The sequence below is a fragment of the Capra hircus genome, chromosome 6 (genome assembly GCF_001704415.2).
Source record: "Capra hircus breed San Clemente chromosome 6, ASM170441v1, whole genome shotgun sequence".
Lineage (NCBI taxonomy): Eukaryota > Metazoa > Chordata > Mammalia > Artiodactyla > Bovidae > Capra > Capra hircus.
The window spans coordinates 68,367,166-68,655,523 of NC_030813.1; the positions used below are offsets into that span (position 1 = coordinate 68,367,166).

Below are 288,358 nucleotides of genomic sequence, written 5' to 3' on the forward strand. Positions count from 1 at the left end.
CAGCCCATCCTAAAGGAGTCCTGGGTGTTCATTGTAAGGCTGAGGCTGAAACTCCAATACTTTGGCCACCTCATGCGAAGAGTTGACTCATTGGAAAAGACTCTGATGCTGGGAGAGATTGGGGGCAGGAGGAGAAGGGGACAACAGAGGATGAGATGGCTGGATGGCATCACCAACTCGATGCACATGAGTTTGGGTCAACTCTGGGAGTTGATGATGAAGAAGGAGGCCTGGCGTGCTGCAATTCATAGGGTTGCAAAGAATTGGACACGACTGAGTGACTGAACTGAACTGAGAAATAGTCAATGAAAGTCAATACAACTCTAGGTTTTCCACTGGGGTGTTCAGGTAACTACTATTTAACCAGTCAAAACATTTCATTTGAATGGAAAAACAAGCTTTCAAATCAGTGACGTGTAAGAAATGATTGCAATATTTATGTTAGTTATTAAGGGCATTGTTGTTTAGCTGCTAAGTTGTGTCGAACTCTTTTGCAACCCCATGGACTATAGCCTGCCAGGCTCCTCTGTCCATGGGATTTCCCAAGCAAGAATACTAACATGGGTTGCCATTTCTTTCTCTAGGGGATCCTCCCAACTCAAGGATCGAACCCATGTCTCCTGCTTGGCAGGTGGTTTCTTTATCACTGGGTCACCTGGAAGACTGTATTAAGGGTATTAAATATACAGAAAGAAAGCTTTATATGAATGCAAAGAATTTATGGAAAATATCTACTCTTATTTTTATTTCTGTTAATTTTGTAACTTTACATTTGATATAAAAAGCATTTCTAATTTCTATATCACATCCTAGCAAAAATTGCAGGAATCCATGGGTTCACTCCTTTGGGCTACATCTGCTACTAACTGAATGGGTTACACTGCTCCACCCAGAACTGATCAAGGCCTTGCTAATGCTCCTTGTTTATGAGCTACTCCAGACTACTTTTCACTAAAACTGAAGCGTCAACTCTGTGTTTAATTATTTTGATGAAATAATTCACCAAGTAAGGATTATTTGAAATCCATTTTTCCCTTAAGTTCAGTTCAATATTTGATTGTTGGAATGTAGGGGTGGGGGTTATGTATAAAGCATGCCCTTAGTCTCAGTAGGCTTGGGGTTCCAGATGCTATAGGACACAGGTTGCATGAAGACTGCGATTCTAGTTCTGGTGATGGAATTGAAAGCAAGGTATTTTTTTCTAAAGGAATGGATCTTCATGCAGCCACAAAAGATATGGGTGAAACCACAGTAAGCTTAAAAGCCATCTCCAGCCCTTCTGAGTAGAGCAAAGCTTGCTGTCAGAGAAGGAAGAAGGACCTGTAAGCCTGGAGTCACCGAGTGTTACCCAGTATACCACCCAGGGCACATCCTAGTGCTTTTGGGCTACCCTGCAGAGAAAGTCAGCGGGCGCACTGTTTATTGAGGTCAGTGACGTAGTCCTGACCATATCGAGAGAGATCAGCTTTCAGGGCCTGGGCTGCACTACCACAATAGCCCACTGTCTTGTAAAAATATATGGCAGAGAGTCCCACACTTATATTTCAAACATAATATTGGGGCCTAAATTTAAGCTGCTATTGAGCAATCAAGTTTCATCAGCCAGCTGTTTGTCTCAATACATTTGGAGGATTTTCCAGGCAAGAATACTGGAGTGGGTTGCCATTTCGTCTCCAGGAGATCTTCCTGACCCAGGGATTGAGCCCTGGTCTCCCGCATTGTAGGCAGATGCTTTACCATCTGAGCCACCAGGGAAGTCCACTTGGAGGACAGTGGTTAATCTTTTGAGAAAGATAGGGAACAAAAAATGTTTAAGCCGCTTTAAGAAAGGAAAGTATTTTAATTAAAAAGAACTGTAGGTGGTCCTGTGGTTAAGAATCCGCCTGCCAATGCAGGGGACACCGGTTCAATCCCTGGTCTGGAAAGATTCTACATGCCACGGGGCAACTAAGCCCACACACCAGCAACAACTGAAGCTCTCACACCCTAGAGCTCCTGATCCAAAACAAGAGAAATCACTGCAATGAGAAGCCCATGTGCCACAACGAAAAGTAGCCGCCACTTGCCACAACTAGAGAAAGTCCATGCACGGCAAGGAAGACCCAGCACAGTCAAGAAGATAATAATAATAATAAAACAGTAGTCTTTCTGAAAAAAAAAAAAAAAAAAAAAAAAGGAACTGTAAACAAACTCTTGCACCTAAAGGTACATTTGTTTAATTGGGCATTATATGCAAATAATACCTCTTTGTTGAAAAGAGAAGGTGCTGCTGCTACCAGTGCATATTTGCTAAATAATAGGGTTAAGATGGAGAAGGCAATGGCATCCCATTCCAGTACTCTTGCCTGGCAAATCCCATGGACAGAGGAGCCTAGTAGGCTGCAGTCCATGGGGTCGCTGAGGGTCAGACACGACTGAGCGACTTCACTTTCACTTTTCACTTCCATGCATTGGAGAAGGAAATGGCAACCCACTCCAGTGTTCTTGCCTGGAGAATCCCAGGGATGGGGGAGCCTGGTGGGCTGCCATCTATGGGGTCGCACAGAGTCAGACACGACTGAAGTGACTTGGCAGCAGCAGCAGGGTTAAGACAAAGTCTCAGGTAAGAGAGACTGTCTGTATCTTGGTGATAATTCTTTTTGGCTGTGTTTCTCAGCTATCCAGTGTAAAGCCATCAGAACTCTCTTGTTATCAAATTACTTTATGATGCAAGTTTTTTTACCACGTGAAATGTAAACCTCTTTTATTTGTTTGGATGTCAGTAATCATGAAACAGATGAAAAGTCACAAAATGCCAGGTAAGAAACAGTAGTAGATGAAAATGGTACTTGTTAATGACTGCAAATATAAATAAACTTAAAACAAGTTGTGTTTTCTCCTTTCCTATGAAAAGCTGTTTCTGGTTCTACTAATGCTTTAGAAAGTACATTATAATTTCTGGTATTTGAAACAGTAGCATGGTAAAAATAGGACTTTCAAAAATCTTAAAACCAAAACATAACAGGAAGCTTTGTTTATGTTTCAACCGCAATAAATCAAAGCAAAAGAATTTGAGTAGCAATCAGTAATGGGATATTTACAAATATAGCTGCCAAACACTGCAATGTTAAACCTTATTAATCATCCAGTAGTCTTATTATCTGTGTTAATATTAACATTTTTCCTTCAGACTTAATTTGTGTGGAAGGATAAAAAATAAGTAGTTGTATCATTTAAGTTATAAATAAATCTGGCTTCCCTGGTGGCTTATACAGTAAAGAATCAGCCTGCAATGCAGGAGACCCATGTTTGATACCTGGATCGGGAAGATGCCCTGGAAAAGGAAGTGGCAACCCACTCCAGTATTCTTGCCTGGGGAATCTCATGGACAGAGGAGCCTAGCGGGCTACAGAGTCCATAGGGTTGCAAAGAGTCAGACACGATGAGCGACTCACCCTTTCACTTTCATAAATAAATCTGTGACTTGGGAAGTTATGGAAGATAAGAACTTAAAATCAAAGTTTGGAAGATTCTGCGACTCCATGGATTGTAGCCCACCAGGCTCCTCTGTCCATGGAATTCTCCAGGCCAGAATACTGGAGTGGGTTGCCATACCCTCCTCCAGGGGATCTTCCCAACCCAGGGATCGAACCCAGGTCTCCCACATTGCAGGTGGATTCTTTACCATCTGAGCCACCAAGGAAACTCAAGAATCCTGGAGTGGGTAGCATGTCCCTTCTCCAGGGCATCTTCCCAACCCAGGAATCAAACCAGGGTCTCCTGCATTCTGCATTGCAGGTGGATTCTTTATCAGCTGAGCTACCAGGGAAGGCCCAAGAGAAGCTAAAATTGTTAGCAGGTACAGCACAGAGGAAATGTAAAACTAAACCTTGAAAGTGTCCCTGTGAGCTCATGTATACAAAGGAGATCTTTTCTAACTCTGCCTCTAAATAGCCCAGCTACAGTTGTCCCAACACCACACTCAAGACAGATAATCTATCCTCCATACCTATGCTTAATTTTCATACACTTCTACTGCTAAGTCGCTTCAGTCATGTCCGACTCTGTGCGACCCCATAGATGGCAGCCCACCAGGCTCCCCCGTCCCTGGGATTCTCCAGGCAAGAACACTGGAGTGGGTTGCCACTTCCTTCTCCAATGCATGAAAGTGAAAAGTGAAAGTGAAGTCGCTCAGTTGTGTCCGACTCTTAGCGACCCCATGGACTGCAGCCTTCCAGGTTCCTCCATCCAGGGATTTTCCAGGCAAGAGTGCTGGAGTGGGTTGCCATTGCCTTCTCCGTACACTAGTATAGTATATTTCTCTATGTTCTGGTCAACTACATAATATATCACCCTAAAACTTTGTTGTTGTTCAGTCACTAAGTCATGTCCGACTCTTTGAGACCCCATGAACTTCAGCACACAGGCTTCTCTGTCCATCACTATCTCCCTGAGTTTCCTCAGACTCATATTCATTGAGTCAGTGATGCCATCCAACCATCTCATCCTCTGTCATTCCCTTCTCCTCTTGTCCTCAATTTTTCCTAGCATCAGGGTCTTTTCCAATGAGTCAGCTCTTTGCATCAGGTGACTGAAGTATTGGATCTTCAGCAGCAGTCCTTCCAATGAATATTCAGAGTTGATTTTCTTTAGGATTTACTGGTTTGATCTCCTTGCAGTCTAAGGGACTCTAAGAATCTTCTCCAGCACCACAGTTTGAAAGCGACAATTCTTCGGTGCTCAGCCTTCTTTATAGTCCAACTCTCACATCCATACATGACTACTGGAAAAGCCATAGCTTTGACTATTATGGACCTTGTCAGATGTCTCTGTTTTTTAAAACACTGTCTAGGTTTGACGTAACTATTCTTCCAAGGAACAAGTGTCTTTTAATTTCATGGCTGCAGTCACCATCCGCATTGATTTTGGAGCCCAAGAAAATGAAATCTGACACTGTTTCCACATTTCCCCCATCTCTTTGCTATGAAGTGATAGGACCAGATGCCATGATCTTAGTTTTTGAATGCTGAGTTTTAAGCCAGCTTTTTCACTCTTCTCTTTCACCTTCATCAAGAGGCTCTTTAGTTCCTCTTCACTTTCTGTCATTAAAGTGGTAAAATAACCCTAAAACTTAATGGCTTAAAACAACAATCACCATTATCTCTCATTGTTCTGGAGGTTAACAGGTTTGCTTGAGTTGTTCTTGCTTTGGGTCTTTTTAGGGTTACAGTCAGATGTGGCTATGGTTGAAGTCATCATCTTTATTGTATATCTTTTTTTTGGGCGGGTGGGGGCTCTGCCTTGCACCTTGTAGGATCTCTGTTCCTTAACCAGGGATTGAACCCAGCCACGGCAATGAAGTGCTGAGTCCTAACCACTAGACCACCAGGGAACTCCCTGAAGTCATCATCTTTAAATGTCTGACATCTGGGATGGGATGTCTGGAACAATGGGGAGCTAGTTGGGTATCTCTCTCTCCACGTGGCTAGCTTGGGCTTCCTTACGGTATGGTGGGCTTAGGGTAACTGAATTTCTTAGGTGGGGGCTGGCATCATCCAGAGTGAGCATTCCAAGGCACCTAGATAGAAGCTGTAAAAGTTTTTATGACAATCTTGGAAGCCCTTCAGTCACTTCTGCTGTACTCTGGTAGTTAAAGCAGGTTCAGGTCAGCTCAGATTCAAGGAGGTGGGAGGATATCTGCATGTACAGAGAGAGAAGAAATTGATGGCTTCGCAAAGCATGTTTCCACCATAGGAATTAGTTCGAGTGTGATTAGAGAATGATGTCAGTCTAACCCAGAAGTCAAGCCTGGTCATATCAGATTTTTCTAGGTGAGGAGCGCTAGAAGAGCAGGAGTAGAACTGAAACCTTCAGCAGAAAAGAAAGCATGCTCACCGCTCAGTGCTGTCCTGGGAGTAGGATTCTTCACATTGTGTTTTGTGGACATTGAAAATGAGCACCTGCACCAGGCTCTGTGGAAGCCCAGAGAGGTGGACCCCAGCTTTGTGTCACTTTTGGCTCCTGTGCCTGGGAAGTTCCTGGCTCAGAGCTGGTTCCGGCTGGATTGTCCCAGCAACATCCTGGCTCTGCTCTAACTGAACAGTGGCCAGTATTGCCATTCAATGTTTATGTGAATTTTTAATGTCTACTCTGGTAGCCTCTAGCCATGTCTAGCTGCCTGCATGTGTGGTCCAAGGTGATTGCCAAGGTACCAATGATTGTTTTTCTTAGCACTTTAGTCACAAGGTGGCCTATCTTTTGAGCAGTCTCCCTAACTTTATTTATCCCATAAGCCCCATGACTTTTAATGTGTATTTTTGTAAAACATGCGGTTTTTCATTAAGGCACATTTCACATTATAGCAGACAAACCAGAACTATTTATTTAAGCAGGTCTCTTTAAGCAGGTCTCTTTGGAGAGAAGCTGATTCCATTCTTGGGGTAACATTCTAGACGGACTTGGAACATTTATTGCCAGAAAGTAATGATGCTTTAGAAAATCTGGAGAAAGATGAAGAAACTAGCCTAAAGGAGGATTGATTGACCAAATTGCAACAATCTAAGTATCAAAAACTAAAAACCAAAAATTATGGTTAATTAAAATATATTGAGTCCTGAAAGCCACAGTCAATAATGACATTCAAAGAAAAATAAGAATTTTCATTTCCAATAACAAGTGTGGGTTGCATCTATTCAAACGAGCCAAGATGCTACCATGTGGAAGTGCACACAGTGCTTCAGGATTGCAGATACATATACACACAAAGGCAGACAAAATGCCTATCAACAAAAGACTGAAAAGATTTCATGCCCGGGTATGGGATGTCCTTGTTCATTATGGTGACTGAAGTATGCTTGTTATATTGAGTATGTTAAATTGTATATAGAGTCTGCAGAGCCTTAAAATTCAGTAACACTTTCACTGCCCATGACACCTAGACTTTTCAGATAGTAGTAGAACATTAACGTGGTTATTTGAAAAATATAAACTGGCTAGTTTGTGCAGAAACAATGTTTAGACAATCAGTTTTTGCCCTCAATTTCTCATGAATATAAGACTTTCAGGCAACAGAAAGACAGCACTCTTTCCTCCTACTTGCTAGTAAGACCTCCTGTTGTAAGTCTGGGGCCGGCCACTTTTTATTTGATGACATAGTAATCTAGTTCTAGTGAAATTCATAGGCAAAAGGAACTCCTTCTCCCCCTCTCACTTCCATCTCCCTCGGGTCTGAAAAACATGTAGCCTTGAGTCAAATGGCTTTTGTCTTTCAAATGAACTGGAAATATGGCAGTGTCTCTTAGCTTATATCTATTTGCGGTTTGGTGGTTCCAGCTGTTATTTCTTTGTTTTTCTCCTTCACCCTGCATGGCCACGGAAAGAGCGAGATGAATCTTTCCCGAGGAGAGAAGGGGAGAGAGGCCTGGCGACTTACATCTTGAACCATTCTAGAGGAATAGGGGAAATTTTTGTCAACATGAACCAAAATGACTTTACTGAACCTGAAATAACATCAAAAAGACAAGTAAATGTGGCACCAGTTGCTTTTTTAAGAAAAGTATTTTAATGTTTCATATGTTGTTTGTACAGCCATGTGTCCACAATGTGTTTAATAAGTCTTAGAAACATGTAAAGGTTAATTATGCCAGGGGTTTTCCCAATGTTTTCTTAGATGAAAATACTCTATTATGGAATTGTTAGGCTGATAAAAATTTGAGTTACTCTGCTAAAGAAATTAAAAAGTGTTATCTTAATGAAAAGTGAGATGTCTGAAAGGTCATTTGTGTCATAATAGAACTAGAGGCTTAATTGGAATAAGTGAAACTGGGATAAAGGCTATCTAAGGAACTTAGGAATTTTAAAGTTTGAGTCAGTTTGGGAGCAGACCCCAAAGGTGAGACATTTTGGAAATCTGGAAGTAGCGGGCCTCAAATCTCACTCGCATCAAGCAGTGTTAGCCAAGCTTGTGTGTGTGTGTCTGTAGCTCATTCGTGTTTGACTCTGTGACCCCATGGGACTGTAGCCTTCCAGGCTCCTCTGTCCAAGCAGGCATACTGAGAAGGGTTTAAAAAAATGTTTTTTATGAGCACTTGCTGAGATACAGACCTACTTAACTGCAATACCTGTGATGTTTATGCCACATTACCAGAAGCCATTTTTTTTGGAGGTGTGAACAAAAACAAACAAAAATAGTCAAAGCCATATATACTTTTTTTCTTCAGTGCTGCTGAAATAGAAAGTAATTTTTCACTTTATAAAGTAACTGCAAACTCTGAGATGATTTTCAGCTTTATAGACCCTATGCTGGTAATGAACTTCATCCAGCCCACAGAAGAGTCTCCAGCAGATCTCAGTCAAACCATGTGAAGCCTTGTTTTCACCACAGCACACAGCAATATAGCAGGGACTGGAGGGAGGAAGGAAGTGGTCCATTCTACTTGGGTGGAATGAGCCGAGAAAGGCTCTTGGGGGAGGTGACCTTAAACAGGGTCTCAAAAACAGCAGAGACATCTTCCAGGCAGGGGCTGGACTTAGTGGAAAGGCCAGATGTGCCCCTAAATGTGGGGAGCAGAGTGGGCAAGGGTGACATAGTCTGGTGTGTCTGTAACTGTGGATTTTGGAGTGAGGTACCGCACAGTGAGATAAATACCACATGAAAAGTTGGATGGAAAGTGGGGCCAGATCAGTACTAAAGAGTTTGTTTTCATTCATTTAATAAATCCATATATCAAGAACCTATTAAATGCTAGACCTTTAGGAGACAAGAAGACACATTGTTGTTGTTCTTGTGGAGATAAGAGTATAGAAGAGGCAGACAGACAGAACCAACCATCACACAAATAACTATTCAACTTTACTTGCGATAAACTCTCCTTGTGAAGGACAATGCTTGTGTAATGAGAGAGTTTGCAACAGGAAAATCCAACGGAGTCTAGGGGTCCAGGAAGGCTTCCATGAGGAAGTGTTAAGGCTGAGACTCAGGTAGGGTCTATTGAGCTTAAAGGGGGGCTTTGGTGGTGAGGTTGTTGGGTGGGGTTGGAAAGAACATTGAGGGCAGATGCAATGTGGACAAAGGTCTGGAGACAGGGAGTTATGTGGTGCTATTAAAAAAGAGAAAAAAAAAAAGAAAACAGAAAAGACTGCATCCCCAAAAAATGGGAGCCATGTGATCATACTTGGGTTTTAGGAACCGCTCCCTGGCTGTAGTGTGGGAATGATACAGGCATATAGGGCCAGTGCTGAGGAACCCAGCTAGTGTGCTGTCGTCACAGATCTAGCAGGAGTGTCCAAGTGAGAACTGAAGCTGGAGCTGTGTGGACAGAGAGGATAGAACAGACTTGACAGATTCTGAGGGGCTAGAAGTGATTGTACTCAATGAAAATAATTAGATGTGGGCAGCAAGGAGAGGAAGACCCCCAGGTTTCCGGATGGAGCAACAGGGCAGATAGTGAAGTGGAGGATCAGGTTGCGGGTGGTGGTGGAGAGAATTAGGCGCTGCTACTGCGTTTCACTTTGGACATACCTAGACTGAACTGCCTATGGGGATATCCAACAGGCAGCTGGATGTGAGTTTAAAACTCCAGAAAGATTTCAGAGCTGAGGTTACAGAAGCAGAAAATAACAATTAAAAGCCATGACAAGTAACAGCTCACTCAGGGAAAGGAAACTGAGTCAGAAGACAAGAGGGTCTGGGACCAAGCCAGACATAGCTAAAAACGACAACAACATAGACATTTAGAACAACATAGAACAGTGGAGTAACTTTTTCTTTTACAAGAAACATAAATGCTCTTCCTGAAAAATAATTTTTAATTTACACTTTGTTCTACAAAATGGAGTCTCCATTAACATTTTTAAATAAATATTTAGAATTGCTCTGAATCCCTCCAGTTTTGTAGTTTTCTAATCACACTCCAAAAAGCTGTGCTGTTCTTTATGCAAAATTCATTAAAATCTCCTCAGCAGCTCCATCTAAGTGCTTCAATATGCACTAAAAATGTTACTTGAATCCCCTTTGATTTTCAGGTTGAACATCCTTGTGTTTGTCATAGCAGATCTGGTCCTCACATGGACAGCTAACTCCCATCAGGTTTCTCTGGGTCTGCATTTGAGTATAAAAATTGGAATCACCTTTTTTCTAATTGCAATATCATCAGTGTTAAATTTTAGTGTAAAATTTATTAATTGGAACCTTCGATGTTTAGGTATCTCAGTGCTTCCCTACCTAAATGACCCATGTCTTGTGAATGGCAGTTTTATATTAGAATTAACTAATTATATTCTAATTATATTAGAATTTAGAGACTCCAGTTCACTGACTCAGCTTTGAGTGCTGACCCCAGTCTTTATCACTGAAGTGCTCCTTTGTGCTCAGTGAGCTGGCTTTATCTGAAAGCACTTGTAATAGTGGTACCTGGCTCTTGAAACCATCTTCCAAATACCCTTCTTGCCCCCCTACCCCTTCACAAATGGTGTTTCACTTATAAGCTTTCTGGAATCATTGTCCCCAAGAGGACAGACACACCTCTCATTTGCATCAGTGTCCATTCTTGTTGTCCTGTTCAGAATCTTGTTGTGAGGTTCTCAAGTTCTGCCCTGCAGTGACCTTGGAAGGAATACTGTTTTGAGCTGTGTCTATTCCTTGAACATAAAGTTCTTCACAAACATCTGTGTCTCCTTCACGACAGACACTTGTCAGGATCTGAGGGAACTTTGGCAGAACATGGTGGTGTTTGTGGTAAAGCATCCACATTTGCAAATTCCAAGTCTCCAAGTGAGTACTGCCACTCCACTGTGCTGGGTTGAAGAGCAGAGATGTAGTTGTAAATGGACATGCTTGGGACCTCCTCACTGCTAGAACTGCTGCCTGATAACCCGGGCAAGGGATCCTCATAATTATTGGTGTTAGAGGCACTTTCCAGATGAGTCTGACACAAATGAGAATCTGGGTCAGAAATGACAGTTTTTCCAAAATGATCTTCCTGATTTTCACATTTCCTCAGAGTCTTCTGGAAGGTGATGTTTTCCTCAGGACTCTCTAATAGCCTGACACTATCCCTCCTCTCATAGGAGACCTGGTCCGCAGGGGGCTCCTCGGCTCTCCAGCTCTGCTCCCCACCTGCCTCTTCTTCGGCCACATTTCTCCAGTCTTCTGAACTTGTTGAACTCAGAGTAAATAAAGACCCTTCCTCAGACTCGGAGTCAGAGTCCACCTCATGCTGAGCGTCAGGAGTGTGCTTCTGCGCGGGCTCCTGGTAAGCTGGAGTCACTGGCAGGTCCCCGCGGAGAGGGGACGGGTCTCCCGGGTCACTGAGCGTGGCCGCTTCGTAGTGGGCGGGAGGCTGTCCCTCAGCGCCGGCGCCCTGGAGCCTCTGCTGCTGTGCGCTCTGCCCATTCTCCTTAGAAAACTCTGAACGGCAGTGTGGAGGGAGCCCTCCTCTCTCCTCCCCGGTGCTGGGCGCGTGTGCGCGCGCTGGTCTTTGGGAGAGAGGCGCTGTCGTTTCTCTGGGGCAGGGTGGGCCTAGTTCATCGGAATCCTTACGGACTGAGCCAGGGCTGGTCTGTATTCTGGCAGCCACTGCAGGGATGCCCACTGAACGCTCACTGAGGGAAACTTGCCTGGCCACAGTGTCATAGTTGCCTTCTCCCGGAACATCATTCCTGTAGACGTGGTCCCATCCCGCCGATGTGAGTTGGGTGTCATGGGCATTTGGCGGTCCGTAGAGAACGCTCCGGGCTGCACTGTGATTTGGGGGCACCGTATCCTTCCCACTTCCCGCCCCAGTGGGGACCCCGCGTTGTTCCCGGTCCTGCCGGCAACCAGCCTCCCTTCTGCTCGGTGCCACCGTTCTTGGTGGAAGCACAGTGGCACGTGGGGCTTGGTTCTCATAGAGGTTTAGATGGTGGAAAGTTTGGGGCAGATCCATCCTCGGCTGCTGTAGGTTTACCGCACCTTCGATTTCATCGTAGAAGGCCTGGTTTGAATACTCGTTCCCCAACGCTGAACCTGGACTTTTTTTCCGGCATCTCTGTTGCCACAGTCTGTCCATATAAGGCCTCGTGAAAGCCCCCAGGCAGAAAGCCACGAAGAACGTGATGAACACCGACAGACAGACGGCCAGGACCAGGTCCTGGGAAGAGTCTGCCTGTCTGCCAGCAGCGTGCACATCCTCGGCCCTCCTAACCCGTTTTGGCAGCTGTCTCGGCCTGTCACCGACATCAGAGCCTGCAGTGTCCTTCTCCAGCATAGAAAAGCGCACTTCCTGGGCCCTCTCAGCTTTGCTCCGTATGAGGGTTTTCATATGTTTCAAATCTGCTTGAGGAAGGTGAGTCTCTCTGGACATTCTGCTTGTGGGGGTCCACCAGTGTGCATCCTCCTTCCCTAAGAATGGGAATGAGATTCCAGTGATTTAAAAGCATCTGTGAGTCCTCAGTCGCTTCAGTCGTGTCTTACTCTTTGCAACCCCATGGACTGGAGCCTGCTAGGCTCCTCTGTCCATGGAATTCACCAGGCAAGAATACTGGAGTGGGTTGCCATGCCCTCCTCCAGAGGATCTTCCTGACCCAGGGATCAAACCCACATCTCCTAACTTGCAGGCAGACTCTTTACCACTGAGCCACCAGGGAAGCCTCAGTCCTTATCTAGCTAGATGTAAAGTCTGTTTTACATGATCAGCAATTTTACTGGCTGATTGATTGGTTGGTTGTCTGATGCCAACAGTGTGTGTAAGGCTCTGTGCACATTTACACAAGGCTCCCAGGCTTGGGTCTGAGGCTCCAAGGCCCAGAGGCTGTGTTTCTTAGGCTGACTGACTGACTGACTCCTGCCCACAGGAGGAAGGAAGTCAGGCTGTAGGTATAGTCACATTGCCCCTCCTCTCTCCACATCCTTACCTACTTACTGCACATCTGTGAGGACATTCTATCAGCCCCCTGCAAAATCTGCCTTGGCCCCACCTGTGTTTGTTATATCATCTCCTCACCATTCCTCAGTGCTGGTAAACAGCAAAAATATTCAGGTTTTTCTACTGGTTCCTGACATTCTGCCCCCCACACTCAGAAGGCTGGTGTGGCTTTTACAGAGTGATGAAACAAGTGTGGCTGACACTAAAGACTTCTCTCATCATTATGGATTTCTCCTAAACCTGTTAAACATGGCTGTCTCTACTCAATAGCAGTCCTGAGTAGAGCAGAGGCCAGAACTCATTAAAAAAAAGGGAAAGTCCATTTCTCTCTTTTTTCCCAGTTAGGAGTTTGATTTTAGATTTAGCCAAGATAGTTACTAACAACAGTGCTCACTGCTCAGTTGTGTCTGACTCTTTGCAACCTCATGGACTGTAGTTGCCAGGCTCCTCTGTCCATGGGATTTCTCAGGCAAGAATACTGAAGCGGGCCGCCGTTTCCTTCTCCAAGGGATCTTCCCAACCCAGGGATCAAACCCACATCTCCAGCATTGGCAGGTGGATTCTTTACCACTGAGCCACTAGAGAAGCCTGATAGTTAATAGTGAAAAAAAAAACTTTCTAGAATATTCAATTCTAGTCACATATTTTAGCAGTTTGGGAGAGTGACAGATAAAAAAAATCAAAGAAAAATATACTTTTTAAATTTGTGTGTTTTGTGTATGTTACATTTTCAGAGGGGTAGCAAGTATCTTAAATAATTATGGTTCAAGTTTTAGAAGTTCTTTGATTATTTTGTTACTCTTCTGGGTAAAAATATGATATTTGAGGGTTGTAGAGAAACATTCTTTGTGAAATTTCTGGTTTTGACCAAATCCAGTGGTTCCTGACCACTTGAAGAAAATTGTTCATGAATTGAGGAAAACAGATACCAACAATTGTTCTGTGATACAGCCCAAGAATTACTAATGCACTCTTGCTCCTGAGGCAGCTGTCATTGTTTCAAATGACACTACATGTTTTGGGTACATTTTTTTCTGTTTAAATGGAACCACTTCTGAGAGGAGAGGTACTACTGACTTACCTGTGGACTCATTGCAAATAGCATTCCACCTTTTCCTCCAGGACTCAGAAATAACATTTTGGAAGACTGCCAGGCTGTAGTCACACTGCCATGGGTTATCAGCCAGGTCAGCCTCCAGGTGGGGAAGCTCTAGGGCCATGATTACCACTGGCAGGATGGCTGTCAGCGCATTGTTGCTGAGGTCTACCATCTGCTCAAGAAAAAAAAAAAAAAATCAGGACAGTCTGTGAATAAAGGCATTTGGAGACAAATGAGGTACAGATACGGCCTATATCTCTATGGAAGCAATATGAATTTCTCACTGATTTCAGAGTCAGAGACTACTGGGTTTAAATCTCTGCTCTGCCCCTAAGAACTCTGTGAGACTCAGCAAATTATTGACTCTCAATGAGCCTATCTCCCAGGGTTGTTCTGAAGATTAAATGTATGGAAAATCTTTAAGTCCGGAGACTTTATTAAAAGCCCAGCCACTTTCCCTTCCTTTTTTCCTAAGAGTTGTGCTTTGTACTGCTAGATATAACCTAGACTCCCAATTCTTATCAAGATTTGGAATTAGGTACCAGGTTTAGAATGTCTAGAAGCCCTGTAATCTTGAAAGTGGCAGAAAACGTTGGATGATGAGGATAGAGTCCAGAAGAACAACTGTGATTGAACAGGAGCCAAGAGGATTCTTTTGCAAATATTATTTTAAATGTTGTTGTTCAGTTGCTTAGTTGTGTCTGATTCTTTGTGACCCCATGAACTGCAGCACTCCAGGTTCCTCTGTCTTCCACTATCTCCTAGAGTTTGCTCAAATTCATGCCCTGAGTTGATGATGCTATCTAACCATCTTATCCTCTGCTGCCCACTTCTCCTTTTGCCTTCTATCTTTCCCAGCATCAGGGTCTTTTCCAATGAGTCTGCTCTTGACATCAGGTGTGAAGATAAGATACTACCTTACCTTATCATGGATCTTTCTGCATCCATGGCTACTCAGTATACACAAAATGACTACTTTTCCTAGTCTCATATGAGAAAAAGGGAATGTGGGGAACAAAAAGGACTCAGTGACTCTAGAAACACAGAGCAGGATCTGCTGAAGTTGGATCTGGCAGGGGTGTTATGGGGTAGGGGAAGCAGAGTTAGGTGTAGCTCTCGCTGCTGTCTACAGAGCATTGCTGCTGTGTACCAGGCATTCTACTGGGTGCTTTTCATGCCTTATCTCTGATCCTCCCAACAGCTTTGTCATTTCCCCCTTTTTACAAAGGAGGAAACTGGATGGGGTCACAGTGTATGCCACATAGGGCCTCGTCCTAGAACTTGGTACCCACGTGCTCAAAAAATAATGGAGGCATGAACAAATGAATGAGTGAATGGCAGAGTGAAAGTCTGATCTGCCTCTGCAGCTGGGTGCCTTCTATTCCAGAAGGCAGCCTCTTGGAGCCTGAGCGCTCACTGCCCTGGTGAAGGGCTGGGCAGAGGAGGCCTGGAGTGTGAGGCACCAGAGTGGGATCATGGGGTTTGAAAGAAAATCATAAATGCAAACTTTGCTGGAAAGTAAAAAGAGAGCCATGGATAAAAACCAGAAAGTCTGAATGTAATTCAGGTCAATTGTTTAATAAACTCAGGGGAAAAAGCAGCATTGGCATCTTAGGTCATATAAATTCTTAAGAAAAGCTGATTCAGATACTCAAACAACACCATAACCAATACTCAGTAGTGAAGGGGACCTTTGCATTGTTGAGTAACCAAGCACTCTTAACTCTTAAAGGAAGGTGGTCAAAAATAGGAAATGAGATTTGGAAGACATACACAAAACAACTTTGCTTTGGCCTGGCCTTGTCTAGGATCAATAGCTTTCTGTATACACCTGTTGCGGTCTTTTACAGACCGGGACCTGGGGACTGGAGTTGACGAAAAGAAAGAGAGAAAAAGAGAGAGAGCAGTATCTCTCGGGTTACATGGAAAACCAAGAAAGCCCATGCACGGGACTTGTACTGCTCATGAAGGCACAGGGCGTCCTCTCAAGGAGGTCTTGAAAGCCTGGATGAGAAAGTGAGCTTGGCAGGCTTCCACACTCTGACAAGAATGAAGACAGAAAGAAGGGTGCGGGGGACCCACGTCTCTAGTGGAGCAAGGGTATTTTATTAGCAGAACTGCATGCTTATATATCTTCAGTAAAATGATTACTCAGCCATTACAAAGAATGAAATTCCACCAGTTGCAACTAAATGGATAGTCTAATACATACAAGGTCGCTGCAGTGAGTCACTGAAGGGAGTCACTGAAAGGAATCCAAGCAGGTGCCCTTTCCCATTATCTCAGTCCTGAGAACTGTGTGCAGCTCTACTTGTTCCTGTATTCCAGGAACTGATAAGGAACAGAGAGTCCTTGAGAAACGGTACACAAAGGAAAATGCAACATATTGGATCCCTTGCAGATAACACCACCCTTACGGCAGAAAGTGAAGAGGAACTAAAAAGCCTCTTGATGAAAGTGAAAGAGGAGAATGAAAAAGTTGGCTTAAAGCTCAACATTCAGAAAACTAAGATCATGGCATCCAGTCCCATCACTTCATGGGAAATAGATGGGGAAACAGTGGAAACGGTGTCAGACTTTATTTTTTCGGGCTCCAAAATCACTGCAGATGGTGACTGCAGCTATGAAATTAAAAGACGCTTACTCCTTGGAAGAAAAGTTATGACCCACCTAGATAGCATATTCAAAAGCAGAGACATTACTTTGCCAACAAAGGTCCATCTAGTCAAGGCTATGGCTTTTCCTGTGGTCATGTATGGATGTGAGAGTTGGACTGTGAAGAAGGCTGAGCACCGAAGAATTGATGCTTTTGAAGTGTGGTGTTAGAGAAGACTCTTGAGAGTCCCTTGGATTGCAAGGAGATCCAACCAGTCCATTCTAAAGGAGATCAGTCCTGGGATTCCTTTGGAAGGACTGATGCTAAAGCTGAAACTCCAGTACTTTGGCCACCTCATGCGAAGAGTTGACTCATTGGAAAAGACTCTGATGCTGGGAGGGATTGGGGGCAGGAGGAGAAGGGGATGACAGAGGATGAGATGGCTGGATGGCATCACTGACTCAATGGACGTGAGTCTGAGTGAACTCTGGGAGTTGGTGATGGACAGGGAGGCCTGGCATGCTGCGATTCATGGGGTCGCAAAGAGTCGGACATGACTGAGCGACTGAACTGAACTGAAAGTTGAACGTCCCTTGACATACACCCTTCTCATCAACAGGTGAAATATTCCTTAGTTGGCATTTTCTTCTTCGTGTACATCTGCTTTTTCATCCTAGTAGCTGTTATGTTACAAATCATGAAACTGAAATCAAAGCAGAATAGAGGACAGAAAGCTAATGAAATGATTCAGGAGGGGTAATTTCTGAGAAAAGATGAAAACAGACCAATTTTGCTAAAGAAGTGACCATTCACCATCATTTGAAAGGAATGTACATTATATTGTAGAGAGATTGGGAGAAACATGTAATGCTGGTAACAAATCACTATGCTAGGAAGAATGGCATGCAAAAAGGAAGGCTAATTTGAAATGCCAATGAAACATTTTCATTCTATCCAAACATGAGGATGGATTTATGCTTTAAAAAATCTATCTGGCTTCTGAAAAGATTCCCACATGAGAAGATACATAATATAGCACAAGTATTAAATATATCATCTGGGGAAAAAAACAGCATCCATTTTAATATTCAGCTTTCTGGTACCAAAGATTCTTATCATGTCCCCAAACCAGTTTTTAGAGTTATTGCTGAACATGCAGAAGGGATAAGAGAGAAGGAGAAATTGTATGATTCTGGGCAACTTGGGTAATTTAGAATTACAGACGATTTAAACATTCTTGGGCTTATTTTTTAGTCCGACTGTAGCATCTATTACCTGTGAGCTGCAGAAGACTTTTATTTATAAGTACAATAAAAATGCATAGGAAATAAAACAGGCATAGGGAAATTATGTATATAAATATAATCAGTATGGACTTCCTTGGTGGGTCAGCAGTAAAAGAATCTGCCTCCAATGCAGGAGATGCAAGAGATGTGAGTTTAGTCCCTGGGTTGGGAAAATCCCCTGGAGGAGGGCATGGCAACTGACTCCAGTATTCGTGCCTGGAGAATCTCCATGGACAGGGGAGCCTGGTGGGCTATAGTTCATGGGATCACAAAGAGTCGCACATGACTGAAACGACTGAGCACTCACACACACACACATAATCAGTATACAACATACTAAATGGGGTTCCAGGCAATCTGACAACATTTCTGTGGCGAATTGTGGAGTGCTGCCAAGTGAAGTAGACTTTCTTATCCACTCTGATAACTACTATGGCAGACAGGTCCCCAGAAAACCTTCCCCACATTCACATCCTTTGAGTCATCGCCTCCCCTTGGAGGGGGAGAGGTGAGACCTCTGCTTTGCTTCTAACAAATAGACTATGCTGAAAGCAATGAGACACGTCTCCCATGATTACATTCCATGAGCCTGTAATGTTCTTGTTGGCAGGCTTTCTCCTTTGGGCTCTGAAGCCAGCTGCCATGCTGTGTACTGCTGTGTGGAAGCCCACATGGCACAGAAACAAGTGTAGGCTTATGCTGACAGCCAGCAAGGAACTGAGCCTTCAGCCCGAAAGCCCATGTGGAACTGAATCCTGCCGATAACCACGTGGCCTTGGAAATGAATCCTTTCTCAGTTGGGCCTTCACGTGAGACTCCAGCCCTAGCCAACATCTTGACTGCAGTCTCTTGAGACACTTTCAGCATAGGCCCCAGCCAAGCCTTGCCTGGATTGCTGATCCACAGAAGGCATCAGATAAATACATGTGTGTAGTTTTAGACTGCTAAGTTTGCAGTAATTTGTTACACAGCAATAGATAATTTATACACCTATGCATGAACATCATCTATTCATTCATTCCTTTGTTTATTCACCAAGAGTTTGTAAATACATGGTATGTACTGGACAGACGTTAAGCACTAGAAAACAAAATAGACATAATGTATGTCCTCAAAGGGGCTTCCCTGGTGGCTCAGTGGTAAAGAATCTGTCTGCAATGCAGGAGACACAGGTTTGAACCCTTGGGTCAGGAAGATCCCCTGGAGAAGGAAATGGCAACCTATTCCAGTATTCTTGCCTGGGAAATCCCAGAGACAGAGGAGCCTGGCATGGGGTCACAAAAGAGTCGGACGTGACTTAGCGACTGAACACACACACCCATATATTCTCAAAGAGCTCTGCACCTAGTAGGAGGATTATAGGGATACAAGCATTAACAGTTAACCATACCTAAAATGAAATAATTTCAGATTCCATATGTACAATAAGGAAAAATCATAGCCTATTAAATACGTATAAAGGGGATGAATTCAATCTAGAGGCCCAGGGAAGGCTTCCTTGAGGAAGAGATGTTGGAAGGATTAGTAAGAGTTCACTCTTTCAGGCAAAAGGATTAGCAAGATGGGAGGGCTTGGGATGAAAACTAGGCAGGAAAGCAGTTAGCAAGAGGAGTGTGGCTTGAAATGAACCTGGAGGCGCAGGCAGGGGCCAATCAGATTTGTATGTTAAAGGAGAAGGGCACCCTGGCCACTTGAGAATGTCTTTGTGTAGTCTCTGTTTATAAAGGGCTGACTGTATTCCAAATACATTAATGATTTTTATATTGACTCCATGCTAAGAGATAGTATTTGAGTATACTAGGTTATAAAACATATTAGTAAAATTAAATTTACCTGCTTATTTTTACTTCTTAAAAATAAGTTACCAAGAACATCTAAAATTGCCTCTGTGGCTCACGTTGTTTTTATTGGATGATAGTAGCCTATGTAAAGAATGTGGGTGTGTGGTGCAGGTTACAGGGATGGGGGCTTAGGCTGCTCCTAAGCCATCTCTGCGCTTCCCTGGTGGCTCAGACAGTAAAGAATCTGCCTGCAATGTGGGAGACCTGGGTTTGATCCCTGGGTGGGGAAGATCCCCTGGAGGAGGGGATGACAACCCACTCCAGTATTCTTGCCTGGAGAACCCCGATGGACAAAGGAGCCTGGCGAGCTACAGCGCATGGGGTCACAAAGAGTCGGACATGACTGAGCAACTAAGCACAGCACAAGGCATCTCTAGGTGCCACACTGCTGGCCACTTTGGTATTTCTAAAGGAGCACTGAGGAGAGATTTTACAATAGCTCCTCAAAGAGGGGGAGGTGGGAGAAAGGGGCTTGGAGGAGAAGGGGCTAGAGCTGTCAGAACTAGAGCAGGGCTCTGGGAGTTCCTCACACTCACAGCTGTCAGGATGTCAGGACCTTGGTGAGATTCACTGCAGGGTGCCCGAGAGCCAGGCAGCAGGGCTCTAAAATGTGACATGGGTCCCCCCCTATATTGGTCTAATGTTTGAAACCGTATGTGGCATGTGGTATGTGTGATGCAAGTATATGTTGATACCATTATTATTTGTATTATTCTGTGTGCAATTTTGGTGTGAGGCACCAGGGTCACTAGCCTTCTGAGATTCATGTGGTCCTGGGCCCTATGGGTGTACAGCCCATATAGGCCCATAGCGTCCCAAACTGCATCAAATACCAGGGATATTTGACTGACCTTGTAGTTTAGAGAAGGAGCCTTCCTAATCACTGAGATTCATTTTCTTGCCAGTTGGTAAGTGAAAGCTCAGAGCTGAGTTTAATTTGACTTAGGAAAAATAATGTGCCTATTCTTGCTGCTGAATATTAATGTTCAAATAAAATTCATGTCCACTACTGAGGCCTTGGAGTTTTGAGGCAAGAGAGAGACTTCAACTTTTTCAGGGGAATCTTAAAATAGACTTGTATTTTTTGATTAGTAGCCAGTACTACTGGGCATGTACAAACTGTTCAATGAAGAGTTCTAATGTAATTGCCTGTAGGTCCACATATTTGAGATGTTATAAACTTTATTTTCTAACCTGTAAATTTTTTAGGTCCTTGAAGGCTTCTGGATGAATTCTGAATATCCTGTTGCTCTTTAAATGGAGGTTTTCCAGTTGCAGGCAGTTATGAAAATCAGACAAACCAATTTGTGATATCCTGTTGAATGACAGATCCAAACTCTGTAATGACTTCAGTTTCCATAGTCCTGTTAAAATTAAAAAGCAGATTGAAATATAAATCTGATATTTACTGCAGCATTGTTTATAATGGTAGAAAACTGGATACAACTTAAATGGTTCACAACAGAGAATAGGCAAACAAAGGATAGTCTATCAATACTATAAATACCGTGTAGCCTTAAAAGAAAATGGGGTAGACCAATATGAACTGACTGAACAGGAAGGTAAGTGTTAGTTTCAGAAAAGTATAGAGTATAATTCTATTGTTTTTGCAAAAGAAGAACCAGATACATATTTTTTGAGAGAGCGGAGAAGAAGGCCTGGAAGGAGATGAACTAGGTAAGGTACCAGTGGTATTTACACTTTGGAGCAGGATGGTGAAGAAAGGTGAAACTATGCTATTATTTTATACACTTTGAATTCTTTCTTTATATGAATCTGTGCTAATTTGGGGTCTTCCCAGGTGGCATTACTGGTAAAGAACCTGCTTGCCAATGCAGGAGACATAAGAGATGTGGGTTCAATCCCTGGGTGGGGAAGATCCCCTGGAAGAGGGGATGGCAACCCACTCCAATATTCTTGCTTGGAGAATCCCACGGACAGAGGAGCCTGGCAGGCTATTGACTCAGGGTCACAAAGAGTCGAACACCACTGAAGCTACTTAGCACGCATGCACATGCTAATTTTATAAGAGCACTAGTAAAAAAATCTAACCTGGATTGAATGAGATGATTATAATACTTGCTTATTTGATTGACCTGTGGGTAAAACTGGATGATCTTGCTATGGTTATAGAGAAAAAAATTGTTTTTTGCTTCACTTACATGGATGAATTCTTCCCCTTTTCAGAGATGATTAGTCTATTTTGTAGTTATATCTTTTAACTACTTACTGTTGGTAAGTGTTTTCTAGAAATTCTTGAATGAGGTAATGTGTTACAGCTAGATATTTTACTTTCTGGCAAAATCATCTAATTGAGTGTTGGCCTCTGCCTTCGTATTTCACTTGATTCCAGAAGTAACCATTTGGCACTGAAGATAAACGCTGAGAATGAGGTGCTAGCCATAGCAGTCTTCCAAATCTGATTTCCCATATGAGTCTCACAAGGAAGCCCTGCGTTTTTATATTTCCTTCTGCTCTGTTCGCACATGTAGTCTGTGCCTTTAACAATCTACTACATACAGATCATGTTGGTTCAATTCCAGAAGGGTTTATTTCTTGTCTACTATCTGCAGAGCACTTACTATAACTGTTTGTGCTGAGAGATGATGACTTAATTGAAACGGCTTCACATCTATGCCTTCATATGTTCATTTCAGCTGTATAGACTAAGCAAGAGATCACAAGGATGACAACTCAGTCAAAATATTATGAGCAAGGCACTTGGTGCTGGGGATAAAGACAATAGAGAAACCTTGTGTCGGGTTACGTGATAAAGCACATGCACAAGAAAAAGCTGTTAGTTACACAAAGCAGTTAGACCCCCACCAATAAAACAGTCTTTGGTTGTCAGTCTTTCCATCAGATGATTGGTCCCTTCAGGGCAGAATTCACATCTTTGTGAACACTTGTAAGGCCTGTTGTATGATATACATTCTGGAGGCTAGAGGTCACAGTGGTTGACCTGCACAGAAATTTACAAGTCGTGGAGCCAACATTAAAGATTCAATACAAATATGTACATTTCTAACTTTTCCTGAAAAATTGAAAGTCTCAAATGGCACAAAACATTTGGTTGGAGCTAAATGAAGGCTGCCTGCTTTGGATGGGACATGTACTTATAGATGAATATGATGTCTCTATCAAAAATAGGAAGACAAAGAATAGGCCAAGAAGCCCTCACGTTTAGAACAAGGAGAGACCGCCAAGGTTAATATTCAGCTGGCATATGCTGAATACTTATGAATACAATATGAGAAATACTTCCATATTGGCTCGTGAGCAGCCATCGCTGAGCCCTCGTGTGCTGCTCCACTGCCCTGGGCACTTGACTGCGTCCTCCCTTCCCCCTCCCTCCCCCAGAAAGATTCCACTCCATCAATACAGCCAGGAGCCTTCCCGCTTGGGAACCCAGGCTAAAGGTCGCTTGTTAAATGTTTTGAACATAACCTCTGGAGAAAATCTCTTTCTTTGTGGAATGAAGAATATCCCTATGTGTTTTAATATGCACACATATGGGTCTTGAGACAAAAATGCCACACAGAAACTGAGATGAAGGAGTTTCTTAACATTTTCATGAGATTTCCTGTCCTGTATAGGGATGTAAGCTCATGGTTGCTACTATATCTAATGCTTAATTGAATTGAATAAGTACCCCAGGAGTTCAGGGATGAGGGAGACCACATCCATCAATTGACAGGGAGTGTTGAAACCTCCACCTCTAACCGTGTATTTGAAATGAAGCTGGACCTTGCGGGGCCTTTTCAGAGACAGGACCCTGTGTTCCCTCCCTCTTGTCTGTAGAAAAGCTTTAGCCTCCTAGGCCTTCCCCAAGTTCCGAAGAGCAAATTTAATCAGAGAAGTGAGAAAATGTAGAAACCAAGGAAAACAGTCAAGTAAGACAAAATAATAATAGTTTATAAAAACAGAATGATCATACGATCCAGCAATCCTGCTTCTGGGAATATACTCAGACAGAACTATAGTTCAAAAAATACACGCACAGTTCTGCTCCTAGCAGCACTGTCAAAGAGAGAGCAAAAGCACAGAAACAAACTAAATGATCCATCAACAGATGAAGATAGAGAAGACGTGGCACGTGTACACAGCGGAGTACTACACAACCATAAAAAAGAACGAAATAATGACATTTGCAGCAACATGGATGGATCTGAAGAGCATCATAAGTGAGGTAAGTCAGACAGAAGAAGACAAATACCATATGATATCACCTCCATGTGGAATCTAAAATATGGCACAAATGAACCTATCTACAAAACAGAAACAGACTCATGGACAGAGAGAACAGACTTGTGGTTGCTAAGTTGAGAGTGGGGAGAGGAGAGGGATAGACTGGGAGTTTGGGGTTGGTAGGTGCAAACTATTAGCTTTAGGATGGATAGACAACAAGGTCATACTGTATATAGCACAGGGAACTATATTCAATATCCTACAACAAACCATACTGGAAAAGAATATAAAAATATACATATATATATGTATATACATATATACATAATATACATATATATGTGTGTGTGTGTATAATTGAATCACTTTGCAGAAATTAGTACATTGTAAGTCACAAGCTGGAATCAAGATTGCCGGGAGAAATATCAATAACCTCAGATATGCAGATGACACCACCCTTATGGCAGAAAGTGAAGAGGAACTCAAAAGCCTCTTGATGAAAGTGAAACAGGAGAGTGATAAAGCTGGCTTAAAACTCAACATTCAGAAAACGAAGATCATGGCATCTGGTCCCATCACTTCAGCTCAAATAGATGGGGAAACAGTGGAAACAGTGTCAGACTTTATTTTGGGGGGGCTCCAAAATCACTGCAGATGGTGACTGCAGCCATGAAATTAAAAGACGCTTACTCCTTGGAAGAAAAGTTATGAGCAACCTAGATAGCATATTCAAAAGCAGAGACATTACTTTGCCAACAAAGGTCCGTCTAGTCAAGGCTAATGTTTTTCCAGTGGTCATGTATGGATGTGAGAGTTGGACTGTGAAGAAAGCTGAGTGCCGAAGAATTGATGCTTTTGAACTGTGGTGTTGGAGAATACTCTTGATAGTCCCTTGGACTGCAAGGAGATCCAACCAGTCCATCCTAAAGAAGATCAGCCCTGGGATTTCTTTGGAAGGACTGGTGCTGAAGCTGAAACTCCAGTACTTTGGCCACCTCATGTGAAGAGTTGACTCATTGGAAAAGACTCTGATGCTGGGAGGGATTGGGGGCAGGAGGAGAGGGGACGACAGAGGATGAGATGGCTGGATGGCATCACTGACTCGATGGACGTGAGTCTGAGTGAACTCTGGGAGTTGGTGATCGACAGGGAGGCCTGGGGTGCTGTGATTCATGGGGTCGCAAAGAGTCGGACACGACTGAGCGACTGAACTGAACAGAACTGAAGTCAACTACACTTCATTAAAAAAAAGTCTAAAAAAAAAATATCACAGTCTCAGCTCAGCCAGCTCTGCAGGCTGATGTGCCCCCTCTGTAAACCAGAGATGCTTTGGTCTTGGTATCAAGGTGTCCTATGGCATGCCCAGTGTGTCCCACTGCAGAGCAAGGCCATATGGGTGCAGCTGCCACATGAGGCTGGCAGAAGGCAGGGAGGCTGCTCTCAGCAAACATCCTCTGCCAGCTCGGTGGAAGCTGTCTGTAGCAGGAATAACTCCAGACCAAACAAACACTTCAGCTGTTTGAATTTTGAAATAAAATTGGGGGGTGGGGCAGTTAGCAACTGAGGGTCATTTTAGCTGCTACCACTAACGTACCTTGTAAGGTACTGTAGCAAGAACTGGGGTGGGAAAGAAAATTAGATACTCAGGATGATCAAATGGCCCTAAGAGAGAACTAACATTTTTGCACACCTGTTTTGTATGAGGTTGAAGGAGAGATGTTTTACATATCACTCTGTTACGGTTTTTACAAATGTTCTCTCTAAGCCTCACATCAACCTTTATATATATCGCTATCTCTAGGTAAAGATAAGAACCAGGAGTCTTTTCTAGGTTAAGTGACTTGCTTAAGGTCAATAAACAAGTAGAGTAATACAACTGGCCTACAACTGGTAGGCCAGTTGGTAAAGAATCTGCCTGCAATGCAGGACTCTGGGTTTTGACCCCTGGGTCAGGAAAATTCCCTGGAGAAGGAAATGGCAACCCACTCCAGTATTCTTGCCTGGAAAATCTCATGGACAGAGGAACCTAGCAGGCTACAGTCTATGGGGTCGCAAGAGCTGGACACTATAGTGACAAAAACCACCAGCAAGGAATACAAAAGATAAAGCAGAGAGTAAATGCACATATGATAGGCACATATGAACTTACCTACAAAACCGAAACAGGCTCATAGATAAAGAGAGCAGACTTGTAGTTGGCAAGGGAGAGGGGCAAAGGAGAGGGATGGACTGGGAGTTTGGGGTTGATAAATACAAACGGGAAGAGTAGAACCAGAACATGCCCAAGCATGTTTGGGGATGGGGGGTGGGGTGGCTTTTGAACATGGACAGTTATAAAAACACCTTTTTTATTTGAATTCCTTCATAATATCCGGCTAAGATCCATAAGAAGAAGAAAACTTTTGCACATGTTCAGTTATTCCTTCCACATGATGATTTTCTCTTTACTTCCACTTTTAGAGAATCAAGCTTTAATGCTACTAAGAGAACTGGTGAAATTCTACAAATGATCTTTTCGTCTGGGGGTCTCTCAAGATGGAGGTGGGGAATTTGGGTAAACTCTTCCAAGACCCTTGACTGTGTTTCTCGATAAGGGCAAGTATGTTCTTTCACAAACTGCATGGTGAATCAATGTTGAGGGACATTCAGGTGAGTGAAAGAGGTTGTGAGGTGCATTACTGGGTGGGGCTTGGTTATCAGAGAGCACATTTCATGTTTAAAGAGAGTTAAATGTTGGGAGAAAAATATGGAGGCAATTTTGTGGAGAAGGGATTATTTATTAAACTGTCTTCTGATGATCACTTAGGCCACAAGGGGCAGGAATTTGATTAGCCTTTGCATTTAAATGGCCAGACAGTTTTATTATTTCCAAGAAATTATCTCAGTGTCTATTAGAAAAAAAATGCTGCAGAGGGTATGCCCAGACATTACACTATCTTAGAAACATTTCCTTGGGACTCTGAACTTCCTAAATGCTCTTCCAAATGTGATAATCTGATAACATAAAGTTTATGGCTTCAAGTTCAAAAGTATTAAGAATTAGAATAGAGTCTGGAATGGTCCTGGATAACATATTTGATTCATAAAACCAGCCCTTAATACGGTCAAATTTACATAGGTGAGCCATAGACCTTGCCCTCTTAGCTTAATGACATACATTCATTTTGTTACTTTAGAACCTGTATTGGTTTTGAGAACATTGGTTATTGGTATTTCCATAATCCAAGGAACAATCAGGATGAAAGGCTTAATATCCTACAAAGGAAAAGAATACAACATGCTTCTTTTTTTCAACAACACACTGGTTACATTTTTTTCCTTCTCCACCAGTTTCAAAAATCAGTTACTATTTCGCCTCATTGATAACATACTTATTTCTTGGATTCTGGAATTTAATGTGTTAATGTGAGGTTGTCACATCTGGTCTTTCAGCCTAACTGGAAACCCAGTAAGATGTTTGTGCTGATATACTTTCAGGCACTTTTGGGCACTCCCAAAATACTGCTGGATATAAGTGGGATAGTGTAACTGGAGACCAGTCCCTAGGATTTCTATTTTTTTTAAACTGATTTTTCCATCATTAACACTATACTCCCAAAATATGGGAAGAAGGTGAAGTGATCATTGAGGTTAAATTCACGGTTGGTTTCTGTTTTGTATCTCCTCTGGGTGTTTTTCCAACATGAAGCTTTTTGGTAACATCACAGCTGGTCAGTATCAAGACAGGAAGTCAGCTGACATTGGGTTAGTCAATATGATCTTTTACCCTTCCAAAAGCGGGCTTTCTGGTGTCAAAACAACATTTCACTGGCTCTATGAACTGTCACTATTTTAAGACATGTCAAACATGATTTATAAAGGTGCACATGTGCCACAGGCCAATTGTTTGATTGGTGTTGAGATTAATTAATTGTTAATTGAGATGAGAGCGAACACCTATGTAAATCAGTTCAGTTCAGTCGTTCAGTCGAGTCCAACTCTTTGTGACCCCGTGGACTGCTGCATGCCAGGCTTCCCTGTCCATCACCAACTCCTGAAGCTTGCTCAAACTCATGTCCATTTTGATGGTGATGCTATCCAACCATCTCATCCTGTGTCATCCCCTTCTTCTCCTGCCTTCAATCTTTCCCAGCATCAGGGTCCTTTCAAATGAGTCATTTCTTTGCATCAGGTGGCCAAAGTATTGAAGTTTCAGCTTCAACATCAGTCCTTCTAATGAATATTCAGGACTGATTGCCTTTAGGATGGACTGGTTGGATCTCTTTGAAGTCCAAGGGACTCTCAAGGGCCTTCTCCAACACCACGGTTCAAAAGCATCAGTTCTTCGGTGCTCAGCTTTCTTTATGGTCCAACTCTCACATCTGTACATGACTACTGGAAAAACCATAGCTTTCATTAGATGGAGCTTTGTTAGCAAAGTAATGTCTCTGCTTTTTAATATGCTGTCTGGGTTGGTCATAGCTTTTCTTCCAAAGAGCAAGCATCTTTTAATTTCATGGCTGCAGGCACCATCTGCAGTGATTTTGGAGCCCCAAAACATAAAGTTTCTCACTGTTTCCACTGTTTCCCCATCTATTCGCCATGAAGTGGTAGGATCAGATACCATGATCTTAGTTTTCTGAATGTTGAGTTTTATGCTGACTTTTTTACTCTCTTCTTTCACTTTCATCAAGAGGCTCTTTAGTTCTTCTTCGCTTTCTGCCATAAGGGTTATGTCATCTGTGTATCTGAGGTTATTGATACTTCTCCCAACAATCTTGATTTCAGCTTGTGCTTCATCCAGCCTCGCATTTCTCATGATGTACTCTGCATAGAAGTTAAATAAGCAGGGTGACAGTATACAGCCTTGATGTTCTTCTTTCCTGATTTGAAACCAGTCTATTAGTCCATGTCCAGTTGTAACTGTTGCTTCTTGACTTGCATACAGATTTCTCAGGAGGCAAGTCAGGTGGTCTGGTATTTCCATCTCTTTCAGAATCTTCCACAGTTTGTTGTGATCCACACAGTCAAAGGCTTTGGTATAGTCAATAAAGCAGAAGTTGATGTTTTTCTGGAACTCTTTTTTTTTTTTATGATACAACAGATGTTAGCAATTTGATCTCTGGTTCCCCTGCCTTTTCTAAAACCAGCTTGAACATCTGGAAGTTCATGGTTCACATACTGTTGAAGCCTGGCTTGGAGAATTTTGAGTATTACTTTGCTAGAGTGTGAGATGAGTGCAATTGTGCTATAGTTCGAATATTCTTTGGCATTGCCTTTCTTTGGGATTGGAATGAAAACTGACCTTTTCCAGTCCTGTGGCCACTACTGAGTTTTCCAAATTTGCTGGCATATTGAGTGCAGCACTTTAGAATTTGAAGTAGCTCAGCTGGAATTCCATCACCTCCACTAGCTTTATTCATAGTGATGCCTCCTAAGGCCCACTTGACTTCGCATTCCAGGATGTCTGGCTCTAGGTGAGCAATCACACCATTGTGGGTATCTTGGTCATGAAGATCTTTTTTGTATAGTTCTGTGTATTCTTGTCACTTCTTAATATTTTCTGCTTTTGTTAGTCCATAACATTTTTGTCCTTTATTGTGCCCATCTTTGCATGAAATGTTCCCTTGGTATCACTAATTTTCTTGAAGAGATCTCTAGTATTTCCCATTTTATTGTTTTCCTCTATTTCTTTGCATTGATCATTGTAAATCTATTTACCTATATAAATAGTTAGATACAAATGATCCTCTGCTTATGGATTATAATTATGAATTAGAGTGGGCTAGGATCAAGTCTACTGCAATAACTATTTAACATTTTAAAAGATAACTTCAGATTTAGCCAAAAACAAATTTATTGTTACCTAGCCATAGTCACAGAATAATGAATGGGAAGGTATGCTACTCAACCTAGTAAAAACTGGAAGTATATGATGATTACAGAAAAATACTTCAAGTCACAAAATGCTATGGATAAAAGAACTCAAGAATATCCAATTAGATTTAGGGCTTACATTGGACTTTCATCATTGATTTGTTTTATTCATCTCTCCATAGTTCTATATGCTAGAATTCTATTATTGAACAGAATTTTAGATACAGGATTTGCTCATTTCATATATTCCTCCCCCCTCCTTTGGAAATTTAACATATTTCCTGATATTTTGGGAAGCAAAAGTTTAACTTGAGAAAAGAAGGTGGGACTGTATCTGCATTTTATAGGGATATTTGGTCCTTAAATGAAATGTATTCATCCTAACCTCCAGTGAGCTCTGGGGAATTCATCTGCCTTAAGGAGACAGAGTCAGCATTTCTCTATGTACTGTTGTGGTGGGCTAATATTTTGACATATTAATTGCCTATCTCTTTTCCTTATTTCCTTTCTCTCTGTTCCAGCAGAAAGTGAAAGATCTGTGTTAATTGTTCCAGGGGAGGCCCTCCCTGGTGGCACAGTGGAAAGAACCCACCTGCTAATGCAGGGGACACAGGTTGGATCCCTGGTTGGAGAAGATTCCACATGCCGTGGAGCAACTAAGCCCATGAGCCACAATTACCGAGCCCGAGCGCTAAGGCCTGCAAGTCTCAACTATTGAGCCTGTGTGCTGCAACTGCTGAAGCCCACATGCCTAGGGCCTGTGCTCCGCAGCAAGAGAAGTCACTGCGATGAGACGCCCGCATGCAGCAACGAGACAGTAGCCCCCGACGGCACGCCATGAGGCAGAAAGCAGAGGTGAATACATGTCTTTTTGGCTTTTGTTTACTAAAGGCCTAAATCTTTAGAGGGAAGGAATTTCTAGATCTAGATAGAGGATTTTGAAGAAACAAAAGCAGGTAAGAATTTCCTCCAAAGTGAAGGACTGAAAAGAAATGTTCTCTGGCTAGAAGGGGCAAGGGATACATATATGAGCATGTGTGCATGTGCACACACACACACACTTTGATGCCTTGTTGGAGTATAAGATTCTAGAGCTGTCGTACAAATCTAGGAAAAGACAAATGAAAGTCCACGAAAGACTGATGTTAACTGTCACTATCTCTCCATCCCACCCTAACTGATGCTAGCAGAATGGGGGCTCAGAATTAGAAATTCTGCTGAATTATAAACGATAATTACATATCCAGCTCACCTGAATTTGTGGGTTGAGATTCACATTTAACACACTAGTTAGGAAACACTGCTATATCATGTGAGTATGTGTAGCTTTAATGATGTTCATCAAAGAGTTATAGCAAACAAAATGGAAATAATCTAAATGCTATTTAACTGAACTGATTATAATATATGTTTATGTGAAAATTGGGGCTTCCCTGGTGGCTCAGATGTAAAGAATCTGCCTTCCAATGCAGGAGACACAGGTTCTATCCCTGAGTTGGGAAGATCTCCTGGAGAGGGAAATGGCTACCAATTCCAATATTCTTGCCTGGAGAATCTCATGGACAGAGGAGCCTGGTGGGCTACAGTCCATGGGGTCGCAAAGAATTGGACACAACTGAGCAACTAACATATATGAAAATTATTTATTTAAAATATTTGAGATTGTTTAATTATGTAATGATGTTCCAAATACTCTGTGATATAAAATTATGTTATGACATACGGGCAGTAGGATACAATTTTGAAAGAAAAATATATAGGTAGACATAAAGAATAAACTTGGAGAATATATATTACATGAGGGGCTTTAATGTTTCCCTTTAAATTTTTCTTTAATTCCTAATATTCTACAAATAACAGGTATTTCTTTTATAATAATATAATAAAAATCATAAAATGCAATTAGTTTACACTTTGCACTGAAAATACTACACCCTGCTTTTATGGAAAAGGTCAGAGAGAGAAGGCTCCTGTCCTCACACAATTCTGCTAATATGGTGACTGGAACAGTTGTCCCTTCACCTGCCAGGCTATTATTGTCACAATTATGCTTACAGAAACTGGTGAAAGAGCAAGAAATAAATGAATAAATAAAAAAATAAAAACATGAAATTAAAGAACTGAAAATGAGAAAAACTAACTATAATTTGAGATGGAGAAAAATGAAAATACTCTTGCATTTTCTTTTTTAGCATGTGCATGCATGTGGGCTAAGTTGCCTCAGGCATGTCTGACTCTGTGCAACCCTATGAACTGTAGTCCGCCAGGCTCCTCTGTTTATGGGACTCTCCAGGCAAGAATACTGGAGTGGCTTGCCCTGCCCTCCTCCAGGGATCTTCCTGACCCAGGGATTGAACCCATGTCTCCTACATCGGCAGGCAGGTTCTTTGCCACTAGCTCCACCATAGGGTCTAATATAAAGTAAGTACTTAGCAATAGTGGTTGAGACTGAAAACAAATAGGGAAAGGAAACTCTGTAGCTTTCCTGAATATAAAAAGGAAGCTGTGGCTTACAAATCTGATTTATTTTCTAAATAAAACATCATTATTATTATAAAATATAAAAATATAAAACATTATCATTAGTATTATTATACATATTTTCTAAATAAAAACATTGGAGTTAAGGAACTCCAACATGTAGATTACTAAGTATCAGAATGGATGAGTATTTATTATTAAATAAGATGATATATGTTCTGATGAGTTCTAATTTTGATTTAATAATAAGAGTTTATATATAATATTAGCATATATATAGTCTACATTTGGAGGAGAACTAGATAAGTAAATGTAAAATGTATTCTGTAGAAACAAAAATTATAAATATGGCAACATTTAATTTGAATTGTTACATATTAAAAGTATCTGAACTAGTTATTTCTCAATGCTTTTCTATAATTAGTAACAAATATACATAAATCAAATTAGGTAATTTAAAATAATGCATTATTATTTAGCACTTAAATACTTCCTATTATTAGAAAGTATTTAAGTATCAATATGACAAATTCATATAATATCAATATACGTTATGGCAACAGGAGATTAAATTACACTGATTTTAAATTTCACATTATAAAACTTAAAATTCTCATAAGAAACTCCTGTTATTATATTTGAAAAGTGAAAGAGTTAGTCACTCAGTCGTGTCTGACTCTTTGTGACTCCATGGACTGTAGCCCTCCAGACTTCTCCCTCCATGGGATTTTCCAGGCAAAAATACTGTAGTGGGTTGCCATTTCCTTCTCCAGGGCATCTTCCTGACTCAGGGATCGAAGCAGGGTCTCCTGCATTGCAGGCAGAGCCCATCATATGAGCCACTAGGGAAGTCCTTTTATTATATTTACTCTGATCAGATTGCTATACTTTCAGCTGTTTTCCTCAAACTGAAAACAAACCTGGAATTCTTATTGACACAAAACAGTATGACTCAGTGGGTAAAGAATCTGCCTGTAATGCAGGAGACATAGGAGACACGGGTTTGATCCTTGGGTCAGGAAGATTCTCTGGAGAAGTAAATGGTAATCCACTCCAGTATTCTTGCCTGAAAAATCCCATGGACAGAGGAGCCTGGTCGGGTATAGTCAAAAGGGTCGCTAGGGTTCGATGTGACTGAGCAACTAAGCATGCCTATTAGCTCTCCAAATACTCGTGGTTTCTTGGTCTGTCTTAAAATTGTACTTACCCTTGGGAATGTTGCTGAGTTTATTTCGTTGAAGAGTAAGCAACTTTAGAAATGGAAGCCGATTTCTCAAGCTGCCTCTGTGGCGTTTCACCCATGAGGACTTAAAACTGGGTAGATCCAATAATACGGAGTGAATGGCATTGTTGCTGAGGTTTAATATTTCCAAAGCATGAAAATGTTCAAGAGAGCTTAAGGTTATTTTTGATATGAGATTGTTACTAAGGTCCAGGTGTTTTATGTTCCATTCTTCTTTCTTCATGTGAGTTTGTAAGAGAACCCTAAAGAAATTGGAACTTTCATCCACTGTGGGTGCTATCTGTGATATGTCCATGGGTATTTCATGCTTTCGAGCAAAAGAGCAATTTGTTGTAAGATATCCATTCCATTGGCACTTGGAATTGAATAAAATACTGCTTTTTCTTGATGGGTTTGTCATTGTGTCAGTAAAATAAAGACCTATAACCATGGTAATCACTCTGAAACACAGGTTTTTCATAATGCCTGGAGAAAGAAAAATTGAATGACTTATGTACAAACAGCAAATAAGCAGAAAATTTAATTTTCAATATAAGACTTAGCAAAGTTATCTTGCCTTGATTGTCAATTTAAGTGGATGTTTGATTTCTTACAAATCGAGGTAAAATGTAACTGCCAAAATGGTATACAGCTATAGTGTAAAATTACATTTGTGTCACATTTTAAAAGAAAGACCCTCTCCCCCTACTGCCCTCCACCCCGATTTGTCAAAAAATACATATTCGCTTGGGTCTCACCTCTGTCTGCTTTTCCAGGACCATTCACCCTACAGTCTGCTTTAGGCTGAGGGAAACCTACCAAGATTAAACACTTCCGTGTTCCTTGCCAGTCATTAGCAGTGAGTAAAGTCTATTATGCTTATCTTACAGCACTATAATCAGCCGTGCGCTTTACCATGTGAGTGACAAGTCATCTAGTTACACTAAACCACAGAACTATATTGGTGAAAAGTTCAGCTCGTGAAAGAGACTCATGATTATTTTAAATGACTGGAGGAACTGCAAGCTTTGTCTTTGTGGCTTTGGTGACCTTTCAAATCCTCCTGAAATGAGACATATACAACACTAAAAAAAGGGGGGGGTGGTTATGAAAAGGATGCTTTGCCTAGGACCCATGAAGATGTAAGATACAGAAACTCAAGTATCTTCTTCATCAGAGATTCTTGCAAGCAATCAAAAGCTTTAAAACTAGTATCTACAAATCACAATGCCTGAAGGTATACACAAAAATAATTTTAAAAGAAAAGTAAGTGAATACTTTTGTGATTTAATTACTAAATTCCATTTAAAAAATCAGTGTGTGTACAGATAACCACACGATTCAGCAGGTAGGTTTACGACAAATCACCCTTTCTGCTCTAATGGCACCACTCTCATTCTCATCACTCATTTGGGTACTAGAATGGGGTAACTAGTTTTCCTGCCATTTTTACTGCCTCTTGATTTTCCTTCTTGGTTTATCCAATGAACTTCCGAAGGGTTACTGCCCCACAGTACTGTTTTCCTCATTTCATTCCCTCATTCAAAATCCTTAAAGGGATCCTCAGTGCCTATAGTCCAAATCCCTCGGGTCAGCATCCTAGGCTTTGTATTATTTACATAACTTTATGAACTAGTTTTGAAAGCACATGTGGAGTACCTATGAGATGAGGCTTGTGTACCTCAATATATATGCAGAGCTCATGCAAAAATCAGCTTTTGGTTCACTCTAATTCCAAGCCCAAAGCCCTTTCCTCTTCTCAGTTCAAAACCTATGTATGTCCTTCTAGATCTATCACAGATCCTATGGCCTGAAGACCCTTTTTCCTGCTTTGGCCTCTATTTTATCCAGAAACCTTTCAATAAATATCTATTGAATGAATGAATATATGTTAGTAACATTCAATTTGACAGAATATCAATACTATCCTGCATTGCTTTGCATCTGTTTTAAACACCCCAAAAGACAACAGCTCCCAGATGGTAAGGGCCATGTTTTTATATATATACACATACACATAAAGATAAAAGTTCCCCTACTTTTTAATATTTTTAATACTCTTCAGTCATAGGGTTATGCTGTATATAAATAGGGCTGTATCTATATCATCAACCTATTTATCATCTAAAATTTATATACACATACAGAAAAAGTTCCCCTACTTTAAAAATATTTTTAATAGTCTTCAGTCTGTCATAGGACTATGCTATCTATAAATAGGGATATATCTGTATCATCAACCTATTTATCATCTAAATTTCTATATTTCCCCCCATGTTCTATATTTTTATGTCTGTAGTCTGTCATAGGGTTATACTCTGCTTGGATAAATGAATAGATGGAGCGAATGAAACTTACCATTTAACTTTTTAAACTTTGGTGTCATATAAGGTCAAATCTCCCATATTTTGAAGGGCATCTAAATTCAGGTACACATGGCCATGAACTGCAAAGGTGCCCTACAGCATGGAGGAGTGATTTATTTTTAAAGTGTACCTCTTATGTAATACCAGCAATTGAATTAATTTGTATAGTCAGAAAGGTATTTGTTACTACAAAGCTTAAATCATCAGTATACAATTATATAGCAAGCTAATGTCACAATATCAGCAATAACAGAAAAAAGTCATCATTCATAGGCATACTATAATTAATATTAAAGAGAAACATGTGGTTGAAAAAATTTTTAAGGGGACTTAAAAAAAAATCACTTTTCCCGACTTACCTGATTCTTTCTAAGTTGAAGAGATATATCTGTAGCTAGTAGATTTGACTTCAGAACAGCTGATAAGGATAACTTTATATCTTAAAATGAAAGGTATTAATTCATAAATTAAAAAATATTATACAACAATGCAAACCAGCCATAATATACATATGTTCCCTCTGCATTGTTGTATGGCAGAAACCAGCACATTGTAAAGCAATTATCCTCCAATTAAAAATAAATTCATAAGATTTTATATATATAAACTTCTATGTTAGGTAAGGAACATCTGAGAACTCCAGAAATATTTTCCGAGACTATTGGAGACAATTAGGTAAAATATAAATCTATAAATGGACACATTCAAGCTGAAGTTATGAGGAAGCAGTTAGAAATACTGGGTGTGTCAGTGAGAGGCAGGGAGAAAGCAGTAGAAAAATCAGAAAGTAGAATGGAAATGAGTCCATTCCTATATGAAAGTTACCACAATTAGAAGAAAAAAGCGCAAGAGGCTAGTTTGGCCAAGATGTAGAAAGCACACAACAGGAACACTGTTTCTTGGGCATACCTCTGGTCCTCAGGGATTCTTTCCAGTGGGCTCTCTCCAAATCATGCCAGGTGAGGATTTTAGACCTGAACCTCTGAGGCTCCACCCATCGGCCCTGGAGCCCGCCCTCTGGCAAACCTTTAACCCTTTCTTATCTAAGCTCTGGCCTCTTGCAGAGAGGACAGACCCTGTAGTGCATATTTCCCTGGGATGCTGGGGAAAAGCCACCAGAGAGAGAGGCCTTCTGCAGTGCAGAGGGCAGGACCTTCCAGACTGGGACTGTACAACTTCTCACTCTGAGCTCTAGGATTCCAGAGAGATGACATAAATACTGGGGGTGCCCAATTCTCAAGCTGTTTAACATGTTTATAGGAGTGAGTAGAAACCTACCAATATTCTAACAATTAAAAACTCAACAACAATTTTATAGAATCTTTATTGTAAACAGAGGTCATCAATAGTTATTACAAACTGAATCAACTGAAAGTCAAATTAGTAACTCAAAACAGATTTATATGTTTATTTTTGTATGGCATAATTTGTAATCTTTGCCCCCTCAATGCTTTGAAAAGAGGTTACTAAAATTATTAGCATTCCAGTGGTCTCTCTTTTTTGTCAAGTTTAGCACCGTAACATCCTCATTCTTTTAAAGAACTCACTCAAAAGCAGGTAGAACTTTCATTGTTCATTCAAAATTATCATACACCATTTGTTTTTTTCATAATGCAAAAAGAACACAAGTATATTTTTAAATGTTACAGACAACACATAGACAGTCCCTACTGTGTTGTTTTGCATTCTTCCTACCTGCCCATTAGACAGCCTCTAAAATGCCTTGCTTTCATTTCATTTGTCCCCCCTGTCATTGTCATCTACCTCTAAAGGAGCGCAGTTATTTAAACAAGCGTGGGATGCCCCATTTTCCTGGGATCTTGTCTGACTTGTCCTCTGCTCACCCTACGTCTGTTGCCTGTCGTATCAGTGCTTGATGCAGGGGAGGAATCAGCAGAAGAGGTGAAGTTAAGAATTCAGTTTATAGAAAAATACCGTCTGATGGGAAGAAAGAGTAGCTGAGGCTTTCCTGTTACACAAAATGGATGGTTTGTTCTTGTTCTGCTTCCCAGGGAATTTTTATGTTTCGATGAAGAAGCAAAAGCTACCTGTAAAGTGTCCTAAAATACTATACCTGTTACCTTAACAATCAGTTCTATAAAAACATCAAAATATTCTCTCATGTCCAAAGCACTTTATGGAAATGTATCAAAAACAAGTTATTTCTCAGAGAAGTAAAAATAGATTGTTTCATGAATTACATTCAATAAATAATACTTTGTAACATAGTGTTTTGTGGTTTTTGTAAAAATACTTATCTAAACAAAACTGCAAAGCAAATCTAAATAAAGCAGACATGTAATGAATGTAAAATTTACAAACATACTGAGCTGCTGAATGAAAATTCCAATGGATTTTTTCTGAATATCATTCAGATATTAAATGAAACTGAATATATTCATATGGGTTTTGAATATCACTACAACTAGCAATACCCGAAGGGCATAAATTTCACTTCCTCTCTTTTTTTCTTCACTTAAAAACTGTACTCAGTAATAGGCAAGTCAGTCTCTACTGTTTTCTGGTTTGGTTTTTCTATCGTAGAGACTGTGACAATACTGATTTTCTCATCTATATACTTCAAAGTGTCAAGGACAGAATACTGTTATAATTAAAAGCAAAATGGGGATTATGGTTTATCTCTGCTGCCTACTTTATGGTACACTACTTTGAAGTCTCTCTTCCTGATGTTGCATGTGTGTTAATAATACCAGAATTCCTTTTAAGTCAAATATGAAACACATTAAAAATCAACAGGCTTGAGGGTTGTAAATCATTACAATGGGTGCTGACATTAGAAGCAAAGATCAATTCTCATCTTACATAAAAATTACTTGTATTACTTCCTGCATTAGTGCCCTTTAATCCAGTGCTTCCTGACTCTTCTCAAGGTTTGGCACATATTAAAAAGGTTAATATCTGTCTGGCTCGCTGGGGTAAACTCACCAGCCATCTCTGGCCAGCGGGGCTCACCTGGGACATGACCTCCCGGTCTCCCACTGTGCCACCCCAAAGGCTAAGGTATACATATCTTGGCAACCCCTTTACTCATTCAGGCACCCCAGTTGGGGAATGGGGGTAACCCACAACTATGACCTCTCTATAGTATAATATTTGGGAATTGGCTTAAGAAGCTTTAAAATCTGACATTGACTGGTTAGTTATTTGACATGAGATTGATTTTCTTTTATCTAGAGTAGCACAACTGTTTTGATTCTTATCTGCATAGGTAAGTCTGAATTAGCCTCTGTTCATCTTTCTAGAGTTTTAAATACCTAAAAATCCAGTACAATAGTGATAAAAAGAATGTGGTATTTAGAAACAGGTCCATCTAGGTTTGAATCACATCTGAATTCCAATCTCAACTCTGTTCTTTCCTCAGGCAAGTTTCTTAACTTCTCTAATCCTCAGTTTCCTAAATGGGTCAACTGGGATACCATCTGCTTTTGAGTCTGTAGTGAGAACTAGACATTACATGTGCAATGCTTAGGACAATGCCTAGCAGTGTAAGATGCTCAATAAGTGACAGCTATCATCATTTACTAGTTAAAGCTGAGATGGTGCTTTCATTTCTACCACATTGCGAACACAGTATTTAACAAGTAAATCAATATTTAATGAGTCATTCTCTTAAGAGTATTTTCTTCCTAGTGCAAAACTAAGGAACCATCAGTTCAGTTCAGTCACTCAGTCGTGTCCAACTCTTTGTGACCCCATGGACTGCAGCACTCCAGGCCTCCCTGTCCATCACCAACTCCCAGAGTTTACTCAAACTCATGTCCACTGAGTCGGTGATGCCATCCAACCATCTCATCCTCTGTCGTCCCCTTCTCCTCCTGCCTTCAATCTTTCTCAGCATCAGGGTCTTTTCAAATGAGTCAGCTCTTCGCATTAGGTGGCCAAAGTATTGGAGTTTCAGCTTCAACATCAGTCCTTCCAATGAATATTCAGACTGATTTCCTTTAGGATGGACTGGTTGGATCTCCTTGCAGTCCAAGGGACTCTCAAGAGTCTTCTCCAACACCACAGTTCAAAAGCATCAATTCTTCAGCATTCAACTTTATAGCCCAACTCTCACATCCATACATGACTACTGGAAAAACCATAGCTGTGACGAGACGGACGTTTAGTTCCTTACTATCTCCCATATGTGAAGCTCTTTAGTGACCTCACTTGTATGTGAGAATATAGTTGAAAGTAATATACTAAAAATCTCTCTTTCCTCTTAGAAGCCAAGAGATAGAACATGTAACATTTATTGATGGTGTACCTTTAAATATCTTAAGTGGGTCTATCCCCATTAGTTACCAAAAGTTACTTACAGTGAGTCTAAACAGTTGCTTCATCCCTTTATCCTTTAGACAGGAACAGTGGCATTAAAAAAATACTTCTTTAAAGATTACTTTTGATTATATTCACTTCTCTCAATAATTTTAGAGAACCGTAAATTGAAGATCAGCGCAACTCAATGAAATGTATTAGAATTTAGGCTCTCTGAGACTATCTTAAACATGGAGACTACATAATAGATGCCGCAGCGCACTGCAGATAAAATAATTATGAGTTATCACAAACTCCATAAAAACATGATATGCGTGCCTCCTCTTAAAAAGATAAAAAGTCAAGTCACAATATGAATCTACTGATGTCCTCTTGGGTTCTTCTAGTACGGGTCTCCACAGGGGTTGTCTGAGGTCTGGCAGCCCATGTTCTGACCCGTCACCTGCACTCTGAAGAGCATTCCGTCAGCGCACATACAGAGTTTGTAACGCACCCAGTCATCACTACCAAACTGGTCTCCGCTGGAGGAACTTGGCAGGCGAGCCGTGCTGACCATCACAGTTCCGTTCAGGATGATGCTGTTTTCCTATCAGGAGAAAAATCATTACAGTTTATTTACACCCACAAGAAGGGACAGAACAAAAATAATAAACAAAACTCACTGAAATATGAGCAAGAATAGAAGGTGGTAAGATAGAGTAAACTCATGACCAAAATAACAACAAAAAAATCCCCAAACCAATCAAAATTCGACAAGTGACCACTTAGTAACTGTTCATAAGGTGTATTTATACACTTAACATAATTTATTTCAGTTAGCTAAAAATTATATCAAAATTCCTAAGTGCACATAAGACTGACACTGATCGAGTCTCAGATCTTTTTCATTTGCTACTGCTTAAGAGAGTTTTAACCAAGTGTCTGATTGAGATGTTTCTGACAATGAACAGAAAAAGAAAAACTAGAAAACGTTTCTCTCTTAGAGAAAAGTAATTTTAATTTCCAATGATTTTTGGTAACACCATAAATGAAGATTCAAGCCATATAATCTTGAAGACCAGATACTCAAAGAAGACTGCCTGGAAGTTCTCCTCTTTAAGCCCACTGTCCCAGGAGCACTATTGTGTTGCAGACTCTTTTTCTCTTTTGGAACTCCTCTCTTTCCCTTCTTCCCTCTTCTTCTTTTCCTTCATTCAGTGATTAATTTTTAAATGTCTCCTGTGTGTCAGACACTATTCTTGGTGTTGAGTACATAGCAGTAAACAGACAGGCAAAGTTCAAGTCCTCATACACTGATGTTTTACTGGGGAGGGGCAGACAATATACATCTTAAGAGGTAAAACAATCATCATCTGAGAAGAGCAAGTCAGGATAAGTAGAGAGAGAGTGACCAGGTGCGGTTCTACTTTACCGAGGAAGGTTAGGGAAGGCCTCTCTGATAAGGTCACAGTCTGATGGAAACTGGGTCACATGAGGGAGAAGGGCATGTGGGTGACGGGGCAAAGGAAAGAACAATATGCATGCGGGACTTGTGTTCCAGGAATAGACAGGAGGCCAGTGTGGCTGAAGGAGGTGAGTCACCAAAAGAACCAGGGGCCAGACACATGGGGCCAGGGAATGGACTTTGGATTTTATTCCCAATCAGATGGGAAGACATTTGGAGGGTTCTGAATAGAGAAGTGACATGATCTTTTAGAAAGGATTTCTCTGCTGTTTTTATAGAGAATTGCGTACAGGGGTGAAAGAGGAGGCTGTTTCGGCAGTGCAGGCAGGAAATGACGGTGGTCTGCACCATGGTGGAGGAGGTGGCGATCATCAGCCAGGCTCTGTACATCTTCTGAAGGTAGAGCCCGTGGGTTCTGCTGATGAACCAATGGGCACCATTTACCAAGATGGGAACAATGAGAGAAATACGTTTGGGGAGGGAGGGAGGATATGCAGACTTTTAGACGTGCTGCGTTTGAGATGCCTATTAGACACTGAAATGGAAAGGTGGGAAGGCAGTTGGATATATGAATCTTAGTTCAGGGGAGAAAGAAGTTCCAAAGTTGAGAGTCATCAGCTTATAGAGGGTGTTTAAAGCAATGAGAGAAAGTTGATTATGAAGTGATGGAAACAGTTAATTGATTATGTTAGTGATGTTGTTGTTGTTGTTGTTCAGTTGCTCAATCGTGTCCGACTCTTTGCGACCCCATGGACTGCAGCATGCCAGGCCTCCCTGTCCATCACCAACTCCCGGAGCTTACTCAAATTCATGTCCATCGAGTTGGTGATGTCCTCCAACCATCTCATCCTGTCGTCCCCTCTTCCCCCTGCACTCAGTCTTTCTCAGCATCAGGGTCTTTTCAAATGAGTCAGCTCTTCGCATCAGGTGGGCAAGTATTAGTTTCAGCTGCAACATCAGTCCTTCCAATGAATATTCAGGACTGATTTCCTTTAGGATGGACTGGTTGGATCTCTTTGCTGTCCAAGGGACTATCAAGAGTCTTCTCCAACACCACAGTTCAAAAGCATCAATTCTTTGGCACTCAGCTTTTTTACAGTCCAACTCTCACATCCATTCCTGATTACTGGAAAAACCATAGCCTTGAATAGATGGACGATTGTTGACAAAGTAGTGTCTCTGCTTTTTAATATGCTGTCTAGGCTGGTCATAACTTTCCTTCCAAGGAGCAAGCATCTTTTAATTTCATGGCTGCAATCACCATCTGCAGTGATTTTGAAGCCCCCCAAAATAAAGAATGCTTTATTTTTTAAATTTTATTTCCCCATCTATTTGCCATGAAGTGATAGGACCAGATGCCATGATCTTAGTTTTCTGAATGTTGAGTTTTAAGCCAACTTTTCCACTCTCTTCTTTCACTTTCAAGAGGCTCTTTAGTTCTTCTTCACTTTGTTCCATAAGGGTAGTGTTATCTGCAAATCTGAGGTTATTGATATTTCTCCCGGCAATCTTGATTCCAGCTTGTGCTTCTTCCAGCCCAGCATTTCTCATGATGTACTCTGCATATAAGTTAAATAAGCAGGGTGACAATATACAGCCTTGACGTACTCCTTTTCCTATTTGGAACCAGTCTGTTGTTCCATGTCCAGTTCTAACTGTTGCTTCCTGACCTGTATACAGATTTCTCAGAAGGCAGGTCAGGTGGTCTGGTATTCCAATCTCTTTCAGAGATAGTACATGGAATTGAAATAGTATATGGAATTTTCAAATTTTGTTCCAATGCTGCCATCTTGTGGTCATGTAATTTTACTTTCTTTAAATTTGTAAAGCAGGTTTTTTTTTTAATGGAAGTATAGCACAAGCTGGAATCAAGATTGCTGGGAGAAGTATCAATAACCTCAGATATGCAGATGACACCACCCTTATGGCAGAAAGTAAAGAGGAACTCAAAAGCCTCTTGATGAAAGTGAAAGAGGAGAGTGAAAAAGTTGGCTTAAAGCTCAAACATTCAGAAAATGAAGATCATGGCATCTGGTCCCATCACTTCCTGGGAAATAGATGGGGAAACAGTGGAAACAGTGTCAGACTTTACTTTTTGGGGCTCCAAAATCACTGCAGATGGTGACTGCAGCCATGAAATTAAAAGACGCTTACTCTTTTCAAAAGCAGAGACATTACTTTGCCGACTAAGGTCCGTCTAGTCAAGGCTATGGTTTTTCCAGTGGTCATGTATGGGTGTGAGAGTTGGACTGTGAAGAAAGCTGAATGCTGAAGAATTGATGCCTTTGTACTGTGGTATTGGAGAAGACTCTTGAGAGTCCCTTGGACTGCAAGGAGATCCAACCAGTCCATCCTAAAGGAGATCAGCCCTGGGATTTCTTTGGAAGGACTGATGCTAAAGCTGAAACTCCAATACTTTGGCCACCTCATGTGAAGAGTTGACTCATTGGAAAAGACTCTGATGCTGGGAGGGATTGGGGGCAGGAGGAGAAGGGGACGACGGAGGATGAGATGGCTGGATGGCATCACCGACTCGATGGACATGAGTTTGGGTAAACTCCGGGAGTTGGTGATGGACAGGGAGGCCTGGTGTGCTGCGATTCATGGGGTCGCAAAGAGTCGGACACGAGTGAGCGACTGAACTGAACAGTTAATTTACAATATTGTATTAGTTTTAGGTGTACAGCAAGGTGATTCAGTCATACATCTGTTTTTTGGGGTTATCTTCCATTATAAGTTATGACAAGATTTTGAATACAGTTCTCTGTGACATACAGTAAATCCTTATTGTCTAGTTTATGTATAGTAATTTGTATCTATTAATCCCACACTCCTAATTTCTCTCTCCCTGCCTGCCTTTCTTTACCCTTTAGTAGCCATGTTTGTTTTCAATATCCATGAATCAGTTTCTATTTTGTATATAGATTCATTTGTATTATTTCTTAGATTACATATATAAGTGATAGCATATCTGTCTTAGCACATTTTTTTTAAAAAAGCAGTTTAACTGATAAGATTCTTCCTAATGATTAGCCACACACTTAAAAACCAACCTCTGACACTAGCTGAAAGACAAAGCTAATTATCTTTTCAACACTGGCTTCTTTTTCTTTAACTGTGGAGATATTGGGTGTGTGTGTGTGCGTGTGTGTGTGTGTATTTCAAAGTATGCCACATTAACAACAGGTAGAATTTTCGAGTAGAAAAAATTAAAAGATTTAGGTAATTTGCTAATGGGTATAAAGAAATCAGTCACAGCTCTTGCTTCTGAGTTTCTGATGTGGAGAACAGCAGCCCCTCTGTGACACTATTACTCTCTCAGAAGGATGGCTTCTTTCTACAGGGTACATAAAGAGTACTCAGCACTGATACTGAGCTTCTGATAAGAATCACATTTTATGTTCATATTTACTATTTATAGACTGGTACATGTTCTTCAGAGGAAAAAGATATTTATGAAAGTGAAAAAACCATTTTTTTAAAGGAAAGAATTACTTTGTAAGTCCTTAGGTTTAAGTTCATCTTTGTTATTTAATGCTTGATAAATTTAATTAGCTTTAGTTAGATAGCATAGAGCAGGTGCCTGAAAGACATTCTGAATAAATATACTTTGACCGGAATTATGAAACAGGTAAAATGCTTTTGGACTTACGGCTCCCTTACATGAAATATGTTACCTATTAAAGTTCAGATATAGTCTGTGAAGCACAAAGAAAACTGTGCTTTTCAACAGGCATAATAAAGACAAAATCTTTTTCCTTTATAATAGATGTATAAATAAAAACACTTTATATATTGACTAATTGATTTTTACATCACTAGATACAAAACCCAGGAAGAGATATGAAATATCTTTAACCGAAAAAACCCAAAAAAACTTCAGGGCATGGATAGTTATTTTGATATTCTTTAAGAAGGTTTTTTTTTGTTTGCTTGCTTTTTAAAATAATACAGGCATCATTATGCAAAAAAAATTTTTTTAGAAAGTAACAGGCAAGCAGAAATAAAATAAAAAGTATCTGTTACCCTGCTGGCCATAACTAACCATTGTTGACATTTTGGCATAACCTTCTAGGTTATAAACATACATATAATCTGAAAAATAAAAATGAAGTATTTCACACATTGTTTTACAACTTACTTCCACTTCATAATCTATTGTGAACATCTTTCCATGTCAAAAAAATACAAATACACTATCATTTTTCATAACTATACTTTCCAAATATGAGTTTATGTACCCAAGAATCTAGCAATTCACTTAAATTCAAAAAATACGCACAGCCTTTAACTCCATATTACCACCCATGTGGAATTCAATGGTTTTGCCCATAATGAATACGCCTTCATTTCCACGGACAATAGCACGCCCATCAACTTTTATATTTAAGTCACTGGTAGCATTGCTAGTAATCTGAAAATTAAAAAAAAAAAACAAACTAGTGATGAAGAATTTCTAAATTAAAGTGAGAATTATTATTAGAGATAGAAGAGTAGAAGTTTCAATGAAAAAATATGAAAGGCAAGTGTTTTCATTCATATTTTATAGATGTAAAGAGATGATTTGATAATGATCACACAAACCAGTTGATGACAAATGCAGAACTAATCTTTTCCACTATTTTGGAGTTAATGCTTTCCCAGCACTGTATCAGTAAAACTGCCTCCCCCCATACACACTTTGTAACTCTAGACAGTAATTCTCTTCCATTAATAAAGCAAAGAAAATAAACCATACCCTTTCAGTAGATGCTTTTTGAACATTCAGACTTTTCACTCCACTTGGCAAATGAAACTCATGAGTTTCATAGTCTGTGCTGAATAAGATATTTTGAGTCCTTGGGTCGAAAAACTGCATGCCAATGTCACTTGTAATAGAAGTTTTGTTCTTTTCTACACTGAGCTTTGTTGTCCCTTGCTGAAAAACAATCTTCAGAAAAACACTTCATCATGAATATGTTTCTGAAAAAGGCTGCATCCAAAATTCATCAAGAGCATTATCAAAAACTCTACAATAACAGACTTTTAACTTCTAGTAATCTTCACTGCCTCTCTCTGACTCCCTCCACCCACTTGGGAGAAGAGTTCTTTCAAATGAGGGCTCACATGCTTATGTGCTGTAATGCTTGGCAGAAAACAGATGGTTGCCGAGCACAAGGACCCAGAGCTAAGATGGGCAGGGCCAGTAAGGATGCTTCCTTCAGCCACTCGGCAGGGGTTGCCACTGACTAGATGGATGTATTTCCCCACCAGACACCCAGAGAATAGAGGTTATTCTAACCTGGGAAGATGATGATTTTTAAAATTTATTTTTAACTGGAGGATAACTGCTTTACAATGTCATATTGGACACAGTGGGGGAAGGCGAGGGTGGGATGCAGGTGCTTTATAAAATGGTTTCTTCATATGGAGGAGAAAACGAGTAACTAAGCATTCTTACAGTAATTATATCTATCCCAGAAAATATTACCATAAACAAAACCTAGAATATTAAGAAAGTACTGAATAGATTACAAGGCCAATATTATCAAATATAATTATGAATTTTCTCTAAAGGAAAATATCCATTTCAAACAATCAGCTTGAGGTTTTTACAAAGAATTTTTCTCTAATGTTTCTCAAATAATATGGTTACTTACAGGCTGGTTGTTGCCAGTGATGACTAAATTTTCATTTCGCCTTCCTCCTACTGTGCTCTTATAAAGAGGATGTATAACTCCCATGTCAGATACTTGTTTAAATCGAAGCAGACCACTTTCATGAAACTCCATGCTGTCACAGCCATTTGGTCCAATGCGAATCACAGCCCAGATAACAAGTGTTATCTAAAATAGCAATCAAACCCACTGTTGATAGGTAGCATACATTAACACAACTTGAAAGCAAACAGAAAAGGCAGCTGCCAAAGGATTAAACTTCCTGAATGGTTTCATCAGCGACATAAACACATAAACTGGGTTTCCACTTACAAACAAAACCAATTTTATTTTAATCAAGGTATTATATACAAATAACTAAAAGTTAAAAAAAGGAAGGAGTTTATTTCTTTCACCCCCCTCTGTATCTTGTCCACTTTAAGCAATTTTAGCTATTTTTGTCTAGAACTTCTCTCCATATTTCTACATAATGTGCGTGTTATGTCTTTACTGATCAATTTTAGGTTATTATCTATTAATCTGTTTTAGCAGATGAGAATTTTAGCTCACTTCTATTTCTTCTCCCCTAACTCCAGCCCACATTACATCCATGTTCAGTATTCTCAGCCATTATGACAATATAAATATTATTCACACCAAGCCAAACACTGTACTATGATGGCAGTTCTTTTCTCCGGCTTTGTGTCTTTCAGAGTTTAACACTTGTCTTTCCCTCATTTGCTTAATTTCTCTGAATACCAGACTAAGTCTTTTCAAACTCTCCAACATTTCTGTAAAATGTCTCTCAATAAAATGTTCTCAAAGTCCAAACCTCTCAGAAAATGTATTCTCTTTTCCTCTCCCAGGAACTCTTTCTGGAACCCTCATCTTCTGCCTCTAGTCTGTTCTGGGTCTGCCTCACAGCTGTTATCCTGAGCTTTCCCTTCCCTTTCACGCTACAGCTTCCTTTTTCTTTCTCCAGTGTAGGGTACCCAGTTTGCTGTATCCTTGTCTTCACCCTTCTTGGTTTAGTACCCTTCAGTAAAGCAGTTACCCATGGCTTCCTTAGGAAGAATGTATGGAAAGTAAATGTTTTTTGAGCACGGCTAAGAAAATGTCTCTATAATCTTTCACATGTGATTGACAGTTTAGCTTGACACACATTCCTAGATTTGAAATTATTTTCTGTCTGAATTTTGAAAGCCCTTGCTTTCCTGCCTGCTAGTTTCCAGCACTGCTTTTGAAAGATCTGATGCCACTCTGATTCTGTGTTCTTTATATATAATCTTTTAAAAAAAATTATCTGGAAGATTTCAAGATCTTCGCTTTATTCCTGGTCTTCTTAAATTTTACAGTGATAGCTTTGGTGTGAGTCTTTTTTAGGCATTTGCTGGACCCAGAATGGGCTTCCCAGGTGGTGCTAGTGATAAAGTACCTGCCTACTAATGCAGGAGACTTAAGAGATGCCAGTTCAATCTCTGGGTGGGGAAAATCCGTGGAGTAGGAAATAGCAACCCATTTAGTACTGTTGTCTGGAGAATCCCATGGACAGAGGAGCCTGGCAGGCTACGGTCCTTAGGGTTGAAGAGTCAGATACGACTGAAGCGACTTAACACACACACATGGACCCAGAATAGTAGTTTTCAAATTTTCTTGATTTATTTGATAACATTCTTCCTTTCTCCAGGGGATCTTCCCAACCCTGGGATCAGACCCAGGTCTCCCACATTGCAGGTAGATTACCAGCTGAGCCACAGGGGAAGCCCAAGAATACTGGAGTGGGCAGCCTATCCCTTCTCCAGTGGATCTTCCCAACCCAGGAATCAAACTGGATCTCCTGCATTACAGGTAGATTCTTTGCCAATTGAGCTATCAAGGAAGCCCTGATATTGTGTATATGTACACGGCTTCCTTATCCAGACATCTAACTTTACTGTCATTTGCTACATTTTCTCTATTTCCCTGAATTCCTATTTTCTCTGTGGTTTGGGTGCTTTTGTTCTCAATCATTTCTCAATTCTGGGAGTGTTCCATAAAAATTTACTGATCCCTGTGGCTCTGTGTTCATAGTTAACACAGTGGTTATAAAAAGTTCATGGAAAGGTCTCTGTGTGGGGTGGGGCTAGTAACTGACAGGCTTCACAGTAGGGGATTTAGGTAGCTTTTTCACGGGAACCTGCCAAGTGTCCGCATCTTCAGATCTTGCCCAGAGAATGTAAGCCTGGTGCAGGGAGCTGGAGGTGGGGGATAAGGATAAGGGAGCCTCAAGGCTCAGGGTAGGACTCCCCTGCTTTCCTAGGGAAACCCATGCCTACCCTCAGACAGAAAGAATCCTGTCTGGTTCAGCACAGGGTGAGGAGGGGCAGCTCCGTGACTGCTGGCTGGAAGGGGAGCGGGGCTGGGGATCACATGGCTCCTTCTACGGATTTTTCAAAGATGCTCTCTGTTTTTGGTTTCCCTCTTACTCCTGCTTTTCAAGGAACTTGTACTTCCACTTCCTGAGGTTTTTTAGGATTCTGCAAGGCACTTCCACCAATGCCCTCTGCAACACCCTCCCCAACATGCAGTTTCTCTTCTCTGGTAAGTTGCCATTCCTCATCCTCCTTTTTGTCTTCGAATATTATGATTTAGAATTCTGATTGCCTCCCGCTTTCTTCCAAGATATTTCTGCTTCTTGACATTGTAACCTTAGGTTGAACTTTTTAGAGCAGAAGGGGATGAAAAATGTCTTTTTTTTTTGCCATCTTAACCATAACTTTTCAATAAAATAAATTCAGAACATGTGCTCCTAGTAAAGCTACTTGCAGTTTCAGCTCTTTTAATTTAAGTGAAGAATTAGACACAAATGTTTTGGATGTACATAAAATACATAAGGACTGACTTAAGAGTATTAGAAGTAAAGAATACAGTAAACGGAATCCCTTTAGAACTGCGGCATCCATGTTCATGATTGGTGTTAGGGATACCAATAATCATTCTCTGAAAATGTCTGTCCACACACATGCCAGAGGGTTTCACATTTAACTTTCAGATAGTTTCAACCTTGAGTTAAGAGTCTTCTTTAACGGACTTTCCTGGTGGTCCAGTGGTTAAGAATGTGCCTTGCAATGCAGGGGACATGAGTTCGATCCCTGGTCAAGGAACTAAGATCCCGCGTGTTGCGGGGCAACTAAACCCATGTGCTACAACTGAGACCTGACACAGCCAAATAAATGAATAAAAAAATATTTATTAAAAAGTCTCCTTCTTTAAGAAAGCAATTTTCTTTCGAAAAGGTAATACACCAACTCCTCATACCTTGGTGTAAACTAGTCTACTGCATCCAAGGTTCACTATTTTTAAGCTGAGGAGGCAAAAGTAAATTTGGGAAAAGTTGAAAGAAAACATGAAGGAGTGTATTTTTACGAGAGATGAAGGCAATAAAATCATCTCGGGAAAGGTCTCTTCTGTTGAGTTGATGCTAATCTTTTAAAAGTTAAGTTGTTTAAAGGAAAGAGTCTATAAACATTTTTTTCTAAGTAAAATTAGTACATGGTGAGAAATGAAGTATTTCCTGACATATCAGTATACAAGGATGTCAGAGTCATCAGCAATTACAGCCCTTCAATGTGAGTTGATGAGCCCTAAGGACACTTAGGAGAAGGCAATGGCACCCCACTCCAGTACTCTTGCCTGGAAAATCCCATGGATGGAGGAGCCTGATAGGCTGCAGTCCATGGGGTCATGAAGAGTCAAACACGACTGAGCAACTTCACTTTCACTTTTCACTCTCATGCATTGGAGAAGGAAACGGCAACCCACCCCAGTGTTCTTGCCTGGAGAATCCCAGGGATGGGGGAGCCTGGTGGGCTGCCATCTATGGGGTCGCACAGAGTCAGACACGACTGAAGCAACAGCAAGGACACTTAGGATGGAGAATACCAGCCATCAGACTGCAACCAATCCTTTTGTGAGCCCCAGGGATGCTCAGGACGTGAAAAACACAGGACACTGGCCCCAGATAGCTGAGATGTATACGAAAGCAATGATTCCAGCAAACTCAGATTCTTGCATCTTCCCATGCACAGAAAATTGATAAATTCTTTAACCTGGGATATCTGGCTTCCTTTAATTAACTATACTCTTTTGATGTTCAGACTACCTGCCCTTTGTTGCAAAACTTCTATATAACCTGGCTCGTCCCCTAACCTCCTCAGAGCAGTTCTCTCAGGGTCAGCTGATATGCTGTCTACCGGGTCCGAAGTCCTAAAGGTTTGAAATTCTAAAAATACCCGCAGAATAAAACATAATTCACAACTTTTAGGTTGTGGCTATTTTTTAAGTTGATGATGGCAATATTAGCACACTAGGTTTTCATAGAGAAAATATTCATTAAAATTCAGTATGAGATAAAACATATATAGGCGTACTTCATAGATATTGTGGGTTTGATTCCAGATAATAGCAATAAAGTGAATATTGTAATAAAGCAAGTCACACAAACTTTTTTGGCTTCCAAGTACATATAAAACTTAAGGTTACACTATACTGTAGTCTATTAAGCATGCAACAAAAAACAACTTTCAGGGAATCCTGTTGATACACCTGGTGGTCCAGTGGTTAGGACCCAGCACTCTCACTGCTGAGGATCTGAGTTTGAGCTGTAGTTGGGGAACTAAGATCCTGCAAGCCATGCTGCTGCTGCTGCCAAGTCACTTCAGTTGTGTCCGACTCTGTGTGACCCCAGAGACGGCAGCCCACCAGGCTCCCCTGTCCCTGGGATTCTCCAGGCAAGAACACTGGAGTGGGTTGCCATTTCCTTCTCCAGTGCATGAAAGTGAAAAGTGAAAGTGAAGTCGCTCAGTCGTGTCCGACCCTTAGCGACCCCATGGACTGCAGCCCACCAGGCTCCTCCGTCCATGGGATTTTCCATGCAACAGTAGTGGAGTGGGGTGCCATTGCCTTCTCCATGCAAGCCATGAGGTGAGGCAAAAAAAAAATGTACATACCTTAATTAAAAAATACCTTTTTGCTAAAAAATGCTATCACCTGGGCCCTTAGTGAGTATAAACTCTTCGCTGGTGGAGGATCTTGCCTTGACTTCATGGCTGCTGACACATCAGGGTGGTGGCTGCTGAAGGGCTGGGGTGGCTGTGTCAATTTTTAAAAATAAAGTGATAATGCAGTTGCTGCACTGACTCTTCCTTTCATGACTTTTCTGTAGTACACATAGCTGATAGCATTTTACCTACAGTAGGACTTCTTCCAAAATTGGAGCCAACCCTCTCAAATCCTGCTGTGTGTGTGTGTGTGTGTCTGTGTGTGTGGCGGGGGAGAGGTCCTCACAGGCACATTTATTCATGCCCGAGAGCAGCAGCACTGCTACAAGCATACACAACATCCTGTGTTCCCACAACACAGTCAGACCTACGTCCCACTCAAGTAAAGCTGGTTAATGATGACCACGAGCAGGTGCAGGACTGGAAGCTTTCAAGGCTTTACCTCTTTTATCAGCACTCCTGATTTTATAAATGATGATGCCATGCCTACCCAAATCTCCAGGTAAACGTGGGTACAGTAGGACTTCATGGAGATCCAAACATTCTTAACAAGGCTTTGAAGCATCTCTGTGCGGGACCTGCCACTGCTTTATTAACTAAATTTATGTAACAGTCTAAATCCTTTGACTTCCCTGGTGGCTCAGACGGTAAAGCGTCTGTCTACAATGCGGGAGACCTGGGTTCGATCCCTGTGTTTGGAAGATCCCCTGGAGAAGGAAATGGCAATCCACTCCAGGACTATTGCCTGGAAAATCCCATGGATAGAGGAGCCTGGTAGGCTACAGTCCATGGGGTCACAAAGAGTTGGACACGACTGAGCGACTTCACTTCACTTCACTTCTAAATCTTTTATTGTCATGTCCATAATCTTCATAGCATCTTCCCTCAGGAGGAGATTTCATCTCATGAAACCACTTTCTTTGCTCATCCGTAAGAAGCAACTCTTTATCCTTTATCGGGGGATGGTAGCAATTTATCACATCTTCAGACTCTACTTCTAATTATCTTGATATTTCTACCACATCTATAGTTACCTGATCCACTGAAGTCTTGGACCCCTCAAAGTCAAGCATAAGGACTGCAATCAACTTCTTTCAAACTCCTGTGTACATTGATATTTTGACCTCTTCCCATAAACCCCCATTGTTCTTGATGGCATCTGGAATAATGAATTCTTTCCAAAGGCTTTTCAACTTACTTTGCCCAGATCCATCAGAGGAGTCACTATCTATGGTAGCTATTATCCTTGAAAAATGTATTTCTTTTTTCTTAATAAATAAATGTATTTCTTAATAAGACCTGGAAGTCAAAATTATTGCTAGATCGATGGGCTGCAGACTGGATGTTGTGTTACCAGGCATGAAAACAACACTACATCTACAGTACAAACAACACTGTACATCTCTATCAGAGCTCTTAGGTGACTGATGCATCATCAATGAGCAGTAACATTTTGAAAGAAACTTTTTGTTTCCTGAGCAGCAAATCTCAACAGTGGGCTTAAAATATTCAGTAAACTATGTTGTAAACAAGTGTGCAGTTATCCAGACTTGGTTGTTCCACTTACAGAGCCCAGACACAGAAGATTTAGCATAATTCTTAGGGCCCTAAGATTTTCCAAATGGCAAATAAGCGCTGGATGCAACTTAAAGTCACTGGCTGTCTCAGCCTGTAACAAGAGAATCAGCCTGTCCTCTGAAGCCAGGCACTGGCTTCTCCTCTCTAGCTGAGAAAGTCTTAGATGGCATCTTCTTCCAATATAAGGCTGTTTTGTCTGCATTGATAATCTGTCATTTAGTGAAGTCACCTTCAGTAATGATCTTAGGTAGGTCTTCTAGATAACTTGTTGCAGCTTCTATATCAGCACAAGTTGTTTCACCTTGTACTTTTATGTTATAGAGAGCCTTTTTTCTTAAACGCCATCAACCAACCTCCATTAGCTTCAAACTTCTGCAGCTTCCTTACCTCTCTCTGCCTTCATAGAATTGAAAGGTGTTGGTTACTCTGGATTTGGCTTTGACTTAAGAGAATTTTGTGGCTGGTTTGATCTTCCATCCAGACAAGTAAAACTTTTTTCTGTATCAGCAATTAAACTATTTTGTTTTCTTACCATTCATGTGTTCTCTAGAATAGGAATTACGTTTTTGTTGTTGTTGTGCTGCAAAGCTTGTGAGATCTTAATTTCTCGACCAGGGATTGAATTTGGCACTTTGACAGTCAAAGTGTCAAATCCTAACCACTGAACCACCAAGGAATTCCCTAGAGTAGGACCTTCAATTTCCTTTAAGAAGCTTTTCTTTGCATTCACAACTTGTCTAAGTGTTTGGCATAAGAGACCTAGCTTTCAGCTGATCTCAGCTTGTCATGTACCTCTTCACTAAGTTTAATCATATCTAACTTTTGATTTAAACTGAGAGATACTTGCAACTCCTCCTTTCACTTGAACACTTAAGAGGCCATTGGCCTCTTAGAGAATGGCTCAGCCAGTAAGGAGTCTGCCTGCAATGGAGGAGACCCAGGTTATATCCCTGGGTTGGGAAGATCCCCTGGAGAAGGAAATGGCAACCCACTCCAGTATTCTTGCCTGGAAAATCCCATGCACAGAGGAGAGTGACAGGAGTCGGACATGACCAAGTGACTTCACTTCACTTTACTTCAAGTAGAGGGAGAGAAAGAGTGAAAGGGGGGAAGGGCTAGTGGATGGAGCAATCAGAACAACATTTATCAATTAAATTCACCATCTTTTACGGATGGGGATAGTGGGAACCCCACACAATTACAATGGTAATATTTAATATCACTGGTCAGAGATCACCATAAGAAATATAATAATGAGAAAAACTCTGAGATGTAGTGAAAATTCCTAAACTGTGACAAGGAGACTGAGGTGAGCAGATGCTGCTGGAAAAAGTGAGCATGCTGCCATGCCTAGCACTAACAGGCATGCCTGGGACAAGGCTGCCAGAAACCTTCAACCTGTAAAAAATGCAGTAAAGGCAAAGTACAGTAAAGCTAAATGCCAAAAAAATGAGGTAAGAGAGTGTTGGTCGCTCAGTTGTGTCTGACTCTTGGCAACCCCATGGACTGTAGACTGGCTCCTCTGTCCATGGAACTCTCCAGGCAAGAATACTGGAGTGGGTTGCCATTTCCTTCTCCAGGGGATTGTCCCAACTGAGGGACTGACTGAATCTGGGTCTTCCACATTTCAGGCAGATTGTTTACCATAATTTCACTAAAAACAGTTAAGAAAAGAATACTCTGTGCTAAATACTCACAATTAAATTGATGACAGCCAGGATAAACAGGAGGATAATCACACAGATGGCTAAATTGCCCTTTCTCCCTCTCAGTCCCGTTTTATGGAGGCGATCTTCATCAATTGGAATATAGCCAGCTTTAAAGTTGCTGTTGTGCTCTTTATTGACATTCCTTCTCTCAACAGCCTTCTCACGCATGGACTTCTTCACAGGACCATTGGAACTTTGCTAAAAACAAAATACAACACAATGGAGCAGCTATACTCTCTATTTTGGATGCATTATTTGTTAGGTGCAAATTCATAAGGAAAGAAAGCTAAATTGGTTAGTGATACATTTTCTACTAATAAACCTCAAGTCATGTTGCACTGGGGCTTCCTAGGTGCCGCTAGTGGTGAAGAACCCATCTGCCAATGCAGGAGACATGATCTGATCCCTGGGTTGGAAAGATCCTGTGGAGGAGGGCATGGCAACCCACTCTATCTAGTATTCTTGTCTGGAGAATCCCCATGGACAGAGCCTGGTGGGCTACAGTTCAAAGGGTTGCAAAGAGTTGGACACAACTGAAGTGACTTAGCATGCATGCACACACATGTTGAGTTGCAGGCTCCAAGCAGGGACACGACTGTACTGAGAAGGGTTATAGATAACAGTCTGATAACAGACTTCCACTATCTGCTTTGAATAGTCCTACCATCATTAGAGTGAACAGCCAGCTCATTTTGGGGGAGAGCTGATAGACACACTCTACAGTGGAACTGTTTTTATTAACAATTTATAAAGATCTGCTTAATCATATATACATGTGTTTCATTTACATGAAAAGAATTTTAAAAAGGCTAATACACTTTACTTATCACTCCAGTTGGCTAAAGTTAGCATTATCCTAGACCAGCAGTTTTCAAAGTATGGGCTAGGAAACCATGGAGATGTCCCTTGAAATCCTTCAAGTGTCTGGAGGGTGAAAATCATTTTCAGAAGAAACCCACTATGATGATGTTTTCTTTTTTTTACTCTTCTCTCATGAATGTGCAGATGACCCTAGAACAAAATGGGTTTGAATGGCATGGATCCACTTATATGTGGATTTTTTTCAACCAACGTATTGGAAAAAATTTTGGAGATTTTCAACAATTTAAAGAAAGAGATTTTCAACAATTTAAAAATTAAGAAAAAGATTTGCTATGAATATATAAAACATGTAGATACATGAGGTAAGAGTTAATATAAAATTAATTACAATTTCCTTACTGTTTTTAAAGAATTATATTATATACAGTCTCTCTGTCTCTTAACTGGAGAAACTGGTTATCAGCCGATCATCCCATATCACTGGCTTTTTAAAAAGGATATGATATGACTGTGATACTTTATGCCATGAAAAGTTTTTATTTTTACAATTCATTCACTAGTGTATAGGTTAAGCTACCATGAAGGAACTGTACTGATTAACATCTGCTGTTTAGTCGCTGAGTCATGTCCAGCTCTTCTGAGGTCCTGTGAACTATAGCCCACAAGGCTGCTCTGTTCATGAGACTGCCCAGGCAAGAATACTAGAGTGGATTGCCATTTCCAGAAAACTGCCATTTCTCCAGGGGATCTTCCTGACCCAGGGGTCAAACCTGAGTCTCTTGCACTGACAGGCAGAGCCACCAGGGAAGCCCACTGGCTACATTGAGTTTCCATACAGCAACCACTGTGCTGCGGACATTGCCGGGGAAATATCAACCACCTCAGAGATGCAGATGCCGCCATTCTAATGGCAGAAAGCAAAGAGGAAATAAAGAGTCTCTTGATGAGGGTTAAAGAGAAGAGTGAAAAAGCTGGCTTAAAATTCAGCATTCAAAAAACTAAGATCAAGGGATCTGCTCCCATCACTTCATGGCAAATAGATGTGGAAACAGTGACAGATTTTATTTTCTTGGGCTCCAAAGTCACTGTGGTGACAGTAGCCAGGAAATTAAAAGACGCTTGCTCCTTGGAAGAAAAGCTATGACAAACCTAGACAGCATATTAAAAAGCAGAGACATCACTTCATTGACAAAGGTCCACATAGTCAAAGGTATGATTTTTCTGTCTTCCCATCTGGCTCAGCTGGTAAAGAATCCGCCTGCAATGCGGGAGACCTGGGTTCGATTCCTGGGTTGGGAAGATCCCCTGGAGAAGGGACAGGCTACCCACTCCAGCATTCTGGCCTAGTTAGAACTGGACATGGGACAACAGGCTGGTTCCAAATAGGGAAAGGAGTATGTCAAGGCTGTATATTGTCACTCTGCTTATTTAACTTATATGCAGAGTACATCATGAGAAATGCTGGGCTGGATGAAGCACAAGCTGGAATCAAGATTGCTGGCAGAAATATCAATAACCTCAGATATACAGATGACACAATCCTTATGGCAGAAAACGAAGAGCTAAAGAGCCTTTGATGAAAGTGAAAGAAGAGAGTGAAAAAGTTGGCTTAAAGCTCAACATTCAGAAAACTAAGATCATGGCATCTGATCCCATCACTTCAGCTCAAATAGATGGGGAAACAGGGGAAACAGTGACAGACTTTATTTTGGGGGGCTCCAAAATCACTGCAGATGGTGACTGCAGCCATGAAATGAAAAGACGCTTGCTCCTTGGAAGGAAAGTTATGTCCAACCTAGACAGCATGTTAAAAAGCAGAGATGTTACTTTGTCAACAAAGGTCCGTCTAGTCAAGGCTATGGTTTTTCCAGTGGTCATGTATGGATGTGACAGTTGGACTGAAGAAAGCTGAGCGCCGAAGAATTGATGCTTTTGAACTGTGGTGTTGGAGAAGACTTGAGAATCCCTTGGACTGCAAGGAGATCCAACCAGTCCGTCCTAAAGGAGATTAGTCCTGGGTGTTCACTGGAAGGACTGATGTTGAAGCTGAAACTCCAGTACTTTGGCCACCTGATGTGAAGAGCTGACTCACTGGAAAAGACCCTGATGCTTGGAAAAATTGAAGGCAGGAGAAGGGTGCAACAGAGGATGAGATGGTTGGATGGCATCACCGACTCGATGGACATGAGTTTGAGTAAGCTCCGGGAGTTCGTGAAGGACAGGGAGGCCGGGCATGCTGTGGTCCATGGGGTCCCAAAGAGTCAGACACAACTTGGCGACTGAACAACAACAACAAGGCACTCAATGATATTTTACTGAAATGAGTACATCTAATAATTTTAGATACCAGAGATTCCTTCAGACTTAATTTCTCTTGATTTCCCCTACAAACCCACAGCTTGTTCTCGTAGGGATTTTCATTTTGAAGAGTATAAAGAGAACTGGAGACCAAAAAATGTGAGAACCTCTGACTACGGCTGAATGACATTGTAGGTGATTATTTGGTATATCATGAACATAAAAGGAAGGAGTAGAAATGCTTACTGCCCAACTTTCATATTTTTGAGAGCTTTGGGAAAATTAATTTATTGAATAAGCATTTTTTAAGCCCTTTATGCTTTAACATTAATCCCATACATAGGAATACAAAAGAAACACAGGACAAGATCCTTATCCTCCAGATATTACAAATGTGATTTGGGTACACAAATTAGTTAGCAATGCAATAACGTATTCTGTATGCTCCGATGCCAAAATCAATAGTACAGACAATACATGCTGTGGAGTTCATAGGAGAAGAGACAGCATGGCTTGGAGTTGTCAGGGAAACCAGAAGGAGCAGGTGGGTCAGATCTGGCAATGCAGGAAGGATCAAGGTGGAAAAGGAGGACAGGTTGTGGAAGTTTTGGGACACCTGTGAACAAATTCTATCTAGTCTTTACATCTGTTTATTGGCGAGTCACTAGAGGTCTCTGAATATGAACGATATATGTTTGATGCTAAATGTGTGAGTATTTGCAGGAGACACAGGAAAGAGGAGAATATTAGCAAGTAGGCTGCTGGGATCGGAGAAGGCAATGGCACCCCACTCCAGTACTCTTGCCTGGAAAACCCCTGGACGGAGGAACCTGGAAGGCTGCAGTCCATGGGGTCGCTGAGGGTCAGACACGACTGAGCGACTTTACTTTCACTTTTCACTTTCATGCATTGGAGAAGGAAATGGCAACCCACTCCAGTGTTCTTGCCTGGAGAATCCCAGGGACAGGGGAGCCTGGTGGGCTGCCGTCTGTGGGGTCGCACAGAGTTGGACACGACTGAAGTAAGTTAGCAGCAGCAGCTGCTGGGATGTTGTCGTAAGGGAAACCCGAGGTACTGAGGGCCTAAAACAGGTGGGATGAAAAAGGAGAAATTAAAAACAGACGTCAAGAGAAGAACTGAGTGAATTTGTAGCCAGGTTTAAAAAAAAAGGCCCTCACGTTTACTGAATGGTGACTAGTTAAACATGCGGAATGAAGCAGGGAGATTTTACATATGCTGCATTTGAACTGAATGAGAAACGACCGCATGCCTCAAAGGCAATGAGAAAGACGGCATGAGATATTAGGTCAGTCAGGACTCGACAAATTTGAGAATCTTCAGCTTCAAAGTAAATTAAATATGTGAGACTAATATCGGTCTACTGTAAAAAAACAACGTGAAGCAGGGGTCCCCAACCCTTTTTGTGGCACCAGGGATCGGTATCATGGGAGACAATTTTTTCCAGACTGGGGTGTAGGGGGATGGTTTGGGGGTGATTCAAGGGCATTACATTTATTGTGCACTGCATTTCCATTATTAGCCCATCAGCTACACCTCGGAGTGTCAGGCATTGGGTCCTGGAAGTCAGGGACCCCTTGTATAGAGCAAAAGAACAAAGAGCCAAGGAAGTACTCTTGCAAAACTTTGTGCAGGAACAATGGAAAATGAGAGATACAAGAAAACTAAGGATGTGCAGCACTGCTGAACTTAATATGGTAACAATCGCCTCTGTGACTTTCAAACTCTGAGTAGCAAACTGTTAGCAGAAATAGTCCTGAAAAGATGCCAGCAAGTGTACATTTATTGTAAGAGAGAAGACTATAACTAAAGAATTATGTACTGTCAGAGGAAAACTGTGCTTGTTCTTGTTGTTAGGATCTTTCTGTCTCTTCCCTCCAACAATTTGTAGGAAGACTCACATGTTTGATGGCAGAGGGAAACATGCCAAGAAGGACAAAGACCAGATACCTCAGAGTAGGGCAGAGTAATGAGGGAAATAAGATCCTCCAGGAGACAGGAAAGAAAGTGAATGTATAGAAGAGTCTTAAAAGGTGGGCTCCCACTTCATTCAAATAGTTCACACCAGGAAGAGAAACCATTTCTATTTTTCCTCGGGATATAAAAGGCAAGGTCATCTCTCAATAAAGAGTGGAGAGGGCAGCTGGAATCTTACTGTGGTTGCAGGGATAGCAGGCTGGTTGAGGGCTTATGGAAAACAGAAAAAGACAAGAATAATCATTGTGGGTAATGTGGCAGACAAAATTTTTTAAACTTCACCAAGCAGTAAGAGTAAGCATCTTTTAATTTCATGGCTGTAATCACCATCTGCAGTGATTTTGGAGCCCAGAAAAATAAAGTCAGCCACTGTTTCCCCATCTATTTGCCATGAAGTGATGGGACCGGATGCCATGATCTTAGTTTTCTGAATGTTGAGCTTTAAGCCAACTTTTTCATTCTCCTCTTTCATTTTCATCAAGAGGCTCTTTAGGTCTTCTTCACTTTCTGCCATAAAGGTGGTGTCATCTGCATATCTGAGGTTATTGATATTTCTCCTGGCTATCTTGATTCCAGCTTGTGCTTCCTCCAGCCCAGTGTTTCTCATGATGTACTCTGCACATAAGTTAAATAAGCAGGATGACAATATACAGCCTTAACGTACTCCTTTTCCTATTTGGAATCAGTCTGTTGTTCCATGTCCAGTTCTAACCGTTGCTTCGTGACCTGCATACGGGTTTCTCAAGAGGCAGGTCAGGTGGTCTGGTATTCCCATCTCTTTCTGAATTTTCCACAGCTTATTGTGAGCCACACAGTCAAAGGCTTTGGCAGAGTCAATAAACCAGAAATAGATGCTCCAAAATCATTGCAGATGGTGACTGCAGCCATGAAATTAAAAGACACTTACTCCTTGGAAGGAAAGTTATGACCAACCTAGACAGCATATTAAAAAGCAGAGACATTATTCTGTCAACAAAGGTCTGTCTAGTAGAGGCTATGGTTTTCCAGTGGTCATGTATGGATATGAGAGTTGGACTGTGAAGAAAGCTGGGTGCTGAAGAATTGATGCTTTTGAACTGTGGTGTTGGAGAAAACTCTTGAGAGTCCCTTGGACAGCAAGGAGATCCAACAGTCCATCCTAAAGGAGATCAGTCCTGGGTGTTCATTGGTAGGACTGATGCTGAAGCTGAAACTCCAATACTTTGGCCACCTGATGTGAAGAACTGACTCATTTGAACAGACCCTGATGCTGGGAAAAATTGAGGGCAGAAGGAGGAGGGGACAACAGAAGATGAGATGGTTGGATGGCATCACTGACTCAATGGAAATGGGTTTGGGTGGACTCTGGGAGTTGGTGATGGATAGGGAGGCCTGGTGTTCTGTGGTTCACGGAGTCGCAAAGAGTCGGGACACAACTGAGCGACTGAACTGAACTGAACTGAAGTGGTAAGAAAGGCTTTGTAGAAGATCATTCAATCTACTCAACAGGTTTAACACAAAACAAGTTGCTGAATACAGTCATGTAGGTTGTGTATCCACGCGAGGTGCAGAAACTATGAGGGCTTGTCGACACTGCAAACATTTTAGAGTTGAATTTGTATTTTGGTAGATTTTTGGCCAGAGGAAGTAGAATATCTTAGGGAAAGTGAATTTGCTTCTAATTTTCACAGATCCAGTATAGGATTATGACAGTGATGTCAGATGGGCAATTTAGCACTCTTAGCCAGAATCTGAATACGGGACTACATAAGAGAAAGACAGGGCAAATCTTACCTTCCTGGGATGAATTCGTTACTTTTCTCTGTCAATTCATGTACATCAGTATATTTCATTCTTTGCACTTACCATTTACTGATGAGTTGCTGTATGCCAGATATTCCAGACTACCAAGACGTGCAAGGCATAGCACCTACTCTCAATAAACTTACTTATGGGCCAGCAGAGTAGATAGATGGAGTCACTAGCAATTACAGTTCAACATGGCAAGTGCAGTCGTAAAGCAATGAAACTGAAAAGAGTGCATAAGAGGAATACCCTTTGACTTATCAAGTAAGGTCATCAGTTGAAGATTCTTCAAAAAAGCTGGGGCTTCAGTTGAACATTGAAGGACAAACAGAAGTTAGCCAAGTAAAGTACAGAGGAAGGCATTCCAGGCAGAGGAAACATCACGAAACTGAGTAGAGGTCATCTTCTGCAAACTAATGTTGGTAATTTTATATGGATGGTGAAGAAGATGAGGATACGAATAGGACAAAATAAGAAGCGCAATGTGGTTGTGCTTGCATGCTAAGTCTCTTTAGTCATGTCCGACTCTTTGCAACCCTATGGACTGAACCCCGCCAGGCTCTTCTGTTCATGGGATTCTCCAGGCAAGAATACTGGAGTGGGTTGCCATGCCCTCCTCCAGGGGATCTTCCCCACCCAGGGATTAAACTTGGGTCTCCTGCTTTGCAGGCAGATTCCTGACCACTGAACCATTGGGAAGCCCCAAGATGTGGTTAGGGATCAATAAATGAGTAGATATAAGTACCACATCAAGAATGACAGACTCTATTCTGAAGGCAATGGGGATTTAAAATAGGTTAGTGATACAGATTTGCATTATAGCAAAACTAAACCAAGAAGAGTTGAACTGGAATAGATGAATTTAGAGATGGAGATATCAACAGCAGGTTTCCCTAACAGTTCAAATGAGGGCTTGACTGAATTTTGACACTGCACATCAAGATTTGGGAGAGTCCTTAAGAGGCAGAACTGAAAGGACCTGGTGATTGACTGGATGTGAGTGTTACTTAGGGGGATCTAAGATGACCCCCAAATAGGGCCTGATACATAATTTGTGGGGTTTAGAGCAAAAAGAAAATGTGAGGTTCTCTGCTCAAGTACCAAGCCTGGGAGAGCAGAGCATTAACCCAAAGGTGGGTCCATTCTGAGCTCCCTTGAGCCAGTCCTGCTTGTGGCAAGGCAAACCAAGTGAATGGAGCCCTTTTAATGGTGAGTATAATGCACCATTCACCATTAAAAATTTCTGAGTTTGGGGTGCCCATGGAAAATTCAGTTAAATTCAGACTGGAGACATAAATACCTAACTCTGAAGTGGAGAATAAGGGATGGATCAGATTACCCAGTCTTTGTGTAAAGCAAGACAGAAACTAGTTGGAACTTCCAAGAGTATCAACAGGTGATGCACATGAAAAAAGAACCATCTAAAAACAGGTGCTGATAATTCAGGAGGGAAATCACAGAAGCAAAGGACAATTTCAGTCTCAACAACTGCAAGAAGCTTTGTCTCCTTTCAATTTCACTCATTCCTTTACATTTTGTTAGGTCCTGTAGCTTGCCTACCATCTTTAGCTGATTTTTCTGCATTTATCTGGCAGTTTGACTTTAACTTTGAAGGCAGATGTCATGTCTTTTATTTTTCATGGTGCTCAGCATGACTGTTCCAGTGATATCTACCTACTAGGTCTCTAAAAGCAGTTAATTACTTTCAGACAAGATTTTTCTGGAAACAGAATGTTGGCTACTTGGCTCATTTATTTTTTTCAACAATGCTGAAGAATGAGACTTTTCCAAAGCAACTATCCTACCACAGTTTATTTTTAAAGGGAAATAATAGTTAAGCGGGGGGAGAGACTATCAAAATTATTTTTATTATAACAAATCACCCTAGTAACTACAGGAGTGTGTGTATGTGTGTGTGTTTGTGTGTGTGTAAATGTGTGCATAATGTATAGCCTGCTTTGGGGGAAGAAAATAGCCTTTTAAGCTATTCTAAGTTACAAGTTCACAATGCAGATTAGGAAATACTTGATAAAGGATTTTTAAAAAATGATTTAAAACCAACTGGATAGGAGACAGTCTTATACTGATTGTGACTTAGTCTCCAGAACCAAAGCGGGAGGAGAAACGTGGCTGTCAGCCCAGGGGGATGGCACACAAGAAGTGGCCGCAAGCTGATACCCAACAACAGCTGACTGTTTCTTGGCTGGTATCAGGGGAGGCTGGCGGCTCGTCGGCTGGGGTTATTTTTACCCGCATCTTCGCTGGCCACGGAGCAGGCATGTCCCCAGTACGTCCTGGCGGAGGAGGCTCCCGGCTGCCTCGACCCCATCCCGGGCCTCCAGGACAGCGCCCCTCCTGACCCCGCCGAGGGACAGCCAGGCCAGGCCGGGAGCCCGCGGAGGGCTCCCCCTTAGCCGCCCCGGAGCCCCTTGCCCGGGGTCCCGCCCGGCCTTCGCCAGCATCCCGGGCTGCGGACAGCTCCCGCCCCGCCCCGCCCCGCGGAGCCCGCCCTCGCACCCCAGCCCCCGCCGGCCGGTCCTAAGGAGGACCTCACCGGCAGGACCCCGGCCTCCCCCGGCCCTCCAGCCCCGAGCTGCGGCGGGGCTCACAGACCTGCTCCGCGGCGGCCGCCGCCGCCGCCGCCGCCATCTTCCCGCGCCCGCCGGCTCCGCCGCCCTCCCGGCCGCCTCCGCACCTCGCGCGCCTGCGCTTGCGCGCTGGAGGGGCGGGAGGGGGGCCCCGCTGCTCCTCGCCCCCGCCCCCCATCTCCAACCCCGCCCCGCCCGGGCCGCGGGTGCCAGCTCCGCTGCCCCCGGCGCCCAGGCAGTGGCCTCCGGGAGCGTTTTCTCGCAGACTGGGATTCCGTTCGACCTCGGGCCGCCTCTGGATTCTTCGAAAAGGCCGCCCTCAAAATACAGAGGAACCCTCTCCCTTCCCCTCCATTCCCCAGCAAGGGGTGGGGGGCGGTGCTGGTGCCATCAGGAGGGCTCCTTGCTTCACGAGTCGGGGTTTCCTTGGCTGGGTGGGAAGGGCGCATTTGCAGAGTACATGTGGACGAGGGAGGAGGCGGTGACAACGCGGACAGAAGTTAAGTTGCTGACAGGCAGCTAACATCTTGAAAACCGAATGTCCTTAAAAAGTACAGGCACTTCAGGGATGCTTCTTAGTTTTGGCGGGCCTGTGAAGGCTGATGCTTTTTTCTGTGGTTTTGCAGGTGGGCTGAAGATAGTGTGGATGTATCTACTGGGGAATCCAATTTAACAGATGTTTACTGCACACCAGGAAGGCACTCAGATATACAAGTAACTCGAGTACACATTCCTTGTTCCCTGTCGAGTCAATATAATCCAATAATCCTTTTAGTTAAAAAAAAAAAAAGAGAGGGAGAGGGCAGTGGTAACCAAGGTGCGATAACTATTCCTCAGGTAGCTGAAACTTCTCCTAAGCATCTTGGGGACCCAGGCCTGCCTAACTCAACAGGAACACCAAAGAGACCTGCTGGCCAAATTTTTCTTTCTCTGGAAACTAAATCAGTTTTGCTTTTTGATGACTGGAGCTGATGTTTCTCTCTGCGTACGTTACATCAGAGGATTGCCAAGAAATTGTAGTTAGAAGATTCAGCTCTCTCACCTGGTAAATCCTTCATAATCTTGCCTGTCTCTCCTCGGGTTTTGGCTAAGATCAGTTCCTAGCTGGCCATCAAGTTCTGAAAATCCTTTCCAAATGCTGGAACCGACTGACTTGCATCTCTAGGCTGACTCCTGTCTGGATCTCTAGGACAAGCTTCATCTGAAGCAGAAAGGCTTACAGCTCAATGCTTTGGGGAGTCAGCAGTAAGCCTTTGATAATAGTCTGTCTGTGGTCCCAATAATCCACTCAGACAACTGGGCTTTTGACTGATCCTTAATTCCTATCTCTAATTCTAGTCCTCTAGTCCTTACTTCCTATGCTTTGCTTCTTTTCCTTCTGCTTGAAGAGTCTTTCTCTTTTCTCTGTCAAGCACACTCTTATTCATCCTTCAAAAATCCATTCAAATGTCATGTTCTCTTTGAGCCTTCCTACATGCCTGGGCAGTTTTAGCTGGTCTGTCCCTTAATTCTGCTCCTAGTCTTCTACATGTATTTCAGAGTGCATTGTATTCTATTTTGTTTACCTGTCTTAAGTTCATCTAAAAAATGGGGAGCTCTATCTGGAAGATCCGTATCTTACTCATCCTTTTATCTCCAATGCTTAAGACAGTAATGAAACTTAATAAGTAGCTTCAGTTCAGTTCAGTTCAGTCGCTCAATTGTGTCCGACTCTTTGCGACCCCATGAATTGCAGCACACCAGGCCTCCCTGTCCATCACCAACTCCCGGAGTTCACTCAAATTCATGTCCATTGAGTCGGTGATGCCATCCAGCCATCTCATCCTCTGTCGTCCCCTTCTCCTCTTGCCCCCAATCCCTCCCAGCATCAGAGTCTTTTCCAATGAGTCAACTCTTTGCATGAGGTTGGCCAAAGTATTGGAGTTTCAGCTTTAGCATCAGTCCTTCCAATGAACACCCAGGACTGATCTCCTTCAGAATGGACTGGTTGGATCTCCTTGCAGTCCAAGGGACTCTCAAGAGTCTTCTCCAGCACCACAGTTCAAAAGCATCAATTCTTCGGTGCTCATCTTTCTTCACAGTCCAACTCTCACATCCATACATGACCACTGGAAAAACCATAGCCTTGACTAGATGGACCTTTGTTGGCAAAGTAATGTCTCTGCTTTTGAATATGCTATCTAGGTTGGTCATAACTTTCCTTCCAAGGAGCAAGTGTCTTTTAATTTCATGGCTGCAATCACCATCTGCAGCGATTTTGGAGCTCCCCAAATAAAGTCTGACACTGTTTCCACTGTTTCCCCATCTATTTGAGCTGAAGTGATGGGACCAGATGCCATTTTTCTGAATGTTGAGCTTTAAGTCAATCTTTTCACTCTCCTCTTTCACTTTCATCAAGAGGCTTTTTAGTTCTTCATTTTCTGCCATAAGGGTGGTGTCATCTGCATATCTGAGGTTACTGATATTTCTCCTGGCAATCTCCATTCCAGCTTGTGCTTCTTCCAGCCCAGCGTTTCTCATGATGTACTCTGCATATAAGTTAAATAAGCAGGGTGACAATATACAGCCTTGATGTACTCCTTTCCCTGTTTGGCACCAGTCTATTGTTCCATGTCCAGTTCTAACTATTGCTTCCTGACCTGCATATAGGTTTCTCAAGAGGCAGGTGAGGTGGTCTGGTATTCCCATCTCTTTCTGAAATTTTCCACAGTTTATTGTGAGCCACACAGTCAAAGGCTTTGGCATAGTCAATAAAGCAGAACTAGATGTTTTTCTGGAATTCTCTTGCTTTTTCCATGGTCCAGCGGATATTGGTAATTTGATCTCTGGTTCCTCTGCCTTTTCTAAATCCAGCTTGAACATTTGGAAGTTCACAGTTCATGTATTGCTGAAGCCTGGCTTGGAGAATTTTGAGCATTACTTTACTAGCGTGTGAGATGAGTGCAACTGTGAGGTAGTTTGAGCATGCTTTGGCATTGCCTTTCTCTGGGATTGGAATGAAAACTGACCTTTTCCAGTCCTGTGGCCACTGCTGAGTTTTCCAAATTTGCTGGCATATTGAGTGCAGCACTTTCACAGCATCATCTTCCAGGATTTGAAATAGCTCAACTGGAATTCCATCACCTCCACTAGCTTTGTTCGTAGTGATGCTTTCTAAGGCCCACTTGACTTCACATTCCAGGATGTCTGGCTCTAAGTGAGTGATCACACCATCATGATTATCTGGGTCGTGAAGATCTTTTTTGTACAGTTCTTCTGTGTATTCTTGCCACCTTTTCTTAATATCTTCTGCTTCTATTAGGTTCATACCATTTTTGTCCTTTATCAAGCCCATCTTTGCATGAAATGTTCCCTTGGTATCTCTAATTTTCTTGAGATCTCTAGTCTTTTCTATTCTGTGGTTTTCCTCTATTTCTTTGCATTGATCGCTGAAGAAGGCTTTCTTATTTCTCCTTGCTATTCTCTGGAACTCTGCATTCAGATGCTTATATCTTTCCTTTTCTCCTTTGCTTTTCACTTCTTTTCTTTTCGCAGCTATTTGTAAGGCCTCCCCAGATAAGTATCTTAAAAATCTGTAATACCCCAGTTTCTAAGACTAGCAGCCCTGCCTTGGTTTTGCCAACCTGTCTCATACATAGAGACAAAGTGCCTTGGCAATACCACCAGTAAAAATTTAATACCACCACTAAATTTAAAGGAAATCACATACAATTGGGTCAGCAAAAGCTAAAAGATTTTCTTCAAATCGTAATATAGGCCCTGACCCAAAGGACTAACATGGACAGCTGCAGGAGAGGAATAGCATGGCAAACCCAGAAGAGGACTGGGGTGCCTAAAGAGAAGCCTGACTAGAGCAGAACAGATTATGCCTTTAGCCACATTCACTGAGGGTTTGCAACTGTCCCCAGTGGAAATTATGATAAGGATCCCACTGTATATCCTTGGAGCTCCTTGCATACCAGCTTCTTACATATAAGCATCAGAAAACACACACAACTCTTGCTATACTGAGGGCTTTGATTGCTCTTTTGTTGGCTTCATAAAATCCCTAATTAAAAATCTCTCCAGCTAACTCATACAGGTAAAATTCAAAGTGGACAAAAGTAAGAACTTTCAGAAAGACTATTCCATCCAGATGTTTGACTCATTACACTTCTCTAGAAAAAAAGGCTCGTGGCTGTGTGGTAGAATTATGATGCTTTAAGAACAACCAACTGGCTATTAATTTTGCTCTTCTACCTCTGTGGGGTTATGACCTTAGATATAAAGCAGCCAGTCATCTCCTTCCTGCCTTCTTTCCTTCTTTGCTTTCCTTTCTTCTTTCTTTTACTTCTTTCTCTTTTTGTTAATAGTTTAACAAATATTTATAGAGGGCTTAGAGTGTGCCACTTGCTGTGCTGAGGATATTAAACTAAATAGACCTTTGCCCTTTCCTTTAAGAAACTCACAAGGTTATATAGGATGCAGACAAATAAGTTTAATATAGTAGGATAACAATATCAACATTTCTAAAGTTAGAGAGACAAAGCATAAAGAAGAGAGTAATGAGCTTTGTGAGGGTGGGGGAGTTAGGAAGATTTTGTCAGTTTGAGCTGAGTTTAAATTTATTAAAAGTGCAACTTTGGAGAAACCCCATGTTTATTTCCTGGAGATTAGCTTTAGTAGTTATTTCAGAAAGCCTGCAGAATAAATTGTATGCCAAAAAGAGGTTCAACTTTTAATGATTGGCTAACGCTCTCAGAATCAAGGCCTGACCTCAGCTGAACTGTGAACCAGAAATTGGGACAGCAAGCAAGATTTGCTCAATCTCAACCATAACCAATATGTTAAAAAAAAAAAAAAAAGGGAAAACAATGTTAAAGAATGTCAGAACTGCAAGAGATCTTAGAGCTCATCAAGTCCATGTTTTTAATTATGTAGATGGAAGAAAAGTGAGGCTCAGAATGATTAAAGACATGTAAAGTCATGAGAAACCACTAACTGGAAGAGTGTCAGATAAAACAAGAGTATCCATGTTTCAAATTTATTGTTCTTTCAACTTCTCTAAGATAATCTGATAGTGTACCAGAAAGAAAGATTTGATTTTTCTTTTATTCCCAAATAAATGCCTACTTGATAATATCCTGAAATAAATAGGAACAAAATTAGAGCATCAAAAGATTCTGCAAATAGAACCTTTACTTATATATTTCCTTTCATGAAAGGAAGTATATATATTTATGGCTTACCTGGTAGCTCAGGCTTCCCTTGTGGCTCAGCTGGTAAAGAAACTGCCTGCAATGCGGGAGACCTGGGTTTGATCCCTGGGTTGGGAAGATCCCCTGGAGAAGGGAACAGCTACCCACTCCAATATTCTGGCCTGGAGAACTCCATGGACTGTATAGTTCATGGGGTCGCAGAGACGGACACAACTGAGCGACTTTCACTTTCACTTTCCCCTGGTGGCTCAGACGGTAAAGAATCTGCCTGCAGTGTGGAAGACTCAGGTTTGATCCCTGGGTTGGGAAGTTTCCCTGGAGAAGGAAATGGCTACCCACTCCAGTATTCTTGCCTGGAGAATCCCATGGACAGAGGAGCCTGGCAAGCTACAGTCCATGGGGTCTCAAAGAGTCGGACACGACTGAGGGACTCTAACACTTTCTTTATCTTATATATATATAAGATATATATATATATAGGTATATGTATGTATATGTATACATATATATATGTATGTGTATATATGTATATATATATGTATATATATATACAGAGAGAGAGAGAGACTTTAAAAACAGAATCTCAACCTTGTTGAGTGCATGCTTATGGTTTGAAGCATGTGGATTCTTCTTTAATCAGCAACGTCTACTGTTTGCATTCCAGGCTCTAACTCTCTCTTAAATTGATTGCCATCCTGCGCCTATCAAAAGTGCTAAGGAAGGGATCATCATTAAGGGCGCTTATGAGGATATCTACTTATCCCTACAGATACGGAAGTTCTAAGCTTGTACCAAGTAACATCACCAGAGAGCTAAGAAGTGGGGTGTCAATTGCTTGGCTCTCTCTTTGATGACATGTGTTCTAGTCTTACCCCCATTGGCATTGATCAAAGGTGACTGCAAGAAAGTCGCATGAAGATTGTTTCTGTATTTTATTTACAAAGGGGAGGTTATTAAGGACACATTCATCTGTTATTCTGTACTCCTTGGAAAGGAATAAACATATTTAAGAACTGGTACCAAAAAAATGTGCTTTCATTCAAAGAATTGGTATGTGTACTTTAAAAATCAAATGGTAATCATACCACCCAGCTTCCTTTTTTCTTGACTGCCACAAAGCCCCAAAATAAATGTGAAATAAGGCTCAATATTAGCACACAGGCTTAAACTGGGGCATATTTGTTTTTTTCATTAATTTTTTTCTAAATCTAACAAAGATGTTTTCTACAAACCTTCTACTGTAAGTGATATGAGATCCTCTTTTGAAAGTTTTAGGGGAATAAATAATAAGTATGTAAAATATTTCCTTTGTTTTGAGTACTTGAGAGTTATGCTTGTTATTAGTAAGCATCAATTCTTGCTATGGACAACCATGCTCCAGAGCGCTATGGAAACTAAGAGGTGTATGAAATGACTGGGAAACCTGAAGGGTCTTGAATCTAGTTGTGGTGGTCAAGTATTGTAGAGATAAGGTCAGGTAGCATATTCTAAAGTGATTTCAGACTCATTCTATCCTAAGACTCTATACGTCTATTAAATGAGTAATATGAACATTTGGTCAAAGCATATTCTATTTTGAGTTGGCTTAAATATTGATATTTTGAGTAACATTTTTCTGAAGGTGGTCAAGTTTTTGGATAGCTGTTTCTGAGTAAGTTTTCATAAAAGCAGCTTGTGTTCATGGTGGAAATTTGAAAAATTGGAAAAGTATAAAGGAACTAATTAAAATCATCCACAATCATGCCTTGGGTTCATGTTGTATAATGTAACACAATATATATAATTTAGACACCTGCTTTTTTCACTTAACATTATATAGTAATAATTCCTAGATACTAGCTGTTCAATAATGAGATTTCTATTGTGAAACATTCCATTGAATAATTTAATCTATCAGCAGCGCTATTGTTGCTTTATATGTTTCCAACCTACTCTTCTCTGTTTAATATTAGTACTGTGACCTATTGTACATTTGTAGTAATAGTGATCATAGCATTTAGGAAGCAAATTGATAACATTTGTTATAACATGTTAAGCACTGTCTTGCACTTCACATGAATGGCCTTATTTAGTCTCTAATAACACTGTGAAGTAGGAACTATAGTAAGATGATATAAGGCTTCCTCGATGGCTCAGAATCCATCTCAGGAGATGCTGTTTGATCCCTAGGTTGAGAAGATCCCCTGGAGGAGGAAATGGTAACCTATTCAGTATTCTTGCCAGGACAATCCCATGGACTGAGAAGCCTGGCAGGCTATAGTCATAAAAGAGTCCCAAACGCCTGAAGCAACTGAGCACACAGACATGCAAGATGATATAAACGAGACTCTGATGCTGGGAGGGATTGGGGGCAGGAGGAGAAGGGGACGACAGAGGATGAGATGGCTGGACGGCATCACCGACTCGAAGGACATGAGTTTGAGTGAACTCCGGGAGTTGGTGATGGACAGGGAGGCCTGGCGTGCTGTGATTCATGGGGTCGCAAAGAGTCGGACCTGAGCGACTGAACTGAACTGAACTGAGAGGTTAATTAAAGTGTAACAGCAAGGAGGAGGATTTAACCCTTAGTCTGACCTAAGCAAATATCACAACTTGGTTTTTATTAGTAAGTAAATCAGACTGTTTAAAGATTCCAATTACCTATAAAAATGTGCATTAAGTTAAGAAATCTATAAGATTCTTCTTCGTTGCCTTCCTCATTCTTTACATTTTTTAAAGAAAAAAGTCAGTAATGAATATTTATTTTTTGTACTTTAGCAATTGTTATTGCACTATGATAAAATACGTGTTCTCTTTATATTTTCTTTTTTCTTTTTGTTGACATATAATTAAAATAATACATTATGTACAACATAGTGATTCAATATTTGTATATAATGTGAAATAATCACCACAATCAGTCTAATTAATATCTATCACCATTCATAGTTACAAGTTTTTCTTGTGGTGAGAACTTTTATAGATCTTATTTTGTGGTCTACAGAAGATAGTAAGAACACAGACTCCAGAATGAGCCTTTCATTTTTATCAGAGGACAGTAAAACCACTAATTAAGAGGAAAAAAGCGGGGTGGGGGCAAAAATTCTTAAGTTTACCGTCAGTGGACATGTTCAATGTTCATAATTCTTAAATACCTGAAAAAAAAAGAAGAAACTGAATTAAACTAGCTAACCTGACTAGCTAGCTGAGGTCCTGCTTCCACCTGCTCTGTTTTAAAAACGACAGATTAGGATGATTTGCAATCTGCACATCATTTGACGACATTGAAAATAAGGGTACTAAAGTGCTTAATGATGGTTGCAATGGTTTCATCTCTTAAGTAGTCCAAACTACCACTGTGGCTTAATACACCTTTTGAAATAGTGCCAAACCGGCTCTAAACTTGCACAAAGTCTCAATTAGAGAATTCATAATTAAACAACTTAAGAGTGCTGAATGATTCTAAAAACAAACCAAATCTTATTTAAACCTGATTGACTAATTTGTGAACATCCTGGAGCTAAAATCTATTTAGCTGGGCACCCACCAAATCCTAGACGTTACAAACGAAGAAATAAAGTCTTGAGAAGTGAAAGAATATAGGAAGGAGCCAAACAACTGCTTTCTTCACCGCCTAACCTAAAAACGTCTAGAAAGAAAGAACCTTTGCTTTCCTAGACAAGAGGCCTCCGGCTGCCCAGCATCGCCACACTGCGGGCGCCTCTCTCTCCATCAGGGTCGGGCGGCTGCCATCTGAAGTCTTAGCGTCTTCCAGCCCCCGGCCCAACCCAGAGTCTCACAGACTTTGGGGGCTGTCGCTTTCGGCCACCAGCAGCACCAGTAGCAGCAGCATGAGGCTGAGCATCACTAGCATGAGGAAGAGCGGCATGGCGCGTCCCGGCGGTGCCCCGGACCCGCGGGCGAGTTGGGGTTGGGAGCAGCAGGGATGAGGGGCGGCGGGGCTGCAGGCGGGTAGTGCGCTCTGCTGGGGCTGGGCGGCGGCGCAGGCGTTGCCTGGAAACGGGCCGCGCGCGTCCCCAGCTGCCGCGCGCTCACGTCAAGGTTTGTTTAATAATCGCCGGGGTATTTATTGTCCTGGCTCCCGGCGGCCGCGCGGGAGCCGGGAGACCGCGCGCGGGGCAGCGAATGAGGCGCGGCGGCTGTGGCCCAGGGCACCTCCCCCCGGCTTCTCGAACCCTGCCCCGTCCGACCCGAGGGGGGAGGATGGAAACACCAGCCGCGCTCTGAGCTCCTCAGGAAGAGAACACCTTTCCCGCCACACCACCCCTCGGTCCACGAGTCCATCTCCCAGAGCGGGCCGAGCGGAAGAGCGAGCGATGGCAGATAACCTGAGGAGACTGGTCTCCAACGAAGCTTTACGATCGTTGCAGGACAAGCTAGAGTCCTGGCTGAGGGAGTACAACGTGAGTCAGAGGGGAAGACCCCCGGGGTTCGCCCTCTCTCTAGTTCCTTGTACAACCCTCAGCGGGAGGTTCTTAGGACTGGCCTCCGGGTGACTGCTTTGCCAAGTCCCGCAGTTTTGATTCCTCACTGGGACCCGCACCGAGGGAAGCAGGGAAATGCGATTCCTTTTTCTCCTTCTGGCGCGAGGTGGCGCGGTCCGCGAAGCGCTGGTCTGGTGGTAGCAGAGGAGAGCTGCTAGTTTAGCGAGCGGTAGCTAAGGACGCTGGCGGTCCTAGCAACGGGAAGCCCTGCGAGCAACGCAGGTCCGGTCTAGCTTGTCACTCTTCCTCCAGTTCCCTCTGCCTGCAGCCCACCCCCATACTCCAACTCGAATTATTATTATTTATTACATCCCACCTCCTGCCTTTCCGCAAGTCTCCCACTCTGGGATAAGATTTTTATAGAAATATACCCAGGAGTTAGTACCCAGAAGTCAATGAAACGAACACTAGTCAACCTTGCGAGTTTCACTTGTGTGCTGATGAGCATGGCAAGTAAGGTAGTTTCAACACTAGGGCACATTTCAGAAAGCCTGTTGTCAAGGCATTTGTAAGCCAATATTCTGTCATCAAACCCAGTTCAGTTCAATTCAGTTCAGTCTCAGTCGGGTCCGACTCTTTGCGACCCCATGAATCGCAGCACACCAGGCCTCCCTGTCCATCACCAACTCCCAGAGTTCACTCAGACTCATGTCCATCGAGTCAGTGATGCCATCCAGCCATCTCATCCTCTGTCGTCCCCTTCTCCTCCTGCCCCCAATCCCTCCCAGCATCAGAGTCTTTTCCAATGAGTCAACTCTTCACATGAGGTGGCCAAAGTACTGGAGTTTCAACTTTAGCATCATTCCTTCCAAAGAACACCCAGGACTGATCTCCTTTAGAATGAACTGGTTGGATCTCCTAGCAGTCCAAGTGACTCTCAAGAGTCTTCTCCAACACCACAGTTCAAAAGCATCAATTCTTCGGTGCTCAGCCTTCTTCACAGTTCAACTCTCACATCCATACATGACCACAGGAAACACCATAGCCTTGACTATCTAGGTTGGTCATAACTTTTCTTCCAAGGAGTAAGCGTCTTTTAATTTCATGGCTGCAATCACCATCTGCAGTCAAACCGGAGTCTCTTGCATTGCAGATGGATTTTTTTTACCAGCTGAGCTACAGTATAGAACTCTCCTTTTCAAGATGAATGGGAGCTGGAGTGGGGTGGGGTGGGGGTCACCACCCCACTCCACCTCCCATTCATCTCTCCATCCAGATAGTAGAACTCCAATGCAGAATTTGCTTCAGTTGGTCTGTCTTAAAAAGGGGAGTTCTATACTGTAGCTCAGCTGGTAAAAAACATCCGTCTGCAATGCAAGAGACTCCAGTCTGATTCCTGGATCAGGAAGATCCCCTGGAGAAGGGCATGGCAACCCACTCTAGTATTCTTGCCTGGAGAATCCCCATGGACAGAGGAGCCTGGTGGGCTACACTGAGTCAGACAAAGAGTCAGACATGACTTAGTGACTGAACAATAACAACAAAAAAAGGAAAGTCCTATTCTCACACAGCCAGTAGAAAAATGCAGGAAGAAGAGCTGGGGACCCAGAATCAGCTCCACCCCGCCAGCTTTTAGGTCTGACTTTGCAGAGAACTGGCTGGCTGAATCATTGGGGCTTCCCTGGTGGCTCAGCGGTAAAGAATCCACCTGCCAGTGTAGGAGATGCTGGTTCATTCCCTGGGTCTGCAAGATCCCCTGGAGAAGGAAATGGCAACCCACACCAGTATTCTTTCTTGCCCGGAAAATCCCATGGACAGAGAAGCCTGGTGGCTTAGTGACTAAACAACAACAAGCAACAACAAAAGCTGAATCATTTGGGGCAAATTATTTAACCTCTGGGTCTCAGTACCTCCTCAGCTAACTGGGAGACTGGAATTGATGATGGATGAAGTTCCTTTTTGGATCTCAATTTTTTAAGTCTAAATTAGCTTGCGTCTGAAATCCTACCAGGAAAATGCAACTGCCTGCCATCATGAGTCCCTGGGCTTTCCTATCCACCTTGTAACCAGGCTCCTGGGAGGAGGGGAGCTCAAAGCAATATGGCTTTCTCCTTAGCCTGCTTTTCTAGTGTTTACCCCATTTGCCCACATTTAAAGTACCAATATTGATAATTCCTTCTCCATCAGAATTGCAGGAAAATTGAAATTCACCGTTAGCACAAAGACTTGGGTTCCCCCCACCACCTACCTTTAAAAGTGGCTACTTGTTACCTAATCTCAGAAGGATGAGAATAACAAATCTTAATGCATGTATTTTCTCTTCTTAAAACTACTTCTTATAAAAATTTTTTTCTTGCCCTGTGGCCTAAATTAACTTGAACCATTAAAAAGTGTATTCAGTTTGTCACTAGACAATGCTGAACACAAATGACACTGATAGTGGCTGGACCAAATTAAATGATTGTTTTAGAAATGACCTGTAAGTTCTGAGAAAGGCCAAAGTTTATTGTACTTTCTCTTCTCACTAACAGTGGTGCACCTCATTCTTCTGTTCTCACTGAAACCATTTCTACTTAGATTCCTCACTTGTGGCCCTCCCCATCTCCAGTACACACATGTAATTCGTAGAGACTGCACTCTTAGAGATCAGTGCCTCCCCAAATATTGTGGCCATTCCTTGGGCATCATCATTTCTCTTCAACTTTCTGGCATCTCTATTGAATTTGACTGTCGACACTCTATTTGTCTCCTTGTCCTACCCATACTCCTCTCATAGTTGTTCTTCAAGGGCAGACTTTAGAAACCTTCTCTTCCACCTCCATTCCTATTTCATCTCTTACCCCTATGCTGATGAATATCATATCTAAACTCAGGTCCTTTTCTCATCTGAGCTCTCACTTCTCCAAATGTCCATTGGACATTTTCAGTTGTGCCGTTGTCATTGCAAAGTCAAATCAGTGTTAAGACTGACCCTAGCTTCTCCCATGCCACAAACACTGACTTCTTTCCTTTAGTTACAGACTTTATCATGACATACTCCACTACTTTCTCACCAGCAGAATCTGTTGGTACTAGCTTCTGAGCTTGTGCAGAACCTGAGCATGTTCCACACCGTCCCTGCCTCCACTGCCACACTTGTACACCGTTGGTCTTCTTTTATTTGTGTTACTTAAAAAAAAAAATAACCCAAAGTAATTCTTCTAAATACCAAGTCAGATTACTCCTATGGCAAAACTCTCCAAACTTCATATCTCAGAAAAAAATTTTCTGCAATGGCCATCAAGCTCCTGTACAGCTGTGCTCCTTTAAACTCTGTGATGTTATCTCTTACCCTTTCCCTTGCTCAACCACTCCAGCAATACTAGACTCCTTGCTCTTGGTAGAGCAGAACTGTCCAACAGAACTTTCCATGATGATGGACACATTCTATATATATCTTCATATCAGCACTGTCCAACATGGTGGCCAGTAAGCATTTGAAATTCAATGAGTGCAAACTGAGGAACTGAAGTTTTAACTTCATTGAAGTCCAGTTTGAATTCCACTAGTCACATATGACCAGTGGCAACTGTGTTGGACTGAGCAGCCACCCTCACCCCTGGAACAACTGTGCCCCTTCTCTGCTTTATTTCTTCCATAATATCCTTCTCCATCCATAATATCTACCCCTTCTAATTTTTACTGATTTACTCTTTTATTTCGTTGATTAGTTTTCTTCCCCTCCCCCAACACACCCTAAAACGTAAGCTCCAGATAGCAGAGATTTCCGTTTCATTCCACTTTTGGCCCCTAGTGGTTGCTCAATAAGTCATGACTGGCTGAATGCCACCACCTTTCTCCCAGACACCCAGTTCCTTGGACTCATTTCTGATGAACCTCATATTCAGTGTAAAATTAGAAACGATCCCTGTGCGTGCCTTGTGTGTTCAGTCGCGTTCAACTCTCTGTGACTCTATGGACCATAGCCCCCTAGGCTCCTCTGTCCATGGGGTTCTCCAGGCAAGAATATTGAAGTGGGTTGCCATGCCCTCCTCCAGGGGATCTTCCTGACCCAGGGGTTGAACTGGAGTCTCCTGCATCTCCTGCATTGCTGGCAGATTCTTTACCCCTGAGCCAGCAGGGAAGCCCAGAAATAATCCCCAAATATTTTTAATTCAACTTTTCTTAAAATTGAAACCAGAAGCCAGAATTAACAATCAGGAGCACAGGTGAAAGGGTGCAAGCATTATGAACAGTGTGTGTGTGTGTGTGTGTGTGTGTGTGTGTGTGTGTGTGTGTGTGTATGTGTGTGTGTGGCGGGTGGCACGGGCGTGGCGCTTAAGAAAGACAATGAGAAAATCTCTTTACAGCACCTACCAACATTTAGGTTACATTGAGACTTATTCAACATCTTGTCATCTACTGTTTGAGTTTCAGTCAATTGCTAAGAGTTTTCCTGTAATACTGCAATGTTATTTTATTAGTTCCAAAGACTTTGGCCTTGAATCCTTAAGATGAAGGGTATTCATTGTAGCAAATTATATTTATTAAAATATTGGTTGTAGAGAATTATGTTTTTTCTTTAAAAGCTTCAAATTATGTTTGCTATGGAAGGTTGGTTTTTCTGACTGTGGCCACATTAATTGAGTTCTGATGAACTCAAGCAAAAGAAAAGACCATATATATTCCTCTAGAATTAGGAACATGGTTAAAGTTATTCCTTTGGGAAAAGTTATTTTCAAGTGAAATAGATAAATAACTTGAACAGATTAATTCTAAAACACAATGCAGAATTTTGATTGTTTTCCAAATCAGCCATCATTTGGATTAACAATTAGATCCTATTTAGTTTTTCTTCTTAATTTCTTAATATAATTTCCTTCTTTCATTCCTATCCCCTCTGCCTTTATCTGGCCATCACCACCATCTCATACACAGCCTGTTTCCTTGATTCCTACGTTGTCAGAAACAGTAAGTTCTTTTAAGATATAATTTTCTGCCCTGAAGCCTTTGTTTTTTTATCTTTTGGCTTGTTTTTAATCTTACAACATCTATCAATCTTCTGGGCCTTTGGCAAAACTGCTTCTTGCTTGATTTTATTTTGTTTTTAAGTTATATTTATCTTAACTTCAGGAAGAAATATTTTCCAACCCACTCCCCTCCCAGAGATGCAAATCCTAAAAACAACAGCAAACAGCACCACCTCATTTTCTTTTAGTTATCAAAGAGATGCTGAATTATTGCATTACTTGGTCTTTAAAACTTGGACTCCATTGGAGACTCAGGGACGGGTTGTGGTAAACACATGAATTGCAGAGTTAGTTTTCCTCCTTTGTGGTTATTGAGAATGTTAGTGGAACAGCCAAAGAGAATTCCTTCTTATTCAACCAATAACTGAGCCAAGTATTAAGAGTTCAAGAATTAATTGAACAAATGGTTACTTAGCTCCTGGTGTGTATAAAGGCTTGGGTGAGATACTCTATATTCACACTTTTTCTGCAGTGTACACTTATTCCTCAGACAAATTTTTTTTTACACTATGTCTGTCTATGCTAGGTGCTGGGAATAAAAATGTCAGCTGAATCTTACTGATGAAATTCTAGCTGGAGAAGAGGACAAGGGAGAGAGGAAAGGATGTGGTCAAGAAGCTGGGAAGCATGAAAAAGCTAGTTTCGGGGGACTGGGAATAATTCCAGGCAGGGAGTGGGCATGAGATAAGGCCAAGGAGATGGGGTGGTGGGGGCCAGGGACAGGTGCCTTGGGTGGTGTGTTATGGAGTTTGGACTTTATCCTGAGGGCAATGGGGAGAAACAAAGTATTATATAGGGAGGTAGTGCCTCTCTTGCATTACCCTCCCCTTGTGCTATAGAATTCTGTACTAACAAGTGTAAACAACATATTAAATATCAGCACATAAAAACGAACTCTTAGAGAGGTGTCCTCTGTTTGTTTTAGAATAATCTCTGTGATTGAAATAGAACCTGCTTTTAGGCCAAAACATGCCTGATTCTAAGTATAAAAGTGAAAGGTTGCTGCTGCAAGCTGTGTGTTATGCCAGGATTTGTGACCTCTGGAAGAAAGGATTTTGATCCAGGGTCAGAAACGATACTTGATTACTTGGAGCCTTTTGTGTAGCAAAGTTTTCATGAAGTATAGCAGATAAAGGGAAAGCTTCTAACATAGACATCAGAAGGGAACATAAAGGGTGCCAAGGCATTTTATGTCTGTTAGCTAGCTTCTAATCAGATAAAGAAACACCTCAAGGCTGAGGGAGTTTCACCAGGCCCCTCTCCCACAATATGCATTTTTGAGAGGATGGCCAAGGTGTGTCATCCCCAGCCATAAAACAATTAATATGAGTACTGGTTTGCTGAGCCATTATCAGTCCAAGGTTTGAGAAAAGAAAAAAGAGGCTGGTCTTAGGCAGAACCGGTTTCCTCAACACAGAAGGAAAAAAAAAATAGTCTGCCTCTTGCAGTTTATTTCCTCCTGCCGCCTGGGGACCTCTACCCTCCCTACCTGTTACCCTCTCGAAAGGTTGTTGTCATTGCTATGGTGTCTTCAGACAGATTCCCTGACCCCCCTGCACTCCTCCCCTTCTACATTCTTGAAGGTTCAACTAGTTATTAAATTTACAGAGAACGCTTTTCTTCCCTTCAGGACCTTTATCTCCTTCAGTTCAGTTCAGTCGCTCAGTTGTGTCCGACTCTTTGTGACCCCATGGACTGCAGCACGTCAGGCTTCCCTGTCCATCACCAACTCCCAGAGCTTGCTCAAACTCATGTCTGTCGAGTCAGTGATGCCATCCAACCATCTCATCCTTTATTGTCCCCTTCTCCTCCCGCCTTCAGTCTTTCTCAGCATCAGGGTCTTTTCCAATGAGTCAGATCTTCGCATCAGGTGGCCAAAGTATTGGAGTTTCAGCTTCAGCATCAGTCCTTTCAGTGAATATTCAGGGCTGATTTCCTTTAGAATGGACTGGTTGGATCTCCTTGCAGGCCAAGGGACTCTCAAGAGTTTTCTTCAACACCACAGTTCAAAAGCATTAATTCTTTGGTGCTCAGCTTTATAGTCCAACTCTCACATCCATGCATGACTATTGGAAAAACCATAGCCCTGACTAGACAGACCTTTGTTGGCAAAGTAATGTCTCTGCTTTTTAGTATGCTGTCTAGGTTGGTCATAGCTTTTCTTCCAAGGAGCAACTGTCTTTTAATTTCATGGCTGCAGCCACCATCTGCAGTGATTTACTGGCCAGTAATGAATAAATGCCAAACCTTAGCGTCTTGACAGAATAGAGATTTCTTTCCCATTCATGCAAAGTCTGATGGTAGCTCTTGTCTGTCACTGGCTCAGTTTCAGGTGCCCTCCATCAGATGGAGCAGCCATCTCATTACTGGACCTTGAAGGTTCTGCAAGGGGAATAGAGAGAGTGGAGAACTTGCCCTGCTCCTACATCATACACAGCCCTTACACTCATTGTCCCTTGGGCAGACTTAGTTGTTGGCTGCTGTCCAACTGTAAGGGAGCCCGAGAAATGTGGAAAAGCAAGCAGAATATTTAATGGGTACCACCCCTTCTGCCACAGTTACTAATGATAAATTCATGGCTACAAAATAATTGACAAATAGTTAAGGAAGACTATTTTCTTTTTAACAGAGTCAACCAACTTTTAAATTTGATTCTCCATATTTTCATCTTGGACAAACTGGTTAATGTAAACATCACCATTGTTTAATGTTAAAGGAGAAGAAGTAACAAAATAAGTCCAGTAGGAATATTAATTATGGATCAAGACACTAAAATCCAGTGTGTGCATGCTCAGTTGCTTCAGTCATGTCTGACTCTTTGCGACCCCATGGATTGTCCGTAGTATTCTCCTGGCAAGAATACTGGAATGGGTTGCCATGCCTGCCTCCAAAATCCAGTGGGAAAGCCTAAATAGAAGCTCTTCCTAAATTGTTGAAATATAATCCTCCTCTTTCTTCTATCTAAAACTCAGAAAAAAATAGGTATGCAACAAGCAGCAGAGGTTAACTGTATAGCACCGGAAACTATAGTCAATATTTTGTAATAACCTATAATGGAGAATAATCTGAAAAATAATATAAACAATGTATGTGTATAACTGAATTACCTTGCTGTGCACCTGAAACACTGTAAGTCAACTATACTTCAATAAAATATATACATTAAGAAAAAATAAAATAAAACTTAGGATTTCAGTTTAAAAACTTTGTTGTGGAGGCAGTGAGTGTGTGGCAAGGTCAGCCTCAATGATGTAGAACAGAGGGTTGATTTTGAAACAGAGCCGCTTGAAAGGCTGCCCACAGATGGACACATTTCTAGAAGCAATTATAGCCTGTTATAACCAGCATTTTTACTTTTACTTTGCAGAGGACTTCATTTAAAAGAATTTTTTAAGGTATAGTTGATGTGTAGTGTTATATAAGTTTCAGGTGTACAACATAGTGATTCCCAATTTTTGAAGGCTATTCTCTATTTATAATTGTTGAATATTGGCTATATTCCCCATGCTGTACATGATATCCTTGTAGCTTATTTATTTATTTTTGATTTTTTTAATTGAAGGATAATTGCTTTACAATATTGTGTTGGTTTCTGCCATACATCAACATGAGTCAGTCACAGGTATACATGTGTCCCCTCTCCCATCTCTGTCCCCATCTGGCACTGTTGGTGGGAATGTAAATTGATACAGCCGCCATGGAGAACAATATGGAGATTCCTTAAAATATTAGGAATAGAACTGCCATATGACCCAACAATCCCGCTACTGGGCATATACCCTGAGAAAACCATAATTGAAACAGATGCATGTACCCCAATGTTTGTCACAGTACAATGTCTATTTTATTAGTAGTTTATTCATAGTAAAGTAAAGTAAATTTTGCTCAGTCGTGTCCGACTCTTCGGGACCCCATGGACTGTAGCCTACCAGGTTCCTCCGTCCATGGGATTTTCCAGGCAAGAATACTGCAGTGGGTTGCCATTTCCTTCTCCAGGAGATCTTCCCAACCCAGGGATCGAACCCAGGTCTCCCGTGTTGTAGGCAGACACTTTACCGTCTGAGCCACCGGGGAACTCTTAATCCCTTAAAACGAGTGTTTAAAGAGTTCTTGAAAGCCCTTAAAGCACTCTTCATGCGTTACTGCCTTTAAGCTTTAGAAGAACCTATGAAATAGCAGGCTTTATTTTCTGTATTTGACACATGAGAAAACCAAATCCCAGGAGGGCAGCTTGCTTGCCCAAGGCCACTCCACTTTATAACTTGGTTTTGAACCTAGCTCTTTTGCTTGTCAAGTCCATTCTGTTATCTCCTACAGATGAGGGAAGGACATTCCACTGACTTGCAGTGTCTGTTTCCTGCCAGCCTTCCCCCAACCACCCTCTAAAAATACACACCCCGGTCAGCGGTGGCAGTGGGGAGATTGGAACGGGGAAGGAAGATAGAAATTAGGGCTTTGCTTTCCATATGTGAATTTCCAGGGTCAGCTGCAAAGACCTGAGAAATGCCACCCCTCAGACTAGACTCCACATCCTTCCTACTGATCATCTCTTTTCCTTGTTCCTGTACATATTTGCTAATTGGCGTGTTTGGAAATGGCATTCTTGTTCTATGTAAAATGACTTTTTTTTAAAAGAAGAGTATTAAAAAATAAAAATATCAGGCAAATCATTATTAAATGATTGTAACTTTCATATTTTAAATGATACTGTGATAAATCCTTTTGCAGTTTCTTATCTAATATAGATGAAGCAAATTTTCTGTATATGAAAGTATATTTTGTACTAAAATTGATAGATTTGAATAGCTTTTCAAATTGAAATTTGCAAAGCTTTTCAAATTGAAAATTTCAAGTTGATTAAAAATATTAATGTATTAATGTATTAGTGATACATTTTATTATTAATATTTGCAGAGAATGAGATGGTTGGATGGCATCGCCGATTCAATGGACATGGGTTTGGGTGGACTCTGGGAGTTGGTGATGGACAGAGAGGCCTGGCGTGCTGTGGTTTATGGGGTAGCAAAGAGTTGGACACGACTGAGCGAGTGAACTGAACTGAACTAGGGTGAAAATTTTCTCTCTTTCTAATATTGTGCAGGTGATTCAAGTTTAGAATAGTATGATGAGACAGCCATTTCAACACAGGCTGTGATGACTGGGGTCTCATGAGGACAAATGTTAATAAGGTCAAGGCTGCTCAGAAGTATAGGAATTGAAAGGGATCAAAGGATTGTTGATCTGGTGCCCATGGCACATGCACACTAGTGAAACAGGCTTGCGTGGGAGTAGAGAGAGCTGCTGGGGGAAGTGGGGCAGCAGAAGTCGTGGAGAGGCACGTTGTGAAAAACCTTGGAAATAAGGCAACATTTAAGCTCAGTTGGTCAGGAGGTTTGGTCTGGGCTAGAGAGTGATAACACTAAAGGGGTGGGAACAAAGCCTCTGTTCTGTTCTCTTGCTCTCCTTCCCCACACTGCAAAACTTCTTGAAAGACTAATCTGTCTTCACTGTCTTTGCTTCCTTAACTCCCATTTGTTCCTCAACCTGGAATGATCTGGAACAACATCAAGTATCCTTTCCCCATAACATTCTGCTGTAACTCCTCCACTTGATGGTCAGGTCAAGTCTAATCTCTCTCTCTTTTTTTTTTTTTTTCCCATAGTCCTTATCTCCTTGATTTCTCTGCAACAATTGACACATCTTATCCAATTTTACTGGACTTCTCCTGTGGCGCAGATAGTAAAGAATCTACCTGCAATGCTGGAGACCTGGATTTGATCCCTGGGTCAGGAAGATTCCCTGGAGAAGGGAATGGCAACCCACTCCAGCAGTATTTTTGCCTGGAGCATTTCATGGACGAGGAGACTGGTGTGTTATAGTCCATGGGGTCGCAAAGAGTCGGACATGACTGACACTTTCATCCAATTTTATGGCTTTAGCTACTTCCCAGATGTTGGTGACTCCAAAATTTATCTCCAGCCTGGGCCTTTCTCCAGAGCTCCCGACCTGAATGGCTGGCCACCTGCCTTCCAGACAGCTCCATGTGGATGGCCAGATCCTCTGAGTCAACATGAACCAAACAGGATGAGTTGCCCTCCCTCCTGTCTTGTTGCCTCTCTACTTGTGGCCTCTGGTTAGGCAACAGCATCACAATCTCCCCTGTGGCCCAAGTCAGAAACCCGGTCTCATCTCTCTCCATCACACCTTGTAAATGGGTTCATCAAGCCCTGAGGAGTCTACCTTTAAAAGGTCTCAAATATCTCCCATCTTTCCCCTTTAGCTGCAGTTGCTCAGGCTGCCTTCTATGAGGTCGCACAGAGTCGGACACGACTGAAGCGGCTTAGCAGCAACAGCAGCAGCTCTTATTCAGACTCCAATCATTTCTTACATATGTGGGGAAACCAACTTCTGGTCTATGGCTAAGGCAGACCTCACATGAACTTTGTAGCAATAATGCCTGCAGCTGCAGGAGAGTAAGGGAGGAGACATACTGACAAAGCAGCTGCTTGCTGGGCAGAGAATTCTTTCCCTCACAACTCACAGTATTTTTGCAGCCATCATGCTTACAAAAGGAGGCTAGTAGCCCATCTCCATCACAAAGGGTGTTTTTTTTTTCCTTCAAAAGAACATTTTTCCAAAAAAAATGTTAATAATGCTGGTGGTTATATTCTGGAATATGACACTCCTTTCTGTTACTTCTAGCTTTCCTATATTCATGAAGCCACTAGAATAAATTTGAAGTTTCCTTGTTTAAGTTCCACACTAGCAACATGGCATATTCCTATTGATTTCCTACCTTTCTCCATGCCTCCGTGCAATCCAGTTTTTATACAACTCTTCATGGGATTGTTTTGGGGCTCCTCATTGCCCAAATCAGTGATTTTCAACACAGCCAAAACCCTATTCCCTGGGATAGTATTGTTAAAACTTACCCACAAAGTTAATGCATTTTACTTCACAACACAGCACACATACCCCCTTTGTTGCTGTTGTTCAGTCGCTCAGTCATGTCTGACTCTTTGCATCCCCATGGGCTGCAGCACACCAGGCTTCCCTGTCTTTCACCATCTCCCAAACTTGCTTAAACTCTCATCCATTAAGTCAGTGATGCCACCCAACCATCTCATTCTTTGTTGTCCCCTTCTCCTCCTGCCTTCAGTCTTTCCCAGCATCAGCGTCTTTTCTAATGAGTTAGCTCTTTGAGTCAGGTGGCTAAAGTACTGGAGCTTCAGCTTCAGCATCAGTCCTTCCAATGAATATTCAGGGTTGATTTCCTTTAGGATGGACTGGTTTGATATCCTTGCAGTCCAAGGGCTCTCAAGTCTTCTCCAACATCACACCCCCAACACCATATAACCCCTTATATAAATGAAGTAAAGTTTTCATAAATAATTCTTATTCGTAATTGTGATGTAACTGTTTTCTCTTTCATTAAATTTTTTTAGAAGGAGCTATTTTTGTTGTTGACCAGTCACTAAGTCATGTCCAACTCTTTGCATGGACTGCAGCACGCCAGACTCCTCGGTCCATGGAATTCTCCAGGCAAGAATACTGGAGTGGGTGGCCATTCTCTTCCCCAGTAGATCTTCCTGACCCAGGGATTGAACCCAGGTCTCCTGCATTGCAGGCAGTTTCTTGACCATCTGAGCCACCAGGAAAGCCCAAACTCCTTAAACCGTCTGTAAAGAGCATTCTCCCTCACATGCCTCTTACCCCTTCCCAAACTACCTGACTTCCTCCTCAGGTAATGCTAGGATCAGTGAGACCTTGGCCAACACAGATGTGATTCCAGAGCTGGGAAGGAGTTTTGTTGCCTCCACAGCTCTCAGAATCTCTCAGCTAGATGGTTACAACTGCCTGCCTCTTTTCCAGATGCACTCTCTAATCCAATTATCTGGTCTGCTCCTGCCAGAGTTATTTTTGTGAAATCAAAACAAACCCTCCACTTGCCCTATTAAACTTATCAGTGATTGGATAGAGCCCAGAGCTCTTCATGTGACAAATAAAGTCCTTATTACTTAGTCTCTGGACCCTGTGTTCTCCTCTCCCGTACAGTAGGCCTTGCCGCTTCTTGCCTTGATAATAATACTTGCTCTTCCTCTGCTCAAAGTGTCTTAACCTCCCACCCATCACCCCGTACCAGAGTATATTTTACTTTTTCTATAGCTCACTGTCTTCTTAGAGCACTTAGTAAATTCTAAGGGAATTATTTATCCCCTGTGTGTTTCCTACTCTCTATCCTGCTTCCCCAGCTGGTGAGCTCGTTGACAGCAGGCAACTTTTTATTTTTTAATGTAGTTTTGTTCCCTGAGCTGACCAGCCCAAGGCTTAGGAAGTAAAGGAATTCAAGGATTTATGAGTGAATGAAATTTGGAATTAGGAGACAGTATATTTAGTTCATGGACTTCTCAGATGGCCCTAGTGGTAAAGAATCTACCTGCTAATGCAGGAGATGAAAGAGACTAGAGTTTGATCCCTGGGTTGGGAAGCTCCCCTGGAGGAGGGCTTGGCAACCCACTCCAGTGTTCTTGCCTTAAGAATCCCATGGACAGAGGCGCCTGGTGGGCTATAGTCCATAGGGTCGCAAAGAGTCAGACACGACTGAAGCGAATGAGCACGCACTCAAGCACATAGTTCGTTCCTATCTTCGCTCTGTTTATCTTGTGGGGAGTAATCTGTGTGACAATGGCAAGTTGAGTGTCTTGTGCAATGCTCTGTGTTAGAAACGGGCAACGTGTTGTGACACGTCTTGGGATCAGAAACAGTCTGACATGGTATATTCTCTTATGTTACTGGTGTGTGCAAACTCATTTGATAAACATTGGACCCTTACTTTGTGCCAGGCACTGGTCAAGGCACAGAAACCTATAGCAATAATACTACAATAATCCTAATTATTATATACCTTCTCTACTCTGCACCTATGCTAGCCGGTGAGATCGTCCACCTTCTAAATTTCAATGAATGGAAGAGCATTTTTAAAATGTCTTCTCTAAGGAAATAAGCTAGTAAGCGGAGAACCAGATCTGAACTAGGGTCTGCCCTATGACTCGGTCCATTGCTCCCTTCAGTTCTGTGCAGCATCTTACAGGTGCTATATCTTTTGTCTTGAAGGTGCAGAATGTGCATTATTTTGATTTAATGCTCTTAACACTCTGCACGCCATAATCTTCATTTTCCTGGTTGGGAAATGGGCTCATAGAGGCTAAGAAACCTGTGTAGAATTACACAGAAGAGTGGTAGGTAGCAGAGCTGAGATACTCAGGTCTGCTTGACTCCCAAGCCTATTCTCTGCCCATTTAGCACGTGGCACGATCCAGCCAGAGGGCAAAAGGCTGTAGCTGGGGAATGGAAGTTCACTGTGGTAAGTGCAGGAATGAAATAGCAAGGGCAAGGAGTTGCTGGTTCAACAAGGAAGGAATGGAGAGAGCTGATCAGGCTGTGGGTCCCGTATGTCCTGATCATGCCCATATTATGATAGTCACTCACTCACTCATTCGTCAAATCTTTGGGGTCTTTGATTTGCCGTGGATACTAGCAGTGACTGATGAGAAAGACAAAGTCTTTCAAAAAGAAAACTCATAGTCAGCTCATAGACTTTTTAGGAGAAGGGGATAGAAGAATGAGATATTTCGATTGTGTCCATTTCTTCTTATAAGTGTTACAATAGAGCTAATCCCAGGTACCATTAACCAGGCATGGAAAGTAAAGCAGCATCTCCCTCTCAGTTACAACGAGTCCCTTCCATCCTGACTGTTTTTACCTGGCCTGCAGGGCGCCCACAGAATCTGTCCTGCCAACCTCTCTGACCACCTATCCTCTGTTACATGCACCTACTTCTGGTTCAAGGTGGCCAGATTCCTTCCTGCCATTGGGCCTTTGGCCTTGGTGTTCCCACAGCCTGGCCTGCTCTTTCTCTGGTGCTCTGAATCTGAGACTTAGCTCCAGTGACTCCTCCTCAGAGAGGCTTCCCTGACTGCCCTCCTAACTCACTTTTTGTCACATAATCCAATCCTCCCCTTCCTCTTCCTGGCACTAATCATGATCCAAAAGTCAGTATAGTTTAGTAGTCAAGAGCATGGACTCTGGAAGCAGGTCTCAGTTCTGACATCATACTAGCTAAGTACCCTTGGGCATATTACTTAACCTCTCTGGGTCTCAATTTTCTCATCTCAATATGGCAATGATGACAACAGTCCTCCTAATCTCCTACAGTACCTATGGTGTGGATTTTCTGAGTTTACCTACATAAAGCACGCACAGTGCCTGGCACTTAGCAGGTATGTAATAAAGCCAAAGTGAGTGAATCGTCTCATTTTCATTCATCCACACAATACATGTTGAGTTCAAATACATAGAGACAGTAGGATGAAGGGCTGGAAATGCCACAGTGACCCGGCCAGGCACAGCCTCTGTCCTCAGGAGCTTACTGCCTGTCTGAACCATTTCCCTGTTGACACAGGTCTGCATTTCACTTGTAAACTTTTGCCTGGAGGTCATCTAAACCTTTCCTCTTCATTCTAGTTTCTATCTCCCACTTCCTATCTTGGGATTCGTTGTACCCAGAAGGCACCCCTGCCTTATGATGGCTTGAGGTGACACGTAGGTCTATGCATTTTTACACCCACATGGTTTGTTCCTTGCAATTGCATTCTTTCCTTCTGGAGTCAGAATCAATTAGCGGTTTGGCTAGCGACGCTTTGGTGAAAGCTCACCAAGGAGACAACAAAAGCAGCAGAAGAGTTGGAAGTTCTACCTCCTAGCTTCTGTTCTGGGGGCAGACTTTCCCTGAGCCCAACTTCTTCACCCCTAGAATTTGCTTGTTGGAAGCCTTCCTTGACTTTCTCAGACAATGGCTCTTAAATAGACCTTGTGCTCATCCCTAGAGTAAGACTTTGTTCCAGTGCAGGGTAATTGTCTACTCTCCCATCTCCCCAGCTAGTCTGCATCACCATGAAGCCTAGGCCATCTTTTTGGTCTTCTTCCCCATTGTATCCTTCACCCAGCAATACCTTCTTATTGTTGAGAAATAGTGCCCTTTATGCACATGTTGAACTTAGGTAGAGGATAAGAACCAATAATGTGGGTAAATTAGGAGGCAATGATTTATCTTTTGTTACAAAACGTCTATTTATGAAAGAAGTGTTTGTAGGGTTCCATTGAGTAGGACTTCCCAGGTGTTGCTGGTAGTAAAGAATCTGCAATGAAAGAGTCTTGATTTGATGCCTGGGTCTGGAAGATCCCCTGAAGGAAGAAGTGGCAACCCATTCCAGTATTCTTGCTGAGAGGATCCCATGGACAGAGGACTGGTGGGCCACAGTCCAAGGAGTTGCAAACAGTTGGACACAGCTGAGTGTCTGGGCACAGCACACTGAGTAGGGAGTCGGGGTTATTGCTATAGAAAACAACTCCCACATTTCAGCAGCTTGATGCCCACAGACACACACACAACTGTCTCAATGATGTAACAGGTCAAGTGTTCAGTTAACAGCCTTCTAAATCTGTGGCTTCACTATCCCTTATGCTTCTGGGGTCCTCTGTTAGGTCTTCTGCATTTGGTTGGTAGATGGAGAGAGAGAGAGAGAGAGAGAAAGAAGACAATCATTCAGGACAGTCACTCATCACTTCCCATCCCAGACCAGAACTGGGTTGCATGGCCACATCGGTTGCTAGGGAGACTGGGGAAGGCTGTCTAGCTGGGTGTCCAGGAGGAGAGGCAAGTGTGTTTTGTGAGCACACAGCAGTCTCTGCCCTGGGAGCATACCAGTGTCAGCTGGCCCTTGTGTAAAGTGATACGTGTGTCCATAAAGTGACACGTGTGTCCACCGTGCAGTGGGTCCCAGAAGGATGAAATTGCACTGATATCTGCCATTCTGGCTTTGCAGGCCAACTCATGTGATCAAAATCTAAATCACTGCCTCGAACTCATTGAACAAGTTGCCAAAGTGCAGGGACAACTCTTTGGGATCCTCACTGTAGCAGCCCAAGAAGGTGAGAACGGCCCGTGCGTCTCCCTCCAGTTCTCCCCTCTTTGCCTTCTTTTCCTTTTCCCTTCCCTTTGCTCTCTGCCTGGGTGGATGTGTTTGGCTTTCTCTCGCTCACCCGGTCTGTGGATTCTTCCAGGAGGACATTATGATGGTGTGGAAACAATCAAATCACGCCTTTTGCCTTGGCTGGAGGCCTCCTTTACAGCTGCTTCCCTGGGGAAACCTGTGGACAGCAAGGTCCCTTCTCTACAGGTAGGGATACTAAAGGATCATCCTCGGTATTCAGCACCTGATCAGGCTCTGGGAACTCAAACATACATGAGATAAGGCTTTTTACCTAGTGAGGGGCTCGGTTCTAGTTAGGGAACTGAGACACGGGTTGGAAAGGTGAGTTTCTATTTATCATAGTAAGTGGCATAATGGATTGAGTTTTCTCTTAAGACAGATCAGCATTAAAATCTCAGCCTTGCCTACTTCCTGGTGGTATGGCTTCAATCAACTCAAGGAGCCTCCGCTTCCTCAGGATGAAAAGGGCCTGGTGGTGGTTTGTATTTGGGACATTGATGTACCCACTCTAGGCGTTAAATAGTAGCTTTTAAATGACAAGTTATCTCAAAAATAGACAAGCAACTTCTGCAGCTCAATTCCAGAAAAATAAACGACCCAATCAAAAAATGGGCCAAAGAACTAAACAGACATTTCTCCAAAGAAGACATACAGATGGCTAACAAACACATGAAAAGATGCTCAACATCACTCATTATCAGAGAAATGCAACTCAAAACCACAATGAAGTACCATTTCATGCTGGTCAGAATGGCTGCTATCCAAAAGTCTACAAGCAATAAATGCTGGAGAGAGTGTGGAGAAAAGGGAACTCTCTTACACTGTTGGTGGGAATGCAAACTAGGATAGCCACTATGGAGAACAGTGTTGGAAGTTCCTTAAAAAACTGGAAACAGAACTGCCATATGAACCAGCAATCCCGCTGCTGGGCATACACACTGAGGAAACCAGAATTGAAAGAGACACATGTACCCCAATGTTCATCGCAGCACTGTTTACAATAGCCAGGACATGGAAGCAACCTAGATGTCCATCAGCAGATGAATGGATAAGAAAGCTGTGGTACATATACACAATGGAATATTACTGAGCCATTAAAAAAGAATACATTTGAATCAGTTCTAATGAGGTGGATGAAACTGGAGCCTATTATACAGAGTGAAGTAAGCCAGAAAGAAAAACACCAATACAGTATACTAACGCATATATGTGGAATTTAGAAAGATGGTAACGATAACCCTATATGCAAGACAGCAAAAGAGACACAGATGTATAGAACAGTCCTTTGGACTCTGTGGGAGAGGGTGGGATGATTTGAGAGAATAGCATTGAAACCTGGATATTATCATATGTGAAACAGACCACCAGTCCAGGTTCGATGCATGATTCAGGGTGCTCAGGGCTGGTGCACTGGGATGACCCAGAGGGATGGGATGGGAAGGGAGGTGGGAGGGGGGGCTCAGGATGAGGAGCACATGTACACCCATGGCTGATTCATGTCAATGTATGGCAAAACCACTACAATATTGTAAAGTAAGTAGCCTCCAATTAAAATAAATAAATTAAAAGAAAAAGACAAGTTAGTCACCCTGATAGGGTATCATGCGGAAGAGGAGGTGAGTCATAAGAGAAAGGGATCATTAAAAGGGGGGCAGCTCAGTATTCTGAAAAAGCAAAATAAAATGAATTACCTAATTGGAAACTTCCCAGATAAGAAAACTCAATCCTGGTAGACCAATCAAGAGAGTGTCATCATTTGTGGCTGATATATCGGTGGTTTCCACGCAGCAGTGGTAGTGTTTTAATAGTTGAGGACCAGGCTGAAAAGAGAACACATAACTTTGCTCAAAGCAGGGGCCCCCAACCTCCAGGATCTAATGCCTGATGATCCGAGGTGGAATTGATATAATAATAATAGAAATAAAGTGCACGATAAATGTAATGCACTTGAATCATCCTGAAACCATCCCCCACCCCAGGGTCCGTGGGAAAATTGTCTTCCATGAAACTGGTCGCTGGAGCCAAAAAGGGTGGGGACCGCTGGTAAGGCACGGTTATCACTATGTCTGGATAAGCAAAACATTGGTAACCTTGATTTTCAATGTTTTTTGGATTCATATAAATTTCTTTCAAAAGATGAACCACTTAGATCAGGCTGTGTTCTAAGACCATAGCTGTGTTCTAAGACCTGTTCTAAGACCAAGCTGTATTCTAAGACCACCATAGCTGTGTTCTAAGCAAGAGGGCCTTATGAGGTAGTGGCTGAAGGATTCCTGCTTAGAGATCACTTGACAGAATCCTTGTCCACCTTCTAAGCCCCTAGATAGATTATCCAACCTATTAGGTCTCAGTTTCCTCAGTTGCTAAATGGGAACAATGCTTTTGCTTACGTAACAGGGTCATTGTTAGAGTTAAACGTGATAAGCATGGGAAACAACTTACATGTAGGAAGTGCTCTGTAAGATGTCAGTTTTCATTAAAGAAAGTTTGTACACGGGGAAAAAAAATGTCTCTTAGATTTTTACCCCCCGTAGATGTTATTCTGGGTGTAAAGATGTAGAATGGTATTTCGGTGTCTTTTTTAAAAATCTGAGGTATCACTTACCTGCAGTGAAAACCGTAGGTTGATGAATTTTGACAAATGGATATATCCTTGTAACTCACATCCCTATTGAGATGCAAAACATTTCCATTCCTCCAGCTCATTCCCTTGTGCCACTTCCCAGTCCCCTCCCTCTGCGCTTAGGGCAATCACCCTTTGGATTTTTATCACTCTAGGTTAATTACGCCGGCATGGAAACTTCACAAAAATGAAACAATACATTACATGCCCTCTGGGCTTGACTTCTTTTGTCCAGAGTAATGTTTTTGCTGTCCATGTGGCTTCATGTTTTCAGACTCTGTTTTGATTTTTTTTTTTTTATCATTCCAGGACACCTTCGATAAGGACAGACATAAGGAGTCTGGTACTCGGGACATACAACAATTAGATGCTGATTTGAGTGCAACTCGTAATCAACTCAACCAGGTTCAAGACGAGTAAGAGGAATGCAAGTTATCTTCTTTCAAAAAGAATTGCTTATTCTTAATATTTAAGTTTAAAAGGAAAATATTAGCTCATGTAAAATGTAGATATTTGCAAATACGTAACATGATGTGTGTATGTGTTTGAGTGGGGAGTCAGTGTCTTTGAATATGGAGATAGGATTTCTATGTTATGATCCCTAAGACTCTGGTTCCCTTGGCTCCATTCCCGAGGTTCCTCCTTCTTCATAGGCCCACTATCAGTCCATATTTATAAAAAAGAAAGATTGTAACATGCAAATCTACCTTTGGGAAGGAAAATAAGAAAAGATGCAGACAGGAAAAGCGTGAAAGATCAGGTAAAGAGAAAAGATAAGAGAAAGAGAAAAAGTAAAATGAAGCAGTCTGCATCTATCTGTCATGTAAGGTCTATGTATTCCTGACTAAGAAGCATTCAAAATTTTGGAATAATTTTGAGATACAAAAGTTGTAATTTGAAAAACTTGAGTAATGTCAGGCAATAATGGACGTCAGATGTATGCTTTGTGCAAAGCCAGGGTAGTAAGCTCAAGGAATCACTGCAATGAAAATTGCAAACTTTGGGTTTGTACTTGAGGGAGATAGACAAATGTGATGCAACTGCTTTCAACTTATCTAAAAAAATCCATCAATAAGGTGTTTCTCCCACCGCAGCATTGCTCCATGGCTGACCTGCAGAGGGCAGAAAAGGATTCTTTTGTCACTAGTTAGGGCTTATGGAAGAATAAAGAATCTGCCTACAATGCAGAAGACCCGGGTTCGATCCCTGGTCTGGAAGATACTCTGGAGAAGGGAATGGCAATCCACTCCAGTATTCTTGCCTAGAGAATCCCATGGACAAGAGGAGGCTGGTGGGCTACAGTTCATGGGGTTGCAAAGAGTTGGACACTACTGAGCGACTAACACACTACACAGGGCTTATGATGAAATACCATGTGGCATTCTGCCTTGTTCTCTGCTGAGATTTCCTTCTAAGGAAAACATCTCTATTGATCGATTGATTTAGTTTTGCCCAATTATAAAAGTTATACACATTTCCTTCTCAAGATGCATATAATAAAAGTACAAAGGTGATATTCACCTATTAGTTTATGCCTATTAACATTTTTCGGAGAAGGCAATGGCAACCCACTCCAGTACTCCTGCCTGGAAAATCCCATGGACAGAAGAGCCTGGTAGGCTGCAGTCCATGGGCTTGCTAAGAGTCGGGCTCGACTGAGCGACTTCACTTTCACTTTTCACTTTCATGCATTGGAGAAGGAAATGGCAACCCATTCCAGTATTCTTGTCTGGAGAATCCCAGGGACAGAGGAGCCTAATGGGCTGCCGTCTATGGGGTCGCACAGAGTTGGACACGACTGAAGCGACTTAGCAGCATTAACATTTTTGCATATTTTACTCTAGATATTTTTCCTTTCACACACACACACACACACACACACACACACACAGTTACCTCCCCACACACTCACTTATTTTTCCAACTGGAGCCATTGTCAGCAGTTTTATAGCTGCAGCAGTCAAAATTTACAAATGTAATGTGCACAATGGGTAAATTCCTCTGAATTTCTATGACTTAATTCAACTAATGTCAACTGATTTGGAGAGGGGTAAGGAGGAGCCTTAACCCTGCCACTTCTTTTCTGGTTTATTGTAGTTCTTTTTGTGTAAATCTTCAGTTAATTCCAAGTTCGGACTTCTGTTAGGGGCTGTGTTTGCCCTTTCAGGGAGTCTCACTGTCCTCCTCCTTCCTTAGATGGCTGTCCAGGGGTGGAGGGATGCTTGCACTCTCCTGGTGCTGGAGGAGAGGGGCTTTGGGTCTTGTACTTCCCTCTGGCTTCTTGCTGCCTTGGTTCTGCCTGGACACTAGTGTCTTGTGCTGATGGATGCTGAGTTGTGGCTTGTTGGTCAGGTTTCCTGGGGCATTCGATGGCTTCTGCTGCTGCCTCTGGTTACGAGGCAAATCTTTGTGACCTTTCTGGTTCTTGACTTCAGGCAGCACCCATAGGAGCCAGGAATTCCTACCTCCCTCTCTTGTCACCATAGCTGTGTAGTTACCCATAACAGGTATCATGGACCAAAAGCTATGAGTGCGTGGATTTTTTTTTTAAAGCGTTTATCTGGAAATAATGTCAAATACAGAAAATTTACAAGAATAGTACTAAAAACACCCATGTACCATTTCATAGGCCTTTTGCCCTGTTTACTATATCATTTGTACTTATACTCTATCTGTGTGTACACTCCCCTCCCCTATTTGAAAGTTGCACACAGTAAAGTGCTTGTTTTTTTCCCTAAATTTCCTACTTTTGTTCTGGTTTAACCCATTTGTGGTTCATATTCTATTTCTTAAGGCATCAGAAATGATGGAGGCTGTTCACCCAGGTTTAATGTTAGCCAGCTCTCTCTTCCACTACTCTGCTTCCTTGTCTCTAAATCCAGGATGCTATCTACTGTGGAATGAAGGGCCCATCCAAGCAGGTTCCCAGGTCTAACCTTGCGGAGTCCAGTTTGGGTGTGACTCAGTTCCAAATGAGCCAATTCCAATAGAATGGGGACAGGTCTGTCTAGGTTTGATGAGCCTTAGACAAGGGAAGACCACTAGATTTTATGCTAGGACTCTGGTTAGAAACCTCACCTGTTCTCATTTCCTGTGTCCAATCTATTAGAGGATCCAGTGGAATCTACCTCCTAAACATCTCTTGCACACGGTCCTTTCTATACTACTACTGCTGCTCTCAGTCAAACCTCTGTAAGCTCTCACTCAGTTGCCTTCCAGTCGGCTTCCCTGGGTCTGTTCTTGCTCTACTACCATCCATTTTCCACATAGGAAATAGAAATATATTTTTATTATAGCAAGTAACTCCCCCACTTCCAGCTCAAAGCCTCTTCAGTTCAGTTCAGTTCAGTCGCTCAGTCGTGTCTGACTCTTTGCGACCCCATGAATCACAGCACGCCAGGCCTCCCTGTCCATCACCAACTCCCGGAGTTCACTCAGACTCATGTCCATAGAGTCGGTGATGCCATCCAGCCATCTCATCCTCTGTCATCCCCTTCTCCTCCTGCCCCCAATCCCTTCCAGCATCAGAGTCTTTTCCAATGAGTCAACTCTTCACATGAGGTGGCCAAAGTACTGGAGTTTCAGCTTTAGCATCATTCCCTCCAAAGAATACCCAGGACTGATCTCCTTTAGAATGGACTGGTTGGATCTCCTTGCAGTCCAAGGGACTCTCAAGAATCTTCTCCAACACCACAGTTCAAAAGCATCAATTCTTCGGCCGTTAGCTTTCTTCACAGTCCAACTCTCACATCCATACATGACTGCTAGAAAAACTATAGCCTTGACTAGACCGGCTTTTGTTGGCAAAGTAATGTCTCTGCTTTTGAATATGCTATCTAGGTTGGTCATAACTTTCCTTCCAAGGAGTAAGTGTCTTTTAATTTCATGGCTGCAATCACCATCTGCAGTGATTTTGGAGCCCCCCAAAATAAAGTCTGACACTGTTTCCACTGATTCCCCATCTATTTCCCATGAAGTGATGGGACCAGATGCCATGATCTTAGTTTTCTGAATGTTGAGCTTTAAAGCCTCTTAGTCACCCCTTTGTGTACTTAGAAAAAAAATTCTAAATTCCTTCTCAGAGCTCTCCCAGCCCTGTGTGATCTGACCCTACCTCTTGCTCCACCCTCATCTCATGCCAGGCTCCCCTCATCCAGTCTTCCCTCTGCCTCCTCTCCTCGAGGCCTTGCCTGTGTTCTTTCAGGAAAGCAGAAGTCTTCTGCTGGTTCTTTGCAAGACTAGCTTTTTCTTGTCTTCCAGGTCTCAGCTTAAATGTGACTTTCTCAGTGTCTGTGATCACTCTACACTGAACAGTCTTTCCTTTCTCTCTCACTTTTCACTTTCAACGATTAACTTTACCACAAGTTGAAACTTTGAAAAATTTGCTTGCATATTTATGATTCAGTACATTGGAAGCTCCAGAGGGTTACCATCCTGTATCACTGTCTCACACTTGTATATCCAACACCCACCATTGTGCTGGCACATAATAAATTCTCAATAATTTGCTCAATGAGTGAATAAATCTATAATGAAAAATAAATATGTTAGCCTGTTTAAAACAATGCTTGTCACATGAATGCACCCCCTTTATTCTTTCTGTATATCATCCAAGGGGGCCAAGTTAGCCCTCTTGCCCCTTTTGTTCATAGGTATATTAGCTCATACACATGTGCCAGGTCTTTTTTTAAAAATTGAAGTATAGCTGATCTACAGCGTTGTGTTAGTTTCTGCTGTATAGCAACGTGAGTCAGCTATACATTCAAATATATATAGACACATTCGATAACATACTCTTTTCCATTATGGTTAATCACAGAATATTGACCATTAATCCCTGTGCTACACAGTAGGACCTTGTTGTTTATCAGTTCTATATACAATAGTTTGCATCTGCTAACCCGAAGCTTCTAATCCTTCCTCCCTCACCCTCTCTCCCTATGCCTTGTCTTGAGACAAAAAGCAAAACAAAACAAACGAAAAATGATTACTGTTCATACTCTTCCCCCTTTCTTGGTCTATTTTCTTCTTTTAATATTCCACAATTTTCTCTTGGTAACAGTGTTCATTTTCCCATATATACTTAAAAAAATCTATAACATGTTCACATTTAAATTAAATCATAGTAATTTCCTTTCAACTGCCAACATCTCTATCATGAAGTTATTGCCACTTTGGTTTTAGTTTAGACTTTAGGCATTTCGTTTCACTCAGTTTTTTTTTTTTTTTTTTAATCTACTATATGACAGGCACTGTTTTACATGCTAGGGATAAAGAGATCAATACAATAGACTCTTTCCCTTTCAATAGTTCACAGTTTGTTTGTAATGAGACTATAGATGTGAACAACTGTGGGAGGAGCTTAGAAGGGGAGACAAACTTTGCCCGAGTTAGACGTGGCCTTTGGAGAAGTATTCATGGATGAGTGGGCGTTTGTTGGAGGAGACGGATATAAGATGGGATTTGGGGAAACTCACACCACTCTTCTATTTCCTCATTGCCTGGGACCAGTGGGGACTTGATAGGAATCTAGCTAGCCCATTATTTCTCAGCCTGCCTCACTGTAGAGGGGAGGCCAGAGTTTAACCTTCCATTCTTCCGTCCGAGTGTAAGGGGGAAGACTGATGTAAGTTTGGATAGCAGTTGCAATCTCTTATTCTCAGAACTACCGTGATGAAAGAGACAAGGGTGTTCCAGGGATGTAGGGTCAGAGATGTCCGGAAACCTCTGATATGATCTCTCGCTGTACCAGGACAGCTTCACTGAGAACCACTGGTCCTTGTCCAGTGGCATCCATCGCATCCTCATGTCATTTAATTTAGACCTAACGAAATAGTATGATTTATTGTGATTTGCCTACAATGAGAGGAGTCTTTGAAACTAATAATGACCAAACTAGGTTGAAAATGCAGGAAAATTGTCCTCAACTAGTGGTGGAAGTCAGAGGCGGGAACACGTGAGATACTTGGTAGTTGAGTGTAATTGTGGAAAGCTTTCTTTATAGGTCGGCAAATAATTTTTTTATATTTAGTAAGCCCAGGAAAATTAAGTCAAATACAATGCTACAGTGCAAAGTAATAAGAATAGGTATTAATATATTACAGAAAAATGGAGATTTTATAGAGAGAAGCAAACTGGGGATTTGGTATAATTAGAGAAGATAAATTAGGAGGGTGAGATGAAGAGATTGAACAAGTTTCTTTGTACTTTCCATTCTAATATCAGTAATTATTATGTAGTCTTGTAGGGGTAGTAGCACTGAAATTTCTTTGAGTTTGACATTGAGGAAAGATGCTAGCATGTTTTTGCATACCAGTGTGCCATAATATTTTTAAGATCATCTGATTGAATGCAGATGTCTTATAATTTGTTCTTGTTTATGTTGAATTTATAGCATATGGCAAAAGTTCCCAAGAGAAACTATGCCTCGATTTAAAAAGTCTGCCAGATTTGGAAAGTCTGTCTTTAGTTACTGATTTCTCTTACAGTATGGCTGAGACTGAAAAGACTCTTGAAGAACCCAAGAACAGATCTGCCATATCCCTTTTGGCTGCAGAGGAGGAAATAAATCAGCTAAAAAAGCAGTAAGAAAAAAAAAAAATGACAGGATTATTGCAGGCTGCTAATTAATCTTTGAATTTAGCTTTCTTGGTGTTTCATGACAATACAAAAGAATCTGTCTACAAAGAGGAGAGGCAGCAATATTTTTATTAATATTTTATATACTTTTCTTATTACAAAAGCAGTCAGTTTGGTTCAGTTCAGTTCAGTCGCTCAGTCGTGTCCAGCTCTTTGCGATCCCGTGAACCACAGCATGCCAGGCCTCCCTGTCCATCGCCAACTCCTGGAGCTTACTCAAATTCATGTCCATTGAGTCGGTGATGCCATCCAACTATCTCATCCTCTGTTGTCCCCTTTTCCTCCTGCCTTCAATCTTTCCCAGCATCAGTGTCTTTTCAAATGAGTCAGTTCTTTGCATCAGATGGCCAAGGGAAGTTTCAGCTTCAGCATCAGTCCTTCCAATGAATATTCAGGACTGATTTCCTTTAGGATTGACTGGTTTGATCTCTTTGCAGTCCAAGGGACTCTCAAGAGTTTTCTCCAACACCATAGTTCAGAAGCATCAATTCTTTGGTGCTCAGCTTTCTTTATAGTCCAACTCTCACATCCATACATGACTACTGGAAAAACTGTAGCTTTGACTAGATGGACCTTTGTTGGCAGTGTCTCTGCTTTTTAGTATGCTGTATAGGTTGGTCATAGCTTTTCTTCCAAGGAGCAAGTGTCTTTTAATTTCATGGCTGCAGTCACCATCTGCAGTGATTTTGGAGGCCAGGAAAGTAAAATCTGTCACTGTTTTCCATTGTTTCCCTATCTATTTGCCTATCCACCTTAGAAAATCTTCAAAACATAGTAGAAAGGAACCAAGAAGCTCTCATAATTCCAGAGCCAGTTCACTGTCACCATTGGATATTTCTTCCAATTAGTTCATTAAAAATAAAGACAACAAAATATGAGTATACAGTTGTGGACCCCATTTTATCATTTAATATTTTTCTCTATTACCAAGAAAAAATAAAGCAGAGGTTAGTTTTAAATAGATCCATCATATTTCCTCATTTGAGTATTTCCCTAATATTAAATATTTACTTTGATGCCAATTTTCAACATTAGAAATAATTTTTTGTGGCAAATCTTAGTTTAAATTTCAGATTGTTAGTCTTTAAAGATAAAGAAATTTTTCTAGGGCAAAATAAACACTGATCCTTTGAGGTTATACTTTTTAAAATCTTAACTTTGATTTTTTTCCCCCAAAAGAGCAGTTGTAGTAAAATACATATATACACATTTCTACTGTCTTCATACATGTTCCAATTGTTCTGATTTCTTAAGGAACATCCATAAATTTTAGCTTGGAGCACTGCTCTGTTTTCCACTTCTAACTCCCCTCTCATCATCATTTCAATCTCTTATTTTTCTAGCTGATAAAGCTTCTCAAATTCTTTATCTCCTATTACTCAGCAATTCTTATAGCACCTACTCTGTTCTTCACTGTTTCTAGGGCAGCGTTTAATTCTGCTACTGCATTTTCAGCTCCTCTGTATCCTTCTTAATCTTACCTCTTCCCTTTTCTTCTAACACCATTGTCATTTTCATCACACCGTGTTCTCTTCTTATGATGTTTTCTCCCCAGTATGATGGTCACACCTCTTTGTATGTAATGAGGATGCCCATTTTATTTCTAAAGCTTTCCTCCTTTCCGTAGTACATTATTTTTATAGGTCCACACATCTGCTTACTGTTGTGGATGTTATTCAATTTCCAGTGAAGTTTCTCCACCCTCAGCCCCCCACATTCTGAAGCACTAGTGAGAATAGATCATGTCTTGACCAGCTTTTGGAGTAGGTTTTGGAGGTCACTTGCTTCCAGAGTTTTGTGCAGTGAAACCTCTGCAAGGATTTCATGACTCTGCCCACAGCTTTGGCTAGAAAATTTGCACATCTATCTTTTCTTCAGGAGCTTTCCCATGCAAGCTGTAGACACAGTGTGGTTCCCTGACCCTGGCAATTCTGTTAATTTGTTCTTGTTCCTATTTCCATGAGTTTCCAAGGCAATAACGACACACTAAATAGAGTAGCCTCATTAAGTATGCCAATTGCAGTTTATCACCTTTCCTCCATCTCTACCTCTCTCTCTTTTCTTTCAAACCTTTGTTTCTGTTCAGGCTTAAATCACTTCAAGCCCAGGAAGAATCTCGCCACAGAAACTCAGATCGTAGGAGATCAGAGAAGCGGGGCTCCGAGCGTAGGAGAGTGGAGCTGCGGGGCTCAGAGCAGCGGGTCTCTGACCTGGACAGGCGATGCACAAACCAGCGGAACGCAGAAGCCGTGTGCGATTATGAGAAACAGCTCCGAACACTGAAGGATGAGATAGCTGTTCTGTCGGCTGAAAAATCTGTACTCCAAGGAAGGTCTGACAAACTCTCACAGATCTTTTCATTTAAGCCCCTTTTTGCCAAGTTAGTGATCAAAGCCTGGCTCGGTAAAGGAAAAAAAAAAAAAAAAAAAACATAAGTAAAATGATATCCTGAACCCAAACCCCAACAGTATGGAAAATTTTCAACTGTAGAGGGCTGGTTTCTCTAACTGCTCCTTTCCAGAGAGAAAATACCTCCTGGATTTACAATACTTGGGCACTAATTAATTTCGGACTGACACCGAAGCTTATGGAATGGAACTGAGATGTGCAAAGGAACGTTTGTGGCATCTGCCTATAATGCAAAAGGCAGTACTCGTGTTGAAACACTTGATACCTGTGTTGAAACACTGTTCATGATAGGAGGATCCTGTTCTCTGAGTCCTAGGAGTCCTAGGAGTCCTCTCTCCAGAGATGACCCACTGTCGCTTTACTGCCAGGCATTTCCTTTTTACATCTCACTTTGTCAGATGGGGTGTGTAGGTAAGGGAATGTGAAATTGCCTTCTACTGATGGATAAAATGGTAAGACAGGACATTCAGCGTTAAGTGAGGTCAAAGCAGCATGTTTCTCTGCCTTTTCTTGTGCTCTCTAACACTTCCCTCTTCCCTGCCAGCCCCACAGTGTGCCCAGATTCAGGCTAACATCAAAGCCACCCTTACTCCAGCTCTCCATTTCCTTAAATGTCACCTTAATCTTTCATTTTGGGGAATCGCTCCATCAGTGTGGTGCAGGTGCCAGCTTGTACTAGCTCCTGGGGACTGATTCTGTGCATTTCTACCTAACTCCAGGTTCAGTGACATCACATGAATAGTTTGAAATTGCCTATGGTGAGAGTGCTTGTTGCACTATGGAAATTGGCAAACACTATAAATGAGGGTTCCCCCCCCCCCATCTCCACCTTCCACCTTCAGAGAGGCTGCTTTGCACTACCTTTTGCCCCATAGTTGCTTCTACAAAACTTTCCCTTAGGATTAGCTAGTCTGATCATTTATTATGTACTTGGTAGCAATATATAATACCTTTCACTGACACAATGCTTTTCGATTCCCCAAGTACCTCCCCATATTCTTCCAACCCCCACCACCAACCTAAAATAGGGCACAAATTATGTAGGTGAAAATGGAGGATCTGGAGAGGAGACATGACTGCAAATGGTTTCATTGTTATAGAAGGAGAGCACATTTTCTTTCCCATTGTTCAGTCTGTTTATCTCATTTTATACCAGAAAGATCCGTGATGTGTCAGTCGCCCAAGGTCGGGGTAAGAAATCTGACTTCTTTAACTCTGGCTTTTGCTAGCTGTGTTTCTCTAGGACAGCCCTCCTAGCATTTATGAGCCTCAAACCTCCTCATCTGTAAAATGGCCAGCAATCAATGCTGACCTTACCTGGCTGTTTGGAGGGTAAACTGATGTGCTGAGTGAGTGAAAGTGAGTTATAAATTCTAATGCATCAGGTAAATATAGAGTACTGTTTTTCCTTTGAGGAGACACAGTGCCTCTCACAGGGAGCTGCTCTCCTTGCCTCTGCCGCTGGTGGCTTCTGGTTTATGGGGAGAGAAGCAGCTGGAGTGTAGGAACAGAAGGGAGGAGGAAATCGGAGCACTTCCCTGCCTGATTCTTGCTCACCCACAGGTCCGCCAGGAGCCGATCTCCTAGTCCTGCCCCTTGCAGCCGCAGCCACAGCCACAGCCGCAGCCACAGCCACAGCCGCAGCCACAGCCGCAGCCACAGCCGCAGCCACAGTCACAGCCGAAGCAGATCCGCCAGCCCCTCCTCTGCCAAGGCTAGGACCCCGTCTCCGAATCGCGCCAAACTGTCCAGCGTGGCGCGCAAAGCCGCCCTGCTGTCCCGGTTCAGTGATGCTTATTCCCAGGGCCGCCTGGATGCGCAGTGCCTGCTGCGGCGCTGCATCGACAAAGCCGAGACGGTGCAGCGGATCATCTACATCGCGACTGTGGTACGTGAGGCTCGCGACGGGTCGCTGCGCTTCCGTGGTTCCTGGGCAAAGGGGAAGGGAAAACCTGGGTAACCTCAACAGGACACGCACGAAGACTCGTAGGGCCTGAGGTCACTGAAGGAGAGTGGGCTTCTGTTTCCTCCCTCCTTTCCTCTTTCCTCTCTTCTCCTGTTCTTTCTTTTTCTCTCCTTCCTTCTTACTTTCCTTCCATGCACCTATTACAAATATTTGCAATGAATTATTTTTCACACTAAGAACCTTTTCTTATGGGCTTCCCTGGTGGTTCAGTGGTAAACCTGCCAATGCAGGTTTAGTCTCTGGGTAGGAGAGGATCCCCTGGAGAAGGAAATGGCAGCCCACTCCAGTATTCTTGCCTGGGAAATCCCATGGACAGAGGAGCCTGGAGGGCTACAGCCCATGGGGTTGCAAAAGAGTTGGACACAACTTAGTGGCCAAATAAGAACAAACATTTGATTGGTTATCTTCCATTCTTAGAAAAATCAAAAGGCTCTGAATATGTTAACTCTTGTTTATTTAATGAAGAGCAGTTACTGAAATTGCTAATATAACAGCTATTTGAATATGGAAAATTAAGGAGTGCTTATATAATCTTCAGTTCTATGGGTACCATATTGAGATACTAACAGCCTGTTAAGAGAACAATTAAATATTACAAAACAAAATATTGATGTAAGAGAAGAATTATCAGAATTTTTTGAATTTTATCCTCTGTTTATTATATATTAGGAGTCAGCAAACTATGACCCCTGGGCCATATCTGGTTCTGGTCTGTAATTTTAAGAGAAATACCACCCAGGAGCTATTATACAAGAATACTCTTACATTTTAAAGGATTGTTTAAAAAAATAGTGACAAAAACATTTGGACTCACAAAGCCTAAAATGCCTACCATCTGGCTTCTTATAGAAAAAAGTTTGCCAACCCCTGGGTTATATAGTTAAAAATCACATACTGATTTGTTAAAGTTCTGTAATTGTAGAGGCCATATCTTTCATGTATAATTGAGGTTTTCCTATGCCTGCTACATAACAGATATTAAATAAATATTTTTGAATTAATATCTGCCAGGAAACATGCCAGATGCTCAATATGTATCTATGTATGACATGACCACTAGGTTGATAATTTTCTCTTATTTCTTAACAAGTAATATGATCATGCTGTGGGGACAAAGCATCAACTTGCATACTTCAAGTAGTTATGTAACCACAGGTGATTTTATTTCCTTGAATGCTTGCCTTGTCCTGCTTCTTGAAAATCAGGGTTATCAGAACAATGGTCAACTGTCCTATTAGTGAATATAGGTAATCTAATAGATGATGGATAGAACCTGTATTTATACACTTTCCAAAATTTAGTTGTGTATTTTCCCCCAGATTAAAAATACTTTTGACTGCTGGATTTAGTTTTCAGAAGTCCAATATGATGCTGAATTTTTTTGGGGTATTCTTTCCTTGTTCCTTGCTTTGGACCTCTTTACTCCTCTCCTCCCACCAAATACATTGGCTGTATTTTATGTGCAGGAGGCGTTCCATGTGGCCAAAATGGCATTCAGACACTTCAAGATCCGTGTCAGGAAATCACTGACACCATCTTGTGCAGGGTCAAATGACTTTGAGGATGCTGTCTCGGATTATATCATCTGTCATCTTGATCTATATGATTCCCAAAGCAGTGTTAATGTAAGTGTTGGGTCTTTTTTTGGGACTGGTTTGCTATAGCTGCTGCATTGAATACTGATAACTCAGAAATCCATCCAGTGCCTACTATCACTTCTGATAGCTTATGGTGAATAATGTCCGATTTGTGATCTCTGAAGAAGATTTAACTTCAGGACCAGGGACCAGGCTTGATCACTCAAGAACTTTTGTGTAGCAGAGTTTTATTAAAGTATGAAAATGGACAGAGAAAGCCTCTGACATAGACGTCAGAGGGGTATGGAGAGTGCCCTCCTCCCTAGTCTTAGAGAGGCCTTATATACTTATCGGACCCACTCCCACAACATACATCTTAAATTGGGTTTTCCAGTTGTTATGTATGGATGTGAGAGTTGGACTATAAAGAAAGCTGAGTGCCGAAGAATTGATGCTTTTGAACTGTGGTGTTGGAGAAGAAAGACTCTTGAGAGTCCCTTGGACTGCAGAGACCAACCAGTCCATCCTAAAGGAAATCAGTCCTGAATATTCATTGGAAGGACTAATTCTGAAGCTGAAACTCCGATACTTTGGCCACCTGATGAGAAAAACTGACTCATTTGAAAAGACCCTGATGCTGGGAAAGATTGAGGGCAGGAGAAGAAGGGGATGACAGAGGATGAGATGGTTGGATGGCATCACTGACTCAATGGACATGAGTTTGAGTAAGCCCCAGGAGTTGTTGATGGACAGGGAAGCCTGGCATGCTGCAGTCCATTGAGTTGTAAGGAGTCGGACACGACTGAGAGATTGAACTGAACTGAACTGAACCAGACCCACTCCCACAGTATACAAGTTTTAAGATAACAAGATTAGTCAGAAGGTTCTTGTTAAGGAGAAACATATCCTTGAGCAAGATACATTGTTATATTGACTAAGACAAAGCAATGTAGAAAAAGATGTTTGTCCTTTTCTCCTCCTTGAGAGCCTCAGAACCTTTGTTCCTTCCTCGGGAGCCCCAGACTTTTTATCAACCTGCCTAAGGATTGACTCTCTCACTTCTACGTAATGAAAGGGCAGGAATGAGCAGCATCCAATGTACTTTATAGAACCAGTCATTATTGGCTGTTTCTTTCTTGGACATTTTATGGGGAACCTATTTTGAGCTTTGTAGTTCTGTTCTTCAGACAAGCCCTTAAGGTTGGGAGACAGAATATCATAGTACTTAAGAACAATGATTTTGGGAAAGATAGTTATGGATTTGCATCTTGGCTCTGCCACTTACTAGCTGTGTGACCTTGCACATTTACTTAACTTTTCTGTACTTAGATTTTCTAATCCTTAAATGGGAACAACAATGGTCATGACCCCACAGAGTTTGTGAGAGGGTTAAATGAAAGGAAGCAGGTAATTTTCTTAGCAAAAAAAACCTCTCAGTAAGAGCAAGATTATAAGTGTTGGGCTTCCCAGGTGGCTCAGCGGCAGACTCTGCCTGCCAATGCGGGAGTTGTGGGTTTTATCCCTGGGTCAGGAAGTTCCCCTGGAGGAGGAAATGGGAACCCACTCCAGTATTCTTGCCTGAAAAATCCCATGGCAGGCCACAGTCCATGGGTCTCAAAGAGTCAGACATGACTGAGTGACTGAGCCTGAATGATTATAATTGGTATTATTATAGATTATGAACAAGGGGCTTCCCTGGTGGCTCAGAGGTTAAAGCGTCTGACTCCAGGAGACCTGGGTTCGATCCCTGGGTCGGGAAGATCCCCTGGAGAAGGAAACGGCAACCCACTCCAGTATTCTTGCCTGGAGAATTTCATGGACAGAGGAGCCTGGTAGGCTACAGTCCACGGGGTCACAAAGAGTCGGACACGACTGAGCCTGAATGATTATAATTGGTATTATTACAGCTTATGAACAAGGCAGAGTTTTGTGCTGGTAGTCATATAACTTGCCCAGAATAGAAAAATAATAGGAAATAATAAACAAAAGCTATTAAGAGTTTTTACTTTAGTTTTCTGGGAAGACTTCCTTGGCCTTTAGTATGCCATTTGTCCTCTGTCATCTCTCCTCCTCCTCTGTTAAGGAGTCTTACTCCTTTCAGCACGTGCACTCCTTTTCTAGTTTTCCTTATTCTCACTCATGTGCCCCTTTCCCACCTCCCGTCAGTCATAATGCCCTTAGGGATTGTCAGTGCATCGTTCACAGGCTGGTAACAAGATGATGCCACCTTTTTGTTTTTCAGGATGTGATCCGAGCCATGAACGTCAATCCCAAGATTTCATTCCCTCCTGAAGTTGACTTTTGCCTCCTCAGTAACTTCATCCAGGAGATATGCTGCATCGCCTTTGCAATGCAGACTTTAGAACCACCCCTAGATATTGCATTTGGGGCAGATGGAGAAATTTTTAATGATTGCAAGTAAGAGACATAGAAGCAGAAGCTAAGGGATTCTTTATAAATAAATGATATTGTCTTTATTTCCTGGGAACAATTTAGGGAAAAGAACTCTGGGTGGGGAAATCAGCAGACATTGCCTGATTTCCAAGCCCTGCCATATACTTCTCTGTACTACAGAGTGGGCCCCTCTCCTGGGTCATTTTCCTTCTCGGTCAAATGTGATTCAGAGGAGACCTTATGATTTCCATTGAGTATATTGGTTTTGGGGAGAACTAAGAACTGGACTCTGGAACACTTTGAAAGAAAAGTGCTATGTAAATACAAACATGAATTACTTCTTATTGTCTAAAAATTTTTATCGAGGGTATAATTGACATTTAATGTTATATTAGTTTCATATCTACAACATGATTCTATATTTGTATATGTTGTGAAATGATTACCATGAAAAGTCTACTTAACATCTGTCACCATACATAGTTACAAAAGTTTGTTTAAGATCGATTCTCTAAGCAACTTTCAAATTTGCAGTACAGTATGATTAACTATATTGTTAACAATTATACATTTGCATGACTTAGTTTGTAACTGAAAGTTTGTACCTTTTGACCTCTCTAACCCATTTTGTACACCCCCCACCTCTGACAACCACTAATCTGTTCTTTGTATCTGTGAGCTTGGTTTTTGTTTGTTTTAGATTCCACATATAAGTAAGATTGCATGATATTTGTCTTTCTCTGTCTGACTTATTTCATAGTGCCTTCTAGGTCCATCCATGTTGTCTCAATTGGCAAGATTTCATTCTTTTTTTATAGCTAAATAGTATACCATTGTATATATACTTTAACCATTAATCCATCAATGAACACTTAAGTGTCCATCTTGGCTATTGTAAATAATGCTGCAGTGAACATGGGGATGCATATATCTTTTCAAGTTAGAGTTTAGTTTTCTTTGGATAAATATCTAGAAGTGGAATTCCTGGATCATATGGTAATTGTTTTTAATTTTTTGTGAAACCTCCATCCAGTTTTTCGTAATGGCTATACCAATTTACATTCCCATCAATAGGGCACAAGGGTTCCCTTTTTTTCCGCATCCTTGCCAGCACTTCTTATCTTTTTGATAACAACTCTTCTAACAGGTGTGAGGTGATAGCGCATTGTGATTTTGATTTCTCTGTGATTGATGGTGTTGAACATCTTCCCATATATCTGTTGGCCATCTGTGTATCTTCTTCAGAAAAATGTCCATTCAGATCCTCTGCCTAACTACTGAGAGTATTCACCCATTTCAGTCTATGGAATCTGCTCATTTCACAGACTTCTGGTAGGCCTGCTGCTTACGTACATACCTGCTGTAACATGCTGTCTCTTGGGGCACTGTGGCCTGTTCTCCTGGATGGCTGTGAGCTCAAATTGGAGTTCCTAATAATGACTGAATTTATTTGGTTGTACCCTAGGGTTTTACAGAACAAGACTAAACCTTTTTTTGTTTATTTCTTTTTATTCTTACCTTGATAGCCTTTCACACATTTGAAATCAATTACTCATCCTTCTCCAGCCTCATGGTTTTAGATTTTTTTCATTTGAAGGGATTTTTGAGACCTCACATTTAGACTGGTTCTCTTGGTCTGTGCTCCATACTTGTCAATACTTGTCTGAGTATTCCTTAAAAAAAAAAAGTGTCCACACTTACATATATACAATGGAATATTGCTCAGTCATAAAAAGGAACACATTTGAGTCAGTTCTAAAGAGGTGGATGAATCTAGAGCCTGTTATACAGTGAAGTAAGTCAGAAAAAGAAAAGCAAGCACCATACACTAATGCATGTATATGGAATCCAGAAGGGTGGCGCTGATGAAACTATTTGCAGGGCAGCAGTGGAGATGCAGGCATAAAGGACAGACTTACGGACAAGAGCGGAGGGAGGAAGGAGCGGATAAGATGGATGGAGAGAGTAGCATGGAAGCATATACACTACCATATGGAAAATAGAGAGCCAGTGGACATTTGCCGTATGACTCAAGAAAATGAGGCTCAAACTGGGGCTCTGTAACAACCTAGAGGGGTGGGAAAGGGTGGGAGGTAGGAGGGGAGACTCGAGGGAGGGGACATATGTACACCCATGGCTAATTCATGTTGATGGCAGAAATCAAACCAATATAGTAAAGCAATTATCCTTCAATTAAAAGTAAATGCAAATTTTAAAAAGTGTCCACATTGAATGTAAACCCCAAGTTTGAACTGATCAGACTAGAGGGGCTAGCACCATTTTTATCCTCTATTAAGTCCTCTAATTTATAGTAGCTTTTCTTTTCTTTTTTTCCAGCCATAGAACACTGTTGGCTCATTTTGAGTTCAACTAAAACCTGATTTTTTTTTTTTTTACTTTTACTGTGATTGAGCCAATCATCTGTGCAGTTACATGCTTTTTATTTGTTAAAAATTTATTTATTTTTAATTGGAGGATAATTGCTTTACAATATTGTGTTGGTTTCTGCCATACATCAACATGATTCAGTCATAGGTATACATATGTCCCCTCCCCTCCTGAACCCAGTTACATGCTTTTTAGACTCAACTGCAGGACCTCATATGTGTCCACATTATGTTGTTATCTTAGTAGATTTAGCTTATTATAGTTCCAACCTCTTGAACTGTTTTTTTGATACAATCATCTGTTTCTTTTTCCCTACCCACTCCCCACCTTTGAACATTTTTCCTGTATTTCATGGGAGTCATTGATGAACATATTGACTTACCCCAGGATTGAAAGAGAGAGAGAAAGAGAGAGAGAGAGAAAGAGAAAGAGAGAGAGAGAGAGAGAGAGAGAGAGAGAGAGAGAGAGAGAGAGCAAGCGAGCGAGCGAGCCCTGGGCACCTTCATTCTCGTTGACTCATTAACTACCCATTTTGGATATGATTATTGAACCAGTGTCTAATCCACGTACTTAAGTTAATCATCCACCTATATTTTTCTTGTTTTGTCCACAAAGATAACACGAGAAATCTTGTAGGTGGCATATGGGACTTCAGACGCTCTTCATCTCTAGCATTTCCCTGAATTACAATTCTTGTAATCCTGAAAAGGAACAAGATTAGTCTGACATGACTTGAGCTTTTTGTTGTTGTTGTTATTATTGTCAATTTTTAAAAATTGAAATATAGTTGATTTGCAATGTTGTGTTAGGGTTGCTCCGTTGTTCAATGGATAGCACATTGGACTTCCACAATGTTGTGTTAATTTTTGCTGTATAGCACAGTGATTCAGTTATACATATATATACATTTTTTAAAAATATTCTTTTCCAGATGGTTTATCATAGGGTGTTGAATATAGTTCCTTGTGCTATACAGTAGGACACCTTGTTCATCCATCTAAATATACAACTTTGCATCTGCTAACAGCGGCCTCCCGGTCCACCCCTCCCCCAACCTCCTCCCTCTTGGCAACCCCAGTCTGTTCTCTATGACATGACATTTTCTTGGTGAGCTCCTGTTGGGTCCTTATTATAACTGGTTCCTATTCTAGGAGCCCACAACTGTCTCTTTAATAATAGAATCAGGATCTATATTTATCCAGGTTTGAGCAGAATAAAAGATGAAAATTTTACACTGATGATCCGTCCCGCCTGTTAGGTTACGTAACTGCTTAACCTCTCTTTCTTGTTCTTTTATGTCTTCATAACAGGTACCGTCGAAGCTATGACTCTGATTTCACGGCTCCCTTGGTCTTCTATCATGTGTGGCCTGCTCTCATGGAGAATGACTGTGTCATCATGAAAGGAGAAGCTGTCACCAGGAGAGGGGCTTTTGTACGGTGGCCTTGTATAGTGACAATTCATCCCAAGTGTTTGATTCACAAGTTCGAGAACATTTATAAACCCAAAGATTGTATAAAAGAAGTTCATAAGGGTTGTTTGATAAGATTTCATACAAAGGAGAGGAATGGGACTGGTTGTGAAAAAACAGATTCTTTTCTTTAACTCATGAGTCTTCAGAATTTCCTGGCAGTCATTTCTTTGTCTATTGCTTTATTTGTAAGATGGAGGTGGTTTAGTTGCTAAGTTGTGCCTGACTCTTTACCACCCCATGGCCCACCAGGCTCCTCTGGGACATCCCAGGCAAGAATACTGGAGTGGTTGCCATTTCCTCCTCCAGGGGATCTTCCCGACCCGGGGATTGAACCCACGTTTCCTGCCTTGGCAAGTCATTCTTTACCACTGAGCCACCTGGGAAGCCTCTTTATAATATAGAATTGGTCCTAGTTGCCTTCTTCATCTTATAAATACTATGCTATTATAAAGGCAAAGCCTTCGAACTCACCTGTTGGATGCTTTCTATAATTCTAAGCATTTAAAATTGATTGATTAACTTTCAGAACACGGTCAAATTTTTACTGATAGTTCTCTGTTTGGAACTATGTCCTGTTTGGAATGTATCATGTTTTTCTCTCCTTCGTATGATGTGTAAGGAGGGGAGGGATGGAGAAAAAGAGGGCAGAGGAGGTGGGGAGAGAGTAGTCAATCAGTTTCCTATACACATCAGTTGTAGAATGCTTTGAACATGTCAAATAATTGGAAAGCCTTCAAAGTGGAATCTTAGGTATGCAAGTGTGTGAACATGTGTGTGTTAAGATGGGGATTGGGTGTTGGAACTGGTTGCGGTAGATGCTTGGATATTCTGCACCTTTCCCATTGTGGAGTTTTACCCTGCCCTTCCTAGAAGGAGGTAAGTGAGTTCTGGAGAGAAGCTCCTGGGTCCAGAGCAAAGCCACCATCTGAGTGGTCTCAGTTCCTGTTCTCTTTGACTTGGAGAAGACAGGAAGTGTTTCATGGCAGCTTTTCACATGCAGCGTGTGAGAAGCATAGTAGTATATTTTAAAAGAACTTAAGGGTTTTTGCAGCTTAAACATCTCGCTAGAACAAATAGTATCTCAGTGAACTCTTCTGTGCTACGAAAGCTGAGGCTGTAGAAGTTGGTTGTGTTGACTTGAGAACTGCACATGCTCAGATGAAGTGAGCTTGTAAAACATGGTTTTGCCCTTTAAACAATCACCCTCTGTTAAAAAACTCTTAATATAGACTGTCTGCAGTATAGTTTGGAAGGGGAGGAAAGGAAATAGCCACAATTTCTATGTTCTACATCAAATAGCAATTGCCTTTTAACTTCCTTTGTCTCTCTTCTTAAGTGCACCATCAGTATTTACCCAAGTTGAAACTCCCAAACTTAAAGAAAATACCCTAAAATCAAAAGCAGAAAAGGAAAGGGTTGAATGAAAGGATCTGATAAGAAGACGTTGGCTAGTAAAATCTCATTATAGGAAATAGAGTTTTCTTTTCTGAGCCTTAATTTATTTAGTTAGAGGATAGAAGGTCCACAGTGGTGATTCACTCATGTGCTCATTCATTAATTCATTTTATTTGGTAGTTATTTATGACCCAAGCACTCTGTGGAGTGCCCACATGGAGCTTTCATTCTCCATCACTTGGAAACTTGAACGTAATTTCTAACAGCTTCTGCGTCAAAACAAAGTTCTGTTGCAGGAAGGGGGACCCCTTCCAGGGCCTGAAACTGGGCTTTTGTCTAACACTCAGAAATGAATTGTCCGAGGGGACACGTGTGTTGACAAAGCAAGATATTTTATTGGGAAAGGGCACCCGGGTGGGGAGCAGTAGGGTAAGGGAACCCAGGAGAACAGCTCTGCCACGTGGCTCACAGTCTCGGGTTTTATGGTGATAGGATTAGTTTACGGGTCGTCTTTAGCCAATCATTCTGACTCAGAGTCCTTCCTGGTGGTGCAAGCCTTGTTCAGCCAAGATGGATGCCAGAGAGAAGGATGCTGGGAGGTGGACATGTGGTGTCTCCTTTTGACCTTTCCAGAACTCTTCCATCTGGTGGTGGCTTATTAGTTCCATGTTCCTTACGAGGACATCCCATCATAAAACAACTCATGCAAGTGGTTACTATGGTGCCTGGCCAGGGTGGGTGGTTTCAATCAGTGTGCTTCCCCTAACAGCTCTCCCCTGAGAGACTTCATACTCAAGATACTTCTTGGGAATTGGGGCAGAGGTCTTTCTTCTATAACTTCTTCCTGCTGTACATGGGCGTAGGCCTGCCTAGCAGACCAGAAGTCTCTCTCCACCTGATCTGAGTCAAGGTATTTTTGGCCTAAAACCAGCATTCACCCTTGTAATAACAGCAATTTAGTTCGAAACTGTTGGCTCCTCTCAGAAATGAAATAGACAGGGGCCAAACAGGAGACCTAACAGGATGGTCATTACTGGTCCCCAGAAACATTTGGGTTGAGGATTGCAGGGTTTGCGACTTTTTTTTTTTTTTGATTGGTTGATGTGCTTGTTGTTCTTATTGAGCCTGAGTAATGGAGGAAAACTCAAATTTATAGCGAGAGTCAGAGCAGGCATTATTAATTGGCCCAGTGAGGGGATCCCATCTAGTAATATCACAGTGACCCGAATATGACTATAATTTTTTAAAGTAAAATTTCTCAGGGCCAACCAGTTAGAGCCTTGTAGTAGAGAAATTTACCAAGGTAACCCAGAACTAAACACAGGTAATTGGCCACAAACCCAACAATTGGATTGATTTATAAAACTAGCATAGGATCAGGCCTATAATAGAAAAGCATTTGATTTAGATGCAAAGGTCTAAGAAGTCAAGAAAACTTTATAAATGATCATAAGAATCCAGTCCAGCATCTTGGGCAGACTGTCTACCTCTGATGTCGTCGTGTAGTTTCTCCTCTGTTTGAGCATCATTTTAAGGTGCAAACTGGAGCCCTGACCCAGCTGGAGGATGGTAACTTCAGACTAAACACAAGATTCCTGGAGCATAGCTCTGTTGCCTCACCACCAACCAACCAAAAAAAAAAAAAAAAGTCACAAACCCTGTAGCCGTCACCCCAAATATTTCTGGGGACCAGTGAGACCATCCTGTTAGGTCTCCTGTTTGGCCCCTGTCTATTTCATTTCTGAGAGGAGCCAACAGTTTCGAACTAAATTGCTGTTATTACAAGGGTGAATGCTGGTTTTAGGCAAAAAATATCTTGACTTAGATCAGGTGGAGAGAGACTTCTGGTCTGCTAGGCAGGCCTACGCCCATGCACAGCAGGAAGAAGTTATAGAAGAAAGAGACCTCCACCCCAATTCCCAAGAAGTACCTTGAGTATGAAGTCTCTCAGGGGAGAGCTGTTAGGGGAAGCACACTGATTGAAACCACCCACCCTGGCCAGGCACCATAGTAACCATTTGCATGAGTTGTTTTATGATAGGAGGTCCTCGTAAGGAACATGAAACTAATAAGCCACCACCAGATGGAAGAGTTCGGGAAAGGTCAAAAGGAGACACCACATGTCCACCTCCCAGCATCCTTCTCTCTGGCATCCATCTTGGCTGAACAAGGCTTGCACCACCAGGAAGGACTCTGAGTCAGAATGATTGGCTAAAGACAACCTGTAAACTAATCCTATCACCATAAAACCCGAGACTGTGAGCCACGTGGCAGAGCTGTTCTCCTGGGTTCCCTTACCCTACTGCTCTCCACCCGGGTGCCCTTTCCCAATAAAATCTCTTGCTTTGTCAACACACGGGTCTCCTCAGACAATTCATTTCTGAGTGTTAGAAAAGAGCCCAGTTTCAGGCCCTGGAAGGGGTCCTCCTTCCTGCAACAGTCCCATTAGCACCAAGAATTTGAATATCCCAAAGTTCATTGTAAGGAGATTTTATTGAGAAATACGCTAGAATTATTGTCAAATATTGGGCAGCTATAATAAATTAGTGTACCTCATGCTGATGACCAGTAACAGGCAAGTGTAATCATGTCAGAAAATTTCTTGTTCATTCTATGGGATATAAGTATTGTTTTAAGCCACATGGGCTCTTACAAACCATTGACTATTTTTCTCTTTCTTTTTTTTTTCCAGTGGAATTCAGTGCGATCTGTAAGTCGATGTCGAAGCAGGAGTTTAAGCCCCATCTGCCCTCGTACCCGTATTGGTTTAGGCATGGTACGTATCTGTCTCATTGTTTTTACACAAAATCATCTTATGTATTTTTTCATCCACAGTTACCTATAACAAAGGTGATGGCAAGTCTGGAGGTAGAAAGAGAACCTGCTGTAGTCACCTTAGATTAATTTCTATCTGACCTTGGGCTAAGGAATTTATCATTCTAGACAGAAGGAAATAGAGGTAGTTTTTTTTTCTTTATTAGGTATTTCATTGCTTTATTTTTATCTTTAAATGAAAATGGGCTATTAGTTATTAATTAGTTTTCTGAACAGAGAATGGGACATCTTAGTCAACTGATCTCTGTACACACCGGTCCCTGGTTCCTCTAGAACTTCTTGTATGAGCATGAGCTTGGAGAAGTTGCTCAAATGATCTGGATTTCAATACTGTATAAAGGGCACTGCAGGTATTGATTTTCCTCCAAATTTCAAAGTAGGAAGAATTAAGATTAGTCTCTGCATATTTGTTCTTAGGATTACTAATAAGTCTGTCAAAGAAAGAAAAAAAAAAAAAAAGCAAAACACCTCTGAAGACTGTGGCGATAACATCCCTAAAACCTGACATTATTATGAATCACCAGTGTTCATTCATTCAATCATAATATTTAGTTAATGCCTTTTGAATACGTGTCTGGACCAAGACATGTGGATACCAGATAGGCTAACAATTTGCTTTTCCTTCAAATAAAAATTCTTTAAATATTTGTTCAACCTAGTTTTGGGGAGAGTGGTGAAGAAGGAGGATCGCGTTTGTCAAGGCTCCATTTCTCTGAAATTATCTCTAGTGATGCAACTCTAGCCCTACACTTCTAAACCTCTCTCAGCAAAACATTATGTTTAATAAAGTTCCTATCAAACATTTCTTCTGTACTGTGTGGATGCTAGACTAGGAGGAGAGGGGCAACACACAAATGATTAAAATATGTTCTCTTTCCTGAATGGGTTTCAATATAGGAAGATCAGTATGATTTAAACAAAGTAACTGAATGTGGTATATGATAGAGTCCATAAAAGAGGCACCATGTACTAAAGCTGTCAGAGGAGGCAGTGACTCCCTCTGGATTTGGTTCATGGGGGAGGTGGTATGTGATCTTACCGAGTTTTTATGGGTTGGGGAAGACCATAGGAACAAAATGGCCTGGGAATGCAAAGGCGTGTGTCAGACATGGTTCTTTTGCGCTTGCAGATTTTAATATAACTTAATTGTCCTTATTGCCAAATAAGTATTCACCATAGGTAAAAGCTAAAGGATTGTACACTTAATGGGCTGATAAAGAGACATCTTATGAGATTTATACTGGAAGAATAAAAATTCTCCTTTTCCTAAGAGGAAGTGTTATATCAGAAGCAAGAACAATATTAGCCACTTGTCGTTACAGCCGTGACACATGTTAACTCTGGACACTCACTGGAAGATTTATCAATGGGCAGCGTCCCTCTGTGATAAGTACCTACACATGTTTGAGCCCCTCCTCTCTCTTTCTTTTGTCCCCTGGGTAAACAAACTTAAAACTTTTGATAAGAATAAAATGCATTCTCAAAGGTGGAACTATTGCCAAAATTCTGTCCCTTTCTACCATCATCTTCTTATAACAAGACTGGTACAAATATTTTTGGTTAATCTGGTTGACTTGTTTGAGATTTCATAGGCAGAACAGCCTCTGTCTTTGCTAGTGTCTATTTAAAGTGAAAGCTCAGAGTAAGAATGATGCCTGCAGTCAATTATTTCTGAGCCATGTCAGGCTTGTAGTTAACCGGGATAGCTGGCTTTTGCTCAGTGAAAGCAAAGATGAGATTTGACATGTGGGTCTTTTCTGACTTCCCAGGGACTCCCTTTAATAGGCAGCATTTTGGACACATGAGATAATTCATATAAAGGATGTGCCAGAGAGTATTTGATAATTTTAGCCTTAATTAATCTTCATAATTATAATAATATCTTCTGGAAGTCATGGAATTCAGTATGGCCAGTGAGCATCCAACCTCAAAAAATGTTTAGCAACTGTTAAAAACCACCACCACAAAAGCCAACAAAACCCAGGCCACTGAGCCCAGCTTTTAATTAATAATAAATAATTTAAGCTAAGTTGAGTATACATGCACTTTGGGAAGTATAAAAGGAATCATAGGGCAAAAACTTCAGGGCAAAGCCACCATTGCTCTAAACTGCTTCAGAGCAACTGTTTAGCTGGATTTAGGGAAAAAACATCAAAAGGATTCATTGTTTGAGCTTCATCTACTGTGTAATTTGCATTACACTTTTATATTTTCCAGATATCTCGAAGCCGGAGTCCTTCTCCAATAAGATGTGGATTGCCAAGTAAGTGGGATTGTCTAGGTGGAGCAAGGTTTCTGTTTTTTAATGCTTCTCTTAGTACTCAGCATGGAGCAGCAATATGAATGTTTTGCTTCCTGGAGAATGGCAGGCTACAGTCCATAGGGTCCATAGGGCAACAATGAGTTGGACACGACTGAGCGACTAACATTTTCACTTTCAAACTTGGATTAACCACCCATCGTTTGTTTCAGTTCAGTTCAGGTCAGTCTCTCAGTCGTGTCTGACTCTTTGTGACCCCATGAACTGCAGCACACCAGGCCTCCCTGTCTATCACCAACTCCCAGAGTTCACCCAAACTAATGTCCATCGAGTCAGTGATGCCATCAGCCATCTCATCGTCCGTCGTTCCCTTCTCCTCCTGCCCCCAATCCCTCCCAACATCAGAATCTTTTCCAATGAGTCAACTCTTCGCATGAGGTGGCCAAAGTACTGGAGTTTCAGCTTTAGCATCATTCCTTCCAAAGAAAACCCAGGACTGATCTCCTTTAGAATGGACTGGTTGGATCTCCTTGCAGTCCAAGGGACTCTTAGGAGTCTTCTCCAACATCACAGTTCAAAAGCATCAATTCTTCAGTGCTCAGCTTTCTTCACAGTCCAACTCTCACATCCATACCTGACCACTGGAAAAACCATAGCCTTGACTAGACGGACCTTAGTCGGCAAAGTAATGTCTCTGCTTTTGAATATGCTATCTAGGTTGGTCATAACTTTCCTTCCAAGGAGTAAGCATCTTTTAATTTTATGGCTGCAATCACCATCTGCAGTGATTTCAGAGCCCCCCCCCAAATAAAGTCTGACACTGTTTCCACTGTTTCCCCATCTATTTCCCATGAAGTGATGGGATCAGATGCCATGATCTTCATTTTCTGAATGTTGAGCTTTAAGACAACTTTTTCACTCTCTTCAAGAGGATTTTTAGTTCCTCTTCACTTTCTGCCATAAGGGTGGTGTCATCTGCATATCTGAGGTTATTGATATTTCTCCTGGCAATCTTGATTCCAGCTTGTGCTTCTTCCAGCCCAGCATTTCTCATGATGTACTCTACATATAAGTTAAATAAACAGGGTGACAATCTTTTGTTTAGGTCTTTTCAAAAGAAAGTCTAAAAAAGCAACCATAATAATGAGCCCTTTATTTTTCTCCCTAGGGTTTTAAAACCACCAGCCATGTTCCTCTGCCCAGGACACCTACAATGGCCAGCTTACCCAGCGCTTCCACCTGCCTGCTGTGTTGCCTCAGACCTCACTTAAGCTAATGTGACAAGGCAATTCTGTGTATCACTTCACACAGAGAGTTAAATGTTTTGGCTTAGCGCATTTGTAACTGCAGATATATTGCATTTTATTCTATTTTTATAGATACAGATTCCATTAATTTGATAAAAACTATTACCTAGGTGTTTAGGATCATATTCATTTGAAGCTAAGCCCATTATACAGGTTCAGGATTCTCAACCTGAAACACAAGGCTCTTTTATAACAACTAAAGTGAAAAACTTTTACTGTGCTATGTGCAAAAGACAAGAAGAGTCATTTCAATTTGCAGACTGATCATAAATATTATAATTGCTGGGTTTAGATTTAGCTGGAAAACAATCTGGGGTGTTTTTATTTTCTTTGGGGACTTGGAAGACAGCCCCAGTCTCAAGTTGGGGAACTTATAGCATAACAGGGACTTCAGGCTACACGTACATGATGATGATTTAGGAAAATACAGGCTACACGTACATGATGATGATTTAGGAAAATAGAGTTCATTGGTTGGCTTCTATTTTCCTGCTGTGAAGTGCCCAGTTTGGTTTAGTTGAGCACGGTTGGTTGAAGCTACCTACTTGAGAGAGTTCTCTTGCTTCATAAATGTGGAGTGGTGATTTGGGTAGAAGCTAACTTGGTGACTATATGTTAGGTACCTTGTGTTTATCTCCTGGGAATGTTTCAGAATGAAGTTTTAATGTACATGTTAAATATAAAAGCTACCTGACATCTTGACATCTTTTACCTATTCTACTTAGTTGGTTATAAACTCAGATCTCCTAAGAACTCCATCTGACACTGATGGTGGGAATGTAGACTGATGTAGTTACTATGGAGAACAGTATGGAGGTTCCTTAAGAAAGTAAAAATAGAGCTACCGATATAACCCAGCAATCCCACTAATAGGCATATATCCAGAGAAAAACATGAATTTGAAAGGATACATGCACCCCAGTGTTCATAGCAGCACTACTTACAACAGCCAAGACATGGAAGCAACTTTAGTATACATCAACAGATGAATGGATAAAGAAGATTGGTACATATATTCAATGGAATACTACTCAGCCATTAAATGAATGAACTAATGCCATTTGTAGCAACATGGGTGGACCTGGAGATTACCATGCTAAGTGAAGTAAGTCAGACAGAAAGATAAATATTGTATGATATTGCTTACACATGGAACCTAAAAAATTATACGAATGAACTTATTTACAAAACAGAAACAGACTCACCAGACTTACAGAGCAGATGTATGGTTACACTAGGAGAAGGGTGGGGAGGGGAAGGGATAGATTAGGAGTTTGGGATTGACTTGTACACACTGCTGTATTTTAAATGAAATGTGTTTCCCATGAAAAAAAAAAAGGGACATGCCTGGAATGCAGAAGAGTTCTCATTGAATAGCTGATCAATAAATGACATTTAGCTATGCTAAACAATTAAAAGATAAAATAGCACTATTGCTTTTGATTTTTGCTTTGTGAAAAATTCAATTTAGAAAAAAAATAGAAAAATGTACTAAAGAAGAAAAAATTTTTTTAAATCTTAAAAAAAGATCTCCCTCTGACTGAAACTCTGAAACTCAAGCCTAAAAGCTAAGGGAACCATTTGTAGATTTTAAATAGCATGTCTCTCCCTTGATTTCTTCACTGTGAAGTACTGTTGAAAAAGTTCAAGCTCTTGATGGAATGATAAGTAGTGTTGTTTTTGCTTTTTTTGTGTCCATTTTAATGCCGTCTTTAAAGGCAAGCTTCACAAATGACAACTTTTGTCGTGGGCCTTTTAGAGAGAAGCTCCAAACTGGCCACAGCTCAGTTTGCATAAGTTCAGCACCAGAACCAGCAGATGGGGCTGTTTAGGTGAAAACAAATAAAAACAAAACAAAACCCCCTCAGGTAACAAAAAGGAAAAACTTCTCTAAAGCCTCTGTCTCTTGTGCTGGGACACAGGCAAGGGGGAGACCTCTCTAGACTCCACCCCTTGGTCTCAGTTCAGTTCAGTTCAGTCGCTCAGTCGTGTCTGATTCTTTGCGACCCCATGAATTGCAGCACGCCAGGCCTCCCTGTCCATCACCAACTCCCAGAGTTCACTCAAACTCACATCCATCGAGTCAGTGATGCCATCCAGCCATCTTATCCTCTGTCATCCCCTTTTCCTCCTGTCCCCAATCCCTCCCAGCATCAGAGTCTTCCAATAAGTCAACTCTTTGCATGAGGTGGCCAAAGTACTGGAGTTTCAGCTTCAGCATCATTCTTCCCAAAGAAATCCCAGGACTAATCTCCTTTAGAATGGACTGGTTGGATCTCCTTGCAGTCCAAGGGACTCTTAGGAGTCTTTTCCAACACCACAGTTCAAAAGCATCAGTTCTTTGGTGCTCAGCTTTCTTCACAGTCCAACTCTCACATCCATACATGACCACAGGAAAAACCATAGCCTTGACTAGACGGACCCTTGGTTTAATGGTCACCAATTTATTATGAAAGTGAAAGTGGACGTGTTAGTCACTCAGTTGTGTCTGACTCTTTGTGACCCCATGGACTGTAGCTCACCAGGCTCCTCTGTCCATGGATTCTCCAGGAAAAAACACTGGAGTGGGTTGCCATGCCCTTCTCCAGGGGAACTTCCCGACCCAGGGATCAAACCTGGGTCTCCCATGTTGCCTGCAGATTCTTTACAGTCTGGGCCACCAACTTATTCTGAAGTGCAAGCTTAATTGTTCTCCCCTCTGCATTTGTGTAGTCATCATTTTGAGGCAGGGCCGAGTGCTGATAGAAGAGCTCAGTGTCCAGGCAGATCCAGTTTTGACTTGGTCCTCAGCTTGCTTGGTGGCCTGAAGCAAGTTACTGCACCTCTCTGAGCTTCAGTCTTACTGAAGAGTGAGGCAGGTGGATGGGATTGGTAGTTCTGTCAACCCTCCCAGACTCAGTGCCTCCTTTCATGATATGTATTCTGGCTATTCTGAAATGAAGTTCAAAATTAGTGTGATTATAGGCATATATGCTTTTAAACAGTGGATACAGTACTCAAACTGTAATATAAACAGAAAAAAAGGAAATTTTTAATAAAATGTATTTCAATAAATGTATTTAATAAACAATGTCTTTTAATAAAAGAATATATTTCAACAAAAAGGCTTGGGTATAATGATCCTAGAAGATACAGTGAAGTCATCAGACACTTGCACCTGTATGTAGAATTACCAGCTACAAATGCAGATCAGTGTGCATTGTATTGGTGACGTCAGAAACACTGATGCCAGGGGTTTTTGGAAATGGTGAACAACTCTTGGTGAAGTTTTGAATAATAACTTACAGCAGTGCCTTGATTTGCATAGTAAATGCATGCCTGGAAAAGTTGGTGTATATTAAAACCATAAATCAATTACTTTGTGTTATGGGCTAAAAGGTCTTTTCTAAAATCTCACTAAGTAATGAGAATGCTTACATATCAGAATTTTTTTAGGACTGAAATGTGGGAATGCACCTGGTTGGGAAAAATGCTGTGTGTACTCAGTTTATTCGCTCTGTATCCTGTCAGGCCACTTGCCATTTCCCAAGTCTTTGATTTGAACTGTAACTGCTCGGGGCCTGGCGGTTAGTCTAGAATAATTTGTGGAAAGGGTCCAAAAACAGAAGGCGGCTGCCCTATACTCATTTCCTCAAGGCATGCACCTTAACCTTGGTGACTTTGAAAAGTGATAAACTTTTATTGTAACCTGGGTGAATGTTAGTTATTGTATTATCAGTTTAACCTCTAATAATAAAATCAAGAAAAAAACTCTTCTGTACCTATAAGTTCTTTGCAATGATATGCTCTCCTTGCAGATTCCCTTCATCTACCTCCCTTCTGTGAGGCCTGAACCATGGCTGCAAATGCCCTAAAAAAATATCAACAGCACCTCTGCTCTGGGGTTGACTCTGTGATGCTGCAGTTCCCTGCTGTAGCTTAATTGCCAGCTTCAGTTTATTCACAAGTCATTGTCTTCATAGTCAAGACACACTTCCTGAGTAGTTCTATACTGTTTTTATAGTTTTCACGCACATGATTTCAGTTGCTCCCCACGAGGAATCCAGGTGTCAGTTCAGTTCAGTTCAGTCTCTCAATGGTGTCTGTCTCTGCAACCCCATGGACTGCAGCACGCCAGGCTTCCCTGTCCATCACCAACTCCCGGGGCTTACTTAAACTCATGTCCATTGAGTCAGTGATGCTATCCAACCATCTCATCCTGTTGACCCCTTCTCCTCCCACCTTCAATCTTCCCCAGCATCAGGGTCTTTTCCAACGAGTCAGTTCTTCGCATCTGGTGGCCAAAGTATTGGAGTTTCAGCTTCAGCATCAGTCCTTCCAATGAATATTCAGCACCAATTTCCTTTAGGATGGACTGGTTGGATCTCCTTGCAGCCGAAGGGACTCTCAAGAGTATTCTCCAACACCACAGTTCAAAAGCATCAGTTCTTCGGTGCTCAGCTTTCTTTATGGTCCAACTCACATCCATACATGACTACTGGAAAAACCGTAGCTTTGACTAGACGGGTCTTTGTTCTGCTGTTTAATATGCTGTCTAGGTAGGTCATAACTTTCCTTCCAAGGAGCAAGCATCTTTTAATTTCATGACTGCAGTCACCATCTGCAGTGATTTTGGAGCCCCCCAAAATAAAATCTGACAAGGCTTCCATTGTTTCCCCATCTATTTGCCATGAAGTGATGAGACTGGATGCCATGATCTTAGTTTTCTGAAAGTTGAGTTTTAAGCCAACTTTTTCACTCACCTCTTTTACTGTCATCGAAAGGCTCTTTAGTTTCCTCTTCAATTTCTGTCATCTGCATATCTGAGGTTATTGATATTTCTCCCAGCAATCTTGATTCCAACTTGTGCTTTATCCAGCCTTGCATTTCTCATGATGTACTCTGCTTAGAAGTTAAAGAAGTGGGGTGACAATATACAGCCTTGATGTACTCCTTTCCCGATTTGGAACCAGTCTGTTGTTCCATGTCCAGTCCTAACTGTTGCTTCTTGACCTGCATACAGATTTCTCAGGAGGCAGGTCAGGTGATCTGGTAGTCCCATCTCTTTCAGAATTGTGCACAGTTTGTTGTGATCCACACAGTGTAAAAAAGGTAAGGAAACTGTTCATCGAGTACACCATACAGTCTTCCTTCAAGGCTTTTTATTTCAAAATAATAGTCCACCGTGTTTTCTCTTGTTCCTCGATAGCCTACTGCACCATTTCTTTTGTTTATTGCTTTGTTTGTTTGTTCCTTCATTCATACACTCGCACGTTCAATGAGCTTCTCCTGGGTGATAGATACAGTATACACTGCTAGGGATACACTGATAGAAAAGGTCTTGGCTCTTCTGAGCTTAATGTCATGTTCAGTTGCAACAGCACATATGATGGAAGAAAGAGAAAAATACATCAGCAGAGTAAATTTAAAAGAGAGCTACATATCAATTGAATTAATTTGAGGACAAATACCTATATATAAGAAAGTTATGCAAGACAATAGGAGAAGTATGGTGAACTTCATGAGCAAATGTAACTCAATTATGTCATCCACAGGTGAATTGGTCAGTCTTTTAACAGGTATCCATTGAAACTATAATCCTAAGATCATCATGAACAGTAAAATGAGTGTGGGGAGAGGGGCTGAGAGATCCATCCAACACTTCTTGTTACCCTACTTTGTGTTCCACCTACTATAATCCTAAAAAACGAGGCAAGTTGCGGACCATTATAATTCAGTTTTAGGCACCCTGAGGATCCTTCATGAGGCAGATTGCTGCCGATAACATTCTATAAATTTTGAGTCAAATGAAAGACTTCTTAGTAGTATGACTTTAAATAATATCATACCTACAATTACGGGTAATGTGTTATGGAGATTCTAAGAAACTCGTATTCCAAACTGCATTAGGTCATTGAAATATGAGTCCAGGGGCCATATGAATAAGTGACATTCAATATACGCCATTTAAATACCAAAGCGGTGAAGCCTTAACGCAGTGAGTGAATAGAGGCCTTGAAAATGAGGCAGGAATGAATTTTCTTCTTTCAAATGCAATGTGATTGGGTAATTTCATGCTCAAAATTTTTCTCCTAAGGTTGCCAGAATGAACACCATACTTTCCATAATATCACTGGCAATTAGTATGTCAGCCAGGCAGCTAACTCCATCTCCTATTAGGTGAGCAACAGAAAATATGATAAATGTGTATGCTATAGCTTCATTTTAGTATAGTTTAAGCCATAATTTTAGTGAAACAACCAAAATAATGTCTTGCAATGTGATGTGAAGTATATTTTGGAAAAGGTGGTTAATTGTCAGAAGATCTTGCGTGCCACTGGATGAAGTGGACCCTTCTGCAGTTGACTTCTGGTGTTGGAGTGCTGGGGCTGCTTCCATCTTCTTAGACCAGGGAACCCAGCCCCGCAACGTGTTCCCTGGTCTTCACACAAATCGTCTCTTTGGGATTCTTCAGAGCCTTGACTGTTCTACTCTTTGTGGGGAACTTCAAGGAGAATGTCCTGTAGATTCTCCAAATTTATTTTTCTATGGAAGCCTTTTTCTTCATGGAGTCCTTGAAGAGGTGCTATTCTGGAAGACCTATTTCAGGATATGCTTCCTAAGACCTCCTGTTTTCTAGAATCACAGATGCCATGACCATTGGGAGTTAGGTTTTATCAGCTTTTACGAGGGAGGGAAGAATTCTGACTCTGTCACAGATAAACAGACTTTTCACCCAATAAATTTACTATGGAATAAAAGGCTCAGAATGGAAATCTCTTATTTATGTCTATATCTTTATGCTTTTGCTTAGCTTTTCCTCTTGTTTTTTTTCACCCTTCTATCAATTGTATCATAAAATAAGATTCCCTTGAACTCAGTGTTTATGTCAATGTTGCTTTTCCAGCATTCCATATTTCTTCTTTAATCCCTTGCATGTTATACCTTGACTTTCACTTCTATTTTCTCTCTCTTGTTCTCTGCTGTTTTCTGTTTCAGGGTTTTGTTTTCCAAGTTAATCTCTCTAGTGAAAATCCATTTACGCTTCTTATAAACAGGCACCTAAACTTTAATGTAATTATGAATCAGTGAAAGAGACAAATGGATATTATTCAAAATTAGAACACACCAAATTGCATACCTTATAAGGATGAATTTGCATCCTGACTCATATAAAGCATGCATTTTGTAAAAACTTTTAAATAATTATTTTCTAAAGTTTTGAATATTTGGGTTGTTAAAAATGATGATTCTTAAATTATACTTAACTTCCAATAAGTCTGAGTAGTGATTATACTTACATCTTTAGTCACTTCAGTAAAAATATTGACTAATACTTCCCAAATTTGTTTGATGATGAAAATCACTTGGCAAACTTATCAAAGAGAGATTCTTGGATGCCACTCCATACACACTGAATCAGAATCTCCAGGGGCATCTGTATTTTAACATCAGCAGATAAGTTTGAAAAACTGGTCTAGGTCTGGCTTTAATGACTTACAAGAAGAATATTACAGAAATAATTTATTGCATGTATTATGCTGTCCTTTACTTTCTAAACGGAAAATAATAAATTAATTTAAAAGCCTCTGAGGATATTAAATGATTTTCTGTACTCCAATAATAGGTAGTGAGTGAGTGAGTGACTGAAGACACTCACTCGTGTCTGACTCTTTGTGACCCCGTGGACTGTAGCCCACCAGGCTCCTCTGTCCATGGGATCCTCTAGGCAAGAATACTGGAGTGGGTTGCCACTTCCTTCTCCAGGGGATCTTCCCAACCGAGGGATTGAACCCAGGTCTCCCACATTGCAGGCAGACGCTTTAACCCCTGAGCCACCAGGGAAGCCCTACTGACAATTTAGTATATGCACTCTTCATTGTGTGCATACATATAAAAATGTTGCTGTATAATTAGATTTTCAATAAAAGAGAACAAAAGAGAAGAGAAATTTTACTTTTCTTCCTAGAGGTTAAAAATGTCCTCTCTTGCATTTCTTGTTTGGATAGCTTCTTTGTTGAGCTGTCAGAATGTGTATTTCATAAGTCATTCCCTTCCACCCCGTGTTCACTGTGTATTATGAGAGAGTCACAGAATAACGGGTCTCCGTCGGCCACAGTTCGCCTAGTCGTGGTTGTCGGCCAAATGGAGCTAGTCACCTGGATGAGTCAGACTTAAGAACAGCTTTATGATTATTCATATGAGTCTCTAGAGAAAATCTAAAATAGAGTGAAACTGACATCCAAGCATTAGACCTCACAGGTGGCCCACCTCAACTGGAATTTTCCCAAAGTTAAATAGAGGAGGCAGATTTGGCCTTTTCTGTTTGCTCACCAAATGTCCCAAAGAGAAAATTGGAAATGAACCTGTCTCAGTTTATATTCATAAAGACAACACTTTTTCTGTTTTCAGGCCCCAATATCATCTCTCATCACTACAGTGTCTTAGTGTTGAAAAGAAAGTTCTGAAAAGCTCCAGGAAAAAATATGGATATACAGGAGACAAATTGAATGTGCCAATATTTGAAATACATGGTGCCTTTGTGGAAATAATGATTAATTTCTATCTTAATGTTTTCCTTGTTTGGTTTAGCTTTTCTTCAGTGAATAGCCAAAAGTGGCCAAAAGACAAAACAACATTGATTATTGTTAATAATCAATGTAAAATTGGGGAGGAGAGATAATCTCCTCCTCCTTAACCAATTTGATTGACAATTAAAAGAAATTCTGCACTATAAATCAATTCCAACCTCAAGGTCTCCTTGGTTCACTTAGGTTTGGGATATGTATAGAGGTAACCACCAGATGGCAACATTGCTTAAGAAATGAGAGGCTATTAGTCCTGGTACTAAGACTTGCTGCTGCTGCTGCTGCTAAGTCACTAAGACTCGCTAGAGTATAGTAAAATCTTTTACTTAGGTAAAATCTGTAATTTAGTTACTAGTTTTACTGCTCTCCATAAATTTGGAGAACAACTTAAATTGATGGAGAATGGCCAGGCATAAAATACAAAGAGTGTGATAGAAAACGTGAAGTGTTATATAGCTATCATTATACCTAATGAAGGATTTATGCGTTTGATCCCCCAAGGCTCAAGAAGCAATTCCTGTGCTAGAACAAAGCTTTCTCTGTGTTGACTTTAAAATTCTTTATGCAACCTAACACCATCATCTTGTTAATTTGGAGCTCTTACTAAAACATAATTCAATTCCTTGATAAATATTTTTATTATATTTATATAATACAACTCTTTGCTATACCATTATATAGCATATAGCTCTTTGCTCTTAAACATGGAGTAGGAGAAACTGAAGGTTTAATAATCCTTTGAGATCTCCAAGGTTTCTCAAACTGTTAGCTTTTCCCATGGTCCAAACTCCCCAGGTAAATCCTGAGCAGGGAGGTCAGTTTCAGAAACCCTTAGGATTATTCCAAACAATTCAGTTTTCACCTGGAAGATAGAATAATATTGCTGAGAAACTGTCTACAAAATTACAGGAACTCACCAGGATAATATTGTGAGCATTTGAAAAAGTCCCCAATGAAAGGAAGAAAATTTTATAGCATTAATTAGAACTTTATTAAAAAATAAATCTTTGCAGAAGCAGAAATGTTTCCTGTCAAAAATGTAGAGTTCCAGGCTGAGGGGCAAGGAGATAAATTAGGAGTTTCAGATTAAAATATACACACTACTATATATAAAATAGATAAACAACAAAGACCTACTTACAGCACAGGGAACTATATTCATTATCTTGTAATAATTTATAATGGAGAAGAATCTGAAAATACGTGTGTGTGTGGTGTGTGTGTGTGTGTATATATATATATATATATATATATATGTATATCCGAATCACTATGCTATACACTTGAAACTAACACAACATTGTAAATTAACTATATTTCAATTAAAAAAATGTAGACTTCCATTTTGGCTTCTCTAGACCTACTCTTGGAGAAGGCGATGGCGCTCCACTCCAGTACTCTTGCCTGGAAATTCCCATGGACGGAGCAGCCTGCTGGGCTGCAGTCCATGGGGTTGCGAAGAGTTCGACACGACTGAGCGACTTCACTTTCACTTTTCACTTTCATACATTGGAGAAGGAAATGGCAACCCACTCCAGTGTTCTTGCCTGGAGAATCCCAGGGACAGGGAAGCCTGGTGGGCTGCTGTCTATGGGGTTGCACAGAATCAGACACGACTGAAGCGACTTAGCAGCAGCAGCAGCAGCAGTAGACATACTCTGTTTTTTTTTTTCTACTTTATTTTTATTAACAATTTTTCAGAGAACATTGATTTTAAAATTTACATCTGTACAGTCAGTGAATATAGTCAATGAAAGTCTCACTATGGGAACTGTCCCTTCTGTCAATGGCCACACATCTAAGTTTAAATTAAAATTCTAGTCTGCAAGCAAAATTTGATGACAGATTTTCTACTTCCTCTTCCTTTATGAGTCTTCAATCCAGTTCTTTTGGCTCTGTATCACCTGGATCAGACTTTTGGGGAAAGTGGTCAATTCCCTATTTTTCCAGTATCTCAGAGATATAGCGGTTTTAGGGTATTGTCGCTGATGGCTGGGGAAAGAAACTCTTCCTTGCTGTGGGTTTATTATCAATAACAAAGATGCTATTAATTGCCTGGACAATCCCAGGGACAGGGAAGCCTGGTGGGCTGCCGTCTATGGGGTTGCACAGAATCAGACATGACTGAAGCAACTTAGCAGCAGCAGCAGCAGCAGCAGCAAGCCTAGAGCTTATCTGTATTTAGTTTTAACAATAGAGCATCTGTCTACTCCGTATTTAATTTTTAATAAATAGACATTGTGCTTGGTCCCAGGAGGGCAGAAGTCATTGTGGGAAAGGTACCTATCACTCTTAAACCAAAATAGTGTAATAGAACCTTTGCCCTAGAAAGGGAAAGGGAAAGTTTTGAATGTTAAAGATGTAAGGAAAAGAGGTGAGGATTAAAGAAGGGTTGAAAGGGGGGCTGTTTTCAAAGACATCTCTTTGTTCCTAGTTTTGCTACCAGAACTATGTCTATTAAGGCAAGGAGAGGTGAAAACACAGTGCCCATGTTCAGTTGCGGAGATTTTGCTTTTTGCATCCACAGGGAGCCCCTCTCATTTGAATAACTGCTATTCAAAGTGCAAGTTGACAAGGAGCTGGGATCAGAATATAAATCGATGCACTGCTTGCTTCACTGAGAAAGTCTTGCTAAGGGAAAAAACAAACCAAAAAGCTGCACTAAACAGCATGGTTAGGGACACAGTTGATTTAAATTTTGATGCAAGCTCGTTATTTAATGATGGACCTGAAGTCAATAGTTTGTGAACTGACAGTAGTCCTGAGCAGCACTGATTAGACTAGATGAGAGCTGTGGCACCTGGGCTTCCTTGGTGGTCCAGTGCTTAGGAATCCACCTGTCAATGCAGGGCACGTGGGTTTGATTTCTGGTCCAGAAAGATCCTGCACGCTGCAGAGCTGCTGTTCTCTGCAGCAAAAGAAGCCACCGCAATGAGAAGCCCCTGCTTCCCGCAACTAGGGAAACCGGAATGTAGCAACGAGGACCCAGCGTAGCCAAAACAAAAACCGAACGGTGTCCCCTGGAACTGTGCATTGCTCAAAAGTGAAACTTACAGTAAACTTGCATGAGAGAAGGTGGCTTTAGTATTGGTTTAGTGGCATCTGCGAAGTCTTGGAAGGTCTCATTTAAGGGGAGATTCTCAGAACCATTTTTGCTATTTCCCTATTGAGGAGGATATAAACCTTATATAAACCATATTCTTCAAACAAGGTTTCTGTCTTCCTTCTGAGATTCTTAGGAAAAGCATGAACTAGGGTCTGGACTCGGGTGAGGCAAGTGATAGCAGTTGTATAATTAATAGATACCAAAAATTCAGTAATAAAATATTTTAATGCAATATTTAAAAAAAGTCAAAGTTAAGGGAAAAAATCCACGACGAACAAAGTGTTTGCCTTTTAAATAAAGACAGGATGATATTGATAATACATTTTTTTTGGTTCTGAATCTATGATTTGAATTGTCTGAAGTGTCTGCAAATTAATTCAACATGGCTAGTATCTCTGGACTTTGATGAGAAAATCTCATTGTGATCTGTTTCTTTACAATGAATCAGATTGGGAACAAAACAAGACCCAAAGTAGCAAGTTTCTTGTATCATATGAAACTCCATTTATCAGCAACTTTCCTTTGTAGCCACAAAAACAAAAAAATGCTAAATCTAAGAAATAACAAGGATTTGCCCATCTTTGGTTTCTGATCATGTGAACTGTGTTACACAGGTCTGATCAATCAGCTTCCTTTTGATTTCTAGGACTGTTTCAGACCAATACGGACAATCGGATGGGAGCGCCATCTGATGTGTGGCCTTCTGTACTGGTGGACCTGAAAGGCATTTCTAATCAAGGGTACTGTGAATAAAAATGCAAAGAGATTCAATAACAGCGGAACAGTTTTATTTGAGCAAAACAGAATCTCTGATATTCACCATCTTGTGTCAAGAAGAGAGACGTTTCTTTGGGGAAGTCACAGCCGGGGGTGTTTGTTGATTACTGGATGCAATTCCCTTGTTGGGTCTTTGATGGGGCATTCTGATAAATGCATTTCATTTGATTTTAGTCTCTGTGTGCTGGAGAGCTGCCTTGAGAAGAGATGGCCCTCCAGCATTTGCAGGATGGGGCAGTGTACACCAGCACTTGAGTGATCTCTGCCTTGAAGAACAATGGGAACTTTAGAAAGCAACTGGAAAGTCCACTTTGGAGGTAATACTGACGCCCCACTGAGCCTCTCTCTTGGAAACCTCATTCCTAAGAGCCAGAAATATGCTTAACTGAACTCGTTAACTTCTAAATATTCTTAATTGTGACAATTGAGTTATTGAAAACAAAAGAAAGCTGATTTTTTCCTTCTTCCCAAGAACCTGAAGAACTATGTATGCTTATAACCCTGAGGCCCAGGGGCAATGCTCTGTTATGATTTTTAAACTTGACACAGAGGACCAGGACCAACCCTGGGCTGCTGCCAGTCACACTGAACATGAACTAGGGTGTATCAGCAAAGCAAGGTCACCCCCCAAATAAAACTATTTAGTGTCTGTCATTCTCAAAAAATACTATAACTAGCTTTAGGGGAAAAAAATCAGAATTTTGTTAGAGTTCCTTAAGCTTTTAGACTGTGAAAAATATTGAATTATATGACGGTGGGGGGGGTTGCATTATAATTTCTTCAAGTTTAAGGTCTTTGAAGGCAAAGTAACTCACATACAGGTGCAAAACGCAAAGCCGGACTGTCAGCTGAGAGTTTTAGAGAAGATGGTCAGCCAGCTCGCCTGATGAGGGGGTTGCTTTTATTACCAGAAACTCTGACTAGAAAAGAGGTCCTTCATGTCTGGAGGATTCCCTTTGCTCCTGCTCCTTATTGCAGGTGTGATGATTCCCTCCACCGGTGGAAACGCTTTTCACAGGACTCCCGGCAGAGCCCTAACTTTAGTGCCCGCCCCAACTCCACAGCAGTTGTCTGATGAGGGCATTTTAACCACAGAGGTGGCTCCTTTAGGGCATCTTTGAGTGTAAAGAAGCCACACCCACCGATGTGGACACTAACTGGGACTGGTGTGGCACTGTTCCCATTAACAGAACACTTCTCTGGGTTTTACCGAGAGAAAAGAGCTGAGTTATCTCCTGCCTCACTTTCCCTCTGGCTCAGCTTTGAGCAAGGCAGACTCCTGACGCTCTGCGCAAAATTCAGGGCTGGAGTTTACCGAGGGGGTTGGGGGGTGCGACTGACATGTAGACGCTGATTTTTTTTTGCACTAGCCTCCTTTCTCTGCGAGTATATAACCAACAGATGGGCATTCCAGAACCAGCCCAAGTGAGAGAGTCTGTATTGCACACAAGCACACGGACACACATTCTGTACCACATGCAAAGACATACTGATGAAGGCTGGAGACCTGGCTGTGGGCAACTTTATTCTGAATATGTAAAGTCAGCCTGCTGGGACCCTGCTCAGAGAGCAAGGGTCCAGGGAGACTCTTTCCAGGATGAGTCTTTGAAAAAACAATCACTTATGCCTCATGAAGTAAAATATTTGCTTTCAAGTAGAGTAGCATGAGAATTGAGCTGATGCCAGCTTTAAAATAATTCTCAGTCCAGAACTTCAGAAGTGGGATACAAAGATGCCTGTGACAGGAAAAAAAATCTTAGGTGTTTTCCCCCTTGAAGTCAAGCGAAGAGCTTGAGAGTATTCTAACTTTCAAGCCCATGTCTCAGGGAAGTGGGAGACTTTCCCCCAAGGCTGTGAGTCTCCACCCTGGAGACACTGGGTGGGTGAGAGCTTCCACCATTGGCCCACAGGGCATGTCCCTGGTTAGAGGAATGGTCTCATCCTCAAGGTGGCTGCTCCTCCATTTATGTTGGGGCTGCAGGACAGACACTACCCAGGACTCTGCAGGGCTGGGTTTCTGTTGAGGAATGCAGGGCCTTGGAGGGAGAGCTAGCAGGAACAAGAAGCTACAGAAGGAAGACAATAAGTTACCCCCAGATGGCAGCCCCTGTTGAGGCACCATCTTGAAGAAATATGGCATCAGTCTGAGTTCCTTATCTTCTCTCCTCTCCCCTCTTCCCTCTTCTCTCTCTCCTGGGATTTCAGCCTAACTAAGAAGAATCTTTTGTTGCAACAAGGCTTTCCAACCAGCAGGTGGGAGTTCCCTTTGGGATCCAGGATGAGGGAGAGAGCGCTTTGAGTGGATAAAAGAGATGTATTTGAAGGGGGCGGGGGGTGGGGTGCACAGGACAGGGATGAAACTGTAGGGTAAAAATCATGGCTGAGAGAAGTGGCAGATTACTGGGTGGGTCTGGAAGTCTCACCATTCGCTGGTCTCTCTCAGGCGGCAGCCAAACTGTCCATTCCTTCTTGTCTCCTCCCCTTCCCCTTGTCCCCCAGAACTGCCTGAGCCCTGAACAACCCTTGACCCTCTGAGCAGGCTGTTTGATCTGTGGAACTACTGCCCAGGCTTCAGGTCTTTGGGGCTGAGAATTCCTACTCTGCCTGTGGTTTCCTTTGTGAACTTGGGCAATTCATTTAACTTCCCAGAGACTCACTTTGATGGATAAAATGGGAGGTTTATAAGAACTAAATTTGAAACAAAGCAGAACAGGTACTAGAGAAATGTGTTGAGAACCCCAGTCTCCACAGAACATTGAAGAAACAGCTGGAAAAGTTAAGCCGTCTCTTGCTGACGGTGCTCAGCTTCCTGTCTCCTCATACCTTGCTCCAGCCCTGTCCGTTCCTCCTCAGTGCTGTGGCCCTTTCCCCCGATTCCCAGGTTCTGAGTTTTCTAGTTTTCAGGTCCCAGGCAGGGGCACTCCTAGGAATCCTGGGACTTTACTTGTGAGAAGCTGTCAGTGAAGACAGGACTCGGAGCCAAGGAAAACCCACTGTAGGGTGTATAGATGGTCAGGTCAGACCTGGTTCTCCTACCAGCTTTGGTGGAAACACATCACTGCTGTTTAGAAAGATTTAATATTTTTGAGAAATAGCAGTTCAGTATTGCGCATAAGAGAGGGGACTGAAGAGCACATTGTTTTAGCAGGAAAAAAAGCAGACATCTTAAATAACAGGAGCACCCCGCTGCAATCCTATTGTACTATATCGACATATTCTACACCATTACAATACAAAGCAAAGAATTTATGACGCTGGGGAACTTTACCCATCAAGGTTTTCTTTTTAAAGAAGTCTGAGCATTTAGGACAAGACCTGTGAACTGATTCTTTCTGTAATGAGACCTCTGTGCAAAGGCTCTCTCCATGCTATGTCTGTAGAAGTAACCAGTGTAATTTCTGGTCTGGTCTGGAGCTTTGATGAAAGGAAGAGAGGCTCCATTTCCTCTTGGTATGGCTAGTTCTTGCAGTGTTCCCTAGAAGCAGTGTTTTGTCTAGTGCTAACGGAATTTGAGAGCTGAAGGCATCATTCCTTCCACTCTGCAGATGCAAAAGCTTAGTAACTTGTGAACGGTCTCAGCTCCAGCACCCACCCCCTCCACCCACCACCCCTCATCTTTTCTATTAAGATACATGACAGCAAAGAGTCCCCACAGTTATTCTGTCAGAGTTGGAGAAAATGGGCCTCAGCAATGTGTTATTTTAATACTGAGCTCACTAAATCCCTCTCCTGGCTCGACTCACTCTTCTAATTAAAAACTCAATTAACTCAAATATATAAACATGGGGAAAGTGTGAGCTCGTGTTTCATTTGGAGCCCAGCTTCAGCGAACGGCAGACAGTTTTTATGCCTCTTACTTTCTGCAGTGTGAACCTGCAGGGGCTGATTACCCAGCCTCTGCCTCTCTGACTGCCATATGCTTTCCTCGCTGCAAAGTTAATCAAGACCAGACTTCGCTTGATGTGAAATAAGATCTGAAGGCCCCGAGAAGTCATCCTCTTGAAATCCGAGCAGCTGGATCCCACAGACTGAGAGAATCTGATTTAGAAACATCATTTCCAGGCTAGGTTTCCAGTCCATCTTAAAGGGGACACGGCTCACATCTTTGGGCCCTGGGTTGCATGAGATCTTGGGGTTTCCTGTGACCCTGAACCTGGCTATAGAGCTAGTTTAGGAAATGAGAAATGAATTTTTGGATGGTCATATGGTTAGATCTGCAGTCTGTTGAGTTCACCGGGTTTACGAAGGGTTTTCCAGCAACTTAGTGAGAGAACAATGAATATTGTTATAGATCAAGTACTGTATATGAGTTTTTTCAAGACTTTTAATTAAATCAGATGAACAGAGCTCCAGCAAGACCTTGTGGGAGTTGAGAAGGCTGCAAATAAATTGTTCTTGGCACACAATGAAATGAGAAGTGGAGTCTGGAGTTTTAATAGAGTTGTGGAGGCTTAGGGAGAAACAGATCCCTGAAACACAGGGCAGCTGTGTTGTTTGTCCCAGACCTTGCTTGGTGATGGTGATGGTAGGGTTCCTGCCCAGAGACTTACTCTTTGGTAGAAGTGAGAAACCTCAAGTGTGTCTATAGAGCAGTGGCCATGAAAAGAGACCATTGTCCCAGAAAAGCTTTTTTTTTTCAGTCTTTGGTGGTGGATCTGGAGCTTTTCATATTTATTTGCTCAGTGGAAAGAGAACTGCCACTTCCTGGTTTATGACCCACATCTTCCATCTTTCCAGATATGTGCAAAGGAGGTGATAATGTCTCCAGAACTACCTTGAGTGAGACTCACATGAGACAGCAACTATGGAAGGAAGCAGGACACTTGGACCCTTAGATTATTCAAGTGTTCGGCAGTTCCAGTGAAGTCACAAAGGGCCTCTTCCTAATCTGATATGCAAAGCAAGCTCCTGTGTTTATATGGAAGTGATAAACTCTGCCTCACAGTATGACACCTGAAGGGCCTGACTCTAGATTTCTTTTACACAGTAGAATTCATTGTGTGATCAATATACTATTTTTTTCCAGGTATCTGTTTACTCACAGCTGAATATAATTTCTGTTATGTTGGCTCAATTATGTTTTCTGAAACATGATTTATGGAAATGTATCAATATTTATATCATCCTGATTAAATCATATAGAGAAATAGTCCTTAATATCATGAGCTTGAGATAAAAATTTCCACCAGGTCAAGATGGCAAAATGCCCTGTTCTCTGAAGACATACTTTTTTAAACGTAAAAAGTTTAGTGCAATTTAAGGATTTATGTTATTTATACTTCATCTAGAAACCTCAAACAGATTCCATCTTATCTCATACAACTACTTACTCAAATCTTGAATGACAAATTCCTTTAATTGTGTTGGGAAAATACATTCTCAAAGCCCACACATTCATTCTGTCTGGACACCCTGTTCCCCAACTAGCGTCAAATACCTGTGGTTTGTGTTTGCCTGGGGCGGGGCAAATGGAACCAGCTGGGAGATTTCAGTGGAAAATTCTTGATTAAACACAATGGTTGTGTAACTCAGATATCATCTGAGGTCTCCTGAGCCCTTATGATCTCGACAGGAGTGGCCTAACCTACAAATAAAGACCTCAAGTTAAGTTCAGTGTCCACTCAATATTCTGAAATTCATTGCCATTTCCTGTGTCCTCTGAGGTCTTATTTTACATTCTGAATCTTGGTGGTGTTTCCATTTTCTCTGCCCCATACTACTCCAAACTTAGAATCTTCTTGATTGCGCTCTCGCAAATGCTTGTGAATACACAACTGTGAACTATAATAAAAGGTTTAGGGGCTCAGGAGTTGTGGTACACAAGCTTTAGTTTCCTGAGGCATGTGAACTCTTCCTGGACCAGGGACTGAACCATGTCCTCTGAACTGGCAGGCAGATTCTTATCCATTGTCCCTTCAGGGAAGTCCTGTAGTAGAACTTTCACTAAAGGTCTATGAATTAGTGTGTGAGAGCTTCACAGCAGCACACAACACAGTAATCAGTGTACAACTGCATATCAAATAGTTTATTCTTTTTTAACTTTATTGAGATAAATTGATACACAAAAATTATATACATTTAACATCTATATCTTGATGGCTTTCGACACGTGCATACACCTGTAATATCATTCCAAGGTACTAAACATATACCTTACCTCCCCAAATTTCCTATGTTCATTTTGCATTTTGTTTTTTTCCAGTAAGAACACTTCATGAGATCTATCCTATTAACATATTTTGAAGTACATGGTACCGTGTTGTTAGCTATAGGTAGTGTATTATACAGCAGATCTCTAGAACTTATTCATCTTGTGTAACAGAAACTTTATACCTTTTGAAAACAATTCCCCATTTCCCTCTTCCCTAGCTCCTGACAACAACCATCTTATTCTTGATTTCGATAAGTTTGACCATTTTATATTCTTATTTTTAAAAATTTTTTCTTGGAGTATAGTTGACTTATGAGTTTGACTATTCTTAAATACCTCACTTAGGTGGGACTTCCCTGGTAGCTCAGCTGGTAAGAATCTGCCTGCAATGCAGGAGACCCGTTTGATTCCTGGCTTGGGAAGATCTCCTGAAGAAGGGATAGGCTACCCACTCCAAGTATTCTTGTCTGGAGAATCCTATGAATGGAGGAGCCAGGTGGGCTACGGTCCACAGGGTCACAAAGAGTCAGACACGACTGAGCGACTAACACTTTTCATTTAGGTGGTGTGCACATTTTTCCTATGATTGCCTTCTTTTACTTAATGGAATGTCCTCTAGTTTCATCCATGTTGTCACAAATGATGGCACTTCCTCTTTTTTAAAAGGCTGAATAATATTATGTATTCTCTCTCTCTTTAGCCATGTTCAACTCTTTGCGACCCTATGAACTGTAGCCCATCAGGCTCCTCTGTCCATGGGATTCTCCAGATAAGAATATTGGAGTGGGTTGCCATGCCCTCTTCCAGGGGATCTTCCTGACTCAGGGATTGAACCCACATCTCTTATGTCTCATGTCTTGGCAGGGGGGCTCTTTACCACTAGTGCTGCCTGGGAAGTCACCACCCCCTCCCCCCCATATATATATATACAAATATGTATCTCACATTTTCTTTATGTATTCATCTGGCCATCAGGGTTGTCTCTATATATTTTTGAGAACTTCCATATTGCTTTCTATAGTAACTTCAACATTCTGAGTTCCCATTAAAGTGTGCAAAGGTTTTAATTTCTCCCCATCCTTGCCAACACTTGGATGTTTTAAGACACCCAGCACCACCAGCATATCTCACTAGCCTGTCACACCGTATAATGTCCAGGCTTCATGCCACTTTGCTAGCTCTTCTTCTCTCTTAATCTCCCCTCTCTTCCTTGACTCCCATAAGGCCAGAGTTGCCTACAAGGACTCCATACTCCTCCAGCTTAGTTCTCTTTAGCCCCTATTCTCAATGCGCCTCCAGACCCACTTTCTCAGGATCAGAATCCATCATGGTGTTTTTCATTGAGTAAGAGTATCACTCCTTCAGCCAGTCCATCCTCCTTTCAAGAAGGCAAACCCTTGCTTCTTAGTTTATCAACACCTCGATCTCAGACTTCTAGCCTCCAGAAAGAACAGTGAGAAATAAACATTGTTTAAACCACCCAGTCCCTGCTATTTTGTTACAACAGCCAAGTTGACTAAGACAACCGCAATGTGAGAACTTAAACTGCCACACCCTACAATTTTTAAAAGAAAAGCTGAAATTTTCTGGTATTTAAAACAGCAGGTGAGCCAAATGAAACAAAACTGCAGGCTGAATGCAACCTCTGGATCACCACTTTGCAACTTTTCCTGTAATAATTAAGAGCTTGGACTCTAAAATTAGAAAGGCCAGAATTTCTCAAGACTTAGCACTCATTAGCTGTGTGTCCTTGGGCCAATTAACATCTTTTAGGAATTCAGTTCTCTCCTCTGTAAACTAAGCATAGTGATAGCACCCTATGGGGTTAAATGAGATCATTTAGGAAAAGTAGCACATTGCAAACAAATAGAAAATGCTAAAATGAGTCCATCTGAAAAGGCTACATACCGTATGATTCTAACTACATGACATTCTGGAAAAGACAAAAGTATGGAGACTATAGAAAGTCAGTGGTTGCCAGAGACCAAGGAGGGGAAAGGAGGAATGAACTGGAGCACAGGGACTTTTTAGGGCAGTGAAACTATTCTGTTTGATACTATAATGGGAAATACATGTCATCATACAGTTGTCAAAACTAGTAGAAGGTATAATGCAGTGAATCTTAATGTCTATGGATTTTAATTAATGATAATGTATTAATATTAGCTCTTAAAGGAAATCAGTCCTGAATATTCATTGGAAGGACTGATGCTGAAGCTGAAACTCCAATACTTTGGCCAAGTGATGCAAAAAGCTGACTCATTTGAAAAGACCTTGATGCTAGGAAAGATTGAGGGCAGGAGGAGAAGGGGACGACAAAGAATGAGATGGTTGGATGGTATCACCGACTCAATGGACATGGGTTTCGGTGAACTCCGGGAGTTGGTGATGGACAGGGAGGCCAGGTGTGCTGCGTGCGGTTCATGGGGTCACAAAGAGTTGGACACAACTGAGTGACTGAACTAAACTGAACTGAATATTAGCACATCAGCTGTAACAAATGCACCACACTAATGTCAGATGTTAGTAATAAGGGGAAACTGGGGATGAGATGAGAAGGTATATGGGAAAAAAAATGTCAAAATGAATGATGATTATTGATGATGAAGATAATATGGTCTGTATGTTTATACTAGCAGTTGCTGCTGTATACCAAGCCACCCCCAATTTCATGGTTTAAGGCAATAACTATATATTATTGCTCACAAGTTAATGGGGTAGCTTTGTGGTTCTGATGATTTGGACCAGGGTGGCTCATGCCCTTACAGTCAGCGGCAAATCAACAAACTCTTCCTGGGGACTTCCCTGGGTCCAGTGGTTAAGATTTCGCTCTCCAATGCAAGGGACGCAGGTTCAATCCTTGATTGGTGAACTAAGATCCCACATTCTGAGGGGTAACTGAGCTCTTGTGTCATAACTAGAGAGTCCTTGCGCCACAATAAAAGGTCCTGCATGCTGCAGTGAAGATCCTATGCGATGCAACTAAGACCCAATGAAGCCAAATAAATAAATACTAATTTTTTTTCTTTTTTTAAGAGCTCATCTTGGTGAAACTTTGTAACATGGGGCTCTTGGATCAGCTACCACATGTATTATAGGTGCCAGCAGGGATCACAGCTGATACAGTCAAGACAACTGACCATGGACCATGTGGTCTTTCATTCTCTAGCAGGCTTGTCCAAGTTTGTTCACATGGTGGAGCCAAGGTCAAGGAGATGGGGAGAGTGCAAGTCCTTGCACGCTGTTACTTCCTCCACTTCTGTTGGCCAAAGCGAGTTACAAAGCCAACCCACATCCAAGGATGGAGAAACAGGCTGCATCTCTTGATGGTAGGAGCTTCAGCATTGCATTGCCAAGGGCCTGGATGCCTGAAGAAGAATAACCACAACTGTTTTGTTTCCATTTAGTCCACCAAATTGATGATCATGGAAATTTTCTTCTCACTCATCTCAATGACATTACCCTTCATCCACCCTAAGACCCTTTCCCCAGATTTGGTTGGCTATATCTTGGTCAAAGATATAGCTTGGTCTTTTCTTTTATCTAACTAGAGGTTTGGATTGGAAAATTAAACTTGACCAGAGCCTAAGATTTTAATTCAGAGAGACCAAGGGAATACAAAAATCTCTCAAGTCTGGTACCCGAGTTTGCAGTGGAGAAATGTGGACCTTAAAATGTGGGAGATGTTCTGAAAGGGACCTATAAGCCTATCTCAGGCCCTGTGAACGTATGTTAACATCAAGAGCAGTGGCTTTTGTTGCTCAATCACATAGGAAAAAAGAAAATTTGATTTCATTTACCACAATTTATGAAGCCCCGAGTCACCCATACATGACTCATAACATTTGTTGAGGGTGGGGGGCGGATAAGAATAACAGCAGCCCAGGGAATCAATATGGCACACATATGGTGCTCAACTTGGCTGTGGAAATTCAGTGATATTTGAGGGAGAAATGCTCTTACAACTTAGGCACCGAAAGCTATAGTGTTCATCATCTGCCCTTGGGCTGCTGTTTACTTCTGTGGGCAAGCAGTGTGCAATTTACTGGAAAAGTACTTAAAAAAAAACCCAAACACCCACATTATGGAGAAATAGGGTTGAAAATGTTCCAGTTTTACAATTAAATTTATAGTCTTAGCCCTAAGAAAATATTTAGCATCATCTTCATGGACTCAGTATTTCAATTGCTCCAAGAGAAGAAGCCTAACATTAGCTGGTGAACCTAACTTTTGGGTCTCCCACTGCACCACTGTGTAGCTGGCAACCCTGTGCCATCTGTCCTTTCTTGACCCCCATTGGTGGGAGACTCCTTGGAGTGAGCAGAAGCTCCTTCCATCTCTCAGGGTGCTCTGGTTGTGTTGAATACTCCTGCACTTTTCTGTTTATCTTACCTCATTTCTTAAATTCTGCCTGAGAGGTGATAACTCTCAATGCAGTCTTGTTTTTCCAGTGCTCAGGAGCCAACTGTAGGAAGGTTTTCTGCCAGCCAGAGGCCAAGGTGAAGTGCCAAAGTTGCTGCCTCTCCACCCCCTCCAAAGAGTTTCAATCCTGACTACTATGACACTGCAGGGTATTTCTAGAACAATGTTTTCCAAAGCATATTCCATAGGACAGTTAGATGAACCGATTCTCAAGAAAGTGTTCCCTGGTTGGATAATTTTGAGAAATGACACAAACCATATTCCCTTCAAAGGTGTATGTTTCCTAACACCTAGCACAGTATATGGAAGAGAGTGGGGGATTCAGTAGCTATCCACTGAATGGCTGAATTAGATCAGTGCTTTCCAAACAACAACAAAACCCCCATAACATAAGATGATTTGGCCCAGATGCAATTTTTTTTATTTTAATGATTTTGTGTTTATTTCAACGTGTATTAGTAAAAAGACTTTTCATGATTTAATGGATGTCATTGATTAAGGCATGGCTAACATTAGAAAAGGCAGAGGAACCAGAGATCAAATTGCCAACATCTGCTGGATCATGGAAAAAGCAAGAGAGTTCCAGAAAAACATCTAGTTCTGCTTTATTGAATATGCCAAAGCCTTTGGCTGTGTGGATCACAATAAACTGTGGAAAATTCTGAAAGAGAATACCAGACCACCTGGCCTGCCTCTTGAGAAATCTGTACGCAGGTCAGGAAGCAACAGTTAGCACGGGACATGGAACAACAGACTGGTTCCAAATAGGAAAAGGAGTACGTCTATTGTCACCCTGCTTATTTAACTTCTATGCAGAGTACATCATGAGAAATGCTGGACTGGAAGAAACACAAGCTGGAATCAAGATTGCCAGGAGAAATATCAATAACCTCAGATATGCAGATGACACCACCCTTATGGCAGAAAGTGAAGAGGAACTAAAAAGCCTCTTGATGAAAGTGAAAAAGGAGAGTGAAAAAGTTGGCTTAAAGCTCAACATTCAGAAAACAAAGATCATGGCATCTGGTCCCATCACTCCATGGGAAATAGATGGGGAAACAGTGGAAACAGTGAGAGACTTTATTTTTTGGGGCTCCAAAATCACTGGAGATGTTGATTGCAGACATGAAATTAAAAGACGCTTACTCCTTGGAAGAAAAGTTATGACCCACCTAGATAGCATATTCAAAAGCAGAGACATTACTTTGCTGACTATGGTCCGTCTAGCCAATGCTATGGTTTTTCCTGTGGTCATGTATGAATGTGAGAGTTGGACTGTGAAGAAGGCTGAGCACTGAAGAATTGATGCTTTTGAACTGTGGTGTTGGAGAAGACTCTTGAGAGTCCCTTGGACTACAAGGAGATCCAACCACTCCATTCTGAAGGAGATCAGCCCTGGGATTTCTTTGGAAGGAATGATGCTAAAGCTGAAACTCCAGTACTTTGGCCACCTCATGTGAAGAGTTGACTTATTGGAAAAGACTCTGATGCTGGGAGGGATGGGGGGCAGGAGGAGAAGGGGACAGTAGAGGATGAGATGGCTGGATGGCATCACTGACTCGATGGATGTGAGTCTGGGTGAACTCCAGGAGTTGGTGATGGACAGGGAGGCCTGGCGTGCTGCGATTCATGGGGTCACAAAGAGTTGGACACGACTGAGCGACTGAACTGAACTGAACTGAACTGAACATTAACATGTGAGCTGATGTAAAGAAAAATATTAGGTAAATGAAAGAGCAATTTGTATGCAGATATCATGAAAATCATAAAAATGGTATATGAATGACTGGAGTTTAAGGAAACATCCATTTATCATATTTCCTCTGAGTCTAGGCTCTGAAGTGAAAGAGTAAGAAGGTGTTGCCTGCTCCCTATAGGAAAAAAGACCCACATCTACTGTTTCCTAATGCTGGAAAGTCATACATGAATGGAAAATAAATAGGAATCAGTATTTTCTTAAATTCACTCAATTTGCTAGTAAGCCATAATGCTTGGTTGAAGAATCCTGATGATAGTTCTGTAAATGAGACTAGAAATTCTTGCCTACCAGTCTGAATCAGGATTTGCTCTGGGTTCCTGTGCTTAGAGGCTCACTGGCTTGAGGTTGGGGCTTTCCAGGTGGCACTAATAATAAAGAACCTGCTTGCCAATGCAGGAGATATAAGAGACATGGGTTCAATCCCCAGGTCAGGAAGATCCCCTGGAGAAGGGCATGGCAACCCACTCCAGTATTCTCACCTGGAGAATCCTATGGACAGAGGAGCCTGGCGGGCTACATGGGGTCACAAAGAGTCGGACATGACTGAAGTGACTTAGCAGGCATGGCTTCAGGCCAGAGTGGGTGGGACTGAGTTGGGGTATAATATGAATTTGATAATATTAAAAAAATAAGAACGTTGAATCACATTAACTACTTTCAGCTCCTTTTATTCTAGGAAATTTTCTTCAAATGAAATCCTACTTGGAGCTGATTGTTCTTTTTTTTTTTCCCCCTTAATCTCTGTTTCACATTTTAGTCATTTATTTTTTTAAAATATTTTGGCTGCAATGCACAGCATATGGGATCTTAGTTTCCCATCTAGGGTTTAAACCCACACCCCATGTACTGGACTGCCAGGAAAGTCCCTGAAAGCCTATTTGGAAATCCTAGGCAAATAAAAATAGGATCAAAAGGGATCCTACTGATGGGGGAAAAGGATTTTGGCAGAGGAGCTGAGTGGGGAGGCCAAGCTGTTCCCTCTTGGTCTCACCTTAACCTCTGCTGTGACCCCTAAGTAGAGCTTGAAAACCCCAAGATGGGATGACTCCTGGAGTTTCCTTTAGATTAAAATTTAGTTTTTAACTTATTTGGTATTATGAGAATCAGTAATACTCAAAGCGCATAGGATAACTTGGAGCAGCGTTTTCCTCACATTTTTCATGGAAATGTAATAACATAAGAAAGAATTAACATGAGATCCTACCCTATCAAGCTTGCCTAGTCTGGAAAGGTAGCTGAAAGTAGAAAAATTTGAGAGCTCCAGGTTTACCTTAGGGGCCACAGAACAATTCTTACCTGTCCTTCTGGTCAGTGGATGATGTCTTATATTAAGTCTATAAATTTGGAAAACTGGATTGAACAGAAGAGAACCAATACTATACACCAAGGTGGTGGTGTTTAGTCGTGAAGTTGTGTCTGTCTCGTTTGTGACCCCGTGGATTGTAGCCTGCCAGTCTCTTCCGTCCATGGGATTTCCCGGGCAACAATACCAAAGTGAATGGCCATTTCCTTCTCCCTGGTGCTGAGCCGCCAGGGAAGCTCACCGATCGGGTTGCTGTTGTGCCGTGCTTGGTTGCTCAGTCATGTCCAGCTCTTGAGACCTCACGGACTGTAGCTCCTCAGGCTCCTCTGTTCATGAGGATTCTCCAGGCAAGAACATTGGAGTGGGTAGACTTTGCCTCCTCCAGGGGATCTTCCCAACCCAGGAATCAAACCCAGGTCTCCCGCATTGCAGGTGGATTCTTTACCATCTGAGCCACCAGGGAAGCCCAAGAATACATGAGTGAGTAGCTATCCCATCTCCAGGGGGTCTTCCTGACCTAGGAATCGAACCAGTGTCTCCTGCATTGCAGGTAGGTTCTTTACCAGCTGAGCTGCTAGGGAAGTCCGACATCTGTTAATTTCTCTACTCTCTTTATGTCAGATTTTGATAACTCAAATTCATATACATAAGAATATAAAAATACCAAATGTATGTTTCCCTCCCAGATCTTTGAGTGAATAGATGTTTCAGGGAGATGTCTTTCCAAGATTTCATGTGTTCATGCTGTATCTTAAATTTCTGGGGAGTATGCATATAACTCATATCAGGTATCGTATATGCAATTGCTGGCTTCCCAGTTGGCTCAGTGGTAAAGAATACTCCTGCCAATGCAGGAGACATGAGTTGGATCCCTAGGTTGAGAAGATCCCCTGCAGCCATGGAGGGTTACAGTCCATGGGGTTGCAAAAGAGCTGGACACGACTTAGTAACTAAACAACAACAGGAATACACAGTTGCTAAGGGATGGTGTGTATATATGGGGGGATGTTTTAGGCACTGATGAAGAGCGATGCATGTTTTCACAGTGCAGCATTGTCTTTAGCTTGGACTCAGTGGAAAGTGACTCTTGCCAGTGAAGGATGCACCTTCCCATCTTTGCAGGATGCCGGAGCTGTTCCCTGAAAAGGGAGCCAGACACAATAACAGCCAGATTAGAGGAACATTGAGTTGCAGCATCAGGGAGCTACAGTCAATAATTTGCAGAGCATATTGGAAAGAAGCAGAGTCTCCTTTCCTGAGAAATGCTTATGGAAAGAGTGCACTCTATCTGTAATTGGAAGTGAAGACTCAGAAGTTAGAAATGGATATCCAACTGCAAATCATTCTATTGGCCCTTGGTAAGGTTATAACCAGGTCCTCAGAGAGGTGGAAAACTGAGTGATGCTGGAAAGCACTGTCTTCTACACTCATTGTATAAAGGTGCAATAGTAGTATTCTACTATTATCAGTAGTATCATTGTATTATCAGAAGTATCGCTCTAGATAGAGGTGGCTTAAAAGCAGGCTCCATGTTGCTGTTGGTTTTCCCCCAACATTTCTATATTCTATGTATCCAGAATCTAGCACAATACTTGGCACATAGTAGGTGTTTGTTTTACATATAAGAAGCCCTTGCTCAAGATCTCACTTTCTATTAAGTAGTAGTAAAAGTAAAGTGGAAGTTTGCTCAGTCATGTCCAACTCTTTGCGACCCCATGGACTGCAGCCCACCAGGCTCCTCTGTCCATGGGATTCCCCAGGTAAGAATACTGGAGTGGGTGCCATTCCCTTCACCAGAGGATCTTCCTGATCCAGGGATCGAACCTGGGTCTCTTGTATTGCGAATAGATTCTTTATCTTCTGAGCCACTGGGATGCGCAGGATTTAAGTGCTAGAGGCAGGATTTAAAGCCAGGTCTTCAAGCTATAGAGCTCGTAGCCACCAAGCTAAATTCTTTTTACTGTCTTCTCTGGGCATATGTTGGCAATCCTTAAAATCACTTTCAGTCATGTTCCCTCCAGTACGGTATTTATGTTATTCTTTGTTTAAAAATCAGTTCAGTTCAGTCACTCAGTCATGTGAGACTCTTTATGACCCCATGGACTGCAGCACGTCAGGCTTCCATGTTCTTCACCATCAAATGTTTTTAAATAAATCACTGACTACATAGATGTTTTGGCCTTGAGTTGCCATGTCTCACAAAATGGGAATTCATTTCTGCCTTCTTTGTTCTTATTCATAGTTGCTCACTGCCAGATTTTATTACCTTCCTTGACTGAAAAATATTAGCATCCAGAAGCTGGTTTCCCATTGTGACAGAAGGCAAACTAATTAGAAGCCTGCTGAAGCAAGTTTTATGGGGCAAATGCATTTTTAGTTCAGCCAAAGAATTGAGTCTGCCTTAAATAAGTTAAAAAGTAAGAATATCTTCTGGGTTAGCAAATATATAAATTAGGAAGTCAGCTTTACACACCCCAGATGCATTGAAGATGATATGGATGTTTCCAGAAGAGTTAGAATGTGATCCTTAGGTCTGTGGAGGTGCTTGCAGGTGAGACACTTCACGGATCAAAGCAATGGGGGCAACCTATAAATTCCGCTAAACCAAATATCTACAGTATACCAGTTACCCAGACAAAGTCTAAAACAAGGGAAATGGGACATAGAGGCACAAAACAAGGTTTCTGGGGGTGAGCCACGTGATTCTGAAATGATCTTTAACTGCCCTCGCTACTTTTAACATAGCAGGCTCTGGAGTCAGGCTGTCTGGGATCTAATTCTGGCCCCTCAATTTGCTGAGCGAATGATTCGTTTCATTAACCTCTGTGCTTCAATTTCTGCATCTGTAAAATGAGGTTAATGATCACACTTACCTTGTAGAGGTTTTTTTAAGGCTTCAATTAATTAATACCCATAAAGTTCTTACAACAGCCCCTAATGCTCAATAAATGTCCTCTATTATATTCCATAAGGCCCAGGAGACTCTTTCACTAGGACTTTGATGGTTGCTTACATGAACTGAGCAGGTCTGCTATGAAATTTGGAGGGATTCAGTTCAAGATGAAAATGTAGTTCCCTTGTCCTAATTATTGAGTTCTAAGATGGCGATAGCAGACCCTTATTTCAAGTATGGGGCCCTTCAAGGGGAGGGGCCTGTGTAATTGGACAGATCACACACCCATGAAGCTGGCTCTGGAACCAAGTTAGAGAAACTAGGTTTTAGAAACAACTCATGTACAAAATAAACTTGTATGATCTCTTACATCTGGAAAAGCCGACAATATTAGTTTTCTTAAAAGAAAAGAGGGGGCTGTTTATGAAGTATAAACCCACTTAAGAAAATAAACTAGAAATTTTCGCTTTATAAAACTCAGTGTATTGTCGATCTCTGCTGAAATGTACAGAGAAAATAAAAACGTAAATGTCAATAGGAGATGATTCCTCTAGAATCCACTTTTGATTTTCCATTGCAAATGAAGACAGAGAAAGAAATACTCTTTTCTCCAAATAGTCTTCAAGGCTTCAACAACTGAAAAGTTTAGTATTCATTTTTGGTTGTTGATTGCCAGGAAGTAATCCTGGCCTAAGTTTCTCTACATCACACATGTCTTTCCAATAAAACAGATTTTGAGCCAAAGAAATAAAGAATCAAACAAATAGCACATAATAACCCTGATGAGGGAATGAAGAGAAAAATCAGTTTTATTTATTTCTTGCCAAATCCTTTCAGTTTGGGGATATGAGGAAGGTCACAATTACTTGAAACTTATTAGACAGGTCAAGGCAATCAAAAAGAAATTGAATCTCAGATAAAAAATGGATCTATGCCACTGGACTGTTGGGTAATATATAAATATAGATACATACATTTAAATGATATTTGGAAAGCTCTTGACCCATTGTTGTCAAAAATTCTTTGAAGGCAACAACATCTGCTCACAATGAGGCAGCCACCCATTGGCAAATGTTTTTCAGCTGAATTGTGTAGATTTCATTGTACTATGAATGAGATTTAATAATTTATGTTTTTATGTGTGGTGCTTTCAATATCCTTTCTTTTTTCATTTAATAAGATTAGCAATAGTTAACCAATCATTTTCATATGGATTCTGGCATGAAACAATTGTTTGAAAAAAATAACAATTATTTTATGTCCTTATTTGCCTGCCAGTGACTTTTGACACTGATTGTTTAATATTTGCCAAAAAGAAAAGAGGACAGGGGCTGAAAGAGGGGAGAAAACAGAAAAAGAGAGGAACAGATTAATGTCCTGAATATTTGGTCCTTATCTGTTAGGAATATGCCAATAAAAAGAAATGCAATACACACTATGAAGTTGTTAGGGCTTCCCAGGTGGTGCTACTGGTTCAGAATCCACCTGTCAGGGTAGGAGATGTAAGAGGTGCAGGTTGAATTCCTGGGTTGGGAAGATCCCCTAAGGATGGCATGCAACTCTCTCCTGTATTCTTGCCTGGAGAACCCCATGAACAGAGGAGCCTGGTGGGCTACAGTCCATGGGGTGCAAAGAGTTGGACAAGGTTGAGGTGACTCAGCACCTGCACACATGGAGTTTTAACAGTTTTAATTCATTTTATGAAAGTGTTGTAAGACTAAAAATTCAGCAGGATACATCAAAAAACTGAAACAGAAATAAACTTTGTGAAATTCAGGAAGAGGTCTAAGAAATTAGGGGGGAAATCTCAAAAAAGTGTCTACAACTTTGAAGTTTAGTTATTTTACTTACTTTTTGCCCTTGGTTGAAGAAGCTCTGAGGTCTTAGTCCCAGATATCTGAATAAATATACCTTTTTAAAGCTATCACTATAAATTCTCCTTTTCCTCTGTCCCTAGGCAGGATTTTTCTATTTTTTAAAAAGATTCAAAAAGTTTAGATACAAATTTTCAATTTAACTTGAAAATATCCTTGCTATACTTACTTCCCCATCCTCCTATTTCTCTTCCATGGTTTTCCATTTTTTGGAATCTTTTCTGAGTATCTATATCTATAGATATTCTTTATTTATATATATATATGAGCAAATATATAATATATTGAATATATTGGTAATGAATACAGATTCTTATTCTCCACCACTAGACACACATATGCAGATATAAACTTTTAATTTAAATGGCAGAGGACAAAACTCAGGATCCCAAATCAATAGGTATCTTTAAACAAACATTTGAATATAGATTCTTAGTATTCTGGAACCTCCAGACTACCCCATTCAGTACTCATGGAAGGGAGTGTTTACTTTTTTCTTTCTCTGAGCAACTTGGAGATCTTTCCAAATCAGTACGTAGAGATGTTTTTCATTCATTTTTCATAACTGCATATATTTGATTTTGTGGATACACCATAGGTTAGCATATTTATCTAGAACTTTATTAATAGCATTTATTGTTTTCAATTTTCTGCAGTTAAAAATAAAAACTACAGTGAATAAAGTACACAATCATCATTTCACAAATTTTTTTAAAAAATTAGACTTGAGTTCTAAAAAATATCTTTATTGAGTTGTAATTAACCCTGAACAAAGTTATTTAAAATATACAATTTGATGAGTTTTTGATATGTATACATCACCATGAGACTATCATCAAATTCAAGAAAATAAACATATCTACGAATACCCAAATAGTGCTCCTTTATAATCCCTTCCTCATACCCCTCTCCATGTCCCCAGGCCACTACTTACCTGCTTTCTGTCATAAATTCATTAACCTTTCTAGAATTTTATATAAGAAATCATATAGCAACTCCCTCTATTTTTGTCTAGCTTTTTAAACTCAATATAATTATTTTGAGATTCATCCTTGATGTGTATCAATAGTGCATTCCTTAATATTGCTGAGTAGTATTCCATTATATGGATATACTGCCATTTGTTTATCCATTCACTTACTGGACATTTGGATTGTTTCTAGTCTTAGGCTATTATAAGTAATGCTGCTATAGACATTTGTGTACAAGTGCTTTCATTTCTCTTGAGTAAATACTTAGGAGTGAAATATCTGGGTTATATGGTAGCTGGATGGTTAAATTTTTTAAAAACTACTACACTACTTTCCAAAATGTTGTACCATCTTGCATTCCTTGAGCAGTGTATGAGAGTTTCTGTCACTCCATATTCTTACCAACACTTGTTAAGGTCAGTCTTTTTTATTCTAGTAGGTATGTAGTAATGGTATCTCATTGTGGTTTTAATTTACATTTCACTAATGACAAATGATGCTAAGGATACGCTTTTCTTCTTTCTTTTCATTGTATCCATGTATCTTCTTTGATGAAGTTTCTTAACTTTTTGTTCACTTTTTGATTATTTTTTTACTATTTTGTTTTGAAAATTCTTTACAAACTATGGATGCAAACTCTTTATCAAGTATAAGATTTACAAATATTTTCTCTTAATCTGTGAATTTTCTATTTATTCTCATAATAGTATCTTTCAAAGGATAGACGTTCCTAATTTTGACGCAGATAAAAAAGTTATACATTTTAATTTTTTTAAGGCCTCTTGCTTTTGATGTTATATAAGAAACATTTGCCTAACTCATGGTTGCAAATATTTCCTCCTATGTGTTCTAGAAATTTTAGCTTTAGGTTTTACAGTTGGGTTTATGATCTATTTTGAATTAATTTCTGCATTTGGTGTGAGGTGTGGTATGAATTCAAATTAATTTTTTTGGCACATGGATATCCACTTGATCTAAAAATATCTGTTGAAAATACTATTCTTTCCAGACTGAATTTCCCTTGCACATTTGTAAAAAATCAGTTGGCCATACATGTACGAGTCTATTTCTGTACTCTCTATTTTTTTCCATTGATCTTTGTTCACTTGGATGTTAATAACATACTGTTTTAATTACTGTAGCTTTTTAAATAAGTCTTAAAACAAGATAATAGAAGTTTTCCAAATTTATTTTTTTCCTGAAAGTTGTTTCTGTGTGAATTTTAGAATCAGTTTGCAAATTGGGACCAAAAAAACCATCTGAGAAATTTGATTGGGATTATGTTGATCAATTGAAGGAAATTAACATCTTGAACTCCAGGAGATGGTGATGGACAGGGAGGCCTGGCGTGCTGCAATTCATGGGGTCGCAAAGAGTCGGACACGACTGAGTGACTGAACTGAACTGAACATTTTGATAATGTGTGTCTGATTCATGAAGATGATATATCGCTCCATTTATTCAGATCTTTCTTAAATTTCTCTCAACAATGTTATACAATTTTTCATGCATAGATGTTACATTATTTTTCACAATTAACCCTAAGTATCTTATAGTCATTGATGCTACTGAAAATACTTTTTAAAATGTCTATTTCCAGCTATTTGCTAATAGTATCTAGAATAAAACTGATTTTTGAATATTGACCTTGAATCCTGCAACCATGTAAAATCCACTTATTAGTGCTAAGATAGTCACAGGATGTTTTAAAGAAATAATCATAATCATCATCTGCGATTAAAAATAATTTTACTTCTTTATTTTCTGTGTGGATGCTATTTATTTCTCTTTCTTGCCTAATTACCTTGGAAAGAACCTCCAGTACAACTGCTGAATAAAAGGTGTGAGAGTGGATATCTTTATCTTGTTTCTGATCTTGGAGGAAAACATCTAGTCTTTTACCAAATAAGTAGGTTTCTATAGATGTTCTTTATCAGGTTGAGGAAGTTCTCTTGTATTTCTAGTTTGCTGAGAGGTTTTTTTTTTTTTCCAATTAGGAATAGACATTTGATTTTGCAAAATTTTCTTTGTTCATCTACTGAAGTGATCATACATCTTTTTTGTTTTTAATTTCTAAAACTGGTAAATTACCTTGATTGAGACAATCTTCATTCCTGAAATAAATCCCATTGGCTATGACATTATTTTTTCTTTCTTTAATATATATAGTAGTATTTAGTTTATCTGTTTCTTCTTGGGGAGCATTGATAGTTTATTTCTTTTAAGGAATTTGTCTGCTATATCTAAGGTGTTGAATTTGTTGTGATAGTATTATTAATGGCATTTCCTTATTATTCTTCTAATACCTATAGAATCTTTAGTGATGTCACCTCTTTTCATTCTTTGTACAGAAAATCCATGTCCTCTTTTTTGTATTTCTTATTAGACTGTCTATAAGCTTATCGTGTCATTAGGGCACTCAAGTTAACTTATGGAGAGATTCATTTAGTAAGGAGTTGAGTCCTCTTGCTAACAGCCAGAGCAGGGAATGTTGGCCTCCAGCCCAGGGGGATGTGAATGGATTACCTTAGAGGTAGATCCTCCATGTCCAGTCAGGTCTTCAGATATTGCAACCCTAGTTGATAGCTCGATTGCAGCTTCTTGAGCAAGCTTGAGCTGGAATCACTCAGCTAAGTTGCTCCTGGATTCCTGACCCACAGAACTGTGTGACATAACAGCATGTGGTTTTATTTTAAGTCAGTAAGTTTTAGGGATAATTATTAATGCAGCAATAGAAAGCTAATATGGTATCGAAGTTACTTGGCAGACCCTTTGATCTTCCTGGGGCTTGCTCTTATGCTTTGTTAGGTGATATCAAAACAGTCTTTAGTATAAGACTAATTTTATCCCATTGTTGAGGCAAGACTCTTCTCAATACTCTACTTAGTGCCCATGAATTATGAGGTTTTCCACTCTGGCTGGTGAAGGGGGAGAAGTGGGTAATGGAGCATGAGATGGTTGGATGGCATCACTGACTCAATGGATATGAGTCTGAGCAAACTCCAGGAGATAGGGAAAGACAGGAAAGCCTAGTGCACAGCACTTCATGGGGTTGCAAAGAGTCAGACATGACTTAGCAACTGAACAACAACCACTCCGGCTGGTATGATAAAGAGCTACTCCTGGTCTAGTATGATCTTTGGGGTCTATTCACTCTAGCACTTTGAGGCAATTCTTTTCCTGGAAGTTTTCTTACACGCACGTGCTGATCAGTATTCACCTGGGAAAGCTGGAGGACCTTCTGCAGACCTTCAGAGTTCTCACTGTGTAGCTCTTTAGTACTTTTACCTGAAATTCTAGACTCCTTGGCCTCCCCACACTCTCAATTCTGTCTCCTTTATATGGGGAGATTGCCAGGTTGGACCTGGAGTCTTCATCTCTACTCTGTGGTCTGGAGACTCTTATTAGGTAGGAAGCTGGGGGAAGTTAAGGGACTAGGTTCATTTGTTTCTCATCTCTTAGGGATCATTGTCCTTTGTTGTCTTGTGTCCAATGTCTGGAAAATTTTTGCTTCATAGGCTTTGTCTGGTTTTTAGGTTGTCTAGCAGAAGGGTAAATATGGTCTCTGTTACTCCACAATGGCTGAAAGTATTTCTCAGATAAAGTCTGAAAGACCAAGGTGTATTGAGAATTATGTTCTGGACATGGTGCTGGTACTCTATGTGATATATCTTACTGCATCCTTAAAAATAAAACAGAACAAAACAAAGATGTACAAGCAAACAGAAGGGAAAAGAACTATGAAACAGATACTATTAGAATTCCCCCTTTTAAATATATTACATTTAAAATTTTAACACAGATGTTTCAGTACTTCAAATAATGAAGCAGTGATACACAAGCTCAAAAGCACACCATCTTAAATTTCAATACTAATTTATAATTTTCAAACATGATACCTAATTCTACACAGCATTCCATATAAAGAGGCAAAAACTGAAAATTAAAATAAAATCCCACACTAGCCAGTGTACAAGGATTTTAATAGAATTCCCTTTTTATAGATGAAAAAATCAAGGCAGAGAGATGAAGCAGTTTCTTCAAGATCATAAGGCTAGTGTATGGTGGGATTTTCACCCACATTTGAATCAAGTCTCCTCTCATACCTCCTCCATCTGGCTCTTGCTGCTTAAAAGAAACCATGAAAAGTGATTTACCTTTTCGCATGCCCACCTTCTGTAGATACTTATTCTTCTGGACTTCATTCTCCCTCTGAGAACCACATGGAGCCAAGCAGTAGAGACTGGTTTTAGATTCTCCTTTAGTACAGAATAGCAGCTTATTTGGCATCTTGATTTTTTTTTTTTTGTCTCTGCAAACAATGAGGCAAATTTAGACTGAGAATTTATAATATAATACGTTTCCATCATAGACACATTAGCTTTGGCGTGCGTGCTAAGTTGCTTCAGTCCTGGCCAACTCTGTGCAACTCTGGGGACTGTAGCCCACCTGGCTCCTCTGTCCATAGGATTCTCCAGGCAAGAGTACTGGAGCGGGTTGCCAAGCCCTCCTCCAGGGGATCTTCCCAACCCAGGGATTGAACCGGCTTCTCTTACATCTCCTCCATTGGCAGGTGGATTCTTTACCACTAGCACCACCTGGGAAGCCTTTAGCTTTGGCAAATGATTACAAACTTCTTTGAAATAAGAAGGGAAAAAAAATCTCTCTCAGTGATCTGAGGCTGTCCCTGAAGTTTGGATGAAAGGAAAAATGAGGCCTGAATTTCAGGTCAGTTTCCAAACTTTAGATTGAGTGAGGAGTCGCTAGTTGTTCTGCAACATGATAAATGATTTCTATCTGAGGACAAAAGGCCTGTAATATTCTCCAGATTACTGAAGAGTGGAAAAGAGAATAAAAAAGGCTTCTCTATGGGAGATATAGTGATGACTGTTTATAACGCTTCCAGGAATCCTCAGTGAAGTTCCACAGAATGGAAACACTTGGGTCAACACTATTGGCATGAAAATAGAGACAAGCTTATTAAAATATGTTTTTGAGGGAAATATTGATGCATAGTTAAGGGGGTGATTCCAGGGCAACTTTGAGTCTGTTATAATTCTAGAGTTCTCAACAAATGAAACACTAAGATTCTGGCTGAGTTTATTGGTTTAGGAAACTCATTAATGTTAATCTAGTGCTCATGTGTAAATCTTTTTTTTTTTCTTTTCCTTTCTCAAATAAACTTTTTTTTTTTAATTGGAGAATTGCTTTACGATGTTGTGTTGGGTTTCTGCTATACAACAAAGTAAATCAGCCACAGGTATACATTATGTACTTTCCCTCCTGAACCTCCCTCCCACCTCTCACTCCAGCCCAGCCCTCTAGGTAGTCACAGAGCCCTGGGTTGAGCTCACTGTATCATACAGCAAATTCCCACTTGCTGTCTGTTTTATATACGATACCGTATATGTTTCAGCGCTACTCTTTCAATTCATCCCGCCCTCTTCTCCCACTGTTCCTCAAGTCTGTCCTCTACGTCTGTGTCTCTATTGCTGCTCTACACTCGAGTATAAATCTTAACTCAGTTTTAGGATCTGAACTCCCCATCTTTCCTTTTTTCTCTTCTTCATGCTTGTTGAATTTTAACTACACAAAATACAATCTGTTTATTGTTGAAAAAGTAAGAAATGGAAATAAACAGAAAGAAAAAAAAAACACCTGTAATCTTACCACTAAATCAAAAGTCATAATGAACATACGGGCAACTATCCTGATGGCTTTTGCCTTCCCCCTATGTAAATAAAATGTGTGTGTGTGTGTGTTTATGTACAGTTCTAGAAAAGTTTATAGTGCTGTAAGCTAGAGATCCCTAATGTATTTGGGATCATGGCACCAGATGGGGAAGGCCTAATACCTATTTGAAATCTGGGTGGGAGAGGCCCTGACAAGGCATGGTATGCTTTTCTTCTGGATCTAAGTCTTTCCAACTTCACCTTCGAGACATCCCAGAGATAAGATGCCTGAACCTGTGACTGGAGAGTGATCCTTTGCATGTAAGTCCCAAAGGTGACTCAGGCTTAAGGCCTTAGCTGGAAACAGTCAGAAAACAATATTTCCCAGACCCATAGCTGTTCGGGTTACAATCCCAAGAGGCCTTCTCACTGTGTCCGTGATTACATAGAACAGTTACTCTTTCTGGATCATGTGAGTCCTGGAAAGGGCACACTATTCATGCACTGAGAATCAGGATCCCGAATAGAAGCTGCTAGCAGAAGAGGGAGGTTTGCTTTATTTAGATGGTTCTGTGCCATTCAGCTGGGCTTCCCAGGTGGTGCTAGTGGTAAAGAACCTGCCTGCCCATGGAGGAGACTTAAGAGACATGGGTTCGATCCCTGAATCGGGAAGATCCTCTGGAGGAGGGCATGGCAACGTATTCCAGTATTCTTGCTTGGAGAATTCCAGGGACAGAGGAGCCTGGAGGGCTACAGTCCGTAGCGTCGTACAGAGTCGGACACAGCTGAAGCGACTTGGCACCCATGCACGCCATTCAGCTAACTCACAAGCCACTGAAGAGTCTTTTCTCCGTTTACTGTACTTAGTTGCTTGTAACCAAAACGAACTCTGCCTGATTTAAGTGAAAAGAACATTGCTGAAAGGCAACTGCTGGCGAGGTGAGAGAATGAGGCTCAGCAGATGGGCAGCAGAGGCACGAAGTAGGTAGAGAATATGATGATCTGGGAGAGCTTGCCTGCTTCTCTGCCTCAAGCACCAAGGCCAAGCCTTCTCTTTCCATTTTAATGGTGAAATAAACAAACCTATATTAAATAACCGAAATATTTTAAAAGGAAGAGCATTTTCTATGAATTCCCACTCCATTAATGAACATTTTGTTGGAAACGTGTTAGTCGCTCAGTCGTGTCTGACTCTTTGCCACCCCACAGACTGTAGCTCGCCAGGCTCCTCTGTCCGTGGGATTCTCCAGGCAAGAATAGTGGAGTGGATTGCCATTCCCATCTCCAGAGGATTTTCCCAACCCAGGGATCGAACCTGGGTCTTTTGCATTGCAGACAGATTCTACAACATTTGAGCTACAGGGAGGCTCTTTTTTTTTTTTTTTTTTTAAATCAGAAAAAGGGTATCATAAATATTGGCTCCACCAAAACACATTAGGGATGCAATTAGTAAGCCTGTGAGATTGTGGAAATTCTCTTACTATCATTAAATTATCATAGTGCTATTTAAAATAATTCTCTGAGGCCAAGGCTTCTCTTAACCATTGCAGGACCCAAGGCAAAGTACAGATGGAGACCCAGTACTGTGTCTAAATGCTGAAAAATCAGGGACTTGCCTGGCAGTCCAGTGAGTAAGACTGGGCTTTCACTGCAGGGAGAATGGGTTTGATCCCTGGTCAGGAAAATAAGATCTCTCATGCTGTGAGGTATGGCCAAAATTTTTTTTAATTGAAAAATTATAAATAATTATAAATCCAATGAAGAACGTATTAAATAAGGTATGTTAGATCCTCCTTTCTTTGCAGTTTCACCTTGTACATACCTGGCAGAATTCATTGTGCATAGCATGTGCTCAGAAAACAGTTATGAATTGACTTCTTTTTTGTGGACCTAGAGTTGTTTGGTTCAGTTAAAGTCACACAATACATAAGAATAATTCTCTGAGGCCAAGGCTTTTCTTAACCACTGTAGGACCCACGCAAAGTGTAGATGGAGACCCAATACCATGTCTAAGGTACTTCCCTGTAACTCATATGGTAAAGACTCTGCTTGCAATGCAGGAGATATGGGTTTGATCCCTGGGTCAGAAAGATCTTCTGGAGAAGGGAATGGCAACCTATTCCTGTATTCTCGATTGGAGAATCCCATGAACAGAGGATCCTGGTGGGCTACATTCCATGGGTATGCAAAAAGTCAGGCACGACAGAGTGTCTAAGCACACAATACATATGAACTGTTATGCTTGGAGCTGAAGGCATATGTGAGGAGACACAGTTGCCCTGTAGAATGTACTAGAATGAGTGAGATGCTCCTGAGTGGACAAAGGCAGCACTGCCCTCTGGCCCCATGTTCTCATCGGGGAAAATGGCCCTGTTCACTTCTGGGGGTGTGTTTTAGTGGAAGTCTAAGCCTTTGTTTTTCCTCTGGCCGGTGGCCTCCATGCTCCTGGTGACTTGCCCACCAAGAGTTTCCCTTTGATTTATGAGTGAGCAGTGCTTTTGGTTTGATTCATTTTGTTTCCCAGCTGGGACCTGCCTGGGTTTCATGTTCCCCTCCTCTCCTCCACCTTCCCTCCCAAAGTCTCAGGCCTTCTCCTGGGCCCCAGGGGGCCTCACTCCTGCCCTCCTGGCAGGTGGTGAGGCTGCAAAGGGACACCAAGTCTCAAAGCTCCCTGGCTGCACGTGGCCCCATCCTCCCCTTCCTTTGGTTTCGAACCACACACTCAAGTCAAGTCTTCCCTGAGGGCTCAGATTTTATGGACCAAATAAAGGAAAAGCAAAATCACTTTAAAGGGCCCTGGGTTGGTACCGGTATCCTACAATCTGGAAGAGCAAAGCTCTAATTTATCACCTCAACATGTCCCTCGACAATAACAAAGCCAGGGGATATACACCTCACTGATAAAGATGAAACAAATCTTTCTGTAACTATATAGAGTTTACATGTACTTTCACATATGCCATCTTATTTATTTCTTCAATAAATCTGTGGGTTAGGAGGAACAGATAGTATTATTTACATTTTACACATAGGGAAAAAGGAGCTCAAAGTTTGTGAGCACACAACCAGCAGACAGCTAGAATGCAAACTCAGCTCTTCTGACTACAAATTTCTCATTGTGCTATCCTGTTATCACACCACAAAATATTACAAGGTTTTAGATGAACTATGTGAGCCACAGAAATGTAACAACCATGTGTTATCAAGTACTCATAGGTTTAAAAGCACATATACCATATTGGTCTTAGCCCCACTTACGCTTGGTCAACCCCTTGCATGCCACCACACATATCTGCAGTGTATCTGACTCTGTTGTCATTTTATATCATCTTGTACAATAGTTTGATTCATCAGTTTCTCTTGCACTCCATTCCCACAAGGGAAGGGAACATTTCTGATTTTGCATACCTCAAATTCCCAGTGGAATTCTGGACTCCCCTTATGTTCTCAAAAAATATTTGCTAAATGAAGGAAGGAAGGAAGAATCAAAATGAAATAGCTGGTGATTCGATTTGGGACTCTACTCTCAACTAGAAATCAATGGTACCTGTGAGAGGCTAAAGGAAAACACTCATAAAAATGTTTATAGGTTGTTCTTGGACCCTGTGGTTAACAGGGGAGAAAGCAGGGCACCTTTCCAACTCATATGAACGGGAGTGCGTGTGGCTCTTATTCCTGGGAGGCCCTTCTGTGGCTCTTTGTTTTCCTCCCTTGGCTGTAGCTTGAGAAAGCAGAGCTGGGGCAGGGGGTGGAAGAGAAATGTGGCCCCAAGTAGGCGAGACCTGGCAGGGTTACCTTGTCTGGGCTTTCTGGAGCTGCTTGCTCTCAGAGTGTGTGGCCTCTCTCCTGGATCCCTGACCCACATCCAGAGGCCATGTGCAGGCCAAAGTCAATTCAGCTGCAGCCTTGGGCATGGAGAAGGGTTCTTACTGCAACACCTGAGCCTTTGGGGACATCTGCTGTCTATTTCTTTTGGCATTGCCAGAAGAAAAGAGAACCCTTCCACTCCAGATGTTGCCAAATCCCATCATCCTCCTTCAAGAGGAAAAGAGGAAAACTTTTGTGGGTTGGAGAGACTTACCCTAAAAGGATGGGGAAACATGTTCCATATCTGTGTCAACTCTGTGTTTGCAATTCTTGCCATTGGCTTCCACGAATGACTTTTCACGAACTGCAGATGAAAAAATTATTATATAAAACGTGACCAAAGCAATCATGTATCTAAATATAAAACCGGATCTAGATTACAAACAAATAGAAACTCAAGATCAGCCCACATCAAAGACTTGTTCTTTACAAGCATGTATCCATCAATGCTTACTCAGAATGAACCATACCAGATGATCTGCTCAGAGCAGTTAGTGTGTTTAAAGGTTTCTCGGAAGCTTGGCTAAAGTTGTCCATGGTTTCTGATTCCTATCACGTGTGGATCATAAGCAGAGTCACCTTTTGAGTCTGTCAGGCTTAGAGTCAGAGTCCTCTGAGATGCTGCCCTGCAGGATTGGGTCTGATTTTAAGACCCCAATCTTGACTCAGTTTTAAGTAATTTTATTATGTTGTGTCTTGGTATAGTTTAACTTTTTATGTTTGATGTCCATTGAGCTTGGGACTGGTGGGTTTATAATTTTTATTTTGGGGAGTGTCTCCATGGTTACTAATATTTTCTTCTGCAATGTTTAATTTCTTCTGCAATCCCATCTACTGTATTTTCCATCTCAGACCATTTAGTTTTCAGCTCTAGAATTTTGATTTTCTGAAATTATTTTCCCTGTCCCCACTGAACATATTGTATCTTTCCTCAGGCTTTTGAACATATGGAATACAGTTATAATAATTGTTTTAATGAATTTTCTGCTCATTCACACATCTGTGTCAGTTCTGAGTCAGTTTTGATTGATTGATTTCTTTTTCCCTCGTCATGGGTTATATTTTTCTACTACTTTGCATATCTAGTCATTTTATTAGCTGCCAGACACTGCATATTTTAACTCACTCAGTGCTGGATATTTTTGAATTCCTGTGAATATCCTTGAGCTCTGTTTTGAGGGGCAGTTTAGTTAATTGGAAACAGTTTGACTCTTTTGTTCTTGCTTATGAGATTTGTTAGGAGGATGAGAACATCGTTTATCCTAGGGTTCATTATTTACCACTGTTGAGGCAAGACCCTTTGAAGAACTCTACCCAGTGCTCTGTGAATTATGAGATTTTTCAGCCTAGCTGGCTAGAGAGGGCACTCACTCCTGCCCCTGAGGGCTCTGGGAACTGTTCCCTCAAGTCCTTTTGGGTAGCCTCAGGTGTTTCCCTCAAACACATATACTGACCAGTCCTCTTGTGGAATACTGGAGGGGGCACTGCTACACATCTCTGAACTCCGCTGTGTACCTTTCTTTTCCCAGATCTTCTGCCCTGTGAACTCTAGCTTCCTTGATCTCCCTGGGATCTCATTTCTGCCTCCTCCACTCAGTGTATCTGTGGGTTTCACTGGGTTTCCCCTACTCTGCTGTAGCCTGGGAACTCTAGCAAGGGAGTACAAGGCTAAGTGTCCTTGATGATGTCCAATGTCTTGAAAAACCTGACGGCCAAAGTTTTGAAAACTGTTGTGTCATATATCAGTCCAGGTTTTTCATTGTTTTAAGTGGGAGGGTAACTCTAGTCCTTGTTACTCCATCCTAGCTGGAATTGGAGGTCTGCATCATTAACTTTTAAGGGCTTTTTAAATATTAAAAGCAGTAGCCTCCTTTTTTCACCCCCTATGCTGGAATTTTCCCTCTGGATTTTATTAATATTTTATTTTGTGGTCCTTTTTGGTATATAGAAAATTTGCATTATAATTTTTTATATAGTCAAAACTAGTAGTTTTTAATATTTCTGACATTGACATCATACTTTTAAGTATTTCTGCAACTCAAGACTGTAATGTCCACTGTCTTTGTTTTAATCATATACTAAATTCTTACAAACTCTTGAGATTTATATTTCGAGCTACGTATTTTCTATCTAATTCTACAGTAGGTATAATTTAATAATTGCAGCTATTTAGTGTATAGAAGGCAAATGATATGATAGACATTGCTAGTAGTCTTTCAAAATCATTCTCACCTTCTTTTGCACTGGTAAAACCCTTTTATACTAATAAAATCTTTTTACACTAATAAAGCTCACCTTTTTAGGTGAGTAGTTGCTTCCAAGAATAATGACTACAGTTCCAAACCTCCACGGAAGTTACATGTGGAAGTATGATTGCTTTCTGGCCAATGGATTTTTAATAGCAGTGGTGTGTTCAGCTAAGGAGAGGAACAAGCCCTGTCATTCTTCCCTTTTCTCCTTGCAGACACCACTGTTGGCGTTTGAGCTGCCATCTTGGACCTGAGGGAAAGCCATGTGCTGGGAATGGCAAAGTAACAGGATAAAAAGAGCCAAGTTCCCAGACACAAGAAGGGCTAGGTCAGCCCTATACTCTCTACCTTGGGGCTCTGATTACTTGAGTGAGAAATAGGCTTTAGTTTTGGTTTTGCCACTGTTTATCTGGGCCTTTCCATTACTCAGAACTCAATTTAATCATGACTGATATGAACTTTTGAATTATTTTGAAAAAAAAAATCCTATTGAGATTTCAATGAAAATTATATTAAATTTATACATTAATTGAATGAGAATTGACTTCTTAACAATACTGTCTTCCTGTCCAGGAACATAGAGAAGGGAATGGTAATCTACTCCAGTATTCTTGCCTGGAGAACCCCATAGATAGAGAAGTGTGACAAGCTAGAGTCTGCAGGGTCACAAACAGTTGGACATGACTGAGCGACTAACACACACACACATCGTTGAACATGCTTTGTGCTTTCCTTTATTCATGCCTTCTTTTGTGTTATTATAAGCATTTAAGCAATCAAAAGACAATTTTCTTCATTTTTCACATTATGTATTTCAAGCATACATTACTCTTTGAATTATGAAATGGAAACAAAACCAAATGAATTACAGAGCAAATGTATTACAGAACAATGCAGAAATGTAAACCTAGGGTGAACCTAAATCAAGGAAAACAATCTCTCTTTAAGTATAACGTTTTTTGTTTGGAAATTTCATGAAATTTCTCCCTTTACATACGGTTTCCGGAAAGCAAGTTGATGGCTGCTGAACACCCCAGTGTTCCTCAAAGCAGTCCGTTTAAGCATAATAGCTTATGAGAAGTGCTTGGAAAGTCATTTGTGTCGCTTACTTCTGTTCCAGTGTGTTATTTCTTAATAGGATCTCAGCCTCTACCGGGGTCCAGCCCCAGTTGGATCCAGGGTATCCGAAGCATGGATGGTGAGGTGAGAGAGATATATAGATATAGAGAGAGATGAGGAAAGAATTTGCAGTTAAGAGAATAGAGGAGAGACAAGAGGCTGATATTCCTTGGTTTATGCAGAAAGCCAGTAAGGTCTCAGACAAGAGACTTGCTCTGTTCACGTAGGCCACAGGCACCCTCTTGAATAGTGGAAGGTGCCCCACCTTGGGCTCCCTCTCGCGTGGGTCTTAGAAGCCTGGGCAGGAAGGTGAACTCAGAGGGCTCCTATGCCCCAGGGAGTCAGCCTGAAAAGAAGATAAAGAAAGAAACAAAGAAAGCGATGATGAGGCGAGGCCCAAAACTTTATTTTCCAGGGGAGCTTATATACCTTGAGCTGTAATAGAGAATAATGGAAGATGCAGAGTCATGCAGGGTCAGCAGTCCTGACCCTTATCGAGACCAGGATTTCTTTCTGCATACCTTTCCATATGCAAAAGCTTTACGTGATTTACATCATCTTCTGGCCAGGAGGCCTGCCAACATTTTATGACCCTTCTTTCTGATAAAGGTTAGTTAACCAGAAAACTTATTTTCTCTAAAGGTGATTCTTCTAAAGTCTAGCACCACTCCCTGAAAGCACTAGATAAAGTTGTATTCCTACAGGGCAAAGGTGCGATGGGCTATAACAAGGAAGGAATTTATTAACTCAAGGTTTAATGTTGTAAATATCAAGGCCACTTACTTATATTTCTATATATCAACTATATTAATTAATGCACTCCCAGGTACACAACGAAAGATATGAAAACTTGGTGGCAAGTATTGGCTCAACAATGAAACCCTTAACCAGTTCTATTCTAATTATTTTTAACTCCTTGAAAGGCTTTACATTCCTAGAATGTTTTAAGTTTCCCGTGCTTCTCGTGGTTGGGAGGCTGTAAACAATCACATGCGTAGTTGTAAGCATCTGGATAAACCTACCAGGCAAGTTAGAAAGCTATCAGAGGGGTCTGAATGGAAACACTCTTATCATGCCCAGGAGACTTATTAACTAGAGTTCTAAGTTGATTTCCTTCAGAGAAAGGTGGTCGGGGACAGCCCTTATTAATATCAGAAGAGTTTGGCTAAAAGCATAAGATAGTAAGATGGACAAATTTTGGTTTTGGGGTAGATGCTTGAGCAGCTCCAGGAGATCCCTCGAGTCCTGATCTGCCTTGCCTGTAAGATCTCTCTGCATGACCTTGTCATGGGTGGGATCGATCCAGGGAGTCCCTCGAGTCCTGATTCTGCCTTGCCCGTCAGGCCTCTCCTGCATGACCTTGTCATGGGTGGGATCTCCCGTGTTGGCTCCTGGTAATCCTCGTTACCTAAAATTGGTGGGTGACTTTTCTGGCCAATAATAACAGGGGATGGAATGCATAAGGTTTCACTAGCTACCAGGCTTCACTGCTAAGAAGATGACTTGGTACTTGTAATCAGAGGAGCTATATATGAGACTCGGAATAAGTCCCTCATTGATGTAAGACTATGAACAGATCACTTGCTATTTTGGAACCCCACTTTTTCTCATGTGTATATATGTCTATAATTTTGGGGATAACAAAAAATACTAGCTTAAACTTCTTTACAACTTTTCTGTAAAAGCAACGAGAGTATGGGCATAAACATTCTTTATAAATGATAAAGTCTATATAAATGTTAAGAACGGGTTAGTCTTTCACAATCATAAAATAGCATATTTCTTATTATTTTCAGCCATGGATTTTTATTTTTTCAAGTATAATGATCCTTCTTTAACATAAAAAATTTATATAAACCACTGACTTCCTTTTCAACTTGGTGCCAAAATGGCTGCAGCAGCTCTGGCACTTACCTCTAGACAAGGCAACGTCCCTGGAGAAAGAGAGATAATGTATTTTTAACAATCTGTTTTAGGAGAAAGAAGCTTGCCCCCAAAACTTCCTTCTATCCTGATGACCTCTATTGTTGTTGTTGTTTAGTGGTGAAGTTGCGTCTGACTCTTTTGTGACTCCATGGACTGTAGCCCTCCAGGCTCCTCTGTCCATGGGATTTCCCAGCCAAGAAGACTGGAGTGGGTTGCCATTTCCTTCTCCAGGGGATATTCCTGACCCAGAGATTGAACCCACAGCTCCTGCATTGGCAGGCAGATTCTTTACTGCTGCACCACCAGGGAGGCCTTAATGACCTCTGCTGCTGCTGCTGCTAAGCCGCTTTAGTCGTGTCCAACTCTGCGATCCCATAGACGGATGACCTCTAACCATATCTTAATTGCCATAAGTCTCAGATCCATTTCTGAAATCACTGTTAATGTAAATGAGATTATTTTATGTCAATCTCGGTCATCCTTAAGGCTACAGATGCCTCATCCCTGGAGGCAATAGTGTTTTGAGGAGAAACTGATACCTGGACAAAACTGGTATTTGTTTAGTGTGGCAGAATTGATTGGGAGTAACCTCATTTTGTCAAGCACCATTTCCAATGCACACTGATAGCTTCCTAGGCAAGTGTCTGTTACTCCCTTTTTCTCCCTGAGGGATTTCTCTGGGATTTGCTTTATCTGAGGGATTTCACAAGAACTTGTTTGGTTTGCATGTGGGACAGACTGAAAAGTGCCGAGGAACTGATGCTCCTGAACGCAGCTCTCAGCCACTGATGGATGAGAATTGATGGTGCCCCTTGGTGGGAAAACTCTGTACTATGTTCCGCAATCTCCTTTAGGTCCCCGGGGCTACTGAGCTCCGATTGCCCAGAGTGATAATCTGCTCATCAACACACTTGGTATTGACTTCCTTCCCCTTCTTTGTCACTTTCATACACTCTTACCAATGTTTCCTCCTATCAGCTCTCAAACAAACTCCTAGTCCCCAGATCCTTACGTTAGGGTCTGCCACTGCGGGAGCCCAAACTCAGTTGGTAGGAAGAAGGAGGAAAGGATTCTGTGTAGGAAGCCTCATGTCCACTCCAATAACATAGAGAACCTGTAACAACCCCAGGGTCCGTATCCATTGGTCTCCAGCAATAGCCTCCCCAAATGACACCAAAACTAAGAGTGAGACTCAGTATTCCCAAGAACAGGTACAAACCTGAAAACTTCTGACAAAATGCAACATTGTATACCTTCGGGAAACCTGATTGCTATACTTAGTAGATAAAAAGTTTTCTGAATAAGCCTCTGAGACTCTACTAGACAGAGGCTTCAGATTGAAGTTTTGTGAATACAGATTCGCTTTCCAGTTTATCTATCTTTCCTTCCCTGAGAAAAAGGTATAACAAGGTGCTTCTTTCTGGAGATTTGGGATTATTTGAAATTTGGATTGTTTACCTAAATCTGCTTCATGGGGGTTTGGGGGATTATTTTTATGTGTGGAATGATAATTTTGTAAAGAATTTTATTTATTCAAATAAATTCTTTGGCTCATTGGTTTGCAATATTGCTTGAGTTTTTAACTTTAAAATCTAAATTGCAAAAGGGATATAACCACTAGATGGAGAGGAAAACTTGAAAATTTGATTTTTTTTCAGATAAAATTGGAAAGCAAAACTTTATCACTCATATTTTCACAGATACCCTGTGTCTGGAAGCATGGACATCTGGGACGTGAGCGCCTCAGCCTTCCTTCAGCTTCTTACTGGAAACAGAGGACTTTTCTTGACAGCAGTAATAAATCAAACATCCACAGGAAGCAAGGAGACAATTGAAGTGAAACACAAGCTGTGAAAGGTCTTCCCTAAGATTATTACAGCCCTTTCCTCAGTGGTTTCTCCCCTGGGATCTGCTACAGTCGTGATTTTTCCAGGAGAATGCATGAATCAGAGACGTTAAAATTACTTGCTTTTGTGGACATTTTAATTGTGCATAGATCGAAGTTAACCGACAGAGCACATCCCATGAACTCTAGGTAGCAGAACTTGTTTCAGGCTACTACAAATCCAGGGCATTTTTTGACTTTCTGAATTTAAAATTTTCACCTGTTTTAGTGTAAATGTCTTTCAACAGGTATATACACAAGCATTCTAAAGGGATTCATTACAGTTCAAAGGAAATGAATGAGTATTTTGGGAATTTCGTTCTGGCAAACTGAATAACACAGTGGAAGTGAGATATAGCTGTTGAACCATGGACGTTTTCTGTAGAAGGATGCTGAAGTTACTATCTTCAGTGCTATCATATTCATAACCAATTTCTGTTCAGCTGGATGCTTCAAATATATTCTAATCTGAGTGTTTTTTGTTAACAGTGGAACACTGGTTTGGCTATATTGGGAGACAATAATTTAAAAGTGTTTTAGATTGATAGAATAATATTTAAAAATAAAAATAATTAATAGATGTATTATGAATTTCCCCCCAAATTTCAGAACCAGCAATAGTTTTGTGAAGAGAAAAAATTGTTGCCATTACTCACATAAGATTATTTGGTTTCAGTGTGACTCCTCTAGAAAGAACTGTAAAAATGGGTGATCTGTCTTCCTTTTTCATACTGAAACAAGTAGCCTTTGCATTTTCCTCCCTGCTTTCAGGGCAGTCCTAACCAGCTTCTCGAAGTCAGAACGTACTTGAGGAGGCTGCTCATTCCGTAAGATGGTGGCTTAACCAAGAAAAACTAACTGTTTTAAAAATTAAACGGGCAGAATGATCCCTTAGTTGTAACACCGTGAAGCATGGTCAAATGAGACAACCAATAGAATGCAGTTTTTCAAAATAATTTTTGAAAAAAATGACAAATTCATTATTATTCACAGTCCCCACAAATTTATTATTTGTTACCATCATCATACACCTGCATATTGAGTTAAACAAAGCATTGTTTCTCAGGTTTGAGGCATAAGCATCATTGTTAGTTGGAGTTCAGGGTTTTAGAGCTTGTTTGATCTGTTTAGAGATTCCTTAATATTTACATATAAGCCATTGCTATTGTGAAATAAAATCTCTTTTGATTCCATAGCATTATATTGCTTCCACAATATCCCCAGCCTTGTTCCAGCTAAGGAGAAAAATCTGTTATTTTTCACACATTCTTACCCTATTTACAAGGATCAGAGGTAGAAATCTAGGGGACACTACAGGTCGCCTACTTAGTATCCATCTTACCTGCTTCCCTCACATAGGATTCCAGTTTTGACTAGCCAATAGTTCAACAGGCTGACCATGTATAACTTGGGATATGGGCTATACCAAATATTTCCATTTGGTAATGAATATCCTGGAATTTGGATGCTTCTTTGAGGGTTTTCTGCTACCAAAAGGTGGTTTGGAAAGAGATCCTGTGTTTAGTATAGCACACTAACTAGGGGTATTTGGAGATGCAAAGTTAGACTCAGAGAATAGTTTAGAGTATGTGTTTCATGTCTGTCTGTGTGTAAAGTGGTAGGTGAGTAATGACACTATGTCAGAAAGTAAGCTGTTTAGGAGGGTTGAACTTGGGAACTTCATTTGAAAGGAAAAAGGTCTCAGGATTGTAGAGGAAGGCAAGACATGGGGATAGAGCATGGCAGTGGGAATAAGACCCCAGCCCAGCGAACAACCAAGGGATGCTTTATTTGTCGTCTTTTACCTTACTGTGTTAGCAATCCCCACTTAGGCTTTCCCACCTTTTAGTCAAAATGGAATGCACTACAACCCTGGGTTCGTGAATCTTTGGGGATAAAGTGGATGGGGTGGCGGTCATCATGGCACGAGACAGGCCGGTGACAGAGGGTAACATCTGTAAAGCTGAACTGGAAGGCCAGAAAGCAGGGTCAACCCGGATGGGTCAAGAGAATGAGAATCTTCCCCGCACCCCCAGCAATCCCTGGCAGGGGTTGGAGTCTTCCGCACAGCACATGAATTGGGGGTTCCAGCCACTTCATTTGGATTTTAAAGGGTAACACCAGAAACTGACTCAATGGAGATGAATTTGTGCAAACTCCAGGAGATGGTGGAGGACAGAGGAGCCTGGCGTGATATAGTCCATGGGGTTGAAAAGAGTCAGACACAACTTAGTGTGTCCACCTTAACAACAAAGGCAACTTAGTGACTGGAAAACACCACCACGACCAGAAACCTAGGAATTGGGGGATACGACTGAAGCGACTTAGCAGCAGCAGCAGCAGCAAAGTTACAAATGGAATCAAACTCCTTATGTGCATTCAAACATAATTTTGCGGCTTTGCTGGAGTCATTCTTTTTGTTTTAGTCCTTTTCCATTTTCCTCCCTAGCAGATAAACTGTTATGGAAAAGATCTTCAGACTGATAATTTACTGCAGTCACACACAAAGTTTGCTGCCATATGTTGCTTATCATAGGAAGCGCAAGCGATCAAAGTCAAACAAAGCATTTTTGTACTAAGCATGTTCCACAAAGCTGTCTTATAGCTTTTTTTTTTTTTTCATTAACAATGGAGAGGAAAATACACTGAAGTCAGCTGTGGTCATTGCCAAAGTAGACATTTGCTTTCTGTTAGCCTCAATCCTCCTCATTCAAGCTTACTGCATCTCCTGATGGGCTCCCAGGGCTATATCTGCTTTATGCAGGGCTCCAGAGATAAGGATGGGAGAACCTCCCGTTCAGAGCTCAGCTGTCCTATCGGAGCTCTTTCTCTTCCTCTTCTTGTGGAACATCTGGAAACCTCAGTCTGAGGTCGCTGAGCCTGTGGCATCCTGAGATACATAATCCAGGCATGGCAGTGTAGCTAACGTGTGCAGCAACAGCAGCAGGGTTTAGCTTACAACCTCTACATTTTGGAAGAAGCAGCCATGTGTTCATCTCTAGATGAGGCTCATCTGTTCTCTGATAAGGAAATGGTGCCCTTCGGTGAATGCCAGTGGAGGAGGGATATGTCACTTACATCCCTGGTCACTTCCATGGAGTAAGAATGGTCCACCAAGACCTCTTGGAGTCATCTCAGAAGTGTGTCCCAAATGGCCAAGCAAAGGCAGGTCCAGGCAGTTCTAGGAAGATTTTGAGGGGAAGAGAATGGGATGTCATCTGAGTAGAGAGAAACTGACAATTAAAAGATGGTTACAATGGTGCTAAAGACCTGAGATCAGTAGGCTTCTGGTACAGAAGAGAGTAATTGTGCACTAAGCTCTGGGAAGGCAGGAGGACCCACCACTAAGGAAGCTCTAGGTCATGTGCATCATTCATGTATGCACGTATGTGTACCAAGTGGGTTACATGTGTGTGCATGTGTGGGGTGATTGCAAGTTCTTGGAATCTATTCTTCCTTTGCCATTTTTTTCTTTATTGAGTTAAAATTTATATAATCTAAAATTAACCACTTAGTACATTCACAGTGGTGTGCAACCACCACCTCTATCGAGTTCCCAAATGTTTATCACTCTGAAAGGAAACCCTGAACCCTTTAAACAGTCCCTCCCCATCACTCTTCCTCCAAGACCCTACAACCATCAGTCTGCTTTCTGCCTCTATAGCTTTACCTACTTTAAACATACTATACAAACAGAATCATACAATAGGTGACCTTTTGTGTCTAGCTTCTTTTTTTTTAGTATAGTATTTTTGAGGCTCATCCATCCATGTTATAGCATGTATCAGTATTTCATTCCTTTTTTAATCAGAGATGTCTAGGGATCTACCCAGCATTGAGAGTGCGCTAAGTCACTTAGTCGTGTCTGACTCTTTAGGACCCCATGGACTGTAGCCTTCCAGGCTCCTCTTTCCATGGGATTCTCCAGGCAAGAATACTGGAGTGGGTTGCCCATGCCCTCCTCCAGGGGATCTTCCTGAACCAGGGACTGAACCTGTGTCTCCTGAAGTTTCTGCACTGTAGGCAAATTCTTTACCCCAAAGCCATGGGGGAAGCCCTCGTTCCTTTTTTATTATTTTTTTAAATATTCATTTTTGACTGTGCTAGGTCTGTTGCATGGGCTTTTCTCTAGTTGTGACAAGCTGGTCTACTCTCTAGTTCCGATGCTTGGGCTTCTCACTGCAGTGGTTTTTCTTGTTGTGAAGTGCAGGCTTTAGGGTGCATGGGCTTCAGAGCTATGGCATGTGGCTCAGGAGTTTCAGCTCCCAGGCTCTGAGATCACAGGCTCAGTAGCTGTGGCCCATGGACTCAGTTGCTCCGGGGCATGTGGGGTTTTCCCAGGCCAGGGATCAGACCCACATCTCTTGTATCTCCTGCACTAGCAGGTGGATTCTTTCCCACTAAGCACCGGGGAAGCCCATGTCATTCCTTTTTATGGTTGAATAACATTTCTTCATGTGGCCATGAAGTGAAGTGAAAGTTGCTCAGTTGTGTCCAACTCTTTGCTACGCTATGGACTATGGCCTTTCCGTATTTTGCTTATCCATTCACCAGTGGAAGGTAATTTAGGTAGTTTGCACCTTTTGGCTATTTATTCTATGACCACTTATGTAGACTTCACAAAATAATCATTGCCCCAGACTAAAGATAACCTATAGCTACATGTGTTCAACAGGGCTGGGAAAAAGTAATAAAAATTCAAAATTTTTATTCTCCAGTTGATAGTGGAAATGTCTTTAAATTTCTGTTCATCTTTGAAAAGTTGAAGTTGGAAATAGTTGGCAAAGCATTATGGGTATGGTTGATGTCAGAAATATTTTATGGATCACCAAACATAATAATCTCACAATGAAAGAAAAGACCTTGGCCATAGACACTGATTTAAAAACATTGTATATTTATGTATTTTTATATTTATATGTTTGTATATTTACATATATTTAATATACAGTAATATTGTATGCGTGTATTATGTGCTAAGTCACTTTGGAACCCTAAAAACTATAGCCCACCAGGCTCCTCTGTCCACCTCTGTCCATGGGATTCTCCAGGCAGGAATACTGGAGTGGGTTGCCATTTCCTTCTCCAGGGAATGTTCCCAATTTTAGGATCGAACCCTCGTCTCTTGTGTCTCCTGCATTGGCAGGCAGGTATTTACCACTAGCTCCACCTGGGAAGTATATATATCATATGATATAACTTAAATGGTACATTTGTATATTTTTAAAATTGAAACAAAGGGTTTTAAGATTTAGAAAACAAATAGGTCATGACGGTCATTAGATTGTACCTACCCCTCCTTCCTTCCCAGTTATAGACTGGTTGATTAGAGATTTGATTCTCTAACAAGATTGTATGGAGGAAGGAAGAGAGGTCAAAGTGGAAAGGTGAGAGTAGAGCCAGAATGCATACTCTGATGTGTCCAGGATCTGGAAGACTGGACACCCGGCTCTCCAGCTCCTCATCACATAACTGGTAAACTACCATCAGACACACTCAGAGACATGATCCTTCTCAGAGAGGTCTTGAGACTCTGAGCCTCAAGGTCCGTTCAGCCCCTATGACAATCAGTGCTGGCTGAGAGTTAGGGTTAGGGTTAGCACAGTCCCCTCCCCTTCTCCTTCAATCACGGGGCCACCAACACTTCCATCCAAATGGTGTTTTGAGTACAAAGGGAGAGAGGAAATGCTTCCCTGAAATGGATGACAGCCTATGTCCCTCTTGGTAGGTAACTTTCCTATCTGAGAAGGGGTCACCAGCAGGGAAGACCATAGTGGAGTGGTAAGATCTCGTTTTATTTTGCCTACAGCATCTGTGGGTGTTACTGGAACACCCCTTATTCAATGGCAGCAGAGCCCTGCTTTTCGCTCGGGAGCTGGGAAAATGATGAATGTCTAGTTCCTTGTGAGTGGGAGTCTTAGCTCACAGCCAGCGCTGAATGCCAGCTACTGATGTATGGACAGTAAGTGACCATCCCTGACTAGACTGCTGTGCAAGAAATGGGATTCTTGTGCCCTTTGACCTTTCCCAGACAGTCCTATTTCTTACTCCAACAAATTTATCATTCCAATGACATCTTTAAGAAAAGATGAGATATCTGGCAAAATGGTAAGACATTTAATTCTAGAGCAGAATTGAGGGAAATCCTTGCTTCCCAGGCCAAACATAATGCGAGCCAAATAAAACTTTTACATCCAATCTTTTAGTAGAACATCCACAATTTTTCCTTTCCCTTCCCTAAATCTTTTTTTTTTTTTCCTTTTTGGACAAGCCTCATCTGGGAGTTGCTAAAGTCAAAAGATTGCCAGTGAGAAGTATTTACTAAACCATCTGAAATTCTCAAAACCTGAGAACACCTCTGAGCAATTATAATGGCATTATATGTAAAGGTAAGTTCTTTGGATTGGTCAAAAGTTTTCACTGTTTTAGACAAAATGAATGGTTGATATCATATAGTTTGATATTACAGAAAGCATCCCAATTACTGGCCAGGGAGGGTTGTACACAATTTGTTAGAAGCTTAAGGGCCTAAAGGTTTGCTTTCTAACTTGAAGACTGAAAAAGCACAGTCCATAAGGGGTGTGTGTGTGTGTGTGTGTGTGTGTGTGTGTGTGTGTGTGTGACATTTCTCCTTCTTAGACTAGCTCAAAGAAGGGTGCAGCAATCTTTCCACAAAATCCCAACCTATGGACAGCCAGTTGCTTATGGTTGCAAATGCCGTTGGATTTGCAGTCATTCCATATGTGGTTCACGGCAGTAGCACAGAAGCTCCAGTCAAAAGATCTGACTCAGCATCCTGTCTCTGCCACTTGCACCTGAATGACCCTGGAGAAGGCACTTACGCTTCTCTACCCTGGATGCCTCATCTGTGAGAAGAGTATCTGTACTTGATACTCTCTGGGGTCCCTGCTGGCTTTAACAGCCATAGCCATTTGTTTAAGTCAAGGTTTGGCTTAGCTACAGACAGCTGGCTGTAGAGATCCAGTTTATCAACAGCATCTGCATAATTTACCACTTCCTTAAGTCCCAATATTTCTCAGATGCTCGCCGTTCTGTGAAATCCACAATGCTCTCCAGCTGACTGGGTGGGCAGAGAGGGAAAGGGGCAGAAAGTCTGGTTCAGATATTGAAAGTGAGAACTGATGGTGTGAGACAACTATGTATATGGATCTTAGACAGTTTTCTCTGTCCTTAGCTACAGAAGAACCTACTCCATCGCTTCCCTCTGGCTCATGTTTAAGACACATTTGACCCAGAGTGAAGCCATAAAAATAACACTGCATTTTCTGGCTTCATGCTGGTTGAAATGAGTAAAAAGCAGTTTCTTTCACAACACATTTCCTTGCACCGCCTGACAGTATCTCTTTCAGCTACTGAAATGGAAAGCCACAAACCAAAGGCCATCTCAGGAACTGGAATTGAGAGAAGTTGGAAAGGGACCCCAATGGGGAGTCATCCTGAAGGGAGGGTAATGGGCCCTTGAGCCAGAGTCAGCCAGGGAGCCAATAGCACCTGTGATAACACCAGGCACAAGCAGAAACAATCCTTCAGGGTCTCTGAGGTCACGGTCATGGGGCTCCCTCAATGAGGGTCTGACTGTTCTCCAAGCAGAGGCTAGGATGAGAGCGCACTCGCTAAATGTATGGCTGCCTTCCCAGTGAGGCAGTGAGACTCCGTCAGAGATGCTGTTTTTCTTCTCTGAATACCTGCTGGGTTTATCTGTGGTTCATTCAAGTCTGAGGAAGCCTCTTGCCCTTCCTGTTTTGGCCCTATTTTCTGTATCTTTCTTCCTGTATCCTTCTCTCAGTTTGGCTCCTGGACAGCACTTGACTTTTACAACTGGAGAACAGAAGTACTCCATTTTCCTCCCGTCTCAGGGGACAAGCTCACTGAGATGCCTTTGTGAAGTCAGAGACGCCGCACAAGGCCAGCAGAAACTGCTCTGTTCAGCCTGTAAGAAGAGTATCTCGAGGAGAATGTAGCTTCATGAAATGTTTGTGGACAAGAGTTTTTAGGTTTGGGCCTTTTTTTCCCTGTGAGTTACTAATGTGCCCTGTAGCTTGTGGCTCTTCTATAGTTAATTTTTTTTATGCTAGTAAGAATTTTAATAAATTCTGATTTAATATTTCTGATTCAATATTTAGTACCACGCATGTGTGCACATTCAGTCATGTCTGACTCTTCCAGCTCTTTGCGACCCCATGGACCTCTGGGTCCTCTGCCCACCAGGGTCCCCTGTCCATGGGATTTCCCAGACAAGAATACTGGAGTGGCTTGCCATTTCCTACTCCAGGGGATCTTCCACACCCAGGAATTAAGCCCGTGTCTCTTGTGTCTCTTGCATTGGCAGGAGGATTCTTTACCACCGAGCCACCTGGGAATTCCAAGTATTTAGCACATATATCTTTAACAATATTGATATTTGAAACAGAAAGATCTAATTAAACTAATGGTTAGTAAGTTGGCTTTTGTCCCAAGCTAGATATTTCTTAATATTTTTCCAATACTCATTTATGAAATCCTTCAAGCTTTTCTGAGGATATACACATTTTTGGAGAAACTTGCTCACCAATGATTTCAATCTTAGGTCAAATCCAAGCAACATTTTATTAAATTAATATTATTTGGGAGTTTTAAGCCAGGTTTTTATGAGTAAAATTTGAGCCCTCAGGAAGTTTTGGTAGATCACCACTTTTCAGGAGTGAAACAGCGCATAAAGGCACATCTTGTTTGAAAAAATTCTGCTTATGAAAGCCGCCACCGATTCAGAAAACCAAAGACAAACTATATTTACCACTCATATTATTTCTTTAGTATGGAGTTTTACTACAAGTCACTGCAAGAAAGACTAACCACCACTAGAAAATTGGGCAAGCATGTTAACAGATAATTCACAGAAAAGAAAACTCTTTTAAAAAACATCCAGTCTTTACTCATGATAAGAGAAATGCCTCCTAAAACTAAAATGAGCTATATCTTTTACCAGATAGATGAAGACAAAATTTTTGATAGCACAACGTTGTTAGTGTAGGGAAACAGAAAACTGGATGGTGGGAGTAAAACCTGATTTAACCTCTGACAAAATTAGATTAGCAATGTCTATAAATAGCATACTAATCCTTTGACTCAACAATTTCCTTTCCTGGGAATTTAACCTAAGATGTAATCATGCATATGTGAAATAAAGCTTGCAATCTGTTCATTGCAGCATATTTTTAATAGGGAAAGAATGGCAACCATGTAATTGTACAGGTTAAAATTTATTATACTTTTTGCACATCTATAAAACTGACTATCATGGAGCCATTAAAAAAGTGAAAGTGAAAGTTGCTTAGACGTGTCCAACTCTTTGCGACCCCATGGACTGTAGCCCATCAGGCTCCTCTCTCCATGGAATTCTTCAGGCCAGAAAACTGGAGTGGTTAGCCATTCCCTTCTCCAGGGGGTTATCCCAACCCAGGGATCAACCCCAGGTCTCATACATTGTAGTCGGATTCTTTACCGTCTGAGCTACCAGGGAAGCCCAAGTGATATTTGTACTGAAATGAAGTTCCAAAGTATGTTGTGAAGTATAAATTGCAAAGTAGAGAAAAATACATAGAATAAACTACATGACAATAAAATACATGAAATAAATATTATATAATTATATAAGCATATATATGTATACACATGAAGCGAAGTGCTAGTCACTCAGCTGTGTCTGACTCTTTGTGATCCCATGGAATGGAGCCCACCAGGCTCCTCTGTCCATGTGATTCTCCAGTGACAGATGAGTGGATAAAGAAGCTGTGGTACGTATTTATAGTGGAATACTACTCAGCCATGAAAAGGAACACATTTGAATCAGTTCTAATGAGGTGGACAAACCTAGAGCCTATTATACAGAATGAAGTAAGTCAAAATGAGAAATATAAACATCATATACTAACATATACATACAGAATCTAAAAAGATGGTACTGATGAATTTATTTTCAGGGCAGCAATGGAGAAACAGACATAGAGAACAGACCTATGGACATGGGGGGAGGAGAGGAGGGAGAAAGGGAGATATATGTAGAGAGTAACATGGAAATTTATAATACCATGTGTAAAATAGACAGCCAATGGGAATTTGATGTATGACTCAGGGAACTCAAACAGTGGCTCTATGTGAGGCTGGCTGAAGGGTAGGATGGGGAGGGAGATGGGAAGGAGGCTCTGGAGGGAGGGAACATGGGTGTACCAATGGCTGACTCTTGTTGATGTATGACATAAAACCACAAAATTCTGTAAAGCAATTATCCTTCAATTAAAAAATTAAAAAAAAAAGAAAAAGAGTACTGGAGCAGTTGCCATTCCTTTCTCCAGGGGGTCGTGCTGACCCAGGGATTGAACCTAGTTCTCCTATATTGCAGGCAGATTCTTTACCATCCGAGCCACCAGGAAGCCTATGTACTTGACCTATATTCTATTGATGGATATGCATGCGTATTTATGTGTGCATAGACTATCTCTGAATAGATATATAAGAAATGGGTAATAAAGGAAAGGAAAAATGAGGGCAGGCAGATTGCTTTTCACTATGTATTTTTTGTACATCTTAAATTTTGTATGATAAGCAATTGTTGCCATTTTAAACTATCCATACAATTAATTGCAAAATTAATTTTAAAAGGATAAAATACTACTTTCCTTTTCAATATTCTGAAGTTTTCACATTTTTCTTGTGGCCTCTAGAAGCAGATGCCCTTGTCTCTTAAGCACAATTACTCAACAAGCTAAAGTCTTCATTTGATTTTTCCTTTTTAAAATAAAAGTCTTTTCAAAGTTTAGTTAGCCAAGACCCAAGAGTGAATCTGGAAAAGTTCCTGAGCTTTGCTTTGTATCTGTGCCTGATCTTTTGATTCCAAGATCCCTTCTAGATGTGTTTCTCTTTTCTTCAGGCAAAACTGCTTTCTCTCCTTTTGTTTCTAGTGGAATAATGATTCTGCACAGGATACTGTAAAAACCTCTCCACTGTTACCATTTTTAATTAACACCACAATCCTATTATAACTCTATTTTATAGCTGAAGAAATGGAATCCAAAGAGTTGAAAAATTACTTGCTCAAAATTGCACAGCTAACAGGGGGCTTTTCCTTACATGGAGAGATTAAAAACAACAACAAAAATCCAGATAGTTTGGAAATAATTAACTTTTTCCACTTGGAAGGAGACAGATGTTTAATATAAATTGTCAACTCAGAGATATTTGAGAAAATGCTTAGGAGTAGCTGGGCTCTGGTGTTTCCATTTCTCCTGACAGGAAAGCATAGATAATGGCTTGCTGGTGACAATCTGGTTGGGAATTCATGTGACCTTGAAAACACTGAGCAACAGGTCCTGGGGGAGGACCTGGACCTCTCCTTTGAGTACTGAATCAGTCAGGGTTCAGTCAAAGAAGCTTATGCATATATCTTATTAGTGTATAAGATGCACTTTTGTGTCTAATCATTAGCTTGGTGGCTCAGATGGTAAAAAATCCACCTGCAATGCAGGAGCTTCAGGAGACTTGAGTTCAATCCCCGGGTGGGGAAGATCCCCTGGAGAAGGGAATGGCAACCCACTGCTATTCTTGCCTGGAGAATTCCATGGACAGAGGAGCCTTGTGGGCTATAGTCCTTGGGGTTGCAAAGACTTGGACACAACTGAGTAACTAACACACACATCATGAGCTTGAAGTTTACAGGTAGCTGGGAAGGGGAGATGGATGTCAAGCAAGAGAGAGAAAGGACAAGCTGGAACCCGTGAAGACTGATCAGAACCCATGTCAGTTTTCATTGCTTCCAATTCAGATGGGGTGGTATCTTGCAGCAGAAAACTAGCAGCCTGCATCAAGGAGCTAAACACACACCTGGACCAGGAGAGGAAAAGCTGAAGCAAGACCCAGGGGAGAGGGAGACAGTCACAGAGCTGGCGGCCTCCTAACAGGGAGGCGGGTTGCCAGACAGAATGATAAATAAGCGCAGACGCCCACCTTGCTAGCACAGGAACCAATATGACTGCCTCTTCTCTTCTGCTCTCCAAAATTTTTACTTCTGCTCTCCAAATCTCACACCAACACATGCCTCTTATGGCCCACCCTACCCAGAAGCATATAGGAATGGGAATTCTGGGACGCACTGCAGAGCCACCACAAGTATGTTGAAGGCAAGCAGACCGCCACCTTTCTGGCTCAGGTCTCTCCTGACACACAGCTTGAGAGGCAGCCTCTGCTCCCAGCCTCCTCTAGACCCCAGGTTCATTCTCAGCTTCTCTCCTTGCCTCTAGCTAGAAAAGAAGGAAAGGGGAAATTCAGAAGCATCCACGTGTCCACCTCTGTCTCTGTCCAGTCACTATTTGTTGAAGATAAGACATAAACACAAGGTGATATTTTCACAATAAAACTTTTTTAAAAAGCTTTTTTGTTTTTTAATGGAAGGGTAGATGAGTATGGGAAGTTGTTCTTCTCCAGTGATAACCTCTGAAAAGTTCTTAATATCTCTGCACTATGCCCCTTCTGAACGCCGAAGAATTGATGCCTTTGAGCTGTGGTGTTGGAGAAGACTCTTGAGAGTCACTTTCACAGCAAAAGATCAAACCAGGCAATCTTCAGGGAAATCAACCCTGAATACTCATTGGATGGACTGATGCTGAAGCAAAAACTCCAGTATTTTGGTCATCTGAGGCGAACAGCTGACTCATTGGAAAAGTCCCTGGTTCTGGGAAAGATTGAGGGCAGAAGGAGAAGAGGGCATCAGAGAATGAGATGGCTGGATGGCATCACCGATGCAATGGACATGAATTTGGGCAAACTTTGGGAGATGGTGAGGGACAGGGAGGCCTGGCATGCTGCAGTCTATGGGGTCATAAAGAGTCAGACACGACTGGGCAACTGAACAGCAACAATGATGCCTCTTGTCCCAAGAGACTGGTAATGTCATTTATAACACAGTGGTCTTCTTGTTATTGGTCAAGCCTACATTTGCAATCCTGAGAATGTTCAATTCATTCTTTACCCTCGATATAAGAGTTATCATCATGTTCACAGCAAGATGGGAATTGAGCCTGGTTTTGCTGGCCTGTGAGCCTCCCCTGTGTTCTGTCAGACCCTAGATGTTTTTGTTTTTCCTTTAATAGGCAGACAGCACCTCTTCTGAAATTTCTCTTTCCACATTTTCCCTTCCTCTCCTAACAGTGTCTTTGTCTTTTTTAAAAAATTTAATCCCATTGTTTCCTCCTCCACTGATATTTAGCCTCTGCTCAAAGTTTTCAGTTATTTCTTCTAGTTGGCTTGGTGGCTTCAGATTAGAAGGTAGGGACAGGAAAGACAGAGGCCCTCTGAGTGGGCTGGGCTCTGGGTAGAGCATCTTGAAATTAATCAGACTCCCTAGATTAGAAGATTGAACTTGTGTTTCCCTAGCTCTTGTACCTCTTTTTGCAACTTGGGCTTCATTGCAACCACTCTCTTCTGTTCCCTTAGTTGCCTCCTGACTCATCTGGGGGTGTGGAAACTTATCAGGAATGCCCTGCTAACAGCTTAGCCTCCCTCACAAGGCTCTACCCCCAACCGTCCTGTCTTAACCTCTGGAATCCTAGGTTTCTCTGATTGTTAATGTTATGCGTCACCTTGATTGCACCAAGGGGTGGCAAGTGACTGGTTAAACCTTATTTCTGGGTGTATCTCTGAGGGTGTTTCTGCAAGAGATCAGCATTTGAATTGGTGTGTTGAGTAAAGCAGACAGCCCTTCCCAACAGGACTTTATACAATCCAATAGCTTCCTGGCTGGAGGAGAGCGAGACACCAGACATCTGCTAAGGACAAGTTTGGTCCTTCATTTTGATTGCCTCTTTCTGAAGGTTTAAGAACTCCAGATCCAGAATATAGCACTGGCCTTGGAAAAAAACAAAGAGCTCCCTCAAACTAAAGATAAAGGCAGGAGGAAGAAATATTTTTGCATGTTTCCTAGAAGACAAAGACAATTAACTTCAGCCTGATCCACCTGATAAAACCCAAAGAATGAGAGTGCGATTCACATTTGCTTTCTCAAGTTCCCATATTTTACCGATTATTATAAAATCATGACTTTTCAGAAGAAACAGATAAAAGTAAAATTAATGTGAGTCAAGGCATATCTAACTAAGTTGGGTGCAGATAAGGGAATGTTTAAGAGAAAAGTATTTCATTTTGCAAAACATTGTCATTTTGAGAAGTATTCACAGTTTGAAGATGAAATAGCTTAAATCACTGATTACATGAGCAATAAAACATGCTTGAACTTCATGTTGTTTCATGGTTTTTTAATGCTCCCATCTTTTTTTTTTTTTCGGTCTCTCTAAAGGAGCTAAGTGAGTGAGATCAAATAATTTTAATAGAAAGAGGATTAAACAGTCCCTTGAAATACAGTAGAATGCTGGTATAAAATTCAGTTGGCCAAAAATTCATTCAGGGCTTTTCATAAGATGTAATGGAAAACCTAAATGAACTTTTTGGCCAACCGAATAGATTCCCATCTGCAGCAATGATAAAGCAAAAAGGAGTTGGAGCAGGCGCAAGCAGTGGGGAAAGGCGTTCCAGAATCCCAGGTTAAGATGTCATTCACACTGGCTCTTTGTCAAGCGTGCTTGGTTGGTGGTTGTTTCCATTCTCGTGTGCCTTCTGCACTTGGTGAGCGCTTCCTTTGAGTATGTCTTCCTACATTTAAAAGCATTTAAGTCCTGTTGAGTTCTCCAGAATTTTTTCTTAAAATTAAAATATTTGAACTGACATAGTAGCAGTTGCAATAAACATCCTGGGAATAGGGGTACACATTAACTTGTTATGGGTTTCATTCTTTAAGGAAAATAGATGGTGTACATTTCTCAATCCTCTTTCTCCCAAGATGCTAACACATTCTTACAGCTGAATTTCCAGAAAAGACATTTGTTCTAAATCAAAGTTCAGATAATTGGAAATTTCAGAGAACTCGTATATACATAGATCAATTCTATAGCTGTTTAGTTTAGGAAGAGCTAGTGCCTGCTGGCTATTTTTATAGTTTTCTATCTTTACCTGTTTCCTTTGAAAGTATCAGCTTTAGGAACAATTTGTAAAAGCAATTTAGATTATGGGAGGTCATCATCTGTGGATCTTGTGTTTTATGTGGTTGAATATTCAGGAAAAAGGAGTCACAGTACACTGCTATGATTCTCATTCTTATCAAATTAGAAAGAACATAGCTTTCACATAGAAACAGTTATTTCTTGGTAAGCTGAAACGCTTTATCTTATCCTTCACTTCCTGTTTGTGTACTGTGAATATTTTCAGCATTTGGGTGGTGGAGTCATGAAGCCACAAAAGTTTAAGAGGTAGGATACAGTAAGGAGTCTATTCCGCACCCAAGAACGTTAAAGTTTCATATAAACAAGTTGGTGGGAAATGAACATTCTCCATTATGAACCATTGTGACAGTGACTACGACCCAGATTTCATAGCAACATCTAGAGAATCCTGTTCCTTGAAAGAATGAATGAAAATGTAGTTCAGGTATTGTTGTCATCCCATTTTATTCACTCAACAAAAATTATTGGCCATTCTCTGAGTCCCATGCACTTTTGGGGGAAGATTTTATTCCTTTATGTTTTTGCACAGCCTGCTGTTTCTCTTCTTTGCCTCTGTAACCCCTACTCATTCTGAAGGCCCCGCCTCTTCAGTGACCCTCCCCTGACTCTTCCTATGTGAGCTGCATGGTCTTTCCTATGCTTCCCCTGAGCTCTATGCAGCCCTCTAACATGAACACTTCTGTATCATATTTGTTGATTTCCTTGTAGCTGCACCCCAAGCTCCCAACAGACTGCAGGATCCATGAGGCAGGCTCTGTGTTACATTCCGATTTGTGCCTCCAGTGCTTGGCAGAGGGTCTGACACAGAGGAGAAGGCCCGCCAATGGTTGGTGAATGAACGCAAGCGTGCGTCCTGCCTTGCCTACCCTGGGGTAAGTCCGAATAAAGATAAACTAGATTTGAGATCTTATTGCATAATTAAATTACCCTGTCCAAATACTTTTTAAAGCTGAAAGGAAATTCAGAGATCAACTACAGGAAATTGAGGACTAGAGAGGTGAAGAGAGTTGGCCAAGGTCATGCAGCTGTTTAGTGGCAAACTGGGACTGGAGCCCAGGTCTCCTGCTGGCCAGGCCGATCCCAAATATGGGGAAGGTTAGTTGCTATTTCCTCTTAAAAATTACCCTGGAATTCAGGCAAAATGATTTAGCAACCTAAACATACTAACAGGGAGACAGCAAATTAAAACTGTTTACAGAATGAATCTAACAGCAATTATTCAAAACTCTCTGGGAATGCCAAGAGGAGGTTGTTGAGATGGGCTTAAAGCTGACTTCTTTTGACAGGGCCGTGGGTGTCTGCCAATGTTTCCTGGTCAAACTCTTAATGAGGATGGATGTCTGAATAGTCCAAATTTAGCATCTATCTTTGACAGAGATTTGGGCTGAAAGACATATGTCAAGTTCATAAAAACTAATTGATGTGTTTGTATCCCTAAATGTATCAAACAAGGGATTTGAAATATTACTCATTTCTGCTGTTGAACATTGATATACCTAAACAAGATGATTTTTATTTTCCACCTTGAAATTTTGAAATCAATTTAGCCTATTTCCAGAACAAGGCCCATAAAGAAAAACAAACAAACAAACTCATTTCTGGATACGACTGAAGACAAAGTTGACGAGTGAGTGGTTAAGCAATGGGAAAGCTTTGTGAATATTTAGCAGAAAGATGGCAACCTTGTACAAGTCTTCCAGAATTAACCTGCACATGTGTTTTGCTTGATGCTTCAGTGTTTTAACATGGAAAACATTTAAAATAATAAGATTTAAAAATAATAACATGGAAAACATTTAAAAATAATAAGATTTCACATGTAAAAAATTCTGGCGGGATTTCCCTGGTGGTCCAGTGGCTAATATTACACACTCCCAATGTGGGGAGGGGGGCGGTGGTGGTGGCCTGGTTTCAATCCTTGGTCCAGGAACTAGATCCCACATGCTGTAAATAAGACACAGCATAGCTAAATAAACAAAAAAAAAATATTTTTAAGTTCTGGATTTCTATCTAATTTCAGAAAGTGAGAGAATCCAGTAATACTGGATGCACTTGTCTATTAGTTTCCTAATATACAAAAAGGCAGCTTAAAACAAGTATCTATTCTTTCATAGTTCTGAAGGTCAGAAGTCCAAATCAAGGTGTTGGCAGCTCCCATCCCTCTGAAGGTTCTAGGGGAGAATGCTTCTTGGTCTCCTTCAGTTTCTGGTGGTTGTAGGTATTCCTTGGCTTGAAAATGAAAATGTTAGTCACTCAGTCGTATCCATCTCTTTGTGACCCCATGGACCCATGTGACCCATGGAGTGGGTTGCATTCCCGTCTCCAGGGGATCTTCCTGACCCAAGGATCGAACCCCCCGGCTCTCCTGCTTTGCAGACAGACACCTTACCATGTGAGCCACCAGGGAAGCAATTTTTGGATGCTTCCCTGGAGCCTCCAAAAAGAATACAGCTCTGACCAAACCTCGATTTTAGCTCAGAGAAAGTCCTGGCAGACATCTGACCTCCAGAGAGGCAAATAATAGATTGTATAGTCTAAACAACTTATTTGTGGTACTTTATTACATCAGTGATAGAAAAGAAATTCGGTGATCAGGAAAATGGCTTGCTCCATGCCTAACTGGAGGGTTTTAGCTAAGACAGTGCCTTGTCCTCACCATTTCTTTTTTTTCTTCCTCCCGTAGAAAGCTGCACACTTTGCTTCCTTATTCGTTCGGGTCTCTAGGCCAAGTGTCACTTAATCAGAGAATCCCCAAGGGACCCCTGTCGTGGTCTGTGCGCGGGTTGGAAAAGAATTTCCAGACATGAGACAGAATGAGAGGGAAATAGAGTGTCTTAGAGTGGGAGACACTGTTAGAACAGCGAGCCAGCTCAAGGCAGAGCCTGCACTGAACACAGGTCCTTAGTCTATTTTTATACCCAGGGTGCAAGGAGTGGGACAGGGGTTTTTCAGGACATTTGCTGGATTGGATGAGACAGATATACTGGGCGGGGAAGAGTAAGGCAAATACCTTCTCCCTGTAGGAGGGGAGACAGGTAATACTGCTCAGGAGGACCTGAAGTCTGTTAATAGTGACAACATGGGGGAGGGAAGGATGATAAGGGTCTGTTTCTTCCCATTCCTGCATTCCAAGACCCTCCTTGGTTTTTTCTGTCCTTTCGTCCTTGGGACACCACAACCCTTCACCTTAGAACAAAACAGAAACAAAGCTAAACAAACCCCACCATTCTTTTTTACTCACCTTTATTTTTCTTCACAGCACTTAACCATCTACTGGCATAGTGTATATTTAATTTTGTTCATTGTCTGTCTTCCCCTGCTAGAATCAGAGTTCTATGAGGAACTGGTCTTGCTGGTTTGTTCCTAGCTGTATCCTCAAAACCCCAACTGATGCCCAGAAAGCAGCAGGCCATCAATAAATATTTGAGTAAATGAGCAGATGAACAAGCGCAGACTTCCCATGTCCCCTGAGGCCCTATTCAGGTACTTCCCTTTCATAAGATTTCCTCCTGGAATTCTTCCCATCAGTTCTCTTCCAAACTGAGTGGATGAGGATGGCCCTCCTAGCCACTGTCCACATAGGGCATGTCCCCTTGGAGTCCTGGCCCCTCTGTTCTCCTGCTGTCTCTCTTTTCAGTCCTTGATATGAACTTTGGGTGTGGATGAGCCTGTGATCTCTGCACCGCCTCCTTATTTCCTGGGTATTTTCTCTGCCTCTGATCATTCCCTGTTGGCGCTTTTGTTTTTAACTTTTAAAACGCTGTCTTAATTGGAGTTTTCCCAAAAGCAGACCCAGAAGCAAAGTAGGTAGGTTATTTGGGAAGGTGATTCCAAGGGGCAGAGTAAGGAAGTAGAGAAGTGAGGGAAGATACATAGCTGATACATGGAGCAGTGATGAGGACTTCTCCACTGTGGGTGACTGAGTTCATCTCCCTGGGGAGCCCCTGGAGAAACCATGTGAAATGTGTCACGGAACAGACTGCCATCAGAGGTGAGGAAGCTGTGATATTTGTCCATTGACTTCTGTCCTTCATGAGTTGAGAGTTACCACTGGGTGTATAATATCCCTGGCATTCGTGGTTGCCCTGCAGGCAGGCTGCACAAGTTCCCTCGAGAGGCAGGAGAGAACCATCCCAGCAGATAGGAAAAGAGGGGCAGGCAGTTAAGAAGGCAGCTGACAACCTATCTCAAACTGTCTACTGGTTGAGCGGTGGAATGGCCGCCATTTGCCTCACTCAGATCCATGAATCCACTCTGTTATGCTTTGCAGCGGTGGCCAGCCACAGTCTCTAAGAAGAGTAAAAGACTAAAACTGGGAGCACTCACACAACAAGCTGCAGCTTCTGTGTGGCAGCTGAATCTGAGGTCATTCTTGAAACTCACCACACATACACACATACACACACGCACGCCCTTCTATTCATTTGAGATTCCTCTCACTCTGAGATATCATTTCAGGCCTCAGCTACTTTCCTGATAGGATGGATGACCTGGACCAACATCCCTGTGGTGTCTGAGCCCTGGTTAGTTACCTTGTCTTTGTCAGGCTGTGGTTGCTGCAATTAGCTCCCTGGATGTGGAAGGACCAAGACCTGAATCCCACGCTGCCCCTTCTACCATAGTGAATTCACCCACTGCTGTCCACTTTGCTGCCTGAACTATGAATACACAACTTTAGCTTCTGGTGGGTTGGCTCTGCCAATGGTAAAGTAGCTCCTTGTTTGCCTACTGGCTTGTGGTCATCAAAGCTATGGCTTTTCCAGTAGGCATGTATGGATGTGAGAGTTGGACCATAAAGAACTGTGCTTTGATGCTTTTGAACTGTGGTGTTGGAGAAGACTCTTGAGAGTCCCTTGGACTGCAAGGAGATCAAACCAGTCAATCCTAAAGGAAATGAGTCCTGAATATTCATTGGAAGGACTGATGCTGAAGCTGAAGCTCCAATACTTTGGCCACATGATGTGAAGAACTGACTCATTGGAAAAGACTGATTCTGGGAAGGATTGAAGGCAGGAGGAAAAGGGGATGACAGAGGATGAGATGGTTGGATGGCGTCACCAATGCGATGGACATGAGTTTGAAAAAGCTCTGGGAGTTGGTGATGGGCATGGAAGCCTGGTGTGCTGCAGTCCATGGGGTTGCAAAGTCAGACATGACTGAGTGACTGAACTGAACTTCCTGTTATCAGGATAACATGACCAGCTGACAACCATCAACTTAGTTTAAATGATAGCTCTTGGTGGAAACATCTACTTCCTCCCAGGAATTATGATTCTGTAGAACCTGAAATTGTGATGATGGAAGTACAAAGCCCTGAGGTAGGGATTGTGAGTGCAGATGACACTGCCATCCCCTTGGTTCCCAGCATTTGTCTGCTAGTTGTTAGGGACACAGGATCAGTAATGGCTGTTGGTTCCACATCTAGACTGCACTCAGGGAGAAACTGCCCCAGCTCCACAGTGTGTCCCTCCATCTGGAGTCTTAGCTGAGTCTTTGAGAGACCATTTCAAAGTTCTACCAGGGCAATCAAGAGACTCTGCATGATGGTGCTATATGGCAGGAGCAATGAATGCCATGATTATGTGTCCACTATCAAACCTCTGGTGCCATAAATCTCTGCCCCTTCCAGAGTAGAAGGGGTCCCCTGTGATCAACTTGGCATCAAATGTTTGGTTGGTCTCCTCAAAGAGAGCTCAGATGCAGTCGGATACACATCAGTGGCAATAACTTTACCACCTTTGGTGAAAAGGAGCTCATGTGATTGGGCGTATGCATAGCCTTCAGCCCTACCACTGTGGCCACTGCATGGTGCTGGACAAGCCCTCTGTCAGAAAGGCAGAGCAAGGTGGTGTTGATTTGTGCAGCTGTCTGTGTGCTAGGCATTAGACCAGCGTAGCTGAAGGTGAGCTCAGGGCTGGGCCAAGGGAATGTGGGGTTAGCTACTAGGAGTGGCTAATGCTTGTACCTTAGGGTCCATAGCTAAGGGCTGCCCTCCTCAGGATATTTGTCTGGTTAGGGCTCCCCCTTCTTTGCACTGTTCCTTTTCCAAGAATACCAATGTACACTTACATTTTAGAGATAGTTTTCTCTCAGTCTCTCTCTACATATATATATAAAACATAAGGAGTCAGCCCTCCATATCTGCATGTTCCACATCTATGGATTCAATCAACTGCAGATTAAAAATATTTTTTTTTAAAAATTCCAGAAAGCACCAAAAAAGCAAAACTTGAATTTTACGTGCACTGGCAGTTTCGTCCACAGCGCTAACATTATATTTATACCTATTTACATAGCATTGGCATTAAGTATTACCACCTGCTCTGGAGAGAATTTAAAGTATACAATGTATTTGAAAGGATTTATGTAGGTTATACTCAAATATTACAACATTTTATGTAACAGACTTGAGCATCCTTGGATTTCTGTATTTGTGGTGGTGATGGAACAAATTCTCCACAGATATTGAAAGACAACTGTCCAGAGATAGAGAGGGAGAGAAGAAAATATCTATTTTAAATATACATATTAATAATACTTTATATATCTGTGTGAGTAGAAAACAAAAACACAATAATATTAAGAACGACCATTATCTGCATAATCAAAGTATAGGTGACTTTTTCCCTTTTTAATTTTTTTATACTTTTATAATTTTAACCATAAAATGTATCATTTCTATAATCAAAAGTGAACGGTTACCTTAGATATTTAGAAGAATCCACCTTTGTATTTCAGACATAGATTTTGGACCCTTTTGTCCTCAGTTTGCCCAATATTTTCAGTTGCTTGGAAAAGGGGAATTTACTGCCATGAAACTGAGATTTTCAAGTAGACATGAGAAATGAATGAAGAGTTCAGTGTGGTTGGAAGACAGATACGAGATCACATTATTCCTTACAGTCTAACTCTGTTAATACATTAGAATTTAATATCAAAATTAATAACTGTCTGCTTAAAAGAATATCTAATTTAACAACCCGATTTTATAAAGTTGTAAGTGACATATTTTGTACATGTAAATAGATCATGCTATTTTGACTTCAATAATGCTTAGAGACAGTATTTAGAGTCAGTTTGAAAAATCTGCCAGTTTGCATCATTAATTTACTTAGTGGGAAAAGAAAACACCAAGTTGTCATAGAAACAAAGTGCTAGGATGGACTTGAGAGGTCAGTAAATCCTTGCATTTTATAGCTGATATAGATGCCTGGAAGTAATCTGTCCAGGCTGACCTTTAAGAGATAGCAGTTTTTTTTTGTTTTTTGTTTGTTTTTTTTTTTTACTATATCTGCAACTAGAGTGGACTGCTAGTATCATTTTACCTCAGACCAACTTGGGGAAAAAAAATCGTGTGCATCTATATTGCACTCTTGGGCTTTCCTGTTGGCTCAGTGGTAAAAGATCCGCCTGCCAATGCTGGAGATGTGGGTTTGATCCCTGAGTCAGGAAGATCTCCTGGAGAAGGAAATGGTAACCCACTCCAGTGTTCTGCCTGGGAAATCCCATGGACAGAGGAGCCTGGCAGGCTACAGTCCTTGGGGTTGCAAGAGAGTTAGACATGGCTTAGCAACTAAACAACAACATTCTGGACTCTTACATAGATTTTTCAAGAAATCTTCTGAAGCAAAAACCACTTGGCTCAGGAAGGCCCTGCATGTACAAGGTCACATGGCTATCTAAAATTAGAACTGTGATCCCAAACCAGGACTGTCTCAATCAATGACGCTTGAGAAATTAATATTTGGGAGTAAGTGCTTCCAGAAGATGGAGTAAGGACCTTCAAAAATCCACTCTTTTATAAAAGCCACAAAAACACGGGTAAAAAAACTTTCAAAATTAAGTTTTTGGTACTCTGAAAATTAATCAAAAGTTTGCGCAAATCTAAAGAGTGTTTGTTCAAGAAATATGGCTGTATTTTGATAAGGACAGCGTATTTTGTGGCATTTTAATGGTCCCTAACTCATTCTCCTTTCCCCATTTTTGTGGTAGCCTTGAATACAAACAACCCTGCAACCATAGCAGCTATGAAAACCAACAGACTCACAGCCCTGAAGAGGGCAAATGGTTGGAGCTTACTCAAAGTCCCATCTCCAGAAATTTATTATGATATGACCTGCCTGGCAGCTCTATGAAAACCTTCTTTGCAGACCTTGTCTTTATTTAACTTGACTCAGACCTGACCTAGCTCAGTGGGAAATCCCTTTTCCCAGGTTGTTTGTGGAAAATAATGAATGGCAATTGTTTAGAATCACAATTGTTAGAGGCAGTAACACCAGGTGGGGATTTCCAAAGGGAAAATTGGAATAAGGGACTTTGAAAAGCTCCAAACTGTTACTGGGGCTTAGAAGTACACAGCATAGGTACACAGCCAAGAAAGAGAAGGCAGCAGAGACTCTGGCTGTCACTGAGGCTCTGTATAAGCAGTAGTAAAGGCTGAAACAGAATTGTAAACTGCCACAACAAATACACAGAAACTCTCGGGAAAGAGTTGGAAACTTACAGGTTCAGGGCATTTAAGGAAACCTCTGTGCAATCACTGGGGCTTCCCTGATGGCTCAGCGGTAAGGAATCTGCCTGCAATGCAAGAGACACACGTTTGATCCCTGGGTTGGGAAGATTCTCTGGAGTAGAAATGACAACCTACTCCAGTGTTCTTGCCTGGGAAATCCCATGGACAGAGGAGCTTGGCAGGCTACAGTCCAAAGGGTCACAAAGAATCAGACGTGACTGAGCACAGCACAGCACAAGCTAACCAATAAGGTTCTTCAATGGCTGCAGACAAACAATGATGTAGATTTTATAGGATTAGTAAGTAAATGAACAGGCAAACAAATAGTAACAACAATGAACAGCAACAGCAACACTCCCTAGAGAGGAGAACAACTTAATTTGGGGATTATCATATTATCCTGTTTAAAATATCCAGATTCCAATCTGCAAAGAAACAGAGAAGTATAGTCCATACAGAGGAGAAAAAAGAAGTCAGTAGAAACTGTTCTTTTAAGTCAACTGTTACAACTATCAGCAAAGAACTAAAGGAAACAATGAGGCTTCTCTGGTGGCTCAGTGGTAAAGAATCCACCTGCCAATGCTGGCGATGCAGATTCCATCCCTGGGTCAGGAAGAGCCCCTGGAGAAGGAAATGGCAACCCATCCCAATATTCTTGCCTGGAAAATCCCATGGACAAAGAAGCCACACACACACATACTCATGTATACAAAGATCATATATTGTATGACTCCTTTTATAGCAAATGTCAAAGACAGATTCATAAAGATAGAAATTAGATTAGTGGTTACTAGGGCTTGAGGTAAGAAGGGTATGGGAAGTGACTCCTAATGGATATGGTATTCTTTTTAGGGTGATGAAAATGTATTTATAATTGGGTAGTTATTACAGTGAATATACTAACTCTGTGAATGTACTAAAAGTCACTGAACTGTATACTTAAGAAACGGTGGCTTTTATCTGGGCATGGTTTTACATGCTGAGATCATGTAATTTGTCATCTAATTATTGAACTGCTAAGTTGAATATCTGAGTAAACTCTGGGAGTTGGTGATGGACAGGAAGGCCTGGCGTGCTGCAGTCCATGGGCTTGCAAAGAGTTGGACATGACTGAGCGACTGAACTGAACTGAACTGATGTCGAATATAAAAAATCATTGAAGCACGTAAGTGCTATCAAGGAATCAAAGTAACCCAATGTATGTTTTTAAAAATATATCAATGTTTAATGTTATGTGGCAGCCTGGATGGGAATGGGGTTTGGGGGAGAATGGATACAAGTATATGTATGACTGAATCCCTTCGCTATTCACCTGAAACTATCGTAACATTGTTAATCAGCTATGCCCCAATAAAAAATTAAAAGTTAAAAAAAATTTACCAGCATTTTTCTTATTCTCCCCCATCTTGCTTTATATCTAATCTCTTCACTTTCTAAACATATTTTCTTATATTTTTGAAATTTATGAGAATTCTTTTCTGTTTCGTACTTACAGAGCTAACATTTATTGGAGTCTTTGCAGGCAAATTCTTCAGCAAAGTGACCTCTACACTGCCCCTTCCCCATCCTTACAATCCTACAGCCTCTTAGAAACCTGCACCATCTCCCAGAAGTATCTGTACAAATGAGTTTATAAGTGGACATTTGGGCTTAGAGTAAGCTTGAAGAGATGCCAAAGGCTCTTGGTTGAATTAAAATCATAGCGTTAGCAAGAAGTGATTTTCCTAAAGACTTCAGACTTTCTTGACAAGGCTTCCAGACTTATAAGGGAGTTTTTTTGTTTTTTTTGTCTCTAGGAAATGGCTGTGTGGTGATGAGCCAACATGAGACCTGCATATTAAGGAAACCTATGGAAACGTTTAGGTTGGAAAAAACCTACAGTTTTTTCTCCTCCCTTTCTCATCCTAGCAAATTTTATAGAAATTAAATGAGGTCTAGTAAACAATATATATTTTATAAGGAAAACAGATTTTTCATGTCAACAGGCATCCTACAGATTTATAAAAATGTATCACTTGAATCCTACTATTTGTTTTAGTTCAAAGGAAGTTTCAAAATGTCCCACTAGATTTAAATAGAATTATGTTAGTAGAATATGGAATGACAAATTTAGAGGACTGAATTTTTATAAATATCTGCTGAGGTCTTTCGAAAAAGAAAAGGAATGTATTCTCCTATGATCATACATGTTCAAGGGATGAATAACAGTGGAAAGGAGCCAACTGACTTGAGGATTCTAAAATGGTAAGAACGCAAGATAATGATCATCACTGTGAGATGCATACCTGGGAGAGAAAGAAAAATGCTGGGGGCACATCCATCCATCCTGGGCCACAGTCAGACTCTCCAACACAACCAGGCTGGAGACTGTTGACCAAGGAAATGCACGTCCTTAGCATGGCTTGTTTAAAAATTATTATTATATTTTACAAATTCATCAAGTTGAAAGAAAAAGCCTTTTCCCACTACTTTGAGCTATCAGTCTTGTTGCCGAGTATCGTGTGTCTTGTTTAACTTGAGAGATAATGGGTTACAGACCTCGAGTAGCATCTCAAGAAAATCTTCAATATCAAATGCACTTCTGTGTGGACTTTAAAATGTGACCTGAAGAAGAATATTCAGCACTGTAAAGCAGATTTATGTGTTGCTAATGGTAATATGTTAACACATTTCCTTTTACATGGTGATATCTACATAAGGTGATTTAGAATTTACAAAGAATTTTTGCAAACAGAATTTTACTTAATTCACACAAAAGCCTGTGAGATCTTTAGGGTCAATTTTCTTTAGGGCAGATATTTTTGTCTTCATTTGACACATGGTATAACTGTGCCTCAGAGGAGTTGAACTCTGCTTGTCATTAGTAGAATTGAAGTCTGGATCCAGGGCACTTGATTTTAATTTCAGAACATTTTGCAAACCCATGTTCTCAATCTGGACTGCATATAAGAATCATCTGGATGATATTTTTTAAAAAAATCCTCATGTTCTGGATGAACCCCAGACCAATGAAATCAGAATGACTTGTCATGAGACCCAGGCCACAGTACTTGTTACAGTTCTTCAGATAACACCAGCGTTCAGCCAAGTTTGAGAACTTTGTTCTACAATGTCGTATTTCTTCCTTAAAGGAAGAGTGGCATTTAAAAACTGTTCTCATTGGAAGGACTGATGCTGATGCTGAAGCTGAAGATCCAATACTTTGGCCACTTGATGTGAAGAGCTGACTCATTGGAAAAGACCCTGATGCTGGGAAATGTTGAAGGCAGAAGGAGAAGAGGGTGAGAGAGGATGAGATGGTTGGATGGCATCACCGATACAATGGATATGAACTAGGGAAAACTCCCAGAGATGGTGACGGACAGGGAAGCCTCGTGGGCTGCAGTCCATGGTGTCTTGAGGAGTCGGATACAATTTGGTGACTGAACAACAGCAACATTTAAGAGACCGAGATGCGAACCTTCAAAGATTTCTTGAGAATCTATTATTTCTTGAGAATCTTCTGTGCGTCTAGTGGCACTTTTCTAGAAGATACCACAAAGTTCCTGGCAGTCTAGTTACCTCACAGGCATTATTATCATTTTGGCCAGGTGTAGTGATCTTCTTCCACGTTGCTCATGAGAAATATTCTCATGAGGAATATTCATTCCTCACTGTTGCTCCTCTTCTTAATTTGACCCCAATGCCAATCACTTTTATGCAGTGAAATGTCTGCTGCTCTATGCTCACCAGTAAACATGCATGCATGCTACATTGCTTCAGTTGTGTCTGACTCTTTGAGACCCTATGGACTGTAGCCCGCCAGGGCCAGCTCCTCTGTCCATGGGATTCTCCACGCAGAAGTACTGGAGTGATTTGCCATACCCTAGGGCTGAAGTGACTTAACAGCAGTAGCAGCAGCAGCCTTTTCCAAACACAAATTTCTGAGCCCAGGTGAAACAAAGCCAGTTATTTGGAAACCATCAGCTATGTCCTCCCCAGTAAGCGCCGAGGAGCTAAGGGGATGTGAGAGGCAGCCATCCACCACACTCCCTGTCCCTTACAGTAAACAAGAATTAGTATGTGAACAATAAAGAAAGCAGGATTGGCCCCAGACAGCTAGATGCATATGAAAGAAATTATTTCAGCAAGCCCTGTGGCTTGCATTTAGATTACTAAATCTCTTCACATGAGAGATTTAGTTTCCTTTTAATTAACAATAATCTTTGAATATTCAGATTACCTGTCCCTTGCTGCAAGCTTGTATATAGCCTGGCTCCTCCCCTGCCTCCTGAAAGTCTGTGCTTTTAGGGTTATCTGAGATACTGTTTCCTGGCTCAAGTCCTAAAATTCCCACCAGATAAAACCTAACTCTTAACTTTTAGGTTGTGCATAATTTTTTAGTTGACACTTTCTTCCTAAATGAAGAGTTAGAGCACCATAATAGAGGTGGGATGTATGGACACGTTTACTGTGTAAAGACCTGTTAGGTAGTTAGAATAGGAAAAAGGAATCCAAAGTGGCTGTGGCCAGAAGACGAAGAAAGGGGAAAGCCTGTGAAAATGGAACAAAAGAAAATCCATGGACCGTAGTGAGAACTTCAGGTGAAACAAACACACCCCCTTCTTGGCTAGACCAATTTGCATAGGGCAGGCTCAGGGGGAGGAGACGAAAAGAGAAGCCAGGATGGACTGAGGCCTCTCATTTGGGGCTGGCCTGCCCTCATGCCTTGAGGCATGCCTTCCTCTGCTTGCCGAATAAGGCTCTGAGCTGTAACTGAGCTGTAACACTGGTCCACCATTTCGAATCTTTGCTGCAGCGAGATAGAACCAAAGAAATTTACACACTCCCCAGACATATCTGGTGCAGTGATTTGGATGTAAACTGGCTGAAACAACCTTGGCTTGACTACCTAGAGACCCAGGTGAAAAATTTTACTCGGAGCTCAGTGTAAAGAAAAGAATAGAAAAAACATTTTTTTTTAATTTTTGGTAAATTTTGTTGGAGTATAGTTGATTTACAATGTCGTGTTAGTTTCAAGTGTACAGCAAAGTAAGTCAGTTGTACATAGACATATATCCATTATTTTTCAGATTCTTTTCCCATATAGATCATTATAAAGTATTAAATAGAGTAAAAAAAAAAAAATCTGCTGCTGCTTCCCGATATGCTTCCTTTTGTCAGATAAGGAGAGCCAAGTACTCCATCATGCTCTTCTTTCTGACTTGGCTGCTAGGAGGCTTGGAACTATGTACTGTGTACAAGTCCGATTGGTTTCTTTCACTGCAACTCTTCTGGCACATTTCCCTACATATCAGGGTCTTGGCCCTCCTGATGCTTAAACAAGGTCATTGTCAAGAGTTTGATGAAGGTCTGGGGAAGGTTAAGGGAAGCCAGTGAGTTATGGTGGGACAGTCTATGGCTTGCTGCAGCTGGAAGGAAGCCACTGCAGCGAGTCTGGAGGAGAGGTGGGAAGCAGTTGCTGGAATGTGGAAAGTGTCTGCAGCTCTAGGAGAGGGCTGCCTGATGGGAGCCGTAGCTGTTGGTGGAGGACCACCACTACTGCCAACCCAGGGTCCTGCAGGGAAGGAGCCTAGGCCAAATTTCCCAACATCTTTCTCCTCTTGACCTTGAGTCCTTTGCCAGCAATGGCCATTATCCAAAGCAGATGGAAACCAGAGGGCGAAGAAGCCCAACTGATAGACTCCATAGTGGTCAGTGACCCAGGACACAGAGCAGGGTGAAGGGTGGGTTAGGAAGGCAAGAGAGACAACTCAGTGCCCAGCTCAACTAGGTAATGAGTCTTACACTTTACATGGGTTTTACTAAAACAAAGGCTTCCCTGGTAGCTCAGTTGGTAAAGAATCTGCCCGCAATGCAGGAGACCCTGGTTTGATTCCTGGGATCAAACTGGAGAAAGATCCCCTGGAGAAAGGAAAGGCTACCCACTCCAGTATTCTGGCCTGGAGAATTCCCTGGTCTGCATAGTCCATGGGGTCGCAAAGAGTTGGAAACAACTGAGTGACTTTCATTCCGCAACAAGGTCATTGTCAAGAGTTTAATGAAGATCTGGTACCTTTTATTGTTTCCTACTTTGTTACTTTTTATTTTAAAATTAGGCTGAGTTTGGAAAAGAATGGGTAAAAGTTTAAGAATGCCAGTAAAAGCCTAAAATAACATGATTTATTGTGGTTGAAACATGTAAAGTTTATAGAAGACCATCACCACCTTCCTACATGACCATGTTCAGATTTTAGAAACCCTTGAGGGAAATAAACCAACACTGTCATCTTTATGATTGAATCATCTCTCTTTGTGTCTCTCACAGTTGTCTGTCCCAGCTATATATCTCCAGATAAACCAGGGGCTGATGTTTTTTTGACAGATCTGTATATTGCTCTTTAGGGATTTGACTGGAGTAAATTCTCCTGTCATGTTATTCAAACTCAGTTACACAAGCCCAGGACTCCATAGGCCATTTCTTTTTTCCTTTCTTTTTTTAAAAACATGCTCTTTGTTTAAGATTTTGAAAGCACAGAAAGTGTGAGAAGAAAATATAAATTCCCTGACTCTGCTCTGAGAGATGACCACTAAAAACACTTGGGCATATTTTCTTTACATTTCTATGTTTACCTGTTTCCTTTTACCATCACCAGTATGATAGCTGCTGCTGCTGCTACTAAGTCACTTTAGTTGTGTCCAACTCTGTGCAACCCCATAGACGACAGCCCACCAGGCTCCGCCGTCCTTGGGATTCTCCAGGCAAGAACACTGGAGCGGGTTGCCATTGCCTTCTCCAATGCATGAAAACAAAAAGTGAAAGTGAGGTCGCTCAGTCGTGCCTGACTCTTTGCGACCCCATGGACTGTAGCCTACCGGGCTTTTCGATCCATGGGATTTTCCAGGCAAGAGTACTGGAGCACTTACTATTAAAAGCTCGACGCTATTCTAAGACCTTTACCATATAAAGTAAAAACTCTTATGATCTTCATTTTACAGACGAGGAAACTGAGGCAGACAAAGATTATACAATTTGCTCAAAATCACATAAAAATTAAGTGGCAAGACTTGAATTTGAACCAGAACAATGTGTTCAAGTGCTTACACTTCAAGTCACAAAATAGAGTGATATGACATCAGTTGAAAACATGAGCAGCGGAAGAAAAAAACAAAGGTAAGATCATAAACTGGAATCATAAATTGACGGAAAATCCCAAACCATAAAAACCTTTATCCTTGCTTCTAGCATTCCACAGAGTTTGCTCTAACTTTGTAGTATCCTTTTGTAATTTTAGAAGGGGAGCCTTGTCAATTACAAAGTGCTCTGAGCCAATTGGTGGCTCAGATGGTAAAAAATTCGCCTGGAATGCAAGAGACCTGGGTTTGATCCCTGGGTTGGGAAGATCCCCTGGAGAAGGGAACGGCAATCCATTCCTGTATTCTTGCCTGGAGAGTTCCTTAGACAGAAGAGCCTGGCGGAGCTACAGTCCATGGGGTCACAAGGAGTCAGACACAACTGAGTGACTAACACTTTCACACTTTCACACTGGGGTTCATAAGATTAAAAACAGGTCATATGGTCAACAGAAATATTGCTATTGTTGATATTGTGATCAGACAGAAGTCATAAATACTTGGTTATCATGTAATGTAACTAATAATGTGATTTATTCTTTTCATTTATTGTTTCACTATTATTAAGCACCTGGGCTTCCCTTGTGGCTCAGCTGGTAAAGAATCTGCCTGTAATGCAGGAGACCTGGGTTTGATCCCTGGGTTGGGAAGATCCCCTGAAGAAGGAAAAGGCTGCCCACTCCAGTATTCTGGCCTGGAGAATTCTATGGACTGTGTAGTCCATGGGGCCACAGAGTTGGACATGGTTGTGTAACTGTCACACTTGAAGCACCTACTCTGGATCAGGTATGGTTCTAGGTATTAGCAATACAGTATGCAATAAGTCTTTGTGTTAGGGATCTTACGTTGTAGTGAAAGAGACAGACAATAAGCAAGCAAATAAATTAAAAATATATCATTTCAAGTAGGGGGAGAGTGCCAGAGTGGAGAAGAGAAGGTCTACTTCAGGAATATTCCAACTGGGGCAAAAGACAAATTTTGTGGTCTATGGTTTGTAACATCCCTCAATAAAGACCAAGTCAAATTCAGGGACAGTGATTCACATAGGGTAGCAGCATAGTCTGGAGAAGGCAATGGCACCCCACTCTAGTACTCTTGCCTGGAAAATCCCATGGATGGAGGAGCCTGGTGGGCTGCAGTCCATGGGGTCACAAAGAGTCGAACACGACTGAGAGCCTTCACTTTCACTTTTCACTAATGCATTGGAGAAGGAAATGGTAACCCACTCCAGTGTTCTTGCCTGGAGAATCCCAGGGACGGCAGAGCCTGGTGGGCTGCCATCTATGGGGTCGCACAGAGTTGGACACGACTGAAGTGACTTAGCAGCAGCAGCAGCAGCAGCATAGTCTATAGAAGTAGGTTTTAGATTCTAAAGGAAAATAGATGGACTTCATATCCTGTAACTAATCATCTGTGCTCTGTGAGCTCAGTCACTCAGTGGTGTCTGACTCTTTGTGGCCTCATGGACTGTAACCCACCAGGCTCCTCTGTCCATGGGATTTCCCAGGCCAAGAGTACTGGAGTGAGTTGCCATTTCCTCCTCTAGGGGATCTTCCCAACCCAGAGATTGAACCCACATCTCTTGCATCTCCTCCATTGGCAGGCAGCTTCTTTACCAGCAGTGCCACCTGGGAAGCCCCGAATCATCAGTAACTATGATTGTAAAATGTTTTTTATCCAAGGATTGGTAAGTATAGGAGAGTACAATAGTGAGGTCTAACCCCATTGAGCGCCTAGAGTTAAATACAGAAAGGTGGTTCTCACACTTGTCCTTATAGTAGCTTCCCTAAGGTTTAAAACCTAGATTATCAGCTTGCCCGAAGAAGTTTTGCTTTAGAAGGTCTGGGGTGGAGTCCAATAACGTGCATCCCTAATAAGTTACGATGCGCTGCTGTGGCTTCAGTGATCACTCCTTGAGAACCAGCGGTATTGACCCATGAGTTCTAAGACTCAGTTTGGGTGGTGACCACGGTGGGGATTCCAAGAGTTGGGGTTGAAATCCTCTTGGAGAAATGCAGTGGCCTAACCTAATCTATCTTGTCAGATGACCATCCCATTATTTATTTAGAAGGGAGCTAAAGAAGCGCTTGTTCCCAATTGGCAGAGCCAGGCTTTTTCCCTGGGGAAATTGTTATCAAAGGGCTACAAAGCACAGACAAATGGGTACTTGAAGTCCTGTTCCATTAGTCTGGCCAAAACTGTTTTAGCTTGGAAGACTTTCAGGAAGATACAAGCAAAACATCTGTGTCAAGCATTTATTTTTTACTGGTAAAAAATAATCACAATCATAAAATTATATTTCATACTGATAAAAAATAACCTTTAAACACACAAGACTTTTCCAAATTAATAAGTCTCTTTGAAAGCATCATTTTAATAGATATATAACATTCCATCATGTGATTATGTGTAATTTATGAGCCATTTCTCTTCTGTAGATTTCCACTATTTTTTAATGGTAATGAATACCTGTGTACATAGATCTTTGCCCACATTTCTAATTACTTTAGCTTACTTCAAGTGGAATAGCTGAGTCAAAATAAACATTTCTATATGTGCATGAAATATATTTCCATTTGTTATTTCTAACCAAGAAGTATTTAAATGTGAACACTGTTGCAAGGACAGCAAGATCTTGGCTTTCTTCTTTGCCATTTGAATAAGACTAAGCCTTCTTGTTCTCAAAATAATAAGCATGTGATTCATTCAGAAGGAAAAGAAATTTCATATCAAAATGTCTCTAAAGAAAATTTGTGAAAGTCTCTTTGAAGAGGGAGCTAACAGAAAAAACTTTGCCGCACAGTACACAGGAAAAATTCCTAATTAAATCTCTCTCTCTCTCACCAGAGTTGCCTCATTATAGCTTCCCCTGACAATCTCTAGTCTCTCTTTCTCTCCAGCCTCAGCTGATCTCTCTCACCTTCCAGACCTAGGTCCATGCGTCTCTCTTATAAACAAACGTAAGCTCTTCATTTTTAACAATGTGCAGCTGTAGACTTGAATAGTGAAATTAAGGCCCAGAATGGATTGAGCAAATAATTTTCTTGAAGAGGCTTTGGAGGGAAGTTTGTGGACATTGCAGAAATGCATTACAGGTTGACTTTGGCCAAAACTTGCCCCTTAACTTAGACATTTGTGTCCCACCACTGGAAGACTGAACAGCAAAATCCTTCTTTGGTGTCATTTCTGACCTTCCTGAACTTAAGCGTGCCCAATGATTGAGTGACAGGGTAAGTTTCAGTCACATCTATGGTGTCTAATCATTGTAACAAAGTCTACAATATGAACAAAACATGTCAATCAAATTTATTAATATTTGAATATTCACTTTTAAATGCAGATAAGCTTCACTGATGTAACTTGGATTAAAAATCTCTTTATGGGTGTTATATGTTGAAATTTTCCAGTAGTCTTGTATGGATGTGACAATTGGACTATAAAGAAAGCTGAGTGGTGAAGAATTGTGCTTTTGAATGGTGGTGTTGGAGAAGACTCTTAAGAGTCCCTTGGACTGCAAGGAGATCCAACCAGTCCATCCTAAAGGAAATCAGTCCTGAATATTCATGAAAGGACTGATGTTGAAGCTGAAACTCCAAAACTTTGGCCACCTGATGCAAAGAGCTGACTCATTTTAAAAGACCCTGATGCTGGGAAAGATTGAAGGCAGGAGGAGAAGGGAATAATAGAGGATGAGATGGTTGGATGGCATCACCGACTCAATGGACACGAGTTTGGGTAAACTCTGGGAGTTGGTGATGGACAGGGAAGCCTGGTGTGCTGCAGTCCACAGGGTCACAAAGAGTTGGACACGACTGAGCGACTGAACTGAACTGATGTTGAAATTCTATTATTTCTTTAAGTAGGTGCATAGTTACTAATTTTAAGAGTACAATGTATTACTAATTATTGTAAAAGTTGTTAACTTTACATATAAAGATGAAAAGAATATTCAAACAGTTACATAGATAAATTGATTCACTGTATGAATATTAAAAGAATGTATTAGCTAGACAACTTTTTGGAAGAAGTTTATATCCTTTTTTAGCCAATAAATGCTTATAAAACTTAAAATAATAACACAAGTATGAATAATAAAGCTCAGCTTTATTAATAATCAGAATCTTTGTGGAATCATTTGGTGTACTAGCATTCCTAACAATAAACAAAATAATCTTACAGGAATCATTTAATTTTGAGTGATTTAACCCCCATTTGGGTTATATTTCTTGGAAGACAAAGACCTTTTTAAAGAGTTTTAATGAATGAATTAAAAGCAGAAGGCCAGCTTTTTCTTCTCAAAATTATATAAGATGGAAAAATCTTCATAATTAGGTACAGCAGCACCCATGGTAAATTACCATTGATCCAGAGGAAAAATATACACTATGAGGGAAATAAGATAGTACTAGAGAAAAAGGAAGTGTCTGAAAAACTCCTTCCTCCTTTCCTGCTGTCAGTTTAAAGTGAGTGACTATTCAGTGCAGCAAATGTGAAGCAAGCAACCCCAGGAGCAATCCAGCAACTGACGGAGCTCGGAAACTATTGCTCTAAATCTTAATGGTAAATGTGTACAATTTAGCTAATAAAAGGCTAAACAATAAAAGTTTGATAATAATAATTATTGTTATTTAGATTTATTGTGGTTATTCCAGAAACAAGTTCTTTGATTAGGATATTTGGCTCTAGGTGAATTTTTTTTTTAAATCCAGACATTTGTAACTCAGTCAAAATGTGTATTTGCCACACGTCTAATTTACTTTAATATTTCTAATCCTGTCAAAGCTCATTAGCAAAAACTGCTATTGACTGCAGCAGCAGGAGATTGAGCCAAAACTGCCTTATTAAAACATTCCCATCTGGATATGTTTGTCAGCTTTCCTCAATGAGGCATTCAACTGGCAAAAGTAGAGATCTGCTATGATCAGGAAAGTTTTCTCTTCTCGAGCATTCTTTTCTTCCAAGTCTTCAAGTGCCTGACATGTTGTTTCTATAATAGTTTGGAATGATGTTTTCTTACTAGACACCAAGAGGATTCAAGTCCCTATTTTCTGCTTAAAAATGCTTTCTGATGTTCACCATGCCAGGAGAACTTAGGGAATATTTTATCCAGAAGCCTCACTTTCCAGGTGAAGAAACAGGCTCGAGCAGGTGAAAGAACCCATCCAAAGTTCAGCAGCTAACCAGGGAGGAACTGGAACAGGATCCCACCTCCCTCCCAAGGTGCACTCCAGCACTCAGTCCAGAGCTGCAAGTAGTCACCTTTCAACCTATCTTTTTCTCTCTTTCTTAATGCCATATTCCTGACCAGACTTAAGAACGATCTTTCTTTTTCTTCTCAAATCTAGTCATATTTCAACTTTAAGAACTGATGGGATCGAGCCTCTTTGATCTCTTTCTGTTTCCTGAGTATTTCAACCTGCTGCCTCATGGGTCTAATGAGCATCACAGATGATCCATTGATGTTTCCGGCTCAATGAACCATTCATTATTACACTGATTATTATGAATTGCATTTTGGCGTGTGCTCCTTCCCCTTAATTTTGAAACCCATGTGTATTGGACAGGAAATCGAGTCCATGTGTTTTTAACTCATTTGCACCCAGGTCATTAGAATGTGACTGGTCAGAGCTAACTGGACTCTAAGTAGTGCTCTGGGTCTTTTCATAATGTATTGATGTCTTAGCTTCTGCAAGATGTCACCAGCCAGATTGTAGGCACTAGAGCTCCAATTCTAGCTCTTCAAAGCCGACTCTGACATACTCCCAGTCACCTTTTCTTGATTAACTCCATATCTGTGATATTTTCTTTGGATGAATGACTATGTGAAACTGAAACAAGTTTGAGCATACTATCCTCCTTCTAGGAACATCTAGAAATAGTCATGTAAATAACAATACTGAGCATTTATTGTGCATTTACTATGTGCCAGGCACTGTTTTAGGCACTCCGCTGTTTCTGCTGCTGTTGCTAAGTCGCTTCAGTCGTGTCCAACTCTGTGCGACCCCATGGACTGCAGCCCACCAGGCTCCTCCATCCATGGGATTTTCCAGGCAAGAGTACTGGACTGGGGTGCCATTGCTTTCTCTGTTTAGGCACTCTGCTGCTGCTGCTAAGTCGCTTCAGTTGTGTCCAACTCTGTGCGACCCTGTAGAGAGCAGCCCACTAGGCTCCTCTGTCCCTGGGATTCTCCAGGCAAGAATACTGGAGTGGGTTGCCATTTCCTTCTCCAATGCATGAAAGTAAAAAGTGAAAGTGTCGCTCAGTCATGTCCGACTCTTCTTGATCCCATGGACTGCAGCCTACCAGGCTCCTCCGTCCATGGGATTTTTCCAGGCAAGAGTACTGGAGTGGGTTGCCATTGCCTTCTCCCGTTAGGCACTCTACCTGTGTTTAATTCTCACAATAACCCAGTGACTTGGGTAGGATTATTATTTCCATTTTAAAGACTAGAAAATAGAGATCCCAGGTCACAGCTAATAGGCACTGTAGCCACAGATCTATGTATCCTTCTTGGATAATCTCATGAGATCTCTCCTACCTCTGCTCTTCCTCTCAAGTCTGGCCCATAGCCCACACCTCTTTGCTGTGTTTAGGAAATGCACATCCGTTTGCCTGCTGCACATCTCTATTTGGAGATCCCAGAGGATCACAAACTCAGGATCCATAACTGAACTCATTCACTCTTGAGAGTCCCTTGGACAGCAAGGAGATAAACCAGTCAATCCTAAAGAGAATCATCCCTGAATATTCATCGGAAGGACTGATGCTGAAGCTGAAGCTCTGATACTTTGGCCACCTGATGAGAACAACTGACTCATTGGAAAAGACACTGATGCTGGGAAAGATTAAGGGCAGGAGGAGAAGAGGCTGGCAGAGGATGAGACGGTTGGATGGCATCACCGACTCAATGGACATGAGTGCAGGGAAGTCTGGTTTGTACTAGTCCATGGGGTCGCAAAGAATCAAACACGACTGAGCGACTGAACAACTCTTCTTTCTAGCTTCCACAACAGGCTCCTTCTGTTGTATTCTTATCTCATAAAAAATGCTAAGATTCCTCTCCTTTACGTTTCATCTATGCAGTTCTGTCCTGCATTACTGTCCACTGCAACCCCTTCCATCAGACTGCAAATGCCTCTTGCAGGCATGGCCATCACTTTGCTCTGCCTCCAATCCATTCTCTACACTCTATCCACACATGATTATCTCTTCAATAGCTGTCCATTATCCCTGGGGATAAAATCTTAACTCCTTATGGATGTGTCTTTCTCTCTAGACTGTGAGTTCTTCGGGAGAAGGGACGCAGTCCAATTCATCATTAGCTATTCATTGACTGGTATCTGTTGAGTGATTGAAAGTGCCTACACTGGTTCTATTCAATGGTCAAAAGTCTCCTTTCTCTTCCAAAGGTTGGGGGAGGGAGCTGAGTGGGAGGGCAATTAGAGATGATGATCTCTGCCTCTCTTGACCCAAGTTTTCCAAAGAGGAAAGAAGGAGAGTAACACTCAGCTTGCTATGTTTGGTTATGTGCCCCTAGATATTTTAAAGGGATAAGCTTACCCTATCCCAGCAGACACCCTATGAATAGTACTGTCTTCATTTTTGAGATGATAAAACTAAGGTCCAGTAAAGAATATGCCCAAGCTCAAAAACTTAGTAATTAACCAAGCTTAGTCATTAACCAAACCATCATTCAAACCTTAATCTGGCTAGTTCCAAAGCTGGGCCTCCTTATATCCATCAACCATGTAAAATTCATTCTAAAACTAAGCCCAATAACCTTATACATGAACCATGTCTGATCCGGGCATCCTGCCCACCCTCCATCAAGTGTCCTTTGCCAATACACTCACTCATTCCTCTATTCCACCCACCACAGCCTCCCAACCACAGACCACAGGCTCCAGCAGAGCTTGGAGTTTGACTTAGAGATAAGGAGTATCTTACAGAACCTCCCCAATCTAATAATATCCATCGTGTTTTCCTAGATCAGATAGGGAGTTTTAATTAAAGTTAAAATCTTGTAAAGTAATTAACCTCCAATTAAAATAAATAAATTTATATTAAAAAAAAACAGAAAAAAATCTTTTCTGCAACTGCTTAGTTAGAAGAAATATTTTCCTCTTTCACAAGTTCTGATTTTGGGGAGGCATTAAGGAAGCTAAGTAAAAATAGTCAGGGTGCAAAGAGGGAAGTGTATTTCCTGGCATCAGAGTTTGAAGCTTTCAGAATTTTGGACCCAGGTGCTGAAGCAAATGAGGCAACTTGGGCTTTATGAGATTGAACACAATTCTTTGAGGAATACAAGTCTGTGAGTCTGGGAACCAATAACATGGGGTCATAAGCTCAGGGAACGCCAGTATAAGATGGGAGCTATCGTCTAACTCAGTTCATTTTAAAATTCGACCATTCTTAAGTACTTATTGTATATCCAGCACTGAATACACAGGAAGTAAGACACAGTTCCTGCTGGTGAGCTTACAGTCCAGTCAGGGAGACAGACATGAAAACAAACATGTAACAATTAATTGTGATAATTATGCTAAGTACCTGCATGGCACAGGCGAGAAAGCAATTTTTTTTTTTTTAACTGAAGTGTGGTTGATTCACAGTATCATGTTAGTTTCAGGTGAATAGCATAGCGATTCAGTTATTATACTCCTGTTCAGTCCCTCAGCCATGCCCAACTCTTTGCAACCCCATGGATTATAGCCCGAAAGGCTGCTCTGTCCATGGGATTTTCCAGGCAAGAATACTGGAGTGGGTTGCCATTTTCTTCTCCACGGGTTCTTCCTGATCCAGAGATCAAACGCATGTCCCATGTTTCCTGGGTCTCCCTGCATTGAAAGCAAATTTGTTACTGCTGAGGCACTGGGGAAGCCCCTGTGTATATCTATATCTATATAACTGATATACATATAAAACTGAATCTGAATTATTTTCAGATTCTTTTCCCTTATAGGTTACTATAAAATGTTAAGTTTAGTTTCCTGTTCTATACAGTATGTTCTTATTGGTAATGAATTTCTTTTGAGAATCCTGAGGAATTTAGAATTATCAGAAAGGGTGAGTTCTAGGTGGAGTTTTGAAGGACAAATAGGTAGAGAGTAGTGCTTTAAAGCAGAGGGAAAAGCCCATGCAAAGTCATAGAAGCCAAAAGGAACAAGCAAATAAGCAAAACCCACGAGGTGTGAAGGGTCAGGCGAGGGCTGATTAAAGACCATGTGAACATGCGCATAGGGTGTGTGCACACCTGTGAAGAATCAGTGGCTTCTTTCATCTTCTAATGACAGAGAGACATGTAAGGTTAATTATCAGCAATGCCCTCCCTCTTGCATTCTTGATCTATTTCCTCAAGAATGAGTCAAGTCTAACTAACAATATTTGTATGAATATATATCGATGAAAGAATAACATGCGAGAGAAAGGGTCTTATAAATGTCAGAGTGCTGTCCATTTTTATATGATATATGAAATAATATAAATTCATTGCTCTCATAAGTTTACAGAGAAATCCAGCTTCAGGGCCTGTTTACAAGGACTGTTGGACTTTGTGAACAAAGCATTCTCATTTGCTCTGGGGGCTTTTTGATAACTGCATTATGGGGTTCTTGCGAAATGGATTTGGTGGTCTAAGTCCTTGGTGAGTTGGGATATGCAAGAGAATTTCAAAGCCAGCTCATGTGACTTGCCTGGGATGTCAGTCAGCGCTGTCTCTGGCAGTCACTGAAGAAGACTGCCATTGTCCTGCTGCATAGATCATTTCCAACAAGCTGGTTCTCCTGCATGAATCTTTCTACAAGCCCCAAGATACATGCAGAGATGCTGGCGGATTCTGTTCAATTTTGCCAGCTTTTCCTGGGCTTCAAAGGCTGCCAAATTCAACACTGGCTGCTGCTTTTAGGAGGTGAGCTCTTTGTGTGGTGATAAATTCCCTGAGCTGGAGCAGAGATGAGGAAAATCTTTTCCCAGTCTTGCAAATATGAGCTAGTGAGCTGGACATGGAAATGTCCAGGTTTGCTCATATTTGCAAAACTTGCTTGGTCATTAGTGTCCTGTCAGAACATATCTGTGTTTGTGGCAGACAATGAAAACTGCTGGCTCTTCTATCTTCCTTTCTTGGAAATATCACTTTGAAGACTGTATTCCCAGTTCCCTTCAATCCAGAGTGCCCAGTGAGATATAAGCAAGTTTTCAGATGGGGCTTTAAGAGTTGGCTCTGTTGATAGAACCACCATTTGCCCTCTTCCCTCACGCTTCCTATTTCCTGCCTGGAATCATAACCTGATGGCTGGTGCTCCAGCAGCCACCTTGGATGATGAGGCAAACTTGATGATGGAAACCATTCACCAAGAATGGGAAAGAAGAAAGAGACTGCATCCCTGATGACATAGAAAATCTAACATTCCAGTACAGACTGCCTACTTCTGCACTTCATATTGTATGAGAGAAAAGTAACCAACCCCCTATTTAAGCATCTGGCATTTGGGTTTTCTATTATATGCAACTGAAAACAATTCCTAATGGGAAACAATTTTGTTTTCTCTTCTACTGTATATTAGTTTCCCTCAATCAGTGGGCAACACAGCTGCCAGCAATTCCAGAGAAAGTAGACAATAATTATTCAGAGGAGTTCAGGAGTCAGATTGCCTCAAGCAGTATCCTGGCTCAGCCACTCACAAGGTTGTGACCTTGAACAAATTCCTTAAATACCTTGTGCCTCAATTTCCTCTTTTTATACTAGGAATAATAGCAGTATTTTATCTTCATAGTGTGGTTGTGATGATCAAGCCAAAACAAATAACCTATGTAGAGTGCTTTGAATACATCTAGCACCTAATACGGAGAAGGCGATGGCACCCCACTCCAGTACTCTTGCCTGGAGAGTCAATGGGCTGGAGGAGCCTGGTGGGCTGCAGTCCATGGGGTCATGAAGAGTCGGACACAACTGAGTGACTTCACTTTCACTTTTCACTTTCATGCATTGGAGAAGGAAATGGCAACCCACTCCAGTGTTCTTGCCTGGAGAATCCCAGGGACGGGAGAGCCTGGTGGGCTGCCGTCTATGGGGTCACACAGAGTCGGACATGACTGAAGTGACTTAGCAGCAGCAGCAGCAGCGCCTAATAAGGACTTCCCAGGTGGCTCAGCAATAAAGAACCTGCCTGTCAATGCAGGAGACTTGGGTTGGATCTTTGGGCTGGGAAGATCCCTTGGAGGAGGAAATGGCAATGCACTCCAGTACTCTTGCCTGGGAAATCCCATGGACAGAGGAGTCTGGCAGGCTACAGTCCATCCATGGGGTCATTAAGAGTCAGACACGACAGTTAATAGAAAGCAGGAAAACCTAATAATCATTCAGCACATATTAGTTATTACTCTTTATTTTTTTTTAAAGCATTTCTTTTATTCTGGCTCTGTGAACCTAGAAGACACCAGCAGAGAAATCCCAGAGAAGGGCTGGGCTTGTTCGAGTGTGGGTGAAGGTCCTGGCGGCTGGGAAGATGGGAACTAGGATTGGCCTAGCCGGGTCACATGCCCACCTTGATGGTGGTATTGATGGGAGAAGGGGTCAATGGAGTTTGTGGTATCAGAAAGGCAAGGAGCTGAGTACTGGAAAACAAAGACCAAGACTTGCATATGCCCCTTATTTGCCTATTGAGGCTAATAAAAAAAATACACGTTTGCCAAAATCCTTGAAACTTTTTGTGCCAATGATATAAGGAGTTGCTATCATCAGCATTCTCTAATGAGGCCTTTCTTCTTTCCCATCAGACTGAAACCGAATTGAGGTCTCACCTTTCTTTCAGTGATGAGGCAGCCCCTAGAAGACCCTGCAGAACTAAGACCCCAACCCCTACTGGTGATAAAAACATGTGATGGCACAGACAGGGCAGTGACATTCACTACCAAGCCAGTCACCTGCAAAGGGAGAAAAAGCATCCACGGCTAGCAAAGGGTCCAGGGAAGAAACCCCAACCCACTCTGAAACCAAACAGCTGCCTGAGGTATGGTATTGTGCTGTAGAACTTTCCAGCTCTGTGTGTGTGTACTTGTGTGTATATTAATCATGTGTTCCTATATTCTGTATTCTGATGATTTGACATCTTGGGGCCTTGCTGGCCCTGGAGGGACTACCCTCTCAGGATTAGCTCATTCCTAGAGACAGCACCCACTTGCCCAGGAACGTGCCTTTAAATGCAAACCAATCATTGCAAAGTACACTCTCTCCTCCAGATTCCTTCACTATTGGATTCTCACGCTCTGGGCCACTCTCCACCCTTCCCAGTCACTTCAAGCCTGGGTACATTGCTAGGGACAAGGTACAGGGACAACCCCTGTGCTTTAGAACCTCAGATTACCCCCTCCTCACTTGTTCCTTCACACAGAAACCACAACAAAGGCCACTGCCCACGTTTGCCTCTCATTTCTTCTGCCTCCTTACCAAGCCTGGCAGCCCCATGTGATGTGGCATGCCTCCTGTTTCTAGGATGTGCAAACATAGGAAACTTCTTTCTTTGTGGCAGTCGTTTCCATGTTATCATGGCTTACCATGTATGATCAAAGTAAATTCTGAGAACCTTTCTTAAAGTGTGTACATGCATGTATGTGTGTGTGCAAGCACACACAAGACTGCAATGTTTAAGAAATAGGGACTCAGACTTATCATTTTTTAAGCTCCAATTTTCTCACAGGCTTGCATAACAGACACCAAGCTTCCCTGATGTTCATTGCCATGCTTGCCCAGTATTTATCAGCCCTTACTCCAGGGCCTGGATAGTACTTCTCCAAGAATTATCTCTTTAACAAATCATGACATTAGCTTCTCGTTTTATTTTATCAGATTAACTCTCCTAAGTGAGTGAAGTGAAGTCGCTCAGTCATGCCTGACTCTTTGCGACCCCATGGACTATAGCCTACTAGGCTCCTCCATCCATGGGATTTTCCAAGCAAGAGTACTGCTGGGAATATATTTTGCTTCCAAAGGAGATAATATTGAAAATGTTCAGTAAGTCAGTTTTGTTGTTAAATTGAAACAACTAAAAAATTTCTTGGAGTCTATGGCTCTTCCTGGGGAATTTAGCGTCTTAAAAGAGAAATCTCCCAGGCATGTCTGAGAGTGCGACCTGAGGGTTATGATCAGTGGTTAAAGCTGCCTTGCGGATGAGGAGAATGGCAGAGGGGGGGGACTCCTTCTGGGAAAAATGAAGCTAGTCTTTCACCAGATCTAAAAGACCCTGGCACTGGTTTTGTTTCAAGGACATGAATGAGAGAAAAATGCTTGAAATGAGACAATACTTACCCTTTAAAGAACAAAAATATGTTTATTAAATTCTCATGTCTCCAAGCTATTTCCTCAGTCCTCACAAACCAGGTTTTTGAAGCCTTATCGTCCCCACTGCTATTACCAGAAAATCTGGGAGAAGAAGCGTTGGTTTCAGTAAGGATCTCCTAGGATGAAACTGCTTCCCAGGTTTCTGGGAGGCCTGATTCCATGATCACATCAGATTATATGGTGAAATTTTTCACATGATTGTTGATGGGAAAGGTCAAAGTTCCACATAGGTGACGTGCTGAAAGAACGAGGGAGCTGTGGTTTCCTTCCGCCGCAACCATGGCTCAGAGCTTTAGATCTCACTAGGCTCTCACGGAGTCAGAAACATCTAGATTTTAACCAGTCTTCCAGCTGATTCTCATGCACACTGAAGTTTGAGAACCACTGCATTGCACCATGCTTTATCTTCTTGTTTTTCTCTTCCCAAGCACAGGGTTTGACACTAGACAAACTGGAACACCACTTTCTTTTGTCAATGTATGTATTTATTATCGCACCAATTCTAGCCTTAACCCTGCTCTCACAGCATGATCTCCTCTTTCCCCATCTTATACAGTAATTAATATAAATGTAGGCATACGACTTTAAAAAATATTTTTATTTATTTGAGTGTAGTTGCTTTACAATGTTGTATTAGTTTCTGCTGAACGGCAAAGTGAATTAGCTATATGTACACATATATGTCCTTTCTTTAGGACCTCCCCCTCATCCCCTCATCCCACCTCTCTAGGTCTCCACAGAGCACCGAGCTGAGCTCCCTACGTTATACAGCAGGTAGAACATTATTTTCCGATTAGGTACCTATGGTCAAGTTGATGTCTTTGAGTTTCTATGTATTTATTAGTACAGTGGATATAATAATTACATCTCAGGAGTGTTGCTGGGATTAAGTTGGATAATGTATGTAGTACACATAGAAAAGCACCTGGAAAAGAGAAAACACTCAATACACAGTAGCTGTGACTATTACTACTATTATTACCATTTTCTGCCTGTCTTTTTGCCAAATCAATGACAGACACAGTCACCAGAAGGGGGAATAGAGAGAGTATTTTCTAGCTCTGTGAACCTGGGCAAGTTACTTTGGGGCTCAGTTTCCTCCCTTCCCTACTAAATAGAGAGACTAGCATTTACCTCACTGGATCATTGTGAGGATTCAATGAGTTGGTGTAAGTAAAGTAACATAGGAGAGTACCTAGTACTCAGTAAGTGCTCCATTAAACACTAGTAATGATGACGACGATCCACTAGTCCATTTGTCTACTTACTTTTGCAGCTCTGACATGATTGTCAGGAAAGTGGTGGAAGTAAGTGACGTTCTTGGATAAAGACCTTGTTCCACGTGAGGGCTTCCCTGTCCCGCCGAGTCAAAGAGCCATTTCTTTCTCTTTGCAGAGGCCTCCATCCTGTTACTTCTCTCACTGCCTTCTCTCTGTGTCTGTTTACATGCCTGGTGCAAATTAGTGTTCAGTAAATGTCTGTTAATAAAAGACTATTTGATCTCCAATTGTAGTGTATACATGTCGTATTCGAGAGGCAGAATAATGACCTCCCAAAGATGTCTACCTCCCAGTCCTTGAGACCCGTGAAGATGCTAGGTTACATGTTGGGAGGAAGGTGGGAGTTAAGATTGCAGATGGAATTAAGCTTGCTAATCATCTGCCTTTAAAATAGGGAGATTATGGTATTTTCATAGAATATAAATATATAGATAAGAGAATAGATGTTCCAAATTCTCAACACATGGAAAAAAATTTGTAAGTGTGAGATGATGGATGTTAACTAAACTTATCAGGATGATTATTTCACAGTGTTTATATATATATATATATATATATATATATACACAAATCATTATGCTGTACAACTTAAATACCATTTTCTATGTTAATTGTATCTTGATAAAACTAAGAAAAATAAAGAAAAATTACCAAGAAAAAAGTTTAAAAATAAAATGAAGAAATTAACTTGAGTTATGTGGGTGGGCCTGATGTACTCACAAGGTAAATGTGGAAGAGGGAATCAGAAGCCAGAACCAGAGAGATGCTATGTGGGCAGGACTCATCTTAATGTTGTTGGCTTTGAAAATGGAGGAAGGGTCCACAAGCCAAGGAATGTGTGTCTGCTGCTGCTGCTGCTGCTGCTGCTGCTGCTGCTGCTAAGTCACTTCAGCCATGTCCGACTCTTTGCGACCCCATAGATGGCAGCCCACCAGGCTCCCCCACCCCTGGGATTCTCCAGGCAAGAACACTGGAGTGGGTTGCCATTTCCTTCTCTTAGAAACTGGGAAAGGCAAGAAAATAGATTCTCCCCTAGGGCCTCATAAGGAATGAAATCCTGCTGACACCTCTATTTTAGCCTAGGGAGACCTATTTTGGCCTAGGGAGACCTCTTTTGGAATTCTGACCTTTAGGGCTATAAGATATTAAGTTCATGTTGTTTTAAGCCACTAAGTGTGTGGTAATTACAGCGGGAGTAGAAAACTACAATAGCATCCTTGGCTCCGTTATTACAGCTAGTTCAGAAGTGGCTATTTTTTTCATTATTATTTAGCCTAATCATGTATTCGCCCATTCCTGTTAGCGATAGCACCTCTAACCATGGTGCTGGGGTATTGAGAAGAATTTTCATCATCTGAGAAAATCGATAAACATAAGTTTAAAAGTCTTCAAGGTCTAGGGCACATCTAGCTTCTCAGCATACGGCACTGGAGTACTCCCCAGCGGGGCTAAGGGTCCTTATCCTTTGAACTCAGCCTCTGCTTGCTCACCAGGCAAGGGGTGAAACATCAGCCCACCAACAGAGATTTAACCTGGCAGGCCTCTGCGCTGGCGGCGCCTCCTCCTCCAGCATCTGCGTGCATTCTGTTGAGCAGGAACCATTCAAAGGGGATCCGGTCTCTCCTTTATGCCAGCTTGAGGGAGAGCTAAATGTGGCTCTGTCAGCACACGGGAGATCAAAGGGCTGCCAGCCCCAGCCCCAGCTGAGCTTCAGAGAACAGAGCCACATGGAGCACCTTGCTCGCACTGGAAGGGTTCCCGACTGTCTCCTGATGCACACCCCTTTACCCTGGCCACTCAAAATGTGAGAGAGACCTTGACCACTTCCATAGTTTGGGGCTCATTTAAAAAAGATAGACATATCACAACATGTGTTTTTGAGTAATATATTATAAATGTTTAATTTAATACATTAACATTTTTAAAACATGAAGAAATAATTAATGCAATGATGCTATCCATAAGGAACTCAGAATTTATAAAAATATTAATTCAGGGACTTCCCTAGCAATCTGGTGGCTAAGGCTCTGTACTCCCAATGCAGGTGGCCCAGGTTGTCAGGAACTAGATCCTATATGTCGCAACTAAGACTTTTCATGCCACAGCTAAAGAAGGTCCTGTGTGCCATGACTAAGATCTGGTGCAGCCAAATAAATAAGTACTTTAAAAAATTAATACTTCATAGTATATTAGAAGCACCATAGACCGCTAATGGGGTACAATTAAACAGATGCATTGAATATCTCCTTTGACTCTTCCCATTCATCTTGGTGCCTATTTATTCCCTGTTTTGAGATAAAGTTGAGTGTACAGCCAAGGCCTACTGCCCCACATCTTCTCTGCATTTGCTCTGCCATCCACCTCTCTTCCTTGCCAGAAATGGTACCAAACATTCCCGTCTCCACTGGGAGTGACAGGACGTAATTTTCCACATCCTTTCATGATGAGCTATCAGGTGCTGTGAGAAGCATACAACTCCCAGGCAAAGGGATCTAGGCCTGAGACGGATACACAGCCAGCATAGATGCAGACTCCAAACATGTATTCTCTCCAGCTGGTCATTCATTTCAGGGAAACAGCTTGTACTAGCAACCTAGGCTTGGAAAAACATAACTCTCAAGCAGGAATTTATGAAGTTTTGAAGGGGAGTTTTCAATCCTGCAGAGAGGCTAACTGCCAGAGAACTCTCCAGTATCAGGGTGGAAGAATGTTCATCCTGCGTCTTTATGTCCCATGGTTTTAGGAAAATCTAACCTCTAGGAAGGAAAAGGCAATGGCACCCTACTCCAGTACTCTTGCCTGGAAAATCCTAAGGACGGAGGAGCCTGGTAGGCTGCAGTCCATGGGGTCGCTAAGAGTCGGATACGACTGAGCGACTTCACTTTCACTTTTCACTTTCATGCATTGGAGAAGGACATGGCAACCCACTCCAGTGTTCTTGCCTGGAGAATCCCAGTGACGGGGGAGCCTGGTGGGCTGCCGTCTATGGGGTTGCACAGAGTCAGACGCGACTGAAGTGACTTAGCTTGGCATAGCAAGCTCTAGGTGGTGGGTGGCATCTCTTGGCTTTAATGACCCAAGAGAACCCAAGAATCCATAAGAGAGCTGCAGTCTCTTGTTAAGGCTAATACAAACACATAGAAGTCATCTGTTCTCCCCTAAATTGACTAGAATGAGATTGAGAAGTCCCTCCACATCCCCTACCACCATGCAGTTGCCTGTCACTGAATATTTTTATCCACATGGACAAACAAGTAGTAATACCAGAAAATGATCTATCCTGGGGTTGGCCACACTATCTGGTCTGAAATGTTAATGATTTCCTTTTCCAATTGCATAAACTGTAGGAAAACACTTTGGTGTTTCAGAATTACTGCTGCACAAGAGAATTGAACAGCTACTTTTTTCTTGTTAATGAGACGAAGTTATCTTTACGTGACACCCACATTCCAAGTATAATGAACCTATGGCAATGGTCTGAAATGAATTTCCTCCCTCCCTTCCTCCCCCTTTTCCTTCCTTCTTACTTTCCTTTGTTAGTGATAAGGCCCAGGTTATGCTGCTAGTCTATGCCTCCTAAGTCATTCCTGATCACCAGATCACAAAGTGGAAAGTACACACATGTAGGTAGGGGTACTTTAGAATCACCAGGAGAGCTTTAAAAATATCTGATTTCCACCTCCATAGATTCTTAGGGCAGAGAAGGCGATGGCACCCCACTCCAGGACCCTTGCCTGGAAAATCCCATGGACGGAGCAGCCTGGTAGGCTGCAGTCCATGGAGTCAAGAAGGGTCGGACACGACTGAGCGACTTCTCTTTCACTTTTCACTTTCATGCATTGGAGAAGGAAATGGCAACCCACTCCAGTGTTCTTGCCTGGAGAATCCCAGGGACAGGGGAGTCTGGTGGGCTGCCATCTATGTGGCCGCACAGAGTCGGACACGACTGAAGCGACTTAGCAGCAGCAGCAGAAGCAGATTCTTAGGGAGTGGTTTGGGTATTAGGACTTACAAAAGTTCCATAAGTAATGCCACTGTAAGTCAAGATCGAGAACTACTGATTTAAGTAAAGTGAAGTGAAAGTGAAGTCGCTCAGTCGTGTCCGACTCTGCAACCCGTGGACTGTAGCCCACCAAGCTCCTCCATCCATGGGATTCTCCAGGCAAGAATACTGGAGTAGGTTGCCATTTCCTTCTCCAATAAAATCAGTGCCAAATTAGTCAAACAGTTGATTTGTTTGCCTGTTGAGTTTAAGCAAGCTCCAGGAGTTGGTGATAGACAGGGAAGTCTGGCGTGCTGCAGTCCATGGGGTCACAAAGAGTCGGACACGACTGAGTGACTGAACTGTTGACAAAAGTGAATAATTAAATGATTGTGTTGGGGGTTTTGACTAAACCCCAGTTTGGTCTAAAGTGATGATCTTTGCCTACTTATGGATTAGCTTATTATGGCAGGATTTTGAAAATTCAGAATGAGGCAGAAAGGCAGAAGGAGGGGATGTTGGTTTGAAATAATATAGTTTCAGCCTTTTTTTTTTTTTCATGTTCCATCCTTCCCTCTGCCAGTCTATTTCAGACTTGCTAAAGTAACAGTATAAACAGAGTCCCATTGTAAGCTGATGAAGTTTCTGGACTGTGAGGTCTGGCTGTGCAGCACAAATTCAATAAGAATGCTTATATGACCACTGGCCAACTCTAGCCCACTGCAAAGAGTGTGAAGTCAATTCCTTGGAGCGCTGCCAGCAAATATTTTTGGCACGATTCCTGGATCATCAACAGGATTCTGTCCTTGACATCTGGAACACCCATCCAAGAGGCAAGCAAATAGTTTTGAAATGAAGTTAGGTCTCCTGACCAATTAAAGACGTGTGTTTGACAGCAACCCTGTGCAATTCATTAGCTGTCTGGCAAGTTTCCAGCAGGTATGAATTCCTAGTGACTCTTGAGTTACTGATTGTTGGGTGATCAGTCTGGAAGCTAGAAGGTAATGTGGCGTGCATTCCAGCTGGGGATGGTTTCATTGGAATGAGAGAGTAGGTCACCAACCACCTGTGAGCAATTACTAGCAGTGCCTCTGCATGAAGCAAAACCCAGGCCTGGTTTGCCACCCTTTGTTCCAGCTTGAATGTGGCATGCCTCTCCCAGTTTAGAGCTATGCTATAGTGCCATTAGTTATTAGAGTGCCAAAGAGGTTTACCTGTGACGGAGAAGTTTCTGGGCATTGCAAATGCATGTTTGTGTGTTTTTGCACCACAAGAAGTTTTCTCAACCCAGTGCTACTGGCATTTAGGGCTGGATATTTTTGTTTTCAGGACTTATCCTGTGTATCCTAGGAAGTTTAGCAGCACCCTAGCCTCCTGCCACCAGATGCCAGGAGCATTCCTCTGCTTGTGACAACCAAAGATGTTTCCAGACGCTGTCAAACTTCCCCCAGAAGGTGGGGGCTGGACAGTAAAACTGCCTTGTCTAAGAACCAGTGAGAAGGTCCCCAGATTTCAAAACAGTAGAAAAATAAGATTCCCTACACTGAGGCAGAATGATGACTACAGCCTGTTTCCTAAATGTCTTTCAGTACAAATGAGCCATCCTTGTCTTTAGTTGTTGTATACAACAGCTTTAAGTTTTTTAGTCACCTATAGCATGCTCAGTGGTGCTCAGCACAGGGCCCTATTCATATAATAGGTACTAAATAATGCTCAGCTTTTTCAAGTTGAAATATGGTTGATCCACAATGTTTCATGTGTACAGCCAAGTGATTCAGTAATATATAAATGTGTATGTGTATATATATGCACACATATATACAGATTGAAGGCAGGAGGAGAAGGGGATGACAGAGGATGAGATGGTTGGATGGCATCACCAACTCGATGGACATGAGTTTGAGTAACCTCTGGGAGTTGGCAGTGAATAGGAGGCCTGGTGTGCGGCAGTCCATGGGGTCGCAAAGAGTCAGACACGATTGAGTGACTGAACTGAACACACATATTTAAGACTCTTTTCCATTATAGGTTATTGCAGGATATTGAGTGTCACTCCCTGTGTTATCCAGTAGGTCCTTGTTTGCCTATTTTGTATATAGAAGTATATGCCTGTTAATCCCAAATTTTCAACTTATCCCTCCCCCCCTTTCCCCTTTGGAGCTTCACTGGTGGCTCAGTGGTAAAGAATCTGCCTGGCAATACAGGAGATGTGGGTTCAGTCTCTGGGTCTGGAAGACCCCCTGCAGAAGAAAATGGCAATCCAGTCCAGTATTCTTGCCTGAAAAATCCCATGGAGAGAGGAGCCTGGCAGGCTACAGTCCATGGGGTTGCAAAAGAGTTGGACACGACTTAGCGACTAAACAAGAGCAATCTTTCCCCTTTAATAACCACTCTGTTTATAACAGTCCACTTCTGTTTTAAAAATAAGTTCATTTCTATCATTTTTCAAAGATTCCACATATAAATGATATCGTACGAAGCTTGTCTTTCTCACTTATTTCACTTAGTGTGACAATCTCTAGGTCCCACTTGGTTGCTGCAAAATGGCGTTGTTTAAATTTTTTTTAATAAAATAATGTTCATTGAATGTGTTTAAAAAGTTACTCTTTTCCCAATTCTGTCTGCATGGTTTTCCTGGGAATTTAACATAGGGCCTGGCCCAAGTCAATCAGATCTTCTCATTTTTCTGAACATTAAGTCCTGAAGCCAGTTTTATCAAAGTGACTCACAGAACTCATCGGAAATGTTGGGACAAACAGAGTCAGCCCAGCTTTTCTTTTCTTCTACTTGTTTTGAACCTAGAAAGATGTAGGCCCCCCCAGAAATTCTAGAAGCCATCTTGATGTTATAAGAGTCACTCAAGAGAGTTGGGACAGAGCTGAGGGATAAAAACGTGAAAGTCAGATCTTGAAGCGATTATTTGTGAACCTAGACCTAGCGGTATTTCTAGCCACACCCATAGCCACGTTCTTGTCAATTGCTGAGCCAGTATGTTCCCACTGGTTTATTTAATTCCATTTTTATTATTTCTTGTTCAGGCCTCTTTGAGTTGGGGCTTCTGTCATTTAAGATCAGAGGAGTCCTCCTTTAGACACTGGTCTATGCCAGAACTGGCCTGCTGTGTGTGTAGCATGACATGATAACACACGGTGCAAATGCTGACTTAGGACTGCATGATCTTGGTACTGAGGAGATCTTGAAAGTTATGGTCTGGCCATAACCGGATGCAAGGATCTCTCTACCACGTTCCTTGTCAGAAGAAGCCTGGGCCATTTCTTGAATATGTTAGAACTTTTAGAACATGCCCAGGTCTACCTGTTTCTCTGTAAGTCAGCTCTGGCTGTTAGAGAATTTCTACTTAAATTAAGTCACAACTATTTCTAAGAAGCTTCCATCCTAGAATCAAAGTCTGTAACTAAATATAAAAAAGCATTTTCCTTACAATAAATTCAAGTGTCATGTCTCGTCTTCATCAGTTCTTCGTTTTAGCCTGTCTCAAGCATGTCCAGCCCCTTCTGAAAGGTGGTGCTTCAAATCTCTGTAATTGTAAAGGGGAAAGACTTTGGAATGAAACAGACCTGAGGTTGTAACTCACCTTCAGAGCTTTTTAGCTGTGACTTTAGAAGCGCTACTTGATAGTTCTCTAGTACTGATGTTCCTGTCTGTCACGTGGGGACCACTGGCCCTTCTCCGGGGTAGTAGCGAACATTTCATGGGATGATGCTTGGTTAGCATTTTTTAGCTCTTAATTCAGTACATCTGTGTGCTGTGATCCATAAATTATCACTATCTTTCTCATCTTATTGCTATCCTTGGGACACAACCTTAAGATAGTCATTAAAATATGGTCTCCAAAATTCAGCACAGCATGCCAGAAGAGATCTGACCACCCTGATATTTTGACATCTCTCCTTGTTTTATTTAAGGCTTCTTCTCAGTGGTTTTAGTCATCCAAATTGGCAAGGGTGGCCATAACAGTCATGTCATCAGGGTCGTAGAGAGCACAGATTATATGCAGTCCCTTTTCTTACCATACTGTTGATAGACATCCACACCATCAGAATTGTGAACTTTGCCCAGAAACCATCAACATATAGGTCCAGCCTCTCAGCTTCTGGCTGCCCAAAATCAAGGTTGCATCTAAGTGCAGGTCAAGAGGGCTGTTTTCCTTTCTATTTCGTAACTTGCTCGCCCGAGGGAAGAGGATGCTGATGTTTCCATTGGCAGCATGTAGCTCCCAAAGAATGAAGCAAACCCGATTGTATGATAGGAGGACCTCCAGAAAAATAAGCATAGAAGAGTGCTCTGCGGCCACATGGGGACTGTCAAGGATTAAAACAAACTCTTTAATGTCCAGCCAATGTTTGTAATATGTGAAAGAAACTGTTTAAAGTCTGAGCTGATTAGTTGCACTTTGTCCTATGAGAAAAACTTTTCCTTACTGTTCATAGATAGCACATATATCCCTTCCACAGTCAACAACAACAAAATTAGTGCCTACCATATGCTAGACATTGTTAGAATAGTAATAGTAGAAGAAGAAATAATAACAGCTACCTCTTCTTGGGCAATTGCCACTGTAGGGTCATACTGTGTGTGTGCCAAGTCACTTGAATCTTGTCCGACTCTTTGCAACCCTACGGACTGTAGCCCGCCAGGTTCCTCTGTTCATGGGATTCTCCAGGGAAGAGCAGTTTAGCAAGTTGCCACGTCCTCCTGCAGAGGATCTTCCTGACCCAGGGATCGAACCCATGTCTTCTGTGTCTCCTGTATTGCAGGCAGATTCTTTACTGCTGAGCCACCAGGGAAGCCCAGGTTCATACTATTCTCCCCATTTTACAGATTGGGCAATGAGACTTAGAGAAGGTGGGTGACTTGCCCAAGGTCAAGTAGCTTAAGAAGCAGGATCGGGATTCAAATCTGGGTCATCTGAATGTAGACCTCTACGGTGAAGCCCACACTCCATCATCATTCTGCTGTAGTTGTCGTGTGACCTGATGGAGACATTAGCCAAGGTCATGGTGATAATCATCTTATAATATACAAGCATATCAAACTGACAATATTGCCCACCTTTCATTTATTTACATTTAAAGTCAGTCAGTCATGTTTGACTCTTTATAACCTTTAACTTACATACTGTTATAAGTCTATTTTATCTCAATAAAGCTGGGGGAAAAGTTGCCTGGATAAAGGACCCTCAATAGCGATTCCCCCTTCCATTCTCAGCTCCAGACTAAGCTCTCTCTCCCTTACGTCCTTGTCTCTGGGAATTTCTCAAAATCCTGTTTTCTAACCCAATCTCTCTAACTATACTTTGCTCATTCCCCATTGAGGGTTTTCTGTTTGTGTTCCAACCTTACTCTCAGCCTGTTCCCACTGATTTCATTATTACTATCTTCCCTTGCATTCTAGTCCCCTATAATGAAAAGGACATCTTTTTTGGGTGTTAGTTCTAAAAGATCTTGTAGGTCTTCATAAAACCGTTCAACTTCAGTTTCTTTTCATTATAGGGGACTGGAATGCAAAAGTAGGAAGTCAAGAAACACCTGGAGTAACAGGCAAATTTGGCCTTGGAATGTGGAATGAAGCAGGGCAAAGACTAATAGAGTTTTGCCAAGAAAATGCACTGGTCATAGCAAACACCCTCTTTCAACAACACAAGAGAAGACTCTACACATGGACATCACCAGATGGTCAACACCGAAATCAGATTGATTATATTCTTTGGAGCCAAAGATGGAGAAGCTCTATACAGTCAACAAAAACAAGACCGGGAGCTGACTGTGGCTCAGATCATAAACTCCTTATTGCCAAATTAAGACTTAAATTGAAGAAAGTAGGGAAAACCGCTAGACCGTTCAGGTATGACCTAAACCAAATCCCTTATGATTATACAGTGGAAGTGAGAAATAGATTTAAGGGTCTAATTCTGATAGATAGAGTGCCTGATGAACTATGGAATTAGGTTCATGACATTGTACAGGAGACAGGGATCAAGACCATCCCCATGGGAAAGAAATGCAAAAAAGCAAAATGGCTGTCTGGGGAGGCCTTACAAATAGCTGTGAAAAGAAGAGAGGAGAAAAGCAAAGGAGAAAAGGAAAGATATAAGCATCTGAATGCAGAGTTCCAAAGAATAGCAAGAAGAGATAAGAAAGTCTTCTTCAGCTATCAATGCAAAGAAATAGAGGAAAAGAACAGAATGGGAAAGACTAGAGATCTCTTCAAGAAAATTACAGATACCAAGGGAACATTTCATGCAAAGATGGGCTCGATAGAGGACAGAAATGGTCTGGACCTAACAGAAGCAGAAGATATTAAGAAGAGGTGGCAAGAATACACAGAAGAACTCTACAAAAAAGATCTTCACGACCCAGATAATCATGATGGTGTGATCACTAATCTAGAGCCAGACATCTTGGAATGTGAAGTCAAGTGGGGCTTAGAAAGCATCACTACAAACAAAGCTAGTGGAGGTGATGGAATTCCAGTTGAGCTGTTTCAAATCCTGAAAGATGATGCTGTGAAAGTGCTGCACTCAATATGCCAGCAAATTTGGAAAACTCAGCAGTGGCCACAGGACTGGAAAAGGTCAGTTTCCATTCCAATTCCAAAGAAAGGCAATGCCAAAGAATGCTCAAAGTACCACACTATTGCACTCATCTCACACGCTAGTAAAGTAATGCTCAAAATTCTCCAAGCCAGGCTTCAGCAATACATGAACCATGAACTCCCTGATGTTCAAGCTGGTTTTAGAAAAGGCAGATTGGCAAATTGCCAACATCTGCTGGATCATGGAAAAAGCAAGAGAGTTCCAGAAAAAGATCTATTTCTGCTTTATTGACTATGGCAAAGCCTTTGACTCTGTGGATCACAATAAACTGTGGAAAAATCTGAAAGAGATGGGAATACCAGACCACCTGACCTGACTCTTGAGAAATCTGTATTCAGGTCAGGAAGCAACAGTTAGAACTGGACATGGAGCAACAGACTGGTCCCAAATAGGAAAAGGAGTAAGTCAAGGCTGTATATTGTCACCCTGCTTATTTAACTTATATGCAGAGTACATCATGAGAAATGCTGGACTGGAAGAAACACAAGCTGGAATCAAGGTTGCCGGGAGAAATATCAATAACCTCAGATATGCAGATGACACCACCCTTATGGCAGAAAGTGAAGAGGAGCTAAAAAGCCTCTTGATGAGAGTGAAAGAGGAGAGTGAAAAAGTTGGCTTCAAGCTCAACATTCAGAAAACGAAGATCATGGCATCTGGTCCCATCACTTCATGGGACATAGATGGGGAAACAGTGGAAACAGTGTCAGACCTTATTTTTTTGGGCTCCAAATCACTGCAGATGGTGGCTGCAGCCATGAAATTACAAGACGCTTACTCCTTGGAAGAAAAGTTATGACCAACCTAGATAGTATATTCAAAAGCAGAGACATTACTTTGCCGACTAAGGTCCACCTAGTCAAGGCTATGGTTTTTCCTGTGGTCATGTATGGATATGAGAGTTGGACTGTGAAGAAGGCTGAGCACCGAAGAATTGATGCTTTTGAACCGTGGTGTTGGAGAACTCTTGAGAGTCCCTTGGACTGCAAGGAGATCCAACCAGTCTATTCTGAAGGAGATCAACCCTGCGATTTCTTTGGAAGGAATGATGCTAAAGCTGAAACTCCAGTACTTTGGCCACCTCATGCGAAGTGTTCACTCATTGGAAAAGACTCTGATGCTGGGAGGGATTGGGGGCAGGAGGAGAAGGGGACGATCAAGGATGAGATGGCTGGATGGCATCACTGACTCGATGGACGCGAGTCTGAGTGAACTCGGGGAGTTGGTGATGGACAGGGAGGCCTGGCGTGCTGTGATTCATGGGGTCGCAAAGAGTCAGACACGATTGAGCGTGAACTGAACTGAACTGATCTTCCCTTGATATTTGCTCCTCTCCCATGTGGGACAGGAACATCAATTCCCTTTTGTTCCTCCAGCCCTTCTTTCCTTGCTTGTACCTTAAAGGTCCCTACAAACCTGCAGGGACCACTCGAGGCCAGCCCCATCTCTTGCATGTCCAGGCAGGAACAGCCCTAGTCTAGGAGGAAGTCACTAAGCCCATAATCGCTGATCTCCAGAGGCTTTGTGTCATGATGCAGCGCCATCAAGTCTTATTATTTTTACATCCTGAGGAAGGGAGGTGGTAGGTTAGACAGGGAGAGAGATTCATGTAAGGGAAAGAAAAAAAAAAGGGAGGGAAGAAAGATGGGAAGAGGGAAAAGGAGAGGTGGGGATGAGAGAAGTCAAGGCTCGCTCAAGTGACCTCAGTGACATGTTAAAACAATTTGGCAGTATTTGTGAATAATTAACAATTTGTTATGGTAGGAACAAGAGAACAGGTCTGCAGGTGCTGTTTGGTTCTTTGCTGCAGAGGGAATATTGAAATATCAGTTACCGTGAGCAGAAGAAAAACAGCATGTGAAGAGAAAGTCCCAGGTTGTAACAAAGCCTGGGTTTTTCCAGCTCTCCAGCTTAAATTTCTCTCCAGGGGAACTCCAATCCCTCCTAAAACTTGTAATAATAATAAAATGCTTGGAAGATGTATTTGAATTTCCTGTCAATTAAAACATTTGTTAGTCCAAAGTACTAAGCACTGAGGCTAAAGGGAGCTGTATTTTCTTGCTGAGCACTTTTGGTGGTGGCGGTATTAAACTATATTCTAGTCTTCTTCAGTTACAGTTGACTGAACTGAGGGTTTCTTGAGCACTGCAGTGTTCCTGACATGGTGGAGGCAGGATGGAAGATACAGAAGAAGCAGGCCTGATTGATGCCCGGAAGAGCTCAGCATCTCCACGGGAAATTTAGAAAACAAGACCAGATTCTATCTCCCTTAAACAACAGGGGGAAAAAATCCCCCCAGCATAATGTAGTATTAAATGAGATAATATTCCTTTTATAGTTCCAGGCACATGCTTCCTTTATTTCCTCAGGGATGTGTTCAGTCGCCTTTAAGGGTAAATCAAGCCACTTGTTTTCATGGTACTGCATAGATTTCCTTTATAGCACTGATCATAGTTTGTAACTATATATATTTACATATTACATTATAGATATATAGTATAATTACATGTTTATTTATGTGGTTTTCAGAAATCTCACCTCTCACCAGACTATAAATTCCAAAGCATGATTGTGTCTGTTCTGCTAAAGGATTGAGCATCTGACACAAATTCCCCAGCATCTGACACAAATGCTAGGTACTCAATCAACATTTTGGAATAAAAGACAAATGAACACATTAAGAACTCAGTAAAAAGGAACAGCACATGTACTGCGCTGTTAAGGAAGATTCTGTGGCTAAAAGTGAATTTGACCAGACCTCCTTTATAAGGAATTACAGAAGAAATTACTTTCAGATCTTAATACCAAGAAAGGCTGGTACCACTGGAAAAGTACTCCATTTTTATGCTTATGAATTCTGTGAATTTTGTACATTAAGACGTTTTTCTCTTTGCTTTGACTTCTGGCAACTGTACATTATATTTTAATGTACTAACCTTGCTTTCAAATATTTTACTACCCTTAATTTTCTGTTACTGGGGCTTCCCTGGTGGCTCATCTGCCTACAATGTGGGAAGACCCAGGTTCAATCCCTGGGTTGGGAAGATACCTCGGAGAAGGGAACGGCAACCCACTCCAGTATTTTTGCCTGGAGAATTTCATGGACAGAGGCGCCTGGCAGGCTACAGTCCATAGGGTCTCAAAGAGTCGGACACGACTGAGCAACTAAAACAATTTTTATATTTCTTTATATTCTAATAATGTAAATTACACTCTTTTAAAAATGAGATTTGTTGTGAATTAATGCTTAAGTAGTGATTATGGATGCCCAAATTAATGTATGGCAAGCTTTATGAAAGGGCTTCCCTGCTGGCTCAGTGGCAAAGAATCTGCTTGCCACTGCAGGAGACGCGAGTTTGATCCTTCCATTTGGAAGATCCCCTAGAGAAGGAAATGGCAATCCACTCCAGTATTCTTGCCTGGGAAATCCATGGACAGAAGAGCCTGGTGGGCTATAGTCCTTGGGGTCGCAAAAGAGTCAGACTTAGTGGCTAAACAACAACAACAAAGCTTTATATAGTAGTGATGTTTTAAAATGGGTTTTGGCACTCTGAACTAATCTTTTGTTAAAGATACCCTCCAGGAATTATTTAAGAGAGATATCTAGGGTGATGTGGGCCATAGCTGATTGTTAGAGTTAAGATTTCAGGAAGTAGCAGAACTTTATTTAAGATGACAAACTCTCTACCATCTTGCTCTGATCCTGAGACAGTATTGTAAGGAATATTTAAAATCTGCAATAATTTAGGCCAAGAGAATTTGACTTTGAGTACCTTCTGCCCACTTCATGCTTTGACCTCATGCCACCAACTCATCTGCTGCCAATGGCTCTGTCACGTATCGTGTTTGATTCAGCTGGGGAGCCATATTGAAATTATGTCTTAGTTATAGCGGAGAAGGCAATGGCACCCCACTCCAGTACTCTTGCCTGGAAAATCCCATGGATGGAGGAGCCTGGTAGGCTGCAGTCCATGAGGTCACTAAGAGTTGGACAAGACTGAGCGACTTCACTTTCACTTTTCACTTTCGTGCATTGGAGAAGGAAATGGTAACCCATTCTAGTGTTCTTGCCTGGAGAATCCCAGGGACGGGGGAGCCTGGTGGGCTGCCGTCTATGGGATCGCACAGAGTCGGACACGACTGAAGCGAGTTAGCAGCAGCAGCAGCATAGTGAAATAAAATTGTTGCTATATTCCCTCAAGAGATCATTTTAAAAGGATTAATGTCCAACTCTTCTTTGTCACCTCCCTTTGGGTTCAAAATGAAAACAGTAATTTAAAAGTTTATGTTCCCCCTAGCCAAATAACCACAATCTGCTCCCACTATATGGCTCTTTAATTGAGTTAGTTTGAAGAAATACAATAACATGCAGTCTATAGTATTGTTTTTTGTATTTTATATTAAGCCATTCCAGATGATGACTGAACCATGCACATTTGAAGTCTTTCATTTATTTTCTTCAGTTAATAGTTATGTTGTAAAACTTTTGTATCATATTTTTGTTGACTTTTAGCATTTAATTATAATTGTTTGTGAAACCACTCCTAGTAAATCTATTTTGGTTAAAAGATCCAGCAAATAGTAGTGTGTTCCTAAGGACGATGTGAATGATCACTTAAGCAATTACTTTGAAAATGAACTGGAGTGAGTGGTAGTTATGGCAAGGATTGGCAAATTACTAAAGGTTCATGACCACAGTCAAATTTAGTTCATTTGAAGGTAAATAAGAATTTGGATAGGCCTTCTGAACATGAAATGATATACATCAGTGTGGTATAATGGAAATATTACTTGAATCCTCAAAGTCTTTAAGTTAAAAAAATATATATTCTTATTTATCTTCAAACAAAACTTGGAATTAATACTCTCAAGCAGAGAGAGAACCCCTGCTCCAACCTTTGAGGAAGAGTCTTGGAGGTTTGAGGAATCCAAGAGTATAAGGGAGTTACTCATAGGCTCTTTCTGGGTTGATTCCTGGTCTCTGGGGAAGAGCACTTGGTGGGACTGTAAAATAGCCTCTGGCCAAGTTCCCTAAGAAACAGATTTCAAGGTGGGAGCTGGCAAACTGAGATGATTAACATTTTGAGAGTCAGCAATAGATACATTCACTAGTGTGTACATTCACGAGCAGATCAGCCTATAGTTGTAGCCTGATCCTTCACCAAGATATCACTTACTCCAACCCCAGAATTATTTCCTATGACTTTCCTCCTTAAATCTTCCAAACAAGCCATCTTCTCACTATTCACAGAACAATTCTTGTCCTGTTCTGCCTACAGAGTGACACACAGCAACTCAGAGATGATAACTGAAGGTTTGGGAGAAGGTAGCAGTAAAGGTTGATGATGGTGACAGCCAGCATTGACTGCGAGGTGGGGTTGGTTTTGCAGTATTGTCAGGAAGTGCCTGACAGTAAGTGCATGGATTCTGGAACCAGACTGCAGCGGCTTTGAGTTGTGGCTCTGACATAGCTTGATAACCTCAGGCAAGTTATATCCCTCAGCTTCCTTATTTGTAAAACTGGGGTAATAGCACCTTATTCAGAGGACTGGGGCTTCCCCAGTAGCTCAGATGGTAAAGAATCTGCCTGCAACTCAGGAGACTCTGGTTTGATTCCTGGGTCAGGAAGATCCTCTGGAGAAGGGACAGGCTACTCACTCCAGTATTCTTGGGCTTCCCTGGTGGCTCAGTTGGTAAAGAATCTGCCCGCAATGCAGGAGACCTGGGCTCGATCCCTCATGTGGGAAGATCCCCTGGAAGAGGGCACGGCAACCCACCCCAGTATCTCCATGCCTGGAGAATCCCCATGGGCAGAGGAGCCTGAGGGGGCTACAATCCATGGGGTCGCAGCGAGTCAGACATGACTGAGCAACTTTCACTTTCAGAGGATTGATCGTTATGTGTAAAGAACTTAGAACCAGCACATATATTGCACCATATTCTTGTATTTTAAATAATCTGAGCAGGTTACATGTGCACTTTGGTTATAGAAAGAAATGAAAAATCTAAAAGAGTATTCTACCAGCTATATTGACAATGACTTGAAGACAGAAGAGACAAGAAGGTAAGAGAATAAGTCAACAATGGGAATTCCCAAACACAACATATTAGTGCTTATATTAATTACTGGAGCCGCTTCAGAAAGGAAAAGATCTGCTGGGCTTCGTGAGAAAACAATAAGCAAAACATGATGATAGATTGGTTTGGGAGGATAAAGTTGGAAATAAACTATCCTAAGCTTGTAATCTTGAGGGATTAGAAAGATGATGGTGCTGTTGACAACAATGGAGAGATTTGGAAAGAGATGCCTATTTCTGCAGGAAAGACAGAAAGCTTAAGCCATATCAGTGTAGAAAACACAAATGGACCATGGGAGTTGAGCTATGGCCTGTTTATTTGACAGATGGGCTGCAGCTGAATCAATTGTGATGCTTCATTAGAATGTCTGGGGTATCTGTGTGTCCCATGCCACGGTCTGGTGGTTTTGCCACCTATAAACACACCCCCTGCTCTGAGCTTAGGTTAGGTTTCTTTCTGGGGTCCTGCTTCATCCCAGAGGTATGTCATGAGTCATGTGCATCTTGGCAAACAGAGAGATGTATTGAGTTATATATATATATACCTCCAAAGTTTCAATCAATATGTGCTTGTATCAAGAGACAGAACTTGGCTGAAAGACAACATGATGATGGTTTCATTTTTGTTTACATTTTCTAAATATCAGAAGAGATACTTTTAGCTAACACTTACATAGTGGTTGCCAGAGATTGTTCTAAGCTCTTTATACATGTGAAGTCATTTCATCATCACAATCACCCTACAATGTAGGCGACTTTATTGTCCTCATATTAAGGAAGAGGAAATGAAGATACAGTGGAGGCTGGTGCTCTTTGGTTGGTTTCAGCAGAATTCTGAGCTGCAGGTTCATGTGCAAGTGATTTAGTAAGGAGGGACTTACTCCCAGGGGGACCAACGGGGATGAGGGGAGCAGAAAGGGGAAGAGGAGGAAGCCAAACAAGGGTCTGATGGAGACAAAGTCTGAGGAAGGAAGCATCACCCTAATCCTGCAGGGGAGCTCTGGGGTGGATGTTCTAGTTCAAAGTCACCCCAGTCCAAGGCAGGGGAGCTGAGTTTTCATACTCCCATGCTGGAAAGTCATTGTTAAGGGCTGCCTGCCCTACGGAGGTTGTGCCTCTGGTTCTCTGCACCTGTCGGCAAAGTGGCTCCAGTTGGTCTAAGGTGTCCTGCACAGAAGAGCTGTGAAGTCTCCCTGTTGGATGCCATACACAGCAAAGGTGGGAAACTGGGGAGAGGGCAGGAGGTGGGAGGTCCAAGAAGAATTGAGAGGGGAGGGGATCTGATGGAGGGTGACCCTGTTTGCCTTACCATTGTCTATCGCATAGCTGAAGGAGATTCATCAAGCAGACTGATTGTGGGGGGGTGGGGACTGTTGTTTTAATTCATCAAATTGACTTATCCTTGGCTATGTAGATAGATATGTAAATCTATGTCTGTACACACACACACACACACACACACACACACACACACACAGAGGCACATACATATATACACACTAAGAAATGCAAAGTTGATGCAGCCCAGATGTTGCATGTCAGATATCATAAACTGGTGACTCATGTGTTGAATGCAGTCTGCAGACATTCTTGATTCGACCCTGTCTGAGTTTTTAGGTTAAAATTGTTATTCAAATATTTTAAAAGTTGGGCGATTTCAGTGAAAACTGATTTCTGACCCCTTCTGACATTCTTACCTCATGTTATTGGCTACAGATGGGTAGTAGATGACGCCTCTTGAATCAGGGCATGTGCGGTCCAATCTGTCACATTCTTTCCCACCCTTGGTGATCACTCCAGTCATCCCCTCTCCTCCAAGTCATCTGTGGCTCCTGCCGTCTGTCACTCAGTTGTGTCTGACTCTTGCGACCCCGTGGACTGGCTGCAGCCCACCAGGCTCCTCTGCTCATGGGATTTCCCAGGAAAGTGTACTGGAATGGTTTGCCATTTCCTTCTCCAGGGGATCTTCCCAATCCAGGGATTGAACCAAGGTCTCCTGCTTGGCAGGAAGATTCTTCACTGCTTACCCTCCAGGGACAGATCAGGATATTTAAATTTAAGGCTCCTGTTGTGTTTAATTTCTTGACTACCACAAATCTTACTAGTTTCTTGAAACAAACTACTCATGTCAGATTCTAGTAACTTCATTCCTCTTTCTCTTTCTAGGTTTCTGACTGTTGTGCACCCTTTCAGGGGAAGTATAGTATTAGGTTAATTCAGTCACTGTAGACCATAGCCAAACCAGGTGGGTGTTTCATGACCTGGGTTGACTTCTCCTTGTTGAAATCAGCACAGCAATTGCCAAACCACTTCTTTGCTTGTTGTGCTAAAACTTCTATGGACACAAAACATAAACTCTTAAGAATACACAAAATTGGCAGGTAATCAATTTCTAATTATTTCTTGCTTTAAAGACATCCTAATAAATCTCGCAGCAGCTTCCAATATGTTCATTTTCTATGACAAAAGAACAGATATGAAAATGAAATCCTGAACTGGATGGGAGTTTAATTACAGTAATTTTCTGGTTGAACAAATAATTATATTGTTTCAACAAATAACCATCATTTCCTCTCAATTAAAGTCTTTTCTCTGCTTTTAGGATTCCAGTGAAAACATACATTAATGGGTCAAACCTTAAAACTGAAGGCCTGGGAAAACCCTTATGTTATAAATACCCATCTTATTTTAAATTTTCTGGAGTGTTCTCTTGGACATTTTTTTTTAATCAACTAAATGCAAAATGATCAGATTTCAAAATGAGATATTAAAAGCATTTTTTTCAGAACATTTAATCCAGGTTATAGGTCAGATGAAGATCAAATGTACATTTTTGTTGATTGCTCTTTAAGCTATAATTAAAGAAGTTGAGATTATGTCTTTTAAAATATATGAGGGCATATGTAATGACTTTTTCACCAGTAAAAATGCTCTAATAATGCTCATTAAGCATATCATGAGTCCCCTAGATGAATAAGAAAAGCTATAATTCCCCCAAATACTTTGGCTTTTCATAGCAATTCACTTTTTAGTGTGTAGTTACTATTAAATTTCATTCAGAAGAAGTTGACTTTATAGTACTTTAACTATGAGGGCTTAAACATTTTTTAAAAGCCTTTGGAAAGGTTGAAATCAGGTCAGAAGTCTGAATTGGGGCTGTAGTTATCTGCAGATAACTCCTTTTAGAAACCCAAATGAAAGCAAATGTTCTCTCTACTATCTTTACTTTCCACAGTTACTCTTCTTATAATTTCTTTACTATTTATCTGGCATTCTTGTTGTTGTTGTTGTTTATTTATTGTGTTTGTTAGTAAATGGACAAACTTAAAATTCGATACTTGGGATCTGCCTGCAGTGTAAAATATACTGATGGAAAAACCCTAATGTTTGGGGGGCTGTTAAGTTGCTTCAGTTGTGTCCAACTCTTTGTGACCCCATGAACTGCTCCCCTGTCTATTGGATTCTCCAGGCAAGAATACTGGAGTGGGTTGCCTCACCCTCCACCAGGGGATCTTCCCAACCCAGGGATCAAACCCATGTCTCTTACATTTCCTGAATAGGCAGGCAGGTTCTTTACCACTAGTGCCCCCTGGAAAGCCCTTGAAAAGAGGGGAGAAGGACATTTACTCTACAAAAATGTAAAGCTTATTACTTTTCAATGACCATTTTTATTGGGGAGTTGGGTTTTTCTACTTTGTGGTTTTAGAGGCCAGGGGAGCACAAATTTAGAGTGACAACTCGGTCAATTTCCCTGGGATTGAGATCAGACCATGCTTCTCCCACCTCCCCTTCTCCCAAAGTGGGGATGTCTTTCAGTGTCCTCTGAGGCTGGAAAGGCAGTACTGTGAGTGCAGAGATGTGGAGAAGAGAGAAGGCTGAGAGGGAAGAAGTCTCTTGTTTTTGTCCTGGTCTGCTCCTTACCAGGCATGTCACCCTTCTCTTACCTCAGTTTTCCCATTTGTGGAATGAGACTGATGATGATTTTTCTGGTTTCCTTTCAGGGTGAGTGCAGAAGGAATAGAATCAGATGTCACATAAGAAAGCTCACCACTGAAGGACTCGCGGTGGTTTCTCTTGATCTACCATTGTTGTTGTTTAATCACTGAGTTGTGTCCAACTCTTTGCGACCCAGTGGACCTCAGAATGCCAGGCTTCCCTGGAGTTTACTCAATCTCATGTCCATTGAGTCAGTGATGCCATCCAACCATCTCATCCTCCGTTGTCCCCTTCTCCTCCTGCCTTCAATCTTTCCCAGCATCAGGGTCTTTTTTCAATGAATCAGCTCTTTGCATCAGGTGGCCAAAGTACCCAGAGTTTCAGCTTCAGCATCAGTCCTTCCAATGAATATTCAGAGTTGATTTCCACTAGGTTTGACTGGTTTGATCTCCTTGCAGTCCAAGGAACTATCAAGAGTCTTCTCCAACACCACAGTTTGAAATGAACAGTTATTCAGTGCTTAGCCTTCTTTACGGTCCAACTCTCACATCAGTACATGACTACCAGACCTATATGTATATACATTTATTTTTAGTTTATGTAACAACAGAGAGCATTTCATTTCATAGAAAGTCATCATGTATCTGTGCACTAGATGTCAGTAGAGCTCTATGTTTCAACTGATCACTGCCTGGTTGCAATGATCCATTCTTGAAAAAATTTCAAACTCATTGTGCTTTTGCTTTTTTGCATTTTTTACCAAATGGCCATGAATTCATGGGTCCTTGACCCATACCCACACTCATATCCATCTCACTAAAATTCTGCTTTCAGCACAATTTTTTGCCTTATTGGAGATTTCCTCCTCTTCATTTTCTGGAGGAATTTCTACAAAATCATTCTTTCTCAAGGGCTCCTTTGGTAGAAAATGTGAAAACCAAGAGAAAACCTGCTACGGAGTATAAATTCACAAAAACATTTTGGATAGTTAGTTATTGTAGATAGATTTATTGCTTTTAAAATTAAACATCATAAAAAATCCTGTTTGCATTTACTTTTTCCTCACCATCCTGTTATATTCACTCTTATTTTAGTTTTCATTCTAATTGGGAAATAAAGCAGATATACCAGAGAGCACTTTGCCTTACCCAGAAATGCTTAGCAGACAAACCCTATTTTCTGGGTGCTCTGCCTTACCCAGAAATGCTTAGCAGACAAACCCTGCTTCTTCAAAAGCGCTGACTGTCTCTATAGAGAAGAAAAATAAAATCTCTTGGAAGTGTAGCTAGTCTTGCTTCCTGGAAATAGTTAAAAAATCTCAAGTTAAAGTGTATGGTCTTAGGGCCATCACCCATTCTTCGGGGGGAGTTACACTCTTTCCAAAGGTGCAAACCCAGTTGTGAAGCAGGGCCACATTCTAGCTGGCTTTTTTGGTTGCAGCCGAGTTCACTAGTTTAACTGATTTTTTAAACTTTCAATTTGAAAATCATTTACAAGTATAAGAATTAAGAAAGTGCAGAATGTGTTCAGGATTTTTTTTTTCATCTAAGAACAAAGTGCACTCAAAATATTCAATGTATGACATTTCCCATGATCTCTGTGTTACATTCAAATATAGAGGTTTAAAAAGTTAAATTACTTTGAAGTAAGACATACTATTCATTTTCATTTTTAAAGAATATTAACATCTACTCATGTAAGGCAACCCAGTCCAACAGTGTTGCACTCCACTCTGTACAATTGCTGTTAGTTAGAAGGAAAATTATTCAATTATTTTTACTGGATGTCTTTTACTAGATAGTGAAGTCACTCAGTTGTGTCCGACTCTTTGTGACCCCGTGGACTGTAGCCTACCAGGCTCTTCCATCCATGGAATTTTCCAGGCAAAAATACTGGAGTGGGTTGCCATTTCCTTCTCCAATTACTAGATAAGCACTATCTCATATAAGCGCTAAATGCTGCATATAAATGGTGAGAAAACCCAGCTCTCTTGGAGCTTACAGTCTGGTGAGGAATATAAGTATTAATCAAGTAACCACATAAACAAATGGAAAACTGCAAATAAGACACCCTCTGTCTCTCTCTATTCTATTTCCCTGCTTTATCTGTTTTAAAATACTTATTCTGTGATGTTTATATTTATTTGTTTGTTTACTGTCTGTTTCCCACCCTAGAACGGCAGCTCCATAAGGGAGATGTTGTCTGTCCTGTTCAGTAACATGGCTCTAGTACCTAAAATAGAACTTGACACATTGTAGATTCTCAGTAAATATTCTTTAGATGAAAGTATTAATAAAGTGCTATCAGAAGTACTCAGTGTTCTCAGATCCTTTATTAGAATCAGTTGATTCATCAGGGAAGTCAAGAAATACTTCCTTGCAGAAGAGATACTTGAGAAGAAAAGTGGGAATTAGGCTGAGAAAAGTTGGGAGATCATTCAAGGTAATATGCGCAAAGACCCTGTGGCAAGAGGGAATATGAACAAAGATAAAGGACAGAAAGATGACCTGAAGGCAGAGGAGGAGAAACCAAATGAAATAGGATTGCAAGATGAAAGAGGAAGGGAAGGGTGGATACCGGACCATGGAGGATCTTGCAGGCTGAATTAAAAAGTCAAGAAGTTGTCTTTATCCTAAAAGTAATGAAAAATCATTTCAGTATTTTAAGAAGAGAGGTGACTTAGATTTGAAAAGCTTACTCACCTAGAGTGAATTTGGGAAACCCAGCTAAAAGGCAGTGGTTCAGATAAGCAACATAGGTAGTGTGAACTTAAGCACAGGTAGTGGAGATTGGAGTAGATGCATGCAGAAGTAGATGCGTCTGTGGAAATGTAAGATTTGGTGGAAAGTGGGGTAACAGGTGAGGGCGGAGGAGGTGTCAGGGTTGAGCTGAACGTTATAGTTGAATCATGGGATAATGATGGGGTGGTGGTACCATCCAGTGACATAGTGGTACTTGGAAGAGGATCAAGTTTGAGAAGGAAGATGAGTTCAGTTTTAGTTACATTGATTTCAAGGTTTCTTGGGCATCCTAGAGAACTTATTAAGTTAGAGACAGTTCAGAGCTTGGAAAGTCTGGGCTCAAGCAATAAATATACGAGTGTTCTAGAGAAGGTGATTAAAACCGTGGACTATGGGACTTCCCTTGTGGTCCAGTGGCTAAGACTTGACACTCCCAATATAGGGGACCTGGGTTTGATCCCTGGTCAAGGAACTAGATTCCACATGAAGCTTCTAAGAGGTTGCATGCCACAACTAAAGATCCTACAGGCTGCCACTAAGACCCAATGCAGCCAAATAAATATTTTTTAAAAACTCATGGGCCAGAGAATAGATTGAGAAGAGGAGGGACGTGTAGTTTCACATAAAGATCTCTGGATGTTGGGGAAAGGACAGAAATGCCAACCAAGCCCTGACACAAGCTGGCAGCCCTGGCCATTCATGCCCACATCTGAGGAGTGTTAGATAACATTTGGTGCTCATTTGGTAGAACATTCGATGGACCGTAGACAGCAACCTTCTAGAACTTTCTAGATTGAAGCATAGCTGAAAGTCAACTTCCTCTTTTTCCTTATCAAGGGAAAGAAGAGAAAAATCTTATGATATTGTTACTTTGATAAAGTATTTTACCAAACCTATACTTTCAAAGTTGGTGATGGACAGAGAAGCCTGGCATGCTGCAGTCCATGGGGTAGCAAAAAGTCAGACATGACTGAGCCTCTGAACTGAACTGATACTTTATTTTTGAGAAGAGCAAATTTTTTATTTCACAAATTTAACTTTCCATGAGATCCAGTGATAATGCTTTAGGTGAAAGCTTCATGAATAAAACTAGTTCTTCATTTAAACCAGCAGAGCATATAACTTCACTGAGACACAAGCCACTCCCACAAGGGGTTCCAGCTTTCTTCTTCTTCTTTTTTTTTAATTAAAAAATTTTTTGTTTTTATTTTATTTTTTAATTTAAATTTATTTATTTTAATTGGAGGCTAATCACTTTACAATATTGTATTGGTTTTGCCATACATCAACATGAATCCGCCACGGGTGTACACTGTTCCCCATCCTGAATCCCCCTCCCTCCTCCCTCTCCGTACCATCCCTCTGGGTCATCCCAGTGCACCAGCCCCAAGCATCCTGTATCCTGCATCAAACCTAGACTGGAATTTGTTTCTTATATGATATTATACATGTTTCAATGCCATTCTCCCAAATCATCCCACCCTCTTCTTCTCCCACAGAGTCCAAAAGACTTGAACTGATACTTTGAAACATTCTTTCTTTATGGTATGTCTGTATATATTCAAAACACAGAACTACTGTTGTAATTTTTTCCCATTGGTCAGATATTAATGAAAAGATTTTTAAAAATACATTATTTTTAAGCATTTAAAGGTAGATGAATTTGTGATTTTACACAGGTGGTTGACGAGATACTTGGAAGGTAAAATTATGTTTATAACTCAGATCCACTGAGGGTTTTTTTGAGCCAACAGCTGCCTGAAGGGCTTTGCAACTATTACTTCCTTTACTTAACCCTAGGAGGTGGCTACTATCATTCCCGTTTGATAGATGAGGAAACTGGCATAGCAAAGCCAGCAAATTGATTCAGGGTCACACAGATGGTAAATAGTGGAGCCAGAATCTGGAGGAGAACTCCTCTTCATGGGAAATACTCATAGTAACCGTGCCAGATTTTATTAGGATCTACCATGCACATTTTAAAATATTTTGTATTTTGAATTATGCTGAAAGCCTTTGCATGCATGCCTACTAAGTCACTTCAGTTGTGTCCAACTCTTTGCAACCCCATGGACTGTAGCCCTCCAGGCTCCTCGGTCCATGGGGATTCTCCAAGCAAGAATGGACTGGAGTGGGTTGCCATGGTCTCTTCCAGGGGATCTTCCCAACCCAGGGATCGAACCCATGTCTCTTATGTCTCCTGCTTCTGCAGGTAGGTTCTTTACTACTAGCAGCACCTGGAGAATCCCAGGGACAGCACAGCTTGGTGGCCGCCGTCTATGGGGTCGCACAGAGTTGGACATGACTGAGGCGACTTAGCAGCAGCAGCAGCACCTGGGAAATCAGAATGCCTTTAGTATGACCTTTATGCACTACTTAGCAATTTGTAGATTTTGGTGAACATTAAAAAAATCTGGGCCTGCTACCCTATTTCCCAACCAAATTCCCTTTGGGTTGTCTGGAATGAAACAGTCCTAAAAGGCCACTCTGGTCTATAGGTTCCTTTCTGGCTTGTGGAATAATATGTGATACCCTGATCAAATATTAATATAATGCTTTGGGATCTCTTAATCCTAGTAGAGATCATTTTCTCAACTTGAAGCAGAGGTATGTCCAGACATGAGGGTACAGGAAAAGTATTTAGCAAAATTCCCCATAAAACCAAAGGTGGAAGATTTGGTGGTTTACGTCATCAGCAAAACTTTGGAGTAGATGTCGCAGCCATTGTTGAAATAATACTTCAAATCCTAACAACTCCAAAAGGCAACTACAACCGCCACACTCAGGGGTTCATCTGCATCAACCGCTCTGGGCACAAAGGTGACTTCAAGGGGGGTGGTACAGGACACCCAGGGTCAGACCCCTCTCTCCATCGTTTTTTCCCTGCTACAGCGTTCTTGCCTGGAGAATCTCAGGGACGGGGGAGCCTGGTGCGCTGCCGTCTCTGGGGTCGCACAGAGTCAGACACGATTGAAGCGACTTAGCAGCAGCAGCAGCAGCAGCAGCAGCAGCAACAGACTCCCAACCACACTCCCTCCCCTAATTACAGCTCTAAATCTTTCAGCATTCACTGGTCCCTCCAGCCACAGGATTTGGCAAGGAAACTAAAGTGGAAATTAATTTCAGTTTAGATCCAGAGTAAAGACTTCATTTCTGATTTCCCCTCACTCATCATCTGATAAATGGTCAGGGGGAAGATGGGCTAGAAAAAGGATAGAAGAGTTTCTGTATAGTCACTAAATTCTGAGAGCAACCAACACTATCCATGGCCTAAAGAGTATGAAATTCATGCCTTCCTAATTCTGTACTGGTAATAATAACTTAATTTTTCATTTTATTGTTTTCAGTTTTTATTGAAATGTAGTTGATTTACAATGTTCTGTTAGTTTTGGGTATACAGCAAAATGATTTATATATATATAGTTTCTTTTAGATTCTTTTCCAGTATAGTTATTATAAGATATTGAGTATAGTTCCCTGTGCTTACAATAGGTCCTTTTTGATCTTCTATTTTATATATAGTAGTGTGTATATTTTCCATGGGGATGGTCTTGATACCTGTCTCTTGTACAATGTCATGAACCTCCATCCATAGTTCATCAGGCATTCTATCTATCAGAATTAGACCCTTAAATCTATTTCTCACTTCCACTGTATAATCATAAGGAATTTGATTTAGGTCATACCCGAATGGTCTAGTGGTTTTCCCTATTTTCTTCAATTTGAGTCTGAATTTGGTAATAAGGAGTTCATGATCTGAGCCACAGTCAGCTCCTGGTCTTGTTTTTGTTGACTATATAGAGCTTCTCCATCTTTGGCTCCAAAGAATATAATCAATCTTATTTTGGTGTTGACCATCTGGTGATGTCCATGGGTAGAGTCTTCTCTTGTGTTGTTGGAAGAGGGTGTTTGCTGTGACCAGTGCGTTCTCTTGGCAAAACTCTAATAGCCTTTGCCCTGCTTCATTCTGTACTCCAAGGCCAAATTTGCCTGTTACTCCAGGTGTTTCTTGACTTCCTACTTTTGCATTCCGTCCCCTAAACTCAAAAAGACATCTTTTTTGGGTGTTAGTTCTAAAAGGTCTTGTATGTCTTCATACAACCGTTCAACTTCAGCTTCTTCAGCGTTACTTGCTGGGGCATAGATTTGGATTACTGTGATACTGAATGAGTTTGGGTGAATTCTGGGAGTTGGTGATGGACAGGGAGGCCTGGCGTGCTGCGATTCATGGGGTCACAAAGAGTCGGACACGACTGAATGACTGAACTGAACTGAACTGAGTGTGTATATTTCAATTCCAAACTTCTAATTTACCCCTCCCTCTGCTTTCCTCTTTTATAACCATAAGTTTCTTTTCTGTCTGTGAGTCTATTTCTGTTTTGTAAATAAGTTCATCTGTATTGGGTATTTTTTTTAGATTTCACATACAAGCAATCTCATGTGATATTTGCCTTTCTCTATCTGACTTACTTCACTTAGTATGATAATCCTTAGGTCCATCCATGTTGCTCTAAAATAGTAATAATAGTTTTTAAATTATAATAAATGTTCAAGAGCCTTTCCAATTCTGTAATAATGATAATAACTTAAAAATGATGATAAAGGTTAATATTGAATATGAGCAAAGTGCCAGAAACACCTCTGAGCATTTCAAGAGTATTATGTCTTTTAATCCTCACAACATAGATAATCCTAGGTATTTTCTATCTAGGAGGTAGATAACATTATTTTCCCTCCATTTTAGATGCAGAACCCAAGGCTCTGAGAGGTTAAATAATTTGTCCAAGTTCACACTGCTAATAATTTTCAGTCCACAGTTTGTATCCGTATGGATTCACACAACTCACACTCAGAGACTACTCTCCTGACCACCAGGAGCATTCACTTACCAAGGGGTGACTGTCCTCTCACAAAGGCTGGAGAGGAGGGCGGGGATGGTTCTTCAGGACTGATGGACTCAGCGGGCCTGGGAGCACAGCTGGAAGTAAGCTAGGTTGGAGGCAGCGTGGGAGGCACGACGAGAAGGAACCAGCCGTTCTCTGAAGAAATGATGGCCAATCTGACTCCACTGCCAGTGAGGCTGAATGGGCCCATTCTGGGAGCACGGGGCCGAGAGCACAGTTGGGCTTCTTATGGGGGCACTTAGCTAAGCCCTGGTCTGCCTAGCATAAGACTGTTGCTTCGATTGCCTTTGCCTGTGAAGTCTGTACTTAATAAATCAAAGGGATCTCGCCGAGGGCTCTTCACTGTGGAAGTGTCCAGTCCGGCTGTTGTGAACTCCCTGGACAGCCTCTCCAGCCTGCTCGGGGCACACAGCCTACTCTGCTGGTTCAGTTCTGCTCTCTTGATACCTGGTGTCCATTTTTCCTGCAGCTGGTCAAAGTGTGGTCTGGTGTCATTGCTCTCCCTACCTGCCTCCACAAACAAGGAAGATTAAAAAGATTTGTCCTCAGTGAAATTTTACTTTGTTGATGGCACATGGTAATAGACATTGAATCAATCACTCTGTGTGTGTGTGTGTGTGTGAGCAGATCAATAATAGAAACATTAGAGGCTCTTTGCATACCTCCAATCTGGGCACAGGACACTCACTTTCAAGATGGGAGTAGTCTTCGCTTGTAGGGCATGAGCAACTCCAAAACCTCTTGGTCATATCACCATGAACTTTACCTTGCCAGCATTTCCACCCCAGAATCCTGCCACAGAGGCAAACACTAACTTCCTGCATTGAAGGTCAGACGTTCTGAATCACCCTCCATTCATGCTGGGCACTTTAACATTTATTCTGTTTTGGAGAAAAACAACCAGCTCGTGTACCACTGGCCTTGGTCAGCCCGTTTTCAAGTGTTCAGTTTTTCACCAAGCCCCACCCTGAGCACACCCACTAAGATTATAAACATTCAGAAAATTGCAGGCTTTTGGCAGATAATTGGCAGGGCTTTTCTGAATAAAAATACAGCCACCCACATGCCACGTTTGCTCCAGTTGGCAATGAATCAAAAGTCAGGCACTCTCAGTGGTGACCACAGGTCTGCTCCATCAGGTAGAGAATTTTTCTAATAACCCTTTAGTCTCCCCAAGCATCTCAGGAGCACTTGGGCTGATTGTATAGACCAGGTTATTAACCAGAATGGCAAGGTGTGCTTTACTGCGTTTTCTAAGTACAGCCAGCATTGTCTGATGCCAAGAGAAATGGCCAAGTTGGAACTGTGCACTCAGCAGGGGTTCCCTGGCCCTGGCTGAGCATGTCTCTCCCCGCAAAGACTATCAGTTCAGTTCAGTTCAGTTCAGTCTCTCAGTTGTGTCCAACTCTTTGCGACCCCATGAATTGCAGCACGCCAGGCCTCCCTGTCCATCACCAACTCCCAGAGTTCACCTAAACCCATGTCTGTCGAGTCGGTGATGCCATCCAGCCATCTCATCCTCTGTCGACCCCTTCTCCTTCTGCCCCCAATCCCTCCCAGCATCAGAGTCTTTTCCAATGAGTCAACTCTTCGCATGAGGTGGCCAAAGTACTGGAGTTTCAGCTCTAGCATCAGTCCTTCCAATGAACACCCAAGACTGGTCTCCTTTAGGATGGACAGGTTGGATCTCCTTGCAGTCCAAGGGACTCTCAAGAGTCTTCTCCAACACCACAGTTCAAAAGCATCAATTCTTCGGCGCTCAGCTTTCTTCACAGTCCAACTCTCACACCCATACACGACCACTGGAAAAACCATAGCCTTGACTAGACGGACCTTTGTTAGCAAAGTAATGTTTCTGCTTTTGAATATGCTATTTAGGTTGGTCATAACTTTCCTTCCAAGGAGGAAGTGTCTTTTAATTTCATGGCTGCAATCACCATCTGCAGTGATTTTGGAGCCTAGAAAAATAAAGTCTCTCACTGTTCCCATTGTTTCCCCATCTATTTGCCATGAAGTTATGGGACTGGATGCCATGATCTTAGTTTTCTGAATGTTGAGCTTTACGCCAACTTTTTCGCTCTCCTCTTTCACTTTCATCAAGAGGCTCTTTAGTTCTTCATTTTCTGCCATAAGGGTAATGTCATCTGCATATCTGAGGTTATTGATATTTATCCCAGCAATCTTGATTCCAGCCTGTGCTTCTTCCATCCCGGTGTTTCTCATAATATAGTCTGTGTATTAGTTAAATAAGCAGGATGACAATATACAGCCTTGACGTACTCCTTTTTCTATTTGGAACCAGTCTGTTGTTCCATGTCCCCCAGTTCTTACTGTTGCTTCCTGACCTGCATACAGGTTTCTCAAGAGGCAGGTCAGGTGGTCTGGTATTCCCATCTCTTTCAGAATTTTCCACAGTTTATTGTGATCCACACAGTCAAAGGCTTTGGCATAGTCAATAAAAAAGAACTAGATGTTTTTCTGGAACTCTCTTGCTTTTTTGATGATCCATACTTTGCTCCTAAACTTGGTTCTTGAAGATCCTGCAACTCAGATTTAGGCATTTCCCACCTAGCTGCTACCCAGTCCAAAATATACCCGTGTATTGACTGACAAGCAGACACAGAGAGATGTTTATGTTAAATGAGAAAATTAGATTATCAGTGTTACACAATGTATGATCCCAAGTTTGTAAAAAAATAACCTAAATATATACAGAGGAAAAATAAGTGCTAACAGTGATTAGTGATATTATTAAGTTTTTATTTGATCCTTTTCACTCATTTATACTGTCTGCATGCCTGCTCAGTCGTGTCTGACTCTTTGCGACCCCATGGACTGTAAGCCCACCAGGCTTCTCTGTCCGTGGCATTTTTCCAGGCAAGAATATTGGAGTGGGTTGCCATTTCCTTCTCCAGGGGATCTTTCTGACCCAGGGATCGACCCTGCATCTCCTGCGTCTGCTGCATTGACAGCTGGATTCTTTACCACTGAGCCGCCTGGGAAGCCCATACTGTCTACATATATTTATTTCTCTATAATAAATAAATTCATAAGCAAAAGAAAAGAAAACCTACTATCTTTTAGGACCAGTCTAAAATCTTACTTCCTTTTAGAATCTTTCACGACAGTGCTATCTGGAAGCAATCTTTCCCATCCCTAAGCGTATGTAGAAGATACATGAGACATACGTAGAGCGTGCAGAACTCACGTGTGCCTTTGTAATACTTACAACTTTCCTCCTTGAACTATAGATTTGAGAGGTGTTGTCTTATCTCGCCTCCCACAGTAGACTTCAGCACTTTGAGAGCAAAGGCTGGGTCTGAGTCTTGTTCTGTCTCCTGCAGCACCAGTGTTCACTTCCCAGTCCCTCTCAGGTGCAGAAAGCCAGGGCATTCCTTTTGAGAGAATAATTACGTGCATCCTCTGGCACATTCTGTGTTTTCTGAAAGGTCCCACCAATATTTTCTCTTTCAAAATTAAAAATCCTGTTTTGGGATTTCCTTGATGGTCCACTGGTTAAGACTCTGACCCCCGCAGTGCAGGGACCCTGGGTTCCACCTCGATCAGGGCACTAGATCCTGCAAGCTGCAAATAAGACCTGGCAGAGCCAAAAAAAAAAAAAAAATTCCTGTGTTTTTTTCAAAAATTATAATTCTAAAAGCTACACACTCCAGTGTTCATCGCAGCACTATTTATAGTAGACAAGACAGGGAAGCAACCTAAATGTCCATTGACAGATGACAGAGGTATAGATGTGTGTGTATACACAACGGAATACCACTCAGTCATAAAATGAACAGAACAATGCCATTTGCACCAACATGGATGGACCTAAAGATTATTATACTAGGTAAAGTAAGACAGAGAAAGACAAACACCGTACTTACATGCGGAATCTAAAAAATGATACAAATGAACTTATTTACAAAACAGAAACAGACTCAGACAAAGAAAACAAATTTTTGGTTACTAAAGGGGAAGGCAAGGGATGGATAAATTAGAAGTTTAGGATCAACAAATATACACTACTATGTATAAAATAGATTTAAAAACTAAGGACCTAATATATAGCACAGGGAATGATATGTAACGTTTTGTAATAACCTATCACGGAAAAGAATCTGAAAAAGAATACTTGTATATTACTGAACCATTTTGCTGTATACCTGAAACTAACACAACATTGTAAAACCAATTATTCCTCGGTTTAAAAAAATCTGTCTTTTTAGGTCCTCGGGTAAAGATGGCGGAGCATGGTTACAGCTTTTCACTGACTACATTCAGCCCGTCTGGTAAACTTGTCCAGATAGAATATGCTTTGGCTGCTGTAGCTGGAGGAGCTTCTTCAGTGGGAATTAAAGCTGCAAATGGCATGGTCCTGGCAACTGAGAAGAAACAGAAGTCCATTCTGTATGATGAGCAAAGTGTCCACAAAGTGGAACCAATCACCAAGCATATAGGTTTGGTGTATAGTGGCATGGGCCCAGATTACAGGGTACTTGTGCACAGAGCTCGAAAACTAGCTCAACAGTACTATCTCATTTACCAAGAACCCATTCCCACAGCTCAGCTGGTCCAGAGAGTAGCTTCTGTGATGCAGGAATACACCCAGTCAGGTGGTGTTCGCCCATTTGGAGTTTCTTTACTTATCTGTGGTTGGAATGAGGGACGGCCATATTTATTTCAGTCAGATCCATCTGGAGCTTACTTTGCCTGGAAAGCCACAGCAATGGGAAAGGACTATGTGAATGGGAAGACTTTCCTTGAGAAAAGATATAATGAAGTCCTGGAACTTGAAGATGCCATTCATACAGCCATATTAACCCTAAAGGAAAGCTTTGAAGGGCAGATGACAGAAGATAATATTGAAGTTGGAATCTGCAACGAAGCCGGATTTAGGAGGCTTACCCCAACTGAAGTTAAGGATTATTTGGCTGCCATTGCATAATAATGCAAATAATGAAGTGACTGAAAATCCAGAATTTCAGATAACTTCTCCACTTAAACATGTTTAAAGTATGTTTTGTTTTGCAGACTTTTTGCATGCTTATTTCTACATGGTTTGATGGACTGATGTTTTTAAAATGAGACTTATAAATCATAATAAACTCTTAAATTAACAAAAAATAAAAAATAAAAAAAAATTTAAAAATCTGTCTTTTTAATGAAATGAATAACTAAAAAGCTTCACATACGTATTTTGCCATGGCTATATATTCAAAAATAACAAAATCAATGTCACTAAATAGAATATACAGTGAAGTTAGCTCTGGGACTCCCAAAAGTGGTCACGTTGAGAACTACAGGGATGTTCAGTTTCTTACAGTTCATGCCTACTTTTCTCAAACCATAGATGCTGCTTTTAATTTTCCAAAGCTCTTAATTTATCCTGATGCTAATATGTCAAAATTCCAATGACTAGCCAGGGAAAGGTGAAGTGAAACTCAACTTGTGATTCTTTCTAAAAAGAATCATGACTTGTGACTGACTTAGTGTGTTGGTTTCCATCTAGCAGAATTCCTAAAAGATAATCACAGATTTATCTACTATGTGAAAAATAGGATGCAGAAATAAATCAAGGCATTTATGTGTAGGCTTGGCAAGTGCGGAAGATCAGATGAGCCTTTGTGTTCCACGACTGAGGAAAAGACCATTGGCTCTCAGAGTTGGGCCTCTCTGCTGAACATTCACATGGACCCTCATTCAATTCACATTCCAATCAGCACCTAGGGGCCTGCAGAACCTGTTTCAAGTACACCTTCACCACATCACTCCCAATGCAGCCCTCCTCTTTAATTTCCAGCTTCAGCCATGCCTTAAACATCTTTCTAAACTAGAGGGTTTTATTGGGATACCAGACAGCAAGGTCTGATTCTTTAACAACTTTTATTTTTCTATACCTTCAACAAACATATATGTGCCAGGCTAGTTCCTCTGAATAAAGTGGTGAGCAAGAGAGGCAGCAAGCCTGGCTTTGGAGAGCTTCTGGTCCAGCATGGGAATGCAGACACTATGCTACAAATAAACAGCCAAATAGTTGCTTCCTTCTGGTTGTCCTAAGTCCTATGGAAGAAAAGCATAGTGAAGAATGGCAGTGAATAATCAGCATTTTGGAATCAATCTGAGGAGTCAGGGCAGCTTCTCTGCAGAAGCCAAGCCCTTAAGGGTAAGTTCAGAGTCTCCCCAACAAAGAGGACATGTAACGGCATAGGGTCAGGAGTGTGGAGCATCCTAGGAACTGAGAAAAGCTGTTGAGGTCATGGAATGCCTTGCAGGTCACACCACTGGATATTTATCCGCAGAGCAATAGGGAACCAGGAAAGGTAATGGGGCAGGGGAACAACACATGCAGGTTGCTTAAAGACCTCCCTGGCTGCTGTGTGGAGAATACATGAGAGGTAAAGACATCAGGGTAACCAGTCGGAGGCCACTGGGTCATCAAAGTAACAGACAATAGGGCTGCAAACAGCATGCAGCATCGTGGAAGTGAGAATGGGCAGAGATGAGGGATTCAAGATATGTTTTAGAAATACATACATAAAAACACACAACAATGACAACAACCAAAATTGCATCTGTGTCACCCTCTAAGATGTACTAAAACTAATGCTGGTCATAGTAAAAGATTTCAAAGTAATCCTTGTCTAGTTTCATTTCATAGGTTTATGACACTAGAGACTTCAGTGGACAACATAAATCATATATATTCCATGAGTAGGTAGTTTGTTTTCTTAAAATTCTTCTCCAAACTTTCTAGACGGACACTATAGACCACCACTCCTGGAATTATCAAGTTTAAAGCGGCAATGAGTGTTGAGCTCCAAGTATATGCCAGGCCTTCTGTGATATTGAAAAATATATGATCTCTGTCCCTAAGGGGTTTGTGGTCCGTGGCAGAAAGTGAGCTCTCTTTGAGATGGAAGAATACGAGTGCCAGGAACTGAGTCTCAGACTCATACTTAATGAATGGGGTTGGAAAGAGGAACTAGAAAAGGATTCTCAGATAAGCTGTTGAAGAGATAAGAGGAGAACCAGGCATGACAATGGAAACTGAGAAACAGGAACAGATGATGATTACCACGACTGAGGGCTAAACTGGCACAGAGGTAAGGAGTGAGAAAAGCCACTAGGAAGAATCTGGTGGCAGAGGACAGGTCCCCAGTGGGAGAGAGAGCAGGCAGAAGCCAGAGCAGTGAGCCGAGAGAGAGGAGAAGACAAAGAAACATGACCAGCGTTACTGATTAATCTTTATTGATTAATTTATGTGTTCCCTGGTTCCAGGAAAAATTTAAGAAAGTTTAAAAGGATTTACATGTACTGCAGGGAAACATAAATTGAGAGAGGAATGAAAGAAAGGAAAAGAAGGGCGGTGTTCTAAAACGAAGCCAGGAATGTGGCTAAATCTGCGGCTTTGGCTGCACTCAAGGGAGGGAATTCGATCAAACAGAATGAACTAGACAGCTGCAGATGATGATCCGGTCCCCGTGTGTAGCTCTTCTCCTTATTCTCTTTTTAACTTGGGTCTTTTCCATTTCAAAGTCCAGATTGTGTTCTAATCTGGGTCAATCTGTCAAAATTTATAGAGTTTTTGCTATCTGAAAGGTATCCTTAATTAAAAGATGGACAGAATGAATGCCAAATGTCTTCGTGGAAACTCATCACCACCACCATAAGGCAAAGTTTATACCCGTCAGACAGGGGCTTCCCAGGTGGCTCAATGGGCAAAGAACTCACCTGCAATACAAAAGACACAGAAGAAGCGGGTTTAGTTCCTGGATCGGGAAGATCCCCTGGAGGAGGTCATGACAACCCACTCCAGTATTCTTGCTTGGAGAATCCCATGGATAGGGATAGAGGAGCCTGGAGGGCTACAATCTATAGGGTCTCAAAGAGTTGGACAGGACTGAAGCGACTTAGCACGCACGTACCCTTAGGACATGTCACTACTGCTTCCTGTGAAAATAAAGGGAGGAACACTTGAGGATAATATATAGTCTCTTGATAACAGGAAGGGGATGGAAAAATGGAGCTGTTCCAAGTGTAGGTAACAATCTCAATTTAGACCAAAGAGGAAGGAGAGCCATAGTATAAGAAGCAACAGAACACAGCAATGTTTGTCACCTGGCTCCTGGTTGTCTCCCCACTGGATGCAAAGCCTCTTCAGAGCCTGGCCTCTGTTCACTTCTCCAATGCCATGGAAATGTGCTAGGTTCATGGAAGATGCTCAGTGCTTGGGGAACAAATGCATGTTGAATAGTAGAAAAGCATGACTTCTGGCTCCAAATGGATGTTTAAATAGTTACAGCTATTGAAATCAGGCAGATAACTTCTCTCAGCCTCAGTTTTCTCATCTTTGAAAGTAAACCGCATGCAGCAAAGGTCGCCAACTACCACCCCACCTTCCTTCCGTTCTTACGGCTGTTTCTTACCTGGAGACTCCTACTTTCTCAGCTGCTCTCTAGGGAGTCTGCAGTCTGGCTCATACAGAATTCTGACTTGTACTCTAAAGGAGCCGTATTTAATCCCAGAGTTGAGAAGGAGATGGCCCTGGTGACATCCCACCAGTCCTGAAGGTCAGCCATGGTACAGCAAATTAACCATGTATGAGTAACTAAGAGCTAGCTTGGGATAGGCAATCTCAGCTGGCAAGCCTTGCTTTAAATGATTTTCTACCTGGAAATACCTAGAAAAGAGCAATTAGGGTCAATTTGTAGTGCCCAGAACATATCAGGGACTTCACAGCTTCATAAAAAGACTTTGAGCAAGTGAAAAAAATTGCCATTATTTAGTACACTGGTACTTTGAAAACTGTCCTTTGATGTATGTTTTTTAAAAAATATCCTTTGAAAAATATTACAAGATTGAGTGTACCATTAAAAAGTGATAAAATATATTGTTATTTTGAAAAACCTCTGAAAGACCTTGTAAATAACATTGATACATTCTGATTTTTATTAATAAGATTATCCACTACTAGGATATTTCTTTTGTCTGAAGAGAATAAATGTTTATTCTCCCAAGCCCAGCCAAACAAAAGGATTCACAAAGTATCCTTTAAATAACACAATGCCTTATTGTTTATAAAATACGATTCAATATTCAGAAATTAGAATTTAAATACATATGCACCTATCACAATGTCCAAAAATGAAGGGTTGTTTCAATGTGTTGACCTAAATAACATGGAAAAGCCACACGACCAAATGAGAGAACTTGACCTTAGCTGCCTTGCTATTTGGTGTCAAAAACACCACCACCAATAGCATTTGCAGAACCAGTGCTCACCACAGATTATTACATGCTCTATATAAGTCCCAGATTTCTCTTTCCAAAGCAAGAGAATTTGGGGGTTCTGAAGATGCTCTAAAGGGGAAGATCTAATATTATACGATATCACTCATATGTGGAATCTAATTTTTTAAAAAGATACAAATTAACTTATTTACAAAACAGAAACAGACTTACAGACATTGGAAACAAATTTATGATTACCAAAGGGGAAATATTGGGGGAAGGGATAAATCAGGTGTTTGGGATTAACATACTCACAATACCGTATATGCGGGAGGAGGAAATGGCAACCCACTCCAGTATTCTTGCCTGGAAAATCCCATGGATAGAGAAGCCCGGCAGGCTATAGTCCATGAGGTCACGAAGAGTTGGACATTGCTTAGCAACTGATCAACAACAGCAACAATAACAACAACTTCTATATATGAGATAGATAACCAACAAGGACCAACTGTATAGTACAGGGAACTCAACTCAACATTCTGTGATAACCTCTATGAGAAAAGAATCTGGAAAAGAATGAATATATGTATATGTATAACTGAATCAGTTTGCTATACAGCAGATACATAAAGTTGTAAATCAACTATATTCTAATAAAATTTTTTTAAAAAACATAAAGGGGAAGATCTCTCAAGCTCCCTACATAAATGGATATTACTAAACACACATATCCCCAGCATTAGGAAATGAGTGAAACCAGTTTAAAACAAATGAACTCTCTGTCCTATGGGGGCCCAGTCAGCCATTGAGGAGCCAGATGAAGAACGCTGGGCATCTGCTAAATAAAACCTGAGTCATGTGCCTGAATTCTCATCAGTCCGCTCAGTGCTTATGTGGGATATTGTTAATTTATAGTAGAATGATTCTATTCTTGGTAGGGTGTGGTTTTTAACACCCACAGGTGACTCCTCCATCTTTTCCAGGCTTTCCTGCTCACCCCTATTTAGCTCTAGCCAGTGGCTCCTGCTCTGTTAATGGTCTGCTTGCTGGCCAGAGATGAAGTCACCACACTGGCTTTACGAGCTCTCACAGCTGCACCACATCCCCTGAGACTCTTACTGGGGCAAGAAAATGTGCCTGCAGAGCTTCGAGCCGCACTAGTCAGCTCTGGTGGTGCCAGGGAGAGTCCTCTTTTCCCGAGGGGCCCTGCATCTCTCTTAAAGGTCAGTCTCCAGGCCTCCAGGCCAGTGCGGAAGGCCATGCCACTCCAGAGCCGTCTGCGAGGCCTGGCCCTGCATGACCGCAGAGGCTGGGTCAGAGATTTTTGCATCTGTGCCCTGTTATTTCCTCTAATAATAATTGGAGCCTTGTGAGGCCAGGTTCCCAATGGATAGAATATTCAGATGCGTCTTCACATCGTTTTAGAACTTTTGGTTTCTCCTGGTCCATTCCCTGTCCTCTGCTGGAAGACAGTGAAGAAGTCTATTTCCCTCTGTCTTTGAAATCAGTCACTGTCTTTAAAGCACTAAACAAAATAGGGGGAAATTCATTCCTTTTAGCAAAAGAATAGGGGAAAGAGTTCATTTAGCAAAAAAACAGGATGAGAGTAGTAAGGGAGGGTGAGGATAAAGGAGGAGAATGACAAAGGTCATTTTCATATTGCAACACAAAATATGCACTTGCCTGGTGGTATTGGGGTAAAGAATCTGCCTTGCAATGCAGGGGCTGCGTGTTCAATCCATGATTGGGGAACTAAGATCCCACATATCTCGTGGTGCAGCCAAATATTTTTTTTAATAGTATTGTAAAATGTTTGATGGAGAGCTATTTCCTCAGGCAGCCTCAGTATCAGGCATCTATTCATGTGGAAGTATAATATATAGGTTTGATCCCTGGGTTGGGAAGATCCCCTGAAGGACATGGCAACCCAGTCCAGTGTTCTTGCCTTGGAGAATCCTATGGACAGAGGAGCCTGGCTACAGTCCATAGGGTTGCACAGAGTCAGACACAACTGAAGCTACTGAGCACATGTAAGTATATAGCTACTGATATTTAGTTGATTATACCATAATAATAAAATTAAAATTAAATTAAAACATAGAAATGGAATTTTAGGATATACTAACGGAATATTTATTTCAAAAATGGCTACTTAGATACCTTTTCTATTGCCCTGTATATTAAAAGGATTATATATTTAAAGGGATGTTTATATGCTTTTTCGTTAAGTCAGTGGGCTTCCTCCCTCCCACTTATCCAGGGTTTACTTGTCTGGGGCAAATCTCTTTCAGCAACAACCTTCCTAGGGAGATGTGAGAGGGAAGAAGAGATCAGGGAGCAGGGAGCCCAGCGTTCACTGATTTGGGATATTCTGAGCAATGCAATGAACTGAAAGGTAAGCTGGCTCCCTGCTACCTCCCACTTAAGTCTGGATGCAGAGACAATGGAAGAAGGAACCAGCTGAGAATTATATGAGAGCTTGTATGATCATTCCACTTCATCCTCTAAATAATTAGTAGGGTATAAAGAGGTGTGGGGCTTTCCTGATGGCTTAGCAGGTAAAGAATCTGCCTATAATACAAGAGACGCAGGTTTGATCCCTGGGTCAGGAAGCTCCCCTGGAGGAAGGCATGGCAATCCACACCAGTATTTTTGCTGGGAAAATCTCATGGACAGAGGAGCTTAGCGGGCCACTGTCCATGGTGTCGAAAGCAGTCAGACACGACTGAAGTAACTGAGAACACACAAAGAGGTAAGCATTTGGGAGTACTTTTTTTTCACTTAGAAAGAGCACAGACAAAGATAGGCTGAATGGACTTATTGTAAAGCAGAAGGCTCATAGCTGGCCGGTAGGCAGGAGGTTTGGCTGGGGACCCTCAGGCCCTGGTGGGACTGTTTGTTGAGGAGGTCTCTGGCACAGGCCTCAGAGGCTAGCTGAGCCTAGCTGGCTACCTCAAAGGTGACCACGTCTTAAGATGTATCCCACGTCCCACCTTGTTATCCCGAAGGGACCTGGAGCCTTGCAGGAGCTCAGCCTCCTGTAAGGGGAATTGGCAGCAGATGCCATGATGTGTTTTTATCCAAACTAAAACCAGGAATCATCAACATCTTGACCACAGGTAGGCTGAGGAGGCCGTGAACCTACAAAGATGCACATCATCTAAGACTGGGAGTGGAGAGTTGGTCCCTTAGTTGGTTTTCTTTCTCTCTCTTCCTTCCTTTCTTTTCCCTTTCTAGGGTCTTAGTTATGGCACCCGGGGTTCTCTAGTTCAGGTGTGAGCTCAGTAGTTGTGGCTCAAGGGCTTAGTTGCTCTGCAGAATGTGGGATCTTAGTTCTGGGACCAGGGATCAAACACACATCCCCTTCACTGGAAGGTGGATTCTTAGCCAGTGGATCACAGTGAAGTCCCCGAGTCCTCTGGTTGACAGGAAGATGTGCTAGCAAGAAGCATACCTTTTACAAGAAAAACGCAACTACTCAGAGCAATTTATGTTCAACTGAAGTAGATGGAGTAAAGTGGTAAATGCATCTTGCTTTGACAGCATTTTACCCTGGAATGATTCAAGCGATACTTCAAAAGCACTAAACTTCAGGCAGCACTAAGGCACCCACGTGCCTCAATACTGGGGAGGATAGACTAGACCAACCTTCTGGAGGACAAGTTGTCAATGCATGTCACAAGAGTTAAACATGTGTGATTCTGGTTATTCTACCCCTAGGAATGGATACTATAGAAACAATCATATATACCCACTAAGGTCTTGTAGTGTTATTTTTAAGTGAGAAATTTTTAAGTGAATGGCCTTGTAGAGTTATTTTTAGTGAGAAAAGAAGGCAAAAATATCTAAATCTCTCAACAAAGAGGGATTTCTTTAAAACTTGTACCTATACTTTAGAATATTAGGCAGCTATATTTTAAGGAAATCCAACAAAATTTGTTTTAGATGATTAAAATATTTTTGTAGAAAAAGTTCAATGAAATAATGTTCTTGATATATTAGGTTTTTAAAATGTAAATAACAAAACAGTATATACATAGTATGAACCCACTTTGGGGAAAAAAGCAGAACTACGTGTTCATTCATTTATTGAGCACCTAAACAAGGGACGAGGAAGACTTAAACATGATAGGCACAGGAAGTTGATCATGATTATATCAAGTAGAAGGGAATGTTAAAAAATATTAATAGTGGTTATTTCTGTGGCATGATAATGCTGGTGGCCTTAATTTCCTTCATTGTCCTTTTCGTATTTCCTAAAATTTCCACAAATGCATGTGTAGCATTTTAAAATCAGAAAACTGGAAAAACAAATTATATGTGGTTTTCCACTGAACTTTTAAGAGTTCAATACATGAGAAAGCACTAGTTCAGGGTGATCAGCATTTCCAGATATTCTTTCCTTTACTGGGGAAGCCAACAGGGTCAGTAGCACATTGACGAGGGGAGGGGTGGGAGAGGGGCAGAGCAAGGAGAGAAGCTGAAGAAAATGACCACGTGTAGGGACTCCAGATGGCTTCCAAGGAAGTAACAGGCCAGGGTGGATGGAGTCCCTCAGACCTAGGTTAGAAGATGAAATCCTAAGAACGCCTCTCACTCCCAGGTCTATAGCTCATGACCTTTCCCATTTCTTGGGCCTAGTTCCTTAAGGTAAAAAGGGCTAATAGTCCCTCTCACCCAGTAAGCTGCAGAGTTGCTCTGTGTTTAGGAATCTTTCAGTAAAGAGCCCTACAGTGTGGACAATTGAGCTTGGGCCTTTGGGAACTCTGGGAACAGGTATGTGGATAAGTGAGTGCGTGAAAGAATGAATGGGTTAATTAATATGGAGTTATCCAAAGAGCGTCAAGTGTAGTCACTGCTAAAAGAAAAAAAATACTTAGGATATTTTTAGATTCAGAACAGTCATATTCTCCTTGGTAATGGACAAAAATGACGTGAAGCTAAAGCTTAAGTAGAGTTTTGTGAAAGGGTAGTTGCTAATAAACAGATAAGCTCTGTAGGTCTATTACTCCTTTAAAAATGTATTTATTCCTCCAATTAACAAATGTTCCTGAACACCTCCCCTATGTCAAGCACTGAGCTGAAGTAGGATTACCAGCGAGAATGAAGCAGAGGTGATTGTGATTGGAGCTCTGAGCTGTCACAGAAACTGCAGGGCTTTTTTTTTTTTTTTTAATGTATTCAATCTTCATTAACTAAAGAGACATTTATGAACCCCTCACCATTTGCACCAGGCACTGTGGTCAGCACAAAGAATATACGCATAGTCCTTTCTCTTAATGATCAATCAGCCTGGGGGATGGGGAGAAACAGGAGGAAATCAGTATCTGTAATAGGAAGCCCAGTTCAGCTGGGAGGGGGCAGGAAAGCTTCTGCAATGAGTTGATGCTTGTGCTGGGCTATGGAGGAGTCATTCATTCATTTAATCACTCACTCTCCTAATCAACAAATAAAATTTGGGCTGACCACTAGGCCCAGGTGCTGAGAACAGAATGGTAGTCTAGTGGGAAGGAAAATAATACATAAAATAATACATGAATAAGTACATCAAATGGTTATGGCTGTAAAAGACATGGGGAAGGATACAAGCAGGATACTGTGATGGAGAGTGGTAGTGGTGGCAGCCAGGGGGCACAGCACTCTGGAATTTGGAATGAGTGGGAGAATGGTCAGCAAAGGGCTTTCTGAGGAGCCTTTATTTAAGTGAAGACCCAAAGGTGAAGAAGCACATCTGCCATGAGAAGAACTAGGGAAAAAGCATTCTTGACCGCGAGAACAGCAAGTGCAAAGGCCCTGAGGTGGTGACAAGAGGCAGGAAGGTGGCCAGTGTGGGTGGAGCACTGGTACTCAAGGGGATGGTGGACGTGGACCAGGTGGATGCTGGACCAGGCTGTGGTGGGCCTTGTGAGTCATGATGAGGGTTGGCCACCAGGGGCAGAAGAATGCAGACTTGGTTTATGCTTTAAACCACTTGTATGTTGGATTAGGGGGAGAGGTGTGAAGTGGGTGAGGGTAGAAGGAGAGGTGAGGTGGCTTCTGCAGCAGTCACCAGACCATGGGGACAGGGACATGAGACTGAATTAGTGAGGAGGGTTGGAGGAACAGCAGTGGGGAAGTCCTCTGAGTGGAGGAAATAATTTGTGCAAACAAGAAGAGTGAACCAACATTTTAGGAAATGTCAAGCAGTTCTTTGTAGCTTGGAGATGAAGTTAGAAATGTAGGAAAGTGTCACATGACAAGTGGTATTCTATACCAGAATAAGGAGAATAGGTATTATTCTGAGGGCAGAGGGAAACCATTGGAGAATTTTCAGCAGGGAAGTTCCATGAACAGAAACGAACATTGGAAAGATATGTTGGAGGATGGATTCAAGGCACGTAGATGGGGCACTGAAGGTAGGCAAGACCAGTGGTGTCGAGACCAGCTAGGAGGCCATAGCTCTTAAGAAGGAATGAGGGACTTCCCTGGTGGTTCAGTGGTTAAGAATCTGCCCACCAGTGCAGGAGACATGGGTTCGATCCCTAGTCTGGGAAGATCCAACTAAGCCCATGAGCCACAACTACTGAGCCTGAGCTCTAGGGCCCGCGAGCTGCCCTCACACTCTAGGGCCCATGCTCCAGTGGGAGAAGCCACCGCAATGAGAAGCCTGATTGTTACAACTAGAAAAAGCCCTCACAGCAACAGAGAGCCAACGCAACCAAAAGTAAGTAAATAAATATTAAAAGATAAATAAATTTATTTTTAAAAAAAAGAAGGAAGGAGACAGGGAATCCTGGCTCTGCCACTTACTGGCTGTGTGACCTTGGGCAATTTACTTAACCTGTCTGAGCTTTGGTTTACTCAACTACACAAATGGGACTATTACTTGATAGACTTTTCATGAGGGTTTCATTAATAGTAGTGATAAAATTACCATTTTATCATTTCGTGAGGATTGTAGTAAATAAATTAAATGGTAAATGTAATGAGGATTACAGTAAATGGTACAGGAGAAAGGGGGCTTGTAGCAGATAGTCTTAATCTCTTCTTTACAATCTCTAGCCTAAGTAGATGTTTCCAAAGTGCATCCCCAAATACTAACTGTTGCAAAAGTAATTATCCACCCATCTATTGTCTGACGACATTGCTCCTCCATACAATCTGAAAAAACCATAAAAAGGAAAGTAAATCAAATTGGGGTGAGGGGAGGGAGAAATGGCATTTCCCAATTTCTCATAAACTGGAAATTTTAAAAAGCTGGCTAAATTTTTCTTCATCCATCAAATCAGCATTAAGAATCAGATAAAGAAAATAAATCTCAGTTGTATCTCTGTTAGATAAAACCCTATAACCTCTTTGAAAGTATTAGAGAAAATCTAATGCCTGGACTGCAAAGAAAAGTTTATTCAGTTAAGACTGTGCCCTGCATGGGTGGCAAAGGGAATTCTGAAATACATGTTGTGCTGTGCTAAGTTGCTTCAGTCATGTCTGACTCTTTGCAATCCCGGGACTGTAATCCATCAGGCTCCTCTGTCCATGGAATTCTCCAGGCAAGAATACTGGAGTAGTTGCCATTTCCTTCTCCAAGGGATCTTCCCAATCCAGGGGTCAAAATGCATGTTATGCATCCCTTATCTGAAACACAGCGCTAGAGGTGTTTCAAATTCAGAAAAGTTCAGATTTGAGAAAGGTAATGTGGTAAATATGCTGTGTGTTACTTAATACTCCTAGTGTGTGGTTATGACTATTTCTGCAGTGAAATAACCATACGTAGTGGGATACAGAGAAACCCATAGAGAGCTTCAGCTTAGTGTAGATGAGGGTTTCCTACTAACGAGTTTGTGTCCAAGTTGGAAATAACTTCTCTTGCTCAGACTTTGGGGACTTTAGAATTGTTTTTAAGAGACTGGAGTTTGAATGCCTTTCCCTGGATTTCGTCTACCCCTTAACCTGCCCCCTTCCTTCATAGGGCTCACAGTAGCTGCAGGGGGTCTGGGTTGTAAAGATTCACACCCAGCTTCTTCTTTACCCAGACACCTTCTCCCTTTGGATCTCCAGGTCTTGCTTCTGAACTTGGCCCCTGCGTCGGAGCCTTCCTCATTCATGGGTCCCTGGAGTTGCTCCCTGAAATCAAACCTCTGACCATGTCCCTACCCCGTCTACCACTCATGTCTGAATTTCAGTTCTACAAGGCTCAAGTGTCCTCCTACGGGACCTCTGATATCCAGTAGGTATTCTGAGGCAGCTAAGTGATTTGGGGTCTGTGCGACAAATTTCTGGGACAGGGTGTGAAGTAGTTTACATCATCAGCCTGCTCTTTCTAATCTCAGCTCCAGCATGTCCAGACATTTTAAAAAATACCTATCTATTTATTTGGCTGCACTGGGTCTTAGTTGCAGCACACATGATCATTGGTTGTGGCATGTGGGATCTAGTTCCCAGACCAGGGATGGAACCGGAGCCCACAGCACTGGGGGCGTGGAGTCTTAGCCACTGGACCACCGGGGAAGTCCCTCCAGACATTTTTATATGTCAGCTTTGGGTTGGTAAAATTCATTCAGACTATATTCAGATGTGCAGGGAGAAAACAGTAGCTTCTTTCCTAACTGATGATTCATCTGAGTTCGCTTCAGTTCAGTTCAGTTCAATTCAGTCACTCAGTCATGTCTGACTCTTTGTGACTCCATGAATCGCAGCACGCCAGGCCTCCCTGTTCATCACCAACTCCCGGAGTTCACTCAGACTCAGGCTCTCTACCCTGCTAGGTAACAGTTGGGTTGGATACATTTAGTCCAATTTGATCAACTCTTCCATTATAGGAACAGTCTGTTTAGGTAACCGTGTCCCTTGTGGGTCTATGTACCCAGTTTTTCAGGCTTTTTCCTCATCTATTTCTCATCCCTGAGACAGCCATCACAGTATGATGGACAGTCGGGTCCTTGGCTTCAGCAGCAAGTTTCCAGCATCAAGAGACAAGGAACTGAGTACTGTTTGAGGAACCACACCTGGCCTTATGCTGAGTAACTAAGATGTATTCTGTGGGCAGAAGTCCTGTATCCTTGGGGTTCCTCTAAACCTACCTGACATACTCCTATGTCTTGAAACAGAGAGACTGAGCTCTATGTGTCTGTATCTGGCCTCTTTCTCCCCGTCTTTCTCTGTAGCTTATCTGCACGTGAATGTGGGCTTTTAACTCCCCCTGCCACTTTCAGTTATAAAATAAATAAGTCACGTGGTTGTAACGTTGAGCATGGTAACTATAGCTAATAATACTGTGTTGCATATTTAAAAGTTGCTGAGAGAGGAGATTTCCCTGGTGGTCCAGTAGTTAAGAATCTGCCTTCCAATGCAGGGAACATGGGTTTGATTCCTGGTGAGGGATCTAAGATTCCACATGCCTCAAGGCAACTAAGTCCATGCACAATCTACCGAGACAGAAAGTTCTGGAACCCAAGAACTGCAACAAGAGAGAAGCCTGCAGGCTGCAACCGGAGAAGCCTGCATACCACAGCGAAAGATCCTGAGTGCTGCAACTGAGACCCGGTGCAGCCAAATAAAATAAATAAATAAATATACATTTTTAAAGCTGCTAAGAGAATAGATCTTAAAAGTCACAAGAAAAATAATTTATAACTATGTATAGTGACAGATGGTAACCAGGCTTATTGTGATCATTTCAGAATATATACAAATATTGAATCATTATGTTATACACCTGACACTAATATAAAGTTGCTTGCTAAGTCGCTACAGTCATTCTGACTCTTTGTGACCCTATGGACTGTAGCCCGCCAGGCTCCTCTGTCCATGGGGATTCTCCAGGCAAGAATATGGGAGTGCGTTGCCATGCCCTCCTCCAGGGGATCTTCCCGACCCAGGGATCGAAACTGTGTCTCTTATATCTCCTGTAGTGGGAAGCAGGTTCTTTACCACTAGTGCCACCTGGGAAGCCCGGTGTAAAGTTGTATGTCATTTGTATCTCAATAAAAAATTCCTCTCTCTTTGAATAAAACTTGGCTTCAAGAGGGGCTTCCCTGGTGGCTCAGAAGGTAAAGCATCTGCCTGCAATGGAAGGAAATGCAACCCACTCTGGTATTCTCGCCTGGAAAATTCCATGGATGGAGGAGCCTGGTAGGCTATAGTCCATGGGGTTGCAAAGAGTCGGACACGACTGAGCAACTTCACTTTCACTTTGGCTTTAAGAGTCACTGCTTGTAAAATCGTATTTTGAGTCATGAACATGAAAATGCAAAAGAAAAATGCTCATTAATAGTTTTTGAAATATCACCTCCTGACACATACCATAAAAGGGAAAGGATTTACATGAAGGTATTTATAGTGTTTATAACTGTGTGACAAAACTGTGTGATTTTTAAAAATCTTATTTTGATGTCAATTTTTTTTTAATTTTTCTATGAGGAACATGTACGACTTGGTTAACTTTTTTAAAGTCTTTTTAAAATATGCCTGTAGCACTATCAGTTGGGAAAAGGCAAATTATGGTCTCTGTGGGAACTAATTTAAACTTGTCAGAGCAGTTAGATTAATTAGGTCTTAACTGACATTTAACAGCCAGGGTGGCAGGCCTGATACTACTTAGCAAGGACTTAGAAAATGAGGCATAATGGAGTACAGATTGTACTCCTGCAAAGCAGGCTCAATTCAGGGAAACACTGTGTCAAGCAGGGTTCCTCAGCTGCCTCTGCATTTAAGTTTGTTCTTAGAAGGTGCATAGGTGAAATTTCTAAGATAAAACACAAGCCCGTTTTTGTTGGCATTCCTCCTTCTTGAATTATGACAAGGGAATTACTGCAGGCTGTACTGGAATATTTCATGTGTGGATCATTGTAAATAACTCCTGGGGCACTTTTTTCCCATAATAAAGAGGGATGTGGAGCTCTCTTTTTTATTAAATAGATTTTCTTGAAAACCTCCAACGTAAGAGTTACATTTACAATGTCCGAGAGGAATGCTAAGCTTGAGAATTTCCAGGAAGGCGTGAAACTTCGAAAGTAGAGGGAAGAGAAGGAATTGGCTGCCATCACGGTCACCCAGCCTGGCCAGGCCAGGGACAAATCTGGGTGAGGGAGGAAGTGAGGGGAAAAAGGAGAGGCACCACGCGTACCCTGTAGAGTCATCTGAAAGGGACTGCAGCGGAATGGCCCAAGCAGGAAAGGCAAGCCTCAGCCCTCAGGAAAGGAAAAAGGTTCACAGGAAATTCTAAGCTATATTTCTCTCCAGGTAGGTCTGGAGGGAGCATCTGGCCCCTTGTGATTGTGAAGCAATGAGAAATAGCCCCCCATCTCCAGAGTGCAGAGGAACTTGCTAAACATTTTCATTTTTCACTGTGATGCCTCCACAGCCGTGTCAGACACTGAGTCCAAGTGTAGCAGAGGGGGCTGCCAAACACTTCTGGGGCAAAGGTTTCTTGCTGTAGCTCTGCCAGGCCCCAGACTATTACCTGTCTGCTGCCTTCTAGGCTGAGTCTTAATCACTTCCAGCTGTGTTGGCTCCTGCAGCCCCTCGGGCCCCACCCCGTCTGGCTTCCCTGCCCTCTGCCTCTTATGGAGGAAAAATTAAGTATCGCACTTAAATTCCCCCTTAGGACTTAGGGATCCTGAGCAGGAGCCTGTCCACAGCATCCATCTCCAGCAGCAGACGATGGGGGCTGGCTTGCCTCCCATGGGGTCTCCTTGCTGCCCTGGGGCTGAGCCCTTCCCCTAATCAGTTACAGCCAAGCCCAGAAAGAAAAGGTACAGCGTGGCTCCACGGCAGAGCACCCCTTGCTTCAGACTCTACCGGTACCTGAACCCTGTCACTTCCTTCTTAGAGATTGGTTCTTTAGGGCTAAATTTAACCCTTTCCCCGGTGGCTCAAACAGTAAAGATTCTGCCTGCAATGCAGGAAATCTGGATTTCATCCCTGGGTCGAGAAGATCTCCTGGATAAAAAGAATGGCAACCCACTCCAGGATTCTTGCCTGGAGAATCCTATGGACAGAGGAGCCTGGCAGGCTACAATCCATGGGGTCAGAAAGAGTCAGACATGACTGAACAACTAACACTAAACCCTCTCCAGCCCGTCATCTTTTGAAATACACATTTATCCACCATTGTAGCTGGTTATCTCCGTCAAGTCAATTCAACACAAGCCTTGGTGAACTGGGGGGATTGGTAATCTGTGGCTAGAATGAGACTGGACAGTGCCTTGCATTGTACCACGATTACCCTATTCCTTACACATGTAGACTTCACTGATCAGTTGCAGAGCCATTTTCTTGCCTGATACACTCAGGCTAAGGCTTCAGCATCTTCAACACAGCACACCAGATAGACACCAACCTGGAGAGACTGATAGACCGGGTGAAGTCTCTTTGCCTATTTGAGCTAAAACCACAGGATGTATATTGGGTCAGTGGGCAGGGATTGCCTACATCAATGCTTCTCAAAATCGACCTTACATCAGAATCACCAGGAGGTTAAACACAAATGGTTGGACCCCACCCCAGGGTTTCTGGTTCAGTAGGTCTGGATAGAGGTCCAGGGGATGCTGCTACTGGTCTAGGGACCACACTTTGAGAGTCACCGGTCTGCATCATATCGAGGAATGTAAACTGTATTCATCAGGCAGTGTGGGATCCTTGAAGGACTTTAATCTAGGTGGGAGGGGGTTATGGAGCAAGTTCACACTTTCCAAAGCTCAGACTGTGTTAGTGTGGAGGGCTGCCTTGAAGGGAGTGCAGCTGGGAGCAGGAAAGCTAAACAGAGGCTGTTGGCATGATCCAGATAACCTTCACGATGCGGTGTTTCACATAATCTTACAGAATGAGATCCTGGCAGGAGAATTGGGCTGGGCAGCCTCCAGGAGCCTGAGAAAGATATCAATAGAAAGTTGAGAAAGCTAGTTTAGAAGAAAGAACTAAAAGGAGACAGGGAGACTTGAACTGGCCATTTCCCAATTTTGCCAAGGGCTGGCGGGTTCCCAGAACGGGAGAATGCAACCCTGCAGACAGGGTCTGCAGAAGTGACACTTGCCAGGCAGACCTGCCAAGTGTGTATAGCTGGCTCTCTCCCTCCAACCTCCCTCGCTTTCCTGTGGGGAGATGTAACTGGGGAAGGGCTGCTTAGAGAACAGGTGGTGATAATTACCAGGAGACCAGCAGTTTCCCTACCTCATCCCTCAAAGTGTCAAAAGGCTGACTTAGGAAATTACAGAGTGCAGGAAGCTTTCCTGATTTGTTCAGTTCAGTACTCTTTGGTGGAGCCTGGTCATTCTGGCTTAGTGGCTGATGTATAATTTTGGAGGGACACTGAACAATAGCTGAACTCTACTAGAGTACTTTTCTAAGGAGGATAGGCCTAAACTTACTAGCACACACATAGCAAAAGAGAATTCAGAATTTTACTATGCACTCCAGATATGTAAGTGAAACTACATCAGAATCTGAACAAACAGTAACAATAATAGCTACAAAAGGCATCATATCAGGCCCCTGCTCATCAATTGTCAGTGGATTCACGTGGCTTTTGATGGCCCTTGACTCAGCAAAGAAGTCACAAGCTTGGAAAGACTGGCCTACCACACTACTCTGAATCTGCTTTGTGCATATTCACCTCTGACTCTGCCCAGACAGTTCTCCAGCTGTGAGATCCCCCAGCCTTCCCTCCTTGCATTAAGGTCTCTCTCAAGTTTACCTGCATTCGTAACTTTTCTTTGACCATAGCAACTCATGGCCATCCCTCTCCCTTCTGAAATCCTATGGCACTTCTGGCTGAGTGTATCCTTTGGTCCTTAGTTTTGAGCTTCTGGTGTTAGTTCTCATTTTAGAAAGAAAGTTCTAGCTCCCCAGGTGGGCAGTAGATTCTTTGAAGGCTGGAGCTGCTGGGTCGCATGTGTCTGAAAGTGAAGCATCACAGTCAGATGAAACTTGCACGGGTAGCATGGAGAACACAATGGTTCCATTCCTAATCTCTGCAAGATGAAGTCTGCATCTGGGCCCCACCTGGAACCAGGAACATGAATATTGCCCGCACATTCTCTCTGCTTCATCTTTTGTTTCTGAAACTTGCTCCATTCTGTCAAACTGGCATCCTCAATAGCACTGGGAACTTGGCCACTTGCAATTCAGGCTCATTTTGACAATCAAGACACCAAAGAGGGACTGGCCCCCTTCCTTCTTTTCAAGTTCAAAAAAATTAGACTCTTCTGGCTTAGGACAATCCTATCCTTGGACAGATTAATAAATTGTGGCTGTCAGTAAGTTCAGTAAGCTCAGTTGTGTTCAACTCTTCTCTTTGCGACCTCATAGACTATAGCATGCCAGGCTTCCCTATCCATCACCAACTCCCAGAGCTTGCTCAAACTCATGTCTACTGAGTTGGTGATGCCATCTAACCATCTCATCCTCTGTCATCCCCTTCTCCTGCCTTCAATCTTTCCCAGCATCAGGGTCTTTTCCAGTGAGTCAGTTCTTCACATCAGGTGGCCGAAGTATTGGAACTTCAGCTTCAGCATCAGTCCTTCTAATGAGAATTCAAGACTGATTTCCTTTAAGATGGACTGGTTTGATCTCCTTGCAGGCCAAGGGACTCTCAAGAGTCTTCTCCAACACTATAGTTCAAAAGCATCAGTTCTTCAGCACTCAAATTTCTTTATGGTCCAACTCTCACGTCCATACACGACTACTGGAAAAACCATAGCTTTGACTAGACAGACTTTTGTTGGCAAAGTGATGTCTCTGCTTTTTAATATGCTGTCTAGGTTGGTCATAGCTATTCTTTCAAGGAGCAAGCGTCTTTTAGTTTCATGGCTGCAGTCACTATCTGCAGTGAATTTGGAGAGAGCCCAAGAAAATAAAATCTGTCACTGTTTCCATTGTTTCCCCATCTATTTGCCATGAAGTGATGGGACCAGATGTCATATCTTAGTTTTTTCCAGTTTTTTGAATGTTGAATTTTAAGCCAGCTTTTTCACTCTCCTCTTTCAGTTTCATCAAGAGGCTCTTTAGTTCCTCTTCACTTTCTGCCATAAGAGGGGTATCATCTTCATATCTGAGGTTATTGATATTTCTGCCTACAATCTTGATTTAGCTTGTGCTTCATCAGGAAGTCTGGCATGAAGTTAAATAAGCAAGGTGACGATATACAGCCTTGACATACTCCTTTCCCAATTTGAAACCAGTCTGTTGTTCCATGTCCAGTTCTAACTGTTGCTCTTTGGCCTGCATACAGATTTCTCAGGAGGAGGCAGGTAAGGTAATCTGGTATTCTCATCTCCTGAAGAATTTTCCAGTTTGTTGTGATCCACACAGTCAAAGGCTGGGAGAGGAAAGTCTATTTCATGCTTGCTCTCTCCTTTCCAAGGAAGCCTAAGTTGGTTGTAGCATCCCCCTTTTCCAGGTGGCTAAGTGCTTCAGAGGGAACCAGCCCCAGTTCCAGCCTTGAGAGTGGGTCCTGAATGGTTGCAGCAAGGAGAGAGCAAACTTTTTCTGCAAAAAGTCATAGTAAATATTTTAGGCTTTACAGGCCATATCTCTGTTGCATTATTCAATTTTCTCCCTTAAATCCCATGTCTTCAACATTCTCAGTGTCCCCCCATTGCAGTGTTTTTGGTTTTAGTTTCTGCTATTGACTGAAATATTCCGCGACACACTCGAAACGTACATTTGAAGCCCCTTCAGAGAGTAGCTCAGCGTGACCTCCGGTCTCCCAGCTCACTCACCGGAGCACAGGCCATGACATGCCCTTTTGTGACCTGTGACTTCAATCATCTTGTCTTCCACCCTTCCTGATTCCAGCCTCACAGGCATGATGCATTCACTTCTGAGTTACACTCCTCTTCCCAGAGTTCCAGCCACCCTCCACCACATCCCTCCATTCAGGGCCGCTCTCCCAGCTCCTCCTGCTGTGCTTTGCTGCTTGAGTATAAGTACAAGGCAGCTATTGTTGCCCAGCGTCTGACCACAGAGATGGCATAAGCCCCTGGTCCACACCCCCCTCACCCCAGTCCTACCCTGACTTGACCTCAGATGCAGATACAGATCTGATCAGGAGGGGGGCTTTTCCATTTCCATCTCAGGCAGCTCTTCAGCCAGCTGCCTACTTCTTCCCACCAGCAGCTGCTTTTGTCTCTTTTTTTCTCCCTGTTTATTTTCTTTGCCTGCACACCTTGTTTTTCTTTTAGAGGACCCCTACCCAGACATGCCATCTGGTCCCCCTTGAAACAAAATGTGGAGTGTGCAGAGGCAACTGTGGGGGGCAGGGAATCTCTTGGAGCTCAAGCGGCTGCCTGGCAGAGAGAGCCTGAGCCTCCACTGTGGAGAGGAGAGAGGGTTCCAGAAAAAGTCCAAGGCGGGTCATACACCTCATTAGTTCATTTTGATTAGTTTCTTTTATCCAGTTGTTAGGAACGGTGAGCTGTGATAGATGAGGCTGTCCTGAGGCTTTTTTATCCCTTGAATTATATACAATTTGGCAAGATGAGATAAACCACAGAGAAAAGACACAGACGTTGACCACTATATACAGGCTGGCTTGTAAGATTAGAGAAGATTGCCTGAAATCCCTGTTCCACCGCACTTCCTCCTGTATTCTGCAAATCTGATACTCTTTGTTGCCTTTTGGCTCTTTGCCCATTTGTTCTGTTTCTTCTTCCATCAACCTGGACTGAGAACCAGAGCCGCTGTTGACGTGGACCCAGAATCAGCATGGACTCTGCACACAGGTGCCCTGTCTGGAGGCAGGATGGCCACCCCCACCCACTGCCACCCCCACCAGGTGGCCATGGGTCCTCCAGGACTGAAGAGGAGGAGGCGAGAGTCAAGGACAGGGGAGGTGTGTTTGTCTGACACCCGAGTAGTCTGGTGTTGGTTCTCTCTGGCCCTGGCAGAGCCTGATGAATTTTCAGGTCTTTCCCTTTGTTTTAAAGTGCATCTGTGGGCTCTTTGGGTTTTCCTTGCTGGACCCCACCAACTGTAGCTTAAGCAGACAGTCCCCCTCAACTTGGTGCGGGATGGTACTTCTTCAGCCTCCTATTTGTTGTGGTGTTTACCAAAATTTACTGTGTTTCATTTCCTGTAAACTAATACATAAAGATTTGATCAGAACCAGTTTCCATTTTCTGGAAGATTTTTCTTAGAGATGTTGAAAAATTTCTGTAGCATTGCATAACATTGGCAGTCTTTCTTTTTGTGAGGTTAAGATTGGTCTGTGGGCTCAGATGCTATCAGCCTAATCTGGACATGGGCTTTGCCTTAATGACTTTAGCGAGTATTGGCGATTATTACCTATATCCATTGTTTCATTAGAATATCACCCTTTTATATCCACTCATGAAAAAAGAGTCCATTCTAACATTCTTACACATTCGTTGGCCTAATTTCTCCTCTAAAGAAAACTTTACTCAGCAATTACTTGGTTTTCCTGGGATACAATCCATACAGGAATGGCAGGATAAATACTTAATTGTTTCCCTTTATTTACCCGTTTCTAGAATAATAAGTTGGTTCCCTCACATCCTCCAGGGATTACCATTTAGAGGTTTTTTGGGGGGTGGTTTTTTTTTTTTTTTTTTGGCTCATTATAAACTCATAGATTCCAATATATTGGGTTGGCCAAGAAGTTCATTTGGGTTTTTCATAAGATGTAATGGGAACACTCAAATGACCTTTTGGCCAATCCAGTATTTGTAGTATCTCAATCACTGAGGTTATTGTTTTTTCACAATATAGGATTATCTAGCCAAATTACCCTATCTTTGGTCTGCGGGAACCTCTTCAGGTTAACTCTTGGGTCATTGTGACATGACCCTAATATTCCTTAATACCTTCTTTGCTTCCTAGTGGAACAATTGATTCTGGCCCATTTCAAATATTTCCTCTCCCAGACCCAAAAGAGCTCCCAGACTTCAAAGAGCTCTGGTTCTTTCCAGTGGGTAATAATATTTAGAGAGACACATCTCAGCACTGTGGATATTTATTGCTACTGGGTTGGTCATTATTTCTATACCTTTTCATTGGTCAAGGCCAGGAGTCTGTATTTAAGAAAATATTTACTTAAAATGGGAAGGGAAACAGAACAGTTTTATTGGTGTTGTTGTTAAGTAAAAGAATGGAATGGAAAGTATCAGTGCATATTATGTGTAGGAAGGGTAAGTATTGTTTTATGAAAATTCTGTTTTATTTGCATGTATAAAAAAAGAGAGAAAGTGAGATAAAGAGAAAACGTATTCCGTATCTAAAAAATACATAATTTAAATCATGAGTCATACTCCAAGAAAATATTTGAAAGTGCTGGAATAAGTCAGCTATTTAAGCTGTAATAAAGAACAGTGCCATACACTGGAAGATTGCTCATCAAGGTCAGTCAGCTCATGAGGCTTGAAAATCAAGGATCCCTTGTCTGCATTTTGTGTGGTTTTTTTTTTGTATTACCATGAATCATATTTGTAATGAGAAAATCAAAACAAACAATAAGAGGAAAACTTAGGAACAAAAGAGTGAGCTTAGTGTCACAAGGCTGCCCTCGGGATGTTTTGCCTAGACTTTTAATGTGGTCATAAAGCTAATTGGTTCTAGTTCTTTCTTGGGACTTTAACAACCAACATTTCAAGATGTTTTAAAATCTAAGAGTAATAATGGTCCCTAGCCAGGAGGGAAGAATTAATGGAGAGGTGAACCGACTTCCTAGATTGACAACCAGTGACTTGGCTATCTTGGAGACTTTACTATGAGGGCTTCCCAGCTGGCTCTAGTGGTAAAGAACCGGCTTCCCAGTACAGGAGATGTAAGAGACACAGGTTCACTCTCTGGGTCGGGAAGATCCCCTAGAGAAGGGCTTGGCAACCCACTCCAGTATACTTGCCTGGAGAATCCCCTTGAACAGAGGAGCCTGGCGGGCTACAGTCCATAAGGTTATAAAGAGTCAGACATGGCTGAAGCAACTTAGCAGCACACACACTCTGGCTTCCACATTTGAAAAAGAGCTTGCCCTTAACCACTTTTAGCCCACTGAAGTTTTTAAAAAGGGAATTATACAAAGTCCTTAGAAAAGCATAATGCCTTTGGCTACTATCCAAGAGATAGATGACAGGAGCAGGGGGTCAGCTTTGAATATGAAGGGAATTCAATCAGGCTTAGGGTTCATGTGCCATAAACATGGACATCAAGCAGTGGAAATGGGGCTGTTTCCTCTTAGTTCTAATGTAGATTGCAGGTGTACATATCAAAAGATAATGAAACTCTAAAAGCCCCAGGAGAGCCTAAGGCCACACGGGATTGGCTGCAGGAGAGAATTCAAAAGTGGAATAAGGGACAAAAGAGCTATAAAATTGATGAGATTCATTTTTAGATATGAAGTTGAAAAGAAATGGGTTCTTGAAACTCAAAATTTGTGAGCCCTGCCATTTTTATACACTTTTAGAAGCAGTGTGTGAAAAGTTGCAGACATTTTCCTTCAATAAGGTGCACCAGGAAATGTGCAATAAAACTCAAAACTGCACAAATGCCTGCCCCAAACCCCCGACACCCCGGCCACTCACTCTAAACCATGACTTCAAGCCACCTGCTCTTTAAAACAGCCCTGGGGACACGGCTGGCCAGACAGAGCGGGGCGTGTTTCAGGAGGGGGATCGCTCGCTCTGTCTTTGATTTACATTTGTGTCACTTCACTCTTCCACACCCATGTGGTCACAATTGTCCCTCTGTACCTGCTGTGTAGACGTGGGGAGCTCAGCACCTGTCTGAATCCACTCACACAAAAGCATTAGTAAGTGAGGCAGCTGTTGCTACACCCCGAAAGAGAGACAGAGAAGAGGCTCTGCATTAGCCACCCCAGAGCAAACCACTTAAATTCCTTTAAGATGTCCACAGACATAGAGAACAGACTTGCAGTTGCCAGAGGGAAGGAATGGGATTGGGAGTTTGGAATTAGCAGGGGCAAGCTATCATACATAGGATGGATAAACAAATAGACAACAAGGTCCTCCTGTATAGCACAGGGAGCTATTGTTAATTTTACTAGTTTCTATTTTTTTCTATTACTATAATAGAAACGAATACGATAAAGAATGTGTGTATATATATACATATATATACACAACAGAATCACTTTACTGTATAGCAGAAATTAACAAGACATAAATCCACTATACTTTAATAAAATAAAATTTTAAAAGGAGGTTTATGAAGGGGTCTTTTGGGCCTAGAAAAGAAAACAGCAGTCTCAAAGGCCCTTGCTGAATCATCTAACTTCAGAGAAAACAAAACAGAACTTTAAGTCCTGCCCCAATGCTCCAGGCTGGTTGCATCTGTCTGGGGCTTATTATCCCCTGTCCAGAAACCTTCCACCCCCTACACCTGCCCAGAAGACTTATCACCCCCTGCCCAACTACAAATGCCATCTCAACTAAAGTATACCCAAAACATCTCGCCTGATTAACGTTTCCCTTATCACTTACACAAACCTCCCTATAAATATGGAGCCTCCCTGATCCCTCTCCGCACTCAGCCTGGTCCTTAGACCAACTGTTGCCCCTCCTTCTGTTGAAGTCGTCTTCCCTTTTTCTGCCTCTGCCTGAACTGTACCTTACAGTGTATGTTCTCCGAAGTCCTGTCTCAACCTCACCCTCCACGCTGAAGGGTTTTTCTTCCCCTCTGCTTCTTCTCTGCAACGCGTGTGTCTGTCCTTTCTGTTGACTCTCACTCTAAGATGACCCCAGGAAATTCAAACTCTTCCACCGTCTACTGGCAGATCAACTTAGCTGCCTCTGTTCCTGTTTCTAACCTGGGAAACTCACTGCTGGGATCTAGCACAAGAAAGAACTCTCCAGTTAATAGAACGTATACGCCTTAAAAAGCAGACTCCATAATTCCTACATTCAACAAGTATTTGCTGAGCGCCTGCCATTTGCCAAGGATTGTCTAGGAGGTGAGGTTGGAGCAATCAGTGACAATCATTTTCTATCAGCATGATTTTGGGGGTCTCATCCCTACTCCATCCATCTCATCATGACATTTCTTCCTTTAAAAATAATTATTTATTTGGCTACACCAGATCTTAGCTGCAGCTAGTATCTTCCATTTTCATTGGAGCATGCAGGATTTTTAGCTGTGGCAGGTGAACTAGTTTCCGCCTGTGGGATCTAGTTCCCTGACCAGGGATTGAACCTGGGCCACCTTGTATTGGGAGCATGGAGTCTTAGCCACTGGACCACCAAGGAAGTTCCCAAGACATTTCTTCCTGACATACATGGTATTCTGTTAGAGAGAATTCTGCTGGGTGAAGTTGTCCACACCTTACTATATTTATTAAAGTTACATACATTCTTTTATATTGTTAATATGTTTTTAATTAAAAGCCACCCCCCAACTGAGACAATACAGTTTCCTATCTAACATAATAAAAGGTATTTTTAAAAGCAATACAAGCTGGCTTTGACTCCAGAACTGACTGCGGTGAACACAAGCACCAGCTGAAACTGTCTGACCCTTTGTCAAGGAAAAAGAATTCTCATTCACTGTTCTGTAAGGCAACCTGACCAATGGATCAGGAGCCTGAAATCTTTCCATACTTTTTGACTCATTAGTCCTACTCCGAAGAATCTCTCCCACAAAGATAATGCCATACAGTTATTTGCAATTTTCAGAATTGTAAAATAGCTCAAAGACAATGAAAGGTTAGAGCAGAATAACTTGGAAGGGTGTGCTCTAAACAATGCATGGCTTCGAGGCACAAATTTTTCCTTACCTTAGCAAGAAAACAAAAACTATTTATTTATACTTATAAATAATTCCTCCAAAACCGATGCATATTAAAAATACTAGTAGAGAGGAGGAAGGGGGAGGGGGAGAAGGGCTTAAAGAGGCGGGAGCGGGTGTAGGAGTGGCATAGGACCCAGGGCTAAGGCAGCACCCACCCCTCCTCTTGCCTTAGTGGATCATGCCCAGGGTGGCAGCTACAGCGGTTGCAGGAGGCAGGTGGGGGGTGAGGAAGAGACTGGGTGGTACCAGCTCAGGAGATGATGCCGTTTCCAGTTACAACACAGGGATCCCAGCAAGCACAGTCACACTGAGGCATTACTTCTCCCATCAGCTTCAGTCATTTCAGTCGCTCAGTCGTGTCCAACTCCTTGCGACCTCGTGGACTGCAGCACACCAGGCTTCCCTGTCTATCACCAACTCCTGGAGCTTACTCAAACTCATGCCCATTGTGTCGGTGATACCATCCAACCATCTCATCCTCTGTCATCCCCTTCTCCCGCCTTCAATCTTTCCAAGCATCAGGGTCTTTTCCAATGAGTCAGTTCTTTGCATCAGGTGGCCAAAGTATTGGAGTTTCAGCTTCAGCATCAGTCCTTCCAATGAATATTCAGGACTGACTTAGCAGGACCCAAGGAGACTGACTGCCTACTTACACAGAAGCTAGTTGAGACTCTGAAACCCTTTGGGGTTTTTGAAGAGGAAGAGGAGCTGCAGCGCAGGATTTTAATTTGGGGAAAATTAAATAACCTGGTGAAAGAGTGGATATGAGAAATCAGTGAAAGCAAGAATCTTCCACGATCTGTAATTGAAAATGTTGGTGGGAAAAATTTCACATGTGTATCTTATAGATTAGGGCTGCATACAAAAGGTGCCAATATCGATGCACCAAGACTTGTTGATCGAAGTGATTTTTTTCTCCTCATTCTATAAGTTGAAATTATAGGAAGAAGTAAAAGATTTAAGAGCTGTTGAAGAGGCATTTGTACCAGTTATCAAACTGTGTTTTGATGGGATAGAGATTGATATTTTGTTTACAAGATTAGCACTGCAGACTATTCTAGAAGACTTGGACTTAACAGATGACAGTCTGCTTAAACATCTAGATGTAAGATGTATAATAAGTCTTAACGGTTGCAGGGTATCCAGTGAAATTTTATATCTAGTACCAAACATTGACAACTTCAGATTAACCCTGAGGACTATCAAACTGTGGGCCAAATGCCACAATATCTATTCTAATGTATTAGGTTTTCTTGGTGGTATTTCCTGGGCTATGCTAGTAGCAAGAACTTGCTAGCTTTATCCAAATGCAATAGTAACAACTCTTGTACATAAATTTTCTGGGTATTTTCTAAATGGTATGTGTATGCTGCTGCTAAGTCGCTTCAGTTGTGCCTGACTCTGTGCGACCCCATTGACAACAGCCCACCAGGCTCCCCCGTCCCTGGGATTCTCCAGGCAAGAAACTGGAGTGGGTTGCCATTTCCTTCTCCAATGCATGAAAGTGAAAAGAGAAAGTGAAGTCACTCAGTCATGTCTGACTCTTAGCGACCCCATGGACTGCAGCCTACCAGGCTTCTCTGCCCATGGGATTTTCCAGGCAAAATTACTGGAGTGGGGTGCCATTGCCTTCTCTGGGTATGTGTATAGATTATATTAAAATAAAATTGATTGTAGACACTGAAAAAAAATTCTAGTAGAAAATAGTCCCTCATGAAAAGAGAAAAAATATATATGTATAAACACATACATATGTATGTGTTTGGGTTTGAGGGTTATTTTAGTTTTCTGTAACTAAAAAAATTGTTTCTTTAATGAAGATGCATTATTTTCTTTTAAAAATCATTTTATTTAAATATATCTGACATAGAGAAATAAATTGTATACATTTAAATTGTACCACTTGATGTTTTTGTGGTTATGTGTACATTGTGATTGGAGAAGGCAATGGCACCCCACTCCAGTACTCTTGCCTGGAAAATCCCATGGATGGAGGAGCCTGGTGGGCTGCAGTCCATTGGGTTGCCAAGAGTCGGGCACAACTGAGTGACTTCACTTTCACTTTTCACTTTCATGCATTGGAGAAGGAAATGGCAACCCATTCCAGTGTTCTTGCCTGGAGAATCCCAGGGGCGGGGGAGCCTGGTGGGCTGCTGTCTATGGGGTCGCACAGAGTCGGACAAGACTGAAGTGACTTAGCAGCAGCAGCATACATTGTGATGGAAAAGGAAATGGCAGCCCACTCCAGTATTCTTGCCTGGAGAGTCCCATGGACAGGGGAGCCTGGCAGGCTACAGTCCATGGGATTGCAAAGAGTCGGACATGACTGAGTGACTAAATATCAACAACGAACATTGTGAAGGTTTCCCAGATGACTCAGTAGTAAAGAACCAGCCTACCGATGCAGGAGATGCAGGAGACGAGGGTTCAATCCCTTGGCTGGAAAGATACCCTGGAGAAGAAAATGGCAACCCACTTCAGTATTCTTGCCTAGAAAATCTCATGGATGGAGGAGCCTGGAGAGCTGGTCTGTGGGGTCACAAAGAGTCAGACACAACTTAGCAACTGAGAAAGCGCTTACTTTGTGAGAGGATCTCCACAGCCAACCTAAATAATTCATCCACCACCTCTACATAGTTATCCTCTTGTGTGTATTCAGAAGATTGAATTTGAGATCTATTCTCTCAGAAAATTTCAGTTATTCACCAGTATCACAATTAACAGGCTGTACATAAAATCTTCAGAAAATAATTATCCCAGCTAACTGAAACTTTGTACCCTTTGCCCAATATCTTTCAGTTTCTCCCATACCCCATACCCTGATACAATCTAATTTGATGACTTTGACTCTTTTAGAATCTACATATACATGTGGGCTCACACAGTATTTGTCCTTCCATGTCCAACATTTCACTTAGCATGATGTTTTCTTAAGAGAATAAATTTTGGAGTTGTATTTCATGGGAGAATTTCTTTCTCCAAACCCTACTTCTTCCATGAAATGTTCCTTGATTAATAATTGAAAGGATTAATTTCATCCTTTTCCCTTCATATTTTTCTGCTGATTCCATAGCTCCACGCTTTCACATTGATTTTCATGTGTTTGTTTGCAGATATCCTCTGTGTGTGTTTCAGGACTACCCTTCCAATTAAATAGATTGAAAGCTCTTCAAAAGAAAGAATCTGTCTTCAGTTCCCTCTGTATTTTGCTATCTATAAAACTACAATTTAATTTTTGAGTAAGTGTACTGATTAGATTTTACTAGGTCAGCATTTCTCAAATTGTGAGCCATGAGTCTCTAGTTCTTGGAGGTAGTCCACAAATGAAGAGTTTCCTAAACAAATAACTTTGGGAACACTGCACACTTTGTATATTAGCATATTAAAGTCTCTGAAAAGGCCTGCAGTAAATGAACCTGCTTAACTTTAATTCAATACTTCTCAAACATATTTGATATGAATACTCTTTAAAAAAAAAAACAGTACCTATTGACATTGCGCATTTTCTGGGATACTCTGTGGGAAATACATTATTAATTCCCAGAAGACAGGGATAAATATTATATCTTATTCATCTTTGATTCAGCTTTTCATAATGTTGTCTGACACATAGTGTTGGACTATGTGCCCCCAAATAAATATTTTTGTGTAAACGAATAAGTGCCTGAAGGCGAGCTTCTGTGAACCAGTGTGATGTGTTAAGCAGCTGTAGGCTAAGGGCTGACTGATCAGGTTTTAAAGAATCTTCAAAAGTTTTTTTTAACCTGAGTCCACATGGAGCTGGTCAATAGAAAAAAGTATGAAAATACCCCAATCCCAGGAAGAAGACTAAATCAGACCTGGAAGATAAGGATATGTAGTTTAGACACCAGGAACTATGTATGCACAGAATATCCAGACTACAATTAGTACATGAGATCACTTAGTCCAATTCTTCTTAAACTTTCTCATTGACATACTCCTATTGGCCAAGGATCCTGACACATGCTCTAAGGGAGGTCTGTTCTGTGGGAGAAATCTAACTAGCCAAAAAAAAGCAAGAAATTTTTGGAATTTTGAATTTTATCTTGAAATTTAAATGTCAGTTTTACAAATAAAGAAGACGTGGAATATATATATACATATATATATGATGTTTGTTTTAATATAAAAGTAACGCTCTACATTTTTAGCTGAGTGGTATAATATTTCCATTCAAGATGCAAGGACTTATTCCCATTCTCTTATTTAACGTGAGAGAAAACTCTCATCCAGAGAGAGAAAGTGACTTGTTCAAGACCACACAGAGAATGTTTGGCAATCTGGGGTTGAACCCCAGGTCTCTTGAATGCCAGTTCCACATTATTGCCCAACTAGACGAGCTCTTTCATCTCACACTATACCTACACAATGTCATTTGATCTAGTAATTCCACTTCTAAGAATCAATCCTAAAGAAATAGAAATGCAAGGAAAGACCCAAAGATGTTCAGTTCAGTTCAGTCACTCAGTAGTGTCTGACTCTTTGCAATCCCATGGACTGCAGCACACCAGGCTTCCCTGTCCATCACCAACTTCTGGAGCTTACTCAAACTCATATCTATTGAGTCAGTGATGTCATCCATCCATCTCATCCTCTATCGTCTCCTTCTCCTCCCGCCTTCAATCTTCCCCAGCATGAGAGTCTTTTCAAATGAGTCAGTTCTTTGCATCAGGTGGCCAAATTATTGGAGTTTCAGCTTCAGCATCAGTCCTTCCAATGAACATTCAGGACTGATTTCCTTTAGGATGGACTGGTTGGATCTCCTTGCAGTCCAAGGGACTCTCAAGAGTCTTCGCCAACACCACAGTTCAAAAGCATCAATTCTTCAGCCCTCAGCTTTCTTTCTAGTCCAACTCTCACATCCATACATGACCACTGGAAAAACCATAGCTTTGATTAGACGGACTTCTATTGTCAAAGTAATGTCTCTGCTTTATAATATTAGCATTAAAAACTACTTAAATCTTTAATAATGGGCAGATTGCTAAACAAAATTCATGTAACAGGATATTTTGTTTCTTGTATGTGTGTATGTGCACTCAGTCATGTTTGACTCTTCACAGCCCCATGGACTGTAGCCCACCAGGCTCCTCTGTCCATGGGATTTCCCAGGTAAGAATACTGAAGTGGGTTGCCATTTCCTTCTCCAGGGGAGCTTCCCAACCCAGGGATTGAAACTGAGTCTCTCACATCTCCTGCATTAGCAGGTGGATTCTTTACCAACTGTGTAGCTACTAAAAGTGATGCTTCCAGGGAACTCTGCTCAGTGTTATGTGGCAGCCTGGATGGGAAATTTAGGGGAGAAAGGATACATATATATGTATGGCTGAGTCCCTTTGCTGTCCACCTGAAACTATTACAACATTGTTAATTGGCTATATGCCAATATAAAATTTAAATTTTCTTTAAAAAGTGATGCTTATGAAGAATTATGTATAGTATTATAGTATCAAAACATATAGTATACTATGTATAGCATATAGTATTTACAAAGGAAGCAAAATCAAGATTTCCTACTCTGTAAAAGTTATTATATACAACATCTATTAATATTATTAATTATTTTATCTCAAATGCAATACTTTAAAACACTGAGTTGTCATCTTTAGGCAGTAGGGTAATGGATGATTCAATCTTTCCTTTATACTTTTCTATGTCTTTCAAATTTTATGCAATAAATACATAGTTAGAACTAAGCAGAGCATGGAGCTTCCCAGGTGGCACAGTGGTAAAGAATCCACCTGCCAGTGCAGGAGATGCAAAAGACCTGGGTTCAATCCCTGTGTCAGGAAGCTCCCCTGGAGTAGGAAATGGCAACCCACTCCAGTATTCTTGCCTGGGAACTTCCACGGACAGAGGAACCTGGTGGGCTCCAGTCCATGGGATCGCAGTCAGACATGACTGAGCGACTGAGTGTGCACACACAAGCAAAACAAGATTTTAAAATACATTTGTAATTTAAAAAAAAAATTCATGCGAAGACAAACACAGTACTTGGCTATTTTAGTCATGTGATGCTGAATTCCCTTCTAAGTCCAGCTTTCTCTGACCACCTATTGGGCCCAAGTTGCATCTATTTCCACCCAGGGGCTCCAAGTCTGCTAGTAAAGACTGGGTAGCTGAAAGAGGGTGCTGCTCACAAAAACAGTGCATGCCTGAGCTTCTGATGAACCTGGAGGAAAACCCCTCACGTGGCTGGCTTTAGCCTGATTCGTCCTTATCCACACTCTGTCCTGTCTCCCTGCTTGCACCTTCACTCTAGAAAGAGCTGGCATATGGGTCGTGCCTCACCTTCAGCATCCTGGGCAGGTCTTGCCCATTAGCATTTGTCAGTGAGGAAGCATCATCAACCCAGGAGGCTGCAAACCCAGGGATGGTTTCCTATACAAACAAATGAAACTGGACTTCTGTTTCTAGAGAGGAGAAACACAGTGTCCTGCAAGGCAAGTGTATTGAAATAAAACATGATGACACCACAATATTCCAGCACAGTGGTTCTCAACTCTGAGCACAGTTGACAATCAGCTGGAAGGCTGGTGGAAATACCGATTGATGGGCCCACCAACCGAGTTTCTGATTCAGTAGATGGGGAAGAGGTCTGGGGAACAGTTTGAATTTCTGCCCAGATGCTGCTGCTGCTGCTGCTGGTCTGGGGGTCATGCTTCAGGAGTCACTGCTCTGGCAGAATCACAGACCTGGTTAACACATGGGACAGGAAGGCGTCTGTGATCTTGGGACCCATGTATGGCTTTTAGCAGAGGAAGCTTTGGACTCACATGCTTCTTTCCTTTCTCTAGCCTAATTATTCTCTCTGTATTTCCCTATTTCTACGATGTTCATTCACTCATTTAACAATTTAAAGACTACTCATAGTACACTAGACAGTAAAGACACAGCAAGAAACAAGTCAGACAAAATCTAACCTGAGAGAGCTTCTACCCCAGTGGAAATAGTTTGCATTAAACGGTTGTGATGAGCCTTTCTAGTATCATTCAAAAATATCCTATTCTACTATAGAAGATGTGAAAGTCATGACATGTATTAAGCATAGATAATGAGTAAGCAAGTACCTTGTAAGACATAGTCAGAATTCATAAGATATATTGAATAAATGTGTTAATAAGTAGAGCAAGCACTTCAGTGTTGAATATTGAAAGGATGGAAGGACCGAGAGAAACCTAATATTCATGAGGTGCCAAATATTCCTGAAACACTAAACAGACACAAGCCATGTGAAGCCTTTTTAATTTTCATAGAGTTTTAATTTGGCCCCCCACTGGTGAGACCCTCTCTGTTCCCATGTGTCCTCTGCCCACAAAATACAAGTATACTCCAAAGGTGCTCATCAGGGTGATTGACAGGCTACCACTGTGGACAAGGGGACTTATTCCTATATCTGTCCTATTGAGCAAGTCTGTATTTTGGCCCCAAGTACAGGCCAACCTCCAAGATATTGTGAATTCCGTTCCAGACCACTGTAATAAAGTGAATATTAGAATAAATTGAGCCCCAGTGTGTTTACACTATACTGTGGCCTATTGAGTGTACAAGAGCATTATGTCTTAAAAAACAACATACATACCTTAATTAAAACATACTTTATTGCTAAAAAATGTTGACCGTCGTTTGAACCTTCAGTGAGTCATATTCTTTTTCGGTGGAGGGTCTTACTATGACATTGATGGCTGCTGACTGATCAGGGTGGTGACTGATAAAGATTGAGGTGGCTGTGGCAATTTCTTAAAGTGAAACAGAAATGAAGTTTGCCACATTGATTGACACTTCCTTGCACAATTTTTCTGTGGCATGAAATGGTCTTTGAAAGCATTTTACCCACAGTAGGACTTCTTTCAGAATTGGAATCAATCCTCTCAAACCATGCCACTGCATGGTATCAACTAAGCTTCAGTAATAGCTTAAATCTCTTGTAATTTTGACAATCTTCACAAAAACATCTTCACCAGGAATAGGTTCTATCTCAAGAAACCACTTGCTTTGCTCATTCGTAATAAGCAACTCCTTATCCATTGAGGCTTTATCATGAAATTTGCAGCAACTCAGTCACATCTTCAGGCCTCACTTCAAAGTCTAGTTCTCTTGGCATTTCCACCACGTCTGCAGTTGCCTCCTCCTCTGAAGTCTTGAACCCTAAAAAGTCATGAGGGTTGAAATCAACTTTTTCAAATTCTTATTAGGGCTATATTTTTACCTCTTTCCATAGACCTTCGGTGGCACCCTGATAAAGAATCCATCCTGCAGGAGATGCAGGAGATGTGGGTCTGATCCCTGGGTCAGGGAAGATGCCCTGGGGGAGGAAATGACAACCCACTCCAGTGTTCTTGCCTGAAGAATCCCACGGACAGAAGAGTCTGGCCAGCTACAGTCCATGGAGTCACAAAGAGTCGAACACAACTGGAGCGACTTAGCGTGCACACACACATAAATCACAAATGTCCTTAACAGCATTGAGAATAGTGAATCCTTTCCAGAAGGTTTTTAATTGACTTTGCCGAAAACCACCAGAGGAATCACTTGCTATGGTAGCTGTAGTCCTATAAAACATATTTTTTAACTAATAGACTTGAAAGTTGAAATTACTTGATCCATGAGCAGCAGAATGGATGCTGTGTTGGCAGGCATGAAAATAGCATTAATCTCATTGTACATCTCCATCAGAGCTCTTGGCTGACCAGGTGCATTGTCAGTGAGCAGTAATATTTTGAAAGGATCTTTTTTTTTTTCCGAGCAAAAGTTCTCAACAGATGTGCTGTCATCCAGGCTTTGTTGTTCCATTTATATATTACAGACAGAGTAGATTTAGCATAATTCTTAAGGGCTCTAGGATTTTCCAAACAGTAAATGAACATTGGCTTCAACTTCAAGTCACCAGCTGCATTAGCTTCTGCAAGAGTCAGCCTGTCTCTCTCTTCTTTCTATCAAAAATTGCGAAATTACCATTTTTGATTTAACATTTCTAAATTACTTGAAAGACATGTGTACAAACACACACACACACACACACACTTCCTGCTTAGTTTTCTCATTGTTAACATATGTGTACTTGCCCAGTTGTATCTGCCTCTATGTGACTCCAGAGACTGAAGCCTACCAGGTTCCTCTGTCCATGGAATTTTCCAAGAATACTAGAGTGGGTTGCTATTCCCTTCTCCAGGGGATCTTCTCGACCCAGGGATCAAATCTTTGCCTCTTGCATCTCCTGCATTGGCAGAATGCTTTACCACTGTGCTACTTGGGAAGCCCCTTGCTGAAATATGCATTCATATATTCATATATTGCCTTCAGTGTATGTCAAAACCATGATACACTGGTTTCTTTAAGTCTAGACAAGGAACATTTGCTAAGAGATTCATAGCATAAAATTTTATAAATATTACTTCAAAATTTTACAAGTATGGCTTTTAATTGTAGTTATTAGGACTTTGAAACCTTGAAGCCAGGTATTAACTTCTCCTCTTCAGCTATGAAAGTCCTTAATGACATCTTCCTGCATAAGGCTGTTTCGTCTACATTGGAAATTTGGTGTTTCATGGATCCGCCTTCATTAGTGATCTAAGCTAAATCTTAAAATGTATCTAGAAGAGATAACTTGCTGCGTTCTCTACAGCAGCACTTGCTGCTTCACCTTGCGCTTTTATGTTACAGAGACAGCTTTTTTCCTTAAACTCATGAACCAATCTCTGTTAGCTTCAAACTTTTCATCTGCACCTACCTGGCAGACTTGATATGAAAATCAAGAATGAATGAGTGAGAGTGTCTGGGGCATAGTCTGACATAGATGATGTTCCCACGAAGGCTATTATTATTCCTATCTATCTCCTCCCTATAAGACATTATTGCATTCTAACAAACAATGCAAAATCTTTCAAAAGCCGCCTCCAAGTTCTCTTAAAGGATTTTGTTTCCTACCCTCCAGCACTAGGTTACATTGCCAAGTTATGTCACCTAATGGGCCTGGACCTTGTCACAGCTTTTTTTCTGTTTCTTTCCCCAAAGCCTGGGATCTCCCTCACTCCTTACTTATTTTAACAAAGAGCTTGGGTATAATTAATATCCAACCCATAAAATAAAGACCATGCCTGGGTTTCACCCACTGACACCAACATTTTGTCCTAGTCTCATCTACCATCACTTAATGACAAACAACGCATATTTTCTTCTATATAGTCAATGTTTTTGAAGTCCTCCACCAACCCCTCCTCCAAAGATGAGTGCACCTTCTCACTCACTTGGAAATCATGGAAACTGCCTTCCTGTTTGAAGTGTTCTATAGCACTGACATCCATGAGCTCCACGAAGCAGCTGTCTGGGTTGGGACAGGAAAAGCTGGAACACATTTAGCAAGGTTTTGTTTTGGTTTTCAAAATGCAGCCTTCAGGGTTCTCTTCGCTTCTTGGACCAAGGAACTAAGCTGCTGAGCCCGGCTGAAAGCAGCAGTTTGTAGGACCAGCTGAAAGTTATTTCACCGTGAAGCCAACCTTGGAAGGTCCGGAAAACTCCATATAGACTGCAGCCTTAGTCTCCAGGAAGCACCCAGCTCATTCTCCTCTTTCAGTCTGCCTGCTATATAATTACAGCATGTGTGCTTGAAAGGTAACTGTATAGAAAAGATGCCTTGCTCTGCATTTTCTTTCTTTTTCTGTTAACCTTTGTGTGGATAATCCACAGAGACACAACTTAATATTTATTCCATCTGTGTATTCTCTGTCCGCTTAGGATGAGAGACAGCTAAGCATGTCCTGTGCCAAGAAGGACTCAAGAAGTCAAATGGCATTGTTACCCTCAAGGGGCCAATGCATGGGAAATGTATCTACCTTCCCCTGTGCTGTGGAGGCCTCCACAACACTGAGTCCTCTTTCATTCTCCAGCTGTCCTGTCTTGCTCCCCAGAAACTGACCCATCTCCCAGCCCCAAATCCAAAGTCCTTACACAAGTAGATACCAGATTTGCCATTTTGTCAAACCTAGAGACAAGCTTGGATTCTCTCTTGGCTCAACCCATGTGGAAGACACGCTGCTTAGCCTCTAACCTGATCTTAATGGAGATGTGGAGCCCCTGAATTTCTTTAAAGTAAGAACCTGCTGTCACCTTTCACCATTAATAGAAAAGCAAGGAAATTTCAGTCTTCCTTTGCTGCAGAAGCTGAAGAATTAAATCCATGCTGTGCAACAGAAATGTTATACAAGCCCCAAATGCTTGCTGTCCTGGTATACTTTAATCGCTCAGTCATGTCCGAATCTTTGTGACCCCAAGGACTATAGCACACCAGGCTCCAAATGTAATTTACAATGATCTAGAACCCATGCTAAAAAAAATTGAAGAGATAAGTAAAATTAATGGTAATAATACATTTTAGCGAACCAAATAGATCCCCCAAACTATCAATTCAACCTGCAATCAATATAAACAATTATCGATGAAAAGGTGCTCTCTGTCATACTAAGTCTGCAAAACCTGGTGTGCATTAATTACCTGGTGCACTCAGTTACTCAGTCATGTCCGACTCTTTGTGGCCCCATGGACTGTAGCCTGCCAGGTTTCTCTGTCTGTGAAATTTTCCAGGCAAGAATACTGAAGTGGTTGCTACTTCCCACTCCAGGGCATCTTTCCAACCCAGGGATCAAATCTAAGCCTCTTGCATCTCCTGCATTGGCAGGCAGATTCTTTATCACTTGTGCCACCTGGGAAGCCCCATTTTACACTGGGCCACATTTCAGTTTGAGCAATCCACATGTCAAAGGCCCAGCTGCACATGTGACCAGTTACTGCCATATTGAACAAGGCAGGTTCCAAATGAAGTGATTGGGGGAAACAGAACATCTGAGTGAGAACAGTGTCCTATTTTATATCTTTGGGAATTCCCTCCTCTGGAAAAGAATATTTTCAATATATCCTGACCTCCTTGGGATGAGATTGGCCTGTATCTGTAGGAAAGAAACTTCCTTCTTCACCTGTCTCCTCTTTCCCAGAAGTGTTCCTCTCATCCCTTGTGCCCCTGGGTTTTCTTAAAATGCAGATTCTGATTCAATAGATCTAGAGTTTTGCATTTCTAACAAGCTCCCTGGTGACCTGGTTGCTCATCTTTGGATCCCACTCTGAATAGCAAAGTTCTGAAGGCTGCTGCCCTTCCAAGTCATATATGTGATTAAAGGAAGGTGGCATGTACTAAGGTGGGAAGTGTGTGAACTTGGAGTCAGATTGCTGGGATCTGGTGCTTTGGTCCACCACTTAGCTGTGAGGGTTGGGCAGGCTGCTTACCCTCTCTGAGCCTGTCCCCTCATCTATAAAAACATAGGCAGTGACAAAGTTACCGTGTTGCATGGTGCTGGCACAATAGGGAATAATCAGCCAAGGTCAGAGATTTTAGCTTTAGGATGTGAACGTACAATCTTATATTGAGAAAAGAAGGGACTTACCTTTCTTTGATTTCACCAGAAATAGGTGTAATGCAAGCATCACCTCCTTAAGGAAGGCTTCCTTAACATTCTAATCTGACGTAGATGTAGATGAATTCCCTGTTTCTCAAATGCCTGTATCTCTCATATAGCTTTTATCACATAATACTGTAACTATGCACTTAGTTTTCAGTCTCTCGCACTGGAATTAAAGTAATTTGAAGGCAGCAAGGAAAGTCTCATTCCAGTGCTTTCTGATTGCTGGAGGACCGATGCTGGCTGGTTCAGCTGCATAAAATCCCCTGAGGAATTTGTTTAAGATATAGATTCATAGGCTCCATCTCTATAGTTGATTTCAGTGAGTCTCCTTTGGATCAAGACATCTGTATATTTTCAAAGCTTATCAGTTTTCTGCCTGCTAGCCAGGTTTGGGAATTTCTGGATTCTTCTACTTTGTATCATCAGTTCAGTTTAGTTGCTCAGTCACGTCCAACTCTTTGCCACCCCATGGACCGCAGCACACTAGGCCTCCCTGTCCATCACCAAATCCCAGAGTTTACCCAAACTCATGTCCATCGAGTTGGTGATGCCATTCAACCACTTCATCATCTGTGATCCCCTTCTCCTGCCCTCAATCTTTCCCAGCATCAGTGTCTTTTGGAATGAGTCAGCTCTTTGCATCAGGTGGCCAAAGTATTGGAGTTTCAGCTTCAACATCAGTCCTTCCAATGAACACCCAGGACTGATCTCCTTTAGGATGGACTGGTTGGATCTCCTTGCAGTCCAAGGGACTCTCAAGAGTCTTTGCCAACACCACAGTTCAAGAGAATCAATTCTTCAGCCCTCAGCTTTCTTTATAGTCCAACTCTCACATCCATACATGACTACTAGAACCATAGCCTTGACTTCATGGACCTTTGTTGGCAAACTAATGTTTCTGCTTTTTAATATGCTGTCTAGGTTGGTCATAACTTTCCTTCCAAGGAGGAAGCATCTTTTAATTGCATGGCTGCAATCACCATCTGCAGTGATTTTGGAGCCCAGAAAAATAAAGTCAGCCACTGTTTCCCCATCTATTTGCCATTAAGTGATGGGACCGGATGCCATGATCTTAGTTTTCTGAATGTTGAGCTTGAAGCCAAGTTTTTCATTCTCCTCTTTCACTTTCATCAAGAGGCTCTTTAGTTCTTCTTCACTTTCTGCCATAAGGGTGGTGTCATCTGCATATCTGAGGTTATTGATATTTCTCCTAGCAATCTTGATTCCAGCTTGTGCTTCCTCCAGCCCAGCATTTCTCATGATGTACTCTGCATAGAAGTTAAATAAGCAGGGTGACAATATACAGCCTTGATGTACTCCTTTTCCTATTTGGAAGCAGTTTGTTGTTCCATGTCCTGTTCTAACTGTTGCTTCCTGACGTGCATAGAGGTTTTTCAAGAGGCAGGTCAGGTGGTCTGGTATTCCCATCTCTTTCAGAATTTTCCACAGTTTATTGTGATCCACGCAGTCAAAGGCTTTGGTGTAGTCAATAAAGCAGAAATAGATGTTTTTCTGGAACTCTCTTGCTTTTTCCATGATCCAGTGATGTTGACAATTTGATCTCTGGTTCCTCTGCCTTTTCTAAAACCAGCTTGAACATCTGGAAGTTCACGGTTCACGTATTGCTGAAGCCTGGCTTGGAGAATTTTGAGCATTGCTTTACTAGCGTGTGAGATGAGTGCAATTGTGTGGTAGTTTGAGCATTCTTTGGCATTGGCTTTCTTTGGTATTGGAATAAAAACTGACCTTTTCTAGTGCTGTGGCCACTGCTGAGTTTTCCAAATTTGCTGGCATATTGAGTGCAACACTTTCACAGCATCATCTTTCAGGAT

At 41.7% G+C, this 288,358-nt stretch overlaps 3 protein-coding genes and 3 pseudogenes across 5 annotated transcripts; 3 read left to right on the top strand and 3 right to left on the bottom strand.

The window, feature by feature from the left end:
• On the bottom strand, positions 6,339–37,076 carry LRRC66 (leucine rich repeat containing 66). Of its 2 annotated transcripts, none has more exons than XM_018049451.1 (5): positions 36,726–37,076; positions 33,436–33,936; positions 20,898–21,067; positions 13,963–14,152; positions 6,339–12,358 (listed from the first exon to the last, which is right to left on the bottom strand). In XM_018049451.1, the coding sequence occupies exons 2-5, from the start codon at positions 33,929–33,931 to the stop codon at positions 10,656–10,658; spliced, it is 2,559 nt and encodes an 852-aa protein (XP_017904940.1). In that variant the 5' UTR covers positions 33,932–33,936; positions 36,726–37,076; the 3' UTR covers positions 6,339–10,655. The 2 variants fall into 2 exon arrangements, with proteins under 2 accessions (XP_017904940.1, XP_005681663.3); XM_005681606.3 differs by lacking the exon at positions 36,726–37,076 and adding an exon at positions 35,809–36,084.
• SGCB (sarcoglycan beta) lies at positions 37,123–65,082 on the bottom strand. The gene is made up of 6 exons (XM_018049452.1): positions 65,017–65,082; positions 55,492–55,701; positions 47,181–47,366; positions 46,280–46,471; positions 45,824–45,955; positions 37,123–40,683 (listed from the first exon to the last, which is right to left on the bottom strand). Exons 1-6 carry the CDS (start codon positions 65,050–65,052, stop codon positions 40,480–40,482), a joined length of 960 nt encoding a protein of 319 aa, XP_017904941.1. The 5' UTR covers positions 65,053–65,082; the 3' UTR covers positions 37,123–40,479.
• LOC106502204 lies at positions 52,223–52,781 on the bottom strand (annotated as a pseudogene).
• SPATA18 (spermatogenesis associated 18) lies at positions 74,174–122,350 on the top strand. Its single transcript, XM_018049453.1, has 13 exons — positions 74,174–74,592; positions 91,508–91,613; positions 91,746–91,861; positions 94,608–94,714; positions 100,787–100,882; positions 103,024–103,269; positions 104,910–105,234; positions 106,779–106,937; positions 109,132–109,307; positions 112,982–113,105; positions 117,233–117,316; positions 119,593–119,638; positions 120,804–122,350. Exons 1-13 carry the CDS (start codon positions 74,506–74,508, stop codon positions 120,809–120,811), a joined length of 1,680 nt encoding a protein of 559 aa, XP_017904942.1. The 5' UTR covers positions 74,174–74,505; the 3' UTR covers positions 120,812–122,350.
• On the top strand, positions 247,316–248,205 carry LOC102169845 (annotated as a pseudogene). Its single transcript, XR_001295794.2, has one exon. The product of XR_001295794.2 is annotated as a proteasome subunit alpha type-2 pseudogene (transcript).
• LOC102179181 lies at positions 274,314–277,206 on the top strand (annotated as a pseudogene).

Excerpts from the sequence above, each read along its gene's own strand:
- LRRC66 (XM_005681606.3), bottom strand. The coding sequence starts at position 35,836 with ATGACACCAAAGTTTAAAAAGTTAAATG. Across the intron at positions 21,068-33,435 it reads ACTCAGCAACATTCCCAAGG|GACTATGGAAACTGAAGTCA; the intron begins GTAAGTACAATT and ends TAATTTTAACAG. Across the intron at positions 12,359-13,962 it reads TATTTGCAATGAGTCCACAG|GGAAGGAGGATGCACACTGG; the intron begins GTAAGTCAGTAG and ends TCCCATTCTTAG.
- SGCB (XM_018049452.1), bottom strand. The coding sequence starts at position 65,052 with ATGGCGGCGGCGGCGGCGGCGGCCGCCGCGGAGCAG. Across the intron at positions 46,472-47,180 it reads TCACTGGCAACAACCAGCCT|ATTGTTTTTCAGCAAGGGAC; the intron begins GTAAGTAACCAT and ends GTTTTTCTGAAG. Across the intron at positions 45,956-46,279 it reads AAAAAGCATCTACTGAAAGG|ATTACTAGCAATGCTACCAG; the intron begins GTATGGTTTATT and ends TTTAATTTTCAG.
- SPATA18 (XM_018049453.1), top strand. The coding sequence starts at position 74,506 with ATGGCAGATAACCTGAGGAGACTGGTCTCCAACGAAGCTTTACGATCG. Across the intron at positions 91,862-94,607 it reads GCAAGGTCCCTTCTCTACAG|GACACCTTCGATAAGGACAG; the intron begins GTAGGGATACTA and ends TTATCATTCCAG. Across the intron at positions 105,235-106,778 it reads TCATCTACATCGCGACTGTG|GAGGCGTTCCATGTGGCCAA; the intron begins GTACGTGAGGCT and ends TTTTATGTGCAG.